Source organism: Ambystoma mexicanum, chromosome 1q (assembly GCF_040938575.1).
Source record: "Ambystoma mexicanum isolate Mex_15411 chromosome 1q, UKY_AmexF1_1, whole genome shotgun sequence".
NCBI classification, from domain to species: domain Eukaryota; kingdom Metazoa; phylum Chordata; class Amphibia; order Caudata; family Ambystomatidae; genus Ambystoma; species Ambystoma mexicanum.
In genome coordinates, this window is record NC_090922.1 from 496,849,655 (window position 1) to 497,138,012 (window position 288,358).

Below are 288,358 nucleotides of genomic sequence, written 5' to 3' on the forward strand. Positions count from 1 at the left end.
TTCAGAAGCAGTCATCTCCCAGTTCTCTTGGCAGAGGCCATTTTACGACGGTCCTCACACTTAGCCTTTTCTGCTTTGCAGCTGTTCATTGTTTCCTTCCCCACTGCAGACCAGATTCTTCCCACACCCTATAATGATCACTTAGGTGTGATTTCCTGGTGGAGGGCGCTGGAGGCAGAGGCCTTGCCTCTGTGAGGAAAGCTGTTATTCCAGTTTGGTAGCTTTAACCAGCTTATTTTAACTTTCAATTCTGTTGAATTTTCCCTTAGCATGCAACAAACTTGTGGGATCAAATCACAGCTAAATACTTCTTCAAGATTTGAAACCATGGAATCAAAACAATAACAAGATGGGTTACTCTCAATAACAGTCCTCTTAGCTTGCAAACATTTGATTTTAGTTCATAGATGTTTAAAGTTTTAATCCTGCACTCCCCTGACAGCTGTCATACAGGCGGCCGAGGTTACTGCGCCCAGATTTTGACAGATCCACAGAGCCACTTTTGCTGTGGAAATCCCTTGATGCTTTCAGCTTTTCAGGGCATTGTAAGTTCACAATGGTTTCTTGCCCTAAGTGAATTGTAGCACCCAGCAAGAATATTGGATGTTGGAGGGGGTTTTGTACCGACATTCTGCAGTTTCAGCAACAAGGAAAAAATGATTTAATGGAAGATGTTGGGTTTCATCTAGCAAAGCACTGCCTTTCCTTCTGTACTCCATCTTCACATATTGTGGAGCCCAGTGACATGTTTCAGGAGTGAGATCTCTGTTCCACCACTGACAATATGCATGGCAGCTTGGGCAGCCATATTTTTTTGTTTTGCAAATCGTGATTTTAGAGGTATTGGCGCGCACAAGGGTTTTGCGGCCATTTTGATGTTTCCGGTACCATCAGAACACAGTGATGCCGCATGGCAGAGCAACAAGTGGGTTAAGACATCCCACATGCGTCATGTCCATGGACACACAACGTGTTAGCTGATTGGTTGGCGTGAAGCATGAGGTGTGTCAGATTTTTGGAAATACCTGCCACCTCGGATTCGCGGACATCGGCCAGTGTCCGAGGACAACGCGGTAACAACAGATCAAAAAACACAACATTGCAATTGTCAAACTTATCAAATAATCTCTGGGGAGGTGAGTGGTGATGAGGATGTGATGGAATATGGCTGCAAGAAGCAAAAAAACTGGTGGTTTTAGTCGTGAAAGTCTGCGAACAGTTCGGATGTTCGCGAACAGTCCTTACAAGTTCGAGCACACTTCAGATGTTGAGGGGCAGTTTTTGGATGGCATATAACTTTGGCACCACTCAATAAAACTGCATGAAATTTTGCAGTTATATTCCCGTCCTGATTCTGAATGTGTTTGCAAAGTTTGGTCGGATTCTGTCAAGAGCGGGCAAAACTAGAGGGGGGTCTCAAAACAATGTAAAGGCTTCTAAATGAGGTGCCATTTGATGAATGTACACTTAATTTGGCAAACTGATAATAGAACTAGATATTAATGTTTTTGCAAAGTTTGGTGGGATTTTGTCAAGGGGGCAAAATTAGAGGGGAGTTCCAATATAATGTAAAGGTTCATAAATGAGGTGCAATTTGACGAATCTACACTTAATTTGTTAAACTGATAATAGATCTAGATATTAATGTTTTTGCTAAGTTTGGTGGCATTTTGTCAAGAGGGGGCAAAATTAGAGGGGGGTCCCAAAATATTGTAAAGGCTTATAAATGTGGTGCCATTTGAAAAATCTACACAAAGGTTTGCAAAAGGATTATAGATCTAGATATAAATGTTTTTGTAAAGTCTGAATGGATTGTGTTTTTTGACAAGTGTCATAATGTAGGTACAAAAAAAAGTGATTTACCTTTGGTGACTGAGGTGTAGCCTGTGGCCATGGGCAGTGGCCAGATGGTCCGGGTCTTGGAATAAGGTCATGATCCGGACAATCAGGCTACTGGCCATGACCACGAGGGACAACACATGGGGTTAAAGTGGCCATGTCCACCTGGGACTGTCTTTGTGGTAAAGTTATTCAAAATTGGGATAGGTTTGAAAGGGAAGAAAACTGTGCTTGTGGTAATATGGTCATATGGTTCTCTTTTCGCCTTCTGCAGGCTGCCATGGAAAGTGAAGAGGGCCCTGTACAGAACCCCGTCTTCCCTTTCCATGGTGGCTGGCGTCCCGGTGTAGGAAGAAAAATCAATTTTTTAGCACCCCGGGTTCCCACTTTGGGAACCTTGGGTGCTTATGGCCTTCATCCACCATTACAGGGGTTGGAATGGGGGGATAATGGTCCAAAGACCTCGTTATCCACCCTCGCTTTAATTGGGCTGATAACTTGGCCTGCCAGGTTGGTATCCACTGTTGCATCCCTGGAACGGGGGATAAATGCCACAATATCGCCATTAGCATAACACAAAATGCAAATGGAAACGTTCGAAAATGTTATTGAGTCTATGTACTTTTCAGAGAAATATAAAGTAAATGGAATCTATAAGTTTTTTTTTTAGTTTTATTTTTTTACTGTGAAAGGTGCTTCCTAAAAGAACATTTCTTTTATTGTTTTTGAAAGCATTTTTCTTTTTGGCAGGAAAGCTTAGAAAGAAAGGTGGGGAGGGAAATGAGGGAAGAGGCACCAAACACTAATATGGAGGGGCAGGTGAACAGGGGAAAATGTTGCGCATGTGCTATTTCTAAGTTAGGGGGCAGTGTTTCTCATGCTACTTGATTACAGCAGTGGTGGTGTATCTTGGGGATGAGGGATGGCATTAGCTGATTCCATTTTAAGATAAATACCAGTTTTGATAAAAGTATGTACTGTGTACAAGATTGTTAATGGATGAGTAGGAATAGGTGTTGGAGCTGTGCAAGGGAAATTTTGAAGTTAAAAGTTCCTAGATCAGTAGAAAATGCAGTTCCGAACTGTCCGCGAAGCACGGATCTTATCGTGAAGTGCGGACGGGTTCTCGGACACGTCATCATGCTGCGCGCCAGCACATGGTCATGTGGCACTGTCCGGAAGGTTCGCAATGAAGTCAGATGTTTGTAGACGTTATGGTTAAGTTGCACTGATAAAAACCTATGAAATTCAATGAAAAGACTTTGTTTAGGGGACTCTATGGTTAAGTTGCACTAATAAAAACCTATGAAATTCACTGAAACAACTTTGTTAAAGGGACGTTATGGTTAAGTTGGACTCATAAAAACCTATGAAATTCAATGAAAACACTTTGTTAAGGGGACGTTATGGTTAAGTTACACTGATAAAAACCTATGAAATTCAATAAAAAAATGTTGTTAAAGGGACATTATGGTTGAGTTGCACTAATAAAAACCTATGAGATTCAATGAAAACACTTTGTTAAAGGGATGTTATGGTTAAGTTGCGCTACTAAAAACCTATCAAATTCAGTGAAAAAAACTTTGTTAAAGGGACGTTATGGTTACAAGTAAAACCGAAAAACCCCTGAAATTCGCCATTTATGGTAAGCTAAGCAACCATAACTCACACCACCACCGTGCACTGCTAAGAATAACACCCATGGCATCAAAGATGACATCACAAATATGATTGATGACATCACTGATGACATCACATGTCTAGTCCCTTCTTTTTTTGTTCACTGACATATCTAGGCCAGGTAAGTTTATTCACTGACAGTCAAAAAATTAAAATTCAAAAGGTATTACATTTGTGGACGTTGCTATTCTCACAACTTCTTGCAGTACTTTCTTTAGAATTCAATCGCATCTTATGATGCACATAAATAGGGGAAGAAGGAGGCCTGAAACACAGCAATCCTTTCTATGCGTAAAGAAAATCATGTTGGTTATACACAGTGGCTCATGATACTGCCTCTTGTTTACTTACTTTACTCTCACTGTATAAGCACCATATTTGTATACATTGTGGTCTCTTAATGTTTTGAGTGTAGTAGTACAAGTATGTAGTAAGTGATGCATTATTACCTACTCAGTATATGTTGCACAGTATGCAAAAGTGTGATACAGAAGCATTCACTGTTTTACTATCCAACATGGGAAAACTAGAAATATTACATCTCTATGGTGTATGCTGCAGCCAATGCCTATGTTTCTGTATGAGTAGGTTCCTGTTCTAGAAACAACACTGCAACACTGCAATGGAATGTTCTTTGGAGCAATACATTGCACAATAAAGTATGTAGTTCATCACACATATCCAGATGACCCCTGATACTTTTTCTGGCCAACATTACATTCACAACCCCTTGTAGGGACTTCCTATGAAAATTAAATGCACATGTGATGTCATCAGTGATGTCATCAATCATAATTTGTGATGTCATCTTTGATGCCATGGGGTAGCTTAGCTAACCATGACTGGCGAATTTCAGGGGTTTTTGGTTTTACTTGTAACCATAACATCCCTTTAACAAGTTTTTTCACTGAATTTGATAGGTTTTTAGTAGCGTAACTTAACCATAACGTCCCTTTAACAAAGTTTTTTCATTGAATATATATATATATATATTTCCAATGAAAAAACGTTATGGATATATATATATATATATATATATATATATATATGATTTCCATCAGGCAAAATGAGTGGCACTCTTCACAGTCGTTTTGGTAAATAAAGCATCCGGATTCCAAAATGTCAATTGGTAGAAAAAAGTATATATAGGAATTATAAAGGAAATCTCACTCATCATGAACAAAATGTTCTGAAAGATCTCAGTACCTTATCTGACTGTATTATCAAACCTTCAGACAAGGGTACAAACATTGTTGTGATGATCCGTGTCGATTACATCAAGGAGGCTTCAAGACAATTGAATGATCACTCCTGCTATGCCAAATTGGAAAAAGATCCCACTGCAGGTATGACCATGAAACTATTTGACTTGTTAAATACATATAGGGAAAAGGGGCTACTAGAGGATGACATGTGTAAATTCTTGAATCCGAGTTTCCCTGTCATGCCCACTATCTACTTCTTGCCTAAAATACATAAGAGCATGAGGAAACCCCCTGGACGTCCCATCGTAACACTCTGTGGGGCACTATATGAGAATACCTCCAAATTTGTAGACGAGACTTTGATGTCTTTTGTGACCACTCTACCATCGTATTTGAGAGACACCAAAGATTTTCTGAACAAAATAGATGGTATCACTTGGGAATCCACATATCTACTCACTACCCTAGATGTAGTATCCCTATACACCTCCATCAGACACACGGATGGTCTACGAGCGTGTGAATATTTTCTTCATACTAGGTCCATGAACTTTATGTCACACAGTCGTATGATATTAGATATGACCCATCTTTGCCTGACAAACAACTGTTTTTTATTCAACAGAGAATTCTATGTGCAGCTTAAGGGCACAGCCATGGGGACCGCATTTGCCCTTTCCTATGCCAATTTGTTTATGGGATGGTGGGAAAAGTTTGTTGTTTGGGGCACAGAGAATAATGTGTATACAGCCAAAATAATACTCTGGTTGCGGTACATAGATGAACTATTTATCATCTGGGATGGTACAAGCTCAGAGTGGTTAGAATTTGTCAAAAAGTTGAATATCAATGAATTAAATCTTCAGTTTACGGAAAGCCACAACAAGACTGCTGTCGTATATCTCGATATTCTTGTTAAGGTGGCTCAGGCAGAACTTATTACAGAACTTTACCGTAAACCGACAAGCTCAAATATACCGCTGCATGCGAAAAGCAATCATCCTACCTCTCTGAAATGGTCTATACCATACGGCGAATTTATTCGCATTCGAAGAAATTGTTCCAAACTGGAGACGTTTGATGTAGAATGTGCACACATGGCTCTCAAATTCAAACAACGGGGATATCCCAAACGCATACTTGAAAGAGCCTTTCATAAAGCTAGGAATCAAGACCGCTCCTCATTGTTAACAACTAAAGTGCAGCCACTTTCAGATGATCAAATAAGTGAGACTCGACTTATACTCACTTATGGCACTAAATCCCAGCATATACGACGGATTATGCACAAACATTGGCACATCCTACAATTGGATGAACATTTAGGAACGATCTTGGGAGATAAGATGAACATTACATTTCGACGCTCTGTCTCCCTTAAGGATAATCTTGTCTCTAGTTTCATGAGTCCATCAATTTCATCCATAGGCTCTACTTGGCTACATACACCAACTACAGGCTTCTACAAGTGCAGGAAATGCAAGGCCTGCCAGTATGCCACAGATGTCTCCAATTACCAACATCCCATTTTGGGCAAGACTATTCCAATCGTGGCACGAATCACTTGTGACACTGAGTACGTGGTTTATGTGCTCAAGTGTCCCTGTGACAAGTGGTACGTTGGTAGTACCATAGGAAGACTTAAGTTGCGTATGTTACAGCATATCAGGGCCATTAAGAATGTGGATGCCACTTACCCTATGGCTGTGCATTTCAAAGAAGTACACAATAGTAAATTGGATGGTTTCACATTTTTTGGCATTCATACCATAGCCAAACACCCTAGAGGTGGAAACAGAGAATTGGTATTGAGACAATTGGAAACTAAATGCATTTTGGACCTAGAAACTAAAAAACCAAGAGGTCACAATTTGGATGAAGAGCTCTATACATTTTTAGGAACTTAATTATGTTTTCCATATATGTTCTTCTCCCTATAAGACACCATATTGTCTACGCACTTTCCTTTGCGATTTTGATAATCATTGGATGCGCAAATCAATTTTCTTGTGTTCCACCTTTATTGATTGATTGACTTTTTGTACGATGTTCTTTTGGACACTTACCATTCTATTACTTTGAATGCACAGGTTGACATTTAGCTGTGCATATTAATTCTGGTTGAAGTACGTGTTTAAGAGGTTTGATAGTCACAATGTTGGGCTATAATTGCAATTTGTATATTTTGTACATTTCATGCACCTCTATCTTTCACTTTCCTCTTTTCTTCTTTCTCTCTTTTTGTTTCCTTCAGATTGGGCTAGTTGTCTCCTCGCCCTGGGCCGCCAGGGTTTTTCAATACTGGAGGGTCTACAAGTGATTACACTGTTTATGTAATTAAGTAACCTTTTTGATTTATATCTTAGGTTGGCTTATTGTGATTACTGGTTTATGATATTTTTTTGACAAACTTCTTGTATGACAGAGGAAAATATGAAGCTTAGGTTTTAAAATTCGGACACACATTGTTGTGTCCTATTTTAACATTGAATTTACTTTTCTGTTCTTTGGATTAGTGCACACAGGCTTACAACTTTTAGGGATATATTGTTTTCTGGTATTGTCTTCTCTCCCTTGGTTTATAATTTTTTCTCTCAGATTCCACTACACTCGCAGGCTTTTCCTGTGCACACTTGTGTTTGATTCTGTGGGACCATGTAACTTTGTTGCTCATGTTGCCTTATGTCAATATTGCTTTGAGATAGGAATCCAGGTTTATTACAAAAATAGGCATTATATATTTGGTTGCTTATTTGCACAGGTCTATTGTCTGTTGCTGACCATATGTTTACATGCACTAAGCACTTTATATGTATATGCACTATGCACTTTATAGGATACAACAAAATTGTGGATTATATCCATAATAATGCTGCTTTGCATATTTGCACAGGGAAGCGGGCAGCCACCGTCATCCTGTGCACAGTAGGCACTTTATTTATTGATGCCGGTAATAGAGGTTTTTCCTCCTTGGATATTAACCCGTTGACTATTAATTGTTAACTTTGAACGATATCAGAGCTAGCATGCACTTTGGGGCCATCAATGCCTCCAATGCTTACACATTTTGTAAGCTCTCATGTTTTGCTCAATATTACGGGTTAAACGGGCAAACTGGCATTGCATCATATTTTAAAGAGCAACATTTTTGAACAGCAATTCTCAGAGTTCCATTGCCCGCATATTCTCTTGGGCATATTATTGAAAAAACATGCTGAAATGACAACACTAGAGGCATGCATAGAGCATTAATGCTTGATAAACAGTTTGAAATTATGCATTTTCTAGAAAAAATTTGTTTGCACTACGCATTTATATATATATTTTTTATGAATGTAACTGTTTAGCAACTTTGGTATTAGGTTATTTTAACCGGAACTGCCAACGTTATCATGCAAAGTGTTTAAAATAAGTTTGACATGTTAAAAACAAGGTAAATCAGCAGGCTTTTGTGCATGTTAAGATGTCTGCCTTGTTGGAATCGTGACAATAGTTAATTGCTTCGGAGACATTCCTCACTGAGCACTGGGGATAGAGATGTATGAACTTATATATAGTCACCTTGTCTATGTTTGCACTTTTCCTACGTGACCAAGCGGTTTGTTTACCGTGAAACGCGTTGTATTCTGTGCTTTTTTCTTATCCATGCTGACTTTAAAATAAAGGCATGTCAGTCTGGAGGAACTCTGGTTTTTCTGCCTCTGTATAGAGAGTCACCTTGGCTTTCTCTATTTGTTTTTGGGAGTGCATTCCGCTAACCTTATCCCGTCTCCATCACGGATCGGGAAATGGGTTCTTTTTATATATATATATATATATATATATATATATATATATATATATATATATATATATATATATATATATTCAATGAAAAAACTTTGTTAGGCATGCCCACACACCACCTTTACTAATGTACATCCATGTTGCTACACAGAAAGTACAATCTCTAAAATTCATGCACATAACAATACTGATAAATCCATTTGATACCTGTATGTTTGCAGTCAAACGTATCATTGGCCTCAAGCACAAGGATTCCATCTTGCCAGCCCTAAAATCTCTCTACTGGTTCCGGTGCCTGCAAGAATCAAATCCAAGACCCTCTGCATCCTCCCCAAGGCTTTCTGGGGCCTGGGGCCATGCTACATCCAACTTTCCCTCCCTAAATACCTCCCTGCTAGGGTCCTTCAGTCCTCTATCTATAACTCTCCGCAGATTAAACGATTCTCCAAGCATGAGTGGGGGGTAGATCTCTGTTCTCAGCAGGAGACTGCCTCTGCAACAGCCTCCCTGCCCCTATCAGACTTGAGCCGGATCTCCTAAAGTTCCGGAAACTCCTCAAGACTTTCTTCTTCTCCTCTGCCTTCCCTCTCGCCGTCCTCTGCTAATGGCCCCCATTGCAATGACGGGCTGCCTGGTCCCTTCTGAGTCCTATGGGGGGCAGGCCATACCCCTACCAGTCTGCCGCAGTACCCCACCACTAGCACTTTCCTTTGGGCACCTCTCCCTGACTAGCCTACCGAGTCTGGTTCACCCCTGCTGCTCGCACTTTTTACCCATACCCCGGATTCCCTCTGCACTGCCTTCCATGAACTACTCTAGCACCTACCCTGCCTCAACCCTGGGGCACCTCTCTCCCCGTGCACTTTAATTACTGCACTTGCACGATGCAAATGTCACAAGGCCTAGTAGGACTATTTTCTGTTGATTTATCCTTCCCTGTTCCACCTCCCCCTTTTGCCTTGTGGTGCCTGAAAACACTTTCTGATGTATAGGTACCATACAAATGTCAAATAAACTTAATCCCATCTGTGCATGTTTGCTGTTTAATAACCTGGCCCTGTATGTTTTACTGAAAGTCTTCTCTATGAATGGTGCACTTAGTATTGATGAGGTCTCCTTCATTCCTGCACAGTGCAGACACATCTCAAGCAGGAGTATTGTTGTGGAGGTTGGGCCACGGAACTTCTGAATGTTAACCCGACTGACTGTGAGGATATCCACTGTCAGGCAGGACAGCTGGCCTCTATGGACAGATGTCCTCTCAGCGACTGATGCATCAGCATGGTGGATTCGAAGGATTAGCCCATGAGCCAATATCTGGCAAGCATGGACTGTGGAGATTAGCGACATTTAGAATGTGTTACCATGCAACAGCAGAAGAGGCGGAATAATGGGAAGAGCATCCACAATCCCTAACACAGGGTAGAAGCACGGGAAGCTCAGAGGGCAGATCTGTATGAAATGAGGTTTGTTTAGCCAATATGGTTTTATAGAACCGAGTGGGACAGACCTACAAGATTAGAAGGTGGCTAGGACCAGCAAGTAAGTACATTAAAAACAAATGCGTGTGTACGTATGTGTGCATGGGAGAGGTTGTATTTGTCTCTGAGTGTGGGCATGCAAATCAGTGAGTGTGTATGGGCACATGCATGTGTATATTTAATTTATGTGTGGGACAAGGGGAGAAGGAACAGTGTTTTTGAGTTAAGGTAGGCAGAAGAAATAGGCGCTGGCACCAGCAGTGATAATTTGGAGCATCCATTAACAGGTCTTCCTACAATGGCATTAGTGCATTATGGGCAAAACCCATTTGTTGCGACACAGGAGCCAGCAGTGAAACGTTACATGCAGCATGCAAATGTCTTCATAATGCGGCATTACTAACAGTACTGGAAAGCAAACATTAGTGTGTTTATATGCAGCAATATTGGCATGCATTGGCACAGCCATCGTGCACATGTCTTCTCACTGTGAAATTGCTGGTATTGTAGGACAAGCGAACATGAGTGTGTTCTTACACGAAAATACTGTCGTATGTTGGCATAGGCAGCATGGAGTTGTCTTCTTCCAGGGGCATTATTGGTATTTAGGCTAAGCTTACATGAGTTTGTTTTTACATCAGAACACATGCATATATTGGCACAGCCAGAAGCGCTTGTATATCTGAAAATACTCATATATCTGGTCTCCGCCGATCACTACATTGGCTGACGGTCAAAGATCGGATTCAATTTAAGACTGGTTGCCTGGTTTATAGATGCCTGCATGAAATGGCACCAGTATATTTAATAAACAAATTGAACCGATACCAACCCACTCGTACCCTTAGGTCGGAGGACCAACTCCTCCTTGTAATTCCTAGGATGAAGTACAGGTCCAGAGGAGATCAGAGTTTTTCAGTGACCAGACCCAGATTGTGGAATAGTCTCCCATTATACCTGAGACAAGCTAACTCCTTGATGACTTTCAGAGCAGGTCTCAAAACGTATCATTTTAAAAAACTTACGATTCTGGATTACTTTCTGTCTGTATGGTATTCGATTTACCCAGTTGGTCCTCCTGTCCCTCTGATCTCTATTGTTTTGTTCCATCTGCGCCAGGATACAATTTGGTTCATTTTGCGCACGTTTATAAGTGCTTCAAAATTCAAAATTCAAATTCATACTTACAGTGGCAAGAATGCAATTTTTGATAAAGCCACCATTGGTATGGGCTTATGTGAAAATACTGGTATATAGGGACACAGCCAGTATGGATATGTGTTCAGGGTTGTGTTTGTGGGGAGAATGATGTGAGTGACTATGAGGGGAACACTGTGGACGTGTGGTTGAGAGTGGCAAGGGGGTGAGATTGTGGGAGCGGTATGGAAAACTGATAGGGATTGTAGGGATCTGGCTTTCTGGTGGGGCCTCTATGTCTGATGTGACGATTTGGAGGGCCTTGTTGCATTATAGGGGATTGGGATTAGCCTGGTTGCATGATGTAGGGGGAACGCATGGTGTCTGATATGGGGCTGGAGGGCATGGATGCGTGTAATGGGGAAGGGCCTTGATGTCTGATATGGGGTCGAGGCCCACAGTGTCTGATATGGGGGTGCAGAGCCTGTGCGTATGATATGGGGTCTTGGTGTCTTATCAGGGATGGGGAAGTCCATGGTGTCTGATGGTTCGGCAGACTCAGTGTTTTATGGGGGCAGGGGGTGAAAGGCTACCCATCACGGTATCCGAGGGCGAGCAGGAAAGATAGTGAGCTTTTCCATCTTGCCTCTCTTTGTTTTGTGTAAAAATCCCGTGTTCCATTAATTATGCCGACAGAGATATCTCGAGCTTACCTCTGCTGTTGTTATCCTTCTCTTTATTCCCATCTTTTGGTAGCAAGGTCCCCTTTAATATGGCTCCACTGAGCTCCCCTGTGTATCATTAGCTATCTCCATTCACTGTGTGACTCTGAGGTTCACTGATTTGTCCACCAAAAACCATACAAGCTTGAGCCTTTTATTTTCAAAAATAGACCGGCAAGATTCTCTTGAGGGACAGTTTTATTTGCTTTACAATTTGTAAGTGAAGCAAAAAGCAAATACAACAACTACTCATTTGTGCTTTAATTGAGGCAAACATCTTCCGTCTGTCTTCTTTCAGTAGTAGTGCAGTTCCTCAGACACTTGAATGCAGGATTGGAAAGCCTTAACTGGCAGAGTGTAGACAAGCTAGGCTTTCCCAGGCTGATGCTGCTTTGATGTCACACTTTTATTCCCTCTTTGCACTTAGAGTAGTAAGTATGTTGGATTAAACCTCCTGTGAACGGTGCGAATGGAGTACATTTCACCCAATTCACACAACCATAAAGAACCAATGGGAATGGATTCACTGTGCAGAGACAAATACAGAGGTTTAGAAATAGGACACAAATAGGTTGAGACAAGTTACTAGAGATTGCATATAAAGTAATACATAACGTAACATGGGGGTGTCATGGAGTTGGGGTGAATAAAAGTGTTGCAAAATAGGTTATTTGCAGTTTTGGACACAAATCAAAAATTAGGCAGACATTGCAATGGAGGTGGGTTGTGGAAGGAAGACAGTGCATGAAGTGATACAGGATGTGGAAGCGCTTGCATTGAGAGGAAAAGTGTGTCAAGGAGAGGAGAGCGTTGTCGAAGGTAAAGCATGGTATGATATGATAGGTTATTTATAACTTACTTAATACCCAGAAGTACTTCACTGCCTTTGAAGGTTTTCTGAGCTGGAGTACAGAGGCGTTGTACTTCAGTCAGAAGGGTGGCCAAGGGGGAAGTAGGGGGAGAGGCAGGAGATGAAAGAAAGATAATGAGGGATGCAGGAACCAGTCAAAGAGAAGGAGGTTGGCCTGAGGACCCTGAACCAGGACAGTGCCAGTTTGGTAGACATTAATGATGCAGCGTGATGAGAAGAAGCCAGCCAAGAGGACTTCCCACTTGGTGCCACCATTTATGGGAAATGATGTGAAAGGGGAGAGAGTAGAGATTAGATGAGAAGTCCATAGGTCTGGCTAGGAGACAGAGAAGAGGATATCAGTGAACATCTCTCTGGGGGATGCACTGACATAGGTGTTTGCGATGGGAAGGCCAAGATTTGCATTCAGGGTGTCTTTTTTGTGCTTTCTTTCATCCAGAATTGGTGAGAGAGGCTAGGCGATAGTGTAGCTGTTAGAAAGGATTAGAGAGATTATGGGCCTCATTACGACCCAGGCGGTAAGGGGTTTACGGCAGCGTAAACAGCGCCGACCCTTACCGCCTGAGTACGAGGTCCCTTAGCGCCATGGCGGATTTAACACCTGCTTTTAGCAGGTGTTAAAATCCATGGCGCTAAGGGACCATGGAGTTAATTACGCCACCGTAATTTACGGTGGCGTAATTAACGCCTTCCCCACTCCCATTATGCCCTATGGGACAAAAATGGGAATGGGGAAGGGTAAATGGGGATTGGGGACTTACCGCCCCGCCAAGGTCGGAATGGGGCGGTAAGTCCGCCAACCACCATGGCGTAAACATAGTTTACGCCATGGTGGTAAAGTCACGGCCCAGGTGGTAACTTACTGCCTGGGTCGTAATGAGGCCCTATGAGTACCATCTCAGTGGCAGAGGATAGATGAGAGAAGGAAAAAGAAAAGAAAAGTGGGAGAGTGGTTTGCACTGCACAGTCCAGGCCCTTACTCACAGGTGGCCTAGTTGTTACGGAGGACACAAAACAAATGCAGAGCAAAAGTGGGGGTGCAGGATTTGATTTTATTTTCAAAAGGAATACAATGCAGTGCCCAAAATGGATGCAAAATGTGAAAGCACAGCCACCTAGATTCGATTTTGAAAAGGAATACAATGCACTGAACAAAATGGATGCAAGATGATAAAACACACCCTCCTAGATTCGATTGTTAAAAGGAATACAATACAGTGAACAAAATGGATGCAAGATGTGAAAGCACACCCACCTAGATTCGATTTTTAAAAAAAGGAATACATTGCAGTGCACAAAATGAATGCAAGATGTGAAAGCACACCCACCTAGATTCGATTTTTAAAAGGAATACAACGCAATGCGCAAAATGGATGCAAAATGTGAAAGCACACCCACCTAGATACGATTTATTTAAAAATATATGGAATACAATGCAGTGCACACAGGGATGCAAGAGGTAAGGAGAAAACACAATGTGAAATGAATTTACCAATTGTAGAACACAGAGTTCTGTGATGTAAAGAGAAGGTCTAGTGAGAGGCAGAGTAGGAATAGCAGTTATGATTCAAGGAAAAAAAGCTGGAGGAGGCAATAGGACAGTTCAGCCATCACTGAAGCTTGTTCAGAAAAGGGGGTTCCTGGGGTGCTGTGGTCCAAGTTCAGGAGCAAGACGTCCACAGGAGGCTGCAGCATTGTTTGTGGGGAGGTAACAAGGTGGGACCAATCCAAGTCAATCAAGCTCAGCCAGGAGCCTTAGAAAAGGGCCTTGGAAAGAGAGGCGGCTTTCGGCCGCCTGCACCATAGGATTGGCATGAAATGAATGAAGGTGGCCAACCAGAGCCATGTCTGTGCAGGCCCTCCGGTGCTCAGATGTGAGGTGGCCATTTTGGAGGGGAGTTAGGCACAAGTGTGGAAATAGCCCAACATGGATTGATAAAGTACATTGTACACTAAATTTGAATTTCTTAGAAATGCACAAGCATCGGGTCAATTCCTGAGTGCAGAATGCTCGTAGTTGCTGTCCTTCATGCAGTATAGCCAGCCAGTGCCCCAAGCCCAACAGGGTTTACTTGATGTGGGTGGGGGGTCAATCGTCCTTCCTGGGAGCCTCGTTGAGTTCAGCTCGAGGTCCAGGAGCTTCAGCAGAGCCAGAGAGGGCCAGGAAGTGGGAAGAGGCTCAGACAGGAGCATTAGAAAAGGAACTTGGAAAGAGGGCAGGCTTTTGCCTGTCAGCACCCTAGTTGGCCTGAAATGATGAAGGCGGCCAATCAGGGGAGACAGTGGTGGTCGGGGCAGTGAATTGTTAGAGGTAGCTACTGAGAATGATCCTGGGCAGAGAAGGAAATAGAGATGTGTAGAATGCAGTAGAGTAGGGGAGGAAGCTCTTGGCAGAGACCTTGTGGAGATTGAAATAGGAGGATGGAGGTATAGGGAAGTGCAATGGTAGAGCTAGAGTACATTGGAGAAATTGTGGGATTGAGAGAGAAATGTTGGTGGGTCTAGAGGAGAGTAATGTTAAAAACGATGCAGGCTGCTTCGGTGACTGAGAAGGGACTCTTGGAGTCCCAATAAATGTTAAGGGATGAGAAGGGAGTGTTGGGGATAGAGATTTTTGAGGTTAAATAAGTTGGGAACAAAACTCTTGATGCACTACAGAGAATAGTTTGATGATGTTGAAGACATATTGTGAATTCACTTACTGCTGGATTCAAACTGACAGTTTATGCAAACCCTAATATTTTAATAATAAGCATGAGCGTAATACATTTTCTGTTCATTCCTTTGTGGATTTCAATCTGGCCTTCCAGCAAGACCTGCTAGCCTATGAAAAAGGACATTTAGCCAACAGTGTGTTGCGTCCCCTTTCTTGTCCAATCTAGTGAATAATGGCAAGAAACAAATGCTTCCATGCTAGTACCTCTAAAAAGGTATCATTATTTGGGGCTGTATTGTGGGAATGTTTGTAAGGGACCACATCTCGTATCAGCTTCAGTGAAGTTTGCCGCCTCCGTTTCAGCTGCCTGTTAGGCTTAGCAGACTCACATCAGCACAAGTTGAATACCATTGATTCTACTGCCTTATTAGGTGTCCATTACAAGCAAAATTAAATTACAATAATTACAAGAATCAGTGTATTTTGCTAGTATATTTTAATATTACTTTTACACTAAGGGGCCGATTCATGGACATATTTGTGCAGAAAATAGGGGACTTGCGTGCGAAAACGCACGCAAGTGCCCATTTGTCGATTTGTGGTACACAATGCGCAGGGCTTACCAGAGACTTGCAAGGAATCCGTGGGGGTCCAACACGTCACTGCAACACTACAAACGCCTTGCACGAGACTCCTAGTGAAGGGGCGTACTGTCTTGCGCAGTCACCTAAAAAGTGGGCGGAACACGTAGAATTTGGAAAAACAAGAGGAAATGTGGGCGTAACGAGGGAAGTACCACAGTAAAATCCTTGCAACGCCCATACATGTGCTAATAACCCATATTCATGGAATTGAACAGGGCTCTCCGACGCGTGGAAAAAGACGTGCAAATCCGGAAACACGAACGACACATGAAAGCTGGCGTAAGCGTCACTGCGCACTAAAACAAATGCATAAAAAGGGGGTGCGAACAACAAATGCACGTATACAGCTACGATGACTATACCATTTATCGCAGCAGTGTTCGTGGGACACCGCAGGAGGAGGAGGATGGCCAGGGCCTGGATTTTTCTACCCAGGACCAGACTTTTTGGGATGCCTGATGACCAGGTCTATTCCAGGTATAGGTTTGCAGCTAATTTCATATTAGACCTGGTCACAGAGTAGGAAGATGACCTTACATCGCCCACCCTGTGCTCCCAAGCACTGAGTCCCTTGGAAAAGGTGCTCAATGTACTGCATTTTGTGGCCACTGGGTTATTTCAGTGGACAACTGCCATAGTTGGGGGCATTTCACAGCCCACACAGTTACGCTGCCTACACTAGGTGTTGGCAATAATGACAGCATGCCCCTCAGTCTGCAGGCACATATAATGGCCCATAATACCTGCAGAAAGGCAGGCCATGGTCCAGGACTTTTACGGGGTGGCGCACTTCCCTAAAGTGCTTGGTGCCATCAATTGCACCCATGTGGCTCTATGACCATGTAGGGCCAAAGAACACATCTATCGCAATCGCAAGCACTGGCAGTCCATCAACGTGCAGGTTGTATGTGATGTCAAGGGTATCATTACTTCTGTATGTGCAAACTATGCATGGTCCACCCATGATAGTTTCATATTCAGAATGTCACCCCTACACCGGGCCCTAGAAGCTGGGATGCATGGCAACACATGGCTCACTGGTAAGTGTAAATGCCTGTGCACATGCATGCATGTCACACACACACAAATACACACCAATGACAAACATGTTCACCTCTACAGGGTACAGTGCCTACCCTCTGAGCACCTACATGATTGCACCAATATGTAACCCTGACACACCACCCCAGGTAAGATACAACTCAGCCCATATTGAAACTCAGGCTATAGTGGAGCGCACATTCGTGGTGCCCAAGTCACGGTTCCGCTCCCTTGACCACTTTGGTGGTGAGCTGCTATATGCACCACCACTAGTGTGTAGGATCATTGTGGCAGCATGTGTCCTGCACAATGTTGCAAAACGGGATGGCGCACCGGTGGACATGGTGGTGCCCCCACATCCGCAACCACATGCCCGTCTCTTGCGTTTGGTAGGGGAAAGGGCACGTGGCAAAGATGCCCGTACCCAGCTTGTGGCTACATTTTTCACCTACAATCCAACTCCTGTGCCAGGGCACACAGCCCTGGCACATACCAGGTGTCATTCAATGATGACAAAGGCCCAATCATCTGGGCCCACCAAACCACCCTGATAATGTGTCCTTGGAAGTGCTACATTGTGTGCATCCCTTAGAACTTAAACTAATTCAATCTGATGTGTACAAAAGAAACATATAGTAGAAGGATTATGCCACTAACACCATGCCAAAGTACACATCTAATCGCCAGTGTGTCACATAAACCCTCCCTTACATCATTTAAAATGATCACCACACCGTGCCATGGTATGTAATGTCAAAGTAGATAGATAAATGGCCAATACATAACAATACTGTCTCAAAGCACTCAACGATGTATGGAACAAGTAGAAAAATAATACCTGCTCCTACATATCCTTAACATTGTTCGCAGGCACAGTAACTGCCTGGTATACTTTACTATAAACACCAGACTCAAGAGTGAATCTGTCGGACAGTGATTCATTATATTATCACAAGTGCCTCAATGTGTCACAAGTTGCACACGGCACCCAGGTAGGTTTCAGGGGGCTGTGCTGATGTAAGGGGGCAGGTCAGCACATACAGCAGGAAGTCAAGCAAGAATGAAGATAGGCAAGGTAAATCAGAACGACGGAACTGGAACAAAGGACGAATCTCAATGGCGAACAAAAAAGGGATGGGAACCATGCACTGGACAAACAATGATGATTCCCACTTGGGGTGTATACACAGGTTGGACTCAAGATTACCCACAGATATAAGCGAAGCCCAATATCTCTCTTGTAAGTTACTTTTACAGGCACCACTCCTTGCAAGCCCATGGAAAAGGGAAGCAGGAGTGGTATCTGCGTCTGGACCCTAAGGCACAAACAAGGAGTATACTTTCACAAGACAAGCCTGTATGGGACCAGCCGGAATCTACAGCAGATGCCCTCTGAGGGAACAGAATGCAACACACTGTTACTTAATTCACAATAGACCACAGGTAAGACAAGGAAATGGAAGGTGCAGCCATATCTGAACAAAGGAATAACAGATGCACAAGTGAGGACAAGAACGGCAACTGAAATAACTAGGGGAAAATAGGCAGTAAAGTAAGCAAGGTTCAGAAGGGGAAAAGCAAGTAAACAAAAATCAAAACTGTCCGTGTTTGACCGCGGGGGGAGGACACCCAGGAGGGTGGAGAGGCAGGGTGCACATCAACATCCAAGTGTGGATGTTGAGAAAAAAGATCCCTCCATGGGTTCATGGGCCGCACGGCTATCATGGATTGGGAGGGCTGTTGCTGCTGTCGCCACCTTCCTGTGTAGCATCTGAAGGTGGTAGTGGCAAGGGAGGTTCACCATGTATGTCACTGGCCTGGTCCTCCATGGCAGCGGCCAGACGGGACTGAGATGAATGCACCTGCAACATGAAGCCTCGGAGGTCTGCATGCAACACCTCACGGGATGCACAGAGTTCCTCTGAGATGGTATGATTCAACAGTTGCATCTGCTGTTGAAACTGTGTACTGTGGGCTGCCTCTAGCACTTCCGGTGTAGCTCTGAGGGACAGAAACTCGTGCCTCAGGGATTCCCTGTGGGCCCAACCCTCTACAAGCAGGGATGCCTGCAGATAACTCAGTTCGGCCCCTTGGCTCCTGTTGCTGGCCTCCATGTGTAGCCTGTGTGAGCAGCCTGTGGACCCCAATGCATTGCAGCTGGTGCTTTACCTGTGTTGCTGGGGGGATCATGGAATTGGCCACCCTATCCATGGCCTGAGCTAACATCTCATAGGAACCACTCTTTTGTTGTGCAACAGTATACATGGACTGCTCCTGCACTGTATCACCAGCCGCAACACCGCCACTGCGTGTGCAGACCACCCAAGGGAGCATGGCCCTTGATGTGATGCCGCTGTCTGTGGCTGAAGGACTGCATCCCTCCCTTGCTCAGTTGTCCCAGGACCCAGGAACCAATACTGTGGAGTGTGAACGTGCAGCCGTAACCACCACAGACTGATGTGACACCACTGACTGGCCCTGTGAGGGGACATGACCCCCTGCAGATGCACGGGCTACAACAGCTCCAACACTTGATGCACTCACCTCTGACAGCATAGACAAATTGACATTGGTTCACCACCAGAGCTACTGGATTCATTTGCGTCCGAGTCACACTGAGCAACGGCTCGGATGGACTGTAGCACCAGTGGATTTTCATGGGCTGACACAACACGACCTCCACTAGCGCCTGTGGCGGCTCAGGATCCTGTTCCTCCTCAACCTCCACCCCTGCATCCCATTGCCCATCCCCTGCATATGGACATGATAAAACATGAAGAATCATGTAAATACCATCACCTACATACCTACGCATCACAATGGTGTCCTGCAACAATTGACCTGCATGTTAGCATGGCATAATTGGTATAAACAAACTATGTATCAAAAGCACACATATAATAGTGTAGGCAAAGTAGCCACTACATCCCATGGCCCTCATCATGTAAGCACTACACACATTGCTAACACACATGTATCAGTGTATGGAAATCCTGTCTGAAGGATTACTTACCAGTACAATGAAACATGGTAACTCAGACTAAAAAAGGGGATGTGGAACATGATCACTAGCAAGTCAACTACAATTACATCTAACACCCATGTTCCACAGGCACAGGGAGGGATCACAATGTGGAAATGCCCCGAGTGTGAGGTCACAGGTGTGTGATCTGGATAGAGTGATGACATGTGCTGGGAGATAGGAAGTGACACACAAGAGGGACAGGGCCATGTACCCATGTTGTGGTGTTGAGTGGGGTAGGTCTACATGGATGATGCCAGCCAACTGTCCAACAATGTTGTCAGTGCAAGCGCTGCGGCTGGGATTAGCACAGTGTAGTACAATGCCATGTCAATCATGGGACAATGTTCCGCCCGCTGCCAGTGTGCTTGGAAAGTATGGGTAGCAGGAACACACCAATGGACATGTGTGGATGGCCTTAACACAACATGCACTGCATGGTGTCTAGCACGTGCTTCACACACACGCACTTGACAAGCCTAGTTGAGTCACTAATATCACTGATGTGAACACCCAGGTGGCACGTTGTGTTGGCATGCCAGCAATGTCTTTTAGCAAATAATGGCTCTTGATGACTTCTGTCTCAAGGAATGTACTAGGGATATGCAGAAAATTGGTTGTATGCACTCTGCAGGACACTAAGCACGTGGCAGTTGACCATGACATGGTCCACCCATGGCAGTCAAACAAACTCAGGCAGAAGTGCTACACAATCCTAACAACTGATTCAATCTACATACACATAATGAGGATGTGCACGCTTCATCATTCACCGGACGTTTCCTCGTAACTTGGCAATTCTCCCACGCCTCGCACCTGCTCCACATGAATCAACTAACTCATGGCCTCTTCATGTTGGGTGAGCTCCTCCTCTTGTGGTGACCCACCTCCAGTCACCAGAGTAGAGGCGATGTTGGCACCCAGCTTGTATTTGGTTCGCCGTTGGAGGTAATTCCACTGCTTCACGACCTCCTGAGCAGTGCGCCTCTCATTGCCCAAGGTGTTGATGCTATCCGGGACTCGCTGCCAGTGGACCATATGCTGAGCAGGCATATGTGTGGTCCCTGGCTGCGTGAGCATGTCACGGTAGTGTACGCGCACGTAGTCCACAAGGATCTGGATTTCAGCATCATTGAAGCTCCTCTTCCTCAATGTGGTGGTCTCCTGTGCCGTGCATTGGGATTGAGCCTGTTCTGCTACTGCACTCTTTGACTTCTTGGAAGGTCATGCAGATCCTGTGTGTCTGGGACCACTCAGGTCATTAGGGGCTCGAGCACTAGTGGCCCTAGCTGGTGGGGACAGCCGCTGGCCCTGCAGCTCCCTGACCCTGGGGACATCAGCATCACCTGCAACTCCCTGACTCTGTTGGTTGGGGGGGAGAGCTCTCCCTGCACGTCCCCGACCCTGGCCACCTCGGCCACTTCGACCACCTGGGCCACCTCGGCCACTCTTCCCTCTTGTGACCTTCCCACTCATGGCAGAGATTGACTTGTACAATGGGAGGCGCAGCAAGCAAATGTCCTGGGCAATTGGAGTGATGGGGCAGGTTACGTGATGTAAAACGTACCAGTACGTTTCAGCAAGGCTCAATTTTACCATTGGTAAATAAATTACCGGGATGCATAACGCACCGGCACCCAGCAACATGTGAAAAATCAAAGCATTACGCAGTACGCTGTGGCACCCAGCAACACAAAAAATGCATATGCGAAGCCCCGATAAGCTACTCTGATGGTGATTATGGGGGTACGTGATACACAGGGGCAGCCAGAGGATGGATAATGCATACGCGACGCACCATTAGCCTCAGACAATAGGGAAAAGTACATGTGCGTGTGCGGGAACGCAAATCCCCCACCAAAATAAGAAGCTTACACTGTCACAGTAGTGGACAGATTGCGTGGCACCCTGAAGATCTCCGGAGTCCACACATCTGCCTGCTCCAATTTGCACATACGTATTGATGTTCTCCTATGCACTAATGTGAAAGCCAACACCCAGCGGCCCTTTCCTCTGATTTCACACTTATGCACTGATTTCTCACGTGCAGAGTACCCATCAGTCTGTTTCCGGCTGCCCACGTGAGTAACATGGAAGACCCACCCTCCACCCTGCAAGCCTTTTTGCCTGCCTCCTACTGCCCTGAGCTGCCTCCATACGAGCCATCTGCTGCTGCCTACCAACTGTGTGTGCCTGCTGCCGACCTGTCCTACAATTTGAATGCCTGCTGTCCTGCCATTGTCAGGACTCCTTTCCTCAGCCCTGTGACCACCTCAGCTGATCCAGAAGACGCCCAACGTGCCTTTCCATCACCACTGCTCCACAGCCCAGCCCTAGGACCACCATGCCCACCCACACCTGCCTCAGGGTTGCCATTTCTGAACCAACATCTTTTGAGGCAAGTGGCAACCCCACAGCAGTGAGGCAGAGGGCGGTCATCTTCACAGCCAGGGAAGTTGACATCCTGGTGGAGCATGTCCTGGGGCATTGTGATGCCTTCTTCCATCACCCAACACAACGCAGCAAGGAAGGTCGGAAGCTGATCTGGGAACATTTTGTGGGTGCCATCAACGCGGAGGGGGCTGGCACCCCGTGACTACCATCATCTGCACAAGCGCCGGGGGGACCTCAAATCCAGGACCCACAAAAAGGCCCGGTGCTTCCTCCAGGCTGGTGCCAACCGGGGGGTGGGCTGGTTGAACACCACCGACATGCGGGTCCTGGAGAAGTTTTACCTGGCACTGCACGCCAAAGGTCAGCGATTTGCAGCACTGTCTGGAGTCGTCAGGTGAGTGTCCATGTATTGCTGGCCTCCACAGTGCATGTGGATGTATGGTGGGAGTGTGCACATTGGCCTTACAACAAGTATGCCTCTTTTATGGATGTCTGTGTTCATGTCCCAGACATGCTCCACATGTGTTCTATGAACCATGCATAATTTCGACAGTGTTACTTTTGCAATGTATGTTGTACTGCAGCATATAACGACGTGCACGTGGTTACTTACATGTGTCTGAGACGTGCCTGTGTGAGAGGTGTGACAGATGGGTGGTGTTGTCAACATCATGAACAGGCATGGTGTTCATGTGTATGTGTCTCAAATGTGACTGTGTGAGTGGCCATCATTCCTGGTGGATGCAACTGGTGCATTTCAATGTGTGCCCTAGTCTTGTTGCCTGATTGCCATTGAGGGGAATCTGATGAGATAGCTCAGTGCACAGCTTGAGGACTGTCAGGTGAGGTGTGGGCATGACATGTGTATGGCCCATGACACGTGTATGTGTAGCATGCACTTATTCTAGGTGGTGACAGTGCCATGTCCATGTATGTGATTGTCTGTTGTGAGGGACAGACATGTATGTGTATGTATGTACTTTGCATGTACCTGTGTATTGTGGAGGGTGATGATGGTTGTGACCTTTAGCAGTGTACTTCTGGTGCATATGTTTTGTGCAAAACACACATTGGTACAGTACCCTGATGTTTGTGTTCTATGTCTCCTTATCCCCAGCTGCGTTGGAAGATGAGGGCAGAGAAAGTGATGTGGAGCAAGGCAGCAGGGATGCCTCCACCGAGCATAGACGCAAGGCCCAGCCACGCCCCCTGGAAACAACATCTTCGGGGAGTGAGGAGGCTGATGCCACGTCTGAGCCATCGGCCACAGCTGCTGAGGGGAGGTCCAAGAGGTCGAAGGTGGATGTGGACTCCTCTGCAGCGGGTGGGACAGGTGAGCACACACAGGGGCCATTGTTAGGCAGAATCACATTCAGTACCCTTTGGGAACACTACACACAATTAAGACCACAAGTGTAAGTACAAGTTCACCTTTGGTACAAGCCTGTACTACACAGTAATGTGGTAGCAGTGGCTGAGCAGCCAGATTTATCTCAAGAGTAAAGTGAGCTGTACAAGAGGTTACACAAAGGGACAGCAATCACAGTGGTTCAAACAAACTTACTCAAGGTTCCTTGGTAAAATAATATACATTTATTTACACAGTCATTTGGAAAGCATTCCACTAGTAAGAGCAGCTCAATATCACAATCTAATATACTATAATACACAGCCAATCAGTTCTGAACAAGTTCAGCTCCCCTGAAGTGGGAGCAAAATGGCACTTCAGTTACTTTAAAAAGGGGTAAAAAGACGAGGTTAAGAAGAATTAAAGCACACATACTTTCAGAGGTAGGGCAAATAGTTTCAGTTCACTGCACTAGCAATTCAATTCAATAGGCCTGGGCCAAAGTAAATGGTTCAGAGTCTTGTATAGGATAGCACAGTTCTGGTAGTAAACGGTTAAGTCTTTGCCACGGTTTTCAAAAGTAGTTGGTCAGACGAAATGTTATATGTCGGTTTAGGGAAGGACAAGCTTTCAAAGTTGGGAAAGTTTGACAAAATTTCCCCATGGCAGAAAGGATTTCTTGACCGCACTTGCACAGTTCCTTTTAAACGAAGAAGAGCTGTAGCTGAGGCAGTTGTTCCTGGCAGTTCCTGCAGATCTCGCTGTTCCTGAGCTTCAGTCGTGGGGACAAGAAGGAGGGTGTCGGGAGGTTCCTGCACTGCCCAGGGAAGAGGCCACAAGCTTGGCAAAATGTCAGTTTAAGGTTTGAATGCCTTAAAAACCACAAACTGGTCTCTTCTCACTGGCTATCCGGTTTTCAACAGCACCCTGAAGAAAATTCGACCGGTATAGAGACGGTGTCCAGGTGACTTGTGAGTTGGTTGTTCCCACCAAACTCAAGTGAAGAAGTTAACCTTGAAGGGCTTCTCTGTCGATGGAGTTTCAGGCAATTCGGACCTGCAGCAGGGCTTCACTGGTGGGCCAGAGTTGCAGCAGTTGTCTTCCTTACGCTCGTCTTTGGTTCTTTCATTCCACTGGTCGACTCTGCTTTCCAAGTTCCAGAGACCTACTTTTAAACAATTTCCCCCCATTCATTGCAGCCTAGCTGTCACTCACCCAGCAGAGTGGCTGTCCTTGACAGACAGCTAGCCGATGAATCACGCCATAGTGCTTTCAGGTCTCCTAGGAGACTAAGCACAGGGAGTTTCGGGCACCTCCCTCACATCCTGTCTACCCAAGAAATTCAGGCGCCAGAGGAGGGCTTCATCACTGAAGCCCACCAAAGGCCAACAAACAAAGGGACCAAACCTGGTTTGGCGCGCAGAGTTAAACACTAGAAGGACCTTTCCAAAAAGAAACGGTGAAAAAAGTTGACCGGAGTCTTATTTTACAGATAGGTCTTGGGCGCCATATTGAAAAACATGGCTGCCCCGATTTTTTGCTACCGGTGTTTGTGGTCGGGAAAAATCATGGTAGTTTGTTGTCAACCACTGCCACCAGCCATTTCAAGAGGGAAAGGGTAACATTTGACTGTTACATGAGTGTTTAGACTCAGGGGATGCTAGGCAACCCCTCCAGCACTCTGTAGGAAGATAGTGTGTGCTGGGTCTGTAAATTTAAAAAGACTAGTAAAGTCAATTTAACTTTACATGCTCTGAGAGACAGTAGTCAGTCCCAGAGAAGGTATATAAACCTTGGTAAGTCTGAAAGACATACATCCCTGTGCCACTGCACTAAAGGTGCTGTGTGACACATAAGAAAAAGATGATGCCTATGGAGTTGTTTTAAAACACCATATCCAAAGAACACAAATATAAAACATACTTCAAAATACATGAAAGAGTGGGAAAAAACGATTCACACTCTTTCCAGGTAAAAATGTAAATCCTAGAAATCCAGCAAAGTTGCTGGGGGTCTCAAAAGGTAAGGGAAATTAGCACATTCTTGAGAATTCTCCCTAACAGCCATCCATTGCGGAAGACGTTAGGGGGGCATCCAGAATGGCGTGGGAGGAGGAGGAGGGAGTTGTATTAGCCCAGTCCATGGGGCCCGGTGGGGGTGATGTGGTGGGTGTGACTGCTGCCGTCTGGACCCAGGGGCATGAGGCTGTCAAGGTCACCATGGAGGTACCTGTGAAAAATCCTATCCCTGTGTCAGCGCCTGCAGCAGTATGCACCTGCGGGCATGCCCAGGCCGGACCCATCCGCAGGTGTCGGTTGTTTCCACCAAGACCAACACCCCATTGCCTGCAGATGTTGGCATTCGGGACAGAGTGGTACCCCTACTAGTCAGTATCGGGAAGCGTACCAGCAGCATTCGTGATGATGTGCAGGCTCACACTCGTGTGTATGCACATCATCACAATGACGTCTGTTGTCTCCTAAACTGGCAAATAGCATTCCTGGTCTTGAATTGGATGCGTGGGCTTGCCACTTATGCAACACCCTCCTCGTCTTGCTCCCCTGTGTGCCAGTCCTCCCAGGTGCCTTCCGGACCAGATACCACCAGGGCTCCCTGTGCACCAGCCTCACCCACATCGACCCGTCTGGTGAGATAACATCCCTGCCTGAGTTGGGAGTCGCCAGTGGATCAGCCGAGGTGGTCACCACATTGATCCAGGGAACAACAGTAGCAATGGCAATGGAGGGAGAGCAGGCACCCAGGAGCAGGGCACGGGCCCGCGGCCGCCGGATGATGTCATCTGCCCGGAGAGTATCCTTACGAAGCAGGCACCGGGCAATTTGGAAGCAATGGGCTCAAAGTAGGAGGCTATTGTACTCAGGGGATCCCATCTCAGGGAAGCAGGTATCCGGCATCAGGCAGGACACAAATGTGGACCTTCGCACAAGGATGTCTTCCGTGTTTGTGTGGTATGGGTGGCGAATCGGGGCAGAGAGGCAGCGGGCTCTGGAGGTGAGAGTCACCATAGCCAGGGTAGATATTGCACTGCATCGGGCAGAGAGTTGGGCTGACATCCTCGAGGATACTTGCAGGGAGTTGGAGGGGATTGAGCGGACCATGCTGGAGTCCCTGCAAGCCCTCGAGGCAAGAGCGGAGGCCCGCCTAGGGGAAGTGGACGGAGTGCTCGATGATGCCCTGGCCAACACAATGAGAGAGTTTGGTGACAAGGTGGACATTCATTTTTCATTATGATTTGGAGCTAGCATTGCGGACATTACTCAATTTTTTTGTACATAGTTATGTAGCTGTAAGTTTCCTTTTATTTTTTTTATATTGGAGTGGACTGTGGACTATCATCCATTTTTTATTGTACATAGTTTTTTGGTGGGTTTGAGGAGTTTTATTGTTGATATCATTGCTTTTATTAAGGACATTTTTATGCACATGGACATTTTTTGATTTTGTATTTTTACATGGACTTCTTTTATTATTATGATGCATTATTTTATTTACAGTAGGTATGCTGGGAATACAACTGTTCAATATAATTTCTTTTTACTCTCACACCCATTGTCGTTCACAGTTATTTTTGCATTGTTCCTGTTTGGTAGTCCATTTAGTAGTCCGGATTCTGCCCATGATAGTCATGGGTGTGTTTGCTTACTTGCATGTGTTATGATCTGAGTTTGTTTGTGGGGTGAGTATGCACATGGTACCGACCGGAGGTGATGTGTGGAGTGGGATTTTGTGTGTGCATGTTAGGCAGAATCATATGCAGTACGCTTTGGGCACACCACACACAATTAAGACTACAAGTGTAAGTACAAATTCACCTTTGGTACAAGCCTGTACTACACAATAAAGTGGTAGCGATGACTGAGCAGCCAGACTTATCTCAAAAGTAAAGTGAGCAGTATCAGAAGTTACACAAAGGAAAACAATTGCTATGGTTCAAACAAACACTGACTCGAGGTTTCTGAGTAAAAGAATACACATTTATTTACACCATCATTTGTAGGACAATTCACTAATATAAAGCAGCAGAAAATCACAATCTTAACACACTACACAACACCCAATGAATTCTGGACAAGTTAAGCTCAAAAATGAAGTGTGAGCAAAATGGCACTCCAGCAATTTAAAAAGGGAGGGAAAGACAAGGTTATTCACAATCAAGCAGCACCAACAAGTAAGTAGGCAGGCAATCTAGAAAAGGCTTACTACAACTAGGATTCAAATCAATAGGCCTGGGCCAATGTTAATGAGTCAGAGTGTTTGCAGAAGATCACACAGTTCAGAGTAGTTCGCGGTTAAGTCTTTGCCAAGAGTTCGAAACGAAGTTGGTCGGATGAAAAGTTATTTAAAAGTAGAGAAGGACAAGCCCTCGGATTAGCGAAAGATTTCAAACAGTTTCACTGCGGTCGGACGGAACAAACGACCGTATTTGAACAGTACCTTAGTAGAAGAAGGATGCTGTAGCTGAGGCAGTTGTTGCCGGCAGGTTCTGCAGGCTCACGGTTCCTGAAGTGACTGTTGGACTGACAAGAATGGGGAAGACTGGAGGGTCCTGCACTGCCCAGGGAAGAAACCAGCAGCAGAGAAAAGCAACGAATAAAAGGGGCACTCCTTAAAACCCAAACAGTGTCCGGTCCTCCTGGCTATCCGGTTCACTGCAGCGGTGCACAGCAAATTCGACCAGGGGAGGGAGGCCTTGCTTGGAGTTTGGCGAAATGGTTGGTCCCACCATCTCAAGGGAAGAAGATTCCGTGCAGATCTTCTCTGTCGTGGAAGTTTAGGAGATTCTGACCCGCAGCAGGGCTTCACCGGGAGGTTCAGTAGTTGCAGTCGTCCTCTTCCTTCAGCTTCTCTTCAGTTCTCTCGATCCAGTGGTGACTCTGCCTTCCAAGTCCCAGAGACCTGCTTTTTATGAAGTTTTCCCCCATTCACATAGCCTGGGTGTCAATCACACAGCAGGGTGGATGTCCTGGCAGGACAGTCACCTAGCCAATCAAACAAGAGTGCGAAAATGGTAGATACCACTGCCACCAGCCAAACCTTAAAGAAAGGGGAACAAAATAATGTTCCATGAGAGACAACTTTACATGTTCTGGGAGACAGAAGTCAGTCCCAGAAAATGGAGTTTAAAGTGGGAAGTCTGAAAAAGACAACCCTGTATCACTGCACTAAAGGTGCTGTGTGACACACAGTAAAACGATGATGGCATGGAGTAGGTGAGGATCCACAGTCTATGAACACAAAAATGTGACACACGCAGTAAAACACATTTAAGAGTGGGGAAAAAGGCTCACACCCTTACCAGGTGAAAAAAATAAATCCTAGAAATCCAGCAAAGCTGCTGAGGGACTCAGTAGGTAAGGGACATTAGCCATTCTGGAGAATTCTCCCTAACAGTGCACAGGCAAATGGCATTCCCCTTCACATGTGCAGCATCTCTGTGTATTGGCCTTGGCTGTGTTTGTGAGTTGGGTGGGTGCAGTGACTGTGGGAGTGTTGCATGTTCAGGACATTTGTACTTGATTTTCTTGATGCTCTCTAACACACAGGTGGTGCTTTTTCAATTCAGCAGCATGTGTTTTTACAGTTATCATATCTGGTGTTGGTCGACCTCTTGCACTGGGATACACTTTTGCCGGTTCATGGTATTTACACATTGGTTTACCATAACAGCTGACTCAGTGTGTGCTGTACTGTCTGATTGCCATGTCCTTCACACATGTGCATATCATTGAAATGTTTTTTAGGGATTCTCTTCTAGGAATAGCAGCTCAATAAAGCTCAGGCTGTGGGGAACACAGCCAGTGTTTGTTCATGTGGCACACATTAAGGGTGTTTGGGATTCTGTCATTGGTAAACAATTTGTCCCTGGGCATTGATGCCATGACATTGTCGCATGGCCAGCAGCCACTCACTTTTACATTCACTTGTTTCATGTGTATGTTGGGAGATGGTTGCGGACAGCTAATCTGTTTGCCCAGTGGCACACTCATGGTTGTGCCCGGGTGAATGCATTCATTTTTGCTTGCAGGATACAAGTTCTAGTGGATATTAAGGCTGGTGTCACTACACGGCAGTCAAGATGCATGACACACAATCGAAAGAGTGATGATGTGTCACTGTGTCAGGCTTCACCCTGCAGGAGAAGTCCCTGATTGATTGGTGGGACTACATCAGTCCCCTATATCTAGGCATACATTAAATATTTGTGATTGGTTCAGGCCATCCTGCCCCTCTATTGTTCCACACCACCCATCGTGATGTCACAAAACTTCCCACACCGCCCCATGATTACACATCAAAGCATTACATGATTGTGCTGACCAATGGAACTTTATTCATCTGCTGTTGGTCAGTTCCCATCGAACAGACAAGACAACCTGAGTTTGCCAAAGGGGAGACAGTCACACGGCATCTGACCAATAAGGTGCCCCACTGACATTGGCAAGGACACAAAACACTGTTGCACCCTAGGGACACCAAAACCTCCCTTTTTGATTGGGTCCCGGTCGCTAGCCCCCTTGCCCCTTGCCCTCCTCCCATGACCATCTGCCAAGGGACAATCTGAAACTGCTCTCCCTTCGTGGTTTGAATTTTATTTGCCAGCATTTCATTTTTAAATCCCTGCACTTCCCAGTGAGCACTCCTGAGAAACACCAACTTGCAACTTTTCTCCAGCACACTGCTGTAGCTAAGCACTAGAGAAATTCATGTTTGCCCAGGGTACAGGGCCTGTGGCTATGAACAGACACATGCTTTACTCACGTGCGATGTATGCTACAAAATGGCTGCTATGTTGTTCACTGTTGTGCTGCACTACCTTTTCTACCCACTACCCCTGCCCTTATCCCTATCCCCAGCATTCCCCTATGCCCTGTGCCCCACTGGGTGCCCCCAATCCCACTTTTACCTGTGGACTTCCTTGGCTGCAGCTGCGCACACTGCGCATAAGGTATACAGCGCAGAGGTCAATGATTTCTGCACTCACAGAAGGGCCCCTCCCATTCCCCACTGCGTCCCTCCATCAGTTACGTAATTGGTTGCTGGGCCCCGTTGGCTGCGCTGAATTTGTACCTTTACCCGATTCCCCCCTTTAATCGATCTATCGATCAACACTGTCTTTCCAATTGTGTTCTCACTTACAATCTTGGGGATCCACAACCTTGTTACCCTATCAATTCCATGCTCCCCCATTGTTCCTCATGCTCGTCCAGGAAAGATTCTATAATCACACACTTGCCCATCAGCTGAGCATGCCACCGAAAAGGCATCATACTCATCCAGATTAGCAAGTGGCATTGTAACCATCCTTTGTGCATCCTGCTACTTTGCCCCAGACTGTGTTAAACCCAAGTGTTTACTGTATTTCTCATCCCTTGTCCCATCAACATTCAGGAATATCATATCTCTATTGCGTCCTCCTTTATTCTTGCAAAGCTTTATTATTAGCTGACTCATGAATGTGATGAGCACCAGAACGAGCACCGGGACATTCACTTTAAATACGTTCTTCAACCAAATGTGGAACCAAGCAAAAAGAGAGTCAAACCAACTGTCCAACGATACTGAAGTCATTTCTCTTGTCATAGTCACATGGAGTGTACACATTTCCTCTATGGCCCTTATCAGCATTTCATTAGCTGCATCATTAGCAGGTGTTATTATGCAGCAGTTGCTGCCTATTTTATGACAGATGCCACCCTCCGTTCTGGTAATCATATCCAACCCATACCAATTTTGCAGTGCCACCAGTCTGACTGCACAAAACTCTTCCCTTACACAATAAGTCTTTTTTCAGTCGAATTTTCCAATTGCAGTAACTCATAGTGGGTCACCTGCAGCCATTTGGCATGAGCTGCCGGGAAGGATGCATGGGTGCATTTGAGAACAAACAAAATTGTGATGGAATTTGAGCCAAACCTTCTGATGATTTGCTGAACCAATAGTTGCTGCTGTGCCTGTCTTTTTCAATGTCTTTGCCCACCCTTTTGTACTCTTTTTTCCCCCAACATCTTTCTTTTGAGTATCGCAGGATGATCACTGCAGGGCATCAATTCAGCTCAGGGCACCAGCAGAGCAGGGCTGTGGAATGTGACAAGTGGTCATAATATCCCCCCAATCGAGAGGCAGCTGGGAATATGCCTGGGTCCCATGTGCCCACCAGTGGTCCATGACTGCTGTTGTCCTGCTCTTCAGTGCTGGAATGCTCATCACCTTGGTGCAGCCAGCATTAGACCACAGTTGTGTTGACCCAGTGGATCTAAAACGGTGTCCAGTCAACTGGTCGACAACAAACTGGTCGACTGCAATTTGGTCGACACCATTTGGTCGAATGCCAAATGGTCGAATTTTTTTTTTTTTTATATATATATGTGTTTTGTGGGTTTTCGTGTGGGGAAAAAAAATAAAAAAGAAAAAAAAGGGGGTTGGGGGGGACCCCCCCAAAAAAAACAAAAAATGGGTAAAAAAAAAAAAAAAAAGAATTTCGACCATTAGGCATTCGACCAAATGGTGTCGACCAAATTGTCTGTCGACCAAATGTTTTCGACCATTTGACTGGTAACCATCTAAAACATATGGAAACTAATGTGAGAGACTTGATTTGTACTGGTAGATGTCTCTAATCTATCCATGTAAAAAATGCATATATTTATTCCAGGCTCCCCTACAAGTTTCATACATTTTTGCCACTACATCCTTCTCGAATGACACTAACCATTCTGCTTGAAACTGTACCCTTCCCCCCTCCCATTTCTTGTCATGAAAGACAGATTACTCAATCCTCATTAATGGCCTTGTGTGGCCCTGTTGCATTTCACACTGGACTCTGCTGTGCATTGTAAACAATGTGCATTGTGAACAATTGCTCCTCTTTCCTTGAACCGTCTGTGATATATTCTAATATTATGTGTGTGGTATCTTCATGTTTTGCCATTCTTCCCAATTGCATATAATTGCCTGTGTAGACCTTTTCCCCCTTTTCCCCCACGTTAACCCAATGAACCCAATGAACGCTCACTGAGTGACCCTAAAAAAGACCCCTCATTTTGCACAAAGAGAGGTGCATGATGCACCCCTCTTCTCCCACTGTTACTTCTTGGAGCAGGAAAAGTTTGGGCATCCCCATGACATGTGGGATAAGCAAGCACACATAACAAGTGTCATTTACCCTCTCTCGACACACTCGCATCCCATATCATCATACCACACATTACCGGATGCCGTGAACTGCCTGCCCCCAGTGCCATCATGGAACATATCTGCATAAAAACAACTCTGTTTGCTTCTGTTTTGTTCATCATTACTTTTAGTAGTGCTTCTAATACCCTAGAAGCTAAAAACCAAATAAAAATGAAAATAATACAGAGAAACACTACGCTACATCCAAAAACATTATAGTTCTTCCTTGTACCATGACTAGTTTTATTGTGAGGCCTAGTGTCCTCCGTCTCCATAGGCCTCCTATACAACCTAAGAGCAGAGAAAGAAGTCAATGTTAGCTAAGCGATACTCCCCATCAAGTGGTTCTCCTCTCCTCTTCTCTGAGGGAGCTGACCCTGTTGTCCCTGCAGATGATGGAATGGTGTATACATGCTCTGCGATCAGCTACCTTTACGGCTGTCAGTGTGGACTATATCACTGTATATGACCCAGTGAAGTGAGGTTCTTTCCACAACCTTGTAAAGGTCTGAATTTAGGGGCAGGGCTGCTCGTGCAAAAGTCTCTTCTCCTTTACTGTTGGTTGGTGATATGTCATCGGCCGGCCAGCTTGAAGGTTGGTGCACCTGACGAGATATATATGTGAGAGTCTTTATAAGTTCCTTCAAGTATGTATTTTCTGAGCAGAGCTATTTGCATCCGAAATTATTTGTGCAGGAGTAAGAGGTGCACGCAGTCTCCTGCCAGTGACACGTTCATGCAGAGTCAAGTGATGATCCACGCCAGGTGAATTGCGTAAGGCCAATAAAGCAATAGGCAAGCAGTATAGAAAGTTTTTCTAAAGTGTCGCCAAAAACTTGGCCAATCGCTTTCTAAACAAGTCATTTAAACGTTCAACCAAACCGTTGTCTTGGGGGTTGTACACTGAGCATAGACAGTGCTTTATCCCCAGAAGGGTTGTAACTTCCTTAAAGAGATCATTGGTAAAGTGTGCCCATTGTCTGGCCTCACTTCATCATATGCCCACCACAGGAATAACTCCCTCACTAAAAATGTGGCCACAGATTTTGATTATGAGCATAGGGTCCCACCTCATGCCATCATGAAAAAGGACATGCCACTACTATCTATATGAGGCACATCGATCTTGCATGTTGAAATAATCAATATGCAAGGGCCAGACGAACCCATCCAAGCAAGTCATTTTGCTCTGACAGTTTTTAAGGTGTGTCCTGGCAAGAACTTCTGGCAGTTCATGCAGTTACTCGTGAATTTGTACAAACCAACTTTCATTAATCCCTGCAACCACATGTTCCCTTGACACTTGGCCAGATAATGAAGATGCTCTAATGCTACATTAAGTAATGTATAGGGCATTACGGGTTTGGCTGTACTGTTCTGTCTCCACACTAAATCTGTGGGGAGAGGGAGCACCCTCTCTTGATTCACAGCTATTTTTCCTCCAGGGCACGTCATCCTGCATTTCTATTATCTGAACAATGGGCACTGCGTTAAAGGGCTCAGTAGTATTAGTGCTATCGAATTGCTTGGATCCCATTGCCATCATGGGTACCTTCTAATGTTTACCTGTGAGTAACTTGGTAGTTCCTTCAGGCAAATAGGCCGGTTCTTTCTCTGCTCTCTTGGCCCTATCGTTGCCCTGTGAAACAAAATCCAGGCTGCCTGTTTGAGCAGTGCATTTTATTATTGATACCTCTACTGGGAGGGGTAATGTTAGGGAGAATTCTCATAAATGTGCTCATTTCTCTTACCTTTCGAGACCCCCAGCAACTTTGCTGGATTTCTAAGACTTGAATGTTTACCTGGAAAGAGTGCGTGCCTTTTTTCCCACTCTTTCATGTATTTTGATGTGTGTTTTACTTTTGTGTACTTTGGATATGGAGTTTTAGACAACTCCATATGCATCATCTTTTTCTTATGTGTCACAAAGCGCCCTCAGTGCAGTGGCACAGGGATGTCTTTTAGACTTCCCAAGGTTTAAATACCTTCTCTGGGACTTACTACTGTCTCCAAGTGAATGTAAAGTTAAATCGACTTTGGTAGTCTGTTTAAATTGCTAGACCCAGCACACACTGCTTAATACATAGTGTTCCCTATGCCTAGAAAACTCATGTAGCCCTCAAAAGCTACCCTTTCCTCTCAGAATGGCTGGTGGCAGTGGTATTACCATGATTTCCCCGACCGTGACCTGTTTAAACGCTCCTGTGGCAGAAATCCAGCGGAGCCATGTTATTCAAGATGGCGTCTCAGCCCCCTCTGTAAAAACAGGTTCTGATTGACTTTTTTCACCATTTCTTTTTGGAAAGGTCCTTCTAGTGTTTGTCTGTGCGCGCCAAACCATGTTTGGTCCCTTTGTTCATTTGGCTTTGGCGGGCTTCTGTACTGAAGCCCCCCTCTGGTGCCTGAGTGTCTGGGGTGGACAGGATGTGAGGGAGGTGCCTGAAAATCCCTGTGCTTATTCTCCTAGGAGACCTGAATGCACTCTGGCATAATTGGCTGGCTGACTGTCCAGCAAGGACAGCCACCCTGCTGGGTGAGTGACAGATAGGCTGGAATCAATGGGAGAAAACTGTTTAAAAGCAGGTCTCTGGGACTTGGAAGGCAGAGTCGACCACTGGAACGAAAGAACCGAAGACGAGTTGAAGGAAGACGACTGCTGCAACTCCTGGACCATTGGTTTTCCCAGTGAAGCCCTGCTGCAGGTCAGAATTGCCTGAAACTCCCTCAACAGAGAATCACTTCAAGGACGACTTCTTCCCTTGAGCAGGTGGGAACAACCAACTCACAAGCCACCTGGAAACCATCTCCATACTGGTCGAAATTCCTTCAGAGTGCTGTTGAAAACTGGATAGCCAGTGAGACGGATACCAGTTTGTGGACTTTAAGGCACTCACACCTTAAACTGACATTTTGCCAAGCTTGTGGATCCTTCCCCGTGCGGTGCAGGAACCTCCCAACGTCCTCCCTCTTGTCCCCACGATTGAGGCTCAGGGACAGCATGATCTGCAGGAACTGCCAGGAACAACTGCCTCAGCTACAGCTTTTCTTCACTCAAAAGGTACTGTGCAAGTGCGGTAGAGATATCCGCTTTGCCGCAGTGAAAGTTTGTGAAACTATCCCAACTTTGAAGTCTTGTTCGCTCCTAACCCGACATATAACTCTTTTTCATGCAAACTACTTCTAAGAACATTGGCAAAGACTTAACCGTTTACTACCAGAACTGTGCTATCCGATCCAATACACTGATCCACTAACTTTGGCCCAGGCCTATTGAATTGAACTGCCTCTTGTAGTGAACTGAAACTATTTGCCCTGCCTATGAAAAGTAACTGTGTTTGATTCTGAAAACCTTTGTCTTTCTACCCCTTTTAAAGTTACTAGAAAAGTGCCATTTTGCTCCCACTTCAGGGGAGCCTAACTTGTTCAGAAGCTTATTGGTTTGGTACTGTAGTGTATTATAGTGTGATATTGAGCTGCTTATTCTAGTAGAATGTTTTCTAAATAAATGTGTAAACAAAATTATATTGTTTTACCAGGAAACCTTGAGTAAGTGTTTGTTTGAACCACTGTGATTGCAAGTCCTTTGTTTAACACCTTGTACTGCTCACATCCGTATTGAGATAAGCCTGGCTGCTCAGCCCTGCTACCACAAATCTGAGTAGTACAGACTTATACCAAAGGTGAGATTGTGCTTAGACCTGTAGTCTTAATTGTGTGTAGTGTTCCCAAAGGGTACTGCATGTAATTCTGCCTAACAGGTAACACCTCAATTAATTGCCCCTGCAACCCTGCATGTTGAACGGGGACACATCATTCCTTTTGAACCCCCACCTTTTCCATCGTGCAAACCCTTAGTGCACCGCGTAAGTGACTTATGCCGAGTCTGAAAATAGGTTGAACACATGCCCTTCTGAGATATTTATTACTGTTATTAAAGCTACCAACTCGGCAGCTTGTATCGAATAATGGGCTGGCAGCCGCAATTTGACACCAGATGCAAAATTCTCCCTCACAATGGTGCACTACTGGGCCGTCAGTGTGCTGGCACCCTGAAGAGCTTGTCTCCCCACCCCATATGGGTTCCACCTTCACCTGGTGGTTCCCTTCTATCCTGTCCATGTAAGATGTGCAATTGTGAACTTATTCTCCCAACGGAGCTGGCTGTGATATGAAAAATGCTGGGTTCACAAGACGACATCTAACAACCTTAATTGCTGGGTTTGTCAGTATGACCTTATATCCCGAGGCTCTCTGACTCTGTAACATGGATTTTGATTTTTCAACGATTGCAAAAACCGAGTGCCCACTTAAAAAATCACTGGCCATCCCATTGTTTTGGTGGCTGCCTCCTATATGGCAAACACTGCAGCCACAAGTGCTTGTTCACATGGAAAGTGGCCCCGCATTACTGGGTCCAACAGACTGCTGTAATATGCCTGGGGCTTGTGTCCCTGTGTTTTTTTCTGGGCGAGGACAGCCATCATCACTGTGCCATCAGAATGTGAAAACAGATACAATATCTCTTTATAATTTAGGGTTACCAACACTGTGGCATGGGCCAGTGCCCCTTTTAGTTCTGCACATTTTTGTTTATCTCGAAAGTCCATTTAATAGGGCTCCAAACCTGTTGCACTTCTTTGAGTGCATGTAGTAGGGGCTTTGTGAATGTTGAATAATTAAATATCATGCTCTACAGTAATTGCATAATCACAAAAATTGCTCCATCACTTTTTCCATGCTGGGTCGTGGAGTTCTGTGTATTGCTTCTACTCTCTCTGGTGTCATATTTCCCCCTCTGCTGATATTATTTGTCTCAGGTACACAACCTCTGTGTGACAGTACTGTAGCATCTCTTTGTCTACCTTTAAACCTTTCTCTGCTAGTAGGGTCAACATACTGATTTAATCTTTCCTACATTGCTCCTCCATTACACTACATACTAGGAAGTAGCCTACACACTGTATCACTGTGCTGTGCATTTGCAAATTGCTTAAATCAATCTGTATTCATCTGTTAAACACACTGTGGGATTCACAGTACCCATGTGGTAATTTAGTGTGTGCAAATTGGACACTGCGATATGTGAACATATAGAGATATTGGGAGTCAGGATGCAATGGGATAGAGAAAAAAACATTTTTGGAATCAGTCACTGTGAAATGCTTTGCCTGTGTCGGAATATTACACAATATTGTAGCAGGGTTTGGCACAAGTTGGAACTCAGCCTCTACCACATTGTTCAAGGGGCGGAGATCCAGTATAAATCTCCAGGCCCCTCATTTTGCTTTTATGATGGGATATTTGGCTGTGTTGCATGGGGATATTGAATGTCTGTATTATGCCCTGCTGCCATAATGCAAGTAGTGTGTCATAGATGCCCTCATCCGCCTTGCAATAAAGTCAGTATTGTTTCACCGGGGGCAGAAACGCCCCTTCTTTTAATTTGATGCGGACCGCCCTCAGCTCCTATAAGCACTCCTACATCATGGGGCCCTTTGGTCCATATATTTTCTGAGACCTGCTTCAAGTCTCCTCGAGTGTAGGCAGCGTTCTTCTTCACTACCTGTATCATTCGTGGCACTAGCCTTGCTAATGCTAATATTGGAGTGGAGCTGCAACACCATTTCTTCCTCCTCTTCGCCCTCTGCAAACAGCTGATCATCAGTCACGTCAGTCATTGTCAATGTAGGGTCAATACAGAGGATTGTATGCCAGACAATGTCATCCTCATCTGTCCCATGTAGTATTACCATGTCTTTTCATGTTATTGCCCACTTTCACTGCAGTAGTATCCGAGGGCCTGAGGCAATTTCCATCGGGACCCGGGGCCTGAACAGAAATTTAGTGGCCAGTTGGAATATATTCCCTTTCATCCCAGGCACCCAATCCAGTAGGATTTGGACCCCTATACTGGAACACCTAGGGGTGTATTGGTTGACTTTGCTGGGTGCTATGTGCACATTAGGCCTGTATGATGGCTGCCACCCTTTCTAGGTACATGCGAGGTGTGACACACACCATTCCCTTTTCTGAAAAATGAAATTGATGCATTCAATTTACTTGGCAAGTCCTTTCCCAGTATGTTTATGGGAGTATCTTTTGAACACAATGTGGGTGCCACAAGATGTTGCATGCCTAACATTAATGGTAAATCCTGTGTTAGTGGAACTTTGCCAATAGCCCCAGAGAAGCCCTGTGTGTCCATAACTTTTTTTGAGAGTGGAAACCACCCTCCCTTATGCACAACTTGGTGGACCCCATATCCATCAAAAAGGAGAAATCTTTCTGTCCTATCTTTACTACTGCCTCTGGTTCCTCTTTGGGGTCTTCAGTTACTGCAAGGACCGGACACACATGCACTTTCTGTGGGAATTCCTATTGGGTTGTCGTGCCCTGCGGAAACGCGAAGGGGTCCCCTCCCAGAAGTGTTACTCTGGTTTGGTGGGGTACTACATTCTTGCCCAGCAGTGTACTATCCCCTTGTGGAAGTGTCTGCACAGGTGCTTGCAATGTGTTCGCTGGTGGCGCTGTTATCCTTGAGGGCTCTGCTTGGGTGAGCATCTGTAGTTGCTGTGGTGAGGATTGCTGGGGCTGAAGGTGTGCCTGTGTGTACGTGGGCTGTGCCTGTTGCTATGTTGGCACCCTGCTTGGGGTTCCCCGGGATTATAGTAGAGCTGTTGCCATAGGGGCATATTTGTGCAAAATGACCCCCTTGCCCAAAAAGGAAACATGCCCCTCAAAAAATGGGCCCTTTTTTTAATGGGCCCGTTTTTAACGGCACGGCTACCGCCAGAGTTGTAATGAGGGCCAATTTGCCTGTAAAAAAAGATACTTTGGATATTGGATATGATCAAAGAACACAACAAGGCTGAGGTCACCAAAGTGTAGGGCATAACATTCATAAAGCCCAGCCTGAGACAATGGCCAAGCCTTATCATACTGGTTCCTAAATCAAGTTGCACTGATGTGGAAACAGTCATCACGATGATGTTGAAGCTGGGTATGGATGCTGGCGCATGTGTGTCGTACCGACCTTTGTCATTGACCAATGTTGATGCTAAGGTATTGGCCAAAGCCATAGTGAACCAATTGCAATTGTTGATGCCATACCTCATCGACAATGATCAATCAAGGTTTATACCTGGTAGGGCTACGGCATTAAATCTTCAGCGATTTTATAACATACTGGCACAGGTGCCCCTTGATTCCTCTGCGCTAGCCATAATCTTAGATATGCAGAAGGGATTTGACATGGTGTTCCGGCTGTACCTTTTCCCAGTGCTAGAGAATGCCGTGTGTGGGCCTTGTTTTGTGTCATGTATACGACTATTGTATAAAGACCCTAAAGTAAGAATAAATACGAACAGGACGATATCAGGGGCCATTAAATTGGGGGTCAGCACCAGTCTGTGATTTGGTTCGACTGCAACATTCTAAGAGTGGGTTGAGATTGGGTTGCCTGCAGATGGTGATATCATTATATGCAGATGATATCCTGCTTTATATCAGGGACTCAGCCATGGGCTGCAGACGTGGTCCTTCAGCCAGTGGAGGAATTTGGTAGATATTCAGGGCTACATAACAGGGATAAATCAGAGGTGTTCCCGCTGATGCATGCTGCGCAGGGACATGCGGAGGGGCATGAGTTGCGACTTGTGGATGATTCATTTAGGGATGTGGGCATTATAGTTCATTGGTCTACGAAGGAGACATTAGCACTGAATTATACTATGAGTAAGAGACAATTAGTGCCTATGCTGGCACGTTGTGGGAAGATCCCGATGTCCTTGATGGGGCTCCTCTCCGTACTGAAAAGTTGGTACTCCCGAAGTTACTGTATTTGTTTAACAATATCCCAGTCTGGCCAGGTAGGGCATTCTTTAAGGAATTACAATCTCTGTGTATGTCTCTTGTGTGGGGCAATAGAGGGGTCTGAATGGGGTGGATGGCTATGACCTGGCCGTGGGAGGGAAGAGGCCTCAGAGCCCCTCACTTTGAACTCTATTATTTAGCAGCACAGCGGCTCTATTCCTCCTAATGGGACGGTCATGTACCTCCACCACATGTTGAGCTGGAGAAAACTGCATTGGGTGTGGTGGCACTCTGCACTTTGATGTATGGCGTATGAGTCACATGGATCCATGCACTCGCTAGCATCTAAGCACCAACCATGGAGTAGATTGCAGCGACTTAGATGGCTGGAGCATCCCTATGTTCGGGGTCTCTCCTCTGAGGCATGTTGATTGGATGCCAACGATGGACTGCTCTATATTAAAGAGTTGGAATGCTCTTGGCGTTACTACTTTGGTGTGCATGCATGCACAGGCAAATGTATTGCGTGGGAGGAATTCAAAACTTATATACGAGACTTTTTAGTGCAGAAGTTGAATTAATGGTGAATGAGAATGGCATACAGGATGCGGTGGCCTGAATATCCACATGAACCCAAAGTTAGTCTGGGCATATCATAAATTCACGAGACGATGGTGGGAGGCTGTACAAAAAGGGTATTGATTGCTGTCTGCAGGAAGTTGTAAGGGCCCTAATCCGAAAGACGTGGAAGTAAGATTTACACACAGTTTTCATGGATAAACAATGGGCTGCGATATGTGGGTTAACAAGGAAAGTTTCTTTCAACTCCAAGTTTCGATTGATTCATGATACTGAACAGATTACAGTACACTCTAGCAAGGATCTGCCAGTTTGGAAATGAATGATCGGGCCGGTGTGCCAGGTGCGCAAGTGAGGAAGCCAATCTGCTGCACGTATTATATACCTGCCCATGTCTGCAATCTTTTTTGGGAAGGGGTGTGTGGCATCTTGATAGCTGTGACAGGATATTCAAAGCCGTTTCCCAGATGGTTATACTGTTGGGCATCACAGAGGCAATGGTTGAGGAGAAACAAAGGATTTTAAACCTGGGACTTCTTTTAGCCAAGAGATGGATTTTGTGTGGTTGGAAAAAGCCAAGTGTCCCGGCAGTTAAAGACAGGCTGAGTGATCTTACGTGGGTGAACGACATGGAAGAGTGGTATGGGGCATTGGTCCACACTAAGTGCAGACCCAAAGACATCTGGTCGGACTTACGCTGCTATCTTAATGACAATGATGAGGATGTGCGTAGGTCGTCTCTGGATGGTACGGGTCCCTCTAATCTGTGGAGCAGACCGGTATAATATGCATTGCTTTATTGTTGTCATTGTGATCACTGTGCATTTGTTTATAAGATGTCACCAAGCTAATCAAAATAGCATTTTAAAAAAATAAAAAGTTGCACTGATGTGAGGCTCAGCAAGTATTAGAGAGGCCTTGGTGCAGACCGATGCACACCCCATGCAGGGTTTCTGTTTGATTCGGACACCCAATTGCCAATCATGCATGTATGGATGCATGTGGTGATCCTTGCTCGATACGTGAGATCCCACAGGAGCCCGACACTTCATAATGCTTTTGGGAGCTGACCAGAGGCCAAAAAGAAGACCTGTAAAGTGATAATGCTGGCCTTGATCCACAAAGTAAAGAAGCTTTATCTATGTTTCGAATGAATGGGGAACAGGGGTGGACTGGCCTATTGGGAACTCTGGAGATTTCCTGGTAGGCCTCTGCACTCTGGGACTCATTTATTGTGGTATTTCCAATTTTGTCATAGGAAAAGTGTTGGGCTTGCTGAAAATTTGTAATATGGGGCCACTCTGAAAATTATTTCCAGGACCTATTTTCGTTCCCAGTCCACCCCTGATGGGGAAGTGATCTTAGAGATACAATTAGGCCAAGAAGTCATCCTTTTACAGTAGGGACAGAATCTTTTGTATCTAAACCATTTGAAAAGTCTGTTTCTAGAGGAACTTCTTCAGAAAACATATATCCAGAAATATTTTCCAACTGCCCAATTTCCTCTGAACCAGAGAATATCTTGAATATTTACTTTGATTTGTTTGGGACAATGGCACCCATTATAAGCCTACTTTCAACAAAAGACTACAAACTTGCTGTTTGGGCAATGGTGAAGTGTTTTCTTTTTTGGATTGTGTTCAAAAAGCATCTGAGGTGGTTTTGTAATAAAATCCAGAGCTTGTTTTAGGATTATGTGCAACAACTGATCTGATGTGACTTGTTCCTGCTGCTGTAGATAGTGGGTCAAACCCCTCTCCCTCATCTCAATTGGGTGCTGAAAGCTGGGGGAAACTGGGTGAAAGGTTTCAGCTTGTTTGGGGAACTGTTCCTTGGATTCATATGATCCCCTGCATTTGCTGTGTTTGTTGAAGACCTGGCAGCCCCTAAGATTGTGATATATTGATATGAAATCGCTGCCCTCTCTGGTTGGAGAAGGACCTGCAGGATCTGATATGGTAAGAGCATTATCCTTCTCCAATGGTAGAATAGTTAATCTTGAAATAAACCTACACTTTCGCAACATGGCATATTTGCTTCTTTATTATTCAATGGTATTGATCAATGAGACAGAAATAATACTCCAGGTGAGGGGGATCCTTGTTCCAGTTCTGTTGTTTGCACATGATGTATCCACATTAACTAGGACAAACCTAAACTTTAGAAGGAGCAGTTGCAATTTCTTTGACTGCTGCTACGTCAAGAGTTTAAATATCAGTGCAGAATCAGAGTGGAACTGGACCTTTCATGTGGAAAAGGCAAGAAATGAAATAACTCAGTGGAATTGAGGGGTCATACTTTTTATGACAGCCACATTACTCATTGACATGGGAACATAGTATCCCCATCCCTGATATTAAATTTTGAAAATCACAAGTATCAAGTGCTAAATCAAAATGTTCTCAACATCTATAAGAGCCTTTACCAAGAGGAACACGGCCCAATACAATGTTCTGCGGTATGATGCTCACTCAGGAGGATCAACTATCAATTTTTATCTCCATCTACCATGCTATCATGCTGGAGGAGAGATATCCATTTTCATATTGGTCCGGTCAATGCCGTATGGACAGACCAACACTGAAACGTTTGGAATTTCTCCTTTGTATACGTGCACTCTTGTTTTTTTATAGCACAAGGTAAGCAGTGAAACAACCAGCACTGCACAACAGGGGGATGCAGAAATTACTTTTAGACATTGTTAGGAAAGATTTCCTTTTTAGGCAACTTTCCCTCTATTTCTATGAAACCCAAACGTTGTGCTTACATTTCTGTATATGACCTGACCTTTTTCCAGTGAAGAGAAATCCTCAGCTTCACTCCACTCACTTTTACTCCTTTGTCATGGTGAAACTACATAGTCCTTAAAGCTGTCAGTACTGGGAAACTGTCTTTCCCTTATCTTATTACAAGTTATCTATTTTGGGGTTACTTTGTGTCATTGCACAATGCATCTTACAATGAAGTGCAATGGGGGTTATTTTTATATGTATTTTATTTATTTTTGCATTTATTTACAGCGCACAAAACCCAGAGGTATCTAGGCGCTAGTTACAGAAGTGCTTGGACAAGAATATGCAGTAGGATACATACTGGAAAGTGACTCCTCTTGTTTCCGGGGCTACATCAGGCATGCACACAGGACATAGGAGGCGTAAAGATACATACTGGAAAGCTTCTCCTATTGTTACGGGGAGCTACATCAGGCATGCAAACAGGACATAGTAGGCATAAGGATACATACTGGAAAGCTTCTCTTGTTATGGGGATCTACATCAGGCATGCAAACAGGACATAGTAGGCATAAGGATACATACTGGAAAGCTTCTCTTGTTATGGGGATCTACATCAGGCATGCAAACAGGTCATACTGGCGTAAGGATACATACTGGAAAGCTTCTCCTCTTGTTGCGGGGAGCTACATCAGGCTTGCATACAGGACACAGTAGGCTACATAGTAAGGATACGTACTCGAAAGCTTCTCCTCTTGTTGTGGTGTACTATCTCAGACATGCTACTAATAAACGTCCCCTCGGATTATGAGAGCTACATCAGACTTGCAAATGAGATGCAAGGGTGTAGGTAAAGCAAGGTAAGTTGGGTAGACTTGCAGAAAGAGATGTGGGATCACATGCCATATTTCGGTATTAGCCAAGATATGACAATGGCATGCGTAAGGGATTGCTTCATTTGTATATGAGGAATATGAGGACTACAACTTAAATGTCAGCTTAGAAAGTTTATTTAGAGAATAGATGTTAGCACAGTTGCTGAGAATGGAGGTAGTCTGTTAGGTTTCCAGTGAATATGCAGGAAAGAGTCTTGATAGCAGAAAGGCCACTAAGTTCAATAGATCATTATGTGATGAGATATCCGATGTTGCAAAACGCGCATGTTGAATTGTGCACAATAGGCAAAGATCGGGGTCATTTCTAGCCATCCAAGTAGAACGCAGGAAGAAAAAGTGCATTGATGCCAAACAGCAATCTTAGTGTAGTTGGGGTTCCACATGGGGGCCGGGTCATGAGGCTGCGCGGCCAAGGATGGAAACAGGTAATACGTCCTGGTAGGATCTTAGCACTGAGAAATAAGGGAATGCATATGAGGGATAGTGGATGAGTATGTCAGAGAAGTAACATGTAGACTCAAGATATTTTGAAGTTAGATGCCGTTAGTGGGCGAGCCAGTGCCGTAATTGTAGAAGGTAAATTCAAGTCAGAATCACTAGGGCACATAGCGTCAGGGTGACGGAAAGGGGGTGCAGGGGCACAGTTGTGATGCAGGCGGGGTGCATGTCAGGTGAGTAGAGAATGAATAGCTCGGCTTGTTGAAGAGAGATAGCAAGTTACAGCCACTCTTACCTTTAGTGTGAGACTGAAGCAAGGTTGGCGGCTGCATGCAAGGTAATACAGGTACGGTTGGTTGGTGGGCAGCTGAGGGTAGACAGGGAGAAGACAGGGGCCTTAAACCTGGGCCTTTAATGCCAGGCCCGGCTTCATGTCACAGCTCAGCCTGGTCTCAGTATTTTCTGGAAACAAGGCCAATCAGGTGGCTGGATGCTGTTGGGTGCCTCTCCCTCTCCAGGCAGTGAAGGCAGTCCCGAACAGAGCAAAATGGTGGCAGCCATCTTAAGGGTGCTGTGAAGTCTGCTTTATTAAGTGGATGGAAAAACTGCAGACTGTGTCCCATGATGTGCGGGGGCACATCCTTCCTGCGCAGGAGATGCTAAAAGAAGACAGGGGACTTAAACCCACGCCTTTAATACCAGCACCGGCTTCGCCTCATTTCTCAGCCAGGTCTCGGTATTTGCTGGAAACAAGGCCATACAGGCGGCTGGATGCTGTCGGGTGCCTCTCCCTCTCCAAGCACTGCAGGCAGCCCAGAACGGGGCGAAAGGGTGGTGGCCATCTTAATAATGCTGCAAAGTCTGCTTCAAGTGGATGGAAAAACAGCAGACTGTGTCCCATGATGTTGGGGGGGGTACATCCTTCCTGCGCAGCAGGCGCTAAAAGAAGTGTATGACATTAGCATACACTCAAAGGATTTCTGGTTACTTTTGATGTGCCTAAACAAGAAGCTGGCCACTGCAGTTGCATTCTGATGATTTTTGCAATACTTCTCCTCAGCCTTACCACGTTTACTGCGTTTGGCTACTAATTGAGGCTAGGGTCATAACATGGCCCTCCCTCAAGGTTTTTGCTTGTTCTTTTGGCCATCTTGTTCTGTGACCTTCTTCCTGCCCTGCCAGGTCAGGAAATTCCTTTTAAAATCATGCATTTTCACATGAAAGCCTTGGTTTTCACGTGTTAGAGCAGGGCCATGCGTGTGCATTCACAGAAAGTGGGCTGGGACTATGTGATCCCAATCCACATACTGGTGCCTGAATGTCTGGTGTGCATACCTGCACGAGACCCACAGTGGTCCTTGATTGGACCACTGGTGTTGTGCATCGGTGGGGCAGATCTTGCCATTGGAGGGCTGAGTCTCAGCACTCACCTGACTTTGAATATGAAGAGGAGTTCTACATCCATGTCGAAAAGAAATCCTGAATTTTCCTGAAGGAGCCAAGTATCCTGTCCATCTGGCAGGAGAGTGAGGTGACCAGAGACCGGTTGAAAGAAGGCCTGGTAACCAAATTCTGCTGCTGTCCTGGGAGAGCCCTGCCTGGCTAGTGACCTCTAGAAGTCCTGCAAAGGAGCTTTAACCCATGTGGTGGTAAAAATCACCCTCGACGTCAGTACAGTATCCGGCAAAGAAGCGCCATCTGAAGTTCCCCTGGTAGTCCCAGTGGCTGGCCAACTATGAGTTAGGCTACTGTACTGCAGACATTGCCATTCTGTTTTGAAGCCTGGAACTTTGGAGATCGACAGCTTGTGCTACTGGAGTTGTCTCTTCCAAATTGTGTGGTTTCTGTATTGAGGGGTCCCGAGTTAGGAGGCAAAGTCCAACTGGGACGAGTGTATCCCCCTCCATCACCGTGTATTGGTGGTCATCATCCAAAACAGCTTACCTGCATCCTGTCCTGTGCTGAGAGAGGATCTGCATTGAGTTCTTTTGCGTTCCCCATCATAAAGACATTGCACTGTCAAAAGTTGCCCACCGGAAAAGTGCTTGAACCTGCAACCCCTGTGCACTGAGGACCGGAGCTGATGGTGGGAAATGTGACAGTGGACGCTCTTCTGATGGCCATGCCAACTCCCAAGAAGAATTGGAGTTTGTGCGGTGAGTAACAGTGGTACTTACCTGGCACCTAGCTCCCCTTTTTAAAAGTTTGATAACTTTTAGAAACATTTACAATAATTTGGTTTTGCCAATACTTGCTTGCACAAGCATTCTGAAAGTCGGGAACAGTTTTGTTGACTGCAAAAGCGTGTTTTCTAACTCTTGGAACAATTCCCAGTTCCCCCACATGCCTACCTTCATTTTTTCCCGCTTCACAAACTTCCTATGAACTTTGGGAAACTGTTGGGCATAATGCCCCATTCATCTTAGTGCTGGACTTACAAAGTTAGAGTTTTTGTGGTTACTGGGATCTGACATTGCTATATGATTTGCTTCCCTTCCCTTTCAGGTGTTGTGCAGTATTTCTGGAATTAATCCACTGTATATGTGTTTGTATACATAGGTTTTATATTAGTTTGTGTGATAGGTCTACATGCTTATTTTTCATTGTGTGTGTTTGGCCACATAATCCATGTTATTTTTATAACTGATTGTCTAAGGGTTATTCTTGTCTCTTTTTGGACTCATTGTAGACCCCTTACCATGCTCACTCTTGAGACTTAGCCTTGACCACTTGTCTTGCTACCTTGAACTGGTTTGGCTATAGCTCCCAGAGTTGTCCCTGTAGGCACACAGAGCAAGTTGTCCACATCTTGATTAAACTTTGTAGCTGAGAGTAAAAACCAGCGGAGAAATACTATGTGCCTAGAGAGACCCTGAACCTCAGCCATCCCTCCCTGATGGTACAAAACAAGGTCTAAACATGCGTCTGGAGTTGCTTTTGGTACTATTGTTCAGGAGACAATTGCCTATAATTTTGGTGCTGAACTGCCTATGTGGGCAGGATTTACATGAACGCACATAGATGTTCTCTTTTGATTTGACAGAGAGAGCTAAAATGTGATGGTAGAGTCTCCCAGGTCTACACCATCCCAAAGAATAGGATATTGGACGTTGATCAATCTCCAAGGAAAGGTTCTCATACTTTTTAGCAAATGTTGAAACTCTTGAGGATTCATCCTAAATGAGTAGGGATGATCTAGACGTGTGCACTTTGCTCTACATGGCTAGCAAGATGCTGCACCTCAGAACTCTTCACTATTGATGCCCAACAATGTGAAAACACATGTCTTTGGTTGTTGTCAGCACCCTTTTTCAAATACGAATTGGTTAATATTTTAGTGCAGGGCTGTCCCTTTAAGTGGGACTAGACTGATAAAGAAATGGTTATTTATCTTCTGGTAAAATACAAACTACAAAAGTGTGATGATAGGCCTAATTTACCTTCAACAGGTTGTCAGTATTCTGTCTTCACTTAAACCCCAAAGGCTAATGGGGTGTGTTGCCCACTTCAGTTCCAAATCAGATAACATGGTCCTGTTGTATGCTTTATTTATTAGAAATACGTGTTCCTTATTATTGTTTTCTTGGAAATGTTAAAGTGATTAAAACGCCTATAGCAGGTCAAACAGGTGCTGATGTAAAGATTCTGGGCTGGAAAGCTAAATGAGGAAATCATCTGCATGAGGGGGGACCTTTTTCGGGTTTTACCCTCAATACCATCATCAGTCGGTATGGAAATAGCCAGGGATTCAGTGCCTAGGCTAAACAAATCACTTGAGATGGTGCATCCTTGAATAGTACCCCGGCCCAGGTGGTACTTGTCTGAGACCCTCCCATTAACTGCAATATGTCTCAGAGAATTCATGTGGAAAGACTTGAACCAGTTTATAAAATAAGACCAAAGCCAAACTTACCCAGAACATGAGATCAGCAGGACCATACTGTAGAATGTGTTGCCTTTAGCAGGGTCTTTACCACAAAAATCTATTAATTGAAGAGACTGTGTTTGATCATAAAGTGGGCATGAATATTTGATGAAATGATATAAATAATTATTTGAGCAGATTTAGGGGAGGCAGTCTGTTGGCCTGTTTGTGTAATTAGACAATTGGGTGATGAAGTAATTTACGTGGTAAAATACATCAAGTAACGTGAGGGTTCAAACATTTTGTGGCAGAATAGAGTGAGCTAGCCTCCCGTTTCGGAAGGATAGCTCAGGGGCAACATGCTCGCCTTGGAAGAAAGACTACACGGAGCACCACAGGTTCCATCCCTGTCTCTGTGCTTAGAAACCTTGGGGTATTAAGTGCGTTATAAATAACATATCATATCATATCAAGAGAAAGCAAAAGATGGTTTGGTCCTCGGTTGAAGAATCAGTGCAGACCTGGATTTTAGGAAAGATAAGCTAAAACTGAGATAAATGCTTGTAATATCTGTTGCCCGTAACTGTAGATCACTTTTAGCTTTTTCTTCGTAAACTGTAAACTGCTCATATAAGCCATTTACTTTTTGACAGAGAATGTTATCATTTCAACCGAATGGGCTAATCAGAAGTTAGTCCGTCTAACCTCACCTGACCCGTGGCTTGCCAATCCAGAGGATTACAATTGTGAGTATATAGCTTTTACTGGGCCACAATGGCTACCTAAACATTGTTGTTTGGTAGTAGGTAGTTTTCACATTTTAGAAGTGGATATTACAGTAGGATGCTATCTACTCAACTACTTTCTGGGGAACATTAGGAACTGAATATTGTGTGACTATTTTATTGTAATGCAGATATATTATATCTATAAGAGAAGAAATATACATAAATGCTAAACAAGAGAGTGAGAGTGAGAGAATGACTAATGTATTTCTATTCATGAGTATAATATACACTATTTTTCAAGTGCAAATGATTTTTCTGTTAGTGATACACTATTTAGGTAGAAATGGTGGTGATAGCACGTAATTGCCATACACACAACCGTAATGATCATTTATACAAGGATACACCCAGAAGGTGGACTCATGACAATGTTGCCACCCAATAGTAAGCCTGTCTGGTGCTCAGAGATAGTAGTTTATCTTGCAATAAAGAGCAGACATCCAACTATCTCCAGAACCTTGCTTTGGGTACAGCACTATACTCTGCCGCAAAACTTGCAACAGCCCCAGGTGGGAATTTTGACAGAGTTTAGGTGGAGGTTAGGATCTGTCAGGGAGGCGTATGATATAAATCAGGGCACTTCTTATTGAAGCAACTTATTTCACTTTCCAAAAGCACACATAATGTTCTCACTTCGGAAGTTGGAATACTATGGGCCTCATTATAAATGTGCCGGTCTGGAATAAATACTGTAAATTCCGGTTCCATTTTTTATTTTTTGGACCAGCACACTTCAAGTTTGATGGTGGGAGCCACAGATCTCCTGGCAGGCCTGACCTGTTGAGAGTTCAAGCCTCTACGGCAAATAAATGCAAGAATCACCAGCAACATTACTAACTGTGTCAGTGATTCAGGAAATCCCATCCTATGAGACTCCATGGGAATGGGAACTTACTGTCTCTCCACCACCTGTAATATCTCGTAATAGCTCTGTAATACCGGGTATCGGGCGGCGGAGAAGGTACAGCAGGTTCATTCACAAAATACACATTGAAATATATGTAATTGATAAATTGTCATGGGATGCAGAGGTGCACCTAGATATGATAGAGTCTCAGTGTAAGAAACTAAAGTACCTTAAGATTTGTCTGGCAGTCCTGTCTCTTTCCAGATTTACACTATGCTGTGTCAAAGGCAATGCTGATAAAGGCCCCCTGTATACTGCAATGAGGGAAGATGAGGGACAACCTTTGTTTATCTGCACCGTTTACAGTGCATTTTTGGGAAATTTCTGAGAACATTCCTAAAGGAGATTAGCGTAAAGTCTGCCCAGGATACATTGACATTTTGTTAATTCATATCTACAGCCCAATTGGTATTTGTCCATGCACATTTTATTAGTAGACTTGGCTCAGTTATTTGACTTGATTCTTAAAGTTGTTAATGCATAGGTAAATGTCCAAAGTTATGATTAACATGAATTGTTTGTAATTTAAAGGTATTTTGTGGATACTCAGAGTGAAGTAGAGAATAATCTCCTTTTAAAGTAAGCTAATCTGGAAAATAATGCACTAATATTTCCTTATTATTAATTATTATTGTTTTTAAATTTAGGATATTTTGTTCTTTTTATTAGTTTATTTTAATTAAGTCTGTGACCTAGTATTACTATTTTTTTAAAGATATTGTGCTTTTAAAGCTGGTGGTCCGTAATCAATGTGTTTATCAATACAATCACAGTGCTGTATTACCCAATAGGCAAAGTAGGCACTGGCCTATGGACCCCACTCTATTTAGGGGCCCCGGCAGTGCTTAATTTGTGCTGGTGTTTGCCGGGGCTTGACACCAGCACTCATTTTCTCAACTGAGCAGGCAAGCTGGCCCCAGCAGCAGCAAGGCAGAGACCTTGGTGCGCTGTGCCGTGCTAGCACTCTTTAGTTTTTTTCTTTCAAATCAAATTGATCTCCCACTGCGTCTGTGTAGCTACACCCTCCTGCTGACTTGCATTTCAGTTTTCTTTTTAACTTGCGTGCCTGTGCACGGTCAGGCAGGAGCAGGACAAGTAGTTATCAGAGGCCAAGCGTGCCGGTGGCATCAAAAGAGAACCAGTTTTTCGGTCCTCCCCAGAGAGCTGTGATGAAGTCACTCGGTTTGCTTAAGGTGGGTAAGAATAACACAAATTGTCAAGAGACTATTCAGTTTGCGCTGTGCGTTTAGTTTGATTTTTCATATGAGACACGTTTCCAAGTAGCTGTTGTACATATGGCAATACTGCAGATGGAGGAGGCTTTCCACAGACAGGGCACCTTTGTAAAATGATGTTGTTTATATCGATGAGGGCAAGCCTGTAGCTGAGGAGCAATGCGTTGGTGCATAGGTGGGGGAGTAATGGTGGCAGTGAGACATACACAAAATATGTTGTACACGGCACCAAGGTATGAATTGGCTATTCATAAATGAGGCTGTTTCTCGTCAGGATAGGGTAGGGATGGAAAAGTTAAAGTGCCTGTAGGTGGTCGAGGGTGCCCCGTTAGTTCTACTACCCCATGCCAGCTTTTGTATCATATAGGGAAGGGAACACCGCCAGCTAGACATGCTTTCAACTCAGCCTGCACAGGGCTACTTTAATCTAATACAAAACTTTTGTTTTAAGCAACACATCATCAAAACCTATTAAAATTGTTGGTTGGTAATATTAAAAACGTATTAGGAGATCATTTGTGAGGGGAATCTGAAATTCTGACTGCCTAGGTGCCTCCACAGGGTTTAATCTGGCACTGTTCAATCAGAAGATCATTTATCCCTGGACATTCACCATGACTTATTTGTTTGCTGGCTTTCTCACTTTCTCCCATCATTACTGGAGGGTTAAAGAGATTCCTTGAGCCAAATTCAATTGATGGGACAGCTAAAGAAACAAACAATGGGTCAACGTCTACTGAACCTGGGCCGACAGTGATTTGGCAAAAAGCGCTGCAATAATCCAGAAATGCAGATTTAATCAAAGTGCCTGCAAGAACTCATTCATGACCATTTATTATGGGCATTACTTTCCTAGAACACACCATTCTTTGAGGCTATTCACCAACAATTCTATGGTCTTTTCACCCAAATTTCAGTAAGTAATAAAACACAGCTTTCTGTATGAGCACAAACTTCAATGTATTACTTGCTCTTGCAAATGAGTCCGACTGAGGGCCCTCATATTATCAATATATGTCTGCTAAGTCTCCCTTACAGACATCTCCTAAAAATCACCACTGCCCCCCCTTGGTTTATTGACCTTAGAGGTTAAAACAAATGATACTACCTTGCAGGCCCATCTCCAGTCCATCCTGAAGTGTAAACGCATACTCCCCCAAAGAAAATATCAAAACGTTAATCCACACCTTTGTCTATCATTAAGTGGATCCCATGGGAAAGAGAGAATAATGTTGGGTGCAGCAATCTCCATGGATCCTCCAGGCCCAGGGACTTTCTCAGAGTATGTACTTACCTTCATCCCCTGTATTCCATCTTTGTCTCTTTCCTAGTGTAGGATGTGTTTTTCCTCATCTCCTGCACCTTGTTATAATCTCCTCCCAAATGTTAGTGGTTTTATCACATTTCCACTCACTGGGCAAACAAAAACATTTTGTAAGTTGTATTTGGTGTTTATATGCTCCCTAAAACCAATGACGTCCTCTCAACCATCACCTCTGTCAATATATTGAGTGCTTCCATGTCAGTGGTAGAATGCCACTCGTAGAGGAGATCACTATCGAACAGAATCAGCGATCTTCTACATTTGTTTAAACATAGATCATGATCTCTGCATTAAACCTCTTAATCAGAGTATAGTCTTTGTTATTCTCCATTAGGTGGGGTTCTTGTACAAAGCCCCTGTCTGTCATCCCTCTTGCTAGTTGTGTTAATACTGTGTTTAATTGGATAATGAAGTCCTTTGACATGAAAGGAGCATTCTTGGACCATAGTAAGGAGACTTTCAGTCTCATTCTATAACATTAAATAAGTAAACACTACGTAGATATAAGACCACCACCCAGACAATGGTAAAGCAGCACCATACCCTCTCCGTAAAAAGTGTGTAGCACCGGGCCAGAGGAGCAGGACAACTGGCAACATCAGTCAGATATTGGATATGCATCTAAAAGGCCACACTAAATGAAATGTTGTAAGGCCTAAAAGAGAGAGAATGACTTCTTGTATGTGATATCAAAATATGCCTAATCAGGGAGGACGGGGAGTGCTACACTGGACAGGTCCAAGTGGACATGGACAGCAGCTTATTCCAGCCTCCCTCCTCTGCATTTGAGTGGCCAGTGTTGCAGAGGCATCACAGGTTTCCAAAGGAATTAGAGAAAAGGGTGTCACAATATATGCCCCATGGATCACTAGGGTTATTCACCATAGCAGCATGTTATGAGTATTCCCTCACTAAAAAATGAGGCAAGCCTTATGCATGATCTGTAGGGGGAGTCATCATAGAGGCACTCAAGAACATTCTTTTGAGGGTGAGGGCTCTAGGCATCACCCTCTGCACCTCCATAGTTTGCATCCTTTGCAAAGAAATTGGGAAACAAATTATAGAAGTGTGCAGAATACATGTTGCCACACACTGCATGGTTCCATGTGTTACAATCGCGGCCAAAATGGCTGTGGACACAAAATAATGCGGCAAAAAGGCTGTGGTTTTGCCGCCACAATCCATGTAAAGGATGCAGGGGACACCCCCGCAACCCCTGGACCCGGTGTAATGGGGTACACCTTTAACAGGTCAAACCACATCATTTGTGCTGTGATTTTTTGTACAGTGATTTTATCACTGCATACCCTCTGGCATCCCGTGGGAGCATATAGTGGGTGCTGGTGTCAGGGGGTGTGGAGTCTAGGTATTCACCCCCTGCTACTTTGGCAGTCTAATACCCATAAAAGATAACAAGTCACATCCCAGAACATCATCACTTGAAGGTGCGCCAAAGTTGTAAGACAGAAGTGATGGCAGGCATGGCCTTCGATGACCATGGTGTGAGTGTATGGTTGGGGTCATGCACAGAGACCAACCGGCAAATTTGAAATGAAGTATGAACATGGCGTAGTACTGGCAGTGCCACATATGTAAATGTATATCACGGTCATCCGGGAGAGGCAGGGACATCATTTGGGGGTCACCCGGGGTCACAACTGATTAGAGGTATCAAATCCCACTTGTGCTTCAGGAAAGCAATAAAAACGATGCTGTTTGTATAAACCCCTCTTGGGCCATGTCAATTGTATAACCAATGTAATGTCAAACGTCCTTTTTTTTCCCAGGCTAGGGGTAGATACGATCTCGCTGTAACCTCCTCTATCTTCCCCTCCTTGTACTGAAACTAAGTCATTATCTTGCAACAGCGCCCCGATGTCTCTGGGCTGTGTGGCGCTTTACAAATGTAAAAATAAAATAAATAAAATAAACTGCAAACCCAGGGGAACACAGTTTCAACCGCTGCAGACTCCACTGCTACCACAATAAAAAAAAAAGAAAACAGAATCTCCTGGTGTAGTGGGGCCCCCCGCAATGCGAGGGACCCCGCCATACCAGTACTGGTGGGTCCACGGCCCAGTCCTCACCCATCAGGGTGAGAGCTGGGCCTTGGAAGAGCTCAGTAGGGGTTGGAGCTGACTGTGACATGTGGCACATGTCACATGCCACGTTTAGCTCTAATCTTTTCTCCCTCAGCTTCCTCGAAGCTCACATACAGGAGCTTGGAAGCTCTCACAGCTTCCTGGTGCCTGTTTATGAGCAGCATGGAGGAGCCATGGGTGGCCTGGAAGGACATACCGAAGCTGCAAGAAAAAGGTAAGAAGGCTTTTAAAAAAATATATAATGTGTATTTTGCATGTGAGAAGTGTGTGTCAGATGTATGGTGGGTGAATGAAAAGGGATGTGATGTGTGTTTTTGAATGTTCTGTGTGGGTGGGTGTATGCCCGTGTAGAGAATGCAGTGAATGGATCTAAGAGAAGGTGCGGGTGACTGGTGGGTGAATGAGAAATGATGTGATGTGATGTGTTTTTGAATGTTCTGCGTGGCAGGGTGTGTACCTCTGTAGAGAATGCAGTGGGTGGATGTAAGAGAAGGTGTGATTGACTGGTGGGTGGTGGGTGAATGAGAAGTGATGTGATGTGATTTGATGTGATGCATGTTTTTGAATGTTTTCGGTGGGTTACTGTGCGCATGTGTAGAGAATGCAATGAGTGGATGTAAGAGAAGGTGTAAGTGACTGTTGGGTCAATAAGAAGTGATGTGATGTGTGTTTTTGAATGTTCTGGGTGGGTGCCTGTGTAGAGAATGCAATGAGTGGATGTAAGAGAAGGTGTGAGTGACTGGGCGGTGAATGAGAAGTGATGTGATGTATGCTTTTGAATGTGTGGGTGGGTGTGTGCCTGTGTAGAGAATGCAACAAATGGATGTAAGAAAAGGTGTGAGTGACTGGTGGGTGGTGGGTGAATGAGAAGTGATGCGATGCGATGTGTGTTTTTGAATGTTCTCGGTAGGTGGTTGTTTGCATGCGTATAGAATGCAATTACTGGATGTAAGAGAAGGTGGAGTGACTGGTGGGTAAACGAAAAGTGATGTGATGTGTGTTTTTGAATGTTTTGGGTGGGCGGGTGTGTGTCTGTGTAGAGAATGCAATGAGAGGAAATAAGAGACGTTGTGAGTGACTGAAGGTGAATGAGAATTGATGTGATGTGTGTTTTTGAATGCTCTGGGTAGGTGGGTGTGTGTCTGTGTAGAGAATGCAATGAGTAGATTTAAGAGAAGATGTGAGTGACCGGTGGGTGAATGGGAAGTGATGTGATGTGATGTGTGTTTTTGAAGGTTCTGGGTGGGTGGGTGTGTGCCTGTGTAGAGAATGCATTAAGTGAATGGGTGTGTTCCTGTTTAGATAATGCAATGAGTGGATGTAAGAGAAGGTCTGAGTGAGTGACTGGTGGGTGAATTAGTATGATGATGATTGTTTGTTTTTGAATGTTATGGTTGGGTGAGGGTGTGCCTGTGTAGAAAATGCAATGGGTGGAGATAAGGAAAGGTCTATGAGTGAGTGACTGGTGGGTGAATGAGTATGAATGTGATGGTGTGTTTTTTAATGTCCTGGGTGGGTGTGTGCCTGTGTAGAGAATGCAATGAGTGGCTGAAAGAGAAGGTGTGAATGAGCGACTGGTGGGTGAATGAGTATGAATGTGGTTGTGTGTTTGAATGTTCTGCGTAGGTTTTGGTGTGTGCCTATTTGGTGAATCCATTGTGAGTGAATGTGAGAGTGGATGTATGGGTGAGTGACCAGTGGGTGAAAGGGGATGCATGTGTGTGTGTAAGGCCCTGGGGGACTAGGGATCACTGGAGCATTTTTGTCGAATCCTTTATTGACTTTGCATGCTTTACTGGTATTTTCGGGCAGAGCCAAGTTCATGTGTGTCATACTGCTGTTTAGCTATGTACTCTAGACCGTGCAAAAAATGCTACTTGTTCAAATACCTAACTGTATGTAATCCACGTATGTAACCCCTTTGTATGCACTATGTAACTAAGTCGCCCTTCCTGTAACAGCACCACAATGCCCCCCGGGCTGTTTGTGCGCTTTATAAATGTAAAAAAGAAAAGAAATACCTGGCTAAAATGGCATTTTTGTGCAGTCAGTCTAGCCATTGCTTACTGTGGCATGCCATTTATTACTCAGCATCTTCAAAAAAGCAAGCTCAAGTAGTGTTACCTTGCTAGACTGATGTTTTGGTGTAGCAGCCTGTACATTTATTAGTGTAGCACGACTCAAGCATGATAAGTGTTCTTAAGGGTCTAGACTGGCCTACATTGGAACCAGTTTGGACAGGTTCTCATATTGTGACATGCCACTTTTAATGGCCAAACCAACAACAGTATGTTCTTACATCGGAGTTCTGGCATTTATTGGCATAGCCAGTTTTGTGCCCTGTGCCAGTACTGATACTATAAAAAAAATCATCTTAAAGCAAACATCAGTATGGTCACAAATGGGAATACTAGCATATGTTTTTGGAGCCAGCATGGAAATGGATGGGCACAGCCAGCATGAAAATGTTTTTTATACTGGCATATATTGCAGGGACTGGCACGACAATGCATTGGGAAATGCCCTGTGCATTTTTGGTGACTTGCATCTATTGTACTTTTTTTCATGATTTACCTTACACTCTACAAAACCGATTGTTGGCCTTTTACCCAAATTGCTGGCCTTTTACCCACATTTTTACAGAAAGTGTGCTATGTAATGCACCATTATTCAAAGATGTTCACAGGGGAGGGAGAAGAATCTCCCCTGACACCCCATCCCCCCACCCAAACCCATTTTCTTTAGTTCGGGTTCCCTCGCTACGCTCGGTCGCATACTTGTGGCAAATATTAAAACCTTCCAAAAAACAACTCACCAGCCAACACACATTTGTGGACCAGTCACTGCCACCATCTTTCTATGTTCCGTTAAATATTTAAGCTTTGATTAAAAAACATATTTACTTCTTTCACTGCAGCGACATAATCCTCATGGACATTGCACACACCTGCCTGTGGTGTGACGTGCCCTCTGCTTTGTAAAGGAGTTTAGGGGGGCCTCCACAGCGTGGCTCGCCATTGGGCACCACTGGGCCTAACAAAAGGGTAGTGTGCAGTGCGTGCCTCGAAGTCTGCCAGTGAGTACCAGGTGAGAAGCAACTCAAGGGTGTTTTCAATTTGAAATAACTGTGAGGTGCCATGGATTTATGTGTGCAGCAATGATATTACATTAAATGTTTTTCTTTCTTTTTTTTATCCAAGGTATATTGAAAGAACCTTTCCCAGGCATTATACTCCAACAAAGGTAACATTATCAGGTGCACACAGACCAGTCTAATAGGCTTCTTCTATCGTAGTGGTAGCTGACTCATAGATACATTTATAATCAGGGAGTTTTGGTGATACTAAATCCTGGTCAATACTAAATCCTGGTCAATGATTTTGGAACTCAGCTGTTCTGCTGCTGCTTCCACCACTCCAAAGTTCCAAAATCCTTTCTAGAGCCCCTTTGCAACAATCCCCCCATATACTGCTCAGCTTTGTCAATTGGCACCTGTGAAAGAAGCATGCACTATTTATCATTATTTCATATCTTACCTCCATCGAAGCTCACTAGTCCTTCATAGTGTATACAGTTGGTCTCATCTCCGGTGCAGTCCAGCAATTCTTTTTTCGCACACTCTAAGCTCGTTATATTGTAGCAGGCGGGGCACTGCACACCATTCTTCGTCAAATCTTTCGGTTTAACTGAGATAGAAAAAAGATTGAAAGGCAATTAGAGGAGTGCTCGGTTAAAACCAGAGATGGACTAGATTCACAAACATATGGGAGAGATTGTGAAGCACAGTGACCCTGGAAGTAGAGCTGTAGCTTCAAAGGGGGTTAAACTAGTGTCAGGTAAAATGCGTCTTGTCAGGTCTGAGAAGGATCATTGGTTCCAAGGATGTCCTGACTGGGGTAGATCGAAACTTCCTGCTGAGCTCTCAGTTACCATTTCATTGCGTTGCTATTTCTCTGGGATGTAATATATGGACCTTTTGTCACTTAAGGGATATCCAGCAGGCAGTTTTTAAGGGGAAATGGGTCCTGAAGTCAAGTTTATCACCAGTAACTTTCATATGAAAAGTTCCAAATCTACATGAAAATCGCTGATGTTTGGATGTTAACATCATGGTGGGACATATGCGTGTTCAACCCTCATCCCCATTACGTCCCCTACATTGCATTGTCTATTTCTGTAGAAAAGGTACATCAAACACTTTCTTTTAAACAATGGCAAAGCTGCCTACTTGTTTGACAATCAAACAACATGATTGAGGGCCTGATTTACTTAACGTTTTTCAAAGGGATTGAGCCCTTATAAAACGTGTCTGTGAATCAGGACCTAAATGTTTTCCAGAACCACACGTTTACACACGCATAAGAGCAAGAGCACAGCTGTTTTAATCACCGAAAAAAGAAGGGGTTCCTTTCCGATAATAGACACTGAAAGTGTGAGTAGCTTATTCAGCACTGCCTAATTTCTGGGAAGACTGTCACTTGTGAGTACCAGTATGGAGAGACACAGTCCAAGATTCTCTACTCGCAACTTGCACGCAACATAGTTCGATCTCTTGGGTTATCAAACTTTGGAAAATAACAACATCTTAATAGCGGCTTGCACCATGACCTGCAAGTACTATAGATGACTGTAGTTGCTGGGTACCATGTCTAAGAAGTTCAGTTTTTAATTTCTTAGCATTCCGGGCCTACATAGTAGTTAATGACTTCTATTGGACAAATCCTAAAGTACTGGTGGAAGAATACAAGCAAAAAAGCAGGATGAATGACTCCAAGCACCATTCAGAGTGGGGAGTGAATAGTTGGGAAATTAGGTGACAAGTGCGTGGTCTTTGGCTTTTTGCCAGTGGCCCTTTACATGTCATGATTTGTTGGCTCTAATTTACTGGTGATGAGGTCCAACCACCAGCATGCACTCTATTGTTATTAGAATAGCATGGGCTGCATGAAGTGTCAAACATGTAATGGGTCCACTAAGTAATACCTAGAGCCCAGTAGAAATGTAGTTCCCGTTCTGTAGATCTTTCAAACTGTCCCACCTCAAGTATGTATTTTTTCATTTATTGATTTATGTATTTATATATAGGGAGGAACAATGCTTGTTTGATCACAAAAGAATGCACAATAGATAAGAAACCAGATTTGACGGGAAACAGTGAGCTTCTTACAGTGGGGTGAGTTTCAGTGATATTCTGTCCAGTTTGTGGTGTAAATGGAACAGTCACCAGGGACAAACACATAGGTGGACATACATAGATTAAGGGCAACCAATATTAGATATTTTTAAGTGCAGATAGGCGGTCTATCCAGCTGTACTACGGATGTGACCATGATGAAGTGCCTGAGTGGAGGCAGAGAAATTTAGGGACAGAGGCAGGTTAGAGGCGAGGGAACCATTTTATCTAGAAGGCAGATGAGAGGTGGGTCAAGAGGTTAGCTCAGAGGGAAGGAGGTAAACTTTTAGTTTAGTTTTGAACAATTCCATGTGGACTGTTTCTCGGATGTCCGGCAGAAGGGAATTCCATGCAGGGAGGGTGAGGTGCAACAAGATTAGTTGAGGAGGCAGAGCAGAGATTAGGAGAATGCTCATAGAATTGGATAGAGGAGGATAGATACAATGGTGCCTTACTGTGGATAGATTTGTGAACCACGAGAAGATACTTAAATTTTGCCCTGTTTTGCAACATCAGACATCCAGTCTGGTGACGGTTCAAGGACATAGGTGTTGCTAGGTAGGATTTTCATATTTATGATAAATCTTCTTGACCTTGGTCAACCCTAGAACGTTTTGCTTTGACAAGGTAACTATTTTACCTTTTCCCTAGGTGAACGGGAATCTTGTTGCCCCTGTCACCTAGTCTTTCACTCTTTTTATGGCTGCCCTTTTTATTTCTCTCTTATACTTTCCTGCAACTTTTGGGCTCAGACAGGGATGCTCCCCTGTTAATTTCTCTTTCATGTACTTGGGTGAACTACAGTTCCCAAGAAGTAAAGAGGGATTTTCATCCGCCTTTACATTTTATATAGTGAGCCAGCAGATCCCACCTTATGTGGAGTCCTGGGGGATACATTGTATCCCTTTCTTACTTACCTGTACCATTTTTGTTACAATTGCAAGTCTTCTTGAATGGCTGGTGGCAGTGGTTTTACCTTGATGACTTTTAGTCGTGTTTCTCGCAGGCTGTTCATTCATCCTTGGTAATGCACAGAAGGACCACCATTTTTCTAAAATGGTGGGATCCATCTTTTTTTGCCATTTCGTGCTTGTTTGTAGTTTCAGAGGCCTTCCCCTCCATTTTTAGGTTTGAATGACAGCAGTGGGAATTTTGTCTTCTGCAGGAATCCTTTGTATTCCTGCCAAGACTCCAGAGTGGCTGAGTAGGCAGGAAGCGAGGGAGGAGCCCAACACTCTGCAGCCCTTTGTATTTCTTTATTATTATTTTTTTTTGTAATTCGTTTATTCTCTTATCACAAATAGAAACACTCCTTTACAATTTGATACAAAATTACAATCTTAACATTTAATTTTTCAATAAAACACCAAAGAGTCAAACCCCTCCTCCCCTATTCTTGGGTAAGTCTGGGACGGGCCGGAGATCAAACAACTCCCTTTACAGGAATGATTACTTCCTCCTTTCCCTACCTGAACCTCTCTCCCAAGCGGGGGCCTCCCTTATTTCTCCTTGGTTCTTTTAAAAACTTTGCTCTATACCTAGAATTTCACTTTTCTATAGCTGGGGTGGCTTCTTGCATTGCCGTCCAGTTTCGCCCTTCTCACCTTACCTTGATGGTGATTTATCTTTCTCTAGGAGGTGTAGAGACCTTAATAGGCTTACCACCACTGCTGTCATCTGGAATTCCTGGACCAATATCATTCTATGCCACATATCTCCGATGTTAACCACTCAATCCTTTCCACAAATCTTCCTAGCTTGTTAACCCTTCTGTCCCATGTTCCTCCACATTCCATTAGTAGATGTCTGAGGGACTGGTTTGCTGGCACTGCACACCCCTCACAATATGCCACTGCTTTCTCCCCCTGTTTTCGAATATCTAGTATTTCCCCAGTTGACAGAATATTCAGCCTAGCCCTAAGAAAGTTGTTTCTAATCTTTTCGTCTGGGAATTTGTCTAGATATCGTGGAAGAGATCCTAGTTTTTTGCCTATAACCCAGAATGTGCTCTGAGGAAATTATGATGTTACTTTGGCAGTGGTTTATATCCAGTCCATCAGTTCCAACGTTTTATCTTCAGGGAGTTCCCAAACAGTATTTCTTGACCTAGATCTATTTTGGCTAGCACAGTTTCTACTCTCAATTCTAATCCCAGCATGCTGCTGAATTTTAAACTACCATGGTGTACTTTAATATCCTCATATAGAGAGCTTACTTTAGTATTTATAATCTCTATATAGAGGGAGAGCAGTTTCCATTCTGCCAAGCAGCCTAGGGATTTTAGTCCAAGTTCATAACGCAAGTGCCAACATGGGGTACTCCATGGTAGATTTAATGCCCCCTTTCAAATTCTACCCTCCAACTTGGACCAATTTAGTTCCCACAGTTGTGGTTTAGCTTCTAGGCCATACAGTAGTATTGGAACTATTTTAACCGAATAGTATTTTATCATCGGATTAATGGAGAATTTGCAGTTTCTAAGCTGGATTTTTGTCAGGTGAGGGATTAGTGAGAGTGATTTAGTGAGGATGTCCTGTTCTACTTTGTATATTGGTGGGCTTGCATATATCTTATAGCCCAGATATACTAGTTCTTCAACTTGCAGGATTATTTGTCCTTCTAGTGTCCAGTGTTTAAAGTATATCTTCTTTTTGGGGTGTTGAATACCAAGAATACCAAGAACAACCCGTTCAACAGTTGTTGTAGACCAATAGCAGTTCTATCTAGCAGTACGATGTTGTCGGCGTGGGCCAGCCAAAATATCTTTTTCACATTTAGCTCTGGACTGGCCAAAGCTGATGAAATTAGATGTTCCCTTGCATCTGCTAGAAATAGATTGAAGAACGTGGGAGCTCCCATGCATCCCTGCCTGACCCCTCTTTCCACTGACACTGATTCGGACAAATGACCCTTATCATCAAGACGTACCCTTACTGTGGTCCCTCCGTGGAGTTCCCTTATCATTGACAATAATGATTCCAGAAATTCCTTTTCTCTTTAACTTTCCCCATAATTTTGATCTGTCAATCTGGTCGAAAGCCTTAGAGAGGTCGATACAGGCTCCATATAATGGTGTACCTCCTTTATTTATGGTGGTTTCACTAAGCAAGTTTAGTATAATCCCATTCAGTGCTGTCGATAGCCCTTTCCTAAATCCTGTCTGACAGCAAGATAGAACTTTCTCCTTTTCCTCCCAGGATGAGAGCTCATTCATTAGTAACCTCATAAATATTTTGCTCTCGATATCAAGGAGGGTGATAGGACGATAGTTAGAAGGATTTGACCTGTCGCCCTCCTTCAAAAATGGTATTACCAATGCTGTTTTCCAGGATGGGGGAAAGCTCCTCTTACATAGAATCTCATTGAAGAGCTGTTTTAGTAGTTTAGCCCACAGTGCTGGATTCCTTCTAAGCATCTGGTATGTAAGGCCGTTTGGGCCAGCTGCTCTTGATAATGAGGCCTTATTTATTACCTCTGCTATCTCCTCCTGCTCGAGTCGTAGCACCTATTCACTCACTAATGGTGTGTATTATGGCTCCTCTTGCACTCCTCCAAAAGCTTTTGTGGTATGTTCTATCCACTCCCTTTCAGGCACCAAATTGCACAAAGAGCTGTTGGGCTGAGGGTCTTGTTCCCATATTACAGACCAAAAATGTCTTGAGTTTGATTCCGAGACCAATTTTAGCATTTGCTCTCCCTCTCTTTGCTGGAGTAGAATTTTTTGATTTTTTACCCAGGCTTTATAGTTGTTCCTAATAGTTTTTATTTCCAGATTATATGTTTTTTGATCTAGTTTTAATGCCTTTAGACCTCTGATACTTTTTCTCAAGCTTCTCTTTCTTACACAGGTTTCCTCATCAAAACTATGGGTGTGTTTATACTGTATGTGGTCTAGGAGAGATTTCGGGGGAACCAGTGACCAGATGACATTGACAAACTTCTCTGGTTGACAAAGCTCTTGAGCTGTTTGCTCTGTGATACTTTGTAATTTTTTGTTTAGCTCCCGCCTCAACTGTATTTCACCAGCCTTGGCTTCCCTTTTATCCCCATTATCTCTTGATTGTGTTCTAACTTTGTGAATACAGATAGGTCTGTAAATGAGAGCTCCAGTCTCGAATGGTCACTTGCCCCTTCATGTTTGACCTTTAATTCGGAGTTACAGGAGAACAATCCCTCACTGACAAAGATGTAGTGTAGTGCTGAGGCTGAATCGCCTCTGTGCCATGTCATATTTGGGTCCTCACTTCCTTGTGGTGCCTCATTTAACATTTTCAACTCCCATGTATTGGTGAATTCTAACCAGGCCTTCTCCTTATTCAGTAGCTTCTGAATCCCTCCTTCCCCAGATTTCTAATTCCAGTATACACACTCTGCATTGAAATCCCCCGCCAGCTATATGTTTGCTCCTTGCCACTCAGTCTTAATCTTCCCCATTAGCTCTGTTAGCTTTCCCAGAAAAAACCTGGATTTTGGAGGATGCAGGGTTCCAGTATACATTTATCACAATAAAGACAGGGTTTCTCGGGATTGAGGCCAGTTGTACTTTACATGCTAAAATAACTATTTCATCTTTCCAGACAGGGACAACATGTTTGATAGAGCTACTTTTACAAGCAATAAACAAACCTGCCATGGGGCGACCCTTTGCCTTTTGGCTGGCTGGCAAACAGAATGTTACAAACCCTTCAATCTCTATTGGGTTTACCAGCCACGTCTCTTGAAATATAAGTATGTCCATCATACCAAAAAGGTAGTTTATTATGTCACGTGTGTTCCAGCTCACCATATGGAGCCCTTTTTGGCTAAAGGATCTGGGTGCCTAGGCCTATACTTTTTAGGACTTGCGATAGAATGTCTGGCAGGGCTGCCAGTGTCTTTTCCTGTATTGGAGTTCCTTGAGCAGAGCCACTGCTCCTATTTCCCCCTGGCCCCCGTGGGCCTCTTCCATCTTGTTGCTGGTACTCTCTTTGTCTGTCCTTCAGTTGTTTCTAGGAGAAAGGGATGATGTTGGGTGACTTGCTGTACACTGCTAATCCTTCTCGTTCGAGATCTCTAGTTGCTTTCAGGATTGCAGACTGCGCTTTTTTGGAGCCCAGCCCTATCTCCACCATGAAGGAGTTGCTCCTATCTGGAAATTTTACATATTCAATTTCATCTGTGGAAAACAGAAAGAGACATTTTTTATTTTTTTTATTTACACAAGATCACAGATCTGCTCAGGGATTTAGGTTTTACTGATTTTACTGTGATCTTCAACCATAGTTTTGGTATTTCAAATTCCATGGAGATGTCATCTGATTTGTCTGTTTCATTTCCCTGTGCCTCCAACTTCTCTTCATTTTTTGGCTCTGGCAATCCCACTCTCTTTGACTTCCCTTCTCCCATTCCCATCTGTGGGATAGTTTGAAACTTTCCTTCCCCAAGCTCACAATCACTGATGGTGGAATCTGCCTCTGGCCGTTCATTCGCTGCTTTGGATCTTCTTTATTCGCCCTCGTAAATATCGGGCCAGTTTTATGTTTAAGCCTTCCATAGCAGTACTTCTGCTCCTAGTTTGGGCGGCTGCTCCCCCCAACTGTCGATTCTTCTGAGTAAATATTGGGCAAGCCTCAGGGGTTTGTCTCTTTGGACTTTAGGAATGTTGTCTGTTTTTGTTTGTATTTCAGATTGAAGACCAATGCTCATTCTCACTATATCAGGGTGGTCGTTTGGATTCAGCCATTCAGCGCTGTCTGCCCTTAACTAGTTGTGAACAGGGCTCTCTAGGTTATTAGCTTCTAGTTCTGAGCAATTCTCTGTATCTTTCTTCAATGATGTTTTTGTTTTTATTTGTTTTCCTTTTCCCACGTCCCTTTGTTTATTTTCTACATGTACACCTTGAGTATTCTGTATTTTTTGTTTTTTAGATTTTTTGTCTTTTTTTTTTGTCAAGTGAGTATAGGTTTCCATTTCGGTGTTCTTTCCCTTCTGTCTTTTCTTTGTCTTTCTTCTCCTCCTATAATTTTGGTTGCTTGTTTCAGCCCAATTTGAAGCTGACTTGTTTGGTGTTCCCTTTACTCCATCCCCAGGTGTTTGTTGGTTCTCTCTTGTATTTACATCTTGATCTTCTAATCTTTGGGCCGTCCTCAAAAGTTCTTCTATTGTCGATTAGAAAAGAGGTGCATCTTTGGATATTATGGGATTTGCCTGCCCAGTTTGACTCTCTTCTTCCCTCTGTTTTGGTTTATCCCGTCAATGTCGCAGAACCTCCTGAAGCTGGTTTCTCTCTTTCTCTTAATTTTTCCCATTTTCCATCATTAATGCATGGAGGAGGTCAACATCTTTACTTTGATTTGTATTTTCTCTTTTGACCTCTATTATAGATGGTAGTAATGTGACATTGATCACATTACTGAGGCCAAACATGGACGCATCACATTTCGCCATTTCATTTGTGAGTTCCAACAATATCCCTGCTTGCGATTGTACCTCTCCTCTTAACATTTCGAAGACCGAGACCAGGGAATTTAGGACGTGGTTTAGGGCACTCAATGTTGCTCCACTTGGTGTTATAGCTTCTTCTGTTTCCCCCTCTCTTCCATCTACAAGGTCTTTATTTGGGGCAGTTGCGTCTATGCCTATTTTTCTTCTTTCCTCTTCTTTTCCAACATTACTGGTACTCTGTTCCTCATCTGCGTCCTCTCGTGTAGCCTGTTGCTGCAGCTCTTCTTCCAGAGTGTTTTCACTCCCTCTGCTGCTTACTGCAGGACAAATCCAATTTAAATCTGGCTGTTCTACAAGCTTGTGCATGCTTCTACATCTTCTATTTCCAAAGTATTCCTTGATTTTCTTTTGAATGTTCTTGGTGGTAACCGTGTATTCCAAACCCCTTTTCCAATGATTCATCTGCTCAATATGACTCTCTTTCTCAATAGACTCTTTTTCAAATGACTGACTTGCCTCATGAACTTGGGCCTTAGTTTTTAGCTAATTATTGGCTAGGCTCTCTGGTACACCACCTGTTAAAGGTGTCCCTGTTGTGGTGGAGTGTGCCACAGGTTCCAAATACGAGCCCTCCCACTCTGGTACCTTTGTTAGGTCTAGATGGGCTGTGCTCCTTCATTTCAATTTTATCTCGATGGGGGTGTTCTTGTCCAACTCAAGATAACCCAAGCGGCCCTCGGCTTCGTGTGTACTTCTGTACTGATGTACTTCTGGGAAGCAAGTGCAGGGTATACATAGTATGCAGGGATGGAGTAAGCAAAGTTTTCCAGAAATGTTGCACAGAGTATCAAATGAAGGGAGCAGGGTAGCAGTGTTACAGATAAAAAATTGTGAGGATGCTCAAAGATACAAAAGACCGCAGTCACCTCCACACCATAACTTTTGTGCCAATAGTACAACTAGTAAGGCTGCATGGATAGAAGGTTCCAAGGCAGTTTAATCTCACAGTAACCGCCTAGCAGATTTAACAATGGGCAGAGGGAACACACTATGTAGCATGGGAGCTCAAAAACATAAAGTCTGCAGTCACTCCCATGCGACACGTTTGTTTGTAGTCTGCAAATCTCCGTTCTTAATGAATGACACAGTATCACTCAGGCCTCAAAGGTATTCGACCCACGGTGGAATGAATGTTTAGGTAGGCAGCGGAACGAGAGAGCCGTGGAGGATATTCAAGAGCTTTGGGAGCACACTTTCAAGACACTTAACAAACATACAGAGCTCATCTCGTTGTTATACATTACAGCATGAGGGCAGACCCAGCAACGTAACAACACAGCGCAGGCACAAGCAAGCTAGACAACGCCTGTAAGGCCCTTATCACAGTCAGGCTGTAGTCTATTTCTCTAACTCCCACTCAGCGGAGCTCAGCTTAGGCAGCCTGCTTTGCTCAAGCGACTCCTGCGGCTCCAACGGCCCCCCCGCCCCAGTGGCTGCCATGCTCCTGGGCTTCGGGGCTCCTTGCGGGATCCTTGCGAGGTCATAGACTCACAGGACTCACAAAGCGCGCTGCCCAGGATTCGAGGAAAGGACCTCAGTTTACGGAGGCACTCGATATGCTCGACCTGCTGCAATGCTGCACTGACTCAAGCTGCACCTCACAGGTTACCGGAAACAGAAACAGAAAGAGGCCGCTTCCGAGTCTTGGCATATTGACGTGGAGGTTTGTATTTAATCTTGCCTGAAAGGAGACTAGTATCAATGGGGGACTGGCTGCCCTGAATGCACAGCCATACCGCCCCTTTCTGTAAAATGCAGGAAGAGATTGCTGATGTTGTGCTGTAGTTCCAATACTGCAAACCTGAAAGCTGCTGACAAGTCTACCACTTCAGCTGAAACTGAAGAGGAAAATGAAAAAACAATGGTTTTAGCGATATCCAGTGTAACCAGAGCCTGCTGTAACCCTTCCTTCCAATTGACCCGCAGATCCTGAAAAGGACGACCAAGACCCATAGCCTAGTGAGATCTACTAGACTCAAGAGCACCTGCATTTTGAGCGATCCCACGTCATGCTGAGACCTTGCTGGGCCTCAATACTCCAATATCTTGGGACCTGAAGACATTGTGTGGTGGATAGTGTCTGAATTCTGAATGAAGCTCAAACCTTGGTGGCCTTCTCCTGGCTCTCCATAGACACAAAGTAAGTCCTTGAAGTCCCCTCACTGGAGTGCTGGATCAGATTAGAGACAAAAATCTGACAAGCAATATTCAGTTTTCTCTTGGCTCCAGTAAAGGGCATCAAAAACAGAGTGCCACACCCAGTCACAATGAAACTCTCCCCTCGAGACTTACCCATTGATCCATGCTGCAAAATCTCTTCGAGTGTCTTGTCTTCAGTCTTCATGACAAGGAATTAATCAAACTGATTTTTGGCTCAAAATCCTGAAGTCTCCCCCAGTGCAAACTCTTCTTCTGAGCTGAGGTACTGTGTTTGCTGAGGTATTTACCTACCTTAAGTCTGTGTGATGTCTGTATAGCTTTGGGGTGTTTCTTCAGTTTGGGTCTCCTCTAATTCAGTTCACCCAGGCCCACTGCTGGAATCCTCCTAGGATGTCTTCACAGAAGTCCCTGGACCCTAACTAACTCTAAAATGAAGTATTACTTGTTTGGAAGAGACTTCCTCAGGAACTCTCTGCAATTGACTCCTTCCTCACCCTGCCTACAGCTGGCTCCTAGACCACTACAGTCCCTCTTCTGCCTCTGAGCGAACTCATGCAATATACTAGAGAAGGACTGGATAAGAAAAGGATTCTGCCTTGAAAAGTATAACAAGTGTTCACAAGTTATGTGTGAAAATGTTGGTTGGTAACTGCCCCTCTGAGAGTGGACAGTTACAAAAGTTCTTATTTACTTTAAATGTATCCTGCCATTCTGAAAAGTTTATATATGTTTATTTTGCTCACCTGTGAATTGGTTATGCCTCTTTCCCCAAAATAATGCTGTTGGCTTCACTTAAATATTTCCTTCAGAATATTAGTGTATACGTTTACCAACTATGTATTGCTTCCGCTGGCCTGCTGCATAGCCTGTCTAGAATAAGTATGCATTGTGGTTTACTTACTGTGAATAGCTGTTTGCCATCCTAAAATATGTTAAAGACTTATTGCTTACCTTAGTCTGTGTTCTACTGATCTGAAAAGCAACTGTAATAGTATATTACACCCTTAGGTTGTACCTGGCTAGAATAAGCTGCGTTCCATTCTTTAAAGTTTCCTGTTGGTGTAGCTGACCTCGGTCTGCCTGGTGCAATCCTAAATTAGTGAAGAATATGATTGCTTACCTTAGTTTAAGTTCCACTGATCTGAAAAGCATATGTAGTTGTATATTACAATAAAAGGTCCTCCTCACCTGGTATACATAAGTGTTATCCTGAATGTAGTTATAGGTTTATACTGTTCCTCGATTCTGTGTTCCACTATTCAGAAGGGTATCCTGATAACAGGGTTGGTTTACTAAGTGGTTCCTTAACTGAGTGTCTACTAACCTTGATTTACTGTAAGGTAATCTGAAGAAAAAAACGGTATGTTTTTACACCCTATGAATAGGTGTGGCCGATATTACATGTGTAAGATAAGGTCTGACTTCCCTAGAAATACTGTTAGTTAGTCTGAAGAAGGTTTATGCTTTGGTCTGTGTATATTCAAGCATTGTTTTGTGTGTTTATAATGTGTTTCTGACTCTAGGTCAAAGTACTTACCCCCAGGATTTAACGTGGCCTAATTGTATTTATAATAAACCTTTATTTTTTATAATACTACTGGTGTAAAGTGTTTCTGTTGAACCCTTTGTATACTATAAGTTATTTGTAACTTTCCACAGCCCTCTCTCCCTGCTGATAAGCCTAGCTGCTCTGTCTATGCTACCATATACTCAGTTGGTACAGCCTTATACTAAGAGTGGAGTTTTTTACTGTATCAGTTGTAAGGTTTTACTAAGCCCTTGGTTGGACTTCAGAAAAACTGTCCTAACAGGTTGAAGTGAGGAAGTTCAAAGAGAGTCCTAGAACCAAAGTTGGGAAGACCAAAGAGGATGCTGGAACAGTAGATCAGTTCAGAGAAGACAAGAGTGGTTAAGAGATGCTTGGTGGTGGTGAAAGGATAGAGGTGTGTGATTTTCCTAATATTTAGGAGGTTGATGCGGGCCACCGTTTCAGTTTTGAAGATGAAAGTAGAGAATGTGTGAGATGGGTCATAGATGACCCTGATATTTATAGCTGAAGAAGAGTAGGGGAGAGCATCAGGTGAGCTCTGGATAGGAAGGGGAAGAGATGAAATATAGTATTTAACTGGGAAGAAGATCACATCTGGTTTTGTAGGGGTTAGTGCAAAGACATCCAATATTTAATGGCAGAGAAACAATTGGAAATTTGATAGAGCATTCAGGAAAAGCAAAGAAGACTTGGGTGTTGTGCGCAAAAAGTTGGTATGAGAACCCAAAGGAGGAAATAAGTGCCCAAAAAGCAGTGGTGTAGACTGTACAGAGGAGAGGACTCAAGACAGAGCCTTGTGGAACAGTACCAGTTTGAGGAGTAAGAAGTGGTGTTACTCCAGGAGACATAGAACTGGCGAGGTAACAGGTAGGGTTCAATCCAGGTGTTGGGATGCACGTGCAGCGACCCAGCATGGCCAAAATATACAGAGTAAGGAAAATCTTTAAGCGCATGAGAAATTGGAGGTGCACAGCCGCAGGCATGCAATGAATGCAGTTGGGAGCTGGTCATATAATAGGTTTGCGTATGAAAATATGGAGTAGGCAACACATGTATCTCTAAGGTAGTTATGGGGGCTTAGAAAGGCCCATGTATAGGGCATGGGTGGTATTGTGTAGTGCTAGTGAAATTATATTTAAAGTAGAGGTGATAATGTATGACACTGGTGGAGCAGATATGAGGCCGTGGTGAGGGAAATACTGAAGTACGACCATATTGGAAGGAAGTGAGGCCTAGCATTTTGTGGTCCCAGTTGTAAGTGCAGTACTGTGGAATAATGAAGATTTTTAATTATTTCCCTTTCCCAAGCCCCAGTTGTGAAGCTGAGAGCATTGGCATTCGTGCTGAATAGGTAACAGTTTAATTGTATCCAGCAGCAGGCCCTTGGCTGACAAAGATTGGAATGCGACGGCAGAGCTAGGGTAGGGCTGCAGCCTTCCCTAAGGACACATGTATGGGAATCAGGTTAGAGGTCTCGGGAAGCCAACATGGTAGGTTTTGATTTAGGACCCTAGTGCCCCCTGAGAGAATTGCTGTCTTATTTGAACTACCAGGCAGCTGGGGAATAGAGCACATACATTCGTAGGAATTAGGCTGATTAAAATTGTCCTCAAGAAAGCAGAGGGCTGTATCGCAGGAGAGCAACAGATAAGGGGGGCGAGGATCAGAGCATCCCTTGATTTGTTATATGAAGAGCAAAAGGTGATGCCAACACGTCTAGATCAGTGATGGGGAGGCATTGCTGGGTCACCTGCATGTCTGGTTTAAAGAAGAGTGTATTGTTATTTCTAAGGGCCAATTTGACCTCAGAGTTATCCACTGAGCTCATGCCCAGATGCACACCATGCGACTCGGCCGATGGGGCGGGTAACATATAAGGTAATTTGCCAATCCAGTACCTGGGAAGCCAAGGGATGGACTAGGGGGTCTATGTGTTAGAGGTTAGGGGTAGATGAGTATTTGGCCAATCAGTCAAGGGACAATAGGAGGCTGTTAGCATGTATATTGGTGGCAGTCAATGAGGGTGGTGGGATAACACTGTATATTGTTCACATCATGAGTAATGATCTCCTTCCGTAGAAACCATGAACCTGCTTTGAACTAACTGAGTGGTCAGTGTCAGTTTGGTTCTACAGGACCTTCTGATACTTTGTCCTTTTTGTAAACAGAATAAATCATGTTTTCCTTGCAAAGTGGTGCAGCAAACCTTTTTCCTTAGAGGAGTGTTTTTATGGTCTGGTTGTCTGGAGGTCTTGCCTTAAACAGGCCAGGGCTTGATCACAGATTCCAAGAAGAAACGGAAGATTATGGGGGATAAGGTTGATCAACAGTGTCAAAGACAGCTGGCAGGTCAAGGACAATTAGGATAGAGGAAACGTTGGACTGATTAGAGGGGGCAATGAACCTGCTTGTAGGGATATCAAAGGCTGTGGATGTCTAAGACAATGGTAAGACGGTTGAACACAGTCTTTTAAAGCACTTTAGAGTAGTGTGAAGGTGTGAAGCAGGGTGAAAGTTTGCTGGTAGGTAAAAGTCTGCAGCTTGCTTTTTTAAGATAAGGATGACCGTTGCCATTTGGAAATCAAGGAAAAGCAAGCAGAGCTGAAGGAATGGTTCAAGAGTTCATTGAGGTGAGAGGACACTAAAGGAGCAATGGGCAGCTGAGGAGCTTAGGGGGCTGATGGGGCACAAGAGGAGTAGTTAGCCTTTAGCAGAAGGGATAGGACATTTTCAGTATTAGTGTGACTAAAGTGGGAGATAGGCAGGAGGGAGTATCTGATTTCTGATATTTTTGCAGAAAGTATTCAGCTAGGTCATTAGATGTGAGAGTAGAGTTGATAGTGATAGGTTTAGAATGAGTGAGGAGTGAGTTTTGGGTGACCTGTAGCTGGCAAGGATGCTTGAAGTGAGAGTCAATATGAGTGAGGTAGAATTCCCTGTTCGCTCTATTAAGAGAGGATTTGAAAGAGTTTAAGGAAGAGAAGTAGAGTTGCAGGTTCTCATGCCAGTGGGTAAACTTCCATTTGTGCAGCAACCAATACATGTCTATGCAGAGAGAGCCTATGAAAGGGGTGACCCGTGGTTGAGGATGCTGAGATTTTCGGGCAACGCTAGAAGTGGGAAGTGAGAGGAGAATTAGCCATAGAGTAATCGGAAGCTGGAGAAGGCAGTTCTAATTAATTAATTAATTAATTAATTAGACATGTATTATTCGCTTAATACCGGAGACCAGTCTCTAAGTGCAGGACTGTGATTTGAACCTGTATTGCATTGCGTTGTCTTGCTTCCAAGACGTACGCATTGCCCCTGAGCTATCCTGCTATTAGTGGAAGAGGCATCCATCAGGTGTGAAGGAGGAGAGTGAGAACCTTTTAGTGATAGGTTAACCAAGTGGTGAGGATCGGTCAGGGGTGGAAAGAAGAAGGAGGTAGAAATAATGGAGTGATCAGATAGGGATGGTGGGACAGTAGTATAGTGGCTGAGAGAGAGGTGGAGATGAATAAGCAATTCAAAGCTAGCCCTGCTTTAGGTTAGGTGGAGTGGATAGTGTTGTCACTAAGAAAAGACTGAAGTTCAGATTTCTGAGAAGTGGTTGGAGGGGGAAGGTTCAAGTCACTTAAGAGAAGGAGGTGTTGTGCAGTGGAAAGATAATTCAGGAGTTTTCTGAGTTCATCAAAGAATAGTTCACTGAGACCAGGATGGCAATCAGTGTTGTGAGATGATGTGAAACTAGTGAGGCAGAGCAATAGTAGAGATGGTGAAAGAGGTATGATAGGATGTGACATTAGATATCTGTGAGGCATTGAGGTGGGAAGATAGTAGGTGTTGAACGCCTGCAACTCTGCCATTCAGAGAGGAGAGTGAATGAAGAATAGTTTGGAGTCATGTAGGGCCGCCAGAGTGGCAGTGTCAGATGGAGAAATCCAGGTTTCATTGTAAGCAGGAATGTCTATGGAAGTAGAGCTGGCATGAAAGTAGTCAGTGAACAAGGATGTTTTGTTGCTCAGAGATGAGACTTCCAGATTGCAATGTTCAATTGATGCAGTAAGGAAGAGTAGAGAAGTTGTGTCTCACTAATGAGGTGGAAAGGTGCTTGGGGAGGTATTGTTAGCTCCTCAGCTTTGTTTTGTTGGACGTAGGTGAGCGAGAGATGGAGTAGTGAGAGTTTTGAGATGTGAGTTTTATAAAGGGTATAGGAAAAGAAGAAGTTATAGCATGATTAAAGAAAACGTAGGGAGAGGTGAGTAGGAATAGCAGCAGGAGGAACAGGAATGAATGAATTATAGGTGAGTATCACAGTGTGGAGAGACAGCACAGTAATTAGAAAGCTAGGAGTACTCACAGGTATAGCAGGTATGAAGGCAAAGCAGAGGCACATAGGCGTAGAGGCAAAGATGCTGGTCAATGGCTTGTCTTCAGCCTGCACTGTACCACCATTAACTGGGACGCCCCTGGCTGGACACCCATAGGAAGTTCAGAAATTATGTCAGATGCTTTTGTCACCTGATGGTCTAGTCCATGGTCTCTCTGGTTTTGTCGCAGATATTGCTACGAAGAGGCAATTACATCCTAATTGGTGTCTCGTGTGGCCTACAGCTGGAGAATGGGTCAACTGAAGATGACCAAACAAAGGGATGTCAATGATCCACGATGGCCACAGGAAGTGATGTCACTGATCTAAGATAGCCGCAGGAAGTGATGTTACTGACAGAAAGTAATGCCACAAACCAGAGGTGATGACACATGCTTTCATTTACTTTCATTCCTCCATTTGTAAAGGGAAAATTAAACATCAATATCATGCAAAAGAACAAAATTATGTGAGCTAAAACCACGAGTCTGGCAGAACACATAAATGTGACCACACAGGAGCTATATAGTCTGCCTATCTTTAGGAACATAGTGTAAAATAGACTTTTACATTGTTTTGATTTAGAATTAATGTTGGCTACAAAGCACTTCAGGATATAATCCTGTACCATAAATCCAGTTGGGAAATCTCAAGACATTCACTGATATAATGCAGTAGCGTGGGATCTGCCTTTCTTTGGAACATGAGGGATTTGATCTAGTAAAAGCCAGCCTGCCAAAAGTAAGTAATATGAAGAGTGGTTGATTTTGCAGTCGCATTAACCTGCCCATTAGAGACTTTTCACTTTCAAGTTTTGTATTCGTTACTGGGCTGGACCAGGAGCAACTGCACCACTAGAGGTCTGGCAATTAATGCAACTATAAAGCTGGGGCTAAAGAAGTTCAGAGGTCTGGATATGTATGCAGCTATAAAGCTGAGGCTAAGCAAGTCTTGCATAATCGTAGTCAATTCTAAAGTTAGAATCTTGTTGGCTGTAAAAATATGTTCCTGCAACAGAAGCCATCCAAGTGCTCCCAATCCCTCTTCATGAGGGATGGAATTATAAACACTTTGTACATTCCAATGAAAAAATAATGCAATTCTCTGGTCTATCCTCAAGGTTGTTTAGTATTTCTAGCAAATGAGAGGTGTCACAGAGATATCTAGTTGTATTTTGTATCAATGGTTGCAATGGTCTATCTAACAATATTGTTAAAGGAGCAAAAATACTCTCAGTTCCTGCTTGTCAAGACTCCCCACCTCCTCCTCATCTCAGTCTTCAAACAATGAAGGAGATGGGGGGTCTTTCTGGGATGTCCTTCGGTTCTTCTTCTTCTTGGAGGTTCTTCTCTCCTTGTGGAGATATGGTCTGTCACAGAGGGACCTCTCCCCGGAATAGCCTGTTAAGGGGAAAAAAGACTGAAAGGCTAAAAAAAAACCCTGTGAGATGAAGCAATGATTGTAGTTGCTAAACAGGCTTCCACTGTCCAATCACAAAGAGGAGAGGTCTCCGGAGAATAGAGCAAAATAACAATGATATGGTGTAGCAGTGGTTAATCGGGGAGGAGGCAGAGCATGAGGAGAAACTCTGGGCGAAAGGAGAGCAGGGATAGGAACTATGAGGCAAGCAAGTTGCTCTCAGCCCATAGGTAAGTATAAGGGAAGCCAAAGCAATTCCTTCATAGAGTGTGCAGCAGAGCAGAAGCTAGAGAAAGGTCTGCATGCAGTGAGCAAGAGATCAAAGGATAGCGTGCAAGAAGGCAAAGCAGAGCACACAGCTCAGAGAGAAATACTCACAGTGTCTGGCCCAAAGATAAACGGGTTGCAACAAAATGAGTGCCAGCAGTAGAAATCAGATATGCTGGTGGCAGCAGCCATGATGGAAACACTGGGTGTAGATGAAGCAGCGACTTAGGTAACGGCAACCTGAAAGCCACAGGATTTATCTTGGCCAGTACCTCATAAGGACCAATGTATCCGGGGGATAACTTTGACAGGTGAACCCATCTTGGTGAGAACTTGGTGGATAACCAGATCTTGCTTCCTACTTCCCAGTCAGGTACTTCCCTGTAATGCTTGTCAGCTTGTTGCTTGTTTCTTTGTTTGCTGTTTTCAAAATTCACGTAAGCCTTCTTGTGGGCTTATGAAATGTCTTCCAGCAGAGAGTCTATTCATGGTACTGAAAATGGCGGGTAAGCAGAAACTGTAGAGAGTGCGTATGAATACCATATGTGCAGTAGATAGGACTCATGACAGTTTCGAATGGACTGCATTGTTGTATGCAAACTCGGGTGTAGGTAAAAGATCCACCCACTTGTCTTATTGAATATTCATGAAACACCTAAGATATTGCTCCATGGTAGAGTTCAGTCTCTCAGTTTGTCCGTTAGTATGACGATGATACCCTGAGGAGAATGCCCTTTCGATTCCCGGATGTCTGCACAAAGTGCTCCACAGACAGAACTATACTGTGAACTCCTATCTGACAGTATGTATTCCGTATGTCCATGTATCCTAATGATCTGCTGAAACCTTTGCCATTTTGGGAGCAGTGGGTGGTCCTCGATGAAGTGAGCCATCTTAGCGAAGGAGTCTATGGTTACCATGATGGTGGTCTTTCCTTAAGATAAAGGAAGGTCAACTACAAAGTCTATGGAGACGTGACTCCACGTTCTGGTTGGAGTAGGTCTTTGTTCTAGGAATCCAATAGGTTTTCCAGATCTGTATTTACACTGTGCATATACTGGACAGGATTTTATATATTCCTGAACATCCTTGCACATCGAAGGCCACCAAAGGTTCTTTTGAATAAGCTCTAAGGTAGCAGTGTAGCCTTTGTGACCAGCCACCTTGCTACTGTGGCACCATGCCATGATCATCCATTGAAGTGGGATCGAAGCTACATAAAGACAGTCTCGGTGAAAAAATAGTCCTTCCTTCTCCATCATAGAGATGATGTTCTTAGGAGTATGGGGCATCTTATCTGAGGCTTCTTTGACTTCTTGAAAAAAGGACGAGGTGGTGTACACAAACAGGTTCCTTCGAAACAGAGTGTCCAAAGGTGGATGAATGATGCCTTCCATGTGATGGTATTGAGACAAGCTATCAGCATTGGTATTTTGACTTCCGGGTATGTAGGTGATGGTGAAGTCAAACTGGGCAAAGTAATGAGCCCAACAAGCCTGTCTGGCATTGAGACATTCCATCTGTTGAAGGATGCAGAGATTATTATGGTCTGTGCGTACCTCATATGGATGACTGGCCCCTAGTAGAAGATGATGCCATTCTTCACAGGCCAGTTTTATCGCCACAAGTTCCCTTTCAATAAGAGAAGAGTTACACTTACTGGAATTCAGGGTCTTTGACAATTAAGCAATGGGGTGCTCCATGCCTTCCACCGTCTGTTTGAAGACAGCCCCGACAGCAGCTGCTGGAGCATTGACCTCAATGATAAAACAAAGAGTTTGGTTAGGTTGAAGTAGGATGGGAGCCATATAAAACCTCTTCTTAAGTAGCAGAAATGCAGCTTCAGCAGCGTCTCCCCATTTGAACTGAGTATCTTTTTTAAGTAAGACCGTAATGGGAAGCATGATGTTAGAGAATCCCTGGAGGAACTTGCGTTAAACATTGGCAAGAGCTACAAATCACTGGATGTCCTTTACAGAAATGGGAGAGTGCCATTTGAGCAGAGCAGAGACCTTGCGTTGGTCCATCGAGATACCTTGATTGGACAAGACGTAGCCCAAGTAAGGTACTGTGTTGGCTTCACATATACATTTCTCAGGTTTTACTAGGAGTGGATGCTTTCACAATCAGTGAAGAACCTCCATAATCTTTGCTTAATGTTGTTGCCTAGAGGTAGAGAAGACCAGTATATCTAGGTACTCTATCACCAAGTAAAACTATAAATCTGAAAATAGGCAGTTCATAAAATGTTGTAAAACTGCTGGAGTGTTCACCAGTCCAAAGGGCATAACCTGATATTCAAAATGACCATAGGGTCTCAAAAAGCAGTTTTCCATTTGTCTCTGGCTTTGATTCGTAGAAGGTGATAGGCTCCATGGAGATCCAGCTTTGAGAAAACAACTCCTCCCTGGAAAATGCTTCCATGATGTCCTTTATGAGTGGCATGGGGTACCTGTCTCAGATAGTGACCTTATTGAGGCCTCGATAGTCTATGGATGGCCTTAGTTCAGTCGGGTCCTTCTTGGATATAAAGAACAAAGAGGCTCCTGCCGGTGTCTTAGAAGGTCTTATTAAACCATTAAGCAGATTAGAATCCAGATATTCTCTAAGAGTCTTCTTTTCGAGAATAGAAAGGGAGTACATGCGGCCGAAAGGAACCAATGCGTCTGGTAGGAGGTTTATGGAACAATCTTCAGATCTATTGGGAGGTAAGTCTCCTGGTATCTTATCCTGAAAGACATCAGATAACTCCTGGTATTGAGGGGGTATGCAATATACACCAGGAATCGTGGACTGGAAGGTCGGTCCGCCAGAACCAATACCTCCTGCACATTCTGCAGACAGCTCGAGACAAATATTGGAAAAAAGTTGTAAGATGTTCTTTGTCCAGTCGATACTGGGATTATGTAGTGTGAGCTGTGGGATACCCAAAATGATAGGGAATTGTGCGGCTCGTATTATGTTGAAATATAAAATCTCTTTATGGGCCCCAATGGTCATGATGTGTTTGGGAGCGTTGTGGGTAATTAATCCAGAGCTGAGGGGTTGTCTTTTGACTCCTTCAACAGCTTGGTTTTCCTGTTGCTGCTGCATGGGAATTTCTTCCTTCCTAGCCCACACTATGTCCATGAACTTGCCTGCGGCACCTCTGTCCACCACGGCCAATGATTCAAAATTCTGTGATCGCACCTTTAGGCAGGTCTTGACCGCCATGAGTCAGTTATCAGTTTGAACAGTGAAGGTAGAGGAAAAAGGAGACAGACTTGACTCTTGACCCCGGTGCCTGGTCCCTTCTAGGCCCGGTGTTTGTCATTTCCTGACCGCCTTGTGGGAACTGTCATGATCACTGCTTCCAAGGAGCCAGGACCAGCCCAACGTCCTTGGAAGCAGGCCCTAACCCTAATTCTAGGCACCAGCCGGTCCCCACTGGGACCTTTTGGACCTTGTCCTGGCGCCGGTGGCACCAGGCTCATCAGAACCATCGGTCCCGGCACTGGAAGCGCCGGGCTCATAATATGTGTGCAGATGCTTGGGTGGACTTACCTGTAGCAGACCATGCTGCTTACTTACCAGCCACTTAGAAGTCCTCTGTGAACAGGAACTACTTTCTTACCTGGGTGGGGCAAGCTCCACTCCCTGGATTCAGCACTGGAAATCTTCTGGTACTGGAACTCTTTTCTTACCTAGGCGGGGCCGTGGAGGAAGACGCCTGATCACTCCAAGGCTATTTAAACCACACCCGATAGACGAAACGTGCTTCGCGTTATTCTGCATCTGCAGCAGAACGCTCACCGAGTCTGTTCCAGCCTTTCTTCTTTCGATCCTGAATCTGCAAGAATCATACTCACCATTCCTGTATCCAGTCAACAGCAGCACCTGCAAAGACAAGAAACAGCATATTAGCAAGGCAGTCTTAACTCGCAGTGCTTACTCACCTGATCCATCGGCTGCGGCCATTTCCTCACGCTGCACCTCCGCCTGTGAAGACAAAAGCATTGTCATTACTTACCGGCACTCCGTGAATTCCGGATTTCTTCACGCTGCATCGCCGCCTGCGGAGACAAAAGCATTGTATTTACTTACGGGCATTCCACGGACTCCGGCGCTGCAACCCAACTTCTGAAAGACAAAAGAAGACACATTAGGCAGGTATTTACTTACGCCCATCGCGCTCGTCGCAATAGAATGCCTGCAAATACTCCGGCGTCTCTTCAGCACGAACTAAGCTGCAAGGGAAAAGACAGTTAGAGCACTTGCATTTACTCACGCATTTCCAGGCGCTTCACTCCATCTTCCATCTCAAGAGTCCTGCAAGACAAAAGGGGGAAAAGCATTATACGAAGTCCTGTTCAATGTTAACGTGCCTCGCACCTAAAGACTATAAAGACTAAAAAGGTGTCTGGAAACTCACCGCTCGTGCAGTTAACGACGGTAACGATCCTCTGAGTCCAAGAGGCCTATGTTTCACCAGTGAAGGAACTGGCAACAGCACCCTGCACCAGACACAGATGGAGAGCCCAGCATTCACCTATCTAAGGTGAGCACGTTGACCTGGGGGCTCTACGGAGAAGCTAGGGAGAGAGAGGAAGAGGGACATTAAACAACCCAGACCATTAACCCCCATATTCTTTCACCTGCAGAAACCTCACCCTACGTGTTCGACACACAGTGCGAAGGTTCGACCCCAGAAGCCAATCGAGTCCTGCGCATCACTTTTTGAGTCACAGACACCTTCCTGCCAAGACCAGCGCCTCCGTGGGAATCAGGTGAGCGTTACAGATGGGTATGTAATCCACAGTACATACATAGACCCTTTTCTCATCTGTGCCTTCTTTCTGCTTGAGAAAGTGGCCCTCTAGCTGAGCCTATCAGCATAGGTTCTTCCCTGGAGGAGGTATCAGGTGTTGAAGATGGAAGAGTGGTACCAAAAGGGGGTTTGAAGTGTTCTAAACCTCCTTCTTTTGGACCTTCTCCCCATCAAACGATAGTCGATCTGTAGGGCTAAGGAGATTAGATCAGACAAGGTAGTTGGTCTATTGTACCAAGCCAGTTCATCCTTAATGTCTTCACAAAAGCCCTGTCTAAAGATGGTATACTGTGCCGATTTCGGCCATCCTGCTTCAGCTGCAGCACTTTGAAGGTAGAGACACAAGTCAATAAGTCGGTCGAACCTTGTCGAATGCCCAACAAGTTTTGCAGATGGTATAGGTGAGCTATGGATCCTTGAAGGTCTGTTTTAACAAGGCAAGGAAAGCTCTGTAATCCTGTAAAACAGGGTTGGCTGTGGTAACTAGAGGGTTGGCCCAGGCTAGCACGTTACAAGTCATATTGGAGATCATAAGCCCCACAGAGGAGTGATCAGACACAAAAGTAGCGGATCTAAAAGTAAAATAAACTAAAAAATTCCTTCAATCTTTTGGGGCACCCATCACACTTGCCTGAGGCCAGTTCGATGCAGGCAAGTCCTTGGCATGGACTTCCCTAGCAGTGCCCAAGTTTACATCCAATGTAAATCCATGCACGGCAGCAAGCAATTCTTGAACCTGTTCGGCAGTGGCCATGTTAGTCTGCACGCATTGCAAACTGTCAAAACTCCCTTCCTTCCTTCCTCACTTCCTTCTCCTCACCTGAGTCTTCGATCGATGAAGGAGATGGAGGGGCTTGCTGGGATGTCCTTTGGTTCTGCTTCTTCTTGGAGGTTCTTCTCTCCTTGTGGAGATATGGTCTGCCACGGAGGGAAGTCACTATGCTAGACCCACAGATGTCAAGACACATGATCTCTCCCTGGAACAGCTGGTTAAGGGGAAAAAGACAGAAAGGCTAAAAATAAAACCTGTGAGATGAAGCGATGATTGTCGTTGGTAAATAGGCTTCCACGGTCCAATCACAAAGAGGAGAGGCCTCCAGAGAATATTGCAAAATAACAATGATATCCTGTAGCAGTGGCTAATCAGGAGGAGGGAGACCAGGAGGAGAACCTCTGGGCAAAGGGAGAGGCAGGCTGGCAACAATGAGGAAAGCAAGTTGCTCTCAGCACACGATATAAGTGTAAGGGAAGCCAAAGCAATCTCTTTACAGAGTGCACAGCAGAAGCTAGAGAAAGGTCTCCACACAATGTCCAAGAGATCAAGGGATTGCATACAAGAAGGCAAAGCAGAGCGCACAGCTCAGAGGGAAAAAACTCACAGTGTCTGCCACAAAAAGACACAGGTTGCAACGCGATGAGCGCCGGCAGTAGAATGATATATGCCGGTGGCAGCGGCCATGATAGAAAGGATTAGACCGCTAATCGGTGCCCGGCAGAGAACGTGACGGCACCTCAATGGCAGTCAAGCTTCCACTTGCTCCTAAGATGCAAGGGAGGAGGAGCAATGATACACACTGCTACTATCAGTCTAAATTGAGGTTGAGTAGAATATTTCTGTAATTTGGTTAGCCATAAAATACAGGAGTAATAGGAAACCTCTGTAACAACAAATATCTGTTTTTTTCAGTGATTTACTAAGATTATCTTGTATAATAACTATTTTAGATTTGATGACAAATCTTTGGTACTTCTATGGGGTCACTCATGATCCCATTCTATGCTAATATCTTCATGCATCATCTAGAGACAACATATATCTTGAATGAACATATTTGGTCTGCTAAATTGCTATTATGGAAACATTGTATTGATGAAATATTTTGAATATGGACAGGTACGGAAATAGAACTGCTTCTCTTTGTAAAATGTCTCAATGGCGTTCATCAGAGAATATAATTCACTTTAGAAATTGGGACTCCAACCTCACATATCCTTCAAAATTAGATGAAGTCATCACACAGTACAATCAGTTCAACAATTTACAGAAAACCTACAGTTTTAAATAATACGTTGCAATACCGTAGCTTTGAAAGTTTACCATACAGTCAATTCTTAAGACTTGAGCAGTATCAGATCTGATCCTCTAATATTTGATTGTGAATGTAAAATCATGCATGAACGTTTACTTTTCAGAGATTATTCAGAAGAGAACTGATTAAAGCACTTTCTTAAGTATCCATTCAGGATACAAAGGAATTATTTAAGAAGAAACCTAAAGCAGAATCGATTCCGCTTACACATTTACAAAAATTCTCAAATCAGAGTCATCATATAAATGGGATCATTCGAAAAAATTGGAAATTAATTCACCTAGATTCACAACTCAAAGAACTTGCTCCAGACCTAACTAAAATGGCATACAAAAGAGGATTCAATTTCCGTGACCATTTAGTCAGAATGGAGAGAAAACCTAGTCCAAATCAAAAAGAATTAAGTCACTGTAAATGTGCAACAAATCAATGTTTGCATTGTAATAATTACCACAATGTAATTAAGGGAGACCATATAAGACATCCCCACACAGGGCGTAAAATAGAAGTGTGTGACTTTGTGACTTGCGATAGTCGAAATGTGATCTATGGTCTGTGCTGCCCATGTGGTCAATATTATGTGGCCCAAACAAGCAGGAAGGTAAAAGGTAGATGGACATAGCACAAATCTAGCATCCATACAAATAATCTCAAAACAACAGTTGCTCATTATTTTAGAGAAAAAAAGGCACAATGTCTCCCAATTGAAAGTTGGAAGTAGTACTTAAGCTCCCAAGAGGAGGAAGCATGCCAAAGAGATTATCTCAACGTGAACTTTATTGTATCCATCATTTAGATTCTATGTACCCATTAGGAATGAACAAAGAACTTTACTTAGGTTCCTTGATCTGATTAAGTGTGGTTTACATGATATCCTATGATTGAACATTCTGTACACCATAGTGTAAACAAGTTAATGAGATTTCTTTCTGTTTCTCTGTTAAGCAATTTCTTTTAATATATACAAGTTCGCTTTCTGTGAATGAGTGAAAGTCATAAAATATTACAGTATACTTGATCATAATGCTTTTCTAGTTGACTTTGTTGACATAGTCATAATTATAATGATATAATGCCTAAACGAGTCTTAAGCAGTTAGAAAGTATTGCAATATATGATTTTTACAGGTCTTGTACTGTGAGTTATATCAACATAATAATTGTAAATGTGAATATCATTTCAATCGCTCTGAAATAAGTTTTATTCAAACAAAATATCTTTATACTTTGAAACTATTTCTCTCTTGCCATACCACTCCAGTGTTATTGCAGATATCAAATTGATCTCCAGAATATATTTACACACACTACAGTCCAATCAAACGAGATTTAATTATATCACCATGGTTCATTTTTTTCTAATAACACGTTAAAATTTAGGTACCTGAAATGTGTTCCACATTGAATTTCACGTTATACACCTGAACGCAATGACATCATCAAGCTCAAGGTGACATACGTGATCATGTTTGTTTATAAAGAAACCATCTTTTTAACATTACTTGGTTTAGCGGGTTGCCAGTAAACATCATGTGGTCATCAATTATGTTTTAGGGAAGTTTTAACAGTAATGGATTGATATGATCTAACATGGGTATTGAAGACATTGGGCCTCATTACACGGACGGCGGTGGACCAAGGTCCTATTAGCACCTTGGTCCTTGCCGGTAAAATACCGGCACCGCCTTGGTGGAAAGGGGAATTGCTGCCCTATTCCAAGGTTGGCGGGGCGGTAATTTCCCCTTCCCCCATTGCCCTTCCCCATTCCCATGTTTGCCCCATAGGGCATAATGGGAATGGGGAAGGTGCTAATTACGGCACCGCTAATTGCGGTACCGTAATTAGCTCCCTTGTCCCTTTGCGGGTTGGTTTTTAACACCTGCAAAAAGCAGGCGTTAAATTGTCCAACCCGCAAAGGGACCTCGTAGTAAGGCGGTAAGGGTATACCGGTACCGAAAAAATACCGGTACCGGTAAACCCTTACCGCCTACCGTGTAATGAGGCCCATTAACTTTTACTTTGAATCACCTTGATATTCCATTGTATTTAATTTCAGGTGCGTTGAAGATAAATCAACATGAAGGTGATCATATGACCACATCAAAAGGCATAATATCCTTTGACTTTAACATCAAACAGGGTAACTAAATAGTTATCTAATCCCTTTTTTAGTTTGACTTTGTGTATTAAAACTTGCCCATATTTCTTTTACCTGACCAATAGCCCTAGAGCCGGTTGCGTGGAAGATAACACTGCAGATAAACCATACAAGTTGGTCCCAAAGAATGTATCATGCATTTGTAACTTATAAGAGACATTGAGATGATACTCTACATATTAAGTGTTCGAGTCTCTGGTTAAAATAAAATATTTTGTGTTGATCACTCTCTAGCGATATTAACATAATATCACAAATATCTAACCAAATGATTTATTGTATTATCCAACAGATCAAGACTAATAAGAAAAATATCGGTCCTCATGAAGGGAAGATTATCCGAAACGCGTTGAGCATTATATGTTTTGTATTATAATGATGGAATGCATACATTGAGGTGGTATGCAATTTCTTTGACAGACTTGGACACAATATATTTGTACTAAGATGTTTTTTTTAAATTATTTTTTAATGATGAGCAATTAGGAATAATTTGACTGAAATCCAACTTTGTGATGTTAAGGTTCAGGTAAGAGAATGCATCAAACATAAACATGTATTTTTTTAATTGTTGATCGATATCAGTGTAGTAGATGTACAGGGGACTGGAGTAGCCAATCTTTAAGGATGCTACTCTATTTTTTATTTCCTCCATAATAAATGACAGGGCATGTTGCTCATTATGAATGAGCGGTCAATGTTTCTGTCCTTGAACAATAATGGATCATATTTTGCTGTAATTAAATTAATTTCAGAGGTTAAAATTACATCTTTAGAGCACAATTGATACAATAAAGAAGTAATTGCTTATCTATCTGATGGGTATATGCAGTTTGCTACCTGTATGCTTACTTAAAAAATATATATCGGGCCACATTACAAGAGTGGTGGAATGGGTTAACGGGTGCTGCAAAAGGATGCGGACCTGTTAACACCATTCCGCCATATTACGAGGTCCCCTCACGGGACCCGCTCTGCACGTCTGGTTTTACCAGACGTGCAGAGCGTTCCCACGAGGGGAAGAGGGAGCTAACAACGGGCAGGTCGTAATCGGCCCGTTGTTAGCTCCCTCCCCATTCCCATTCAGCCCTATGGGGGCTGAATGGGAATGGGGAGGTCCGGGCCCGGGTTCCTGGAAGGAGGAATTATCAGGCCCTCCGAACTCGGAATGGCCTGGTAATTCCCATTCTGGGAACCTGGACCCGGACCCGATTTTGGCGGCAGCCATGCCACCAATAACGGCATGGCTACTGCCAAAATCGTAATGAGGTGAGGCCCATCCTCTCTGAATAAAACTTTTGAAACCTATTACTGAGGAATGTAAACATTTTCCAATTCTGTGTCAAGGGGAACGACCCAAGCTTACCATAATCATAACAATGCAATAGAACATTTACATTGAAGGTTTTCTTCCTTTTGGATTATGAGTAATGCAATGATAGACAAAACTGGCCTTTTCTTAAAAAAAGAACCCTGTAAATTCTATGTGGCAATCAATCTGGTGATATTTATTTCAATAATAATGTGATGCAAGGTTGCTTGCACTTTGCCAACAGTTATACACAACACATGCATTGGCAAAGACAATACTTTTGCTTTTTGTGTAGGCATGGGATATGCATATGCCAGGCACTGCAATAAAAGTACTAACCAGCCACAAAGTGGCAACAGCTTGAAGATGGTGTGATTACCTACGCATATGAAGGCAGTCCCTGGCAAAGACTATCTAATAACTGTACACAAGGCAAAACGGATTGTCAATGATTATTTTTAGTAGGTTTTCAATGCAAGGAACATATATTAATTAAAAGGATCAAGAAACACTTGGCTTGGACATTTTATGATACCAGTAGTTCATTTAGAGCTGCAAATAAACCATTAACTCTCAGAAGACGGCTTTGAAATAATACTGACAGGCCAACGTTTGATGTTGCTGCTTGAAGGAGCTAGCTCAAAGAGATGCCAGCAGGATATGTTTTGTGCGGGCAGGCTGTGGCTGTGGGCAGAAACGGTCATAGGGATTTGCATGGCCATGTGCATGCATTCAATGGGTAAATATGCAAACAACACCCACAGGATTTGTGTCCCTTCTCACTTTGTAATTTCCTTATTGTACCACCAGCCTGGATGAAGCTAATTTCCTTTGTAAATTCTATCAGCAAGCTGAGTAATGAGAACGTGATCATAGACTTAATTCAACTTGCTTCTAAGGTATGTAGTGTTTATTTAATGTAAGTGTTTGGTTATCTTGAGGGACTTGTGAGGTGAGTGAGGGGTTTGGCTGTTTGTGCAATGGACCCTTAACCTGGCCACATATATGTTCATGTGACGGGCACAGTCTGACACTCGAATACACATTTTTGACTGATCCCCGTTCAGGGGGTGTAAATGTTAAAAAAATACATTAGGAATGCTCATGGAAACATTGTTTTGTGCAGTTTAGCACTCCTCTGAGTCTTGTTCCTATCTGTGGCCTGGTGTAGGGGAAACAGGTGCAGCCCTGCCGCAGGTCAAAGCATATCCATTTGGTCTGTGGTAGACCAACCTCTTCACACATTCTGGGCTCGTGAGTTGGTCATGCAGAAAGATATCAGTCCCAGCAGATGTATGTTTGCGAATCAGCCCAAGGGGTTAAAACAGTATCTTAGAACTGGCCATGTGTACATGATCAGCGTTATGTCCGCTTCAGTGTCTTTTGTGTGATGTTTTGCGTTAGCCCTCCTGCCCTCAATTTCCTAGTGTTCTGATGTTGTTTGTGTTAACATCTGTCTATCTGCCCTATCATTAAAATTATCCTGAAGGCATGACATGTTCTTCACAATGTGTTGTCATGTATGATGTCTAACTGAGATTACGCAGTGTGACTTACATTTTATTTAAATCAATCTTTGTATTCCTTATGTGGAAAGTGTTCAGATGACTAAAATATAAATATATTGTCTCATACCTGTTAACTTATTTTTTAATTAATCGTTTCGAGGTGAGTTCCAGTCTGCCCCAGAACTCTGTGGTGAGAGGACGTGTTTCTGCAGCAGTGCTCCATTTTCACTGCGTTTCATTGCGTTTCACCTTTAAGAAAAAAAAAAAAGCCCAACCGACCTTCAAAAAGCCCATGGCCGCGCGGAGTTCCGAGCTGAGTTCCAGTCTGCCCCAGTCCGCTCCGGGAGCTGAGGGCTGGGGGCTGACGGCTCCACCAAGGACTCGCGGTCTGAGGGACTGAAGTGCTACAAGGACCTAGAGGATTTCCCACTACCGTCGGCTTATTATTGGCGGAAAGCTACTGACTTGGTTCCTTCCCCCCCCCCCATCCCCACCACTCATTTTCTTCTCTCCCTCTTCCCTTCCTTTCTTGTCCTTTGTCCCGTCCCTTGCTTTCTCTCTGTCCTTATCCCTTTCCCATTCCCTGCAAGCCTTTTCCTCCCCGCCTCCTCCCTTCCCTTTTCTGCCCTTCCCCACTGCCGTTTCTCTCCCCCCTCTTCCCTCCCGTCCCCCTCTTTCCCCCCCCTCTATCTCTCCTCTTTCCCCTGCCCTACCTGCGATGGAGGAAGATCTGGACCAGCGCCTCCTAAGGAGCCGCACAAAGAAAACTCTAATGACGGCGCCTCTGTCGGTGCCCAGCAGCGCCGCAGGCTCCGTCCCGTTTCTGCACCCGGCGAGAGTGTTAGCGGCCAGCAACCCGCTTTCTCGAGAAAACCTGGGTCAACCTGACACAAACCTGGATCACGCTCACCCTGGGTCCACCAAAGAACCCTCTCTGACTGATAGAGATAACGACCACGGTCTGAACCCACCCCTCCATCTGGTGGGCCTAAGCAATGTATCTGTACTATCTCCTTTCTGCCCGCCCATGGAACCACGGACCTCTCTGTCTCTACAGGCCCCTAAAGACAGAGCACTTGGTGGCCGACTGGGCCAGCGGCAGTCTTTGGACACTGAACCCTTCATGGCCCACCCTCGTACCGCCTCGGCGAGTGACCACCCCTGTGCGGGGACCGGAGGGCCCCTGTCAGGGGGTCTGGGGGTGGGCCCAGCTGCAAGTGAAGCGATACGCGACACTCAACTTTCTCTAAATCCGCCTGCTCCTCCGGCAACCAACTTCCAAGAAAATTCAAGTGTCTCCGACCTGTCTCAACAGCCACAAGTTGCTCAGCGGTCACTCCACCTGATCACCAACCTTTCCGCCCAGGCCCCGCTTCTCATTTCACATGTTACCCCGGAAGCCCAGACCACTACGGCCCTGATTCACCCTGCTGTGCCGGGTAGCCGGGGCTTTTCCTACCGCGGCGGTGAAGGGCATCCAGAGAACCCAATGGCCTCTGCCAAGACAGGCCAGCACCCCGCACCGGACGCTCTTACACCACCAGGGATGGGTGTGCCGCCAGCCCCTCCCGGCAACATCCCCGACACCGGGGACTCAAGGCCGTCCGTCATCCTACCCCCAGACTTGCATAATCTTCCAATTTCCTCGAATCCCCCTCTGGAGGAGCTTAGTGAGGCAGACTCTGACCCCTGTTCTGTAACCTCAGACAAGAGCAGCCGTAAATTGACAACTCACCAAAAGAAAAAAAGACCGATTTTCAAAAAAAAAGACAACTCGGCATCCAAGTCCATAGATTCACTGTTTACTGTTAAACCTATAGCCGTCTCCAGACAGCCGAAAAAGGCTGTTTTGCAACAAGGCCAGAAGAAGAAGACCCACACACAAGCCACTTTACCTATTCCACTTTTGTCAAATGCTCTGCTGAATTTCTTTCAGACGCAAGGCAAAAGGAAACTGTCTAATGACTCAGAACTTTCGGATGCGGAAATTCTTGAAGTCCTGGATGAGACGCCTCAGGCATCTAAATCTAGGAAAATCTCTACTCTCGTCAATTCCCAGAGCTCGTTTCCCGGGCAAATCCCGGCTTCAACTAAATCGCCCCTTGGTCCACTAGCAAACTCCTCCCCGCGATCTGAATTAGGACTCGTCCATCTGGACATCTCGACCTCAACCGCATCCGAAGCTGTTCAACTGATTGCACCACCGCTAGCCACGCCAAGACGGCAGGTCCCAGCTCCAAGTCCATCAGACCTTGGTCAGGCGAAGGTTCCATCACTATCGCTTCCAAGGCCGGCGGTCACTACAACGTTCAGCCCATTAAGCAACAAAAGGGCCTCATACCAGCCCCTTTCAGAAATCTTTGACTTGCTACACCCCAAAGGCGGGCCACAAAGAGAAATGTCGCCTCAACCCTGGTCAGAGAACCATCTGACGACTACGTTGCCTGCTGCCAGGCACCAAGATGCCCGGACTCAGTTACCTCAAACAAGGGACCTAAATCTGAGGTCCTTTAGCACGTCTGACTCTGGAGAGTGCAATACCAGGCGCAGGCACTCACTAGCGAACTTGGCGGCTCCAGGCCCAAGGGACCTGACAGCAAGCGGAAGAACTGATTTCTCTTCATTACCTCAGAAAGACCCACTTAACACCAGAAAAGATCTCACAACAATAATGTCGGCAATCACCATCTCTTTGGCCCCGTTCTGCAAGCTGTATGAAACGCTAAGTGACGTTTCCAAAGACAACACGGCCATTTTAGCAAGTATTCAGTCGAAGTTAACCTTCTTAGAAGGCTATATAACAGCTATCGACTTAAAGTACGAATCCCCGCCCACAACAAAAGAGGCAGTACCCTCAGCTGTGGAGCGGTCTGTGGCCTCGTCACCAACACAAGGCCCTTTACCACCACTGACAAAGCACAAATCTACACAGACGACTCAGTCAAAATATCCAAATGAAATTGCTCCAGTGTTCCTACACAAAGCAAAAGTGTCCCAAACATCCAACCTGTCTACATCTACTTTAAATCTGGCCTTGGGAACTTGCCCGGGCTCGATCCAACCCCTGTCGAAAGGAAAGAAAATCCTGAAATTAACCGGGATCGATCAACCACTCCCATTAGCCGACAATCTAAATGATCATAGCCCCCCACGAGAGGACTTGCCTTTCAATCCTAGAGATCCCGGAAGCTCGGCTGAAAATGTCACACGCTCAGGCTCCGTGATGGACCTCACCCAGTCCCCTAGATCGATAGCAGTCTGTTCGACCTCAGGTATACAATCACCAACGCTGCCTGGCAAGGGGTATTCCGCTCCTGCGAATGTCCCTATTCCTTGCGAGACTAACTTGAATCCCAGAGCGCCTCCTCACTCCAGCCGGAGGGAAGCCCCTGAGCTGAACAAATCGACGAAGATCCGACATAATGAAGCTCCTTCAAGATACTCAACGGATTCTCAAAATAGACCCAGGACGAGAACTCACTCAGCCAGGTCGTCATCGCAGGAGATGCAGACATCCAGAAGCGCAACAGATAAACACACCCTCCGCACAAGGGGTAATTCTACCCGCCTCTTTAAAATAGAGCAACTTTCCAGCAAAGATAAGTACATCATCCTGAATAGAAAAACTGTGCTAAAAATTGCATCGACTACACCCTCGCTATGCAAACTAAATTCGGATGATTTCAAAAGGGTGGAGCCTTATCACAGAGACAATAAAGCTAAAGCCTACCTGCACATCTATTCGTCTGCAACTCAAGATATAGGCCCCCGAGCTTGCGACGAACTTAAAGCGCATGGCCTCTTACTGTCAGAGCTAAAGACCCCGGCCCTTAAGAATAATACACAAGACCAACATTCTACAAAAGGAAGACCTGGTGTCCATAGTCCATCCCAACGGCATAACGATCGAAGAGACACATTGAAGGCACACTTTTTCTATCCATCAAGAACCTGGAAGCCGAGGCAAGATTCACCTGAACGCCCCATAAGACCTGCCGGGGACTCTCTGGATCCATCTCCACGGCCATCTCAATTCTCCAAGCGGTCTATTGACACTCAAGACCAAGCCAGACAACGTCTACGGCATTCCCCATACCAGCGACCTCGCATGGCGCAAAGAAAGCTAAGCTGGAGAGATCAATCTCCACGAAGAGATCATGCACCTCACAGATCGGGTGGGCTACCCAAACTACCACCGTCGCCAGTTCCGAAAAAATCTGCTCCGCAAACTGGCCCTTGGGACTGGATAAAAGGGGCCCTATCATCCCACCGTCTCAGATAGCAATTACCCAAAGAAGCCGACGCCCAACTAAGTGATAAACTTTTGTCACTGGCCTCCTGGAACACCAGAGGTCACGCGCATCTGACTGACCCCAATACCTTTGACCTGGGCCACTTTGACATCTTCTGTTTGCAAGAAACTTGGCTCCAGGATACACCCTCTATGGACGGGTACGACATTGTGATCTCGCCGGCGACAAAAGGGCTGTTAGGCCGTCCTTCAGCAGGTCTGCTCATTGGTGTACGGTCAGATCAAAATCTAAAAATGCTTAGGACCATAGCCAGTTCATATGGGGTACTGGCAGTCCTAATTGAATGGAACCCTGCTTCGGTACCTCTAAATCGCCGGTCAAAGCAACCTTCATCTCCACCACTCGCTTTGATCACCACATACTGGAACCCGCAAAGAACCACAACGCAACTCTTCTGCCAAACTATGGCAGAGGTTATTGATGAGATCCTTATTGAATGGAACACTCCCTTCATATTGGTATGCGGTGACCTCAATGCGAAGTGCAGCCAGCAGAAGACAGTCCCTAAAAAATCAACCGAGGCAACACAAGCAGAGCACAGAGGACAAGCATGGATGACCCTCATGGCATCCCGGAACCTACACAACGTTGCCTGGATCCGTGAAGGGCAGTCGCCTCTCCCGACCTGGGAGAGGGGCCGGTCGACAGCCACATTGGACTATATTTTTGCGTCTCAAGCTCTGTGTGCTGCAATTCAAGACTTCAAGGTGGTTAAAACGGCCGCCAGCGACCACAACTTGCTCACCACTTCTTGGAGCTCTTCAGCAAGGCATTCAACTTATTATTTACCATCGATTGAAACAAATCCCCAACAATCACGCTTGCGACTGACCCTGGCCAACATTAGAGCTATCACCGATCAGTACGTGGCCGAATTTGGGATTGATCAACCTTCCATACCATCGTCCAGGCCGGACTACCTTCCCCTGCTCCTAAAGTATAGTCATCATCCGGCAGTGGGCCTAGCTATCCCTAAACCTTGCAACCACCAGTATGACATGGAAACTGCGAGGAGGAAAAACAGCTTGAGAAATCTGAGAAGACGTGCAAAGACCATTAATACCGTAGAGGCATGGGATCGCTGGAGCACTGGAAAAAAAGCCTACAAATCATGGATCAGGGCACGTCGTGCTGTTTTATACCAACAGGACGCAGAATCTATGATGAAAGTCCTAAATGCAAAAAAAACGGCAGATTTCTGGGACTTGGTAAATGCTACGCAAGGAGCCACAACTTACAATATGAGCAACTCTGTTCCGGAACAAGTTTGGGTCACGTTCTTCACTGAGCTATTCGCCAGCCCAACCCAGGATATGATCCCGTCCTTTGACACCACCGGAGCACCCTGGATCGACCTTTCCCTAATATCAGGCATAAGTACAGCCATTCAAAAGTTAAAATCATCCAGAGCCCCAGGCCCGGACGGCCTGTCGAACATAGATCTAAAGAAGCATCACGTGGAATGGGCCGCCTTTATGAGCATTCTGTTTGACCACTGCAGATCTACCAGACAGATCCCATCATCATGGTGTAAAGCAATCATCATACCTATCTTCAAACATGGAAGCAGAGAAGTACCGGAAAACTACCGCCCGATTGCCCTATTGGACATAATGGGAAAACTATTTGCCACCCTTCTTTTGGATCACTTCCACCGCTGGGAGAAAACAGCTCCCTGCAGCGATCCCTACCAACTAGGCTTCAAGAAAAACGGTAGCACCGCATTGAACATCTTCATACTTTCAATTCTAAAAGCCAAAATAAAGCAGGGAGCCCCTGCGGTGTATGCGGCTTTTATTGACCTTTCTCAGGCGTTCGACAAAGTGGACCGACCTAGACTATGGAGAAAGCTGGAAAACTGGAAGTGTCCTCCGCCGATACTACACCCTATAATAGCCCTGCATACCAACACCTCTCTTAACGTCCGTCTAAATAAACAGGGGGCCCTGTCCAGAAATATACAGGCGCATAGAGGTGTTAAACAAGGCTGCCCTCTGGCTCCGGCACTTTTCGTGGCTTTTTTGGGGGACTTCAAAGATTCAGAAGCGTTGGTGCGATGCTTCCCCCCGAAGTTTGGCAATCTTCCCCTGTCCCGCCTCCTATACGCCGATGATATGATTTTGTTTGATCAAACGCCGATCGGCCTCCAAAGGCAGTTGGACAATTTGGCAATCTATATGACCACCAATAATCTACAAATAAATCAGACCAAAACCAAAATTATGATCTTGTCCTCTGCACGCCACCCGCCGAAACCCATCAGGTCTTGGTCAGTCTGCGAAACCAGAATTGAAGTGGTCCATCAATTTAAATATCTAGGTGTGCTCCTAGACGGGTCGTTACATGAAATCAAAATGCAGCAACACCTCTGGACCAAAACAAAACAATTGACTTCCCAATTACGAGCACTCGACAGGAAGTTTGGCAAATTTTCACTAATGCCGGCCATCAATTTCTATAAGGGTAAAGTGGTACCCTCTTTGACCTACGGCATGGATGCCATGTTCACCGTACCTCCCCAACTATGGCGGAAACTAGAGGCCTACATATGGAAGTCCCTTTTAGGTCTGCCGAACGCTATTCCCATAGAAGCAATCAGACGAGAGCTGGGCCTTTTGTCTCTAAGCGCCACCGTCAGTGGGGCTGCACTGGCCCTATTCAGGAAAACATTAATTAAAGACAGTCTGCCAATCTTCAAAATAATTGGGCAGGAACTTGAATCAACCACTACCAAGTCGGTCCAAAAGTGGGTCTATCTTCAAAAAACCAAACTGGAAGGCCTGCAATGCTCACTCAATGACCTGATAACGAACCCACAAAGAGTAAGTGAAAAACTAAAACTGCAGGACTGGATCTCCACCGTGGACAAAGCAGCCTCCACCAAGTGCTTAAACCATCTACCTCCAACCTATAATAAATTGAAACTTCCCATGATGTACTGTCTCCAATTTCCAGATAAAAAACTACGCTCAACATTTTTAAGGGCTCGCTTAAATCTGCTCCATACCCGTGAAATCTTAGGAAGAAGATTGCAGGCCAGTTCAATTACATGCAGATTGTGTGAAGACCCTGGCTCTGTGGAGAACATCCGCCATCTGCTCCTAAACTGCCCGGCTCTGAACGACATTCGCGCCCCATTTTTGACTCCGCTTTGGCATGACTCGGTCTTGATCGAGGAGCACACGTGGTGGTGCCGTTTAATATCTGGCGAGAAGTCTCGATGGGCGGTAGTCACGGCCAAAATATTAGAAGCAGCCTTTATTAAAATCGGCGGCTTAGCCAGTGACCGGCCGAACATGGCTGGTTAACTGATGTTTTTGTGTAACCTTTGAAAAATTTCTGTGAAGCTGAGTCGCTGGGCTTTAACTTGGCGAACCTTTCTTCTTCTTTTGATTTTCTTTTGATTTTCATTTACTGTAACTATCAACTTCTTGTAAAAATCATTTTTCCTTTGATTATACACAAGTAATAGAATAAAAATAATAATAATTAATCGTTTCCCCAAATAAACAGTAGGAGAATAATTTAAGGGAGATTATTTAGAAAGGAGGATGATCAGAGGAGTATGAACAGAGAATACAGATGTAGAGGTGGATAAAACAGGAGTCCAAAGGGGGTGAGAGGAGGTGGAAGAGGAAGCAAAATGGGGGGTGGACAGCGCTGGAGGATGAATAGATGAGAATGCAAAGAGGAAGGTGAAGTAAGGAATGTGAAGTGGCAAACATGGAATGGAAAATGCTAGGTGAAGGAAGAAAAGAGAGCAATTCAAGGTTCAGGGGAGCTACTAAGGTGGAGATGACAGAGAGGTGGCGTGAAGAGAGGAGCATGAAGGCAGGAGGAAAGGAAGAGAAGGTGAAGGAATATGGACAAGGGAAAGGGTGAAAGGAAAGGAGCAGAGTGGAGATGAGAGAAAATACAGATTCAAGGAAATTAGAGCAACTTACACTCAATATTGCCAGAGTTGCAGCCTTCATATCTGCAGCGCACTTGCATTGCCCGTTCAAAGGCAGTTGGTGTGGCGGTCTTGCTGAGATAATAACTCTTGAATGTGTTGTCTTTGCAACCCTTGAAGGCCATTCCAATTTTTTGGGTCTCTGTAAGAAAACACAAAGAACATTACAAGTTCAAACAACTTCATATGAAGAGACACAGTCCCTCCCCCCTATCTAACAACATTTCTTAGGTGACTGTTAAACGCTTGCAGACCAATGGCCATTGCTCAACCCTTGCCAATGAGTGGGGCTGAACACCCAGGTGTCTCTTTCTCAAAATACATGGACATGAGTAACTTGAGCAGTCCAGTTAACATTTTGGGGAGAATGGCTTATAGGGATAATGCTAGAATGTGAGAAACGCAAAGCACAACACTTATCTGATACCTCCCCAGTGCTCATCGGTTTCAGATGCATCTGCCTCTTACATATCCTCTTTATTGCTCTATAGGTCAGCCCCCTGATCCGCCAGGCACATTTTGCCAACATATCATCCTTGTTGTCTCTTCTTTTAACAAACAATGAGTCTGTGCAACACAGCTTCGATTTCATAATCACAATCTCGTAAGCTCCACCAACCCACCCACTAGCAAAGTATTGCTTAAATGACGGACCCATTTGGGCCCAGATCACTATTCAGACCCCTTAAGATGGATCTGCGTGATTTTTCTATTGCGGAAAAGTCTGTGACCGAAAAGATTGCATGACAAATGTACGAAACACAAGGTTCGTACATTTCCCATGCGTGCATACATTACAAACCCACACACCCACCCACACCCACAACACACCCACAACACACAGCCACCCACTCCCACACCCCCAAAATACCCCCACCCTACTAACCTTTGAAGACGCGCTGTGTCCCTGCGGCACCAGTTCCCTTTCACTTCCGAAGTGAAAGGGAACTGGCGCCGCAGGGACACAGCACTGAACAGTATAGTGAGCGGGGTGTTGCGGTGGACAACCTCCCAGACCCTGCAGTTTTTTTTTTACAAACCTAAAATGCATGCCACCAAAGGTTCGAACATTTGGTGTTCGAACCTTTGGTAGTATGTATTTTTCGGACTTTTTGTAAAGTCAGATCTTTTTTTTTCGGTCATTTCATACAGTTCCCTTAAGATATCACGTGCTGTGCCACTGTTCAAGACTGGTGAAAGCTCTAGGTTGCCAGTTGCAAAGCGTTTCTATTGGTTGCATTTGCAGCAGTTGTGTTCTTGGGCATTTCCTTACATACAGACAGGACATCAAGCAAGGGACGTTGCAGTGGTTAGACACAACGCTCTAGCTAAAAGCATTAGTATTTAACACCAGTGAGCGGTTCCAGCTGCAACACGAATCAAATTAAATATGCCCCGTACATATAATGCCCACTGGTTCCCATAGCAACAATTTGGAACTGGAAAAACGAGAATTCCTTGAAGAGGGTTATATCTTTCCTGGCTTCCTTCAATCTACAATTGTTTGCAGACTACTATACAACTCTTCAAATCCTCATGTTTGAGGGTTTATACAGGGTGGCCTGTTGTGAGATGGCAGACTGTGTTGAAGCTTGCGGCATACATTTTGGTTGTCACGTGAGTACTGTCAGCACATGTCTATGAAGGGTGATCTGAATTACCTGCTCCCCTATTCAGATCTCTGTTTCCAGTGGCCTGGGATTCAGGGGTCACGTGACGCCGTATTGGCTGGAGTGATTGCAAACGAACTTTTGAAAAAGGTCTGAATGCAGAGTTTGTCATTTAGACAGCCCTTCGTCGTAGTGGAAGCTGAAAGACAGAGGAGCTTGACAGGGAGTGTAGCCCTCCACAGTGAAACCCCCGCCAGGTGGGGTTTCAGAGTCCCATCAAGGCCCATGCCAATACCTGAGTATGGGAATTCGGAAAGAGTGTGGCACTGGGTGAACTCGATATATTATTTGTGCTAGTTGGCTAGTATCCCATTTGCAGCTGATCCAACCGTGCATCCAGGGGTCTGATGAACATGTGAGCAGGTGACAAAAGGGTAACCCAAATATTGAGAGGGACACATTGTTTGTTCCATGACGAAACAGAAGAGAGGGGTTGGGGTTGTAACAAAACTCCCAGAAAATTTGGGAGTGGTACACATATCCTTGGTTGATCAGTGACATTGAGCCACAGGCCATTCCAGGAATGATTCCTGGGTCTGTGAGCTTGTTCTGTGGGTAAGCGATAACATTTGCCCTGATGGCAATGGTACATTTGGTCTACATTTGGTAACAGTTAACCATCACCCATGCCATTTTACAATTAGTATTTCGGAGGGAGTAGGAGTTTACACTCCCATTTCCTCTAGAGAAGCAGATAATACACGCCTTCATCACCAGAGATGAATAACTGGTAGCACCTGACATCCCAACCTTCAAAGTGAAAGAAGTGACTTAGTCACTCAGCAAGATTGCAACATTGCCAAGGCATTCATACAGGGCTGTATAAAGAGACATGTTAAGTGAAGCCACAACAGGGTTGGGGCATGATAAGCAGGAATGTTGCAGGTGAGCGGCAGTGACCCCCTTCCCTTGTGTCCCTTCTGCCCCATTCTTTCATCCTTCTTTCCTAGTTGTTAGCATTTTTCGCACCCCTGCTCTCTTTCTCCCCTCCTGTCCCATGTCTTCTCTCTCCTGTTTCTTTCGTTTTCCTCCCGCTCCCCATTGGTTGCCGACCTCGCCTCTGCGAGGGTCTGGCTTCCTGCAGGCCCACCAGCAACCCAATTCAACTGGGAGTTGCAGGTGAGCGGCAGTGACCCCCTTCCCTTGTGTGCCCTCTCCCCCATTCTAACACCCTTCTTTCCTGGTTGTTTCTTTGCATTTTTCACACCCCTGTGCTCCTTCGCCCCCTCTTATCCTGTTTTTTCTTTCTTTCTCTCTCGTGTTTCTTTCACCCACCCCTGAACCCCATTTGCTGCTGACCTCAGCTCTGCAAGGGTCTGGCTTCCTGCAGGCCCACCTGCACTCCAATTCATCTGCGAGTTGCAGGTGAGCGGCAGTGAGCCCATTCCCTTGTGTCCTGTCTCCCTCATTCTTTCATCCTTCTTTCCTGGTTGTTTCATTGCATTGTTCATGCCCCTGCATTCTTTCTCCCCCTTCTGTCCTGTTTCTTCTCCCTCCTGTTTCTTTCGTTTTCCACCTCCCCCCCATTGCAGCCTAACTTGCCTCTGCGAGGGTCTAGCTTCCTGCAGGCCCATCTGCACTCCACTTCATCTGGGAGTTGCAGGTGAGCTGTGGTGACACCCTTCCCTTGTGTTCGCTCTCCCCCATTCTTTCATCCTTCTTTCCTGGTGGTTTCTTTTCATTTTTCATGCCCCTGTGCTCTTTTTCCCCCTCCTGTTCTGTTTCTTCTCTCTCCTGTTTCTTTCACCCCCCCCCCCCATTGGCGCCAACCTCGCCTCTGCAGGGGTTTGTCTTCCTGCAGGCGCACCTGCACTCCACTTCATCTGGGTGATGCAGGTGAGTGGTAGTGACCCCCTTCCCTTGTGTCCCCTCTCCCCATCCTTTCATCCTTCTTTACTGGTTGTTTCTTTGCATTTTATACACCCCTGCACTCTTTCTCCCCCTCCTGCCCTGTTTCTTCTCTTTCCTGCTTCTTTCGTTTACCTCCCTTTGCTGCCAACCTCTTCACTAGTACAGCTCCCAGTGTAGCCCCACTGCCTGTGCAGCACCCTTGGCGAAGGACGCTGAGGCAAAGGACAGCTCCTGCAAAAGCAGCTTCAGATCATGTCTGCCGGTGTCAGCTGGGCAAGCAAGAAGCTGGCAGCTGTCAACCAGTAGCGACTGACAAGGTAAGTGTGATGCGAACAGGGGGTGCAGCAATCACTGCACACCACTAAACTGCCCCACTTCTCTTACTTAGTTCACTATGGCCCTAAGGCTTGCATACAGATACACTGTATTAGGCTCCCACATCCAGGTGAACGGTGTAGCTAAGCCACCTCTCATATCTAGGTGAACTGTGTTCTAACTGTGTGAATTGGCAATATCTCATATCTGGTCCAGGCAGAGAGAACAACCATTTCTGCTCCTCTTTGGGCTACCATGCTGTTCTAGTTACTAGCGGATTTTAGTCTGATGCTTGTGGCCTGTGATGGTTTAGTGGTCATAACCATTCTGGATAACTCCCTTAACTACCCACCGGTCGCATCACCTAATTATCGTGCTCGCCCAGGCACTCAAGCTACCAATGCCTGTCAGCCATAGTCAGCATTTACCTCACTTGTGCGGTGTATCCATCCTGAAACCAGTCTTGTTGTGTATGGTAACCACACTTTGCATCATGCCAATTGTGTTAGTCAGCCAGTTTGTCACCTGCATATACCCATTTCTATTTAGCAATTGTTGCCCCATATACTCTCACTGAGTTGTGAACTGTGTTGCCTAGCTATGTATCACATCTACAAGAACAGTTAGTTAGCGATATCTCACATCTAGGTGGACTGTACTCTAACTGTGCTAGCTGGTACAGACTGAAATGTGATTATTAGCTTGCGTCACATCTAGACAGAAACGTTAATGTCAGCATGCAACACACCTAGATGGAATTGTGAATATTAGCATATGTCACATCTAGACAGAAATGAGCATGTTAGCTTGTGTATCATCTAAACAAAGTTCTGATTATTAGCTTGCGTCACATCTAGACAGAAATTTTAATGTTAGCTTGTGTCACACTTAAATGGAATTGTGAATATTACCTTTCGTCACATCTAGACAGAAATTAGTATGTTAGCTTGTGTCTCATTAAACAGAGTTGTGATTATTAGCTTGTGTCACATCTAGACAAAAATTTGAATGTTAGCTTGCGTCACACTTAAATGGAATTGTGAATATTAGCTTACGTCACATCTGGACAAGAATGTGAATATTAGCTTGCGCCAAATCTGGACGGAATTGAAGATATAATTATGCGTCCCATCTGGATAGTAACCAACACTAATAAAAAAACTCATCCCTCTGCATACACCTCTCAAACCCTGAACTAAACCCAACCATACCTCTAAAGCACAACAAACCGCACGCACTTCACTACACCGCAACAACAAAACAAACCACACATAACATCGCACAACAGCACAGGAAGGCTACCAACTTAAAAAAACACGTAACCTCGGCAAATGGTGTAAACGGAACTGAAACTGCCGCCAGCACATCACAGCTCTCTTGCTCTTTCTTGCTCTCTGTCCTACCAATTTTCCCTACCCTCTTGCCTTTCAGAGCCACCAGAACGTCAGGTGGTGACAGTGTGCAGTATAAATAGACTTTAACATTAACATTAATATTGACATAATGAGAGCAAATACAGATTACTGTTTAATAGCCATCCCCATTCAAAAATCAGAAACCCATGCACTGGCACACAAATTGGAACAAGGCATCAGGTGGTTGGAAAACCAGCTGGAGTCCCATCGAGAGAAGTACTCTGACAAGCATGAAACATTAATTTTCCTCTAAGGTGATTGCAGTAGCTGACCCTTTTGACACCTACAGAGAAACAAAGTCAAGATATACGCTAGACCAAATGGATGGCTGAGTCCTTCTTCCCCCAAAATTGACTATGATCTATAGACATTTAGCAAATCATGACAGTTACTGGGTGAATTGTTTACATATTTGCAACAGTGCTGAGGAAGCTAATCCTGCATTGACACATTTACTAATGTTTCAATCGAGCAGGACATCATTTAAATAATGTTCCCCCCTGTGGCCAATGAAGACATCTACTGAAAGAAATGGTTTCACTGGTTAACATGTTTAGCATTGCCAGAAACTAAGGCCTGGTGGAACCCGAAATAGTGCTACATTGTGTACATTTTAATAGATATTTGGATGGAGGTTTTGTTTTAGTTGCACAGCGGCCCATCACCCGTAAACTGACTCATCTGTGGGGGAGGACAAATCGAAAGAATGAATGCTACGTAGAAAAAAAAGACCTTGACTAAGGTCAAGTAAACTTCTGGATCAGAAACTGGCCCTGTCTTCTTTAAGTTTCAAACGCTGCAGTATGGGAAGCTATCCTCAAACAACTAGACCAGTATTTTTAGTAATTTTAGGCATGCATATTTCTGGTTCTAATATACTTCATTGAGAAGGAGTGCAATAAAAACAGTAACCACCCTATTGACCTTTATTCGTGGATAACAGTTTCCATGCATATTCCGTGGAAAAAATAGGTACTCAGTCCACGGAGATCAACAGCAACTAAGAAAGATTCTTACAAGTAGATCGATGGGCTAGATAAGGTATCCATGCCCAATAAATAAGCATGGCTAGATAAGCACAGTATCATAGTGACATACTGATTGGAGAAACCTTCATTGCTCGTGCCAAGCTGCATACCATGATTTTGATACACAATATACTATTAGTATTTAAAAAGCTCAGAGTTGAAGCAATTCATTCCATAGGACTGATCTACAAGGTCTATTTTTAAAGGGAGCAGGATGAGTCAGGACTTTGTATTCAATCGGCCTGAAGGAGAATACAGCATTTGCAGAATTTGTTCCAAATAAAAGTATCCAAAAATGCACTGAGACAGGAAAAAATTAAACCTTTATGGATTATAGTTGGAACTTCCTCCAAGATTTGTGTGTTTTCCACTACATTCGTTTCTGTCAATGTCTTCCAATTTTACTACGTTTATGTTTTTTCTTGTTTGAATCCCTTTCCAAAATTGTTATGTTTTTCGTGATCTAGAAACATGAACTCTGAGACAACTTACAAATATTATTTAATATAATATGTATTTTTTTCATTTTTTAATAACATTATGATTTTTTAATAACATAATCCTTTCAATTGAATTACTAGATTATTAACTATGTTTTGTCCATTGCAATAAGCGCCCGTCATTTGTCCATTGCAATGAGCGCCCGTCATTTCTCTATGACATCTGTGCTTCTGGTCCAGAAAGTGATTCAGAAAAATATATGTACAAGGAGAGAGACAGAGAGCATTACATCACTGAACACATCCTTTTTTTCATTGGGGATCACATCACCAAATGTGGACATATTGGACATAAAAAAGACACAGAAGAATCAGTAATACTTGGAATTTCACCAATGATAACAACAACTATGTTAAACAAGGTTTAAAGTGGATTGAGGTGTGTGACAAGTCGCAGACTTCTTTACATATATATATATGGGTTATTGAACCAGTAATGGTGATACATTCCTTTGACAAATGAAATAATTAATAATTGCTTGACAGCTAAGTCCTTAAAGTGTTCCATATATAAAACGACTAAAAACAGGTTTGATTATGGATGAAGGAACGCTAAACAGAGTTTGCTTCTAACTTTCATTTCCATTGCAACTACTTGGCAGGAAATAATGGACACTTGGAGATTATTTAAACAAAATCAAGAAATAACTAAGAGACAATATCAATCAAAGACATGGAAGTAATTAAAGGAGACATATAGCAATAGAGAGTTGAAATAATTCTGAAATTGGTAATGAAAGGAGTGTTTAGGTATCCACCAACACTCCATTTGAATCTAACGTTACAGGTTTGGAATGGTTTGCCTATTATAGCAATATATATATATATAAATATATATATATATATATATATATATAAGGCACCCATCACGAACTTTGAGAGTCAATCTGTTAGTCATAGATTTACTCCCTGTACACCATCTCTAATTAATTAAATAAATACAATAACACCCATCATGAACATTTAAAGTCAATCTGTTAGTCACGGATTCACTCCCTGTGCGCAATCTCTTATTAATGAAATACATCCAATAACAAAAGAAGTTTTTCTTTTAAAGAAGCTAGCATGGAATAAATCGCCTGGTCCTGCTGTTGTCCCATGGTGATGTATATAAACTAACAAATCTGTTTAAATCGATTTCAAGGCAGCGTGTACTTCCCGCCTCTTGGCTATCTAGTGCTATGGTTCCAATCTTTAAGAATGGAGACCGATCAAGTTATGAATGTTGTAGACCAATTTCCTTGAGCTATGTCTCCCTTAAATTACTCGGAAAATTTGTGCTGAACTAGTTGCGTTTATGGGCTGAAGATGGTGGTATGTTATCAGATATGCAACTAGGGTTTTAAGCCTCAAAGAACAATGCTTGAATGTGTCTATGCTATTGGGAAATACATGGAATGTAAGAGGACAACTCTTTACTTGGCTTGTATGGACCTATCCACTTCATTTGATACAGTGGATAGGTCCCTGTTATGGCTAATCTGAAATCCCTAAAAATAGATAGAATCCATTTAAGTATAATAATACAGCTATAGGCCTACACAACTGCCGCTGTTCTTTATCACATTTTGTGCAGCAGAACCGAATATTTTGGCATATATGCTGGTGTTCAGCAAGGCTGTGTAACAGTCCTAATGATACTTAATTTATACTTAAATGCCCTTTCAGACTTTTTAAGATCATTGACATCAGATGTGCCATGTCTAATTGGAAGATTATCAATAGCCTTTCAAAAGTTGTTAAACGGGTGTGTCTCTTTCAGGGTGGAACATGTGGTTAAATCAAAGATTATGCTCTTTGGGAAACAGAAATGTAAGCCGTCCCCAAAATTCCACATTGAGCAAACCATACTGGCCATTTGCTTTATTAACAAATGTATTTATGGTCGACACATGCCAAGAATCTGTCACCATGCCTGTCGCAAACCAGTGCAGAAATTAGATGTTTTATGGCTAATTATGAAAGGAACATTTTAATCCCTGCCTTGAAAGAATATAAAGAACAACCTGTGGGCAAGCACGTTATGGAGCAGGTGTTTGGTCAATTAAAAAAATGACTGACATTAAAACTGAGTGTGAATATCTGAAATGCATTTCAGGAGTGAGGAAAACAGTGGCAAACTAACTTCTATATTTAGAGCTTCAAATGCAACCAATCGAGGCTATGTTGGAAACATCACCAGCATTTCAGTGGTTATCAGTTTGGTAAAAACCACAGGCAAAACATACTCAGCTTCTTATAGAAGATGCCTTAAAGATGGCCGACATAAAAGAAACAAGTTGACTATGCTTCATAAGGAACTTCTGAACATCTTTCGGCTTAGAGAGGATGCACTGGAATCACCATGGTGTCTCCAAACTAGATAAACGTGTGTTGAAGGAAGACATATCCATATATTGTGAGGATTTGTTACAAGAGCACTATATCAGAAAAGTACATTAAGAAAGCTCAACACAAGAACCCAATTTGATCACGTTCCCTGCACATAATAACGGTGATAAACTAGTAAATGAACACATGTTTATTTAAGAATGTGGTGGAGCCTCACGCTGAAACCACGTACATGTTTTAGTTTTTTGTTCTTTATATAAAAAAGCGAGACAAAGATTCATAGTAACCATGTCAAGAAACCTACATTTGTTGGATTATAGACTGGTGTGTAAGGTTTACATGGCTACTGGTGATCCACTGATTATTTTTAGCCTTGAACAGTTCTTAAATTATGCGTATCGATTATGATGATGATGAATTGTAAGTCTTATTGTATTATTTTTCTTAACTTCTATTGTGATTTTACCTTGCTCATAAGATGAACAGTCAGAGGAACTGTTATTCGAATACACTTATTTTGACGATGACCACATTTTTTTAATGGCAAGGGTACAATGCTCAAAATGACGGGCACCAGCCTACAGACCCAGGTGGGTGAAACCTACTGTGTCCCCATCTGACGGGCAGCTGTTTATGTGGGCAGTGAGAGTCATCATCAAGAACATAGGAATATTTACCACACCATGTGGCAAAAGACTACTAGTTGGTGAAATCAACATGCCAAAGAACAACAAGGCTGGGAGCAGTCTTCTTGTATGAATTGTAAAGCATAAAATGAGAACTGCGTTGTTCAACTTTCTGACAACCAAGCACGAGGTGGTAGAAAGTGCATGGCATTTTCTTAAGGTCAAGGAAAACTGTGTGGTGTTCCAATAATTTAACATATCAATGTCTTGTTGAATATGCAGCTCAACAAAACAGAAAATATCCTAAACGTAAACATGTACAACCAAAGGATGAACACAAATGTCATTTACAAACAACCCATTCCCTATGTTTCCGAAGAAATTCCTTTCAAAAATATAATTCCAAATGGACAAATAGACGTGACTATTTTTCAGGTGCAGGCGCGTGGCTTTCAAAAGTAGTCAGTAAACAAGGGATACTATCAAATGGAGCTAGATTGTCGGTGAGAGTGTATCACAACATTCTCAACACTGATGGGAATCTGCCAGTGTAAGTGCATCCGAATTTAGTCGGCTTCTGAAATATGTCTTGAGGTCATCCGTCACGCATGTTGACAACTGCTAAAAATAAAACAGCAACTTCTTGGTATGTGGTGAGTTCCAGGAACAGCATCCGGCAGACTTCAGTGAAGGTTGCAAAGCATTGAGTTGATGGATGCAAGTCTCAGGTTGACACCTTTCAAATGTGAACACAATAAAAGTGAGTTACAACTATTGTTTGGCCACAGGTTCTGCAGCAAATAAATGCTGACTAGCCCAGAGAGGTGCATGCAACAAACCCATCTCCACTGATGATGGTGACGTAAGGTCACTTTTGGAGACTGGCATCTATCATATCAGATGCCATAGATATTGTATAATCACCAGCACATCACTGAAAGAATGAAGTAAGGATGACAGTTTCACTGGTCTGCAGATTTAAAAGTGACGGCTATCATGATCAAATACAATGTAATTTTGACAGAACCCATGCCATACTTTGGCATTGTGCTGTGCACCAATCTCATAGTCAGTGCTCATCCAGTTGGCTTAGGGACACTCCTAACTCATTATAAGGTGAGACATTACCAAGAGAATTGTTTCACACATCAATCGAAGCTTAATTCCCTTGGGTAGGCCTTACTCTAGATGCCTGGACAAAGCCTGAAGGTGCGTGTGCATGCATGTACACATGCAATACCATAGCATGTTGTATCACAAACCATTTACCACTGGTATGGACCAACATGGTCTGTATTCAATATATGGCAATTTAAACTCAAACATGCTTTCCAAGATCTGAGCACTAGGTAGTGAGGCTATTTGAATATGAATACCCAATAACTCAAAACATGGGTAAAGAATATATTCCTGTGGACTTGGTGTTCAGGCATCCTCCAAAGACCCCAGTAATAAAGGCAGGTGCCAGAGAGGAATGCTGAGCACACGAGGATGGATCCCACAGTCACTGAGGTTTGCAAACTGATAGCGAAGTAATGTTGTAGACATTTTCATCAAACAAGAAACTATTCTGTGGCTATGGAGCAATACGTTCTCAAGGCATTCACAAAGGTACATGAAAAAACTTTCTGAAATAGTTGAAGATGCTGACAGACACTTCATGGAGTATGCCTATTAAAAAACAGAAATGTGACTCACTGTGGTCCTCAAAGTTAAAAAATACAGTACGATAATGCATGGTATTTAAGCGCAGAATAAATCAGTCCCCTAGTCCCTTGCATGGTTTTGTCAAATACAGGGAACTACTCCCAAACAAACAAAAATACACCTCTTTGGGGCCATGCAAAAGAAATTGCGGAGAGATTCATCAGCAATGTCAAAAAGATGGTCCATCACAATAAGAGAGATGTGCGCCTTAAATTCAACCTTACAAGACTATTGCAATCCAAAACATAGTTTAATGTGTAAAGGGCTAGCACAAGTAATGCGTGAACGACAACCAAGAGCCAGGCTGCTACTCATCACTGCAACCTCATCACATATATTGCTGTAGTAGGTCAGAGCACTGTTTCAGGGGATCCTTAAAATGAAATTCCACGCACATAAAATCTATGGTCTACTCTGCACTACACCTTTACTGACTGCAACACCAATGAGAGAGGTCTTCTATTTTCATCTCCATATCCTTAGTTGTAATGGCAGATGCTCTGGTGGGGGCAATCGCCAGAAATGACTCTTGAATGCTGACTGGTTCTTGAACCATGACCATCATGTCCAGTGCACTTGGCTGTGGGCCCACACAATCTGGAACTTGGATTCTGCATTCAGATCCAAGTTCCAATCACTAGTAGGTAAGCTGGTGATAATTAATATCCTCTAGTGTTAGAGGCAGCATCAGAGTCCTACATATTCAGTGTTACTGCCTGCAAATGAACGTCTCAGAGCTGAGCTTCCATTTCCTGATTTTGCTGCAGTGAATTTGGGATTAAGAAAAACATTGGAGAGAGTCATGTTTTAAAAATCTGGGTATGAGTCACCATCCACAAATCAGTAGAGATTCGAGGTGTAGTACCTGTGAATCACTCTTTTAAGAAACTAGCAAAACAACTCTACGATGAACACCATTGTATGCATATTGCAACTGCACTACATGCCTACCACAACATCATAAATAGTGCACCAGAGTGAATATAAAATAGATAAGGGGCCACCTGGTGGAGGAGTCTTGTGTTCCTGGTTTGACAGAAGCACAGTGTGAAAGAGACCCCAAAGCACAACAACGCCCACTCAACTGATGCAGAGTGACCTGAATGGTTTTCAGGACGCCAACAGCAAAACATCTGCTACAGTGACTCTCTGTAGTCTTGTGGCTGCTACTGTGTGTGGCGGTGGGTGGGGGGGGAGCTCAACTTTCATTGCTCTCACTCTCAAATAAACTTCAGCACGGCTGTGCAGATTACCAGCACCCTTCATAATATATCCTCGGTGTGTCCCTTATTTACAGCAATCTGTTGGTTCCCAGTTTGGTGTGTGCTTAATAAATCCCATGCATAGATGCACAGATATATGTTGTGCTGAATATTTGGGAGTCAACATTTTGTGGATCAAGTCCTAGGGTTATGATTGCACTGAGGTCTGTAGGGATGCAAATACAGGAAGAGGAGGTACTGAGTTACCACTATTGTAAGTCATACTGCATACAACATATTACTAAAAAACAAAAAGGTCCTTTTGCTATCAGTGACCCTTCATGTCATCACAAGTGTCTAGCTAAGTGACCTGGTAAAATGTACTTTGGTTGCTGGTGGCCCTGCAACTTCTAGATTTTGCTGCTGGTGACTCTGTTACATATATTTTGGTCTCTAGTTTCCCGGAAACCTGTGTTAAGATGGATTTCTGAACTCTGTCCTGGAGGGGCAGAGGTTCAGAAGGCCAGCCTAGTTTCTTGGAACAGGGTAACCTCTGGACAAGCTAGACCAATCAAGGTAGCGATTGCGGCGGTCAAGACTAGGTCTCAAGAGGGGTGAGGGTGACTGAAAGCCCGCAATGAGCACACAAAGCAAGAGCGCTTACAAATTACTCCAAGCAGGTGTTATATTAAAAATATAGACACATTTATTACAAGGCCTTTGTAACATTGACCATAGTAAAGAATCACGATAAAACTCAAGTAAACCAACACATCACAATCAAATACAATATATATACGATTACCGAAGGGTCTAAAGAGTTAGAAGCACGAAATATGCAGACCACCTAGATGGGGACGAAAACAGGCAGTGCAAGTAATCGTTTAGACCCAGTTCGCCTTCAGAGGCCACCTAACTAGAAGGAAGTCCGAGCCCTACGAAGAGTGGAGCCTTGTGCTCAAAGGTACCTGCACACGCTGGTGCCGATGGGCCAAGGGGAGTCTCTTCAAGGAAGTCAGGCAGTTCAGAGTGGTGAACAAAGGAGGGCGAACAGATCTCCGCTACTCAAGCGCGGCCTCCACTTGCGGGCAGAAGCAGAGCGCGAGTGCGAAAAAGGTGTGCTATTTAACTCAGCGAGGAAAAGCTACGGGCTACTGCAGGAGGGCGACCAGTTCCTTGCGTTGCTACTCACCGGTCCCCGATGCAGGCAGACCCAGGCTTCTCCGCGTCAGTTTCAGTGCTGACAGGTTCAGATACGAGCAGGGGACGTCTCGGCGTCGTGTAGATTCTGCGGCAGCAGAAGTTAGAGTTGAGGATGTCCCAAACGCAGTGAACCTGCACAGATTGTTACCACAGCAGGGCAACGAAGCGGCTGTGTGTATTTCAGCCCAATGTACACTTCTCACTTCAGACCTGGGAATGCCAAGTGTAAGAATCGTGTGAGAGTGTCAAGGACTCGGAATACAGCAGCAACCTGACGGCGGTTACAGAGCAAGACTCCTGGGTAAGCTGGTCAGTCCATTGGATGGCCCAGAGATGCTTCCGAAGGCTTACGTGCAGGAGATGCCGAGAATAGTTGTTCCCACTATTCCAAAGGGTCGAAGTATCAGTACAGGCCTTCTCGTTCGATCAGAGGCAGAATGGTTTCACAGGGCGACTGCAGTGCAGAGGAGCAGTCCTTCAGCGGGTCACCAGCGATTCCTCGGTGCAGCCTCTTAGTTGCAGGATACTTGGCTGCTGTAACCGTCGGTCGTGAGAACTCAGGAGATCGACATGGTAGTGGTGTTTCTAGCCTCCTCTTATCCAGAGTTCCCTTCGCGCCAAAACGGAGAGGACCCAATGGGAGATCTGCTCACAAAACACTCACACCATACGTGGACCTATCATGGACCACGGTGGTCCCAGGCATTCAAGACACACTAGACTCTCTGGCACCCAGGATGTGTATTGGGACCAGACATCCCAGCCCACATCCTGGAGGCGCACACAAGCCCTGTAGAAGCCCGCGAAAGCATCTGTGTTTTGCGGAAAAGTACATGTCCAAATAAGGAAGGCCCCGGGTCGGCTCGACCTGGGGAAGGTGAAGGGGGCAAGACGGTCAGCGGGCAGGACAAAGAGCCTCGTGGTCTGGCCATTTTGGGAGCCAGGCCACCATTTTGGGCTAAGCGCGAGAAACATGCTTAAAAAGCCAAAAGAAGCTCAAAACACAAAGAAACGATCGCTGCCACCAGTCCCGTCCGTGATTCACTTGCACCATTCGTTAACAATCCAAAGAGAGTGTCTAGGGCCTGTAGAATGACTAGAGACCCAAGAGCGTGGTAATGTAAGTTACGGTGCACTCTTGTGTCATGTTGCGCGAAAGCTGCAACATGCGAAAAGAACTACGGAAAACAACGTTTCCCGGTACTGACTGTCTTAAGGGCATGTCAGTTTCCCCGTAACAATGGAGCGAAAGCCCAGAGGAGTGCGGCGGAAGGCTGCGCTTCTCTGGAAAAGTGTAGATCAGGGTTAAAACAACATCAAAAAGTTTAGGGGTTGCCACATGGAAGGAAAATTAGCTACAATTAAGAAATCTTTCCTAACAACCTGCACTTTGATTGCAAATGAAAGGGTAACATATAGCCTGTACGTTGTCACCCAGTGACCATGTTCACTGGTGTCCCCTACACCTTTAGTAATTAGACACCCTTAAACGGTATTGTGATTGTAACCAGTACCTTTTTATCACTAGTGACCAGGTAGCCTGTATATTTGGTCTCTTGTGACACTGTAACATGTACTGTGTTTGCTAATCCCCCTAAACGGAGTATTAGTCCTCCAATGAGCCTCTGACCTGTATGTTGGTTTCTATTAACCGTGTGATCTGTACTTTTGATTGGCAGTGACCCATTAACCTGATTTATTCACAAATGACTCTGTCAATTGCACCTTTGTTTGCTAGCAACGCTTATCAGTGGTTGTGGTCGGTAGTCACTCAGTTACCTACACTTGTTGCTAATGTGTTGATTCTGATGATGTCATCGTTTCTTGCCCAAGGGTTGTCTCTCCTCATGTGGCCTGGGGATGGCAGCCACTACATGATCCTGACTCTGGGGGCAGCTATACGAGGGAGGATCACATGGGGGGGAGGAGACCCTCATGGGGAAAAGTTGACATCATCGAACGAAACATGGTATCCCCATTTTCCCTAATAGGGATGTTCCCTCCAATCCTCATGCCTAAATGGCATGGTCTGGTACATACTGTGCTACACCCTTTCTATAGACCACAATACCTACTTATGACATTTTTATTTAAATACTCCACGCGTGAGCTACCAAGAACTGCCTATCAATACCATAGGCATAGAAATACTGGGACAATGAGACTGAACAGAGTAATGAAGATCAATGAGTCCAAGAAGCACATGCCACGCTCCAGAGTTTGCAAACTTGTGATAGTTGCCGGGACATTTAAAAATCCCAAACACAATGGAGAGCAGGAATGCTGCTTGGAAAGCTTTGTCCTCTTGGTGCGGACCGAGGGACAACCATGCTACAAAGCAGCCAAGGAGCCAGCCGGCCCAGGGGGGCGGTGGAGGAAGGAAGACTGCAGATGCTGGTTCGCCGTCTCAGAACCACAACAGGAAGAACAGGGAAGTCTCCCCGATGGTCGTCGGAGCCGAGAAGCAGTACTGAATTTGCCTGAACATGAAAAAGGGCTCCACAGCAGGGTGGCAGCCGCGAGGGATGTGGGAGCAGCTAAGCGAGGCCAACAACCCAGAGAAAGAAAAGCAGGATGCTGGAACACTGCAACCCATTTACTGTGTAAGAGCTGGAGAAAGCAGAGCAAAGCTGGTTTGTCCTGAGAAGAGAAACTGGGACACAAGCTGCTGCAGAAACATTATCAAGGACTGATGTAAGCAAGAAAAGTGAATGAAAGGGAATTTCAGTCCCAGTGTCTTCAGAAGAATAACCAAGTTAATGCTTAAATATACAACAAGGTGAATGCAAGTCAAACTCAAGTTTGCAAGTGTTTAAAGTGAATCATATGCGGAAAATCCTGGCAGAAGAGTATACTAGGCAAAGTCTAGTTTGCAAGTGTGTAAAGGGAACCACAAAAGAAAAGCCCTGGGAAGAGATTATACCAGGCAAAGTCACGTTTTCAAGTGTCTAAAGAAGCCACATGAGAAAGGCCTGGCAAGGTAATGCACCAGGCAAAGCCAAGTCTAAGTTGTTTTGCTGACCTGAGAACCGCCGCCCCCAGGAAGACTCATAACCTATGGAGTCTCTAAGTGTTTTAAAGAGACCTGGGAAAGGGAGACAGCTCCCCGGCAGAGAACTGCGATGCCAAGAGGAGGGAGCTATCATCTTGGGCTATAAAGAACTTTGGTTGTGTTATTGATTCATTGTGTTGGTGAAGAGAAATCTGGGGGAGGGATCTGCCCAGTGGAACTGTGAACTTTTGTGTTGGAGTTACATTTGATCTTGAAAATGTGTGCACTTTCAAGCCCAAACATCTTTATCACGTTAGACTAACTTGCAGAGTGTAGAGGCTAGGATAGGATTTCAGAAACAGGACATTTTCTTTTGGACATCTTAACACGGGACAGACCCTTCGTTTTTGGTTGAGGTTTGGAAAGGGTAGGGACAGCCAGGCATTTCCCATCCCCGTTTTATTTTGAATAAAAGTGTATAGCCAAAACTATGAGCTCTCTGTATCCACATGTCAATCTTGGCTCCTTACACAAGAGACAGCTTAATCTCCGCTTTTGGTAACAATTAACCTTGAGACCTTTAGCTTTGGATGCTAGTGATGCTATAACCTCTAGGTTGGTCACTAGTCACCTGGTTTCTTGTACTTTGGTTGTTATGACTCTACTCCTTGAGCACCACCCATTTTCTCATCATGCATCCGCACTATCTCATTGTCCTGCTCACAGTTCTCACTTTACCCTTTTACTCAAAGTATTTAGCCTGCGCCAAATGAACTCCACATGTATTCCTCCACTCCTGAACACTGACCTTTCTTATGTCATCTCTGAATTCAGCATCATTGGTGAGAGGCATTCTGGCCATCAATCACACTCCAAAATCATCTTTTCTCCTCACCTCCCCTTCCAAAATCTACCCTTTACATGACCATGTCCTCCCATACTTCTTCCATTGAAAAGCCAAACCCCTTTGTTAACAAATACCATTCCATGCCGACTAGTGTGACATATCTTCAGATGTCATCCCTTCTCCCCTAGTGGGAGACCTTTCCTATAAGGCCAGGATGGTGCGGCCACAATCCAATAGTCCCTCTGGGGTGGTGCTCAGGAGGTGGATCACATGGGGCAGGGAACCCATTATGGGACTCGAGACGACCATCCCTAGATAATGCAGCATTTCTCCCCTATCTCACAACTTCCCTCATTCCTAAAGCCTATCTTTTCTACCCCTCTACCAGAGAGTACTAACATGTACTTATGCAAGGTAAACCATCCTTATACCTTAAAATGTACCAAGGCACAAAAGAACAAAACTTGCTGGTCAGACCTCCACAATATAAGTACTGTGAAAAAGAAGAAAGGGGGAAACATAAAGATCAATCTAGAGAACTGGAGTGAACGGTCTATTCTTTCTCAGGATCTGATTGGGCAGAGCTGATACAACATAGAAGAGGGAAGCCGAACCAGAGAGAACAATCCTCCCCAGAGGAACCACGAGAGACGCCTGTCTGGCAGAGGGAACGATGCAGAACAGGACGCCATGTATGGAGGAAGCAGAAAGCATGTGGGTAGTCCAAGATGAACGGACTACACGGCTACTGCCGAACAGAACCTCAGGGCCTTCTGAAGCCTCCGGAAGTGTCAGAGATAGAAATCATACTCCTGGGGAAAAACAGCAACCTCCGGCACCACCGCAGCCCAAGTGAAGTACCCGAATGCTACCAGAGCCTCATGGAGGCACACAGCACTGCTCGGGAAACACTGCCATTGACACAAACCAAACAAACAGGTACGTGAGTGACCAGAGAGGTGCTGGAAGTCCGGGGAAGCCGGGAATGCATACAGAGAATGGGATAGGTGGGTCTGACACCCTAAGATACAAAGAGAGTGAAAAGAAACAATGTATGCTTGGCAGGACTTTAAACCAAGCAATCGGAATATGGAACTGAGTCTTGGACCATATGAAAGCCTGGGTATAACAGATCTTCATAGTCACAGTACTGAGTAGAAAAGGAACCCAGGTTAACTGTGGAATGAAGGAAATTGAAGAAAACCAGAGGCTAGGGACTCAGAAGAATAAAAGGAGGGTTTCCTCAAATACTGATGTGCATGATCCCATTGGTAGTGTCGGGCAGGTGAGTGAACCAGACCTACCCTCTATGTGAGTCATAAGAGTGGGACACAGGAAAGTAAAGAACATTGTTTTTCATCTTTGTGAAAGCCTGAGAAGGTCATGTAAAGGGAGACGTTTCCCCTGGTGCAGAGAACATTATTTTGCATCATTGTGAAAACCTGAGAAAGCCAGGAAAAGGGATACATTTCCCCTGACACAGAGAACATTGTCTGACATCGCTTGGAGAGCCAGCGGAACCCCAGGGAAAGGGAGCCATCCCCCTGGGACTGGAACATTGTAGCACTTGAAGAGTGCATTTGTTTTCTTTATTAGCAACCACAGATATTGGGAACTATATGTTTGTGAAGAACTTTTTACCACCTAACAGAAGAACACAACACCCTTGCACCTTAGTTTAAGTTGTTAGTGTTAGGGTCAGAAATATTTTCTTTTAGGACACTACAGCTGGCTGGCATTATGTTTGATAACCTGACATTCTCACTAGTTTTCTTTGAGGCAGGGAACTTCCACTTAGCTTTAGGACAGAGAGGCAGTTTTCCAACCTACTAATTTCTTTAAATAAAAGTCTTAAACCAAAACCATGTCACCTCTGTAACCGAGCTTTACTTCTGCACCCTTATATATGGTGTCAGGGTGGGATCTGACCTGGTTGAATGAAACAAGGGGACCCTTAGATTGACCAAACTTAGTGAATGGGCCAATGATCATTCGGTGGCCACTAAATAATCTAAAGGTATTGACCTCTCCAGCAGTCGAGAAACCACCTTAGAACGTGGAGAAAGACATCTTATTTGTACAGACTTAGCATTAACCCCTTCTCCCGGGGCATACTTATGGTTAACCTCGAAATCAGGTCTGGCCTGGAAATATGGCCTAGAAATGATGGCCGGGGTAATAGACTCAGATTATAGAGGGTATGTTATGATAATAATAGGAAACAATGGCAAACTACCTTAATACATCAAGGCATGGGAAAAGGTGGCCCAGGGTAGGGTTTTGGAGAGCAGATCCAACATCTGAAACAAACCTTAAGGTTTTAAGGACCCCAACTGGTGAGGAGGAAACAAATAATTCCCGACCTGGCCTTCACACAGCATATTAACCACTTGATAGTGGAGGCATTCCTCAAAGCTACCTCTGAGGAAGAGGGAGAACCAATGACGGTCCATTTTTGTATTAAACATGGGTTATTATACCGAGGAGATACCAGCCCTGAGGGAATTTCCTGTTGCCAAATTGTGTTCCACAAAGCCATAGGAGAATAGTTTTAGAAATTGCACATGCCCATCTCACTACAGGACATTTGGGAGTGGCCAAGACTCAATGACAAATAGTGAGGCAGTTTTACTTTCCAGGAATATATGCTGACATTAGAAACTTTGTACTGACTTGCAACTTATGTCAGAAAACTGCCAACCATACGTCCCCACCAGTTCCCTTATAACCTCTTCCTTTAATTGTTGTGCCCTTTTTGAGGATAGGAATGGACATTTAGGACCCCTTCAACCTTCTAATTTAGGAAAATTGTATATTCTGGTGATAGTCGACTATGCCACAAGCTATCCAGAGGCCTTCCCTATGTGTAATTACTCCTTGCAACAGATACTTATACATCATATTCCTTTCTTATCTCGGTAAGTATCCCTAAATAAATCCTGACTGACCAGAGGACTACATTTATGAGTCAGCTCATGGCTGAGTTAAAACACGTTATACTGATCAAAATCCTCAGAACTTCTGTGTATCACCCACAAACTGATGTACTAGAAGCACAAAAAGTTAAAATGCTTCCATAAGAAGTTGGTTTAAGCCAACGGGAGTAATTGGGACATCATGATACCTTGGGCCTTCTTTGCCATACACAAAGCTCCACAGGCATCTCTAGGCTTCTCACCCTTCAATATTCTTTATGCAGGTGACCCCCGAGATGTTCTCGATATGTAAGGAGAAATGTGGGAAGAAAGGGAAGAAGCCATATTACCCCTATCTCAGACTGTCCAGCGGTTAAAAGAACACATGGCAGTAGTTAGATCAATAGTTCATTCTCACCATAGAAAATCTCAAGAACAACAAAAATACAACTATGAACAGAAGGCGGTCACTGGATCCTTCTCTATTGGACAAAAGGTATTAGTGCTCCTTCCCACCTCAGAGCATAAGATATTTCCCATTGGCACGGATCGTATGTGGTTATTAAACAAACTGGTCCTTACAATTACTGTGTCTCACAGACAGCTAGATGAGCTAAAACTCAAATCTATCATATCCACCTTTTAAAAGAGTGAAGAGAAGATCCGGTTGAATTCCCTTCTGTTTTAATGGCCAGTCTTTTATCCGAAGAAATAGATGGGGTCAATCTAATGCATAGCAATATTTCGCCAGACCTTAAATAAGACATCCACAATCTCTTAGACCAGTTTCTGAATGCCTTTAACAGTGAACCAGGCACAGTGAAGGGAGTTGTTCCTTACATCCGCACTCCTCCAGATAAAGTCATCAATCTGAAATTTTAAAGAATTCCTGAGGCCCACTGGGAAATGGTCTGACAGAAAGTGGAATATATGCTAAATTCAAATTTAATAGAAACATCACAAAGTCCCTGGTCCTCGCCAATAGTCATGGTTGCGAAACCTGATCAATCTTGGAGGTTCTATATAGACTCCCGAAAGCTAAATGTGCAATCCCAGTTTGATAATTATCCCATGCCTAAAATAGATGATCTCATCGATCTCCTGGAATCCACTGTTTACCTTTCTACAATTGCTCTAACCAAGGGCTATTGGCAGGTACCAGTGAACCCAGAAGACAAGGAGAAGTCAGCCTTTTCCACTCCTGGAGGGGTATTCCAATTTAAAGTCTTACAGTCTAGACACCATGGTGCCACTTCAACCTTTCCAAGACTGATGAACTAGATCCTACTAGATGGGAGGAACACTTTTTCAATCTTTCTGAGGTCACCAGGGCTCTAAGGAAAGCATGTCTCACTGCTAACGCCAAAAAATGTCACCCTGCTCAGTCTGTAATTAAGTATTTGTTATTTTTTGTTGGGAACAGACTCATTCAACCGCAGACTGAAAACATTAAAACAAGAAAACCATATACCAAAAAGCAAACATTACTTGAGAGCCTTCCTTTGTAAAGTGGGCTATTACAGAAGATTCATACCAAATTAATCTTAACTGAACTGGTATAAAGAAGATCAAGCCTGTTTTAACACCTTAAAATATATTGGCAAACATGCCCTAAAAGTAAAAATCTTTCCAAAGAGTCACAATATCACTCCATAAATTAATTAGTGCAGAAAAGACAGTGGTATTAAGAGCCCACGTGTATGTCTAATTACCTGTATTTATTAACATAGTCTATGATGGCACATCAGCAAGATCTTTCCAAGATGGCGGCATCAGGTAATTTGAATGCATTGTGCACTTCTCATAAAACAATTATGTTAACTCTGCATAATAATGTTATGAAAACTACTAATGTGTGTTCAGTAAATAATGTCAATTTATTACTATGTAACGGGCCGCAATTCTCAAGCCACCAACATCAAACTGTAGGCCTCTCACAACATCTTGGTTGCGATTTTTCTTGACCGCATCGAACCGTGTATGCAAAAGTATTCACTCATAATGTAGCTCCAATGCCACATCTGCTGTCGGACTCAACCTCATTATTGTTAGACGGAGCTATAAATACTGAACCCACTGTTGTTCCACCATGTTTGCCACGTTTAGATGCCTCGCTCATTGAGTCTCAGCATAGTGAAAACATTTCAATTTACGAAAGTCAATGCAAATCTCCCATTACAATTTGTAGTGAACAAGTGGATCAACAACAAGACATCTCCTCGATCGCTAGTGTGATTGAGGAAACATTTCTTTATGTACACCCCACTCCTCGGCAATCCGTTAACACTATCATGGACTCTCACTCATCTCCTCAGCCATCAATACTACTATTCTAAGTTTGTTTAAATTACTGGAGCATCTGGATGAGAAGGCCTCCAGGCAGTCTGCACAGATAGATTCCACATGTGAATGGATTTCCTCTTTGAAATCTTCGAATTTGATTCCATTGCCTGTTGATTGTCCATCATCCATTATAATGTTGGATGACCCTATACCTATTCACACAGTTGTGGTTGATACACCTGCATTGCCTTCATTTTCTGAAATTATTTGACCTATTGAAGTGCCAGACAGTGCAGACAACCAACCTATAGAGGATGCTTCATGGATGAATGTACTACAAGATTCCGAGACGCCCCTTTTGGTGATTCCAAATGAGTCACAAGTGGTTTCTTCAGCTCACCTGAACATGGCCCTACTCGCCATCTTGGATCTTGAAAAAAAAAGCAATTGAAAAAGAAATGTGCCCCGCGACAGTCGATGAATACGAAATAAAAAAATATGGCAGCTGCAAAAATCTTGAAGAATAATCTTACCTCTTTTTTTAAAACTGTCTCTACTGGACCAAAATCTGAATTAGACACGATGAAGAATACCTCTCCTCACCAGTGTGATTCAGTTAATACGGGGGTGCCAAATATCCCCCCTCATGCACTACATTACTCGCCATTAAACAAACTTGTAAGTGCTATAGAAAACACCAAATTGGATGTAATGACAAAATCATTGTCTATTACCTCTAATCAAGCAAGCCAAAGAACCACACTGGTCCATCATGACACTGACTTGACTCATTAGAATGTTTCTGATGAAAATCTCTCTCTAGACAAAATGAAGCGAATGGTTGACAAGTATCTGAAAACCAAGCTCCCTCCTGTTGAGGCCCCAGCCCGAACATTGATTTAACTGTGGTTTGAACTGAACAGTCCCTACATCACTCATTACCAATCACAACCATGATTATGCCACAAAACTCTTTAAACTGTATTTCTGATTCCCAGTCTCTCACAATGCAAATAAGGAATACAGTTGATGCCTTATTTGCGAAGCAGGTGCCTATGGACTCTATGAATACCAATTCAAAATCGCTGTTGGGTATTCCAACTCGAGGTCCTTCTGTACCACATTTAACAACTGCTTCAAGTCATGATTTAACACTGTCTAATCAAGATTCCTGTGGTAATAATGTATCTGGCCTTTTGACACATGCAGGACCTCCACTCACACTGAGGTTGCTCTCACAATTTACATATTAATAGGGCTAATGAAAAGAAAATGCTGACGTCTCTAAACAAACCTGATCCGAAGTGTCATTCACTAACTATGAAATGTAGAGGTAGACAGTTCAATGTGTATGACCTTAATAGACGATGCATTCTAAATATCTTCAATGAAGTTGTGGAATTAGAAAATATCTACACTGGTGATCTAGATTTAGTGGAATTTATAGCAGGTCAGGACTTCACAGTGGTCTGCTTATGGATCCCTCGGGGGTGGTTGCCAAAGCAATCTAGAAAGCGAAGATGTCACTTTTCAACATGGGATTTCTTGTCACCCAAGACCCTGATCGATCACAATCCCGATTTAAACCCATAATGCCGACTTTATCTGGAAATGCTACGGTGCCTCCACACACAAGAACTTATCAACCCACTAAAAATGTCTCTACAACATCATAACCATCAGATTCACGTAATTCCTCTCCTTTTTCACTGTGTAGTTGGAATATGAGAGGGCATGTACATCTTCAGACCTCAATTGACAATTGTCTGCAGTCCTCTGATCTGTTAGTTCTCCAAGAAACTTGGTTGATGTCCATCCCGGTGTGGGATAATTGTGAAATCTCACTGGTTCCCACAATTAGAGGGATTCAAGGGTGACCTTCATCAGGCCTCTTGGTGGCTGTAAAGTTAACTTCTGACTTTAGATTAGAGCCATGGTTCACACATGGCATTTATATCCAATCGGTAAAAAGACTTAGCCAAAATGGTAATATTGCCTTATTAAATATCTATCACAATCCATTGGGAATTGTGGATGACAACTTTTATCAAGGGATGTCAACTATGTTAGAGAATGTAGTCTTGTCGAAGGACATTGTAGCCACCATAGTCGAAGGTGATAAAAACATTGATTGTTTGCTCCCTAAAAATGATCATGCCACTCAGGAGGCTCTATGCTGGTCTAACTATATGTTGGAGAGAAACTTTAAAATGGTCAATGGGGCTGTGATGGGTGATCTACCAGTGCGCAATAGCTAGCACAGAGATAAATCTACCAGCACCATCGATTATATCTATGTGGACTCATTCTTATTTCCACAGATAGTTTCTCTAGTTATTATGCCACAACCACATAGTGACCATGACTCACTTGTCCTAGAGGTTGAAAGGCATGTTACTCAGGTAGGCACAAACAGGCAATAGTATTCCCACCCTCTCATAGTCAATCATGCCAGAACCCGTTTTTCCTGGTCAGCCAATAAGCTTCACAGAGTTAATCACATAATGGCCCAATACCTAAATTATAAATCCACGTCTGAATATACTCATTTTCTTGAACAATTCAAAAATAACATCTTAATTTTGAAATCTACACCAGTAACTCATTTGAATACCTTTGATATAGAGCTTAAACATAAAAGAGTCATATATAGAAATGAACTAAAGTTTTTACTTTCCTCTGCTTCCTCGTACCCTCATGAAGCCCTTCGGTCTGCTAAATGCAGAAATACCAACTGGGTATCTTGTTTCAGCATGATGGAGAGAGAATGCTTAACACCTTAGCTTCTAAAACAAACTGCTGATATATGGAGAATTCTCAATTATAAACATTGCTCCAATCAAATAGGAGCACAGGCAATTGGTGTTCAAGAACATCAGTGGATATCTCACTTCACGGAGATGTACTCCGACACATAATTTGAACATTTCAAATATACCCCACAAGCTCACACTAAATGGCTACTTGATTGTGACATTGATACTATTATTCAGTACATTAAAGCTGCAAGTAGATCCACAGCAGCTTGGCCTGATGGCTTAAACAATAACATGTTAAATGACAACCCTAAGCTATGGGCCAGTATCTTATTCAGTTTATTTCAACGAATATTAATTGCAAAAACTCAACCAACCTGATAGCATAATTCAATAATCGTTCCTATTTTTGAAAAGGGCTATCACTCTCTTCCAATAAACTATAGGCCCATAGCTCTGCTTGACACTCCGGGGAAAATCTTTGCTAAGTTTGTCCTTAGAGATTTCTGTGCATGGACCCTGCGGTGTAATCATCGGAATCCACAGCAATCAGGCTTCGTGACAGGGATAGGCACAAGCATAAAGTTGCTTTGTCTAAATGTACTCAAGATAAAATGCCAATCTTTTAAGCAACAAGTGTATTTTGCTTTCGTAGATTTTCACTCTGCCTTTGACTCGATTTCCAGAGCTAAATTCATGATGAAGCTCGCTAGAGATTGGTGTCCTGCGATGTTGTCTGATATTATTTACAGCTTCCACTCAGCCACCTCAATACAGATCAGAATTAATCTCAATGGGCTATTATCTCCAACTATCCTTACCTCACGTGGCCTCAAACAGGGCTGTTTACTGGCTTCTGCCATCTTCAACTACTACATTCATCATATTAAATACATCTTTAACCTGGTTCAATCTGAATTAACAGCATTCCTATCAAAGCTCTTAAGTATGCCGATGATATTGTTCTCATATCTAAGACTCTTCTGGGGCTTCAAAGATTATTGTCGGAATTTGAGGCCTATATTATTGAAAATGAACTTAAAGTCAACACATCCAAGGCTCAAATAGTAGCATATAATCCTAAACACCAGGGTCGCTGTTCGAGGCATTGGACCATCGATAATGTGAAACTACTGACTGTCACCAACTATACATATTTAGGGATGATCTTTGAAGGCATATTAAAACCTAAGAGACATCTCTTAAATGTTGAATGTAAGCTGAGATCAGCAACGTTGCAGGCCCAAATTATTTTGTCTCGGTATGGAAAGTTCTCTGTGACTCCTGTGTTATTCTGGAAAATGAAGGCCATACCAAGTATAATTTATGGCCTGGAAACAGGCCCCCTCTGTCTACTCAAATCTTTGATAGATGGGAAGCAAAACATTGGTGTCAAGTACTTCAGCTACCACAGTGTGTCCCCATCTCGTGGCTTCGCTATGAGCAGGGAATAACCTGTTTAGCTGCTGTCTATCATTGGAGACTATGTGCTCTCCTGAGAAAATGCCTAATCTCTACTGACGTAGGAATTATGTTGAAAATGTTGTCAAATTATATGTTTATGACACAAAACTCCTTCATACGAGACTGGTTGACAACTACTTATCGGATCTTACTACACGCGGACTTCACAATTGACACTCATATTTGATCCAGACAAAGCTAAACAGAAGATCTATCAGATGGATCAGATTGATAATCGACAAAATGTCTACAATAAAAAGTAGCTACTAGTCAGTGATTTCCTCCTAAATCAAGAGGAGTGATGGAGAGCTATTTATCTAAAGCACCATCCATGCATTATAGACACTCAATTTTCCATTTTCGTTGTCATATATGGCCAACCAGAGATTTGTTATGTCTATGCAAAGTATTACCCATGTCCCAAAATGTCTGTTGTTTCTGCAACAAATCGAGGCAACAACATTTTTCTAAATTGTGTTAGTATTTTGGGAGGATGGTTCAAAATCAGTGTTGGTCTTTCATTTTTGGCTCTCCACATATATCAAGTCAGCTTGCAACTATAAATGTCTTGCTTTCATTGCAGTTGGATATACATTAATTTCGAAATTAATGTCCATTATGAGATCACGCTATTAGAGACTGATAATAACCTGGCACATTTGTTTGAGAGATACAAAAATGGAATGAAATTTGTTCTTGTCCCCCTCACTGATACAGACGTGTTTGATACCAACCAAAGATGTCGCTGTTTGATATAGTAGTATTTTCTAGGATGTATTGTTTGAATTTTGTTTTACTCTTTTAAATGATGAACGCAAGAATTCATAATTGAGAAATGTAAATATGATAATGTCGATTGTTTTATGTTGTTGCTCTCTTCTTTGCAATATATTACATGTTGTTTTTTAGCTAATTGTATTAATGGAAAAGTTGATTAAGTTCAGCTGTATCAATAATTAAAAAAAAGAAAAAAAAGTACCAGCATGAAATCTTAATGTTCTGTCTCAAGGCCTAGAGGATCAGAGATGGTAGCGTGTTAGGTACAAGCAGCACCTCTTTGATTCTTCCCACCACCTTGAATAGTTGCTCATAGACTGGTAACCTTCCAAGGTACCAAGGCTGAGGAGACCTTTTCTGAATCCCTATCCACCTTCCACGCTAGCTCACACTTTGTTGTGAGGGTATGCAGTGATAAAATTGCAGCAAAAATGTCGCCTGAACAAAAAATTGCAGCAAAAATGCAGTGGTTTGACCCGTTAAAGGTATACCCCATTACACCATTTAAGGGGAGTGGTTGTTGCAGGGGTGTCCTCCGCTCCCCTTAAATGGTATAATGGTTCCAGGGGTTGCGGGGGTGTCCCCCGCATCCTTTACATGGATTGTGGCTGCAAAACCACAGCCTTTTTGCAGCGATACTTTGTGTTCACTGCCATTTTTGCCGCAATTCTAACACATGGAACCTTTGTGAGGCCCAATCACAGCGTGCTAACCTTACATACCTGTAGTTGCAACATTTAGGAGGTGGTCTGTTAGGCAGAGTTTGTATGCAGTACCCTTTGGGACCACTACACACAACTAAGACTACAGGTGTAAGCAAAACCACCCTTTGGTATAAGTCTGTACCACACAGTTTTTGGTAGCGAGCTGAGCAGCCAGGCTTATCTCAAGAGCTCAAGAGGAAATGTGAGTTTATAAGGGTGTTTCACAAAGGTCTACAATGACAAGTATTCAAATAGACACTTATACTCAAGATTTCTTGGTAAAAAAAACACTTATTAATGTATTGCACAATCATTTATAAAGCATTCACTAAATGAGGCAGCCAATATCACACACAAATTATGCTACAATACTGATTACTAAGCAGTTGAGCTCCCTTGAAGTAGGAGCAAAATAGCATTGAAGTAGGAGCAAAAGGCATAGGTTAATAAAACAAAATATTGCAGTTATCTAAAACAGTGCAAATGGTTTGAGTTCACCAGAGGAGTTGATTCAAGGCAGTAGGTAGGCCAAAGTCAATGGGCTAGTGTCTTGTATAAGTAAAAATGGTTCTGGTATTTAAAACGGAAAAGGCTTTGCCACGGTTCTTAGAAGTAGTTCACGGAAGAAAGGTTTGTATGTTGGGTCACAAGCTGACTAGGCCTGCAAGTTGCCAAAGTTCCACGAACCTTGTTGGTGATGAAAGGGTCGGCGATGAAAAGTACCACGACCAAAAATAGGTCAGCGAAATCACGTACAACCGCGGTGAGAGGTAAGTTGTCTTGGTTGGATTTTCAAAGTACCTTATACTGAAGAAAAAGATGCAGCTAAAGACTTCTGTTCCTGGCAGTTCCTGCAGATCTCGCTGTTCCTGAGCCTCAGTCGTAGGGACAAGAGGGAGGACGTTGGGGGACTCAGCACATCACGGGACAGGTCACAAAGCTGGCAAATTGGCAAATCTTCGATTCCGGTTGCTGTTCTTCAAGCACACAAGTTGGTGTCCTTCCCCCTGGTTAATCCTAACCAGCTCCGGGAATGGTATCCAGGTTGCTTACGAGTTGATTGGTCCCACCAACTCAAAGGAAGAAGTTGTCCTTGAAGGGCTTTTCTGTCGAGATGAACTTGGCAATTCAGACCTACAGCAGGGCTCCACGGGCAAACCAAGGGGTAGCATTTGACTGCTACATGAGTTTCTAGACATAGGGGATACTAGGTAACCACTCCAGCACTCTGTTGTAAAATAGTGCATGCTGTGTCTAGGAATTCAAAAATACCAGTAAAGTCTATTTAACTTTACATTCTTTCGGAAACAGTAGTTTATCCCAGAGAAGGTGTTTAAACCTATGGGCAGATTAGAAAGGATTCCCTGTGTTCCTGCGCTGAGGGTGCTGTGTAACCCACATGAAAGGATGATGCCTATGGAGTTGTCTAAAACTCCATAATCAAAGAACACAAGTGTAAAACACACATTAAAATACATGTGAGAGTGGGAAAAAAGGCTCACACTCTCTCCAGGTAAAAAAAAAAAATCAAGTCCTCAAAATCCAGCAAAGTTGCTGGGGGTCTCTAAGGTGAAGGGAGTTAGCACATTTATGAGAATTCTCCCTAACACTGTCGCAGGAGTATTCACCAGATATGGCCCAGCCAATAGGGTTACTAACCCCATATTGTCCTCCATATGTAGTTTACCTCAGTAACCAATCCCATGCTCCTTTAGTATTTCTTACAATGTATCTTCTATTTTGTGATGTCACAGGCCCTTAAAAGACTGCGACGAGTTTGAGAGTGATGAGAAAGTATTGGAGAATTGCTTATTGTCCATTAACTTGATCCCTGTACCGAAAGCTTTCAATAAACAGTGACTTTTGTCATATTGTTGGGCTCTTCTGTTTTTCGGTGTGGAGTGTTTCCTTCAACCAGTTCCTCTTGCCTGAGGGAGATTAACAAATCCCTCGCCTGATTTCAGGTGGTAGCAGAAGATTGTCACCAAGACTCCTAGCATGGCAAGCGACACCTATACATATCTACCTCAAAAGGAGCACTTTATAAAAGTATACTTCCTCTATGCACAAGAGCAGAATCAACCAAAGATTACTAAAGGTCTCAGGAGAAAAGCCCCTCAGCAAACAAATTGAAAACTAAAGACAGAAAGAAACTCAGACGCATGCAAATCGTGCCAAGAAGCCAAGGTTGTATCGGCTGAAATAGACCAACAGTAGATACAATTAATGAAGCAAAGAACAGAGTTTCCTGTTCAGAAAGGTCAAAATAAGCCGCCGAAGGCAAGTGGTGGGCAAAACTAAATCAAATACACGAATTGCATGAAGAATAAGACAATTTCACGGTGTCTGAATCATGTGACCAGCGAAGCGAGAAGGGATGGAACTTTCACACCTACGCGTGGCCTTGTGCCATGCACAGATATCTGAACTTTTCCAGACATACAGTCTCGAGGCCAACCATAAAGAAATAATTGACACATGACTACTGAGGTGATGATTGATTGTAGCAATAATTGGAGGAAGGCTGGGGGAGCAGACAAGCTCTCTGCACCTGGCCGGCTATTCTGCACGCTACTAGGCTAGTGAAAAAGTATGAGTGGAGTTGGTGCCAACCCAATCATAATGGACTAAGTAATCTAGGGTCCTATAGTTAGTAGAACCAATGAGACGTTGTACTTTTAGAGACGTCTGTAGTAGTCATTTTGAAGGTAGGCCTAGATGCCCCACCTGACAGTGTTTGTCCAATCCCCTCACTCTCTTACCATATACAGATATAGTACCTATACTAAAGTTACCTTCCTATAACCAATAGAATTGCATGCAACATTTTAAGCGTTACATGTCAGTGATGATGAGTTTTTAGTATAAAGATGTGTTTTGATGAAGTTCGTTGGAGTTGTTGAAGCGAGAAGGAAGATGGAGCGATTGCTGATGTTCATGAACTCCCCGTTTTTTGTACTTGTCATTAAACAGACTCCCTTTGCCAAACCATTGAGGTGTCATTATTGATTTTATGCTAGAATATTAATCTGCATCCCCATCCATCTCACGGGTACTGCTACTCATCTTAAAGTGCTATTGGGCAACCCCCAGATTTATAGGCCGGTTGGGGTCCTAGTGCACAGACCAGAAGGCTGAGTTGCAGATGATGGGAATGACAGTGTCCGAGGGCTTGAGCGTATCCACACAGTGTGACTAGAAGTCCAACAATTTGACAAATATTGGGAGGGGAAACATTGTTGTTTGGTGTTTTGTTATATGTTATTTATTGAAAATCCTGTCTCCGAGCTATAGCGGGGTTATGGATGATGAGATGATTCCCTGTGGTTAGGCGGTTAGCTTAGGTTCCAGAAGGTGGTACTATCCTATGCCATTTTGTGGTGTGAAAGAAGGACCACGCACCTGAGTGGGCACTTTTGAGAGATTGAGTGCCCTGTGAATGAATAAATAAGCCAGCAGATGGACATTTTTGTGGTGTCTTTGTATTGTGGTGTTGTTGTTATTTTATGTTATTGGGTTTCACTGAAGCATCATGGCACTAAAGGACATCAGGACGAAAGGGAATTTATAAAAGAAAGGTTTTTAATAAGCGGTGGAAGATGAAGTGGTCTGGGGTAGCTCGAATCGGGAATTCTAGGGCGTGCCATAGCTTGGCCGCCACAACTGAGAAAGACCGGTCACCCATTTGGCGGGCTCGACCGAGGGATGATCAGCAGTCGCGCTCTATCAGATCTTAGTGAACGTGCAGGTACATAATGTTGGAATTTCTCCTGCAAGAATTCCGGCCCCAAGCCATAAAAGGAGCTCTGGACAATACAAAGGGACTTCAAGATAATCTGCTTCTGCACTGGCAACCAGTGCAATGCCCACAAAACTAGGGAAATAGGTGCCCCATAGGTCATGTTAGTGGCCACGAGGGCCGGTGAGTTCTGCAACAGCTGAAGCCGGTGGATGATATAAGCTGGCTGGGCCAGAAACAGGGTGTTACAATAGTCGAGCAGGCTTAGTATCAGGGACGACACTACCAGAGGAGAAGGTTCTCCGGGAGAAAAGGGAGAACTTTTTTTATTTTAAGGCGGCAATTGCCAGATTTACATACTGAGCTGACTTGGGCTGTGGCTTAAAGGAATTCTGATAGGAGGAATGTCAGATTACTGGCTACTGGGACAGGTACCAGACAGGAGCCTAGCTCCAATGGCCAGAAAGCAGAAGAACAGAGCCATGAAGGGGGGAGAGGACCGAGAGAGCCATGAGGAGGTCCGAAGGACCCACCACCAGGATCTCTGTTTTGTCCATATTGAGTTTCAGCCAGTTTCTCCCCATCCAGTCACTCACTGCCCTCAGCCATCCCTGCAGCTGGGCCGCAGTGTCTGGCTTGTCAAGGTCCAGTCAGACAATAATTTGGGTGTCGTCCTCGTATGAGTATGATCAAAATCCATGGGAACAGAAGACCAGGTCCCTCCCACTTTGAAAACAATGAGGAAAGACTCCTGAGTGCTCAGTGTGTGTGTGTGTTAGAAAAAAGACCTTCTCCAACCACGTACGAGACCCTGGTGGTTAGGGGAGGAAACCAGGCACCTTCCCGGTGGCAACATGGTGATGTCATGTAAGGATTGTTAATAGGATACAGCGCATTGACACAAAGGTGATGGCCCACAGGGGGCATGGAGTTGTTGGTAAAGAAAAACAGAGGAGGTGTTGTTTTGTAGCAGAACAATCTTGAGGTGAAGCATTTAGGAAAACAAGAATATTGTTGTACCATTTAGGGTTTGGCTCCAGGAGCACCTGGAGAGTGCTGACTTGGCCCTTGAGGGCAGAGACTAGAGTGTGGGCGGTGTGTGGAGCACACCCTTTCTGGTTTTGGAGAGCCAGAGAGGCAGGTGGAATAAATCAGAAGTTATTGTGTCCTTGGAGATGTTGATTATTTGCTGCTAATAATTGTGATGTTGAATCTGACGTTGTGTAAGTGTGAAAAAATCCCAGTTTGAGCTCAAGTAAGTTTCGGCAGTCAGAGAGTCATGTGCCACCATGGAGGATACACCCCTTAAGCACTTGTGCAAGTCTCTTCTGTGGTATCAGAACAAAATATGCAAGTATAGCATGGAATGGACTTGCGATACAGAGGGCAAAATGGCAAGGCCATGGCCCCGGAAGGGCAGTCTTTATGAATCTGTGCTGCAACACATGACAAAGTATTTACATGCTGCATACAAGGGAAAGAAATTAAGCTGCAGATTTACAATATTGGAGTTATTGAAGATGTTTGAGGACAAGGAAGAGGATGCACCCAAGAGAGAATAGATGCTTAACCAGCATGATGCGGGGTGCAAAGTGCCAACGGCTCCTCCTCCTGCTCCTCAAACCACTGACAGACCAAAAGTAGGGATAGCAGTCTGAAGCAGAAATGCTACTGCGTGGTGGTCAGACCAGAGAATGGGAAATAACACAAAGACAGTCGCTAGATAAGGTGTGGAAAAAATGAGGTCCAGGGTGTTACCGTGGATATGCGAAGCCCCTTGAACTAACTGCTTTATGTTGAGATCATTCATGGCATCCATGAATTGTTCTGCAGTGCATGTCATGCTAATGGAGTTCAAGCTCAAATCCCCCAAAACCACAAGATTTGGGAATTCTAAATATAGGTTAGCAGCTAGTTACAAAAAATGTTTACAAAACAAACAGCCAGATCCAGGCAGTCAAGAAATTGCATGAATATAGATGGCAAACATTTGGGAGGTCCTGATACATCCCAGAAGAATTTCGGCTTTGAGGTTATGGCTAACCAGGAGGATTTTGGCCAAAAAAGGTGCTTTAAAAATTATAGCAACACCCTCCACCCCCGATTTACCCATTGTGCGGTCCATTCGCAATAGGTCATAGGTATCCGGGAGGACTTGTCTGACTGCTGGACCCAAAGTGACCTTTAACCAAGTTTCAGTAACGCAGAAAGGATCAGGCTCCAGGTCGATTAACAACTCATAGCAGGAGTTGCCATGTTTAACTAAGCAACAGGTATTTACTAATAATGCGGTGAGGGCTGCAGTATGAATTACTGTAACTAATTTTGGAGCAGCGTACTGTGGGGGCAAGTTTAAGTAGGTCCTTACGTGATCAGGTGATGCGAGAGTGACTATTTTGCATGGGCCAGGACTGTGCACGGACGAGCACAAAAAAGCTGGATTTTGGTGCAACTTTGGCGTGTGAGGCTCTATGCACATTGTATCATGGTAGCCAGGTCCCTCCCACTGTGAAACAGTGAGGAAAGACTCCCGGATGCTCAGTGTGTGGTTGTTAGAAAGAAATACCACCTCCAACCAGGCAAGAGACCCTGGTCATTAGGGGAGCAAGCCAGGCACCTTCCAACTGGCAAAAACCAGCTACAAGGTAAGCACAGATAAATTAAAATATCAAATAAATGCTGCATATTGTGGGGTTTAAGAGTGCACCCCGATATCCAGGTATTTAAATTGTTTTACATGCGCAGTGGGTGGTGACATCACGTAAGGGTTGTTAATAAGATACAGCGCATTGACGCAAAGGTGATGGCCCACAAGGGGCTTGGAGTTGTTGGTAAAAAAAACAGAGGAGGTGTTGTTTTGTAGAGGAACAATCTTGAGGTGAAGCATTTTAGAAAACAAGAAGATTGTTGTGCCATTTAGGGTTGGGCTCCAGGAGCACCTGGAGAGTTGTGGCTTGGCCATTACGGGCAGTGACTAGAGTGTGGGCACTGTGTGGAGCACGCACTTTCTGGTGTTGGAGGGCCGGAGAGGCTGGTGGAATAAATCAGAAGTTATTGTATCCGTGGAGATGTTGATTAATTGCTGCTAATATTTGTGACGTTGAATCTGACATTGTTTTAAGTGTGCAAAAAATCCCAATTTGAGGTCAAATAAGCATCGGAAGTCAGAGAGGTATGTGCCACCATGGGGAATACACCCTTTAAGATCTTGTGCTAGTCTCTTCTATGGTTTCAGGAGAAAATATGCAAGTATAGCGTGGTATGGACTTGCAATATAGAGGTCAAAATGGCAAAGCCACTGCCCCGGGAGGGCAGTCTTTACAAATCTGTGCTGCAACACATGCCCTAATATTTACATGCTGCATACAAGGGAAATAAATTAAGCTGCAGATTAGCAATATTGGAGTTATGGAAGTTGTTTGAGGACAAGGAAGAGGATCCACCCAAGAGAGAATGGATGCTTAATCAGCATGATGCGAGGCGCAAAGCACCACCGACCCCTCCTCCTGCTCCCAAACCACTGACCCACCAAAAGTAGGCCATGGATTTTACCCCATGAAGGAGTTAAAAGCGGCAGTAGGGTACACTAATCCTGTTCATGAACTACCTGTGTATACTAGCAAAGATGCACTTAGTGGCGCCAAGCTGGTGAATAAGAAGGCAGGGGCTATGATTGATGAATGAAAGGAGCGCAGTGATCTGAAAGCAAACATGAGTGGGGGTTGACAGGGTGACTCAGGGATGCATGGGATACAATGAGATGCCAGTCCTGTTGAATAAGTGGGTGAGAGGACATATATTGCTTAAACTTGACAGTGTGTAAGGGAGCCCAGAAACATTGAGGACGAAGGTAAGAAAAATAAGGAGAAGGAGGAAGATGACAGCGAATGGGCAGATGTAATGGAGGAAATTATGAAAAAAGAATGGGATGAGTAGAAGGAGCAGAAACGGTTGAGAAAGGAGACAGAGAAAGTAGAAGAGAAGGAGAGAGAGGAAAGGGAAAAAAGAAGACGGAAGGAAATGGAGGCAAAGTCGATGAGAAATGTGAGGAAGAAAAGGAAAGGCAGTTGCAATTGAAGAGGGAGAAGGGGAAAATGGAGATTGAGAGAATTGTTAAAGAATGGCAATGTACAGAAGAAGTGAGGGACAAAAGACAGGAGCGAGAGAGAGAGATGTAGAGAGACACCTCAAAGAGGTAGAGGATATAATGACAGAGCACACTCTTTTAGATGATGACGAAGGAGCGGCAATATGGAGGAGAATAGGGATATCGTATAGGAGCAGGAGGGATAGCGCTACTGCCCCTAAGGCAAACAGGAGTCTAGCGGGGTCCTATTGATTTGGGAGTGACTCACTGGACAGAGCAATGGGGAGGCAACAGGGGAAATGCATGTTGAGGAGGCTTAATTTTAAGAATGAAGGGGGTGAAGGCAGTGATGACAGTTTGGGGACAATGGGGTCATACAACGACCTAGGTGAGAGTGATTACAACAAATGGAGGAGGCCATGCCGCCCCTACGAAGAAGTAAACCCAGAACCGGAGACACTGTGGAAAAAAGAAACTCTGCTTCAACAAGATTGTTGAAGCAGAGTTTATTTTAGTTCCCAATACAGGAGCAATAGTGTGTATCATTCCACCGGAAGCCACCCATTTTACAGTGATAGATTTGAAGAATGCTTTCTTCTCTATCCTGCTTCACGAAGAATTACAGTACACAAGGTGATCATCTCAAATCCGTCAATAAAAGTAGTGAGGTGTAGAATTGTGAACACAGTGATATATTTATAGCATTACCAGTAGAAGAAGGAGACTATGTACAAGACTGTACCACATACACAGAATTCTATGATGACATTCTTAGAGCGAGGGAAAATGCCCTCGGAGGAGGGGAGGTACTTTTTTTTATGGGTCTTCACCCATTGACCAGACGACAGCTAATGCTGAGTGGTCAGATGAAGTAGTGGTGAGCGCGAGATTACCCTCGCATTTCGCAGCGCAAGCAGCAGACTTTGTAGCACTTATAATCGTATGAGAACAAGGAGATCAAAGTGTACTCTGACTCTGCAACATCAGCAGTAGATGCAGGACTGTCACGTTGGAAAAGGAGGGGTTTTTTACCTGCTGATGGTACACCGGCACATCACACGCCCCTATTTGCCCGGTGCATAGATGCACTACAGCTCCCATTAGCCATAGTGGTAGTGAAGTGCCAAAAGTGGAGGACCTGATTTCTCACGGTAACAAATCTGCAGAAGCAGAAGTAAAGTGAGCAGCATTTTTTACAGAAATAAACGAGTTTGACAGCCCACTGAATAAATGCATATGAGCGCTCAGCATGATAATGCAGGAAGGATATAGTTCATTGCACATTACCCAAATAGTAGAATTCCAGGGGTGAGCAGCAGCAGAGGAGAAACAGTTGTGGATAAATATAGGGTGTTCGATATCCCCCACAGATGCAATGTGGTGACAGGAAAGCACCGGAAAGTCAATCATTCCCTTAGCATTATTTCATATTGCGCTCACGCATCTGCACTATCCGACCCACCTTGACCAAGATTTTCTTGCATCACATATAGGGGAAGACTGGTTCTGCCTCAACTTGGCAGAATGTATTGCCATCTTTATGCATAACATTATTGTCTGCCAAAAGTTCACTACGGGACACACTTTGCGCATAGTGCCAGGAGAATACCACGCCCTAATAGGTATAGATTATGTGGATATTATACAGAATTGTAATGGCTACAGGTATATGCTTGTAGTAGTATGCCCATTTTCTCACTGGATCAAAGCTGTTCGATGCTCACACCCCGATGCCTTCAGTGCAGCAAAATTCCTCGTCAGAGAGGTGTTCCCACAGTGGGGGATGTGTGAGGTCCTGCGATCGTATAATGGACCTCACTTTGTAAATTAAGTATTTGAGCATATCACAGCCCTGCTAGGGGTCAAGTGTACATTTTACGCACTTATCACCCACAAGGGAATGAGATCTGTGAACGCCTCAATGGCTTGCTCAAAGAAAAAATCACAACAATAAAAATAACACTGAAAAAGTGATGGCTTCATTGCCCATCCTTAGCATTATTCGCATTGCGCAATCAGCCTGCATCTGACCACCATGTAACCCATCATGAGGTGGTAACAGGACGATGCATGCTCCTCCCACTTGCTCCTCCCATTGGAGCACTGATGGACGCCCAAAACGTTTCTACTGTTCTCTGTAATTAAAAATGCATGAATATCATGCTTCGATGATGGCTAGTACTTCTTGTATCTCTCAACAGCTGAAGTCATGGCTTGAGTGGTCGAAGAAGGATAATGAATATGACACACAAGTAGAACAATCTGAACTGCTCAAACCACTACTTCTTTATCCAGGGGACAAGGTCCTTTCAAGAAAATGTGTTAGAGTGTGGCACAAGCCGCACTTTGATAGCCCCTTCACGGAAGAACAAGCAACAGACAAGGCTGTCAAAATAGTCTGGAAGAAGGTGCACAACTACCTGGGAGATGTCAAGCCCTGCTGAGTGAGATGAAGCCCCCTTAGCTCAACATATATATGATCCAATGCAAGAAGAAGAAGAAGAGGAACAGTGACAGATTCAAACACATTCATAGACCAGAGCTAGAAAAGAGCACACAGAGAGCTAGCTTAGGCACATTGGGCCTCATTACGAGTTAGGTGCTATTCCGGTGGTAAATCTGCCAAAATACCACCCAACAGAATTACTGTTACCGCCACTTGGTTGGCAGAATTAGCGCTGGATTACAAGTGGCGGTGGCGGTGCAAATCCTCATTTATTATTAGTGCATAGGACACTACAGGACTCCTTGGGCTGAATTAACATTGAGGTAATTCCGCCGCAGTAATTCCACTGATTTTGCCAGTTTTTTGGTGGAATGTTGCAGGATTTACCCCTAGCATTATGCTGGAGGTAAATCCTCCACTCTAGGATCGTACTCGCAGTATGGCGGAGAGGTAATATTGGCAGTAATTCCGTTACTGTCAATGTGTTCCCATTCCGCCATACTTGGAATGAGTCCCAGTCTTTTCATATTTTCATACACTAGGAAATGCCTGCGCGCTCTGTGAGCTGAGTTCAATGAGCAATTTCACACATGCACTATTGAAGAAAAAGCACTTTGTGAACTCATAGTAACCCACAGCCAATGGTACCAGAAAGAATTTTCATTTATGATTTCCTCCTTTATGTTACACTTACCCAATTCTGACAAGAAATAACGTGTCTATTGTGGCCTTGCTTAGTAATCCTAAGGTTCAGCTTATATTTGAAAGCCTTTTAGTTGATGCATTAGCACAGTGCTATCACTAGTACTATCAACAATGATGACCTTCACAGTTATGAGTTTTGGCAAATGTTTGTGTCAAATGTGTGGACGACGTCAAGAGAGTAGCCGTATTAAAACTAGGGACACTGCAGTAGAAGTTATTGTATTGACATGTTTTGCATTCTGCTGTCTCTATCTCTTTACCCTACTCACTTTACAAAGGGCTGCATTATATTACACACACATTGAAGAGTATGCTAGTACAACCCCTACCCCCATTGTTACCAAAGATATCCGTAAATTAATTACTAGTGCTGCCGTGAAGTAGAAAGACTTAAGAAAAGCATGAATACTGACTTTGAGAGTCATTACGAGATTGCTGGTAAATCCGGCCGGTAGCTGGTGGGTTACCGGCAACCCTGTAATACTGTTTGCTTGGCCTAACATCCCGGTGCTAGCGGGATATCACAAGCGGAGGCGGTACGCTAAAACACTGAAGCACTGGCACCTTTGTTATGGTGCCAGTGCTTCAGTGAAATACATGCCGGTAGGGGCCTGACCTCCAGACATGTCAAGCCTGCCAGTAGTTAATTGCTGCTACCGGCATACATATAGTTTGGTGGCCTGGAAGGGTGCCGGTATGTTGCTACCAGCACCTTTATTTCTGGACTGCCAAACTTATAATGAGGGCTTTTGAGCATATAAACGCCTATTTAGCTGATTCGGCCCACGTCACCAATAATATGTGGTACCAGCACATGGCAAAGGTGGGGAGAGAAACCAGAGAGGAGAGCTGCTATGTGTGCTCTCTCATCCCATATTCCATGAGTACCTCCAGATCATTCAGAGCAACAGAAAGTCCAGCAGCCAGAGTGTGAGGAATTTAACCTTCCTCTGGGTGGGTATGCGCTTGCGTGACTTTTTTGTAATTTTATATGAAATTGAATGATGGTAGATCAGCCTCTGGAAAATGTCTGGGGCTAATCTGCATGCATTTCCCAGTGCTCACTGCATGACATACACTTAGACCTGTGTACTCAGGGTGGACAAAGCCTGCAGATGCAGTCTCCCTGTCATATTTATTTGGGATATGACAGTCAGGATTACACCTTGTCTCTCAGAAGGGGGAGGGCAAAAATCTTCCTCCTGCCATGGCCAGCCTGATTAACTATCAAAGTCTCCATGGATCCACCCTGTCCTTTTGTATAAGCACTGCAGAATGGTGGCAGCAATTAACATAATGAGCATACCAATAGAGTATTCTTCAACTAGGCCCACATGGGGCCTAGCTGCAGAGGTGAACAAAGGAGACAGAACCCCAGTAACCTTTGATATGCACTGTGTCAACCTAAAGCTAGCTCTCGCCCTTAGAATCAATGGACAGTGAAATGTCATGTCTGCGAATGTGTGGATTACAGTAGTCATTCCCTGCAGGGAAACCCCATTCAGAAGGTAGGAGTATGTGATATGACAGAGACGAAAAAGTCTGGTCCCACCGCAGCTTCAAGGTAGACCTGCCACTTAAATCAGGAACCACAGCGAGCTCCATTAACTAGAGAGACCCTTTGATCCACAACAGACAGACAGCAAGATGGGTGTGACTTAGTATTACATGTTTTCACCCCTTTATATTTTCTGTTGCAAAGAACTCTGGTTATGACCTCACGCATAAAGGAGATTGTTGGTGGGGACCCAGGATTGGTTCATTAAGGTAGGCTTAGCCTACACCAATCTCTGTGCCCCATTTGGCTTTAAAAGAGGGATGAACCCCTCCTATGGGCAGATCATCTGAAAACTACACAAGGAGTAACAAGAAGATCTCATTTGGACCCTGGATGAAGCCCAGCAAAGATCCTAGGAGGGGTGCATCGACAAGCATCAACCTGCATCCGTCTTAAAGGACATTTCCGCACCAGTCCAGACCCTTGAGCTGCAACCGACTGCACCGCTGACAGTTTTCACGCTGCATGTTACTAACGTCATCTGAGATGCTTCAACCAGTGCTTCAGACCCGCCAACCAGCACTGAGACGATTCCTGACCCAGAGCAGCCTGCAGGCCAGCCTGCAGCTGTCCATTCATCCTCGCTCACTGAAATGCCTGCCGCTTGATACCCGCAGCTGTCTCCCATCTTGAACTCTGTTGCAGGAGCTGCAAAGTTCCCTGAAATCGACTCCACCCTGTTGAGCACCAAGAACTTCTACAAGCACAAGGTACATTGTGGTTCTGTCCCCCTGGTCCCTCTCCGAAGGCATGTAGTTAAATTTTGCAACCCATTGCTCCCTATGTGTTGAAACAACTATCCTTGAACTATTGTGATTGATTAATTTACCGACTACCCTCCTGTCAGTATCCAGAGTGCATTCCCTTTCCTTCTTGAAACTGTATGTCCTCGGCATTCCATTACAGGGTGGGTTGTATTTTGTAGTGTGCTAGAACTGTCTGTGGTGATAATAATAAAGTAGATATTTGTATACACCCTTGACCGGACAGTCCTTTTTATCATTGGGTAATAATTTTATTTTTCGATTCGTTGCAACTAACCAACGATCCATGACCTTGCAGAGAGAAGCCTGCTCTTCGGTCCATGTTACCAAAATTGGACAAGGAGATTCATAATTTGCTTGTGTTTCAAATCTGTTTGGATCACTTCTGGTGTACTAGAGGTGTGGGCTGATTGATGGTTTAGAAACCGATATTCATCCCTGGACCACTGGTGCCCTGGAAGTTGATTCGTTGCACAGAGCCCAAATACTTATGCCCTTAGCAATCTGCACCATGACAGGCCAATTTCAAGGAAGATGGGCCACACTGCGATGCAATGTCACAAAACACTTTCCCATATGAAGATAGCTATAAATACTCAAGCAATGATGGATGAATACCGGAGCTCAAACAAAACGATACGGTACATACTGGATGGCCCAAACAAAGGGGAAGCAAGAGTAGTGACCCAAAAGGAATTGCAATATCAAAAAATGGGGGAAAAGGAAACAGGAGGACTGTCAGCTTGCTGGGAGAGAACTCAACTGTTGGTGTATGGAAAGGTGTTCACAGGAGAAGAATGGATGGAAGGTGTGATGGGGTGCAAAGCACAGGCACTCCTAACCGTTCAAGTAGAAGTGCCCAAGAGGAAAATGATGACTGCATCAAAGAATGGGTGGCGAGTGCCATTCTGCTCATCTGGGTTGAAAATGAAGCAGCCCCTATGTCTATCACACCGCTCGAGAATGCTTCCCTGTGTTTCAAGAATGGTCCAGGTCCAGTGAAGGTTGGGGAGAATAAAAGATGCAAATGAACATGAAAGATACCGAGTTCAAAGGTTGGTACTGCAGTAATAATGGACCACTACTGGGTCTGTGGATCCAAAGCATACATGCAATTGCCACCAAACTCGGGACGGATATGCTCTTTAGAACAGCTAAGTTCACCAGCCTTGGTAGTGCCACAGAATGACATACAAGTGGATGGGTTCCCCAAAATGGATGTACACCAAAAGAAGATGAGATCTGTGGCACTGACAAAAGTGAAACAAGGGAATTATGTCTCATCCAAAATGGAAGAAGCACTTGCTTCAATACCACCAGAGCACAGGCTGTTCAGTATAACTGAAACGTTCTTTGCATCAGTTGTTCCTGGGGTCCAGGCGAACACGAATGCCAAATGGCTCCAAATAATGTGATGGGAAATGTTGCAGATGATCAATTCAACAGTTAAGGGGTTCAGCACCATCAAATAAGAATTGAGAGCTGTCAGACTCATGACCCTCCATCATAGATATGTTATGGATTTCCTCACATTTATGGAAGGAGGCATGGGCACAAATATCAGCCCGTCTTGCTGCACAAAAAGCCCTCCCACGATGGTGAGAATGGAACCCTCACAGAAGATATCATGCAATTATCAGACTAACATGTCAAGATGGAAGAAATCATGAGCCCACCAAGGGAAGATGAAGATTTGCTGATGTATATCTTTTTCTAGATACCATCATGGATGGCCAGTGGGCTGAAAGTACTGGTAGCTGCCTTACTGGTAGTATTAGTGGCGCTCTGTGTCATTACAGTAGCAAAAACACAGTGCAAGCAGACTACAGATAAGATAATAGGGATGAAATTATTACTGGATGTAGAGACAAAGGCAGATGGGGAGACACAGACTTTCAAAGTACTACAGTCTCAATTGAAGCAATGTTCCATTTTCCCTCCAGGCACAAGGTTCTCATATCCCCCAGATCCAAGTAACTACATGGGACGTCGGATATGGTGCAAACCCGATGGAGACTGCTGCTACATGACCTGGGGTTTCAATGAGCAAGTTAAGTATGAAGGTCACCTGGGAGGAGTGGCAAAAGTATGGATTCCAAAACCATACCTAAGCAGGGAAAACAGCCAAGGAAGTGTGGTCGATTGCTCGACCAGCGGGGGGGTTGAAGTGGGAGACCTAAATGTGTCCCTCATTGCACCGGTCCCACCGTCCTCTTGGCACCTCAGAAATGAGAGGTGCAGAGCATTCCTAGCCCCCTCCTCCCCATCATTGATGTATAGCAGATGTGAGAAATGTTATTTGCTCAGACAGCCATTTAGACCCTATCCTGATGATATCCTCAAAGAGATTAGTTTGCAATCGATGGAGCAAGTAGACTGACAGTAACCATGAAGAAAGCTGATGATGTCCCGACTAAGACTATGATGTAGATGCGTTAGACATGACACACACATGCATTCCTGCCCAAAGTTATCCAGACACTTAGGTCGCACTGCTCTTAGACTGAAAAAACATGCTCATTACTCATTTAGCTAGAGGACGGACACACCTTCGCTATGCAGTAACCAGAAGTTGCACAAGAATACTTATGAACTGCTTGCTGACGCATACATGTGACTAACATGAATGGCCATGTTAATAAAGATGGAAGCCACAGCCACATTGGAGGCCTGACATGCAGACTTTACTGAGATGCACAGACCAGGCTGTCAGTGCCGCTATTGTGCACAGCCTTGCCAAGGACACCGAGGGAGGGAACATTTCAACTTAAATAGAAGAGATATGACATCTGCAAGAGTAAAAGCCAAACATCCTCATAAAGTAATACCATGATGAAAGCTTAATTTTCTGTCTCAAGGCCTAGATTAGAGATGGTAACTTGTTAGGTATAAACAGCACCTCTGTAACTGTTCCACCACCTTGAATAGTTGCTCATGGGCTGGTACCCTTCCAAGGCAGCAAGGCTGAGAAGACCCTTGCTGGCCATTCCTTATCCACCTTCCACGCCAGCTCACAATTTGTTGTGAGGCCCAATAACAGCTAACTTGACATACCTGTAGTTGCGACATTTAGGAGGTGGTCGCAGGAGGAGCCACCCGATATAGCCTATACAATAGGGTTACAAACCCTGTATGTACTCCATATGTAGTTTACCTCACTAACCAATAATGTGGTACCTTAGGTTTGTTAAAATGTATCTTGTATGTTGTGACATCACTGGCCCTTAAAAGACTGTGATGAGCTTGAGACTGATGAGAAAGTATTGGAGAATTGCTTATTGTCCATTAACTTGATCCCTGTACCGAAAGCTTTCAATAAACAGTGATATTTGTCACATTGTTTGACTCTACCATGTTTTGGTGCAGGGGATTTCCTCGGCCCAGTTCCTCTTGCTTGTAATTAGGGAGATTAACAAAAGCTCACCTGATTTTACCCCCTTTTGTCATATGAATTTCTTCCACACTCTTTTAGCACACTGCCATATAACAATTCCTTGCACAACATTTACTCACTATCCCGCTGAGCTTCATAAACCCCAGCCCACATAATTCTATCATCCCTGACCTCAATATACTTCTTGACTTCCTCCGAACTAAAGACCCTGCTGATCCCATATGTGACTCCTATCTACAGAAACAGCATGCGCACACCTACTCACACTCAAGGCAACACTTGTGGCCTCATCTTTATTTCTTCCTCCCATACCCCATTTAGCTTACAATAGAACATTCCTTGTCCTACCCTCTCTCCTCCATCAACATATTTGTTACTTATCCTCCCTCCCCTGTCTATATTTTAGCAAAATATTAAAACTAATTTGCTGGCAACTTACTGGGCTGAAGACTCACCACTCGCCTTATTTCCACCTTTCACCTCCTCCAATACGCAGCCATTTAAAATGTTCATCCTGGCTTTCAGTGTCCCATTTGGAAATCACTATCCAGATAGCACAATAACCCCCTCCATCCCTCACATGCAGTCCTGAATCACCCCCTGAGATTAACCAGCTCAAGAGTAACGCGTGCCACCTTGAAGGGTGCCCTTGACACTCAATAAAGCTTTGGATGTTATTAAGTCCAATTAATTCACATTCTCATATCCTCCCCTAAATCTCACCCCATTAAACTCTCCTTTAACTAGAAAGCCATGCAGGCACTCCCTGTTCCTGATCTATTTACCCCTACCTCTCTGCTTACCACTTTACCCTGTACTTCTCTTCTAAGATGTCAAAAACCTCTGACTTCCTTGGCCCCCCCCACCTTTTTATTCCTCAGCTCCTCTCAGTACTACTCTAGCCAGCATTGACACCCCATCTATCTTGTGTTTCAGTGGGCCCATTATCTCCTCAAGCCATCAAAGATAAACACCTACTTTATAATCTGGTTTGCAAAGGTAGCGGACGCCCCTCTCTCGACAGAACAAGGGCTGATAACCTGTTCAGTGGTTATTAACCACTTGAGAGTTCGCAGCCACTGCTTTTACTCACTGTGCCTTTCACAGATGGGAAATATCCATCTGCATATCAGTCTTTGTCCTGCCCAGGGGCAGTCCAGCACCGAAATGCAATGGCAATTCCAACCTGAACGAGAGTACCACCAGCAACCCCATACACGTGTTTCACCCTTGTTGGGGATCATCAGTGAGGTGAAGCTGATGCCTCTCTAAGCACAGTGAGAGGGAGACCACGTCTGGTTGCCCCCAGGAGACCTAGTGTTACCAATCCCAGGTTCCTTGAAATTTAGTTTGCAAACCACTGAACAGGTTATCATGCCTTGTTCTTTCGAGAGAGGGGCGTCTGCTACCTTTTTTGTATTTTTGAAAGGAACTTGGGGTTGGTCACCCTAGGTTACCTGGGGGCAACCAGACGTGGACTCCCTGCTCACTGTGCTTAGAGAGGCTCAGCTTCACCTCACTGATGATGCCCAACAAGGCTGAAACATGTGTATGGGGTTGCTGATGGTACTCTTGTTCAGAGAGGAATTGCCATAGCATTTCGGTGCTGGACTGCCCTTGTGGGCGGGACAAAGACTGATATGCAAATGGCTATTTCCCATCTGTGAAGGTACAGTGAGCAAAAAGCAATGGCTGCGAACTCTCAATGTGGTTAATAACCACTGAACAGGTTATCATGCCTTGTTCTTTCGAGAGAGGGGCACCTGCTACCTTTTTTGTATTTTTGAAAGGAACTTGGGGTTGGTCACCCTAGGTTACCTGGGGGCAACCAGGCGTGGACTCCCTGCTCACTGTGCTTAGAGAGGCTCAGCTTCACCTCACTGATGATGCCCAACAAGGCTGAAACACGTGTATGGGGTTGCTCATGGTACTCTTGTTCAGAGAGGAATTGCCATAGCATTTCGGTGCTGGACTGCCCTTGTGGGCGGGACAAAGACTGATATGCAAATGGATATTTCCCATCTGTGAAGGTACAGTGAGCAAAAAGCAATGGCTGCGAACTCTCAATGTGGTTAATAACCACTGAACAGGTTATCATGCCTTGTTCTTTCGAGAGAGGGGCGCCTGCTACCTTTTTTGTACTTTATAATCTGCTCCTACCGATCCATCCTCTGGAACCTCTCATTCTCTAGTAGGAACTTCCCTGATTGCTTCTATGAAGCCACTGTTTTGTCTCTACTCAAGAAGCACTATGCTGACCCAAACATTTCAGCTAATTGCCAATCTTTTTCTCTTCTTTATCACTCATCAACTCCTGGAACAACTGGACTTTCGTAGAATCGCCAGTTAGTATGAAACAAATAATCAGTGGGACTTTAGTCGAATTGGGATCTGTATTCATCACTGCACAAAAACTGCCTGGTCAATGTCTCAAACATCCTCACTGTGGCAAATCAAGTTTGGCTCTCCTACACACTCATCCTGCAAGACCTCTCTGCATCCTTTCATACTGTGGATGACACTTCGCTACATCAAGAATTATCCAGCTCTGCACACTCTTTAATGTCTTTGACTGATCTAGCCTAGTACTCAGTCCCGGACAGCACAATACACAAACCGTATTGGTGGACCTGAGTGTTTGACAGTTTTCAGTGCCATCCAGATTGTCTGATTGCCAAAACGTTATGTTTATCTGCCTGGTGTGTGAATGTAGGACAGGCTTAGGCCAGCCCGTGAGTGAATATGCACATCTAGGTGGGACCGTGCACATTCTTCAATTCTTAAGATTTGCTTCAAATAGGGGTTGCAATCTCTAGGACCAAAATCGATTATACTGCCCAAGCTCTGTGTCCTTTATCGTCATCTCCAGTTTGTTCTTTTCGCTGCTGGAGACATTCTTTCTGGGCTGGTTCATTCACTTCTTGGATTAAATGCCCCTTGCTGGGACAGGTTCCAGGTAATTCTGCTGCCATCTTGTTGTTTTACCCCACTGGTACTAGAGCCAACAGGAAGGAAGAGTTTGTCATCCATCCTTGGACACCACCAGGCCGCCGCTATTCTTTATCTGGACCATCCTGGGTCACCTCTATTATTCCACCCATCATGGGACTATGTTCTGCTGTCTTGCTGCTCAGTCTTTCTTCTGGAGCTGTCCGGATCTGCTTTGTTGGGTTCCGACATCTCCACTTCTTTGTCATTGCTTCTTAACCTGGCGGGTGGGTCACCCTATGTCACTGTCTTTGAAAGCTGATTCTTCTTTTTTGGGGTGCCCGAGGCATTTTTTGTCTGGGAAGTAAGTCCCTTGGTATCATCAGATTTCATAAATGGTCATCTTCCCTCAGTCTGGTGGTAGTGGGGTTCTGAGGGTCCCCCTCTAGTATCGTACACTACTGAATGCTATGAGTCTGAACCCTTTTTTGCTTTCTGCCGTCCTGTGTACATGTGGTCTTAAAGCTGGAACTGGAGCACTTCAAAGGGGTCTCCGTTGATGTCTGTTGGGATTGGTTTCACCTTTTGTCTGTAGCTATGGGGAAGTACACAGACCTACCTGCCTTTCCCCATAACCTTGGTTCAGCCTTCTGGATTTGTCTTGTTAATTCCTATAGGGATATTTTGTGCAAGCTCCACTAAAGTGACCTTGAAAGGTGCTTACCTAAACACTGACATTTTTCATGGGTCTCTGGAGGTTTCTTCAAACGACTGAACATTTGCTAGGTACCACTGATTTACAAGATATTTTTTTTTATCTTTACATGTCCCTCCTTCGGTTCTACGTGATTTCACCGACGGAAAAGTCATCGTGGGACTTTTCATTGCCACCTATTTTTTGCCTAAAACCCTGTTTTTTTTTTTTAAAAAAATTATTTCAGTGGGGGTCCCCCCCCAGACCCCCCCCTACTTAAATAATCTTACCCCAACCCGCACAAAATTCCCCCCCCCCTAAAATAAATAAAAAAGAAAACCAGGGTTTTGGCGATGAAAAGTCCCGCGATGACTTTCCCGTCGACGAAATGCGTGTATACCCCTCCTTCCTAGGTAAAAATGTACTGTTGTTTGACATTTTGTTTCATGTTATGACCTGTAGTGTAATGGGGCTATTAAGTTCTGGTATTATACGTCTAACCATGTTCTGACTTTTAGTAACCCCATTGAGCATTGTTGGAAATGTTTTAAACCTTATACTTCTTCTAGGTACTGTATCACGTACATGGTCCACATATGCATGAATAACTTTACTGTGCATTAAAGGTTGTGTAGATTACAGTGACTATTCATGTACAACTATGGGTCCTGGGTCTTTGTGAAAGCATTCTTTTTATTGACTATGGCTGCTTTGTCCATCCCAGCTCTTAGACTTGTAAGTACTCTGCTTACCACCAGGTATTGGCATGCTTTTATCTTAGACAAGGGTGTGACCTTTTACTGTTTTAATACATAGACCTTTTCTTACTATGTGTTATGTTTAACTCAAAGAACATATTTGACCTTATAATTTGTATATTTATAATTGTATAATGAACCGTATACTTTCCAGAGTACAAGTGTAGTGTGTTCTTTGGAGTAACTTCTGAAACTAACCCTACTTCAGTGCCAGCCCACCACCTCCCTTCCAACTGTTAAGCCATTGCTACCCTTAAAGTGGTTTGGACTATCCTTTTTTTGGAAACCCTGTCTTGCCGTTAGGTTACATAGTTGTACACCACTCACTTGAGGGTTGTAGAAACATCTCTCTAATACTATGTTTGAGGGTCACTGATTTCTGTCTTACACTACAGTCCGCGGATGTACACAATTGGAGTGGCAGGTTTACGCGCCACTGGTGTCCTGCATGTGGACACAATGGAAAGGTTTGTCTGAGTGTCAAAAGCAGCCCACCTTGGGTCCCTTGGGTCTAGTTGGAGAGGTATGTCTGAGTATTACTAGTAACTACTGTGAGGGTGGGTTGGAGAACTACCACAGACTGTATGTGAGGAAGAATCTGAGCTGCTTGGTGTTGACAGGGCAACACTGGATAGGTAATGGCCCATGTTCCCACCAAAGTGATTGAGTGGTGTTCCCTACTGCATCAAACATGTTATTGCCCGACAAATGTGAGATGGCACCACGTCTATATGGATGCATGCTCGGGGCATGGACTGCTGTCTCAACCTATCGTCAGTTTCCATCAGAGTGTAGCTATGGTCCATGCAATCTGTTTCCTAAAGATGGCGTAATCAAACCTCATTATGTGTCTATTGGATTTGTAGGTTGAAGGCTTTTGATATTCCACTGGTTCATTAAGGGGTGGTGCCATCATCCAGCAGTACAGGAGTGTGCACAGTCAGACTCAATTATCCCAAGAGCCGTGGCCATCTTCCATCATTCAAGGCAGATCAGTGATATTCGCCCATGCACAGCTCTAAATAGAGCCGAAAATAGCAACACATATGACTTAGGCACTATAGGGTGCTAAGAAAAAAAAGGATTAATCAGAAGCTATTATCTTATGTCTTCACACTCTGCTGCAATGTGTGAAAAATGCCAAACATAACACAATTTTCAAATGAATGTAAATTGCTTACCGATCTGAGCTTCGAATATGAAGTTTTGACAGGAGGTTACGTTTGGATCACACTCCACCAGTTCGCCAGAACACGTTGTGCCATTTCTGTTGGAACATTTGTGACACTTGATAGAATTTCCTAGAACAAAAAGCCACATAAGCCACATCTTGTGTTACTGACTTTGTAGGATAGAAATTGTCATGCGTTCATTGTGGCCTGAAAGCAGTAGATAGATGCTGGGCATGCTCATAGAGGCCACACAATCGCAGTTGCGGCCAAGAACAAGTATCTTGCACTGATAGCAGAGCTTACAGCTTAAGGTCCATAGACGATAATTATGAATTCAGAGGTTCAGTACATTTTTGGCTGTCATTTCATTACCATCACTTTGGGGGTGATAATGGAATTAATGCCAGTTAATTGCCAGTTGTGGCAAATTCTGAGATTGCACTAAAGTGTAGGATTTACCTCCTGCCACTGGCTGGACTTAAATCCTCCATGTTAAGGCCTATATTTGATACCTCCAAAACCCCCATGGTATCCAGTGGACTCAAGGGGACTAACACTGCCACCCTGCCACTCGTAATCCAAGGATAACTCTGACAAACTGAGGTGTGTTAGCAGCAATCAAGTTTGGCACTAATTCTGATGCCACTATAGCCACACCCATAATGAGGCCATATCGTCTTTTGTTACTTGAAGACATGGGAGAGTTGAAGGAAGTATGGCCAGGTAACAACCGCCTTGAGAAATTGTCTGGAGTACTTGGTTATTTAGGCAAAGGTGTTGGCACACAGTCATTCAGTATGGAGGTTGCTATGGAGAGGTTTGGTAAATTCAGTTTGGAGACAGGATTATGGCACTTGGGAGATGGTGGCCTGATTGTTGAGGGAAATTACTCTTCTGTGTTAGTTTTGGGTTGATTGTTTCACTGGAGACACAGCAAAGAATGCAAAGGAAAAGATCTCGAAACACTCCATCTCACCTGTGCCGCAGTCCACAGAGAGGCGAGGTTATTTCATTTCTATTGGCACTTTACACCACTACAATTGTTCACAGAGGACATAGCGCTTGTAGTAAAAAAAGAAAATGCTGTGGTGAGACTTGTGAATATGTTTGTTTAATTCTGTAACAATCATGATGCCGCTGATAAGTCGACTATAATGACACCAGGATAATGAAATAGGCAGAGCAGGTGTTTATCAGTGATTGATCAATATTATGACCAGGCCTACAGATAAACTCCATGCCAATCCCGTCTACTTCCTAAAAACTGGCAAATACAGCTAACAAAAAAACTGAGAGATAAATGTTCTCAACAAAACCTATGAAACAATTGAAACACAGGATCTTGCCATCCTGCTTCCACAGGCACAGCTCCACAGACTCGTTGGAGTCAGTGGAAGGATCAGGGCAGTGCCACAGGAGGAGCAGAGCTCTGATTGCTGCCTGATCTGAAGAGCAGCTTTAAGGTCAAATGCATCATTTAATTTGCATGACATACTAGGTGCAGTGTATTTAGACTTAAACATAGATATCAGATTTAAAATCCAAGTAAGCATGGGAAGTTCGTTTAATACTCCCTACATTGTCATTTTCAAACAACTTCTTCAAATATGGAGTAAACTACTCCCACTTCAGAATCTTGGCACTGAGTATCTAAATAGGTTGAAACAAGAGTCAGCTGAAGTGCACATATAGAAGGCTTTTCAATTAATTTCCCGAAAACAGTGATGAATGGTGGTGCATCATATATGTGTCAAGAGAATTCCATTTTTGGGCACATACAAAAGAGAGGGAGGCCCCTTCCTATTTTTCTGAATGATGTCTTCATTGATATAGCAAGTACCAAAAAGCACAGCCAGGGTTCATTTGTATTGAAGGAATGTGTCTGACATGATGACTGGGGCTTGCCCAAGACAGAATTGTGTATCATGCAAGGGACCCAGGGACGTCATTTCACCAAAATGCCAGGGGTAGCGGAAGTGACATCACACGACCCTTGACCCCTGATGACATCACAGGAAGTGATGTCATTTGACCCCACCCCAAAGTGATATTGCGGGAAGCGATGGAACACGACCTTTCACCTGTTGACAAAACAGGAAGTGGCATCACATAGCATTGTGCACTACGAAAAATATGGTGCTGATTTCACTATAATGTGATGTACATTTCATACAAGAATGGATTGCCGTATGTATCGTTAAGATCAGTGTGTATAGGCCAATATTACCAAATTACTGTGAATGCAGGCAGACGTCTACGACCAAATGATAATGATGTGTTATTATATAGCACTTACGCTTAAGCACTTCATATAGAAAAAAATATGCACCCAATATCACCCAACCTGTGTGGGTACTCGTTTATCGACCTTAGAAGGATGAAAGGTTGAGTTGAGGCGTTTAAGAACAGACTAAATCAGTGACCCACCCCCTGAAGTGTGCCTGAAATAAACCTTCCAATGAGTCTAGCAATTATTGTATAGAATTCCAGAAAGACACATTATTTGGTATTCCTATTCTTTCTTATTTAGGGTCAGTGCTGAAAGTGTTAGACTTGTGCACTCCTGTTCTTATTTTTCTTATTAAGGCCAGCCACTCCAGAAGTAAAGAGCCACGTGGTGCAGGTCGCAAGGGAGACCTCTGGCGACCCCTAAATGACATTCCTGAGAGGACCTTGATTAATATGTTTTGGGATGAGTGACAGCCAGTGAGGAGCTTCTACAGTGCCTTCTGGCTAAACCCCTTTTGAAAGTTTATTATGCAAAGCCCGTTAACCAGCTGCATTTGGGGCAGTGATCTGGGGCAATTCAATGGGTTCTTCCCTAAGCACCTTAGAAAGCACATTTCTGAAAAGTAGATTGCGAGCTAGCCCTGGCAGACAGACATATATGTTAATAAAGTCTCTCCTGCTGAAGAGTTTTCAGCTTTTATGAAGTGCTACTGCTTTGGCTCCATTTTAATTTTTACTTTTGTGAAAGCAAATGTATTAAGTTTCCCTGTTCAATTTTCATATTCTCATGTTTCATAGCAAAATAATAAGGGTTGACACGTATTCCACGCTACAAAATGGCTTCGTAATATACACATATATTACAGTATAATAATAGTAACAGCAACTACTGCATATATTCACTTTACATAGTAGAAGCCTCCCTGATAACAGTGGTGAAAGATTAACTCTTTCTTAGAACGCCAACCCCTTGTTACATTTACTGCTTGCAAACCCTGGTTGCGCATTAAGGGCCTGATTCATGGAAATATTTACGTGGCAAATAGTGGACTTTCGGGCCACACTGCATGCGTTATCCCTTTCGTCGATTCATGTAGAGCGTGGGCGTGGCTTGCGCAGAGGGCTGGGAACCGGGCAGAACACAGAAAATGCGGAAGTACGTGTGAAAAAGTGGGCGTTACAAGCGACAGCTCGGAGGGAGTCCCTTGCATGCCCACAATTGCACCAAACGATACGTATTCACGGAACCACCCGCGCAGCCTATAGGCAGAGAACTGGCCATGCAAATACCTGATCTCAACCGCTGCCCGAAGGCAGGCGTACAGACACTTGCGCACAGGAATCAGTGCGCAGAGGTTGGATTGTATGTTGGATTTAGGGCTGCGTGCACAGGGCTGTCACAAGGGGGGGCAGGAGGGGCAAACTTCCCCGGGCCTCGCGCTTGGGGGTTCCTTGCCCATCCCCCCTAAGTAGAAGGCAGCAGAGTCCAACCATGTCCTTTATTCACACGGGGGACTGGGCGGTCTGTTCTCTTCCCCTGTAATGATTTTGCAGCAGCAGGGCTCACAACAGAGGCTACGGTGGGGGCAAAGGGACCGGCCGCTGCCCCACCTGCTCTGCTACACAAGGTGCATGGTCGGAGATGACGGCTTTTACAAGCTGAGCAAGCAGATGACCCTGATAAACATTTGCTTCTGTATTGTTTGTCACTAGCACTGCAGATGAAGACTGACATGACACGATGGATCCCCAGCTGCCTCTCCTACTTCTTTCCCATGTTCAATGTGTTTCTGTCTCCTCACTTTTCCTCTTCCACTGTCTCCATGTTTCTTCTTCTCTCTAAAGATTCCTCTGCATTCTGCCATTGCTTCTTTCTTTCTCGCTTTATCTCTCTTGTCTGGGACGTTCTCATTTGTACCTCTACAGCATTATCTTGTTCTTTTTTTCAGTACCGTTTTCTTTGACATTTTCAATAACCTTATGGTCTCCTTTTGTCCTTTCTGTATCTTGCCTATTGTTTATTTCTCGTTTGCATGCAAACATGGCACGTTTGTTCTTCATCGTGCTTCTTTTTTTAATCGTCTTTCCCTACCTCGTGTGTTGTTTTGCTATGTTATCCTTTGATTATCATGGTCACTTTTGTTTCTTATTTTTGTCCATCTCCCATCTCTTTCCCTCCCTCCCTCCCTCCCTCCCTCCCTCCCTCCCTCCCTCCCTCCCTCCCTCCCTCCCTCCCTCCCTCCCTCCCTCCCTCCCTCCCTTCCTTCCTTCCTTCCTTCCTTCCTTCCTTCCTTCCTTCCTTCCTTCCTTCCTTCCTTCCTTCCTTCCTTCCTTCCTTCCTTCCTTCCTTCCTTCCTTCCTTCCTTCCTTCCTTCCTTCCTTCCTTCCTTCCTTCCTTCCTTCCTTCCTTCCTTCCTTCCTTCCTTCCTTCCTTCCTCCCTCCCTCCCTTCCTTCCTTCCTTCCTCCCTCCCTCCCTCCCTCCAACCGAGGGCCTAATTCTGAGTGCCAGCGAGTTTGCCATGAAAATCTGACATTCTCCCTGCCAAATACTTCCTCCACCATTCTGATGGCCATATTCTGAGGTGCATGTAAAGTTAGAAAAGTGTCGTTCCCTTAAGAGACAACACTTTTCTAAATTTCACCACATGCATTTCAAATGTGAAAGTTCCGCATTAGACTATAATCAGACACTTTCAGCCAAAGTGCGAGTGTCCTGCTTTGCTGCTTGACAACATCCTTGGCAACGGCCACAAATGCATGGCGGTTGCTGCCAAGGTATTCTCCAGTATTTACTCCTTTCTAAAGTTGATATAAAAAGCAGCATAATTCGGCACTTGGGAGGTATGGTTAGTGGGGAAAAAAACAAGCAGGTTTCAATCCGAAGCGTCCAGAATTGTTTGAACATTTCTGTGTATATGGCTTCAAAATACATTCACTAATGGCCCAAAAGATGGCAAGAAGAGCCGCTGTGAAGCGGATTTAATTTCGCGCCGTACACATGCTAATACAATTACATACGATTAATAAACCAGCTAGGAGACACAGCAGAATATAGGCGAATGTCTAGTGCAACATTCATGTAATGAATGTTACTACATCCAGGGGAGGAATTGGGCCGGAACAGTATGGATTTGTGCTTCGGCAAAATCCGTCAGAAAAGATCTGCTGCCATCCAGGGCAGCTGCCAGGTCTGGAAAAGATGCAGGGCTGCATTCATATCCGGACTGCCAGGACTCGGGGCGAGCGAGCCTTTTGGTTGTCGACCCTGCGCTTCTATCCTGGGCTACAACCAAAGACCTGTGGCTATAGCCCGCCCAGACCCCATCTAGCACCGCCTCTGCTGACATCTGGAAAATGCCTTGATTGTGAAAGAAAATGGGTGCAGTGTATGTTAACGTCACCTCACAGGTGCCATACTGTAACTCCTTTTTTTATTAAATGCATAAATAGTGTTCTGCAGGGAGAATGCCTTCACAGTACCTGCCCTGTATTAATCACGTGCAATATTCCCATTGCCAGGCTGTAAGGCTTTCATGGCTGTAAACCACTGTCTTTTTTTTACAGAATATGGTGTTTTTAAGAAAAAGTGTAGTTCATCATTGGAACAACATATTTCTATTTTTACACAGACCTGATTCTGAGCTTGTCATAACATTTGAGTGGAAACCAGACGTTCTTGCCTCCAGGTTCTTGCACCACCATTCTGATGTGGATGAAAGGATTGAAGGGGAGATGTGCTTTCCTGCAACAAAATCTGCTAAAACATCTTGTTGTAGGAGAAACATGTGCTCCAGTGGCACTACAAGCATTTCTTTAAAAACTGCAATTTAGAAAAGGTGTGCTGCAGTCTGGGAAATGTTATTCTTTAAAAAGGGAAAACGTGTGCAATGGAGATAAATGGTAACTAACATAAGCCATATTTTAACTCTTATTTTTTTACATACAAAAACAGGCCTCTGCCAGGAGATTACCATCGCAGTTACTGCCTTCGATTCCTGGTGATTTCCAGGGCCGTTTCAGGCCGTATATCAGGCACATGCAATAGCCAAAGCTTCCATGTTCCTGCACCAAATTCTTTCTTTGTTAAAACATGGTGCTTTTAAGGAAAGTGTTCCTCGTTTATGGAAGAACACTTTCCTATATTTGCATGCACCTGAGAATTCCGCCCTCAAGCAGGTCTGTGTACCATTGTCGAACTACAAGGCGAGAACACGTAGTAGTGAACAAAAGTGAATATTTCCATGTGAGCCTGCCATTTTCGTATTACTGCACAATATGGTACTCTATAGAAAAGGTTCCTTCGGCACCAGATGAACACTTTTCTAATTGAACACTAAGCTCAAAATCAAGCTCTCAGAATGGTGGGGCAGGAAATGGTCAGTCAGCATTTCGGCTTTCCACACAACGTTCAATTTAGGAATAGAAGTGGGCCTTAACTGGAGAAACAAAAATGCCCTTTTTTAATTATCACACTTCCTGGTAGTCCTGACAGACTTCGGCAGGCTGTGTTGTTTCTTTCCTGGACTGATAAGTAAGGGGGCCTGGGGGCATTGTGTCAATAGAGGGGTGAGGCAATCACTTGGGAGGACGGGAGTGAAGCAAATGAACTGGGCACAAGAACATCCTCTCTCCTGGTGAGACCATGAGGCTCCCGCCACACCACACCATCAGTTATTAAGACACATAAGCATACCATGTTTTGCAGTCATGGCAAAGGCAGTAGTTGCAGGACCAAATACAGGGAGAAAAGTTTATCTTCTTGGCCTTGCAGGAGTTGAACATGTGAGCTGCAAATGAGCACTAATCACAGCTGCACCTAAACCACTGAACTGTCCGTTAGCAACTGCTGGGAATTTCCAGGAAACCCACATACATTTAATGAAGAAATTCTCCTGTTGGGATGGTTCCCTGGTATGCCAGGGGTCGTGTGGAGGTCTGCCCGAATCTTAAGGGCCCAACACCCTTACCCAGAATAAACGGAGGACTCAGCCAACAGCAAATAAGAACTGTGGCTTATTACAAAAAAACAACAGGGCTCATACAAGACAATCAAGGTTCTCCAGTGCTAGCGCTTCATTATCACAGGAACGCTTTATCTGTTTCAACCAGTGGGTGGTGCTGTGGCATGGTTGACTAAACTCCTGTAGTAAGCAGCAAAGCGACCTATATAAACCTCGGAACACTTGGCGTAGTGAGAGAGTTGTCGTCGAAGCCTCATTCTAGGTAACAAGTATAGGTTGATGACTTCTTGCCCCGCATTGTTTTGGTGAGGGGACCTCCTGAATGAAACTATTCCCTGACCCACATTGTATCACTGCACTACAGAGAGGACAGTGTAACAGAAATTGACCTTTCAAACGAGGCGTAAAATGAGGAACACGGCAAAGAGAGAGATCTAGAGAGAGCGAGAGGGAGAGGGGAGAGCGAGGGAGACCGACAGAGACAGAGAAAGCGAGAGAGATAGAAAAGAGAGAGAGAGTAGAGAGAGAGAAAGAGAAGAGAGGGTGCGTGATGGAGAGAGAGGATGAGGGCTAGTTTGAAATGCCAATATTGTCTATTGTGCAGTGAAGTAGGTGGAGCAGAAGCAGAGGTGACAGATACATATACATGTCAGGGGTATAACTACAGAAGGGGAGCAGGAGGGGAGATATAAAAGAGACACTTCAGACCCTGAGGGGTGCAAACCGCATACAGAGGAGATAGGAGAGACACATTTTAATACTCATGGGGTACAGAATAAATAGCACAAACATTGCATAATTGCAGTAAATATTGGACTAAACTGACAGCTATCTGTCACCTCCACACCAGCAGTGCATGCAATAGCTTTTGACCCTTTTGTTTCATCTTCTGAATTCCTGGAGGCTGTGTAACGGCTCGGGCAATTCACTCTAAATGCCAGTTTAAATGTGAATTTATAGTTCAGCCGTTTCTGACCTGTAAATTGCACGCTTGTCTCTGCAGCCGACGCTCAACTGGCTGAGCTATGTGGTATGGCGCATGTCCCTGATGTCAGAGAGAGCAGACTCACCTGCAGCTATGAGAGCGAAGAGGAGACTGGTGAGGAAGGCCCACATGTTGATGAAGAGAATGTGTCTGGAGGTGCAGTGCAGACGTCCGGAGCTGAATCTCTTCTGTCTTGTCTCTCCCTCAGGATGCTGTCTTTATAGCCTGTTCTGTAGCCTCGGGAGGTTTTGGGTACACGTGCTACAATGTGATTGGGGAAGGACGCACATCCTGTCTGGCTGCTCCGACTCCTACTTGGCAGTCTCCCTGGAATACAATGCCCCAGCCGCCCCCACTAAAACTCCACCGACCTCGCTGTACATGAAAGCCATCCTTTGCACGTCCCGGGTGCACGATTGCAGAGCATTTCTCACTAAAGTAAAGGTGATTTAATAGACCTGGAAATGAACACAATTGTATGTTCATGGGTTAAGACTTCAATAGCGAGTCGCAGTTGGTGCAAGGGCAAGTCCACAAGTTCAATGTAAACGTTATAATACCTATAACAAAGGAAGATATATTGTGTGATTGTCATTGTACAGAACCCAAATAAGGGAATTCACCAAATTAGCTAGCACAGTAGCTCCTATTTATAAAGACTTGAATATAGTTCAGGAAAAGATGGGGTAAAACCAATCCATCCTATCAAACATTGTATTATAAGCTGGAAAGAGAGGGGCAAAGTAGATGTCCATAGCATAGTGCTTGGTGTTATAGGTTTACAGTTTGAACCCTTATCACTAATAGAATAGAGCTTTGATGATGAAGACCTGGCCTCTCGTATCCTGGTCTTGCTGGTCAAGCCGCCCAAACGTCAGCATCAATATGCCCTAGAAGGAATACAAACGTGAATCGTACTCGGATTTACAGCCTTCAATGAAAGGTTACCTGGAGATAGACCTGCAAAAGCGACGTATCACAATGGTCCCAATAGCATCAATATTCATTATATCTTACGTGTCTTGTGAACCTTTAAGATCATTCGAGATTTGTTCGTAATAATTCAATCTGATGGGGTTGCTTGCAAGCTCGCAACCAAGTTGTCCCCTGAGCCCCATTTTGTGGCATAGAGAGGGGAGGCCACTGACACCGTTGCTGTGGCATATCATTAAATATACTGCTGCATTGGTGCCCCATTGACCCGGGACACTGTCGGTTCAACTCTGGCGCACATCCGAAGTGCTCACAAGTGCCAATGCCATATTAGCACCGGTGGACGCGCATCTCGAGCACGCATCTGAAGTGCTCACAAGTGTGGCTGTTTGGCTGAAAGCAAGAAGCAAGAAGCTCTGAATCTAAGCTGCCGCTGGACTTGTCCTGTGCCCTCGCAATTAGCAAGCTGAAGCTCTGGGATTGCCGTAACAGCGCTGCTCGAATGCCCAGAAGCCCGCCCCCTTCAAAGTTATTTAATAACGTTGTCTCTGTGACCCTTAGGCACTGAACTCTGAGCTGAGCTCTGAGCTCTGTGTTTGCGGGTTTCCCGCGTTAGTTACCACAGTGTTCTGGACTTGCTTTCCTCACTAAAGTCACTCCCTCTTCTTTGTTCCCAGCTCCTCCCTTTGTGCCGCCCACAGCCTGCCGTCACCTGCCAACGCCTTATTAGCACCGGTGCACGCACATCTCGCACGCGCATCAAAACTACTCACAAGTGTGGCTGTTTGGCTGTTCGGCTGGGCCGGCGCGGCGCTTGCTTTTTTGATCTGCTCAAGCACGGTATTGTGAAGTGTTGTTTACTCGGCCTTAGTCTAAAAATCATTGTGGGGCTAGAAAGCCACCTGCCAACGGGTGACTGAAGTAACTATTTAAGAACGGTCGATTGTGGATTGGGCTCCTCATAGGAAGCTGGAGTAAGTCCAGGCAACACCAGTCTTCAGTACTACATTTTGATAAAAACAACAAAAATAATAATAATAATAATAATCCTTCTAGCTTAAAAGAATGGTTAAAAACCTAAGGAGTGGGAAAAGTTGTTTGAACGGGTCACCTTCCACTATGAGTGAGGGGAATATGTCAGATGACGATATGTCACATGAAACAGTAAATCAGACCAGAAAAAAGGGGAGGTGTGCGCGTAAGCTTACAGGATGTCTTGATCCCCTACGATCCGCCGACATGATTCCCGGCATGGCGGCGCCCTCAAGCACTACCATGCCAGAGACTCAGGTTGGCGACCAAAACAGCAGCCAAAACGCCAGCTTAAAGATTACTAATATAGAGGGAAACGTTGGCCAATCTTATCCATCCAACCCTATCTGCAATGTACCCATCACTGACAACTCTCTTCTGGCGCGGTCGGTGAATCCTCATTTCTCCCGTTCTCAGAAACATCATTAGTGGCTCTGCATGCCTTGGGCGAGCTACATAGTAGAACACGTCTTTCAAATGGCCCCTCAACCCCTGCTTCCAGCTCCTGTGGGTATAGGGAACAGGTCCATTTCCATGCGGCAATCGCTGCTAATCTGAACCAGTTAAAAGAAAAAGGGATGAAGGATATAAACCTGGAAGCAAAAGCACTATACAAATGCTAAATTATTAAGGTCTAAATAACAACGGATAAAAACGAACCATAATTTACACTGCCCTGGACCATTGAGCTCAATGTGTTAACCTCCTGAAAACAAGATCTGACAGGGAGCTTGGGGGACAGCTCAGTGGCAACAGAGAGGTCCGGGAACAAGGCAGCCCAGGAACAACAGAGGTCCAAAGCCCGCACCCGCCACACAGGGCAAATGTGAAATGCACACAAACTGAATGCAATTTTTCAAACATAGCCTTTAGAGTTCCGTGGCGCAACATCAGCCAGTTACCCAACACAGGCAACAACATAACAAGCTTGAGACTCTAATTCCAAGGGGCAACAAGCAAACCTGCATGGATATTTTTATTTAACAAAAACAGCTGTCTAGTCACACAAAGTTATTTTTAGCTTGTAATCAAACAGGCTGAGGAATCATGAGTCCCAAACGAAAATCACAGGAACCCCCAAACCTCCCGCAGAAGCCCAAATCACCTCACCTGCTAGCAGCAATTGAGGCAGCTGAACATTATGGCTCGGCCTAGGTCAGAGAAAACATGTATGGCCTACCAAAAGAAGGGGTGCCCATGCCACCCGGTCAGGAGGATGACACAACATCACCATAGAAAAGGAAGTCAACAGAAGGTATGGGAAAAGGTAACAAAAAACTGTCAAAATTATGCGAGAACATGAGTGAAATGCAACAATTGTTGCTCGAAATTATGGGTAAACAACTACTCCCCCCAGGTGGGACCAGGCCTACAGGCCACTAGAACCCGACATCATTGTGAACCCACCCCACCCTCAACAATTCCAACATCACCAACCCCAGCAACACCACTGCCACATGTGCAAACAGCACCATCAGCAGCCGCCACAGGTTCGCCTACGCCAACGGCGGCAACGCCAGACCCGACAGGTGCTCTAAAAGCATGGCCAATCCCCAATCCAAACCCACCGGGGCAAACAGGGGCAAGCAGCAACAACTCATCAGACATAGGGCCTCATCACGACTTGGGCGGTAACGGTAACGCTATTAGCGCGGGCGGTATTAGCCCTAGCGCCGAACTCCCCGGCGCTAATAGCGCCGGATCACGAGTTTGGCGGTAATGTGAATCCCCATTCCCCATTGAGCCCATTCGGGAATGCCCCATTCCCCATTGGGCTCAACGGGGAAAATTCGCGCTAATACAGCCGGCGGATTTCCCGCCGGCGGTAATAGTGCGAATTTTCGGCGGATTTCCCCCCAGCTCAGAGCTGGGGAGAAATCCGCCGAAGTCTTGCTTTGGCGGACCCTTAAATCCGGCGGTAATAGCGCTACCACCGGATTTAAGGGTTACCGTCAAAGTCGTGATGAGGCCCATAGTAATGATTAGCAGTGCCCAATTAGACCTAAAGCTGAAATCCTTCCAGACAGAAATACTGAATAGATACAAAAGATGGCTAGCATGGAACATTGACATTACAATCAAAGAAACCATATGGGCTAGAGAGTTCATCGAAATCTTTTCACTTATAGAAGCCCAACATAAAGGGAGAGATGCTTTTAGTGATCCCAAAAAGATAGAGGAAAAAGCCATAGCCAGAAACACCCAGGTAGAGCAGAACTGGGACAACTGGCTGCAATCCTTTGCCATCTTGGCAACTATATATGAGGAAAAATTCCCTGAGGATGGCAAAAAAACTATGGGCATACATGGACAAAATCAGAGAAGTAAAAATTGCTCAAAAGGGAAAAACCTGGCTAGCATATGATATCAGATTCAGGAGGAGCATGTCAGAGAGGCCAGCCATAGTACATGCTAAACGCTGAGCCTCCATCAGAGAAAGAGGCCACCCAAGCAACACCCAAAAATAACAAAAATTCAGAGGGCCCCAGATTTTCATACAATGAAAAACACAAAAAGGGGGAACAGCCCTTTCGAAAGAATTAGCCATGGGTGGCTAAGTCTAATGCCCACAGGCAGAACAAAAACCACTCCACCAAAGCCAACATCCCATGCAGGAACTTTAGAAAAAACCTATGCACCTGGGGGAAGGAATGCTGGTATAAACACATTTGCACAAACTGCAACGGTGACCATGCAGCAAGCAATTGCACAAGACTTCCAGCCAAAAATACAAAAGAGTAACAACTACCCCGCCCCGCCAATCCCACTATTACAGCCAGGCAGAACCCCCATCAACCCAAACAATTTTACAGAAGCACTCAGGAATTACCCAGACAGAGAAACAAGCAAGGCAATCCGGCAAGGTTTTACCAAAGGTTTCATCATCCCTTTCAAGGGTACAGGGACACAGAATATCCCAAAAAACCTGAAGCCAGCCAGGGACAACCCACACATGGTGAAGAGCAAAAACAATAAGGAATTACTACTAGGCAGGATTGCTGGTCTCTGGGACTCCATGCCTTTCAAGGATTACATAATATCCCCCCTAGGATTGGTCCCTAAAAAAGAAACTGGGAAAATGAGGCTAATTCATTACTTGTCCTACCCTAAAGGCCAATCACTGAACGACGGCATCCCGCACACGGAATCTGCGGTATCCTACACACACTTCCAAGAGGTGAGACTCATACAGGAATGTGGTAGGAACTCCCTGATGGCCAAACTAGACATCGAATCTGCTTTCAGATTACTGCCAGTCCACCCGGACTCCCAGCAATGGTTAGGTTTCACGTTCAAAAACAAATTCTATGTCAACAGATGCCTCCACAAGGTCACTATCCTGTGCCCTATTTGAGCAGTTCAGCTCTTTTTTCCAAAGGGCATTCCAAAAACAGAGAGCAGGGGCCAAGGTAGTACACTACCTCGATGATTTTATGGTTATGGGACCAGCAAAATTCAAAGAATCCATTAGAGCCCTGGCCATGTTAGAAAGAATGGCCGCACAGTGGGGCATCCCCCTGGCAACAGAAAAAACGACCAAACCAGCCACCAACATAATCTTCCTGGGGATTGAGATAGACTCTGCAAGGGGCCTTATGCAGAATCCCAAAAATAAAGATAGCAGAACTCCTGGAAAAAATACAAGGCCTGGCAACAAAAGACAAGGCCACGGTAAAAGAAATCCTGTCACTGGCGGGAAGTCTCAACTTTGCAGCCAGAATCATCCCTCAGGGGAGGGTATTCTCCAGAAGTCTACAACTAAAAATCAAATCATACACCAAACCCCACCTACACATCCGGCTAGGCACAGAGGTGAAACAAGATCTGGAAATTTGGGGGAATTTCCTCAGAAACTTCAACGGGACCTCACTTTTGGTGCACGCCATTGAATACATGGACTAAAAGGGTCCTTTTTACTGATGCAGCCGGGAGCAGGGGGTTTGGAGCCATACTAGACTCAGAATGGGTGGCAGGACAATGGCCCAAATCATGGCAATCTGCAGGGTGGACAAAAAACATCACCCTCCTAGAAATATTTCCCATTTGGCTAACCTTAAACATCTGGGGCAGACAGCTAGCTAACACAGAACTCTTGGTCTGGTGCGACAACATGGCTGTGGTAGGCTCCATAAACAGAAGATCTACCAAATGCCATTTAATGCTAAAAGTCCTACGAGCCATTACAGCAGTCACACTAGAAGAAAACATTGTGGTCAAAGCAAAGCACATCTCTGGAGCGGATAATAATATTGCAGATGCTTTATCTCGCTTTCAGTGACCAAGATTCTGGGAGCTAGCACCACACGCCCGAGAGCAGATGACGCCAATACCAGCGGAATTCTGGTCAATAATGGGAAGCTAAGAATAACAGCATCAACGCCAGCGCCAGAGAGCCGAGGCCGGGATGCCCAACAAGAACCAGGCACCTCAAAAACGGGAGCCAACAACATGCTGCCCACAGAGAACACGAACCCTGGCTCAGGGTACCTAACAGAGATGGCAGAGAAAGCACTGGCAAAGCAGACCCGCAGCTCAGTACAGTAAGTGCTTACAAACAGTATGTAAAGCCACAGGTTTAAACCATGTAGAATTAATAACGATTAAAGACATAGTAATATTTTTAAAATGGGCGCATGAGCAGGGTTTTAAGAGAGATTGGGCAAAAAGACACCTAGTAGCAATTTCATATTTTTCAAAAATACGGGGAGACTCAGATCCCACCCAGAACACCATTATCTCCTACACCATGAAAGGCTGGGGCAGAACAGAGGGACCTCAGGTAGACACCCGCCGCCCCCTAGATTTCAACAAGCTAGTAAAAATAGCGGACCAGCTGGAGGCCATATGCTGGCATCCATATGAGATCATACTATTCAAAACAGCATTTTTCCTGGCCTACTTCAGGGCTTTCCGGGTAGGCCAACAACGGTTTAGGCATCATGGAGGCCAGGGTCAGACAGGACAGCGTCAGCATAGACATACAACAGTCCAAAACGGGAGCCAAAAGAACCATCAACATTTGTTGCATTGATGATGCAACTAACTGCCCAGTGTGCATCACCAACCTTCATTACGCTCAAAGGCCCAGAGTGGGGGGGAGGTTTTTAATCCAAAAGGATGCCTCGGCACTAAGCTGCTACCAATTTAAAGGGGTGTTGATGAAAGCAATCACCAAAGCGGGATGGGATCCCAAGGAGTTTGGCACCCACTCCTTTAGAATCGGGGCCGCCACCTCAGCATGGCAAGGAGGCCTGGCACCACAACAGCTAAAAAACTTAGGGGGATGGAAATCAGATTGCTACAAAGATACATCAGACCACAGCTAATATAGCCACCACCCCCCCTACTTCTCTCCACCCCTCTAGAATCAACAGGCAGGGGGAAGACCCCACTCCGATCATCATGGATAGTCTGACACTCTTTCGTCTTCAGGACAGGTCGATGGGCAGAAGAAACTAAAGAGGGCCCACCCTTCAGGAACACCATTGCTTCCTGGTGGGGATACAGAGGCCTCTGCTGAGCCGACATACACGAAACACTAGCAGAGATGGTCGCATACAGAGACCCTCCAGAATTCCTGATAGTACACGTAGGGGGCAACGACCTGGTGACCACAGGAAGGAGAAAACTATTTGAGGAAATTTGCTCCTCCCTAACTGGCATTTCACACAACTGGAGGGACACAGAAATATACTTCTCGGCCATCCTACCCAGAAAGAAATGGCAGGGGGCCAACTGTTACAAATCAGTAGACATCTCCAGAAGGAAACTTAACAGGGGACTGGAGAAATTCTGTATAGCAAGTGGCCTGGGTTTCATAAAACACCCGGCCATTACCTTGGGTGACCCAGATCTTTTTCTTAAAGACGGCACCCACCTATCAAACCAGGGCATGAAACATTTCTTTCGAGAAATTACAGCAACCCTAGCTTCCAGAGGTTGCCAATAAGAGATACTTTCGGGGGAACACAGTCAGCCGCCAACCTGCCCGTGTGTGGCGGCACGGGCCAGAGGGGACAACCTCAGGACCCGGTGCCAAAAAGTATGATTATTATGATATGTGATTATGGGCAATGCCGCAGGGCCGCCCAAGGCGAGGCAGGGCAACTGCTGTTACCATCCGGCAGGCCAGGGAGAGCGGCAGCCCCCACCTCCAAGCCCCCACCACTATGCACATCAAAGACCCAGTGCTCCACTGGGTCTCATAAATAAGAGCAGCATGCTCTAAGAAAACACAATCTGTTTGTGGACCCTGAACGGGGGCCCAAACAAACAGGAGGGTCGCTGTTCACTCAGCGTCCACCACTCTTTGCTTCTTTACCACAAAACCCTCCCACCCTACAAAAGAAGGGAGAAGAACAAGGGAAAAGAGGTACAGGGCAGTGTACGGTGTCCACAACAAGTCGTGGGGAGGAAAGGTGGCACAGGCCAGAGGGGGCAACCTCAGGACCCAGTGCCCAAAAGTATGATTATTGTGATATGTGATTATTGTTATTCCCATAACCATATCTGCACAATAAAATCCTACGGCCTTTTATTGCCAACACTTGACAAACTTTGTGCTCCAACTTATTTACTGGTGAGGGTAAGGGTCCGGCCAATACTAGTTGCTTGCATATGGGTTCAGCAGTTATGATGAGGATGGAAGGATTGGAGGGGAGATGCGCTTTCCTGCAGCAAAATCTGCTAAAACATATCGTTGTGGGAGAAACATGTGATCCAGTGACACTGCAAGCATTTCTTTAAAAACTGCCACTTTTATAATTTGCTAAATTGTCTGTAAGCTTTCAGCAATTTAGAAAAGGTGTGCTGCAGTCTGGGAAATTCTATTTTTTTTAAAAACTGAAAACATGTGCAGTGGAGGTAAATGGCACCTAACAGAAGCCGTATTTTAACTCCTATTTTTTGACATACAGAAGAAGTGCTCTGCCAGGAGAGTCCCCTCGGCGGTTGCTGCCTTCCATTCCAGGTAATTGTCAGGGCCGTTTTCAGGCCGTAAATCAGGCACATGCAAAAGCCGAGGCTTCCATGACCCTGCACCGAATTCTTTCTTTGTTAAAAAATAGTGCTTTAAAGGAAAGTGTTCCTCCTTCGAAGAAGAACACTTTCCTATAGTTGCAAGCACCTGAGAATTTGGCCCTTAAGCGGGTCTTTGTACAATCGTCCAACTCCAAAGAGAGGACATGTAGCAGTGAACAAAACTGAATACTTCCATGTCAGCCTGCCACTTTAGGTAATGCCCCCGGGGCCCACAGTTACAGGCCGGAGCGAAACCCTGGGGGGAATTACCATATGCGGTAATGGGCCGCAGTCGAGGGGCATATTGCCATTAGTACCATGGCCTGTTAGACCGGGGTACTAATGTTTTTTTTTCTTGGATGCAAGACGCGTTGCGATTCTCAGCTGGAAAAAAAGTTACAAAAATGCCTGGCGCGGACCGGAAACTTAAAATGTTTTCTCTTTCTGTGGTGGCCATAGTAAACAAAGAAAATGACAGCCATGGAAGGGAAGAAGGGACTACACGTAGCCCCTTCTCCCTTTCCATGGCAGCCTTTGAAGTGAGTTGATAAAAAGTAAACATAAAAAATGTCCGCCATGGAAAGGGAGAAGGGACTAAAGATAATCCCTTCTCCCTTTCCATGGTGGCCCTTCCAGAAAGAAAATGCTGTCGGGACCAGAGCGAGCTGCACGCTGGGATTGGTAAGGGTCGGAATGTAGCCAATCACAGGTAAGTCATTTTCTTTTTTTTTCTTGCCGCGTATAGAAAAGCTTACTTCTGCTTCCTTCTAACTGAGCACTGAGCTCAAAATCAAGCTCTCAGAATAGTGGGGAAGGAAATTGCCAATCAGCAGTTCAGCTTTCCACACAACGTTCAATTTAGGAACAGAATTGAGAAAGAAATTATTCCCTTTTTTAATGATCCCACTTCTTGGTAGACCTGACAGGCTCTGTTATTTCTTTCCTGGACTGATAAGTAAGGGGAGGCATTGTGTCAATAGTGGGGTGAGGCATTCACTTGGGAGGACAAAATGTCGCCCAACATCCTCTCTCATGGTGAGACCATAAGGCTGCTGCCAGACCACACCATCAGTTAGTAAGACCCTTAAGCATACAGTGTTTTGTAGTCATGGCAATGGCAGTAGTTGCAGGACCAAATTCATGGAGAAAGGTTTATCCCGGGAGGGTAGCTCAGTGGCAACGTGTTTGCCTTGGAAGCAAGACGACATGAAGCAACACAGGTCCGATTCCTGGGTTCGCGCTTAAAAACTTTAAACTTGTGTACTGCAAGCGAGCACTGATCACAGCTGCACTTAAACCACTGAACTGTCGCATAGCAAATGCTGGGTGCCCCCAGGAAACCAACATGATTGAAGTAGAACCTAAACACAGCGCTCTAGTGTACCATAAACATAATTAATACATTTCATTTCACCAAAAGTGGTGGAAACTCCAGCGAGGTTGGCAGATAAAGGTTGACCGACCACCTGAGCAATCCACAAGGCACTCCAGCTAGTGAAGCCAGACCCTGCCACTCCACACTTAACTTTGAACATAATGGCATCCTGATATCAAAGCTGCTGCACCCACAATGCCGTGTGAACCTTCCTTGCTGCCTACCCAAAACAAAAAGAGGCTTTCCTCGTGGCTTCTAGGACTGTTACAGCCTTCAGGAGAGGGGGGCATATTCTTAGCATGCCCTTGCCGGCAGCTTGGCTCCCCTCTAGAGGAGCAGAGCTATCCTGCGCCAGAGAGGCAGCCCACTACGGTGACTCGACATCTATCATCCACTACACGGGCAAGTGCAGACTCAGAGGGAGATTTCACATTTCTGAGCTTTCAAACAAGGCAACTAAGGTTAAGAACACCAGAGCACGCGGAAAAGGAACGGATGGCGCATGTCGTTGGATGTGCTCCACTCTTTGGCAAAGCCAGAAGCTTGCTGCCATCCGAGCCTGGAGTCGTCCATCATGTTGCTGACTGATTAATAGATTTTGAGCTTTTGAGCACCAAGTTCACAGGGTATAGTGGATATCACAAATGTCCTAATGGGCTTCAATTCGGACTGCAAAGGTCGAATCCCAGATGATGCATTAACTGAGACACATCAGTCTGGCTGGGTTATAAAAATCCGCAAAGGAGCATAAGTGATTGAAGTCTGCGAGCAATTTATAGGGAAGATGATGGCGACCAGTATAATATTATTATTATTATTATTATTATTATTATTATTATTATTATTATTATTATTAGCTCATTTATAACGTGCACTATCACCCAAGGGTATCTTGGTGCTAGAAAACACAAGGGCAGACCACTAGGCCGCAAGCCTAAAAGAGAAGGGTTTTCAGCGTGTGTCAAACAAAGGTAGGGCACTCTGTAGCCTGAGGGACCCACTGAAAAAGGCCTGCACCAACTATAGAAAGACAACATTTAGGAACTAGGCCTATACAAGCTGATCGGGATCGGAGCTCACGGTGAGGGAGATAGGTTCCTGAATATAGTTGGCTCCTTGGCCCTGGGGAGCACAGTGGAGACCTAAAGTCAATTCGCCTGGCTACCCAGATCCAGTGCAGAGCCTGAAGAATAGGGGGAATGTGAACTCCGTAAGGAGAGTTGATAGTGACTTGAGCAGTGAGATTTTGTCACAACTGCAGCCGGTTCAGCAGCCCCATAGTTTGGGTCAAATATAGGGATCTGCAGTAATCAACCCGGCTAAGAACCAGCGAGGCCACTGCCGGAGAAAGAAGATGGGGCGCCAAGAAAAGTAAGACTTTATGCAGAATCCTCAAATGGAAGTGCTCCACTTTACATACTGCGGTGACCTGCGGGCCCATGGAGAGGGAGGAGGAGAGCACCACCCCAAGATTTTTAACCATCGTCACTGGAGCAGAAAGAAGCCCAAGTCTAGACGGCCAGAACAAGGCAACCCAGAGTGACGGATTGGGAGGGAATCCCACCACCAAGACCTCTGCCTTGTCTCCATTAAGCTTCAGCGAATTGCTGTTCATCCACCCCCCACGGCTAAAGGGCACCAACAAAGGCATCATGACATCTCAGCCTGGTCAAGATCTAGACGAACCACAACCTGGGTGTCGACAAAATAGGAATTGCACCAGAGACAGAAGGAGCAGGCAAGGCACATAAGAGGCTGAATATAGATGTTGTAAAGCATTGGAAACAGGGCACAGCCCTATGGAACACCACAGGAAAGTGAACACGAGGGTGAAGAAAAGGGAGGCAGAGAAAGAGCTTGGCCCCTGTCAGTCAGGAAGAAGGTAAACCAGGCTAGCACAGGCCCAGAGAGACCAGCCATGACCAGGCGGGAAAGCAGGATGGAGTGATCTATGGAGTCAAATGCCACTTATAACTCCAGCAGTATCAGGGCTCCCGCTCCTCCATCGTCCACCAGCATGCCCCTATTGTCCATGACAGACACCAGGATACTCTCAGTGGCAGGGCCAGGGTGAAATCCTGACTGAAAGGGGTCAAAGAACCCAGATGTTTCCAGAAAAGAAGACTGAAGAGACGAGACCAAATGTCCAGCAGTTTCATGAAAAAATGTAGGAGAGCGATTGGACGAAAATTATCTGGGAATGACAGTGGCTTGTTTAAGCTTTATAGGAATATGGCCCAACTGACAGGACAGGTTGATGGCCTAAGCGACCCAGGTCATAAAGCCGGGGAGATTTCCTTCAGAACAGCCTGCGGAATAGGGTCAGAAGGGGCAGCGGATTTGAGTTGCTTAACCGTGTTGCTGACGACTCCCATAGAGAATAATGGGAAAAGGGACAATTTAGAGGGTAAATCAGCCAAAGCCAAGACAAGGGCCATTCAGGCTGCAGCCTGGGTGGCTAGCTGAATATTGGAACAGATAGTCAGAAAATATTTAGATAGGGAATCACAGACTTCCTGAGTCAGGGTGACTGAGGCTGTGATATTCATGGCAGATGAGGGATATTTTACTACTGGGAATAGTTACCTAGACTAATTAAGTGCATTGCCAATTTTACGGAAAAGCCTTTTTGGCTTCCCGAATTATGGCATGGTAGTGAATTGCACAAAGCCTGTACACTGCTCTTTCAGCAGTCCCACAGGAGCGGCGCTATTTATGCTCAGACTGTCTTAAACTGAGGCGAGCAGCCTTAAGCTCATCGGAGAACCAGGTCGCATAGGGCCTCCTCCAGAGTTGAATGAACTTAAGAGGGGCCACCAGATCAGCCGCCTTCATGAGAGAATGAGTCAGAAAGGACAAGTCAACCACAGTGGCTGAGGTACACTTGGTGTTTACTAGGGGCACCAAGACGTATAAGTCAGCAGATTAACAATCACATAGCACAGCTACCAGGGGGGATCCTAGGGTGTGGGCCAGAGTGCTTAAGCAAAGAGGGCACTAAACATGGACGTCATTTCACCAAAATGCCTGGGGTAGCGGAAGTGACATCACACGACCATTGACCCCTGATGACATCACAGGAAGTGATGTCATTTGACCCTGCCCGAAGTGATATCGCGGGAAGCGATGAAACATGACCTTTCACCCGTTGACAAAACAGTGAGTGGCATCACATAGCATTGTACACTACGAAAAATATGGTTACGATATCACTATAATGTGATGTACATTTCATACAAGAATGGATCGCCATATGTATCATTAAGATCAGTGTGTATAGGCCCATATTACCAAATTACTGTGAATGCAAGCAGACGTCCATGACCAAATGATAATGATGTGTTATTATATGGCACTTACGCTTCAGCACTTTATATAGATGAAAGGCTGAGTTGAGGCTTTTAAGAACAGACTAAATCAGTGACTCACCTCCTGAAGTGTGCCTGAAATAAACCTTTAATGAGTCTAGCAATTATTGTATAGAATTCCAGAAAGACACATTATTTGGTATTCCTATTCTTTCTTATTTAGGGTGAGTGCTGAACGTGTTAGACTTGTGGCAAACTTGTTCTTATTTTTCTTCTTTTTTTAGGGCCTGAACAAGCCACTCCAGAACTAAAGAGCCACATGGTGCTGGCCACAGCCCAGGAGCTTGCATCACAAAAAAAAGAAAATGTTTATTTTTTTCTAAGAGGTCGCAAGGGAGACCACAGAGGTCGCAAGGGAGACCACAGAGGTCGCTTTTGCGAACTCTAGTGAGCCCTAAATGATGTCCCTGGCACTAAATGGTGGTCAGACCACAGGACCGGCTCGACAGGAGAAACACATAACTGGGAGTCCCTGGCAAAAACTAGTCCAGAGTATTCCCCAGCGCACAGCGTATTGACTCAATAACAAGTTGATGGAGACCCAGATCAAAGAGACCATCAAAAAATTTAAAATTGGGTCAGAACAGGAGCCCAAGACAAATTGAATTTAATATTAAGAACACCCAAAATGACAAGATAAGAAAGTGTAACCTTAAGTTCTGCAACTAGGTCCAAAAAAGGGTTGAGAAACCAAGCACGCAACTCTGGCTGTCTATATACGATCAAAAAGTGAAGAGCGCTTATGGCCGATATGGTAAACTGTAACAACAGGCCTTCCATGGTTACCAAAGGAGTAAGTGGGATCCGAGAGATACACAATTTAGATTTAAAAATCATAGCAAATCTGCCACCTGGGTGCAGCGATGCTTGGTCAAAATGTGTTATTTTATAGTCAGTAGGCAGTGTCTGAACCAGCGCTGGTGCCGAAGACTCAGTAAGCCAAGTCTCAGATGAACAGAAAATGTCAGGTGTGCGATCCATCAAGAGATTGTAAAAAGATGCTGCATGGGCAGGCAGCGAGGTGGTATTAAAAAAAAAATATTTAACAGGAGAATCGCCATCAGCCATAGACTGCAGGCGATTAGCAGGCATCTGACCCCACCCATGGGGAGCTTGGTTGTCGATGGTGCAAGGTCCAGGATAATATGGTGCATAACTTCGCTGCAGGGTGCTTGATCAAGCCTGTCCTTGACCCGGACAGGACCAGATGGACTTGACCTTGGCGCGGCTTTGGCGTGGTGGGCACGCTCCCGCTGCGATAGACATCCTTAACATGGTATATCTGTAACCAATCCGCTAACTTACGCAATGAGCAGCGACAACAGACTATAATTAGCCTGTGACTGCAGGTGGGAAAGTAAGTGTATTGCTGAGGGCTGAACATAGATCCTTAGGTAGTGAAGGTTGAGGCAGGCTCTTCGAATCAATGTCTTCCATCAGAAACCTGGGTGTGGACATACACACACTTAAACTATACAATCAAAACCAAAAGGCAGAGCCATCTCCGTAAAGTGTATCAGGTGTGTGCAGGAAGATAGGCGATATTGTACCCAGCATACACCTGTGATAAATAGACATTGGTGTGTACCTGAAAAGTAAAAATGAAATTAATTTCTTTCTTCAAAAACCTGCTTGATCCCTTCGAAATTGGTGCAATTGGTGCACTATAAAATTTCAATGAATTGTTCCTCTATTGACCCTGCAGACAAAGTGATACAATTTATTAATGACGCAATGGAGGGGATTGAGCTTTACCTCCAACTTCATTAGACAGTCACAAAATACAAGCTTTTGGGACAATAATTTTGAGATTAATCTGCTTAATAGTAAGAACATTAAAATGGTCTCACAGCATACAGAACATTGATTTGACGTTGATTGTCAAAAGGCAAGAACATGTATTGTCTATCCTGAAGGATTATAGTAGAGTTGGAGGTGAGGTTGTGAATGCTAGACAGCAGTATAGGGAAGCCTGGAAAACTCACAAGAATGAGCTAAGACACGAAGCCTGGCCCTCCTTTGAACAGGCGGCCCTTTCTAGTGATTTTACAGGGCTTGGCCCTTCTTCCCTCTGCATCGGGCTTCTGGCATAATATGAATCCATCTATAATTAATTCAATAGCCCATCAACATTAATCTTATTCATATACACGTTATGAAGATCATGCCAGATGAATCATTACAAGTATTATAACTTGTTAAAGATAACAGCATTCTCAGACCTGGAGGTGTTCTAACTGATCTATTTAAACAATATCCTGAACTATGGCCTGTGCCTGGTTATCAGTATCAAATGCGTGTAATACTTCTGGCACTTTCCCTCGTTCCTGGAGACATTCAGTTATTGTCTCTTTATTTTAAAGAATTTTAAATCCAATCCTGATTGCTAAAGCCATCTCTCTAATAGATTCATCGGGAAAGTGGATGGGTAGGATTATTCTGAATCGTTTATATAAAAAGTGGAGCAGTGTCCGTCGACTCCAAATCATAAGAACAAACAAAGGAAACCTAAAACTAAAGAACTATATACAAAGGCGGCGGGCAAGTCCAGCGGCTCACTCCGTGGTGTTCCGGGCCAGGGCATCATCGATGTCCCGGAGGCGGTCCTGTTCCATGGCCCCGAGGGTCCGCAGGGACGACGCCGTTTCCTCCTCCAACCCCCTGCGGATTGCCTCGAGGCACTTTGCCCGCCTCAGGGCCCTCCGCATGGAGTTCTCCGCCCTGACCATTGTGAGCCGCGCCTCTTCCGCCCGCTGCCGCTCCGCATCTATGGCGTGGCCCAACCGCTGCCACACGGAAGACACTCTCTGTCCTGGGTCCTCCTGCCCTCCGGCCGATGCCTGCCCCTCTGATGTCGAAGGCCCCGAGCCTTCATGGCTCCCACCATGTTGCTGCTGCTGCTCTGCCTCTGCCCGTGCACTACCTCCTGCTGCCTGCACATCCTCCGCCGGCTGGGGTGCAGTCGTAGATGTGGCCACCCCTGCTGGACGTCCGACTCCCGACTGTGGCAGGGATGCCTCCTCCACCAGCCTGGCCGCACCGTCAGAGGCAGCTCCACAGGGTACCCAGGTGACTGATGGGTGGGAAGATGGCACAGAGGACGACTGGCGCGTAGGGGGTCCAGTTGAGGAGGGGGTCGGAGCAAGCCCCACCAGATGGAGGAATCCGGCCTGGGTGACCTGTCCCAGCAGGCTGACGTGGTCAACGAGCCATTCGAGATGACGTGCAGTCTCTCCATGAAAAGACTGCAGGTCACCTCGCATGGCCCGTTGACGCAACGCCACACCAGCCAGGACAGGCTCAACCCGGACCTGGATAGCCACGTCCGCAGGCAGAGGAAGGCCAGTTGACGTCAGCTCATCCCCTGCCTGAAAACGGGTCTGGACGTAGGCATCCCTGCTGGTGCAAGATAATGCAGGGACAGGATCGGGGACAGGATTGCACACAGGCACCTCCGCGACGGCCTGTGCTGCCTCCTGTCCCTGGTCCTGCACTGCACCACTAGCACCAGTGGGATCCCCACCTCCAGACCCCGTCTCTGGTGCTTGCACGGCCTCCTCCTCCACCAAACCCCCCACCAACCTGGATGACTCCGTGTCATCTTCCCCTGTTGGGCCCTGTGGGGTCCCAGCTGCCCCTTCTGCTGCCGAGGAGTCCAACTCCAACCTCCGCCTCTTGGACCTCCCCCCGGCAGCTGCGGCCTGGGACGCAGCACCGGACTCCTCACTCCCCGACGAGATGACACATGGGAGGGGAGCCGAGCCTTGCGTCTCCGGCTGGCGGTGGGATCCCCGCCGCTGTGCTCCACAGCACATTCTCCGCCCTCTTCATCAGTTGACGCTGCAGACAGGGAGAAACAAAACACAGGCATCAGGGCACTGTACAATGGACACATACACACATGACAGTTGCACATGAGTGGCATTGGCAAACCTCAGACATGTCATCACAATCCCCAACACACATGTCATTACAACTCGCACAAATGAGCCATACCACAGCCATATCGCAACTGCCACCACCATCCCTACACAAACAACAGCATGAGCAGCCAAAGGTGAGCCCGACATCACATGCAACACAGGAAGTGCACCACACATGTACACACACCACCACACTTGCATGCATGTGTACACCTCTGCCAAGTGTCGCACTGTTCAGACGGGCATCCATGTCACATCTGCCAATCAGGCTTCCACATACCGCTGTCACATGCATCCATGTTGCATCACTGTTGCACCCTTGTCAAATACACACACATGCACATGTACACAGTGCTGATATATGCAGCCGAAAACAACATACATGCGTGACATCACGGACATGTCTACTTACATACACATTCATCCAAACATGTGTGCCCACACAACTGCATTTGGCATGCAAGCCTACACACACAAGCACCATCCATGTCTCACACATTACAGCCCTCGCATGTGTCAGCCCCACGGCCCTGTACACCCCCAGCCATACTCGACCCCATACAAACAGATGTGCAACCTGCACACTACCGAATAATCACCACACGCACTGCTCACAATCAGGATGCATGTACACTCACTGCTCGACTCCAGACGGGTCTGCTTCTCTAGGACCTGGACGTGGAGCACTGGGGATATGCGTTCCAGGACCCTCATCTGTTCTTCCGACAAGTGGCCCTGGCGCCCCTTGGCATCCGCTGCCTTCAAGAGGCGCCGGGCCTTGTTCAGGGTCCTGGACCTGAAGTCCTCCCAGCGCTTCCTGACATGTTGCAAGTCGCGGACTGCCACCCCCTCTGCGTTGATGGCAGTCACGATGTCAGTCCAGATCCGAGTCCGTCCTTCCTTGTCGGCGCGGGAACTTCCGAAGAGGGCATCATACTGCCCCAGGACTTGCCCCACCAGGACACCAACTTCGGTGGCAGTGAAGCTGCTGCCCCTCTGCCTCTCTGGCCGGAGGTTGTCAGTGGTCACAGATGGTGTTTGCCCCGACATGACAACCCCAAAGGCAGGAGTGGGTGGGCAACTGGGTCCTGGGGCTGGGCTGTGGAGCGATGGAATCCCAGTCGGGAGTCGTCGGTTCCAGCAGGGGTGGTCACAGCAACAGCACCTCTGGCTGATGTGCAGGCAGCAAATGGCAGTGCACGTGGGCAGCAGGCAGTCAGGCAGCAGCAGATGACAGGTGGGAGCGTGCTCGGGGCTCTGGGGGGCAGTAGTTCGGCCTTCTGGGCAGGAGCGTGGTCTTCCGTGTGCATTGATACGGAGTGATTTGGCACGTGAAAAATCTGCACGTCAGCGTGTAATTTGAGGAAAGGCCCTTAGCGCGTAAGCGCGTCTGCACGCATACGCATTTTCATTGGACAGAAGGCCCCTCAAGCGCAAGCGCCCCTGTGACATGACGCGTACAGACGTGCATGCGCATTTCAGCGCGCGTGAAAAACTGCACGTCTGCGTGTAATACGAGGAAAGGGCCATGCGCGTATGCGCGGCAGCACGCATAGCGATGTCATTGGACCAAAGGCCCTTAGCGCGTAAAGGCGTCACCAGCGTATGCGCGACTATGAAGTCACGTGCACGTTGAATTGGGCACACGTTTGAAAATGTTGCGTGTTAAAAAAATGAAAAACACGTCCGAGTGTCAAAGCGTGTAATTGGTGGGAATGGGCCTAGCGCGTACACGCGGCAGTGACAAAGCGTGTAATTGGTGGAAATGGCCCTAGCGCGTACACGCCGCGTAAGTCACGCTGGACGTGTGGGCCTGTATAAATGGTACGTGTAGAACACCATTTCCTTGTACGTGCTTTTCGTGGAGAGCGAGTGGGTGAATTCTGTACTTCTTGTCGTTTCACACGCGATTTACTTCACGGCGTTTCAAGTTTGTATTCCCTGTTACCTCTGACAGCTTTTTCTCTTTTTTCTCTTTTACTGGTTTACCTGGGCCTGTTCCCTCAAACAGTGTTCCCTTCTACTGTTGTCCTGTCTCCTCAGACAGCGTACAAATCTTCTTTTGGCGGGGGTGTTGCCAACCAAACGTGCTCCTTTTTCACGCTCTTTTACCTGGCAGACGGTGAGTCACGCACGTATCTAACATCTGTGCTTGCCCCGTGTGTCGCCTACCCCTTCAGAGGTCATTCTAGGCTGCGTGTGACACGCATACGTTCATTCTTGTGTTACTGGGTGCCACAGCGTAGTGCAGGTTTTTCTTCTGCACATGTGGTCTAGGAGGGGTTGCGTACACGTCATCTCCCCTTTTTGGGGCTCCTGTGCGTAGCGTGACCCGTCATCTTTCCCCAGGGGTTACATTCAGCCTTGCTAGAGCACTAGGGTACAATTACCATCTGGTACCCAACCCCTTTGACCCCCAATTGCCCAGGACAATAGTTTACAGCCACTCCCATACGCACATTAACATCAGTGCCATGGCTGGGAGGCGAGGATTCCGTAAGGGTGGCAAAGGTGGAAGAGCCACAAGTGGTGGCCGTGGTGGATCCGGTAGGGGACGTGGTCGTTACTTGCAGGGTGAGCCTGTCCCCCCATGTGTGGAGGACCAGTCAAGGGCACCCATAACCCCCCCCCTCCTCCCCCCCTCCCGTTGAGGCTGATGTGGCTGACACCATCCATGCTCAGCCCTTGTTGGACCAGCCCATTGTGGCACCAGACCTGGCTGACTCCATGGCTGACTTCCAGGTCAGCAGGCCTATGACACGTGCGCTGGTGCACGTTGATGTCATCATGCCACGTGCATCTGGGGCAGCAAGGTCATCTGCTGCCCCAAGTAGGCAGGGAGGAGAGGCTGCAGGGGCAGCTGCGGCTCCATCCACCCCAGCTCTCACATACCCAGCCAGGACAGTGTCGGTCCTAGTCCATCCTGCTGACATTCCCCCTGACACCATTACACTTGAGCCAATGCCTGCACCAACTCCCATGCTGAGTGTGCAATCCCACACTCCTGATACAGAGTCCACCAGGGCTCCTGCCCCTAGTGTCCAGAGCGGCGCAGGACACTCAGGATCACCACCACCTTCCAAGCGGAAGAGGAAGAGTGCTCGTCCGGCACAGGCTGATGCCCCAGACACGGCTACACAGTCCGGCCCGTCGAGGAAGCCCAGCTTCACGGATGACGAACTGAATGCACTTGTCGAGTATGTGTCCGCACATGATAACGAGATGGTCATTGTTGCAGGATCCAAGACCACACCTGCACAACGCCAGGCACACTGGCAGACCGTTGCGGACATCGTAAGTGCCCTTGGAATCGTGAGGCGCACAGCCAATGATTGCTATAAGCGCTGGAATGACCTAAAGCGCAGGGCAAAGAGTAAGCTGGCCTCAAGTCATGCCGCAACTCTAGTGACTGGAGGTGGGTCTCCAGTAGTAGACATGGAACTCACTCCACATGAGTCAGTCGCTGGGACCTACGTCACAGAGGAACAGATCCAAGGCGTGGGAGATCTGCCTGATTACGAGGCATTGTCCGGTGAGTGCACATGCATGTGTGTGTCATCCATGTGCATGGTGTGTGTGTGAGGGCTTCTGTTTGTGTGCCAGGTGGAGTGTGTGCGCCTGAGTCGTATGGGTCAGCCATGTGTTTCATGCAATACATCCTGCACAGCTGCATTTGGCCATAGCAGTATCCCTTCTGCCAACAGTAGACATCTAGCCCAACTGCACACCAGTTGCCCTTGAAGTGTCACCTTGCCACAACATTGTTGCTTATTTTTCACTGTTCATTCAGTCAGATTGTTTGCATTCCACCACTTTTACTAGGCATTTCGCAGTCCTCTAGTCACATGTCTGACATGGCTATGGTAAAGTGGAGTGACTTTGTTACCTGGATATCATTTGTTCACACATGTCCCTGTGCAATTGGACCATTTTGGACTGGCAGCTCCAGGAGAAAAATCTGACCTGTTTGAATTAGAAAAGCTATTACATGCGGGAACTGGACTGAATGAATAGGTGCTGCCCTCCTCTCCATCTTCACTCAATAGCAATGGTACATGCCATCTGTGTGATGGCATGTGTGTTTCACCTGGCAATCACAGGCCAATGTGTGATGCCACTGCCAGGCAGCATGCAGAAAATGTGTTCATCTTCCATCTTGGTGTCATCAATGTGTGCCATTTGCCTCCCCTTCATACGCAGTGAGGGTGCATGCATGGGAGGGTTTTAGTCATGTGGGACATGTGTCAATCAAGTACTGGTTCTCTTGCTTCTCAGCCCTCATTGTGTGCCATGGTGCTAATGCCTGTTTCCATTTCTTTGTTTTTATGTCTTTGCAGGGGAAGACGCACCTGATACTGCTGGGGTTGTGGAGATGGTGCAGACCCAGGAGGGGTCCGAGGGCCGACCAACCACCAGTGAGGGACGTGGTGTGGTGGTGGGTGAGAACCCACAAGTGCTGCAGGTCGTGCTCTCAAGGGGTGTCTCTGGCTGCACCTCCCCCGAGCTGTACTCAGGTGTTGATTCGGATGATGAGACCTACGTGCCGTCGCAGGTGAGTGTTCCAGGGAGGGATTCTGTTCTGTCCCACCCACCTGCACCAGGGTCAGAACCCTCAATGGGGATGTCAGTGTTGGCAGCTACGCCTTTGGTGGTTACGGATGCAGGGACATCTGATCATGTTCCTGGGCCAGCAGATCAGAGGGGGAATGCAGTCCTGCAGCCTCAGGCAGTGCCGGCACAGCGCAGTTCGCCTTGCCCCAGACAGGTGTGGTGCCCGCCGACGTGGTGGCCGTACGCCACCTGGCAATACCGCATGGGAGCAATCCATTTACGGTATGGCAACCCAACAGGCAGCATCATCCGAGATGATGGCTCAGGCCATGGATAGGGTGGCCACTTCCATTGTCCCCCCTGAAAGGCTGATATTTTTAATTATTTTTTTCCCAATTTTTTTGGGACAATTCGTTGCCTTCCGTGGTTCCTGTGGGCATACGCTGCATTGTGGCTGGGCACATGCAGGCTTGTCATGTATTTGGTTCAGATGCTTGGGTTTGAGTCACACACACCCCTCCTGCTTCCCGTTTCCATGGGCTTGCAAAGGGTGTGCCCAAGTGACATTGACATACATGGTGACATTGGACTCTCACTACATGTGTGGGTAGTCTAGTCAATACTGTGTATACATTCCTAGTGCATATTGCTGTTGTGTTGTACACTGCATGTTGCATTGATGTGTAACTCATCATCTGTGTCTACCTCCCAATTTGCAGGTCCCTTCCTCATGTCTACACAAGGCCCTCTAGTTTGGAGATGCGGTCCATGTTGGCAGCAGTGCACCTACAACTCTACATGGCGCCAACACTGCACAGTTGGTAGTGGTGGGAGTGCAGGCATTTCCAGGTGGTGAGACTACTAATTTATTACATTTGTGATGTCATGTTAATGGTAGTACCTGCTCAAGTTTGTTGTTGGTCCTGCATTACTGTGAGAATTTCAGGTGTTGCAAGTTTCAATTAGGGACACTGTACATTGTGACACTAGTGTCATGTTGTGGGGACTACTTTGTTTACCTGAAAATAGCATGACACGGCACGGTGTGTCGTGTGGCGGTGCTGGGGATGGGTTGGCTGACATGGCACTGTCCTCTTGTTGCATTTTGCAAGTGGGTATTCATTTTAGCTGCTTGAATGTGTTTCTTCACAAAACTGGATTGGTGGTGTCTGTGTGGGTAAGGATGCACACATTGTAACACTTCCAGGTGAACAATCTCAGGCTGATATGTTTTTCACGGTTGATTCTCCAGACATTCAGGATCAGTGTCAGGTTGAGTCATCATTGATTGTCAGATGGAATGTGCCAGGGCAGTGTGCACTCCACAGGGGTGTGATTTCTATGTGAAGTAATTAGCCACTAGCTGTGTACGGGCTGCCTCCCCCCGTGCCCTTTCCCCTCCCATGCGCAGCGGCTGTGCATGTGGTTGGGGATGTGGGGCCACCACCATGTCCACGGCCAGGCCCCGGCGTGTTGCAACGTTGTGCAGGACACATGCTGCCACTATGATCCTGCACACTACTGGGGGAGCGTACAACAGCTGGCCGCCAGAACGGTCAAGGGAGAGAAAGCGTGACTTTAGCACTCCGAATGTGTGCTCCACTATGCCCCGGGTTGTAATGTGGGCTGTGTTATATCTTACCTGGGGTGGCGTGGTGGGGTTCCGAATTGGCGTCATCATGTGGGGGCTGAGAGGGTAGGCACTGTCCCCTGTGGAGGTTGTGATTGGTATCATTGGTGGGGTTGTGACCTTGCTCAGTATCTGACATGCATGCATGTGCAGTCGCATTCATACTCACCAAGCAGCCATGTATCGCCATGCCGCCCAGCTTCTAGGTCCCGGCTTAGGGTGGACATTCGGTAAATGAAGCTGTCGTGGGTGGACCCAGGATAGTTGGCATATACTGAGGTGATGATTCCCTTGGCATTACATACTACCTGCACGTTGATGGAATGCCAGTGCTTGCGGTTCCTATAGATGTGCTCTGATGCCCTGGGGGGACGTCGAGCCACATGGGTGCAGTCGATGGCACCTAGCACTTTGGGGAATCGTGCCACACCGTAAAAATCCAGGGCGGCAGCATGCCTTTCTGCAGGTGTTCTGGCCAGGTATATGTGCCTGCGGACTGATGGGCGTGCAGTGATGATGTTCAAGACCTGATGTAGGCAGCGTGACTGGGTGGCCTGTGATACCCCACCCACTATGGCACTTGTCCGCTGAAATGATCCAGTGGCTAAGAAGTGCAGTACATTGAGGACCTTCTCCAGGGGGCTGAGTGCTTGGGAGCACAGGGTGGGTGATGTGAGGTCATCCTCCCACTCACTCACCAGGTCCAGTATTATGTGTGGTGGAAACCTGTACCTCCCATACACCTGGTCATCAGGCATCCCGAAAAGGCTGGTTCTGGGTGTGAATATTCTGGCCCTGACTATCCTCCTCCTCCTCCTTTGGTAGCCCACGCCCACTGCTGCTAGGAACGGTATGTTCATCCTGGGTCTGAGCTTGTTATTTTGTTAGCGCGTAAATGTATGCGTTGCGCGTGTTGTAGGCGAGCGTGTGACCCGCGCACCCCTGAAATCCAGTACCCAGTCCAATAGCGTGTGGAAATTCATGCGCACCCTGGGATACAGGTGCGCTGACGTACTTGCGTGTGTAAGTGCCCGCGCACCCCTGATATACACGTACATAGGCCAATCGCGTGTACGCGCACTTTTGTCCAATTACACGCGATGACACTCTGACGTGCTGTCCAATTACACGCGATGACACTCTGACGTGCAGTCTTTCCACGTGTGCTCTGTCATCACGTGCTGTGTGGGAAACACCCGTGCGGGTCACGTCACAGACGCGCTTACGCGCTGAGGGCCTATGGTCCAATAGAAGGAAGGGGTGGGTGAGCCCCCACAGGGGCCTGCTACGGTGGAAGACGGTGAGGAGCCATCCAGGTTGGTGGTTTCCACAGAGGAGGAGGAGGCCGCCACAGGGGCACACATGGGGCCTGGTAGGGGCATCCCTGCTGGTGCAAGTGGTGCAGTCCAGGGCCAGGGGCAGGAGGCAGCACAGTTCACCGTGGAGGGGCCTGTGCATGTCGCTGTCCCTGACCCTGTGAGTGCACCACCATGCACGAGCAGGGTTGCCCCATCCCAGGCCCGTCCGCAGGTAGAGGGGATGTCCATGTCACCTGACTCCCCTCCACCTGCGGACGAGGGGACCCGTGTCCGTATGGAGAAGGTCCTGATTGGGGTTGCGATGCGCGCGGGTGCAATTCGTGATGACGTGCGTGCTTCCCGGGAGGAGCACGCACATCATCACGAAGAGCACCGTGCCGACGTAGCCCAATTGGGATCTTCCATGTTCGGGGGTTTCCTGCATGTGTCGGCCAATCTGGCGGCCCTCTCCTCCTCTGTGAAGGCTATACGCCAGTCGTTCTCCTTGCCGTCTTCCGGCCCAGATGCCACCAGGGACCCCTGTGGACCTGCCCTGACCTATGCAGCCAGCTCGGTGGGGATCCCATCCCTGCCACAGTCTGGAGTCGGAGGTCAAGCAGGGGTGGACACTACAGCAACTGTACCCCAGCAGATGGAGGATGTGCCGGCATCATCAGGCAGGGCACGTGCACGACGGCGTCGGCGGATTCCATCAGCCTGGATGCCGTCGTGCTGGCAGAGGCAATTGCGTCGGAGGCAGCAGCAGAGTCAACGTGGGAGGCATCATGGCTCGGGGCCATCAACATCGGAGGGGCAGGCTTTGGCCGTAGGGCAGGAGGACCCAGGACAGGAAGTGTCTTCCGTGTGGCTGCGGTTGGGCCAGCAGATAGGTGCGGAGCGGCGGCGGGCGGAAGAGGAGCGGCTCACGATGGTCAGGGCGGAGAACTCCATGCGGAGGGCCCTGAGGTGGGCCGAGTGCCTCGAGGCAATCCGCAGGGGGTTGGAGGAGCAGATGGCGTCGTCCCTGCGGACCCTCAGGGCCATGGAACAGGACCGCCTCCGGGACATAGACGAGGAGTTTGATGATGCCCTGGCCCGGAACACTACGGAGTGAGCCGCTGGAGTTGCCCGCCGCCTTTGTATATAGTTCTTTAGTTTTAGGTTTCATTTGTTTATTCTTATGATTTGGAGTCGACGGACACAGCTTCACTTTTTGTATATAGTTGCTTTTTTGTTAGGGTTTTTAGTAGGTTTCCTTTGTTCAGTTGGGCTCATGGACCCTTGGATATTTTGCACATAGTTCTTCATTGGATTGTTTTATTTTTTAATTTTATTTTTTCTTCTCCATGGAGCAATGGTGTTTGGATTTTATTTTTTTTCTGTCGGATTGATTTCATTTTTAATGTGACTTTGAAGTACATTTTTTTGTGTTTTGGTGTTTTTCATTTTTTGGGGCGGACATACACCTTTTCTTTTTTTCATTTGCATTGTAGTTTGTTTCATTTCATTTGCATTCATATTTTTTTAATACATTTTTGTTTTCATACTTCACTGTGTGGTATCATCTCATTGGTTTCATGCATGTCATGTTGGGTGTTTTCAAATTCATTTGCAACCATTGTGTGTGACAGACATGGGTTCATTTGCTTTATGTACGTTGGGGGAGTAACTTGTAATTTTCATTTCCATGTGGGTGAATGGGTTACTTGGTAGGGCCTTTTGGCTGTGGAGGCTGACCATTACGCACATGGTTGGTGATTGTGAGGACCTGGGTGCAGGGGGACATGAGTGGGGGCCTGGTGGAGGGTGCCCCTGGATGCTGGGGGGTGGGGGTGCAGGGGGACATGAGTGGGGGCCTGGTGGGGGCTGCCCCTGGTGGCTGGGGGGTGGGGGTGGTGGGAGACATGAGTGGGGGCCTGGTGGAGGGTGCCCCTGCACTGCTGGGGGGTGGGGGTGGTGGGAGACATGAGTGGGGGCCTGGTGGAGGGTGCCCCTGGTGGCTGGGGTGTGGGGGTGCAGGGGGACATGAGTTGGGGCCTGGTGGAGGGTGCCCCTGCACTGCTGGGGGGTGGGGTGGTGGGAGACATGAGTGGGGGCCTGGTGGAGGGTGCCCCTGCACTGCTGGGGGGTGGGGGTGATAGGGGACATGGGTGGGGGCCTGGTGGAGGGTGCCCCTGGTGGCTGGGGGGTGGGGGTGCAGGGGGACATGAGTGGGGGCCTGGTGGGGGCTGCCCCTGGTGGATGGGGGGTGGGGGTGGTGGGAGACATGAGTGGGGGCCTGGTGGGGGCTGCCCCTGGTGGCTGGGGGGTGGGGGTGGTGGGAGACATGAGTGGGGGACTGGTGGAGGGTGCCCCTGCACTGCTGGGGGGTGGGGGTGGTGGGAGACATGAGTGGGGGCCTGGTGGAGGGTGCCCCTGGTGGCTGGGGGGTGGGGGTGGTGGGAGACATGAGTGGGGGCCTGGTGGAGGCTGCCCCTGCACTGCTGGGGGGTGGGGGTGGTGGGAGACATGAGTGGGGGCCTGGTGGAGGCTGCCCCTGCACTGCTGGGGGGTGGGGGTGGTGGGAGACATGAGTGGGGGCCTGGTGGAGGCTGCCCCTGCACTGCTGGGGGGTGGGGGTGGTGGGAGACATGAGTGGGGGCCTGGTGGAGGCTGCCCCTGCACTGCTGGGGGGTGGGGGTGGTGGGAGACATGAGTGGGGGCCTGGTGGAGGGTGCCCCTGCACTGCTGGGGGGTGGGGGTGGTGGGAGACATGAGTGGGGGCCTGGTGGAGGGTGCCCCTGCACTGCTGGGGGGTGGGGGTGATAGGGGACATGGGTGGGGGCCTGGTGGAGGGTGCCCCTGGTGGCTGGGGGGTGGGGGTGCAGGGGGACATGAGTGGGGGCCTGGTGGAGGGTGCCCCTGCACTGCTGGGGGGTGGGGGTGATAGGGGACATGGGCGGGGGCCTGGTGGGGGCTGCCCCTGGTGGCTGGGGGGTGGGGGTGGTGGGAGACGTGAGTGGGGGCCTGGTGGGGGCTGCCCCTGGTGGCTGGGGAGTGGGGGTGGTGGGAGACATGAGTGGGGGCCTGGTGGGTCTGCCCCTGGTGGCTGGGGGGTGGGGGTGGTGGGAGACATGAGTGGGGGCCTGGTGGAGGGTGCCCCTGCACTGCTGGGGGGTGGGGGTGGTGGGAGACATGAGTGGGGGCCTGGTGGAGGGTGCCCCTGCACTGCTGGGGGGTGGGGGTGGTGGGAGACATGAGTGGGGGCCTGGTGGAGGGTGCCCCCGCACTGCTGGGGGGTGGGGGTGGTGGGAGACATGAGTGGGGGCCTGGTGGAGGGTGCCCCTGCACTGCTGGGGGGTGGGGGTGGTGGGAGACATGAGTGGGGGCCTGGTGGAGGGTGCCCCCGCACTGCTGGGGGGTGGGGGTGGTGGGAGACATGAGTGGGGGCCTGGTGGAGGGTGCCCCTGCACTGCTGGGGGGTGGGGGTGATAGGGGACATGGGTGGGGGCCTGGTGGAGGGTGCCCCTGGTGGCTGGGGGGTGGGGGTGCAGGGGGACATGAGTGGGGGCCTGGTGGAGGGTGCCCCTGCACTGCTGGGGGGTGGGGGTGGTGGGAGACATGAGTGGGGGCCTGGTGGGGGCTGCCCCTGGTGGCTGGGGGGTGGGGGTGGTGGGAGACATGAGTGGGGGCCTGGTGGGGGCTGCCCCTGGTGGCTGGGGGGTGGGGGTGGTGGGAGACATGAGTGGGGGCCTGGTGGAGGGTGCCCCTGCACTGCTGGGGGGTGGGGGTGGTGGGAGACATGAGTGGGGGCCTGGTGGGGGCTGCCCCTGGTGGCTGGGGGGTGGGGGTGGTGGGAGACATGAGTGAGGGCCTGGCGGGGGCTGCCCATGGTGGCTGGGGGTGGGGGTGGGTGGGAGACATGAGTGGGGGCCTGGTGGAGGCTGCCCCTGCACTGCTGGGGTGTGGGGGTGGTGGGAGACATAAGTGGGGGCCTGGTGGGGGCTGCCCCTGGTGGCTGGGGGGTAGGGGTGGTGGGAGACATGAGTGGGGGCCTGGTGGGGGCTGCCCCTGGTGGCTGGGGGGTGGGGGTGGTGGGAGACATGCGTGGGGGCCTGGTGGAGGCTGCCCCTGCACTGCTGGGGGGTGGGGTGGTGGGAGACATGAGTGGGGGCCTGGTGGGGGATGCCCCTGGTGTCTGGGGGGTGGGGGTGGTGGGAGACATGAGTGGGGGCCTGGTGGAGGGTGCCCCTGCACTGCTGGGGGGTGGGGGTGGTGGGAGACATGAGTGGGGGCCTGGTGGGGGCTGCCCCTGGTGGCTGGGGGGTGGGGGTGGGTGGGAGACATGAGTGGGGGCCTGGTGGAGGCTGCCCCTGCACTGCTGGGGTGTGGGGGTGGTGGGAGACATAAGTGGGGGCCTTGTGGGGGCTGCCCCTGGTGGCTGGGGGGTGGGGGTGGTGGGAGACATGAGTGGGGGCCTGGTGGGGGCTGCCCCTGGTGGCTGGGGGGTGGGGGTGGTGGGAGACATGAGTGGGGGCCTGGTGGAGGCTGCCCCTGGTGGCGGGGGGGTGGGGGTGATAGGGGCCATGAGTGGGGGCCTGGTGGAGGGTGCCCCTGGATGCTGGGGGTGGGGGTGCAGGGGGACATGAGAGGGGGCCTGGTGGAGGGTGCCCCTGGTGGCTGGGTGCTGGGGGTGGTGGGAGACATGAGTGGGGGCCTGGTGGAGGGTGCCCCTGCACTGCTGGGGGGTGGGGGTGGTGGGAGACATGAGTGGGGGCCTGGTGGAGGGTGCCCCTGGTGGCTGGGGGGTGGGGGTGGTGGGAGACATGAGTGGGGGCCTGGTGGAGGGTGCCCCTGGTGGCTGGGGGGTGGGGGTGGTGGGGGTGGTGGGAGACATGAGTGGGGGCCTGGTGGAGGCTGCCCCTGCACTGCTGGGGGGTGGGGGTGGTGGGAGACATGAGTGGGGGCCTGGTGGAGGCTGCCCCTGCACTGCTGGGGGGTGGGGGTGATAGGGGACATAAGTGGGGGCCTGGTGGGGGCTGCCCATGGTGGCTGGGGGGTGGGGGTGGGTGGGAGACATGAGTTCGGGCCTAGTGGAGGCTGCCCCTGGTGGCGGGGGGTGGGGGTGATAGGGGCCATGAGTGGGGGCCTGGTGGAGGGTGCCCCTGGATGCTGGGGGGTGGGGGTGCAGGGGGACATGAGTGGGGGCCTGGTGGAGGGTGCCCCTGGTGGCTGGGGGGTGGGGGTGGTGGGAGACATGAGTGGGGCCTGGTGGAGGGTGCCCCTGCACTGCTGGGGGGTGGGGGTGGTGGGAGACATGAGTGGGGGCCTGGTGGAGGGTACCCCTGGTGGCTGGGGGGTGGGGGTGGTCGGAGACATGAGTGGGGGCCTGGTGGAGGGTGCCCCTGGTGGCTGGGGGGTGGGGGTGGTGGGAGACATGAGTGGGGGCCTGGTGAAGGCTGCCCCTGCACTGCTGGGGGGTGGGGGTGGTGGGAGACATGAGTGGGGGCCTGGTGGAGGGTGCCCCTGCACTGCTGGGGGGTGGGGGTGGTGGGAGACATGAGTGGGGTCCTGGTGGAGGGTGCCCCTGCACTGCTGGGGGGTGGGGGTGATAGGGGACATGGGTGGGGGCCTGGTGGAGGGTGCCCCTGGTGGCTGGGGGGTGAGGGTGCAGGGGGACATAAGTGGGGGCCTGGTGGAGGGTGCCCCTGCACTGCTGGGGGGTGGGGGTGGTGGGAGACATGAGTGGGGGCCTGGTGGGGGCTGCTCCTGGTGGCTGGGGGGTGGGGGTGGTGGGAGACATGAGTGGGGGCCTGGTGGGGGCTGCCCCTGGTGGCTGGGGGGTGGGGGTGGTGGGAGACATGAGTGGGGGCCTGGTGGAGGCTGCCCCTGCACTGCTGGGGGGTGGGGGTGGTGGGAGACATGAGTGGGGGCCTGGTGGGGGCTGCCCCTGGTGGCTGGGGGTGGGGGTGGTGGGAGACATGAGTGGGGGCCTGGTGGGGGCTGCCCCTGGTGGCTGGGGGGTGGGGGTGGTGGGAGACATGAGTGGGGGCCTGGTGGAGGCTGCCCCTGGTGGCTGGGGGGTGGGGGTGATAGGGGACATGAGTGGGGGCCTGGTGGGGGCTGCCCCTGGTGGCTGGGTGCTGGGGGTGGTGGGAGACATGAGTGGGGGCCTGGTGGGGGCTGCCCCTGGTGGCTGGGGGGTGGGGGTGGTGAGAGACATGATTGGGGGCCTGGTGGAGGGTGCCCCTGGATGCTGGGGGGTGGGGGTGCTGGGTGACATGAGCAGGTGTGCAGGGTAGTCCCCTGTGGTGTGTGCTGCCTGCAGGGGCCCGTGGAGGGTGTACAGGGAATACCTGGGAGCACACAGCCAAATCGCGTGTAGAATTTCCCGCGCACAACTGAAATCCACGTACCCTGACAAATAGCGTGTGGAACTTCCCGCGCACCCCTGGAATCCACTTACCCGGCCAAATCGCGTGTGGGACTTCCCGCGCACCCCTGAAATCCACGTACACGGCCAAATCGCGTGTGCAACTTCCCGCGCACCCCTGAAATCCACGTACCCTGACAAATCGCGTGTGGAACTTCCCGCGCACCCCTGAAATCCACGTACCCGGCCAAATCGCGTGTGGTACTTCCCGCGCACCCCTGAAATCCACGTACACGGCCAAATCGCGTGTGGAACTTCCCGCGCACCACTGAAATCCACGTACACGGCCAAATCGCGTGTGGAACTTCCCGCGCACCCCTGGAATCCACGTACACGGCCAAATCGCGTGTGGAACTTCCCGCGCACCCCTGTAATCCACGTACCCTGACAAAACGCATGTGGAACTTCCCGCAAACCCCTGGAATTCACATGCCCTGCCAATTCGCGTGTGAGACTTCCCGCGCACCCCGGTATACACGCACACATATTTTTTGTCAGCGGGTGTCCGTGTTTGTGGGTACCCCTTTGCACGTCATTTGTCCTGGAGGGCCACAGTATAGGACATTCATCATGGCTGTATATAGGTGCTGTTTGTTGGCGCACCTTTTGGCGCACATTTCTTACAGGCGCAGAGACGCTACCGCCTGCTTTTTTGTGGAGGTCATGTTTGTGCCTGTGCGCTGGTTTGAGCGTGCGCTTTTTTCCCCTATTCTATTCCATGAATACGTGTTGTAGGCGAGCGTGTGGGCGTTCCGCACACTTGTACCCTGTACTTCCCCCGTGACGCCCACATTTTGGCAAGTTGTTCCCCATTCCGAGTGTTACGCCCCGTGTTCCGCCTACTTTTGTTGCGTGCGCCGCGCTATGTGCGATTTTCGCTGTGGCCTGTGCGATTTTCGCTGTGGCCTGGCGCACGCAGTTAGATGGCCTGTGCGCTAACGTGCGCCACGCACCTTATTATCGCACATCCGATGGTTTTCTCGCGCACGGCCTTCCATGAATCGATGTGCGCTGCTTTTCGTGCGATTTTCGCACTTGCACTGCGATTTTCGCTATTCCACTGCGATTCGCACGTTTTTGGCCACTTGCGCCGCGCTAATTATTCCATGAATCGGCCTGTAAATCTATGTGACTTTCCCATGCAGCAACAAGCCCCTACAACCAAGGCCCAGATTGAAAGCCAGATTTCTCCTTATGAAGAAATCGCAAAACTACGGCCCAAACGGATATTAGTGCTTGAAAAAATTGTGGTGGCTGCCAATTTAGTGCCTGCTGAGTTATTGCTAGGTGAACAGTTTGGTAGCCCAGATCCAAAGCCCCTCTGCACTCACTGATCTGATTGACTTAAATGTGGTTTCAAACTTGGGTGCTCAAGCCGTTACTGAAGATATGTTAGAGAAATTTGAGCCCCAACATTCCACGTTCTTCATGTCACTAAATCTAAAAAACTTCATGCTAGAGCACTGAAAGGCAGGCACAGTCAAGTGCACAAAATGTGAGCATGCAAATGGGTGCTTCCATAATAAACAATAAAAAAAAAATGCAGCGCAGCCTGCGAAACCATTTGGTTTGAACTGGACTAATAAAAATATTGCCTTAGGACCTAAGGACGAAACAATCATTGATCTCACACAATTGAATGTAGAAAGTCAGTAACATTTGGGGTTCAACAAGTGTCGGCACAAGGAAGGCCTACTAATGTTGTCCCCTAATATGTTGCCAATGTGAATCCACTGAAGCTAGTAGAGGGAGCTGCGGTCGCCGTGAATGAGGCTGGCGCCCTAAGCTTTCCTCTTTTAATCCAAACATAGCTACAAAGATTCTTCGAGAAAATGGACAAGAAAATAACTTCACTGACTGGCCTCCCCCCAAGCATTGAAAATAATGCTGAGGGAATTGTCACAAATGTCAGTGAGACTGACAGGTTGGTACTGATTTCAGGGATCTAGCATCATCCAATAACCTAAATCAAGACCCATCGGTCGGCAAAGCAAAGGAGCCACCGCAAGTGTTCTTGGGATTAAACCAAAGATGGTCCCGCCTCGCCCCGTTCATCTGAAAAACGATCAAGCTAACAATGTTAGATCTGAACATGAAGGGCATGGTGTGGACATACCGATAACAGATAAGGAACTCCCACCCGAGATGAAATTGGTAATGGGGTGGATGGCAGATCCAACAAAGATTGACAAACCCAATTTAAATCGTGCCTCTCTGATGAAAGTCTTTCTCCAGATACCTTCACTGCGCAATCTGGTGTCTGACGATATTGACTGGATCAGACTTCCCCATGCCCCAAATTTTCGAATGATTTGCAAATTCCAAACCATAATGATTGCCTCACTAATTTGGAAGCATCAGAAAGACTTTGAGATGCTGGGTTATAATTTAGCTGTCTGTTATTCCATGGAAGAGGCCACAAAGTTTATTGAATATCAAGCGCCCATTCTCTCTCACGATTTGACTGCAGACTCAAGGGACTCTCATATGGCAAGTTTGAACAAAAAATTAAGAGTTCAATCGGAGTCGGTAGCACAAATTGTATCAAGTCTTTCATGGTTGGAACCTCTGATGAAATCACTGATTATTGAATTACCAGTTAAGGAAAACCTATAAAATAATGCTTTAGTGGTAAATTCATGGAACTGCTGTGGATTTAAAAATCTTTGTGGTTTAGCAAGCTGAATTATGATAAGCAGCCCGCAATAATCTTGGTACAAGAAACTATGTCAACTCAGAATATTTACCTTGAAGGGTATGGTGCTTTTTTTTCTCATGCCGAGAGAGACTCACTTGGGCGCCCATCGGGAGGTCTTGCAATCTTTGTTAAGAATGTCTATTGTGCAAATGTGCGGCAAGTCTACACTTCTCCTGAAATGCTTGCGATTGTAGTGGCACCATGCAATCTTGTGAGCGCTCACATTTTAATCATCTGCTTCTACTGGAATCCTTCTGCTATTTCTATGGATGGTATAATTGAAAAACGAAACCAGTTATTGATGGATGTTTTTGTTAAAACTCCAAATGTGCAAATTATCCTAGGTGGAGATTTTAACTCTAATCTAATGCCAAGTAACCTGGGGTATGAAACGTCTAATCAAGCATATACCGTGTCCTCGTATGAAAGAGGTCACTTATTGCTTAATTTTTTTTAACAATGGGACATGGAAATAGTACCCTTTGTTAACAAAGATGCCACGTTCACATGGGCTCGGGGTGTTAAAGCCTCGACGATTGATTACATTGTTGTGTCAGGGAGTTTAGTTAATATGATATCCTTGTGTAGTATCTTGAATCTCCACCTAAGTGATCACTGCCTATTGGAGTGTTGTATTGAGATTATCTTTCCTGTCTATAAATCTATTACATCATTGTCATTACTTGAAATGGACAGGCATGCTTTATCCATCAGGTGGAACCCAGGTTTATGTAGGCATTTGAACTTTTTAGTTAATCGAGTCATTGTAAAAATCAATTTAACCCTGATGTCCACGGATGATTGCAAGTCATGCGACTTGGAGAACAAAACTATGATTTGTGGGCATTTAGAGGAGCTCGCTGCTCAAAAAATCAATAAAAAACAAATTTCCTTCCCTGGAATATATATGGCTGCAATTGCTAGTAGAAAAAAGCTGAAAAACATTGCAATTCGTAATTTGATAAGGAACTCCATTGATAGAGGTGCACAGGTAATAGAAAAAAAAGCTATGTTGACAAAATACAAAAATGACATCAAAATTCTAAAGTTTGGTAATTATATCAAAAACAATCAAAAAATGATTACTGAATTAATCTATAAAAATACCCGGGAAGTGTGGGCGACATTACGCAACCCTTTAATGTAAGCGCCCCGCCTCTGTGTTCTGCTGTGAGTGGGGAAGTCTAGGTAGAATTCTTTCGTAATAAATATGCTTTGCCTCAGAAATGTATGCACAGTCAAACCCAGGTTACAATGACAGATCTTCCACGATGTTTCCCTTGGGGAGTAGATGAGATTGAAATAACAATAAGGAACTTGAAAGCCTTGAAAGCAGCCGGGCCAGATGGCATACCGCCCTGCGTCTTAAAAGACGATCCAAAGCAATGGGCAGCTTGCTTGAAACATCGCTCTGACTGCTTGTTTCAAACGAAAACTCTACCTTCCTCTTGGTTATCTGCAACTGTAATTCCCCTGTATAAAAAGGGTTCGCTTAGTGATCCGGACAATTTTAGACCCATTGCACTCATAGATGTGTCTGCGAAGATCTTTGCTGCACTAATTCTTTGAGAATGAAATGAATTTATTTCATCACACCACATCCTTTCATGATTCCAGAAAGGATTCCAGAAAGGAATGGGAACACAATTGAACGCTTCCATTCTAGCGCATCTTCTGAAGGTATCGCGGCAGAAGGAGCATGGTCCAATTTATATGGCCCTTTTAGATCTCTCCTCTACCTTTGATAGCATTATTAGAGAGATTCTATGGCGGAGAATGCAATCTCTCCCTATTCCACCACATCTCATAGCCATGATAGCCCTTTTGCATGCCAATACAAATTATAGGGTTAGAATAGACCAAATTGGGTTACTTACAGACCCTATTGCAACCCCTAGAGGAGTCAAACAAGGGTGTAATCTAGCGGCCATATTATTCAATTTGTATTTGACTGAGATTGACAATTTATGGCCCAATTGTAATTCCTTTCCGGTCAAACTTGGAGCCTTGCGCATTAACTGGTTAGCTTTTGCGGACGAACTGATCTTGTTTGACCGGACTCCTTTTGGTCTCCAAAATAAACTGGTAGACCTAGTTGAATTCTGTGATAAACACAATTTGAAACTCAATCCAACAAAATCAAACCTTCTTGTGTTTACGAATCAAAGAAAGCTCATACCCTATCAATGGGATATTAAGGGATTGGCAGTCCTGTGGGCGTTGGGAATGCTTTATCTGGGATACAACTTGACCAATACTGACTCAATAGCGAAATGGCAGTCAGCATATTCCATCAAAACTACACCATTGATTGCAAAAATGAAGTTAATACATTTGAAGGTCTGCAGATTCTCCTTAATCCTGCTTACGGAATTCTATACTCTCTAGGTGGAAGCAATCATCTTGTATGGCTTAGATTTGTGCACCTTGGCTATTGGCCAGTCTTGAACATAATTCAAGGTAGGATATGGAAAAAGGTTTTGCACTTACCATCTTCATTACCGAACTCTGTCATCATTCACGAATTAGGGCTTTCATCACTTGCTGTAAAATGTTTATGGCGTAGACTCACCAACTATGCTAAAATGATAAACCCTCCATCCAACGAGTTATATGAAGATCTGACCACCATGTTAAAGAATGGCATCCCAAAATCATTTCAATCAGTCGGCCAAGTGTGCAATCAGAGTCTTGAACTGATTGCAAAGGAGAGAGATGATCTGATTAAGCGTCCTCAAATTGTGAAACTGAAATTGTATCAATTTGATTGGGCAAGCACAGCCGACACGATTGGGAACTATACAACTTATAGCGAATATGCAAAGTTTTGTCACAAACAGAAATCTTATTTGCCATACATCAGGCAGTTTCCATGCCAGAAGGTGCGTATATTATATATGAGCTTTACATTTAACCTACTGGCAACCACAGAGCATACGAAATATTGGCAAAACGCGGCTGTCACATTAGATGATAGTTGTAGATTCTGCAAACATTCTGGCAATGAAACTTTGAAACACCTCGTGTTATATTGTGCTTACTTTGCAAATGAAAGGCAAAAATATATGGGAATGTATGTGAATCTTGCTGTTGACAATGACCTAGAATTGTTATGGATACAATGTATGTGGGGCTATAGGCAATCCTTGATTATTGCACTATACCATCTTTTGTTATTCATAGACTTGACTTTGGGGAAAAATGAAGACCTAGAATGCACTGACTAGTGGAATGGAGCCTTATGGACTATAATTGTAAAATGAAGAATGACATTTGGTGACTTGCTTGGTGTTGTATATAATTGCATTGTTTTTAAGGATGAACTGTAATCTGAAGAATTTCGCAATTTAAAAAAAAATGTTTTGTCATTTTTAAAGCTTGCATGTAAATGTTGTCAAGATGTATACATCAAAAACAACCATAAAAATAATAGTTAACACAACTCTGGTGTCCATCCAACCCTTAGAAGCAGAGATTAAGTGGCAGCTGCGCAGCCCTGCTCCGGCGGCGGTGATAGTGAGACAAGACGGGCAGCTTTCGGCTGTCAGCAGGTGATCAGGTGTGAGCCCCACGTTGCTGCAACGTGGCCTGACAGTGAGGATGACTCGCAGGCAATAGGGGCTGCTTGTCGTGCTCCAGAGATATCCCAGGCTGGCCAGTGAGCAGAGTGGAGATAAAGCATCGGCCTGTGAGACAGTATTGATATGTTGGGAACATGAACTGTCGGGCTGCATGCCAGGAGCCTTTGGAGCCATTGTCCTGCTTGAGAGCTGGTTCCCCTGTTGGGGCTGGAGAGCGGTGAGGAGGCTGATTGTGGCGTGGGCAGCTCCTGGGCAGCTTGTGAGGTTGAATTGCCCTTAGTGCAAAACCACTGAGCTTTCAGTCCCTGGGATTGATTGGAGGGGCACAGGTGCATGGCTGGAAAGTGCACCTGACGGAGAGTTGGGAGCAGAGCAAGGAGAGTGAGGTGAAGGCTCATCGAGTTAAACCCTAGTGCGTGTGTTGCTTGGATGATTGGTGGTGTGGCCCCTGATGGTCCAAGGTGCATGTTCAGAGTTTCAAGTGCAGGCTACATGGCAGTGGGCACATTATACATGGCCAAGGGCAACAAAAAGCAGGACGACTGGATACACTTTTCATTCAAGGAGGGTCTGGCCATGTGCATAGACAGGATGGCAGCATCAGATATGGTATGATACGATATGGCATTTGTAACGCATCTATACACAAGTGTTTCGAGGAGCGACGAGGCAGCGAAGGGGAAACAGAGGGAGGACAGAGACAATGATCTTACTAGGCCAAGTGACATTGAGATTGCAAAAGTGCAGGGGAGGGGGAGCGGAAAAGTGCCAGGGGAAAGAGGAGGGGGCAGTGCTGAACATGGGATCAAAACAATAACAAGAATTGTGGCCAGCAGGTGGCAGGTGCAAGGGTAAGTGTGGACAGCAGGTGTCCAAAAGTACAGGGAGGGGGACTGTAGGGTTACAGATAAAGACCCAAGTGCAAGGGTTGCCGGTAGGCAGTGCAGGTGCAACTGGGCAGGTAGGCTCCTGGGCCCGAAATCAGGGGGTAGCCAGGTGCTGCAGTGCAGTATCAGGCAGGAAATCAGCAGGGGAGAGGAAGAGAGAAGGCAGAAGCAAAGAGGAAGGTCTTGAGGTGCTCCCGGAGCCGGAGATGGTTCTCCTCGAGTTTCAGAGAGGCAGGCAGGCTATTCCAGAGGGAGGTCCCAGCCGAAGAAAAAGATCTACCAGTAACTTTTTGCTTGGAGAAGCGACTGACCCTGCGAGAGTTGGAGGTGGAGGACCGAAGAGATGAATACAGTGCAGGGTCTGCAGGTGGGTTCTGGCGACCCTGGCCAGAGTGGTGTGGCAGGTCCCCCGATGCCCCGGAGCTTGGAATTGTGCTGGTGGAGATAAAGAGTGGGTTTGCCTCCATAAATACTAAGCTTGACAGTATGGCTTACAAAGTGGATCATACACAAGAGCGCACCGACAAGGAAAGTGGTCATATATCGGAGATTATCATATAGTCAGGGTTCTTGAAAACACCAGTGTGGAGACGACTCATGTGATACAGGCTCTGCAAAGTGATGTAAAGCCATCAGGGATCAGAATGAAAATTTGGAAGTACAGTCTTGCAGGGATAATATTTGGGTGGTATGGAGACATTTATGGAGGACTTCATTAGGAAGGTGTTGGCCAGGCCCTCACTCTCTTCCCAGGTCCAGTTTGAAAGGACTCATCGAACCTCGCTACAGGTGCCTAAACCAGGCCAGAATCCTCGTCCAGTAATAACGAGACTGTGAAATTACCAGGACCAGGACACGAATCTGCATAGGACTCGGAAGCTTGGGGACCTTCAATAAAAAGGAGGCAGAATTTAATTTTACCTGGATTTCAGTGCATCTGCCAGAGGGCTTTCCTATCATTTCTGGCTGCAAAGTGTTCAATCTGAGAGCAAGGCATACAGTATTCTATGCTTTACCTGTCTAAGCTGAGTGTGGTCCACAATGATGAGACACATTTTTTCATGGATCCAGCTGAGATAATGACTTACTTGATGCGTTGCCTAAGGGGTGACATGCTCTGTGACCTCTTTGTTTTGATGGACTCCTGCCTTAGGGGGCTTTGGTTTGCAATTCAATTATGGATTCATATGGGTAGTGTACCCTCTGGTTAAGTCTGTTGTGCATTTCTACATGTGGTGTGTAACTTGAGGCTTCCCGAGGTGGTTGAATCATTGGATTCAGAAGGTGCCACAGTTGTGTATGTAACGGTGCAGCCTGATTACTCTCTACTTTGTTTGTCCTCTGCACGATATGTCATTGCTTCAGGGACATTGGCTTGGCGATTAGTCACATTTGTCAATGTCTACAACTCTAATATTGATGATCCTGGATTTTTTAATTCACTTCGTTATGTTATGTTACTTTGCATTTATATTGCGCCTTATGTACCACTGGTATGATCTGAAGGAGCTGGTAGGTTGAACGCCCTTGTGAACCGAATTTCAAGTCAGTAGAGAGAGAAGAGAGAGTCAAAGGTGCGTGTGAATACCGGATATGTGTGCAGCTGGTGCGGTAATCGTGTAATCGCTGCTTCTTAGCGGTAGGTGTGGTGGTTGAGAGATCAAGAGTATGTGTTCGTTCTGGCAGAATTTATCCAGACTGATTGAGGCTGCGTTAGGCCTGAGGAGAACACCTGGCTGGGGGGGGGTGTAACAAGCAGTGTTTAGTTAGAGTGATGGGGAGTATGCGGCAGATGTTGGTATGAGAACAGCTATACCGAATGGTGTCATAGCATCTCTGTGTTCTAGTTGAATGGTGGTGTAAAGAAGAGAGTGAGCGTGGTGATGTGATATGATGGGTTACATGCTCTTTCAAACGTTCCATGCACTCCAAACCATTCTATATAAAGTGTGTGATTCTATGTGCTCCAATCTGTTCTATGCCCTCCGGTCCGCTCCACGCACTCCACTCTGCTCCACGCACTCCAGTCCGCTCCACGCACTCCAGTCCGCTCCACGCACTCCAATCTGTTCCACGCACTTGAATTCGTTCCATGCATTTGAATCTGTTCCATGTACTCTGATCTGTTTCGTGTATTTCTAAGTTGTTTTATGCACTCCATCTGCGTATTTCACCCGTACCATCCACATACTTCCCATACCTTTCACATATTACCCCAGTTCATTCCACATACGTCACCCGTTCCATCCACATACGTCACCGTTCCATCCACATACGCCACCCGTTCCATCCACCTATGTCACCCGTTCCATCCACCTACGTCACCCATTTAATTCACATACATCACTTGTTCTATCCACATACGTCACCCATTCCATCCACATACTTCACACATTCCATCCGCTCTACGCATTCATCCGCTCTACGCACTCATCCGCTCTATGCATTCATTCGCTCAAAGCACTCATCCGCTCTCGGCATTCATCTGCTTCAGGCACTCATCCGCTCTACATGCTCTACGCACTCATCCACTCTAGGCATTCATCCGCTCTAGGCACTCATCCCCTCTATATGCTCTATGCGCTCATCGGCTCTACGCACTCATCCGCTCTAGGCACTCATCCGATTTACATGGTCTACGCACTCATCCGCTCTACATGTTCTACGCGCTCATCCGCTCTAGGCACTCATCCGCTCTAGGCACTCATCCGCTCTAGGCACTCATCCGCTCTACGTACTCATCCGCTCTAGGCACTCATCCGGTCTACATGCTCTACGCACACATCCGCTCTAGGCACTCATTTGCTCTACATGCTCTACGCACTCATCCGCGCTATATGTTCTACGCACTCATCCGCTCTACGCACTCATCCACTCTACGCACTCATCAGCTATACGCACTCATCTGCTCTAGGCACTCATCCATTCTACGCACTCATCCGCTCTACATGCTCTACGCACTCATCCACTCTATATGTTCTACGTGCTCATCCGCTCTACGCGCTCATCCGCTCTACGCACTCATCTGTTCTACGCACTCATCCGCTCTACGCACTAATCCGTTCTACGCACTCATCTGCTCTATGCACTCATCTGCTCTACGCACTCATCCGCTCTACGCACGCATCTGCTCTACGCACTCGTCCGCTCTACACGCTCGTCCGCCCTACGTAGTTATCCGCCCTACGCTCTTGTCTGCTCTATTCACTCATCCGTTTGAGGCACTAATCCACTTTATGCCCTCACACGCTCTACGCACTCACCCGCTCTACGCACTCCTCCGTTCTACGCACTCATCCTCTCTATGCACTCACCTGCTCTACGCACTCCATGTTCTACGCACTCCCCCGCTCTTATGCACACCTCCGCTCGAACGCACTCCTCCGCTCTTACGCACTCATTCGTTCTTGCGCACTCGTCTGCTCCATACACTCGTCCACTAATCTGTTCTATGCATTTATCCACTCTCCACACTCCTTCGTTCTTACGCATTCTTCTGCTCTGGGCATTCTTCCGCTCTGCGCCGTCTTCCGCTCTGCGCACTCTTCCGCTCTGCGCACTCTTCCGCTCGGTGCCGTCTTTCACTCTCTGCACTCTTCCGCTCTGCACACTCATCACGCTCTGCGTACTTGCCTGCACTCTCAATTGTTCTGCGCACCTACCCGCTCTATGTACTCTTTCTTTCCACGCACTCATCTGCTATATGCACTCATCCGCTCTACAAAGTAGTTCGTTAATATGCACTTATCCGCTCTATACACTCATCCGCCCTATACATTCATCCACTCTATACACTCATCCGCTCTATACACTCATCCGCTCTATACACTCATCCGCTCTATACACTCATCTGCTCTATACACTCATCCGTTCTATACACTCATCTGCTCTATACACTCATCCGCTCTGCACACTCATCCACCCTGCACATTCATCTGCTCTATGCACTCGTCCGCTCTACACACTCGTCCGCTCTACACACTAATCCGCTCAACACTCATCTGCTCTGCATATTCATCTGCTCTATGGACTCCAGCATTCTACACACTCCTCCGCACTTACGCACATATCCGCTCTACACACTCGTCTGCTCTACACACTTGTCCACTCTACACCTCATCCGCTCAACCCACTCATCGGCTTAACATAGTCATCCGTTGTATACACTCATCCGATCTCCATACTCTTCTGCTCAACGTATTCATCCGCTCAGCGCACTCATCTCTTGCATGCGGTTCATCCATTCTAATGATTTCAACCGCTCCATTCACTTTGGTTCATTCATTATGCATTTTCGATTCAGGACATGTCATTAGTCATACGCACTGGATCCGTTCTGAGCTCTCTATCTGTTTTGTGCACTACACCCGTCTCATGTATTTGAATTATCTATTCTGTACTTTCCATTTGTGCCATGCATTCATACAGTCGGTGTCTTCTGTCTGTGTACTCATCAGTCTCTTGTATTCATCTTTCCATCCTCTTCTCTTTATTTATTTTGCCCATTTTGTTCATTTTGACCATTGCACTCATTACATCCATTTCATTAATTTAGACCTAATTACTGTTTTCGTACGATTTATTCTTTTTATCTACTTCACTGCTATGGTCTACTTTATTCGTTCTATTCAGTTTGTCCTTTTAGTTTACATTAGCGGTTATTAGTTGACGATTTCTCGCATAGATCTTGATTTTGTATTGTTATGTGCCTTATTGTTATTCAAGATATAGTAGTTTGTTGGGTTGGTGTCATTGAGATGATGTTATTCAGTTTGGGTTAGTTTGCGTACGGGTTGGTTTTAGGGGAAGAGCCAAGTTTTTAGCAGCTTGCAGAAGGACATTAGATCTTCAGTTAGGCGGATGTGGGGTGGGAGTGCGTTCCACAGCGTGGGGGCCAAGGCTGAGAATGATGATCCACCTAACCTGACTGAGTTTGTTTTAGGTATGACTAGGAGGCCGGCTGAGCTTGATCTTAGAGTACGTGGAGGGTGATAGGGTTTTAGCTTGTCTTGAAGATTTTGAGGTCCGGTTTTATGCATTGCTCGGTGAGAAATGCATAAGGTTTTGAAGGTCACTCTTCGGGCCACTGGAAGCCAGTGCAGAGTTTTAAGGGCTGGGGAGATGTGGTTTCTCGGGCCGAGCGCTAGAAGCAGTTTGGCTGCAGCGTTTTGTGCTCTTTGAAGTTTATTCAGTTGGTAAGCGTGGACTCCGAGGTAGAGGGGGTTAGCGTAGTCCAGTCTTGATATAACAATTGATTGGACTGCGGAGAGTCTGTTGGGAAAGGAGAGATATAGAAAGATGCACCTAAGAGTTTTAAGGTGGTAGTGGCAGGACTTTGAGACGTTGTTGACTTGGCGCAAGAGTGTTAGGTCAGCGTCAAGGGTGCATCCAAGGTTTTTTACTGAGTTAGAGGAAGTCAGTGAGTTGCCCATGGCAGATGGCCAGGGTAGTGGGTGTGGAAGAAGTTCTGAGTTGCCACATACCATGATTTCAGTTTTGGAGGGGTTTAACAAGAGGTGGATTTGGGTCATCCAAAGCTCTATGTCGAGGAGGCAGGAGGCGAGGTCAGGTCGGCAGTTGGGTTTTGAGCTGCTGAGTTTTAGAATTAGCTGAGTGTCATCAGCGTAGTTGTAACACACTATGTTGTGTGAACAAATTATTGGTGGGAGGGTGATCAAGTAGATATTGAACAGGAGGGCAGATATGCATGCTCCTTGTGGAACTCCCGTTTTGACTGGTCGGGCTTGGGTGGAATAGGTGGAGAGTAGCGTTATTTGGTACCTATCTTTGAGGAATGAAGCTATCCATTTGAGAGCGGTTCCACAAATTCCTAGGGATTGGAGGCGGTCAAGGAGGATTGAGTGATTGATTGTGTCGAAGGCAGCGGATAGATCAAGAAGGATTAATGCGGCGCATCCCGCAGAGTCTGACGTGATTTTAAGGTCATCCCACTTTGAGGTTAGGGTGGTTTCAGTTCCGTGTCGGGCTCTGAAACCTGATTGTGCGGATTCGAGGAGATTGTTGGCTTCGACAAAGGCATTTAGGTGGGAGTAGGTGGTTCAGTCAATGAGTTTGGCAAGGAGCCTGGTGTTTGAGATGGGGTGGTAGTTTTTGGGCTCAAGAGAGTCGAGGGAAGGTTTTCTTTATTAGAGGTTTGACATGAACCGTTTTGAATGCGTTGGGAAAGATACCAGAGATAAGGGAGTTATTTATGATGGATCTTGGGTGTTCTCCTGCGCAGGTAGAAGTGAAAATTTCTTTGAGGGTTGTGGCCGGGCAAGGGTCTAGCGGAGAGCCATTTGAGAAATTGGTCGGGTGATATTGGGCTAAAGGAGTCAAACGTTGGCTGCACAGTGGTCGCAGGTGGTGGGTTGGCCGGTATGGGGGGAGGGTTGCCAGGAGGCTGTAAGAGACCCAGTTTGGTGTTTAGCGCATTTGTTCTTTCGAGAGCCCTGGCGTAAAAGTGGAGAGAGAGTGAGTGAGTCGTACAGTGATTGAGAAGGGGTCAGAACGGTGGTAGTGCATGCCTGTTTGGTGAATTCAGTGATGATTTTGTGAAGTTCATTGCTGGGGTTTTTGCAGTTTAGGATTCGAGAGTTGTAGTGGGCTTTTTTTGCTTTCCGGATTTCGGCCTTGTACTGATGAAGGTGTCGGGCCAAGGTGGCTCTGCTCTCTTGGGTTTTGTCTTTTTGCCATTTGCTTTCTAGGTATTTATATAGTTGTTTAGTGGTCTTCAGATCAGGTGTGAACCATCTAGGGAACAGGCCACGGTGGGCTGATGGTTTGCAAGAGGGTGTAAGCTGCATTAGTGAGGTGTTGAGCCACGGGTCAAAGGCGTCGGGGTTAGTTGTTTATTGAGTTGGCAGGTAGGTGGAGGAAACTGGAGGAGTGCGTCGGCTAGGTCAGGAACGACTATTGGTTTTTTACAGCATTTGCGTAGATTTGGGGGTTCAGGTTCGAGTAGGGGAAGCGGTCGGGTGAGCGAATGGCGAAGGTAACAATGAAGTGATCGGACCAGATGATAGGGGTGCGTGGGTTTAGATGTATCAGGTTGTGGGAGCTAAAGATGGCATCAAGAGTGTGTCCCTGATAGTGAGTCGGGCTGTTTATGTGGAGTTGGAGGTTAATCGCATCTAGACCGTCAACCAGAGAGTGTGTCATAGGGTTGGTGGGGATGTCGAGCCATATGTTGAAATCTCCAAGAAGGGTGAGGTTGGGATGGTTTAGTTGAAGGGTGGCAATAGAGTCGCAGAGGTTTTTTGAGAATTGTCTATCGTAAGCCAGGGGGTCTGTAGATTATTAGGAAGCTGTGTGAGAATGACGGAGAGAGGGATAGTTTAACGAGGAGTGATTCGCAGGAAGGAATGGAAGGTTGATTGTCGATGATTGAGGCGTGGAAGTGAGACTTGAAGACGAATGCAATTCCCCCTCCTCTAGAAGGACAGTTCAGTGGGATGAGGGAGTAGAAGGGGGGGAAGGCTTCATTTGCGATTGGGGTGAAGCCATCAGAGAATCAAGTTTTGGTGATGAAAACTAGGTCTGGTTTGTCAGAGTTGAGAAGGTCAAAGATGGTGTGTCTGTTTTTTGCTACAGATCGGGCATTAAATAGGATGCAATTCACTTCGGTAGGTGAGGTTGGTGTCGGAGCTGCAGCGGAGGAGGATGGGGGGGTAGAGGGTTGAAACTGGAGAGGTAGAGGGGTGGAGTGGTTGATGATCGATGGGAAAAGTGGGCGAGCAGAAAAGTTGGCGGGTTTTGGAAGGGAGTGGATGGATGCATGTGTTAGGGTGATTGGGTTTGGCACGGGGGATTTGAAGTTGGGGTGTGGGCGGTTAGGAGTTTCAGTTGCGGTCGGTGAGAAATCGAGGGAGAGGGGTTTCAGGAAGGGTGAAGCAAGGGGGGGTGGAGGGTGGTGGTGATTGGGGGAATGAGGTAGTGGGTCGAGACAGGGGAGGTGATGAGTGCTGAGAGATTGAGGGCAACCAGATACGTTTCCTCTTTAGTGTCTTTGTTGTGACTGGTGTGTGCGAGAGGGCAGGGGGGTCAGAGGGGGAGAGGGATGAGGCTTCTGTTCTTGCTAGGGCTAGGCATGTGGTCTTTAGGGATGGGAAGGTGTGCGGTCGGGGGAGGTTGATGGCGGGGGTTAGCGGGAGCAGTGGGGGGGTGCATGATTGCAGAGCTGGGTGTGCCCGGTATGATAGTGAGGGGAGCGGGCATGATTAACGTAGGCTGGTCGGTGGTGGGGTTCAGGGTAGCAGTGGTCGTGCCCCTCTGGCTTGGTGTTTGGAAAGGGGATGGGTAGGGAATGTGAAGGAGGGTGGGATGATTTGGGAAGGGGGGCGGGAGGCAAGGCTGAACGGAGAGTGGAGGCGGTCCACGGAGGTCGTTTCCGGCCGACTCTGGTGGATTGGGTGCACTCATGGTTAGTACGTGCTATTAGGTGTAGTTTCAGGTGCAACTTACACTTTATGTTGGACTTTATAATTTTGGCTATATCACTGGGTGAGATTAGTCTTGGTTTCTGGGTTACACTAGGCAGGGGGAGATATTATTCACTTATTCTAGGTTTTAGAGTACTAATTGTGACTATGCTGCAGATATTAGGCTGTTTCAAAGTGTAGCTACACTTTAGGATATGCTGTTAGGCCGCTTATTTAGTTGCAATTACGGTTCAACCAGGGCACAATTCAACTTCGACTTTACACAGAGAGATTATTAGGCGCACTTCTAGATTCTACTTTACACAGAGAGGAAAATAGGCATAATTCTAGAATCTGCTTTACACAGAGAGGATATTAGGGAAAACTTTAAATTCGCACTTCTAACTTTTAATTTTGATATTAGGCACAATTCTAAGTTCACCAGCGCACGCTATTAGGCACACTTCTAAATTCAACAAGGGAACGCTATTAGCCACACTTCTAAAATAAACAATGCACAGAGAGGTTATTAGGGAGTACTAGTCAGTTGACTAGGGTACACAATTAGGTACGCTTCTATATTAAACTTTGCAACAGAGAGGATATTAGGCATAATCCTAAATTCACCAGGGCACGTTATTATGCACACTTCTAATTTCAACTTTGTACAGAGAGGCTATTAGGCATACTTCTAAATTCAGCTTTGCACAGTAGGGATATTTAGTTGCACTTTTAGAATCAACCAGGGCACATTATTAGGCACACTTCTAAATTAAACTATGCACAGAGAGATTATTAGGGACACTAGTTAGTTCAACCAGGGAACGCTAATAGGCACACTTCTAACTTCAACTTTGCACAGAGGGGATATTTAGGCTCACTTCTAGATTCAAGTCTTGTACAGAGAGGCTATTAGGCACACTTCTAAATTCAACTTTACACAGAGAGGAAATTAGGCATACTTCTAAATTCAACTTTGCACAGAGGGGATTTTTAGTCACACTTTTAGATTCAACCAGGGCACGCTATTAGGCACACTTCAAAGTTCAACTTTACACAGAGAGGAAATTAGGCATACTTCTAAATTCAACTTTGCACAGAGAGGAAATTTAGACACAGTTCTCAATTCAACCAGGGCACGCAATTAGGCACACTTCAAAATTCAACTTTACACAGGGAGGATATTAGACACAGTTCTAAATGCAACCAGGGCACGCTATTAGGCACACTTCTAAATTCAACTTTGCACAGAGGGGATATTTAGGCGCACTTCTAAATTCAAGTCTTGCACAGAGAGGCTATTAGGCACACTTATAACTTCAGCTTTTCACAGAGGGGATATTTAGGCTCACTTCTTAATTCAAGTCTTGCACAGAGAGACTATTAGGCACACTTCTAACTTCAGCTTTGCACAGAGGGGATATTTAGGCTCACTTCTAGATTCAAGTCTTGTATAGAGAGGCTATTAGGCACACTTCTAAATTCAACCAGGGCACGCTATTAGGCACACTTGTAAATTCAACTTTACACAGAGAGGAAATTAGACACAGTTCTAAAATCAACCAGGGCATGCTATTAGGCACACTTCTAAATTCAACTTTACACAGAGAGGAAATTAGACACTGTTCTAAATTCAACCACGGCACGCTATTAGGCACACCTCTAAATTCAACTTTACACAGGGAGGAAATTAGACACAGTTCTAAATGCAACCAGGGCACGCTATTAGGCACACTTCTAAATTCAAGTCTTGCACAGAGAGGCTATTAGGCACACTTCTAACTTCAACTTTACACAGAGAGGAAATTAGGCATAGTTCTAAATTCAACTTTGCACAGAGAAGAAATTTAGACACAGTTCTAAATTCAACTAGGGCACGCAATTAGGCACACTTCAAAATTCAACTTTACACAGGGAGGAAATTAGACACAGTTCTAAATGCAACCAGGGCACGCTATTAGGCACACTTGTAAATTCAACTTTACACAGAGAGGAAATTAGACACAGTTCTAAATTCAACAAGGGCATGTTATTAGGCACACTTCTAAATTCAACTTTACACAGGGAGGAAATTAGACACAGTTCTAAATGCAACCAGGGCACGCTATTAGGCACACTTCTAAATTCAAGTCTTGCACAGAGAGGCTATTAGGCACACTTCTAACTTCAACTTTACACAGAGAGGAAATTAGGCATACTTCTAAATTCAACTTTGCACAGAGAAGAAATTTAGACACAGTTCTGAATTCAACCAGGGCACGCAATTAGGCACACTTCAAAATTCAACTTTACACAGGGAGGAAATTAGACACAGTTCTAAATGCAACCAGGGCACGCTATTAGGCACACTTCTAAATTCAACTTTGCACAGAGGGGATATTTAGGCGCACTTCTAAATTCAAGTCTTGCACAGAGAGGCTATTAGGCACACTTCTAACTTCAGCTTTGCACAGAGGGGATATTTAGGCTCACTTCTAAATTCAAGTCTTGCACAGAGAGGCTATTAGGCACACTTCTAAATTCAACCAGGGCACGCTATTAGGCACACTTCTAAATCCAACTTTAAACAGAGAGGAAATTAGACACAGTTCTAAATGCAACCAGGGCACGCTATTAGGCACACTTCTAAATTCAAGTCTTGCACAGAGAGGCTATTAGGCACACTTCTAACTTCAGCTTTGCACAGAGGGGATATTTAGGCTCACTTTAAGATTCAAGTCTTGTATAGAGAGGCTATTAGGCACACTTCTAAATTCAACCAGGGCACGCTATTAGGCACACTTCTAAATTCAATTTTACACAGAGAGGAAATTAGACACAGTTCTAAATGCAACCAGGGCACGCTATTAGGCACACTTCTAAATTCAACTTTGCACAGAGGCGATATTTAGGCTCACTTCTAGGATCAAGTCTTGTATAGAGAGGCTATTAGGCACACTTCTAAATTCAACCAGGGCACGCTATTAGGCACACTTCTAAATTCAACTTTACACAGAGAGGAAATTAGACACAGTTCTAAATTCAACCAGGGCATGCTATTAGGCACACTTCTAAATTCAACTTTACACAGGGACGAAATTAGACACCGTTCTAAATGCAACCAGGGCACGCTATTAGGCACAATTCTAAATTCAAGTCTTGCACAGAGAGGCTATTAGGCACACTTCTAACTTCAGCTTTGCACAGAGGGGATATTTAGGCTCACTTCTAGATTCAAGTCTTGTATAGAGAGGCTATTAGGCACACTTCTAAATGCAACCAGGGCACGCTATTAGGCACACTTCTAAATTCTAGTCTTGCACAGAGAGGCTATTAGGCACACTTCTAACTTCAACTTTACACAGAGAGGAAATTAGGCATACTTCTAAATTCAACTTTACACAGGGAGGAAATAAGACACAGTTCTAAATGCAACCAGGGCACCCTATTAGGCACACTTCTAAATTCAACTTTGCACAGAGGGGATATTTAGGCGCACTTCTAAATTCAAGTCTTGCACAGAGAGGCTATTAGGCACACTTCTAACTTCAGCTTTGCACAGAGGGGATATTTAGGCTCACTTCTAAATTCAAGTCTTGCACAGAGAGACTATTAGGCACACTTCTAACTTCAGCTTTGCACAGAGGGGATATTTAGGCTCACTTCTAGATTCAAGTCTTGTATAGAGAGGCTATTAGGCACACTTCTAAATTCAACCAGGGCACGCTATTAGGCACACTTCTAAATTCAACTTTACACAGAGAGGAAATTAGACACAGTTCTAAATTCAACCAGGGCATGCTATTAGGCACACTTCTAAATTCAACTTTACACAGGGACGAAATTAGACACAGTTCTAAATGCAACCAGGGCACGCTATTAGGCACACTTCTAAATTCAAGTCTTGCACAGAGAGGCTATTAGGCACACTTCTAACTTCAGCTTTGCACAGAGAGGATATTTAGGCTCACTTCTAGATTCAAGTCTTGTATAGAGAGGCTATTAGGCACACTTCTAAATTCAACCAGGGCACGCTATTAGGCACACTTCTAAATTCAACTTTACACAGAGAGGAAATTAGACACAGTTCTAAATGCAACCAGGGCACGCTATTAGGCACACTTCTAAATTCAACTTTGCACAGAGGCGATATTTAGGCTCACTTCTAGGGTCAAGTCTTGTACAGAAAGGAAATTAGACACAGTTCTAAATTCAACCAGGGCACGCTATTAGGCACACTTCGAAATTCAACTTTACACAGAGAGGAAATTAGACACAGTTCTAAATTCAACCAAGGCACGCTATTAGGCACACTTCTACATTCAACTTTACACCGGGAGGAAATTAGACACAGTTCTAAATGCAGCCAGGGCATGCTATTAGGCACACTTCTAAATTCGACTTTGCGAAGAGGGCATATTTAGGCTCACTTCTAGATTCAACCAGGGCACGCTATAAGGCACACTTCTACATTCAACTTTACACTTTGAGAAAATTAGACACAGTTCTAAATGCAGCGGGGGAACGCTATTAGGCACACTTCTAAATTCAACTTTGCGAAGAGGGAATATTTAGGCTCAATTCTAGATTCAACCAGGGCACGCTATTCAGCACACTTCTAAATTCAACTTTACACAGAGAGGAAATTAGACACAGTTCTAAATTCAACCAGGGCACGCTATTAGGCACACTTAAACATTCAACTTTGCACAGAGGGGATATTTAGGCTCACTTCTAGATTCAAGTCTTGTACAGAGAGGCTATTAGGCACATTTCTAAATTCAACTTTGCACAGAGGGGATATTTAGGCTCACTTCTAGATTCAAGTCTTGTACAGAGAGGCGATTAGGCACACTTCATAATTCAACCAGGGCATGCCATTAGGCACACTTCTAAATTCAACTTTACATAGAGAGGAAATTAGGCACAGTTCTGAAATTCAACCAGGGCACGCTATTAGGCACACTTCCAAATTCGACAAAAGCACGCTATTAGGCACACTTCTAAATTCAACTTTGCACAGAGGGGATATTTAGGCTCATTTCTAGATTCAAGTCTTGTACAGAGAGGCTATTAGGCACACTTCTAAATTCAACTTTACACAGAGAGGAAATTAGTTCTAAATGCAACTAGGGCACGCTATTAGGCACACTTCTAAATTCAACTTTGCACAGAAGGGATATTTAGGCTCACTTTTAGATTCAAGTCTTGTACAGAGAATATTAGGCACACTTCTAAATTCAACCAGGGCATGCTATTAGGCACACTTCTAAATTCAACCAGGGCACGCTATTAGGCACACTTCTAAATTTAACTTTTCACAGAGAGGAAATTCGTTCTATATGCAACCAGGGCACGCTATTAGGCACACTTCTACATTCAACTTTACACATAGAGGAAATTATACACAGTTCTAAATTCAACCAGGCCACGCTATTAAGCACACTTCTACATTCAACTTTGCACAGAGGGGATATTTAGGCTCACTTCTAGATTCAAGTCTTGTACAGAGAGGCTATTAGGCACACTTCTAAATTCAACTTTACACAGAGAGGAAATTAGTTCTAAATGCAACCAGGGCACGCTATTAGGCACACTTCTAAATTCAACTTTACACAGAGAGGAAATTAGACACAGTTCTAAATGCAACTAGGGCACGCTATTAGGCACACTTCTAAATTCAACCAGGGCACGATATTAGGCACACTTCTAAATTCAACTTTTCACAGAGAGGAAATTTGTTCTAAATGCAACAGGGCACGCTATTAGGCACACTCCTAACTTCAGCTTTGCACAGAGGGGATATTTAGGCTCACTTCAAGATTCAAGTCTTGTACAGAGAGGCTATTAGGCACACTTCTAAATTCAACTTTACACACAGAGGAAATTAGTTCTAAATGCAACCAGGGCACGCTATTAGGCACACTTCTAAATTCAACTTTACACAGAGAGGAAATTAGACACAGTTCTAAATGCAACTAGGGCAAGCTATTAGGCACACTTCGAAATTCAACCAGAGCACGATATTAGGCACACTTCTAAATTCAACTTTTCACAGAGAGGAAATTAGTTCTAAATGCAACCAGGGCACGCTATTAGGCACACTTCTGAATTCAACTTTACACAGAAAGGAAATTAGACACAGTTCTAAATGCAACTAGGGCAAGCTATTAGGCACACTTCTAAATTCAACCAGGGCACGATATTAGGCACACTTCTAAATTCAACTTTTCACAGAGAGGAAATTTGTTCTAAATGCAACCAGGGCACGCTGTTAAGCACACTCCTAACTTCAGCTTTGCACAGAGGGGATATTTAGGCTCACTTCTAAATTCAAGTCTTGCACAGAGAGACTATTAGGCACACTTCTAACTTCAGCTTTGCACAGAGGGGATATTTAGTCTCACTTCTAGATTCAAGTCTTGTATAGAGAGGCTATTAGGCACACCTCTAAATTCAACCAGGGCACGCTATCAGGCACACTTCTAAATTCAACTTCACACAGAGAGAAAATTAGACACAGTTCTAAATTCAACCAGGGCACGCTATTAGGCACACTTCTAAATTCAACTTTACACAGGGAGGAAATTAGACACAGTTCTAAATGCAACCAGGGCACGCTATTAGGCACACTTCTAAATTTGAGTCTTGCACAGGGAGGCTATTAGGCACACTTCTAACTTCAGCTTTGCACAGAGGGGATATTTAGGCTCACCTCTAGATTCAAGTCTTGTATAGAGAGACTATTAGGCACACTTCTAAATTCAACCAGGGTACGCTATTAGGCACACTTCTAAATTCAACTTTACACAGAGAGGAAATTAGACACAGTTCTAAATACAACCAGGGCACGCTATTAGGCACACTTCTAAATTCAGCTTTGCACAGAGGGGATATTTAGGCTCACCTCTAGATTCAAGTCTTGTATAGAGAGACTATTAGGCACACTTCTAAATTCAACCAGGGCACGCTATTAGGCACACTTCTAAATTCAACTTTACACAGAGAGGAAATTAGACACAATTCTAAATGCAACCAGGGCACGCTATTATGCACACTTCTAAATTCAAGTCTTGCACAGAGAGGCTATTAGGCACACTTCTAACTTCAGCTTTGCACAGAGGGGATATTTAGGCTCACTTCTAGATTCAAGTCTTGTATAGAGAGGCTAGTAGGCACACTTCTAAATTCAACCAGGGCACGCTATTAGGCACACTCCTAAATTCAACTTTACACAGAGAGGAAATTAGACACAGTTCTAAATTCAACCAGGGCACGCTATTAGGCACACTTCTAAATTCAACTTTACACAGAGAGGAAATTAGACACAGTTCTAAATTCAACCAAGGCACGCTATATGGCACACTTCTACATTCAACTTTACACAGGGAGGAAATTAGACACAGTTCTAAATGTAGCCAGGGCACGCTATTAGGTACACTTCTAAATTCATCTTTGCGAAGAGGGAATATTTAGGCTCACTTCTAGATTCAACCAGGGCATGCTATTAGGCACACTTCTAAATTCAAATTTACACATAGAGGAAATTAGACACAGTTCTAAATTCAACCAGGGCATGCTATTAGGCCCACTTCTACATTCAACTTTGCACAGAGGGGATATTTAGGCTCACTTCTAGATTCAAGTCTTGTACAGAGAGGCTATTAGGCACACTTCTAAATTTAACTTTACACAGGGAGGAAATTAGACGCAGTTCTAAATGCACACAGGGGATATTTAGGCTCACTTCTAGATTCAAGTCTTGTACAGAGAGGCTATTAGGCACACTTCTAAATTCAACTTTGCACAGAGGGGATATTTAGGCTCACTTCTAGATTCAAGTCTTGTACAGAGAGGCTATTAGGCACACTTCCAAATTTGACCAGGGCACGCTATTAGGCACACTTCTAAATTCAACTTTGCACCGAGGGGATATTTAGGCTCACTTCTAGATTCAAGTCTTGTACAGAGAGGCTAATAGGCACACTTCAAAATTCAACAGGGGCATGCCATTAGGCACACTTCGAAATTCAACTTTACACAGAGAGGAAATTAGGCACAGTTCTGAAATTCAACCAGGGCACGCTATTAGGCACACTTCCAAATTCGACCAGGGCACGCTATTAGGCACACTTCTAAATTCAACTTTGCACAGAGGGGATATTTAGGCCCACTTCTAGATTCAAGTATTGTACAGAGAGGCTATTAGGCACACTTCTAAATTCAACTTTGCACAGAGGAGATATTTAGGCTCACTCCTAGATTCAAGTCTTGTACAGAGAGGCTATTAGGCACACTTCTAAATTTAACTTTACACAGAGAGGAAATTAGTTCTAAATGCAACCAGGGCACGCTATTAGGCACACTTCTAAATTCAACTTTACACAGACAGGAAATTAGACACAGTTCTAAATGCAACTAGGGCACGCTATTAGGCACACTTCTAAATTTAACCAGGGCACGATATTAGGCACATTTCTAAATTCAACTTTTCACAGAGAGGAAATTTGTTCTAAATGCAACCAGGGCACGCTATTAGGCACACTCCTAACTTAAGCTTTGCACAGAGGGGATATTTAGTCTCACTTCTAGATTCAAGTCTTGTATAGAGAGGCTATTAGGCACACTTCTAAATTCAACCAGGGCACGCTATTAGGCACACTTCTAAATTCAACTTTACACAGAGAGGAAATTAGACACAGTTCTAAATTCAACCAGGGCATGCTATTAGGCACACTTCTAAATACAACTTTACACAGGGAGGAAATTAGACACCGTTCTAAATGCAACCAGGGCACGCTATTAGGCACACTTCTAAATTCAAGTCTTGCACAGAGAGGCTATTAGGCACACTTGTAACTTCAGCTTTGCACAGAGGGGATATTTAGGCTCACCTCTAGATTCAAGTCTTGTATAGAGAGACTATTAGGCACACTTCTAAATTCAACCAGGGCACGCTATTAGGCACACTTCTAAATTCAACTTTGCACAGAGGAGATATTTAGGCTCACTTCTAGATTCAAGTCTTGTTCAGAGAGGCTATTAGGCACACTTCTAAATTGAACTTTACACAGAGAGGAAATTAGTTCTAAATGCAACCAGGGCACGCTATTAGGCACACTTCTAAATTCAACTTTTCACAGAGAGGAAATTCGTTCTAAATGCAACCAGGGCACGCTATTAGGCACACTCCTAACTTCAGCTTTGCACAGAGGGGATATTTATGCTCACTTCTAGTCTTGCACAGAGAGGCGATTAGGCACACTTCTAACTTCAGCTTTGCACAGAGGGGATATTTAGGCTCACCTCGAGATTCAAGTCTTGTATAGAGACACTATTAGGCACACTTCTAAATTCAACCAGGGCACGCTATTAGGCACACTTCTAAATTCAACTTTACACAGAGAGGAAATTAGACACAGTTCTAAATGCAACCAGGGCATGCTATTAGGCACACATCTAAATTCAACTTTGCACAGAGTCAATATTTAGGGCCTCATTACGACCCTGGCGGTAAGGGGTTTACGCCAGCGTTAGCTGCGCCGACCCTTTACCGCCAATTACGAGGTCCCCTAGCGCCATGGTGCTTTTAACACCTGCTTTTAGCAGGTGTTAAAATCCATGGCGCTAAGGGACCATGGAGTTAATTACGCCACCGTAATTTACGGTGGCGTAATTAACGCCTTCCCCACTCCCATTATGCCCTATGGGGCAAAAATGGGAATGGGGAAGGGTAAATGGGGATTGGGGACTTACCGCCCCGCCAAGGTCGGAATGGGGCGGTAAGTCCGCCAACCACCATGGCGTAAACGTAGTTTACGCCATGGTGGTAAAGTCACGGCCCAGGCGGTAACTTACCGCCTGGGTCGTAATGAGGCCCTTAGTCTCACTTCTAGAATCAAGTCTTGTACAGATAGGAAATTAGACACAGTTCTAAATTCAACCAGGGCACGCTATTAGGCACACTTCTAAATTCAACTTTACACAGAGAGGAAATTAGACACAGTTGTAAATTCAACCAAGGCACGCTATATGGCACACTTCTACATTCAACTTTACACAGGGAGGAAATTAGACACAGTTCTAAATGCAGCCAGGGCACGCTATTAGGTACACTTCTTAATTCAACTTTGCGAAGAGGGTATATTTAGGCTCACTTCTAGATTCAAGTCTTGTACAGAGAGGCTATTAGGCACACTTCTAAATTCAACTTTACACAGGGAGGACATTAGACACAGTTCTAAATGCACACAGGGGATATTTAGGCTCACTTCTAGATTCAAGTCTTGTACAGAGAGGCTATTAGGCATGCTTCTAAATTCAACTTTGCACAGAGGGGATATTTAGGCTCACTTCTAGATTCAAGTCTTGCACAGAGAGACTATTAGGCACACTTCTAACTTCAGCTTTGCACAGAGAGGATATTTAGTCTCACTTCTAGATTCAAGTCTTGTATAGAGAGGCTATTAGGCACACTTCTAAATTCAACCAGGGCACACTATTAGGCACACTTCTAAATTCAACTTTACACATAGAGGACATTATACACAGTTCTAAATTCAACCAGGGCACGATATTAGGCACACTTCTACATTCAACTTTGCACAGAGGGGATATTTAGGCTCACTTCTAGATTCAAGTCTTGTACAGAGAGGCTATTAGGCACACTTCTAAATTCAACTTTACACAGGGAGGAAATTAGTTCTAAATGCAACCAGGGCACGCTATAAGGCACACTTCTAAATTCAACTTTACACAGAGAGGAAATTAGACACAGTTCTAAATGCAACTAGGGCACGCTATTAGGCACACTTCTAAATTCAACCAGGGCACGATATTAGGTACACTTCTAAATTCAACTTTTCACAGAGAGGAAATGTGTTCTAAATGCAACCAGGGCACGCTATTAGGCACACTCCTAACTTCAGCTTTGCACAGAGGGGATATTTAGGCTCACGTCTAGATTCAAGTCTTGTACAGAGAGGCTATTAGGCACACTTCTAAATTTAACTTTACACAGAGAGGAAATTAGTTCTAAATGCAACCAGGGCACACTATTAGGCACACTTCTAAATTCAACTTTACACAGAGAGGAAATTAGACACAGTTCTAAATGCAACTAGGGCACGCCATTAGGCACACTTCTAAATTCAACCAGGGCACGATATTAGGCACACTTCTAAATTCAACTTTTCACAGAGAGGAAATTAGTTCTAAATGCAACCAAGGCATGCTATTAGGCACACTTCTGAATTCAACTTTACCCAGAGAGGAAATTAGACACAGTTCTAAATGCAACTAGGGCACGCTATTAGGCACAATTCTAAATTCAAGCAGGGCACAATATCAGGCACACTTCTAAATTCAACTTTACACAGAGAGGAAATTAGACACAGTTCTAAATGCAACTAGGGCACGCTATTAGGCACACTTCTAAATTCAACCAGGGCACGATATTAGGCACACTTCTAAATTCAACTTTTCACAGAGAGGAAATGTGTTCTAAATGCAACCAGGGCACGCTATTAGGCACACTCCTAACTTCAGCTTTGCACAGAGGGGATATTTAGGCTCACGTCTAGATTCAAGTCTTGTACAGAGAGGCTATTAGGCACACTTCTAAATTTAACTTTACACAGAGAGGAAATTAGTTCTAAATGCAACCAGGGCACACTATTAGGCACACTTCTAAATTCAACTTTACACAGAGAGGAAATTAGACACAGTTCTTAATGCAACTAGGGCACGCCATTAGGCACACTTCTAAATTCAACCAGGGCACGATATTAGGCACACTTCTAAATTCAACTTTTCACAGAGAGGAAATTAGTTCTAAATGCAACCAAGGCATGCTATTAGGCACACTTCTGAATTCAACTTTACCCAGAGAGGAAATTAGACACAGTTCTAAATGCAACTAGGGCACGCTATTAGGCACAATTCTAAATTCAAGCAGGGCACAATATCAGGCACACTTCTAAATTCAACTTTTCACAGAGAGGAAATTTGTTCTAAATGCAACCAGGGCACGCTATTAGGCACACTCCTAACTTCAGCTTTGCACAGAGGGGATATTTAGGCTCACTTCTAAATTCAAGTCTTGCACAAAGAGACTATTAGGCAAACTTCTAACTTCAGCTTTGCACAGAGGGGATATTTTGTCTCACTTCTAGATTCAAGTCTTGTATAGAGAGGCTATTAGGCACACTTCTAAATTCAACCAGGGCACGCTATCAGGCACACTTCTAAATTCAACTTTACACAGAGAGGAAATTAGACACAGTTCTAAATTCAACCAGGGCACGCTATTAGGCACACTTCTAAAATCAACTTTACACAGGGAGGAAATTAGACACAGCTCTAAATGCAACAAGGGCACGCTATTAGGCACACTTCTAAAATTGAGTCTTGCACAGGGAGGCTATTAGGCACACTTCTAACTTCAGCTTTGCACAGAGGGGATATTTAGGCTCACCTCTAGATTCAAGTCTTGTATAGAGAGACTATTAGGCACACTTCTAAATTCAACCAGGGCACGCTATTAGGCACACTTCTAAATTCAACTTTACACAGAGAGGAAATTAGACACAGTTCTAAATACAACCAGGGCACGCTATTAGGCACACTTCTAAATTCAACTTTGCACAGAGGGGATATTTAGGCTAACTTCGAGATTCAAGTCTTGTACAGAGAGGCTATTAGGCACACTCTAAATTCAACCAGGGCACACTATTAGGTACACTTCTAAATTCAACTTTACACAGAGAGGAAATTAGACACAGTTCTAAATTCAAACAGGGCACGCTATTAGGCACACCTCTAAATTCAACTTTACACAGGGAGGAAATTAGACACAGTTCTAAATACAGCCAGGGCACGCTATTAGGCACACTTCTAAATTCAAGTCTTGCACAAAGAGACTACTAGGCAAACTTCTAACTTCAGCTTTGCACAGAGGGGATATTTTGTCTCACTTCTAGATTCAAGTCTTGTATAGAGAGGCTATTAGGCACACTTCTAAATTCAACCAGGGCACGCTATCAGGCACACTTCTAAATTCAACTTTACACAGAGAGGAAATTAGACACAGTTCTAAATTCAACCAGGGCACGCTATTAGGCACACTTCTAAATTCAACTTTACACAGGGAGGAAATTAGACACAGTTCTAAATGCAACCAGGGCATGCTATTAGGCACACTTCTAAATTCGAGTCTTGCACAGGGAGGCTATTAGGCAAACTTCTAACTTCAGCTTTGCACAGAGGGGATATTTAGGCTCACCTCTAGATTCAAGTCTTGTATAGAGAGACTATTAGGCACACTTCTAAATTCAACCAGGGCACGCTATTAGGCACACTTCTAAATTCAACTTTACACAGAGAGGAAATTAGACACAGTTCTAAATACAACCAGGGCACGCTATTAGGCACACTTCTAAATTCAACTTTGCACAGAGGGGATATTTAGGCTCACTTCGAGATTCAAGTCTTGTACAGAGAGGCTATTAGGCACACTCTAAATTCATCCAGGTCACACTATTAGGCACACTTCTAAATTCAACTTTACACAGAGAGGAAATTAGACACAGTTCTAAATTCAACCAGGGAACGCTATTAGGCACACCTCTAAATTCAACTTTACACAGGGCGGAAATTAGACACAGTTCTAAATGCAACCAGGGCACGCTATTAGGCACACTTCTAAATTCAAGTCTTGCACAGAGAGGCTATTAGGCACACTTCTAACTTCAGCTTTGCACAGAGGGGATATTTAGGCTCACTTCTAGATTCAAGTCTTGTATAGAGAGGCTATTAGGCACACTTCTAAATTCAACCAGGGCACGCTATTAGGCACACTCCTAAATTCAACTTTACACACAGAGAAATTAGACACAGTTCTAAATGCAACCAGGGAACGCTATTAGGCACACTTCTAAATTCAACTTTGCACAGAGGAGATATTTAGTCTCACTTCTAGAATCAAGTCTTGTACAGATAGGAAATTAGACACAGTTCTAAATTCAACCAGGGCACGCTATTAGGCACACTTCAACATTCAACTTTGCACAGAGGGGATTTTTAGGCTCACTTCTAGATTCAAGTCTTGTACAGAGAGGCTATTAGGCACACTTCTAAATTCAACTTTACACAGGGAGGAAATTAGACACAGTTCTAAATGCACACAGGGGATATTTAGGCTCACTTCTAGATTCAAGTCTTGTACAGAGAGGCTATTAGGCACACTTCTAAATTCAACTTTGCACAGAGGGGATGTTTAGGCTTACTTCTAGATTCAAGTCTTGTACAGAGAGGCTATTAGGCACACTTCCAAATTCGACCAGGGCACGCTATTAGGCACACTTCTAAATTCAACTTTGCACCGAGGGGATATTTAGGCTCACTTCTAGATTCAAGTCTTGTACAGAGAGGCTAATAGGCACACTTCAAAATTCAACCAGGGCATGCCATTAGGCACACTTCTAAATTCAACTTTACACAGAGAGGAAATTAGGCACAGTTCTGAAATTCAACCAGGGCACGCTATTAGGCACACTTCCAAATTTGACCAGGGCACGCTATTAGGCACACTTTTAAATTCAACTTTGCACAGAGGGGATATTTAGGCTGACTTCTAGATTCAAGTATTGTACAGAGAGGCTATTAGGCACACTTCTACATTCAACTTTGCACAGAGAGGAAATTAGACACAGTTCTAAATTCAACCAGGGCACGCTATTAGGCACACCTCTAAATTCAACTTTACACAGGGAGGAAATTAGACACAGTTCTAAATGCAACCAGGGCACGCTATTAGGCACACTTCTAAATTCAAGTCTTGCACAGAGAGGCTATTAGGCACACTTCTAACTTCAGCTTTGCACAGAGGGGATATTTAGGCTCACTTCTAGATTCAAGTCTTGTATAGAGAGGCTATTAGGCACACTTCTAAATTCAACCAGGGCACGCTATTAGGCACACTCCTAAATTCAACTTTACACAGAGAGAAATTAGACACAGTTCTAAATGCAACCAGGGAACGCTATTAGGCACACTTCTAAATTCAACTTTGCACAGAGGCGATATTTAGTCTCACTTCTAGAATCAAGTCTTGTACAGATAGGAAATTAGACACAGTTCTAAATTCAACCAGGGCACGCTATTAGGCACACTTCTAAATTCAACTTTACACAGAGAGGAAATTAGACACAGTTCTAAATTCAACCAAGGCATGCTATATGGCACACTTCTACATTCAACTTTACACAGGGAGGAAATTAGACACAGTTCTAAATGCAGCCAGGGCACGCTATTAGGTACACTTCTAAATTCAACTTTGCGAAGAGGGAATATTTAGGCTCACTTCTAGATTCAACCAGGGTATGCTATTAGGAACACTTTTAAATTCAAATTTACACATAGAGGAAATTAGACACAGTTCTAAATTCAACCAGGGCACGCTATTAGGCACACTTCTACATTCAACTTTGCACAGAGGGGATATTTAGACTCACTTCTAGATTCAAGTCTTGTACAGAGAGGCTATTAGGCACACTTCTAAATTCAACTTTACACAGGGAGGAAATTAGACACAGTTCTAAATGCACACAGGGGATATTTAGGCTCACTTCTAGATTCAAGTCTTGTACAGAGAGGCTATTAGGCACACTTCTAAATTCAACTTTGCACAGAGGGGATGTTTAGGCTCACTTCTAGATTCAAGTCTTGTACAGAGAGGCTATTAGGCACACTTCCAAATTCGACCAGGGCACGCTATTAGGCACACTTCTAAATTCAACTTTGCACCAAGGAGATATTTAGGCTCACTTCTAGATTCAAGTCTGGTACAGAGAGGCTAATAGGCACACTTCAAAATTCAACCAGGGCATGCCATTAGGCACACTTCTAAATTCAACTTTACACAGAGAGGAAATTAGGCACAGTTCTGAAATTCAACCAGGGCACGCTATTAGGCACACTTCCAAATTCGACCAGGGCACGCTATTAGGCACACTTTTAAATTCAACTTTGCACAGAGGGGATATTTAGGCTGACTTCTAGATTCAAGTATTGTACAGAGAGGCTATTAGGCACACTTCTATATTCAACTTTGCACAGAGAGGAAATTAGACACAGTTCTAAATTCAACCAGGGCACGCTTTAAGGCACACCTCTAAATTCAACTTTACACACGGAGGAAATTAGACACAGTTCTAAATGCAACCAGGGCACGCTATTAGGCACACTTCTAAATTCAAGTCTTGCACAGAGAGGCTATTAGGCACACTTCTAACTTCAGCTTTGCACAGAGGGGATATTTAGGCTCACTTCTAGATTCAAGTCATGTATAGAGAGGCTATTAGGCACACTTCTAAATTCAACCAGGGCACGCAATTAGGCACACTCCTAAATTCAACTTTACACAGAGAGGAAATTAGACACAGTTCTAAATGCAACCAGGGAACGCTATTAGGCACACTTCTAAATTCAACTTTGCACAGAGGCGATATTTAGTCTCACTTCTAGAATCAAGTCTTATACAGATAGGAAATTAGACACAGTTCTAAATTCAACTAGGGCACGCTATTAGGCACACTTCTAAATTCAACTTTACACAGAGAGGAAATTAGACACAGTTCTAAATTCAACCAAGGCACGCTATATGGCACACTTCTACATTCAACTTTACACAGGGAGGAAATTAGACACAGTTCTAAATGCAGCCAGGGCACGCTATTAGGTACACTTCTAAATTCAACTTTGCGAAGAGGGAATATTTAGGCTCACTTCTAGATTCAACCAGGGCATGCTATTAGGCACACTTCTAAATTCAAATTTACACATAGAGGAAATTAGACACAGTTCTAAATTCAACCAGGGCACGCTATTAGGCACACTTCTACATTCAACTTTGCACAGAGGGGATATTTAGGCTCACTTCTAGATTCAAGTCTTGTACAGAGAGGCTATTAGGCACACTTCTAAATTCAACTTTACACAGGGAGGAAATTAGACACAGTTCTAAATGCACACAGGGGATATTTAGGCTCACTTCTAGATTCAAGTCTGGTACAGAGAGGCTAATAGGCACACTTCAAAATTCAACTTTTCATAGAGGGGATATTTAGGCTCACTTCTAGATTCAAGTCTTGTACAGAGAGGCTATTAGGCACACTTCCAAATTTGACCAGGGCCCGCTATTAGGCACACTTCTAAATTCAGCTTTGCACCGAGGGGATATTTAGGCTCACTTCTAGATTCAAGTCTTGTACAGAGAGGCTAATAGGCACACTTCAAAATTCAACCAGGGCATGCCATTAGGCACACTTCTAAATTCAAGTTTACACAGAGAGGAAATTAGGCACAGTTCTGAAATTCAACCAGGGCACGCTATTAGGCACACTTCCAAATTCGACCAGGGCACGCTATAAGGCACACTTCTAAATTCAACTTTGCACAGAGGAGATATTTAGGCCCACTTCTAGATTAAAGTATTGTACAGAGAGGCTATTAGGCACACTTCTAAATTCAACTTTGCACAGAGGAGATATTTAGGCCCACTTCTAGATTCAAGTATTGTACAGAGAGGCTATTAGGCACACTTCTAAATTCAACTTTGCACAGAGGAGATATTTAGGCTCACTTCTAGATTCAAGTCTTGTACAGAGAGGCTATTAGGCACACTTCTAAATTCAACTTTACACAGAGAGGAAATTAGTTCTAAATGCAACCAGGGCACGCTATTAGGCACACTTCTAAATTCAACTTTACACAGACAGGAAATTAGACACAGTTCTAAATGCAACTAGGGCACGCTATTAGGCACACTTCTAAATTCAACCAGGGCACGATATTAGGCACATTTCTAAATTCAACTTTTCACATAGAGGAAATTTGTTCTAAATGCAACCAGGGCACGCTATTAGGCACACTCCTAACTTAAGCTTTGCACAGAGGGGATATTTAGACTCACTTCTAGATTCAAGTCTTGTATAGAGAGGCTATTAGGCACACTTCTAAATTCAACCAGGGCACGCTATTAGGCACACTTCTAAATTCAACTTTACACAGAGAGGAAATTAGACACAGTTCTAAATTCATCCAGGGCACGCTATTAGGCACACTTCTAAATTCAACTTTACACAGGGAGGAAATTAGACACAGTTCTAAATGCAACCAGGGCACGCTATTAGGCACACTTCTAAATTCAAGTCTTGCACAGAGAGGCTATTGGGCACACTTCTAACTTCAGCTTTGCACAGAGGGGATATTTAGGCTCACCTCTAGATTCAAGTCTTGTATTGAGAGACTATTAGGCACACTTCTAAATTCAACCAGGGCACGCTATTAGGCACACTTCTAAATTCAACTTTGCACAGAGGAGATATTTAGGCTCACTTCTAGATTCAAGTCTTGTTCAGAGAGGCTATTAGGCACACTTCTAAATTCAACTTTACACAGAGAGGAAATTAGTTCTAAATGCAACCAGGGCACGCTATTAGGCACACTTCTAAATTCAACTTTTCACAGAGAGGAAATTCGTTCTAAATGCAACCAGGGCACGCTATTAGGCACACTCCTAACTTCAGCTTTGCACAGAGGGGATATTTATGCTCACTTCTAAATTCAAGTCTTGCACAGAGAGGCGATTAGGCACACTTCTAACTTCAGCTTTGCACAGAGGGGATATTTAGGCTCACCTCGAGATTCAAGTCTTGTATAGAGACACTATTAGGCACACTTCTAAATTCAACCAGGGCACGCTATTAGGCACACTTCTAAATTCAACTTTACACAGAGAGGAAATTAGACACAGTTCTAAATTCAACCAAGGCACGCTATATGGCACACTTCTACATTCAACTTTACACAGGGAGGAAATTAGACACAGTTCTAAATGCAGCAGGGCACGCTATTAGGTACACTTCTAAATTCAACTTTGCGAAGAGGGTATATTTAGGCTCACTTCTAGATTCAACCAGGGCACGCTATTAGGCACACTTCTAAATTCAACTTGACACATAGAGGAAATTAGACACAGTTCTAAATTCAACCAGGGCACACAATTAGGCACACTTCTACATTCAACTTTGCACAGAGGGGATATTTAGGCACACTTCTAAATTCAACTTTACACAGGGAGGAAATTAGACACAGTTCTAAATGCAGCCAGGGCACGCTATTAGGTACACTTCTAAATTCAACTTTGCGAAGAGGGTATATTTAGGCTCACTTCTAGATTCAACCAGGGCACGCTATTAGGCACACTTCTAAATTCAACTTGACACATAGAGGAAATTAGACACAGTTCTAAATTCAACCAGAGCACACTATTAGGCATGCTTCTAAATTCAACTTTGCACAGAGGGGATATTTAGGCTCACTTCTAGATTCAAGTCTTGCACAGAGAGACTATTAGGCACACTTCTAACTTCAGCTTTGCACAGAGAGGATATTTAGTCTCACTTCTAGATTCAAGTCTTGTATAGAGAGGCTATTAGGCACACTTCTAAATTCAACCAGGGCACACTATTAGGCACACTTCTAAATTCAACTTTACACAAAGAGGACATTATACACAGTTCTAAATTCAACCAGGGCACGCTATTAGGCACACTTCTACATTCAACTTTGCACATAGGGGATATTTAGGCTCACTTCTAGATTCAAGTCTTGTACGGAGAGGCTATTAGGCACACTTCTAAATTCAACTTTACACAGAGAGGAAATTAGTTCTAAATGCAACCAGGGCACCCTATTAGGCACACTTCTAAATTCAACTTTACACAGAGAGGAAATTAGACACAGTTCTAAATGCAACTAGGGCACGCTATTAGGCACACTTCTAAATTCAACCAGGGCACGAAATTAGGCACACTTCTAAATTCAAATTTTCACAGAGAGGAAATTTGTTCTAAATGCAACCAGGGCACGCTATTAGGCACACTCCTAACTTCAGCTTTGCACAGAGGGGATATTTAGGCTCACTTCTAAATTCAAGTCTTGCACAGAGAGACTATTAGGCAAACTTCTAACTTCAGCTTTGCACAGAGGGGATATTTTATCTCACTTCTAGATTCAAGTCTTGTATAGAGAGGCTATTAGGCACACTTCTAAATTCAACCAGGGCACGCTATCAGGCACACTTCTAAATTCAACTTGACACATAGAGGAAATTAGACACAGTTCTAAATTCAACCAGGGCACACTATTAGGCATGCTTCTAAATTCAACTTTGCACAGAGGGGATATTTAGGCTCACTTCTAGATTAAAGTCTTGCACAGAGAGACTATTAGGCACACTTCTAATATCAGCTTTGCACAGAGAGGATATTTAGTCTCACTTCTAGATTCAAGTCTTGTATAGAGAGGCTATTAGGCACACTTCTAAATTCAACCAGGGCACACTATTAGGCACACTTCTAAATTCAACTTTACACAAAGAGGACATTATACACAGTTCTAAATTCAACCAGGGCACGCTATTAGGCACACTTCTACATTCAACTTTGCACATAGGGGATATTTAGGCTCACTTCTAGATTCAAGTCTTGTACGGAGAGGCTATTAGGCACACTTCTAAATTCAACTTTACACAGAGAGGAAATTAGTTCTAAATGCAACCAGGGCACCCTATTAGGCACACTTCTAAATTCAACTTTACACAGAGAGGAAATTAGACACAGTTCTAAATGCAACTAGGGCACGCTATTAGGCACACTTCTAAATTCAACCAGGGCACGAAATTAGGCACACTTCTAAATTCAAATTTTCACAGAGAGGAAATTTGTTCTAAATGCAACCAGGGCACGCTATTAGGCACACTCCTAATTTCAGCTTTGCACAGAGGGGATATTTAGGCTCACTTCTAGATTCAAGTCGTGTACAGAGAGACTATTAGGCACACTTCTAAATTCAACTTTACACAGAGAGGAAATTAGTTCTAAATGCAACCAGGGCACGCTATTAGGCACACTTCTGAATTCAACTTTACACAGAGAGGAAATTAGACACAGTTCTAAATGCAACTAGGGCAAGCTATTAGGCACACTTCTAAATTCAAGCAGGGCACAATATTAGGCACACTTCTAAATTCAACTTTTCACAGAGAGGAAATTTGTTCTAAATGCAACCAGGGCACGCTATTAGGCACACTCCTAACTTCAGCTTTGCACAGAGGGGATATTTAGGCTCACTTCTAAATTCAAGTCTTGCACAGAGAGACTATTAGGCAAACTTCTAACTTCAGCTTTGCACAGAGGGGATATTTTATCTCACTTCTAGATTCAAGTCTTGTATAGAGAGGCTATTAGGCACATTTATAAATTCAACCAGGGCACGCTATCAGGCACACTTCTAAATTCAACTTTACACAGAGAGGAAATTAGACACAGTTCTAAATGCAACCAGGGCACGCTATTAGGCACACTTCTAAATTCGAGTCTTGCACAGGGAGGCTATTAGGCACACTTCTAACTTCAGCTTTGCACAGAGGGGATATTTAGGCTCACCTCTAGATTCAAGTCTTGTATAGAGAGACTATTAGGCACACTTCTAAATTCAACCAGGGCACGCTATTAGGCACACTTCTAAATTCAACTTTACACAGAGAGGAAATTAGACACAGTTCTAAATACAACCAGGGCACGCTATTAGGCACACTTCTAAATTCAACTTTGCACAGAGGGGATATTTAGGCTCACTTCTAGATTCAAGTCTTGTACAGAGAGGCTATTAGGCACACTCTAAATTCAACCAGGGCACACTGTTAGGCACTCTTCTAAATTCAACTTTACACAGAGAGGAAATTAGACACAGTTCTAAATTCAACCAGGGCACGCTATTAGGCACACCTCTAAATTCAACTTTACACAGGGAGGAAATTAGACACAGTTCTAAATGCAACCAGGGAACGCTATTAGGCACACTTCTAAATTCAAGTCTTGCACAGAGAGGCTAATAGGCACACTTCTAACTTCAGCTTTGCACAGAAGGGATATTTAGGCTCACTTCTAGATTCAAGTCTTGTATAGACAGGCTATTAGGCACACTTCTAAATTCAACCAGGGCACGCTATTAGGCACACTCCTAAATTCAACTTTACACAGAGAGAAATTAGACACAGTTCTAAATGCAACCAGGGAACGCTATTAGGCACACTTCTAAATTCAACTTTGCACAGAGGCGATATTTAGTCTCACTTCTAGAATCAAGTCTTGTACAGATAGGAAATTAGACACAGTTCTAAATTCAACCAGGGCACGCTATTAGGCGTACTTCTAAATTCAACTTTACAGAGAGAGGAAATTAGACACAGTTCTAAGGTCAACCAAGGCACGCTATATGGCACACTTCTACATTCAACTTTACACAGGGAGGAAATTAGACACAGTTCTAAATGCAGCCAGGGCACGCTATTAGGTACACTTCTAAATTGAAGTTTGCGAAGAGGGAATATTTAGGCTTACTTCTAGATTCAACCAGGGCACGCTATTAGGAACACTTTTAAATTCAAATTTACACATAGAGGAAATTAGACACAGTTCTAAATTCAACCAGGGCACACTATTAGGCACACTTCTACATTCAACTTTGCACAGAGGGGATATTTAGGCTCACTTCTAGATTCAAGTCTTGTACAGAGAGGCTATTAGGCACACTTCTAAATTCAACTTTACACAGGGAGGAAATTAGACACAGTTCTAAATGCGCACAGGGGATATTTAGGCTCACTTCTAGATTCAAGTCTTGTACAGAGAGGCTATTAGGCATGCTTCTAAATTCAACTTTGCACAGAGGGGATATTTAGGCTCACTTCTAGATTCAAGTCTTGTATAGAGAGGCTATTAGGCACACTTTTAAATTCAACCAGGGCACACTATTAGGCACACTTCTAAATTCAACTTTACACAAAGAGGACATTATACACAGTTCTAAATTCAACCAGGGCACGCTATTAGGCACACTTCTATATTCAACTTTGCACAGAGGGGATATTCAGGCTCACTTCTAGATTCAAGTCTTGTACAGAGAGGCTATTAGGCACACTTCTAAATTCAACTTTACACAGAGAGGAAATTAGTTCTAAATGCAACCAGGGCACGCTATTAGGCACACTTCTAAATTCAACTTTTCACAGAGAGGAAATTCGTTCTAAATGCAACCAGGGCACGCTATTAGGCACACTCCTAACTTCAGCTTTGCACAGATGGGATATTTATGCTCACTTCTAAATTCAAGTCTTGCACAGAGAGGCGATTAGGCACACTTCTAACTTCAGCTTTGCACAGAGGGGATATTTAGGCTCACCTCGAGATTCAAGTCTTGTATAGAGACACTATTAGGCACACTTCTAAATTCAACCAGGGCACGCTATTAGGCACACTTCTAAATTCAACTTTACACAGAGAGGAAATTAGACACAGTTCTAAATTCAACCAAGGCATGCTATATGGCACACTTCTACATTCAACTTTACACAGGGAGGAAATTAGACACAGTTCTAAATGCAGCCATGGCACGCTATTAGGTACACTTCTAAATTCAACTTTGCGAAGAGGGTATATTTAGGCTCACTTCTAGATTCAACCAGGGCACGCTATTAGGCACACTTCTAAATTCAACTTGACACATAGAGGAAATTAGACACAGTTCTAAATTCAACCAGGGCACACTATTAGGCACACTTCTACATTCAACTTTGCACAGAGGGGATATTTAGGCTCACTTCTAGATTCAAGTCTTGTACAGAGAGGCTATTAGGCACACTTCTAAATTAAACTTTACACAGAGAGGAAATTAGACACAGTTCTAAATGCACAGAGGGGATATTTAGGCTCACTTCTAGATTCAAGTCTTGTACAGAGAGGCTATTAGGCATGCTTCTAAATTCAACTTTGCACAGAGGGGATATTTAGGCTCACTTCTAGATTCAAGTCTTGCACAGAGAGACTATTAGGCACACTTCTAACTTCAGCTTTGCACAGAGAGGATATTTAGTCTCACTTCTAGATTCAAGTCTTGCATAGAGAGGCTATTAGGCACACTTCTAAATTCAACCAGGGCACACTATTAGGCACACTTCTAAATTCAACTTTACACAAAGAGAAGCTAGAAGTGAGCCTAAATATCCCCTGTGTGCATTTAGAACTGTGTCTAATTTTCTTCCTGTGTAAAGTTGAATTTAGAAGTGTGCAAATAGCCTCTCTGTACAAGACTTGAATCTAGAAGTGAGCCTAAATATCCCCTCTGTGCAAAGTTGAATGTAGAAGTGTGCCTAATAGCGTGCCCTGGTTGAATTTAGAACTGTGTCTAATTTCCTCTATGTGTAAATTTGAATTTAGAAGTGTGCCTAATAGCATGCCCTGGTTGAATCTAGAAGTGAGCCTAAATATTCCCTCTTCGCAAAGTGGAATTTAGAAGTGTACCTAATAGCGTGCCCTGGCTGCATTTAGAACTGTGTCTAATTTCCTCCCTGTGTAAAGTTGAATGTAGAAGTGTGCCATATAGCGTGCCTTGGTTGAATTTAGAACTGTGTCTAATTTCCTCTCTGTGTAAAGTTGAATTTAAAAGTGTGCCTAATAGCGTGCCCTGGTTGAATTTAGAACTGTGTCTAATTTACTATCTGTATAAGACTTGATTCTAGAAGTGAGACTAAATATCGCCTCTGTGCAAAGTTGAATTTAGAAGTGTGCCTAATAGCGTTCCCTGGTTGCATTTAGAACTGTGTCTAATTTCCTCTCTGTGTAAAGTTGAATTTAGGAGTGTGCCTAATAGCGTGCCCTGGTTGAATTTAGAAGTGTGCCTAATAGCCTCTCTATACAAGACTTGAATCTAGAAGTGAGCCTAAATATCCCCTCTGTGCAAAGCTGAAGTTAGAAGTGTGCCTAATAGCCTCTCTGTGCAAGACTTGAATTTAGAAGTGTGCCTAATAGTGTGCCCTAGTTGCATTTAGAACTGTGTCTAATTTCCTGTCTGTGTAAAGTTGAATTTAGAAGTGTGCCTAATAGCGTGCCCTGGTTGCATTTAGAACTAATTTCCTCTCTGTGTAAAGTTGAATTTAGAAGTGTGCCTATTACCCTCTCTGTACAAGACTTGAATCTAGAAGTGAGCCTAAATATTCCCTCGGTGCAAAGTTGAATTTAGAAGTGTGCCTAATAGCGTGCCCTGGTCAAATTTGGAAGTGTGCCTAATAGCCTTTCTGTACAAGACTTGAATCTAGAAGTGAGCCTAAATATCCCCTCTGTGCAAAGTTGAATTTAGAAGTGTGCCTAATAGCCTCTCTGTACAAGACTTGAATCTAGAAGTGAGCCTAGATATCCCCTGTGTGCATTTAGAACTGTGTCTAATTTTCTTCCTGTGTAAAGTTGAATTTAGAAGTGTGCCTAATAGCCTCTCTGTACAAGACTTGAATCTAGAAGTGAGCCTAAATATCCCCTCTGTGCAAAGTTGAATGTAGAAGTGTGCCTAATAGCATGCCCTGGTTGAATTTAGAACTGTGTCTAATTTCCTCTATGTGTAAATTTGAATTTAGAAGTGTGCCTAATAGCATGCCCTGGTTGAATCTAGAAGTGAGCCTAAATATTCCCTCTTCGCAAAGTGGAATTTAGAAGTGTACCTAATAGCGTGCCCTGGCTGCATTTAGAACTGTGTCTAATTTCCTCCCTGTGTAAAGTTGAATGTAGAAGTGTGCCATATAGCGTGCCTTGGTTGAATTTAGAACTGTGTCTAATTTCCTCTCTGTGTAAAGTTCAAATTTAGAAGTGTGCCTAATAGCGTGCCCTGGTTGAATTTAGAACTGTGTCTAATTTCCTATCTGTATAAGACTTGATTCTAGAAGTGAGACTAAATATCGCCTCTGTGTAAAGTTGAATTTAGAAGTGTGCCTAATAGAGTTCCCTGGTTGCATTTAGAACTGTGTCTAATTTCCTCTCTGTGTAAAGTTGAATTTAGGAGTGTGCCTAATAGCGTGCCCTGGTTGAATTTAGAAGTGTGCCTAATAGCCTCTCTATACAAGACTTGAATCTAGAAGTGAGCCTAAATATCCCCTCTGTGCAAAGCTGAAGTTAGAAGTGTGCCTAATAGCCTCTCTGTGCAAGACTTGAATTTAGAAGTGTGCCTAATAGCGTGCCCTGGTTGCATTTAGAACTGTGTCTAAATTCCTCCCTGTGTAAAGTTGAATTTAGAGGTGTGCCTAATAGCGTGCCCTGGTTGAATTTAGAACTGTGTCTAATTTCCTCTCTGTGCAAAGTTGAATTTAGAAGTGTGCCTAATAGCCTCTCTGTACAATACTTGAATCTAGAAGTCAGCCTAAATATCCCCTCTGTGCAAAGTTGAATTTAAAAGTGTGCCTAATAGTGTGCCCTGGTCGAATTTGGAAGTGTGCCTAATAGCGTGCCCTGGTTGAATTTCAGAACTGTGCCTAATTTCCTCTCTGTGTAAAGTTGAATTTAGAAGTGTGCCTAATGGCATGCCCTTGTTGAATTTTGAAGTGTGCCTTTTAGCCTCTCTGTACAAGACTTGAATCTAGAAGTGAGCCTAAATATCCCCTCGGTGCAAAGTTGAATTTAGAAGTGTGCCTAATAGCGTGCCCTGGTCGAATTTGGAAGTGTGCCTAATAGCCTCTCTGTACAAGACTTGAATCTAGAAGTGAGCCTAAACATCCCCTCTGTGCAAAGTTGAATTTAGAAGTGTGTCTAATAGCCTCTCTGTACAAGACTTGAATCAAGAAGTGAGCCTAAATATCCCCTGTGTGCATTTAGAACTGTGTCTAATTTCCTCCCTGTGTAAAGTTGAATTTAGAAGTGTGCCTAATAGCCTCTCTGTACAAGACTTGAATCTAGAAGTGAGCCTAAATATCCCCTCTGTGCAAAGTTGAATATAGAAGTGTGCCTAATAGTGTGCCCTGGTTGAATTTAGAACAGTGTCTAATTTCCTCTATGTGTAAATTTGAATTTAGAAGTGTTCCTAATAGCGTGCCCTGGTTGAATCTAGAAGTGAGCCTAAATATTCCCTCTTCGCAAAGTTGAATTTAGAAGTGTACCTAATAGCGTGCCCTGGCTGCATTTAGAACTGTGTCTAATTTCCTCCCTGTGTAAAGTTGAATGTAGAAGTGTGCCATATAGCGTGCCTTGGTTGAATTTAGAACTGTGTCTAATTTCCTCTCTCTGTAAAGTTGAATTTAGAAGTGCGCCTAATAGCGTGCCCTGGTTGAATTTAGAACTGTGTCTAATTTCCGATCTGTACAAGACTTGATTCTAGAAGTGAGACTAAATATCGCCTCTGTGCAAAGTTGAATTTAGAAGTGTGCCTAATAGCGTTCCCTGGTTGCATTTAGAACTGTGTCTAATTTCTCTCTGTGTAAAGTGGAATTTAGGAGTGTGCCTAATAGCGTGCCCTGGTTGAATTTAGAAGTGTGCCTTATAGCCTCTCTATACAAGACTTGAATCTAGAAGTGAGCCTATATATCCCCTCTGTGCAAAGCTGAAGTTAGAAGTGTGCCTATTAGCCTCTCTGTGCAAGACTTGAATTTAGAAGTGTGCCTAATAGCATGCCCTGGTTGAATTTAGAACTGTGTCTAATTTAGTCTCTGTGTAAAGTTGAATTTAGAAGAGTGCCTAACAGTGTGCCCTGGTTGAATTTAGAGTGTGCCTAATAGCCTCTCTGTACAAGACTTGAATCTAGAAGTGAGCCTAAATATCCCCTCTGTGCAAAGTTGAATTTAGAAGTGTGCCTAATAGCGTGCCCTGGTTGTATTTAGAACTGTGTCTAATTTCCTCTCTGTGTAAAGTTGAATTTAGAAGTGTGCCTAATAGCGTGCCCTGGTTGAATTTAGAAGTGTGCCTAATAGTCTCTCTATACAAGACTTGAATCTAGAGGTGAGCCTAAATATCCCCTCTGTGCAAAGCTGAAGTTAGAAGTGTGCCTAATAGCCTCCCTGTGCAAGACTCGAATTTAGAAGTGTGCCTAATAGCGTGCCCTGGTTGCATTTAGAACTGTGTCTAATTTCCTCTCTGTGTAAAGTTGAATTTAGAAGTGTGCCTGATAGCGTGCCCTGGTTGAATTTAGAAGTGTGCCTAATAGCCTCTCTATACAAGACTTGAATCTAGAAGTGAGATAAAATATCCCCTCTGTGCAAAGCTGAAGTTAGAAGTTTGCCTAATAGTCTCTCTGTGCAAGACTTGAATTTAGAAGTGAGCCTAAATATCCCCTCTGTGCAAAGCTGAAGTTAGGAGTGTGCCTAATAGCGTGCCCTGGTTGCATTTAGAACAAATTTCCTCTCTGTGAAAAGTTGAATTTAGAAGTGTGCCTAATTTGGTGCCCTGGTTGAATTTAGAAGTGTGCCTAATAGCGTGCCCTAGTTGCATTTAGAACTGTGTCTAAATGCAACTAGGGCATTACGCACACTTCTAAATTCAACTTTGCACAGAGGGGATATTTAGGCTCACTTCTAGATTCAAGTCTTGTACAGAAAGGCTATTAGGCACATTTCCACATTTGACCAGGGCACGCTATTAGGCACACTTCTAAATTCAACTTTGCACCGAGGGAATATTTAGGCTCACTTCTAGATTCAAGTCTTGTACAGAGAGGCTATTAGGCACACTTCTAAATTCAACTTTACACAGAGAGGAAATTAGTTCTAAATGCAACCAGGGCACGCTATTAGGCACACTTGTAAATTCAACTTTACACAGACAGGAAATTAGACACAGTTCTAAATGCAACTAGGGCACGCTATTAGGCACACTTCTAAATTCAACCAGGGCACGATATTAGGCACATTTCTAAATTCAAGTTTTCACAGAGAGGAAATTTGTTCTAAATGCAACCAGGGCAGGCACGCTATTAGGCACACTCCTAACTTAAGCTTTGCACAGAGGGGATATTTAGTCTCACTTCTAGATTCAAGTCTTGTATAGAGAGGCTATTAGGCACACTTCTAAATTCAACCAGGGCACGCTGTTAGGCACACTTCTAAATTCAACTTTACACAGAGAGGAAATTAGACACAGTTCTAAATTCAACCAGGGCACGCTATTAGGCACACTTCTAAATTCAACTTTACACAGGGAGGAAATTAGACACAGTTCTAAATGCAACCAGGGCACGCTATTAGGCACACTTCTAAATTCAAGTCTTGCACAGAGAGGCTATTAGGCACACTTCTAACTTCAGCTTTGCACAGAGGGGATATTTAGGCTCACCTCTAGATTCAAGTCTTGTATAGAGAGACTATTAGGCACACTTCTAAATTCAACCAGGGCACGCTATTAGGCACACTTCTAAATTCAACTTTGCACAGAGGAGATATTTAGGCTCACTTCTAGATTCAAGTCTTGTTCAGAGAGGCTATTAGGCACACTTCTAAATTCAACTTTACACAGAGAGGAAATTAGTTCTAAATGCAACCAGGGCACGCTATTAGGCACACTTCTAAATTCAACTTTTCACAGAGAGGAAATTCGTTCTAAATGCAACCAGGGCACGCTATTAGGCACACTCCTAACTTCAGCTTTGCACAGAGGGGATATTTATGCTCACTTCTAAATTCAAGTCTTGCACAGAGAGGCGATTAGGCACACTTCTAACTTCAGCTTTGCACAGAGGGGATATTTAGGCTCACCTCGAGATTCAAGTCTTGTATAGAGACACTATTAGGCACACTTCTAAATTCAACCAGGGCACGCTATTAGGCACACTTCTAAATTCAACTTTACACAGAAAGGAAATTAGACACAGTTCTAAAAGCAACCAGGGCACGCTATTAGGCACACTTCTAAATTCAACTTTGCACAGAGGCAATATTTAATCTCACTTCTAGAATCAAGTCTTGTACAGATAGGAAATTAGACACAGTTCTAAATTCAACCAGGGCACGCTATTAGGCACACTTCTAAATTCAACTTTACACAGAGAGGAAATTAGACACAGTTCTAAATTCAACAAAGGCACGCTATATGGCACACTTCTACATTCAACTTTACACAAGGAGGAAATTAGACACAGTTCTAAATGCAGCCAGGGCACTCTATTAGGTACACTTCTAAATTCAATTTTGCGAAGAGGGTTTATTTAGGCTCACTTCTAGATTCAACCAGGGCACGCTATTAGGCACACTTCTAAATTCAACTTGACACATAGAGGAAATTAGACACAGTTCTAAATTCAACCAGGGCACACTATTAGGCACACTTCTACATTCAACTTTGCACAGAGGGGATATTTAGGCTCACTTCTAGATTCAAGTCTTGTACAAAGAGGCTATTAGGCACACTTCTAAATTCAACTTTACACAGGGAGGAAATTAGACACAGTTCTAAATGCACAGAGGGGATATTTAGGCTCACTTCTAGATTCAAGTCTTGTACAGAGAGGCTATTAGGCATGCTTCTAAATTCAACTTTGCACAGAGGGGATATTTAGGCTCACTTCTAGATTCAAGTCTTGCACAGAGAGACTATTAGGCACACTTCTAACTTCAGCTTTGCACAGAGAGGATATTTAGTCTCACTTCTAGATTCAAGTCTTGTATAGAGAGGCTGTTAGGCACACTTCTAAATTCAACTTTACACATAGAGGACATTATACAGAGTTCTAAATTCAACCAGTGCACGCTATTAGGCGCACTTCTACATTCAACTTTGCACAGAGGGGATATTTAGGCTCACTTCTAGATTCAAGTCTTGTACAGAGAGGCTATTAGGCACACTTCTAAATTCAACTTTACACAGAGAGGAAATTAGTTCTAAATGCAACCAGGGCACGCTATTAGGCACACTTCTAAATTCAACTTTACACAGAGAAGAAATTAGACACAGTTCTAAATGCAACTAGGGCACGCTATTAGGCACACTTCTAAATTCAACCAGGGCACGATATTAGGCACACCTCTAAATTCAACTTTTCACAGAGAGGAAATTTGTTCTAATTGCAACCAGGGCACGCTATTAGGCACACTCCTAACTTCAGCTTTGCACAGAGGGGATATTTAGGCTCACTTCTAGATTCAAGTCTTGTACAGAGAGGCTATTAGGCACACTTCTAAATTCAACTTTACACAGAGAGGAAATTGGTTCTAAATGCAACCAGGGCACGCTATTAGGCACACTTCTAAATTCAACTTTACACAGAGAGGAAATTAGACACAGTTCTAAATGCAACTAGGGCACGCCATTAGGCACACTTCTAAATTCAACCAGGGCATGCTATTAGGCACACTTCTAAATTCAACTTTACACAGACAGGAAATTAGACACAGTTCTAAATGCAACTAGGGCACGCTATTAGGCACACTTCTAAATTCAACCAGGGCACGATATTAGGCACATTTCTAAATTCAAGTTTTCACAGAGAGGAAATTTGTTCTAAATGCAACCAGGGCAGGCACGCTATTAGGCACACTCCTAACTTAAGCTTTGCACAGAGGGGATATTTAGTCTCACTTCTAGATTCAAGTCTTGTATAGAGAGGCTATTAGGCACACTTCTAAATTCAACCAGGGCACGCTGTTAGGCACACTTCTAAATTCAACTTTACACAGAGAGGAAATTAGACACAGTTCTAAATTCAACCAGGGCACGCTATTAGGCACACTTCTAAATTCAACTTTACACAGGGAGGAAATTAGACACAGTTCTAAATGCAACCAGGGCACGCTATTAGGCACACTTCTAAATTCGAGTCTTTCACAGGGAGGCTATTAGGCACACTTCTAACTTCAACCAGGGCACGCTATTAGGCACACTTCTAAATTCAACTTTACACAGAGAGGAAATTAGACACAGTTCTAAATACAACCAGGGCACGCTATTAGGCACACTTCTAAATTCAACTTTGCACAGAGGGGATATTTAGGCTCACTTCTAGATTCAAGTCTTGTACAGAGAGGCTATTAGGCACAGAGAGGCTAGTCTAAATTCAACCAGGGCACACTATTAGGCATACTTCTAAATTCAACTTTACACAGAGAGGAAATTAAACACAGTTCTAAATTCAACCAGGGCACGCTATTAGGCACACCTCTAAATTCAACTTTACACAGGGAGGAAATTAGACACAGTTCTAAATGCAACCAGGGCACGCTATTAGGCACACTTCTAAATTCAAGTGTTGCACAGAGAGGGTATTAGGCACACTTCTAACTTCAGCTTTGCACAGAGGGGCTATTTAGGCTCACTTCTAGATTCAAGTCTTGTATAGAGAGGCTATTAGGCACACTTCTAAATTCAACCAGTGCACGCTATAGGCACACTCCTAAATTCAACTTTACACAGAGCAGAAATTAGACACAGTTCTAAATGCAACCAGGGAACGCTATTAGGCACACTTCTAAATTGAACTTTGCACAGAGGCGATATTTAGTCTCACTTCTAGAATCAAGTCTTGTACAGATAGGAAATTAAACACAGTTCTAAATTCAACCAGGGCACGCTATTATGCACACCTCTAAATTCAACTTTACACAGGGAGGAAATTAGACACAGTTCTAAATGCAACCAGGGCACGCTATTAGGCACACTTCTAAATTCAAGTCTTACACAGAGAGGGTATTAGGCACACTTCTAACTTCAGCTTTGCACAGAGGGGCTATTTAGGCTCACTTCTAGATTCAAGTCTTGTATAGAGAGGCTATTAGGCACACTTCTAAATTCAACCAGTGCACGCTATAGGCACACTCCTAAATTCAACTTTACACAGAGCAGAAATTAGACACAGTTCTAAATGCAACCAGGGAACGCTATTAGGCACACTTCTAAATTGAACTTTGCACAGAGGCGATATTTAGTCTCACTTCTAGAATCAAGTCTTGTACAGATAGGAAATTAGACACAGTTCTAAATTCAACCAGGGCACGCTATTAGGCGGACTTCTAAATTCAACTTTACACAGAGAGGAAATTAGACCCAGTTCTAAATTCAACCAAGGCACGCTATATGGCACACTTCTACATTCAAATTTACACATAGAGGAAATTAGACACAGTTCTAAATTCAACCAGGGCACGCTATAAGGCACACTTCTACATTCAACTTTGCACAGAGGGGATATTTAGGCTCACTTCTAGATTCAAGTCTTGTACAGAGAGGCTATTAGGCACACTTCTAAATTCAACTTTACACAGGGAGGAAATTAGACACAGTTCTAAATGCACACAGGCGATATTTAGGCTAACTTCTAGATTCAAGTCTTGTACAGAGAGGCTATTAGGCACACTTCTAAATTCAACTTTGCACAGAGGGGATGTTTAGGCTCACTTCTAGATTCAAGTCTTGTACAGAGAGGCTATTAGGCACACTTCCAAATTCGACCAGGGCACGCTATTAGGCACACTTCTAAATTCAACTTTGCACCGAGGGGAAATTTAGGCTCACTTCTAGATTCAAGTCTTGTACAGAGAGGCTATTAGGCACACTTCAAAATTCAACTTTGCACAGAGAGGAAATTAGTTCTAAATAAAACCAGGGCACGCTATTAGGCACACTTCTAAATTCAACTTTACACAGACAGGAAATTAGACACAGTTCTAAATGCAACTAGGGCACGCTATTAGGCACAATTCTCAATTCAACCAGGGCACGATATTAGGCACATTTCTAAATTCAACTTTTCACAGAGAGGAAATTTGTTCTAAATGCAACCAGGGCACGCTATTAGGCACACTCCTAACTTAAGCTTTGCACAGAGGGGATATTTAGTCTCACTTCTAGATTCAAGTCTTGTATAGAGAGGCTATTAGGCACACTTCTAAATTCAACCAGGGCACACTATTAGGCACACTTCTAAATTCAACTTTACACAGAGAGGAAATTAGACACAGTTCTAAATTCAACCAGGGCACGCTATTAGGCACACTTCTAAATTCATCTTTACACAGGGAGGAAATTAGACACAGTTCTAAATGCAACCAGGGCACGCTATTAGGCACACTTCTAAATTCAAGTCTTGCACAGAGAGGCTAATAGGCACACTTGTAACTTCAGCTTTGCACAGAGGGGATATTTAGGCTCACCTCTAGATTCAAGTCTTGTATAGAGAGACTATTAGGCACACCTCTAAATTCAACCAGGGCACGCTATTAGGCACACTTCTAAATTCAACTTTGCACAGAGGAGATATTTAGGCTCACTTCTAGATTCAAGTCTTGTTCAGAGAGGCTATTAGGCACACTCCTAAATTCAACCAGGGCACGCTATTAGGCACACTTCTAAATTCAACTTTGCACAGAGGAGATATTTAGGCTCACTTCTAGATTCAAGTCTTGCACAGAGAGGCTATTAGACACACTTCTAACTTCAGCTTTGCACAGAGGGGATATTTAGGCTCACCTCTAGATTCAAGTCTTGTACAGAGAGGCTATTAGGCACACTTCTAAATGCAACCAGGGCACGCTATTAGGCACACTTCTAAATTCAAGTCTTGCACAGAGAGGCTATTAGACACAATTCTAACTTCAGCTTTGCACAGAGGGGATATTTAGGCTCACTTCTAGATTCAAGTCTTGCACAGAGAGACTATTAGGCACACTTCTAACTTCAACTTTGCACAGAGGGGATATTTAGGCTCACTTCTAGATTCAAGTCGTGTACAGAGAGGCTATTAGGCACACTCTAAATTCAACCAGGGCACACTATTAGGCACACTTCTCAATTCAACTTTACAAGAGAGGAAATTAGACACAGTTCTAAATTCAACCAGGGCACGCTATTAGGCACACTTCTAAATTCAACTTTACACAGGGAGGAAATTAGACACAGTTCTAAATGCAACCAGGGCACGCTATTAGGCACAAGTCTAAATTCAAGTCTTGCACAGAGAGGCTATTAGGCACACTTCTAACTTCAGCTTTGCACAGAGGGGATATTTAGGCTCACTTCTAGATTCAAGTCTTGTATAGAGAGGCTATTAGGCACACTTCTAAATTCAACCAGGGCACGCTATTAGGCACACTCCTAAATTCAACTTTACACAGAGAGAAATTAGACACAGTTCTAAATGCAACCAGGGAACGTTATTAGGCACACTTCTAAATTCAACTTTGCACAGAGGCGATATTTAGTCTCACTTCTAGAATCAAGTCTTGTACAGATAGGAAATTAGACACAGTTCTAAATTCAACCAGGGCACGCTATTAGGCGCACTTCTAAATTCAACTTTACACAGAGAGGAAATTACACAGTTCTAAATTCAACCAAGGCACGCTATATGGCACACTTCTAAATTCAACTTTACACAGGGAGGAAATTAGACACAGTTCTAAATGCAGCCAGGGCACGCTATTAGGTACACTTCTAAATTCAACTTTGCGAAGAGGGAATATTTAGGCTCACTTCTAGATTCAACCAAGAGACGCTATTAGGAACACTTCTAAATTCAAATGTACACATAGAGGAAATTAGACACAGTTCTAAATTCAACCAGGGCACGCTATTAGGCACACTTCTACATTCAACTTTGCACAGAGGGGATATTTAGGCTCACTTCTAGATTCAAGTCTTGTATAGAGAGGTTATTAGGCACACTTCTAAATTCAACCAGGGCACGCTATTAGGCACACTTCTAAATTCAAATTTACACAGAGAGGAAATTAGACACAGTTCTAAATTCAACCAAGGCACGCTATATGGCACACTTCTAAATTCAACTTTGCACAGAGGAGATATTTAGGCCCACCTCTAGATTCAAGTATTGTACAGAGAGGCTATTAGGCACACTTCTAAATTCAACTTTGCACAGAGGAGATATTTAGGCCCACTTCTAGATTCAAGTATTGTACAGAGAGGCTATTAGGCACACTTCTAAATTCAACTTTGCATCGAGGAGATATTTAGGCTCACTTCTAGATTCAAGTCTTGTACAGAGAGGCTATTAGGCACACTTCTAAATTCAACTTTACACAGAGAGGAAATTAGTTCTAAATGCAACCAGGGCACGCTATTAGGCACACTTCTAAATTCAACTTTACACAGACAGGAAATTAGACACAGTTCTAAATGCAACTAGGGCACGCTATTAGGCACACTTCTCAATTCAACCAGGGCACGATATTAGGCACATTTCTAAATTCAACTTTTCACAGAGAGGAAATTTGTTCTAAATGCAACCAGGGCACGCTATTAGGCACACTCCTAACTTAACCTTTGCACAGAGGGGATATTTAGGGGCCGATTCATGGAACCAACGTGCGCCGAAAATCCTGGCGCAAGCATGCGCAAGCATGCCCAGGCGGAAAAAAACAGGCGCACGCGTGCGATTCATGGAAGTCCCTGCGCGTGTTCACCGCGGGATGTGCGCCAAACCCGTGCATGGCGCACAAGTCACTGCAACATCGCGAAAGGCGTGCGCAACGCGCACAGTGAAAGCGCACAACCCCAGCGCACACACCAGAAAGTGGGTGGGACATGGGGCATAACGCGCGGAATGGGGAACAACTCTCGAAAATAAGGGCGTAACTGGGGATGTACTGCAGGGAAGCAGACGGAACGCCCACACGCACCCGAACCACACGTATTCATGGAATCGAATAGGGCAAAGCCACGCACAGCCAAAGCCACGCACAAGCTGAAACACGGCCGCCACACGAAGGCAGGCGGTAGAGTCCCAGCGCATCAAAAAAGTGGCGCGCGGGAAGTTAAATTCGCGATTGAGCGGGGTACGTGTATTTCGGGGGTGCGCGGGAAGTCGAAGAGGTGAATTGCCAGTGTGGGTCCTCCCAGGTCTCCCCTCTACCCCCACCACGACCTCTGCAGGCAGCCCACACCACAGGGGACTACCCTGCACCCGTGGTCATGTCCTGCAGGCAGCCCTTCCACCATGGGCATGCCCCCCAGCCAAGCCACATGTCCCCTTGCACCCCCACCCTACAGCACCGTGGGGCACCTGCCAGCAGGCCCCCAACCATGTCCCACTCATGTCCCCTTGCACCCCCACCCCCCAGCAGGCCCCCACTCATGTCCCCTTGCACCCCCACCCCCCAGCACTGTGGGGCACCTGCCATGTCCAACTCATGTCTCCCACCACCCCCACCCCCCAGTCACCAGGGGCAGCCTCCACCAGGCCCCCACCCATGTCTCCCACCACCCCCACCCCCCAGCCACCAGGGGCAGCCTCCAGCAGGCCCCCACTCATGTCTCCCACCACCCCCACCCCCCAGCCACCAGGGGCAGCCTCCAGCAGGCCCCCACTCATGTCCCCCTGCACCCCCGTCCCCCAGCAGTGCAGGGTCACCCTCCACCAGGCCCCCACTCATGTCTCCCACCACCCCCACCCCCCAGCCACCAGGGGCAGCCTCCAGCAGGCCCCCACTCATGTCTCCCACCACCCCCACCCCCCTGCCACCATGTCCACCCTCCACCAGGCCCCCACTCATGTCTCCCACCACCCCCGTCCCCCAGCAGTGCAGGGTCACCCTCCACCAGGCCCCCACTCATGTCTCCCACCACCCCCACCCCCAGCCACCAGGGGCAGCCTCCAGCAGGCCCCCACTCATGTCCCCCTGCACCCCCGTCCCCCAGCAGTGCAGGGTCACCCTCCACCAGGCCCCCACTCATGTCTCCCACCACCCCCACCCCCCAGCCACCAGGGGCAGCCTCCAGCAGGCCCCCACTCATGTCTCCCACCACCCCCACCCCCCTGCCACCATGTCCACCCTCCAGCAGGCCCCCACTCATGTCTCCCACCACCCCCACCCCCCAGCCACCAGGGGCAGCCTCCAGCAGGCCCCCACTCATGTGTCCCACCACCCCCGTCCCCCAGCAGTGCAGGGTCACCCTCCACCAGGCCCCCACTCATGTCTCCCACCACCCCCACCCCCCAGCCACCAGGGGCAGCCTCCAGCAGGCCCCCACTCATGTCCCCCTGCACCCCCGTCCCCCAGCAGTGCAGGGTCACCCTCCACCAGGCCCCCACTCATGTCTCCCACCACCCCCACCCCCCAGCCACCAGGGGCAGCCTCCAGCAGGCCCCCACTCATGTCTCCCACCACCCCCACCCCCCTGCCACCATGTCCACCCTCCAGCAGGCCCCCACTCATGTCTCCCACCACCCCCACCCCCCAGCCACCAGGGGCAGCCTCCAGCAGGCCCCCACTCATGTGTCCCACCACCCCCGTCCCCCAGCAGTGCAGGGTCACCCTCCACCAGGCCCCCACTCATGTCTCCCACCACCCCCACCCCCCAGCCACCAGGGGCAGCCTCCAGCAGGCCCCCACTCATGTCCCCCTGCACCCCCGTCCCCCAGCAGTGCAGGGTCACCCTCCACCAGGCCCCCACTCATGTCTCCCACCACCCCCACCCCCCAGCCACCAGGGGCAGCCTCCAGCAGGCCCCCACTCATGTCTCTCACCACCCCCACCCCCCTGCCACCATGTCCACCCTCCAGCAGGCCCCCACTCATGTCTCCCACCACCCCCACCCCCCAGCCACCAGGGGCAGCCTCCAGCAGGCCCCCACTCATGTGTCCCACCACCCCCGTCCCCCAGCAGTGCAGGGTCACCCTCTACCAGGCCTCCACTCATGTGTCCCACCACCCCCACCCCCCAGCCACCAGGGGCAGCCTCCAGCAGGCCCCCACTCATGTGTCCCACCACCCCCGTCCCCCAGCAGTGCAGGGTCACCCTCCACCAGGCCCCCACTCATGTCTCCCACCACCCCCACCCCCCAGCCACCAGGGGCAGCCTCCACCAGGCCCCCACCCATGTCCCCCTGCACCCCCACCCCCCAGCACTGTGGGGCACCTGCCAGCAGGCCCCCACTCATGTCCCACTCATGTCCCCTTGCACCCCCACCCCCCAGCAGGCCCCCACTCATGTCCCCTTGCACCCCCACCCCCCAGCACTGTGGGGCACCTGCCAGCAGGCCCCCAACCATGTCCCACTCATGTCCCCTTGCACCCCCACCCCCCAGTAGGCCCCCACTCATGTCCCCTTGCACCCCCACCCCCCAGCACTGTGGGGCACCTGCCAGCAGGCCCCCAACCATGTCCCACTCATGTCCCCTTGGACCCCCACCCCCCAGCAGGCCCCCACTCATGTCCCCTTGCACCCCCACCCCCCATTAGTGCAGGGTCACCCTCCACCAGGCCCCCACTCATGTCTCCCACCACCCCCACCCCCCAGCCACCAGGGGCAGCATCCAGCAGGCCCCCACTCATGTCCCCCTGCACCCCCACCCCCCAGCATCCAGGACCACCCTCCACCAGGCCCCCACTCATGTGTCCCACCACCCCCACCCCCCAGCACTGTGGGGCACCTGCCAGCAGGCAGTCAGGCAGCAGCAGATGGCAGGTGGGAGCGTGCTCGGGGCTCTGGGGGGCAGTAGTTCGGCCTTCTGGGCAGGAGCGTGGTCTCCCGTGTGCTTACGCGTGGCCAGCCTGATACGGAGTGATTTGGCACGTGAAAATTCTGCACGTCAGCGTGTAATTCGAGGAAAGGCCCTTAGCGCGTAAGCGCGTCTGCACGCATACGCATTTTCATTGGACCAAAGGCCCTCAGCGCGTGAGCGCGTCTGTGACGTGACGTGCGAGGGTGTATCCCTCATTGCACGTGATGACAGAACACACGTGGATTCCAACCAATCGCGTGTGGAACTACCCGCGCACCCGGAAACACACGTACCCAGGCCAATCACGTGTACGCTCGCTCCCCTCCGATCACACGCGATGACACCCGAATACGGGAAACCAACGAGTCTGCCCACACGGAGGCGTCCCGCGCCCGCGCACAGCATAAAAGTGCGCACAAACAACAAACGCGTATATACAGCGACGATGAATGCCCCATTTGTTGCTGCACTGATTGTGGGACACCGCAGGAGGAGGAGAATAGCCAGGGCACGCATTTTTACACCACGGACCAGCCTTTTTGGGATGCCCGACGACCACGTCTATGGCAGGTGTAGGTTTCCACCTCATGTCATCCTAGACCTCGTCAGGGAGTGGGAAGATGACCTCACATCACCCACACTCTGTTCCCAAGCATTGAGCCCCTTGGAGAAGGTGCTCAATGTCCTGCATTTCTTGGCCACTGGGTCATTTCAGCGGACAACTGCCATAGTGGGGGGGGTCTCACAGGCCACGCAGTCACGCTGCCTATACCAGGTCTTGAACATCATCACTGCGCGCCCCTCCGTCCGCAGGCACATATACATGCCCAGAACACCTGCAGAAAGGCAGGCCGTGCTCCAGGACTTTTACAGGGTGGCACACTTCCCTAAAGTGCTTGGTGCCATAGATTGCACCCATGTGGCCCTACGTCCACCTAGGGCAACGGAGCACATCTATCGGAACCGCAAGCACTGGCATTCCATCAACGTGCAGGTTGTATGCGATGCTAAAGGAATCATCACCTCCGTCTATGCAAACTACCCTGGCTCCAGTCATGACAGCTTCATATACCGAATGTCCGCCCTGAGCTGGGCCCTGGAAGCTGGTCAGCATGGCGACACATGGCTCCTAGGTGAGTACAAAAGCCTGTGCACATGCATGCATGTCACACACTGCCAAATACCAAAACCCTAATAATCACAACTATCATCACCTCCCCAGGGGACAATGCCTACCCTCTGAGCAACCACATGATGATGCCAATCCGGAACCCCACCACCCCACCCCAGGTAAGGTACAACCAAGCCCACATTGCAACCAGGGGCATAGTGGAGCGCACATTCGTAGTGCTAAAGTCACGCTTCCGCTCCCTTGACCGCTCTGGTGGCCAGCTACTATATGCACCCCCAGTAGTGTGCAGGATCATTGTGGCAGCATGTGTCCTGCACAATGTTGCAACACGGCAGGGTGTACCAGTGGACATGGTGGTGCCCCCACATCCCCAACCACATGCACAGGTGCTGCCCGTGGGTGGGGACAGGGCGCGTGGCGAGGCAGCCCGGACCCAGCTTGTGGCCACATACTTCACCTAAACTCCCACCCCTGCGGAGTGCACACAGGGCTGGCACATACCAGGTGACAATCGATGATGACAAAGAGACAGTCAACTGTCACATCCTAAACACCCTGAGAATGTTGCCACGGAAGTGCCACATTGTGTGCATCCCTAGCTACTCAAACAGAACCAATCCTGTGTGACCAAAAAAGGAACCAATGCAAGGTGCGTATCATCCCCCCCCCAACAGGCCATGACAATCCCTGGAATGTCCCACACACCCTCCCAACCCACATCACCTTGACCATCAGAACACCCACCTCTGGGGCATGCAGCCTTCTCCCCGCAAGGCCACTTTCCAACAGGATGCCCCTACCCCTTGCTCACCATGTCACAGCTTGCGTGTAAATAGGGCCCAGCCCCCTCAGAGGCCACATTTACTGTTACAAATACAAAATTGCAGAGAACTACAAGGAGGCAAACCCCCCAAAAATGCAAATATCGTGTAGGCGTAAAAAAAAACATGATGACTCTCCAATAGACGACTCGAAGTAGCAGGAAATATCCAAGCACATGCACAAGCACAATGATCGAACTACCAAGGTAGCACTGTTCAGCAATGTTCAAACAGGAAGGGCACCATATACCATCCTCAACATACAATGATGATGCAACAACTGATGGCCAGTGTCACAGCTCTGCTGTCCACGCGCAGGAGTGGCACAAAACAAGCACCCCCTCCGTGGTCTGTGTGCCTGCAAGGTCAAACCTACACAGGCCACAGAGAACCTTGCGTGGAAGCAGACACTGGGATACGTAGCATGGACAGGCATTGTCAACCAGGAGAACCAGAAAGAGGGGCAGGAGAGCGGATGTGGATTAGCAAAAGAAAGTATGCAAATTACAAGTATCCACAAAAACACATACCCAATTATACTAAACATGTACATCATGCACACTTCACCAGAAATGTCACATGCAAGCCAAAGAGACACTTATCCCTGGGGTGAGTGCTGGCCTCCTGCCTGCGCACTCTCTGGTCCGGTAACAGGAGCACTCCAATGCTGAAAAGAGAGCGTGAGTTACTAATCCGAATGTGTCATCACAACACCCCCCCCATCCATGGGCCAAAGCAAGTGACTCCTCCACAAGCAACCATCCCTGTCTGCTGCTGTGCACCCATACGTTAGCCTGTCCCACCGATGGTGCACACACTGTCAATGCAGTAAGGCAGGCGCATGTGGCCGTGCGGGAAACGGAAGACCAATGGGACAAGATTCGCACATGATACAATGGTCCCTGGCTGAGCTGCTCGACGTACATATCAAGGTGCAACTGCAGTACAAGTTGTGCACTGGCAGCAGCAGATCACAATAGCCAGTGCACCTGCCAACTAGCACATGCTAACAACATGCCCTGGCCACGAATCTGTGCCTCACTGGGTGTCCCTGTGCGTCGTATCAGGACATGGCTAGGAATGCCACTACACCAATAAGTATGCCTCAATGGACCGGGGATCACTCCTGGAAATGTCTCATGGCCCCAGCATGTGCCACTGACAACATGTAAAGCCACTTGCCATTTGGCCCTCAACGTATGCCAGCTGTACTGTGTGCATATCCAACAATGCCTGGCAAAGCACCACAGCACTGGTGCCACTCAGCATGCATGTGCAAGTGTCCTGGTGGAAGGTTGGCTGCGGTGTGGGCCCTTGTGCTGCTCACCTTGGCTGGAGAACCTGGAAACACGTCTGCTACTGTTGGACGTTTCCGCACAAGCCCTGTGCCCCTGCTTGCGCACACATCCACACATCTGCACCACCGAATTTGACCAGTCCTCTGCATCAGTCGTCCCCGTGTCTGCTGGCAAAGGCAGTCTGGAGCCTCAATCACCTGCAGGAAGTGCATGGAAGAAAAAATCAAGACATGAAAGTCCCCTGTGTGTGTCTACATGCTGTCTGTCACTGGGCCAGGTCACAGAGCTACATCCAAACACCTCCCACCATCATCCACAGGCCAAGGGTGCAGGCTACTGTGCACAGCATGAAGTGCATCAAGCACACTTACATGCAAGAACAAGACATACATGACAATCCACAACAATTAATGCATAAATCAATCACACAATCACCCAAAATAACTACAGACATCGGGTGGATGAAACGCAAACAATCCCCACTAGGGGTGTGAACACAAGTATCACAGCAGTAGACAGGCCACAGTTATGAGGCAAGTCCAATGCCCTTGTGTAAAATGTTGTTACACCGAACCATCCTAGCGAGCCCATGGATAAGGGAAGCAGGAGTGGCCTATGTGAGTCAGGACCCAAGCTGCAAACACATACACAAGACAAGCTCGAAGGGCCCTGCTGGAACAGACAGTGGATGCTTTCAAAAACCACAAAGCACCACACCGTCACATGAATGCACAATAGACAAACAATATTAAACTATATTAACTAATTAAACAAAAAACAAAATTAAACTAGATAAAATGATTAAACTAAAAACAATATTAAACTAAATTAACTAATTAAACTAAAAACAATACTAAACTATTTTAACAAATTAAACTAACTAACCTAAAAGGAAAAATCAAAAATGGCCACATACGACCCGGGGGGGTGGGAAGGCACCCAGGAGGGGGGAGGTGCAGGGTGCATCTCAACACCCACATGCAATGATGTTGAGGAAAAAAAAAGATACCTCCATGGGCTCAACGCCGGCACACCACGACCTGTGTGGAAGATAAGTCATCGTCCGAGTCTGCCTCTTCCTCTAAAGGAGGACGTGGGCCAGGAGCCTGACCACACCTAGGCGCAGCTTGCCCCTCGTCGGCAGCAAGTCTGCCGGACGGGTGAGCCTGGTTCTGTGCAGCAATTACACGCAGGTCTGCATGCAGTACCTCCCGTGATACACGTGCTTCCTCTTGCAAGGCAACACGTGTAGCACGGAGTTCTTCCTGCGTGGTCTGGCTGGACAACTGATGCACCTCCCGGCAAGCACGTAGCTCAGCCGAGATGGTACGCTCAAGCTGCTCAAACCTCTCCTCTGCCCGCACCCTCTGGGACATCAAGAGGACACCCAGAGTGGATCTGAGGGAGGCATACTCCTCCTTCAGGGCCTTCATGTGTGCCTCTGCGTGAGCATCAATATCTTGACGCAGAGACAACATTCCAGCCTGGCGTGCCCTGTCAGAGGCCGCCATGCCCAGCCTGAGCGAGCGGGCCGTGGACCGTGCCGCCTGCTGCTGGAGTAGCACCTGCCTAGCAGGGGGGAGCACGGAATGGGCCACACGTTCCATGCTTGCAGCGATGGTATCAAGTGCTGCCCCCTGACGTTCGGAATTGGCAGACATGTTTTTCTCCCACTCAGTTAACCTCGGTGGCACGCGGCCACCGCATTGCCGGGCCTGACACCTGCGGGACCCAAGGACCGGGCGTCCTTGTGGGGTTGGCACCGCCCGGGGCTGCACGACTACATGCCCCCGTCTACGTGATGCCCCAGGCACATCAGAGACTGTTGTGGAGGGTGACCCTGCGTCCCGACCCACCACAGGCGGAGGTCCCACCCCTGACTGGCCCCTCAATGCAGGTGTCGCGGACAGAGGAGTGTCCACATCAGAATCACTCACCGCAGATGTATGGACCTGATGCACATCCAACTCAACATGGCTGTCAGAGTGGTCATCTGAGCTGGAATCATAGCCAGACATACCCAAGATGGACTGAAGCACATGTGGGTTCTCGTGGACTACCACCCCACGTCCCCCACTTGTGCCGGGTCGTGCATGTGATACCAACCCTGTGTCAGGCATGACAACACCATCCTCTGGCTCCATTGCGTCATCATCTGAAAGGTGGAGAGAAATTAACACATCAGGACACATGTCAGGAGTACATTACACACATCACACAGACAGCCAACACATGATGCAGACATGTCACACACAAAAGATTACCGGGCATGCATGCATGGTCAATGTGACATTGCATCAGTGTGTAGGCATGTAGAACACTGTAACATGGCTCAGAAGTGTGTTCCTGCAGTGGCGAACATGCATATGTCATTCACTATCTACATGAACAAGTACTCCATGATGTGTATCATATATATGGAAGTCAGTGGAAGGGCACGTTAAGGCATCACGTGACATGTGCATGCAATGGGTTGCATGGCTAGAAGCAAAGGGCCACCACCCCCCATTCAATTTGCTGGGATGGCTTGCGTGGTAGCAAAAGTCAGAACTGAGACATATGCCTTTGCAGACAGTGTTGACTGGCATCTATGGCATCATCTGAGTCAACTGTCAACACAGCAGATGATGATGGGACAGTAAGCAGGACCCATGAGGAACCCTCAGTAGTGCACCCGAGTGTGCAAAAGCCACTGCAGCAGATGGACAGATTCAGTGGCCCTGAAAGTGGGGGAGGACTGTGCCCCACAGAGACTGTGACACCCTAAAGATGTGTGGGATGCAGGACAGGGCCAGAGTGTGCATGGGATGGCCAAACAAATTCCATTAAATGTAGCACATACAAGACACGTACCACAATCATCATCCAGGCAAGGTCACATAGATATGATCTGATAATGCATAACTAACGCGCCCATTCAGAAGTGTTCCAAGGGGCGATGAGGCAGGTAGGGGTGAGCAAAGGGAAGACGGCCAACAATCCTACCAGGCCTGTTGACATTCACATTGCGCAAGTGCATGGGTAGGGTGAAGGGATATGTGCAAGGGGAAAGTGAGGGCTAGAAGTGCAGTCCAGGGTAGAGGGAAATATGATGAATGTGCCGGATGCTGGCAAGTGCAAGGTCAGTGCAGACAAGTGCTGGCAAGGGGGCTGTAGGGATACAGAGACAGTCCCGTAGTGCAGGGGTCGACTGGGAGTCTATGCAAGTTGAGGTTGCCCGGGCCAAGGTCCTAAATAGTCGAATTGGCACACTTGTAGATTCAGTGCAGTGCCAGGCAACAATCAGAAGAGGAGAGGGGGAGGGAAAGCAGAAGCAAAGAGGAAGGTTTTGAGGTGCATCTGGAACGCGAGATGGATCTACTCAAGTTTCAGGGAGGCATGGAGGCGACTCCAGGGGGATGCCCCTGCCGCGGAGAGCGAACCTCCCCCAACTCGGTGCCAGAAGAAGTGGATGAGCCTGAGGTAGTTGGAGGCAGATGAGCAAACAGCATGAGAAGGAAGATATATCGGAAGAGACAGTTGAAGGTATTCAGGCCCCAGGCCCCAGAAGGCCTTGTGAACAATGCAGAGGGTTCGGAACTCAATCCTCGCAGCCACTGGGAGCCAGTGTTGAGCATTCAGTGTTGGAGAGATGCCGGTGCCTGGACTTGAGGCCAAGGACAAGTCTTGCAGACCTGTCCTGGACAAGTTGCAGAGGGCGGAGTGTAGAGGCAGGCAGTATGAGAAACAGGCAGTTACAGTACTCCATCTTTGCAATAACCAGGGCTTGGGAGACAGTGAGCTTCTGTGTGAAGGAGTTGAAAGGAAGAACACCTCTGAGGAGGTTGGGCTTGTAGTGTGAGTACTCATAGTAGTCAGATATGTGAGGAGACAAGGAGGGCGTAGAGTCGAAGCTGACCACAAGGTTTGTTGCCTTGCAGGCAGGGGCAGGAAGAGGGCCAAGATTGGGCGACCAGAGAGATGCAGTGGAGGAGGGAGGGGGTGTGCCGATGAGTAGAATCTCCGTCTCACTGGCATTGAGGCAGAGGTCACTGTCAGCACACCATTCCTGGATTGCAGACAAACAGTCAGAGATGAGGGAAGGAGAGGAGGAGTCCGAGGTTAGAGGGAATATGAGCAGGAGTAACATCCGCATAGCACGGAAAGTGGCATGCATGTAGAGCACATGGAGCATGAATGGGCACCCATGTCCCTGTGGAGCATCTGCCAACTGCCCAGTCCAAGTGTGACACCCTGCATGAAGGGCAGAGGACACTTGCACGTGAGTCATGCAATGACATAGTTCCAGTGCTGAGTGGAAAACACCCTGGGCTACATGCAGGAGGGCCAGCAAGCAGGAACATGGACTGGAGGGCCGTCTGGGTGACTAGCAAGTGGCTCTGGGGCAAGTGTGGTGATGAGGACAGTCCCCTTCTGCTCTACATGTAAACCACCCTGCACATCAAGCATGCATCTTTGATGCGTTGCAGGACAAACACATGAGAACCATGTACACATACCATGTAGTGCCAGTCAAGCACAACACATTACACAGGCAAACCATACACGGGCTGCACATACACGCAACAACACTCACTGGACTGTGCATCAAAGTCCTGCATCTCTCCCACACCTTCGACCAATCCAGCTGGAATGAACTCCGCAACGAGTGTCTCCTGCGGAGTGAGGACCACCTCCTCAGGTGCTGGCCCACCGCCAGTCACCTGGGTCATGCTGTAATTAGAGGCACGCTTGGCCTTAGCGCTGCGTTTGAGGTCATCCCAACGCTTCTTGCACTCGGCACCTGTGCGCACCTCATGGCCGATTGCACTCAAATCATCCGCAACATGGTTCCAGTGGGTATTCCGGTGGGCAGGTGTACTTTGTGAATCGGGCCCCACTATCATGTCCGGATGTCCCTTCACGTAGCCCACAATGAAGTCCAGTTCCTCCTTTGAGAAAGGCTTCTTCCTTGACGTGAAGGAGGCCGTGGCTGTGTCTGGGGTCTCAGCCTGTGCTGCAGATGCAACCTTCCTCCTCTTGGATGATGGCGCAGACCCTGGCTGGCGATAGCCGCCCTGATCACCATGGCCAGTGGGACCGGTGGATTGGACCAAGGGAGTGGCAGGTTGTAGGATGACCGAAGGGCTGACATGCGTCTGTGGCTGCGGGGTGGCCTGGAATGGGCCCTGCGCAGCTACATCTGCCGTGCCAGGGTCATTGACCGCAACTGTCCCGAGTGGTAGAGTCACAACCGGGGTGCTGTTGGCTGCACCTGCCCCTGCAGTTGTCAACACCTGGCTGGACGGGGCAGCAGATGACATTGCTGCCCCAGGGACACATGTCTTGGTCAGGCCAGCCCTGCGTGCACCTCCGGTCTTACTCCTGACCTGCTGGAAATCGTCAAGGGATCCTTCGAGTGCCAACGCAGACTGCGCTGGCAGACCCTGAGCCTGGGTGGTGGTGTTCACAGCTGCACCTGCAGCCACCACTACCCTTTGGGCCCTGGCAGTCGATGGAATGGACTGCCGGGTCACATGGGCGCCAGTGCCAGGTGCAAGAACTGCATCACCTGCAGGCGCAGGGGGTGGTGGCATGGCTGCACCAACACATGGCACATCATTGTACTCAAGTGGCGCACCCCTGCCTCTGGCCCCTCTGCGTTCGCCCTGGACACCCTGGAGTCCCCCTACTCCCTCGTCACCCCGGCCACGTCCCTGGCCACGTCCGCCATGAGGAGTACGCCCAGCTGAGGTGCCCGTCACCTTTCTTGGCCTCCCAGCCATGGCACAGATGGAGTTGTGCCGGCACAGATGGAGTAGTGCCAATTGGAGGTGTAGACCACAATTGTCCTGGGCAATTGGGGTGAAGGGGGTGGGATGCAAGTTGTTAACAGCACCCCTGCACCTGCAAGGCTGTGTGTGACCCCGGTGATGTAGTGACGGGTCACGCAACGCTCAGGCACCCCAAAACTGCAGTCAAACCGTGCACGCAACCCCTGCAGCCTACGTGCGTGGAATTAACCTCCCGCAGTACGCGGTGGCACCCAGGAACACGAAAAACGCGTACGCGTGGGACACGCAGGCTACTATGACCTCGAAAACGGGTGCGATACACAGGGTCACCCACAGTGGGAAAATAGCGTGCGCAACTCACCGTCTGACTAGCGCGATGCAGAAAAACACGCGTAGCCAATACCCCCGCCAAAAGAAGAGATACGTCCTAGGGATACGTCCTAGATGTGAAGTTGAGATGGTGGTGAAACAACACGGAGCAGCAACACACACGTCGGTCTCCACGAACGGCACGTACACCGAAATGGCGGACACGCTCACCATTAACCCGTGCAGGGGGAAACGCCCGTGCGCGTCACGTCACTTACATGACATGCATTCACACGGCTACGTGCGATATTCACACGTGCTGGATCACGATGCGCACCCACAGGGAAACGCCCGCGCGCGTCACGTCACAGACGCGCTTACGCGCTAAGGGCCTTTGGTCCAATGAAATCGCGTACGCGTGCTGACGTGCTTACGCGCTAAGGCCCTTTCCTCGAATTACACGCTGACGTGCAGATTTTTCACGTGGAAATTCACTCCGTATCAAGCTGGCCACGCGTAAGCACACGGAAGACCACGCTCCTGCCCAGAAGGCCGAATTACTGCCCCCCATAGCCCCGAGCAGCCTCCCACGAGGCATCTGCTGCTGCTGCCTGCCTGCCTGCCTGCTGCCACATTGCCCTGCCATTTGGTGCCTGCCCATCAGCCATCTGCAGGGGTCCAGTTGCTGTGTCCACCCCTGCTGGAACAGTAGACTCCCGACTGGGATACCATCGCTCCACAGCCCAGCCCCAGGACCCAGTAGCCCACCCACGCCTGCCTCGGGGGTCGCCATGTCGGGGCAAGCACCATCTGAGACCAGTGGCGACCCCCAGCCACAGAGGCAGAGGGCCACCAGCTTCAGTGAGGAGGAAGTTGGTGTCCTGGTGGAGCATGTCCTGGGGCATTATGATGCCCTCTTCGGAAGACCACGCGCCGACAAGGAAGGATGGGAGAGGATCTGGGACGATGTAGTGGTTGCCATCAACGCGGAGGGGGTGGCAACCCGCGACATCAAGCACACCAGGAAGCGCTGGGAGGACTTGAGGTCCAGGACCCTCAATAAGGCCCGGCGCTTCACGGAGGGGGGCCGGGCACGCCTGACTGTCATCCAGATGAGGGTCCTGGAACGCGTAGACCCAGCGCTCCACGCCCAGATCCTTCAGAGGCAGACCCGTCTGGAGTTGAGCGGTAAGTGGCCAGGCATTGCTGTGTGAGACAGGGCATGTTGCAGTGTGCTTGTTGTCTGATACATGCGTGTATGTGTGACATAGGCCATGTACGTATGTGTGTGTGCAGGGACATCATGTCAGGCATGTGAGTACAGTGATGTGTGAACCACATGGTTGGTGCATGTGTACAATTGCAACGTGGGGGGCTCTGCGCGGAATGGACACATGGAAGCATGGCAGTCTCTGTTCCTGGACATGGGTGGGGGTGAGGGATGGGTGCTGGTCCCATGTACACGTATGGTGTCCATGTGTGTGTGTCTGACCTGCGTGTCTGTGACTTGTAAATGCCATGGATGCTTGTCACATGTCTGTGACAATGTTCAGATTCACTGATGCAGCCTAGTCATCCTTGTATCCACTGCGTCTGTGGTGTGCGAGGCCGGATGGATGGAACTACGGTGAGGTGTGTGCATGTGATGGCAAGGCCCATGATGCATGTGAGTTCAAAACCAACATTGTATGAATCATGAGTCCCTTGGTCATTTATGCCAATGTCCATGGCATGCGCCATGCCTGTTACTGCATGTGTTATGCCTGCACTGACCCATGTGTTTTGGAGGGACATGATGGAAGTGATGCATGACAGTGCCACTCATCTGCTATTGCTTCCTGTCTAGGGGACCATTGTACAGTACCCTGATGCTTGTGTTCTATGTCTCCCTCTACACAGTGGCAAGTGAAGAAGAGGGCGGAGAAGGCGCTGTGGAGCAGAGCGGCAGGGATGCCGCCATGGCTGCAGCGGAAGGGGTGGGTGAGCCCCCACAGGGGCTTGCAACGGCGGAAGACGGCGTGGAGACATCCAGGTTGGTGGTTTCCACAGAGGGGGAGGAGGCCGCTACTGAGCCACACATGGGGCCTGGTGGGGGCATCCCCGCTGGTGCAAGTGGTGCAGTCCAGGGCCAGGGGCAGGAGGCAGCACAGGTCGCCGTGGAGGGGCCTGTGCATGTCACTGTCCCTGACACTGTGACTGCACCACCATGCACCAGCAGGGATACCCCATCCCAGGCCCGTCCGCAGGTAGGGGAGTTGTCCATGTCATCTGACACTCCTCTACCTGCGGACGTGGGGACCCCTGGCCGTGTGGAGAGGGTCCTGATTGGTGTCGCGTTGCGCACGGCTGGCATTCGTGATGAGGTGCATGCTTCCCGGGAGGAGCATGCACATCATCACGAAGAGCACCGTGCGTACGTGAACCATTTGGGAGCCGCCATGGTCGGGGGTTTCCTACATGTGTGTGGCCTTCTGGCGACCCTCTCCTCCTCTGTGGAGGCTATGCGCCAGTCGTGCTCCATGCCGTCTTCCGGCCCAGATGCCACCAGGGCCCCCTGTGGACCTGCCCCGACCAACGCAGCCAGCTCGGTGGGGACCCCATCCCTGCCACAGTCGGGAGTCGAAGGTCCAGCAGGGGTGGACACACCAGCAACTGTCCCCCTGCAGATGGAGGATGTGCCGGCATCATCTGGCAGGGCACGTGCACGATGGCATCGGTGGATACCATCAGCCTGGATGCCGTCGTGCTGGCAGAGGCAGTGGCGTCGGAGGCAGCAGCAGACTCGACGTGGGAGGCATCATGGCTCGGGGCCATCAAGATCAGAGGGGCAGGCATCGGCTGGAGGGCAGGAGAACCCTGGGATGGCAGTGTCTTCCGTGTGGGAGCAGTTGGTCCAGCGGATAGGTGTGGAGCGGCAGCGGGCGGAAGAGGAGCGGCTCTCCATGGTCAGGGCGGAGTTCTCCATGCGTCGGGCGTTGAGGCGGGCTGAGTGCCTCGAGGAAGCTCGCAGGGAGTTTGAGTTGAACACGGGGTTGTCCCTGCGAGACCTCGGGGCCAGGACAGAGTCCCGCCTCCGGGACATCGACATGGAGGTCGATGATGCCCTGGCCGGCAACATCACGGAGTGAGCCGCAGGACTTGCCCGCTGCCATTGTATATAGTTCTTTAGTTAGTTAGTGATAGGTTTCCTTTATTTTTTAATTTTTCTTTGGACCGCTCGGACAATGGCCACTTTTCTGTATATATTTTTTGTGTTAGGTAGTAGTAGGTTTCATTTATGGTGTTGGGCTCATGGACCCTGGGATATTCTTTTTGCATCGTTTTTTTTTGGACAACTTTTTTTGGATTTATATGTGTGTTCTCCATGAGTCAATGGTTTTTCCTTATTTTTTTCACCCATTCTTTTCCTTTGGACTACATTAGTTTTTGAATTCCTTTGTTTTTTGATTTTTTCTATTAGTTCTCGGACATGGACCATTTGTTTTGCCATCCCCATTGTTGTGTGTTTCATTTCTTTAGTTCTTTTTCATCTTTAATACATATTTATATTACTTTCATTTGTGATATTTTCTCATTGGTTTCATGCATTTCATGATATGGGTTTTGACATTCACTTGCACCCATTGTGTATGTGTGTGTGACGGACATGTGTTCATTTACATACTTGCCATTGGGGTTGTATCATGTAATTGCATCTACTATGTGGGTGGATGCAATCCTTGGCTGGCTGTTTGTGCTGGGTGTGCTGCCCATTACTGCCATGATTGAGTTTCGTCAGGACCTGGGGGCAGGGGGACATGAGTGGGGGCCTGGTGGAGGCTGCCCCTGGGGGGTGGGGGGTGGGGGTGATGGGAGACATGGGTGGGGGCCTGGTGGAGGCTGCCCCTGGGGGGTGGGGGGTGGGGGTGATGGGAGACATGGGTTGGACATGGGTGGGGGCCTGCTGGCAGGTGCCCCACAGTGCTGGGGGGTGGGGGTGGTGGGAGACATGGGTTGGACATGGGTGGGGGCCTGCTGGCAGGTGCCCCACAGTGCTGGGGGGTGGGGGTGCTGGGAGACATGAGTTGGACATGGGTGGGGGCCTGCTGGCAGGTGCCCCACAGTGCTGGGGGGTGGGGGTGGTGGGAGACATGGGTGGGGCCCTGGTGGGGGCTGGCCCTGGTGGCTGGGGGGTGGGGGTGATGGGAGACATGGGTGGGGGCCTGGTGGAGGCTGCCCCTGGGGGGTGGGGGTGATGGGAGACATGGGTTGGACATGGGTGGGGGCCTGCTGGCAGGTGCCCCACAGTGCTTGGGGGTGGGGGTGGTGGGAGACATGGGTTGGACATGGGTGGGGGCCTGCTGGCAGGTGCCCCACAGTGCTGGGGGGTGGGGGTGCTGGGAGACATGAGTTGGACATGGGTGGGGGCCTGCTGGCAGGTGCCCCACAGTGCTGGGGGGTGGGGGTGGTGGGAGACATGGGTTGGACATGGGTGGGGGCCTGCTGGCAGGTGCCCCACAGTGCTGGGGGGTGGGGGTGCTGGGAGACATGGGTGGGGCCCTGGTGGGGGCTGGCCCTGGTGGCTGGGGGGTGGGGGTGATGGGAGACATGGGTGGGGGCCTGGTGGAGGCTGCCCCTGGGGGGTGGGGGTGATGGGAGACATGGGTTGGACATGGGTGGGGGCCTGCCGGCAGGTGCCCCACAGTGCTGGGGGGTGGGGGTGGTGGGAGACATGGGTTGGACATGGGTGGGGGCCTGCTGGCAGGTGCCCCACAGTGCTGGGGGGTGGGGGTGCTGGGAGACATGAGTTGGACATGGGTGGGGGCCTGCTGGCAGGTGCCCCACAGTGCTGGGGGGTGGGGGTGCTGGGAGACATGGGTTGGACATGGGTGGGGGCCTGCTGGCAGGTGCCCCACAGTGCTGGGGTTGGGGGTGCTGGGAGACATGGGTTGGGCATGGGTGGGGGCCTGCTGGCAGGTGCCCCACAGTGCTGGGGGATGGGGGTGCAAGGGTACATGTGGCTTGGCTGGGGGGCATGCCCATGGTGGATGGGCTGCCTGCGGGACATGACCAGGGGTGCAGGGTAGTCCCCTGTGGTGTGGGCTGCCTGCAGGAGTCGTGGAGGGGGTAGGGGGAGACCTGGGGGGACCCACACTGGCAATTCACCTCTTCAACTTACCGCACACCCACGTAATACACTGCCCCACTCGCACAGGCCCATTCGCGTGTGGCATTTCTCGCGCACCCCTGAAATCCACGTACCCAGGCCCATCGCATGCAGAATTTCTCGCACACCCCTGGAATCCACATACCCGGCCCAATCGCGTGTAGAGTTGCTCGCGCACCCCTGAAATTCACGTACCCAGGCCCATCGCGTGTAGAATTTCTCGCGCACCCCTGGAATCCACGTACCCAGCCCAATCGCGTGTAGTATTTCTCGCGCACCCCTGAAATCCACGTACCCAGCCCAATCGCATGTAGAATTTCTCGCGCACCCCTGTAATTCACGTACCCAGTCCAATCGCGTGTAGATTTTCTCGCGCACCCCTGAAATACACGTACCCAGGCCAGTCGCGTGTAGAATTTCTCGCGAACCCCTGAAATACACGTACCCAGGCCAATCGCGTGTAGAATTTCTCGCGAACCCCTGAAATACACGTACCCAGGCCAATCGCGTGTAGATTTTCTCGCGCACCCCTGAAATACACGTACCCAGGCCAATCGCGTGTAGAATTTCTCGTGAACCCCTGAAATACACGTACCCAGGCCAGTCGCGTGTAGATTTTCTCGCGCACCCCTGTAATACACGTACCCAGGCCAATCGCGTGTAGAATTTCTCGCGAACCCCTGAAATCCACGTACCCAGGCCCATCGCGTGTAGAATTTCTCACGAACCCCTGAAATCCACGTACCCAGGCCAATCGCGTGTAGATTTTCTCGCGCACCCCTGAAATACACGTACCCAGGCCAGTCGCGTGTAGAATTTCTCGCGAACCCCTGAAATACACGTACCCAGGCCAATCGCGTGTAGATTTTCTCGCGCACCCCTGAAATACACGTACCCAGGCCCATCGCGTGTAGAATTTCTCGCGCACCCCTGGAATCCACGTACCCAGGCCAATCGCGTGTAGAATTTCTCGCGAACCCCTGAAATCCACGTACCCAGGCCCATCGCGTGTAGAATTTCTCGCGCACCCCTGGAATCCACGTACCCAGCCCAATCGCGTGTAGAATTTCTCGCGCACCCCTGAAATTCACGTACCCAGGCCAATCGCATGTGATGACACCCGCACACCCCATGAATACACGCTCCCCGCTCTGCGTTTGCTGCTGCCCTTCACGCTGGATTGGGGATTTTGATGGCTTTTCCCTGCGCGAGGGGCGTTCTTGGGGGCGTTACTGGCGCTGCTGCAGAGTCGCTGCGCCACTCTGCGCCACGGCTGGTTGTGGTTGTTGGAATCCATGAATACGCTGTGCGCCTGAATGTGTTTTGGCGCACGCGGCTGGCGCAGACTACCGCACGCGCACACTGTGCGCCAGCCGCGTGCGCCACTTGTGCACCGGATTCTATGAATTACCCCCTTAGTCTCATTTCTAGATTCAAGTCTTGTATAGAGAGGCTATTAGGCACACTTCTAAATTCAACCAGGGCACGCTATTAGGCACACTTCTAAATTCAACTTTACACAGAGAGGAAATTAGAAACAGTTCTAAATTCAACCAGGGCACGCTATTAGGCACACTTCTAAATTCAACTTTACACAGGGAGGAAATTAGACACAGTTCTAAATGCAACCAGGGCACGCTATTAGGCACACTTCTAAATTCAAGTCTTGCACAGAGAGGCTATTAGGCACACTTGTAACTTCAGCTTTGCACAAAGGGGATATTTAGGCTCACCTCTAGATTCAAGTCTTGTATAGAGAGACTATGAGGCACACCTCTAAATTCAACCAGGGCACGCTATTAGGCACACTTCTAAATTAAACTTTGCACAGAGGAGATATTTAGGCTCACTTCTAGATTCAAGTCTTGTTCAGAGAGGCTATTAGGCACACTCCTAAATTCAACCAGGGCACACTATTAGGCACACTTCTAAATTCAACTTTACACAGAGAGAAAATTAGACACAGTTCTAAATTCAACCAGGGCACGCTATTAGGCACACCTCTAAATTCAACTTTACACATGGAGGAAATTAGACACACTTCTAAATGCAACAACACTTCTAAATTCAAGTCTTGCACAGAGAGGCTATTAGACACAATTCTAACTTCAGCTTTGCACAGAGGGGATATTTAGGCTCACTTCTAGATTCAAGTCTTGCACAGAGAGACTATTAGGCACACTTCTAACTTCAACTTTGCACAGAGGGGATATTTAGGCTCACTTCTAGATTCAAGTCGTGTACAGAGAGGCTATTAGGCACACTATAAATTCAACCAGGGCACACTATTAGGCACACTTCTCAATTCAACTTTACAAGAGAGGAAATTAGACACAGTTCTAAATTCAACCAGGGCACACTATTAGGCACACTTCTAAATTCAACTTTACACAGGGAAGAAATTAGACACAGTTCTAAATGCAACCAGGGCACGCTATTAGGCACAAGTCTAAATTCAAGTCTTGCACAGAGAGGCTATTAGGCACACTTCTAACTTCAGCTTTGCACAGAGGGGATATTTAGGCTCACTTCTAGATTCAAGTCTTGTATAGAGAGGCTATTAGGCACACTTCTAAATTCAACCAGGGCACGCTATTAGGCACACTCCTAAATTCAACTTTACACAGAGAGAAATTAGACACAGTTCTAAATGCAACCAGGGAACGCTATTAGGCACACTTCTAAATTCAACTTTGCACAGAGGCGATATTTAGTCTCACTTCTAGAATCAAGTCTTGTACAGATAGGAAATTAGACACAGTTCTAAATTCAACCAGGGCACGCTATTAGGCGCACTTCTAAATTCAACTTTACACAGAGAGGAAATTAGACACAGTTCTAAATTCAACCAAGGCACGCTATATGGCACACTTTTACATTCAACTTTACACAGGGAGGAAATTAGACACAGTTCTAAATGCAGCCAGGGCACGCTATTAGGTACACTTTTAAATTCAACTTTGCGAAGAGGGAATATTTAGGCTCACTTATAGATTCAACCAAGACACGCTATTAGGAACACTTCTAAATTAAAATTTACACATAGAGGAAATTAGACACAGTTCTAAATTCAACCAGAGCACGCTATTAGGCACACTTCTACATTCAACTTTGCACAGAGGGGATATTTAGGCTCACTTCTAGATTCAAGTCTTGTATAGAGAGGCTATTAGGCACACTTCTAAATTCAACCAGGGCACGCTATTAGGCACACTTCTACATTCAAATTTACACAGAGAGGAAATTAGACACAGTTCTAAATTCAACCAAGGCACGCTATATGGCACACTTCTAAATTCAACTTTGCACAGAGGAGATATTTAGGCCCACCTCTAGATTCAAGTATTGTACAGAGAGGCTATTAGGCACACTTCTAAATTCAACTTTGCACAGAGGAGATATTTAGGCCCACTTCTAGATTCAAGTATTGGACAGAGAGGCTATTAGGCACACTTCTAAATTCAACTTTGCACAGAGGAGATATTTAGGCTCACTTCTAGATTCAAGTCTTGTACAGAGAGGCTTTTAGGCACACTTCTAAATTCAACTTTACACAGAGAGGAAATTAGTTCTAAATGCAACCAGGGCACGCTATTAGTCACACTTCTAAATTCAACTTTACACAGACAGGAAATTAGACACAGTTCTAAATGCAACTAGGGCACGCTATTAGGCACACTTCTAAATTCAACCAGGGCACGATATTAGGCACATTTCTAAATTCAACTTTTCACAGAGAGGAAATTTGTTCTAAATGCAACCAGGGAACGCTATTAGGCACAATCCTAACTTAAGCTTTGCACAGAGGGGATATTTAGACTCACTTCTAGATTCAAGTCTTGTATAGAGAGGCTATTAGGCACACTTCTAAATTCAACCAGGGCACGCTATTAGGCACACTTCTAAATTCAACTTTACACAGAGAGGAAATTAGACACAGTTCTAAATTCAACCAAGGCACGCTATATGGCACACTTCTACATTCAACTTTACACAAGGAGGAAATTAGACACAGTTCTAAATGCAGCCAGGGCACTCTATTAGGTACACTTCTAAATTCAATTTTGCGAAGAGGGTATATTTAGGCTCACTTCTAGATTCAACCAGGGCACGATATTAGGCACACTTCTAAATTCAACTTGACACATAGAGGAAATTAGACACAGTTCTAAATTCAACCAGGGCACACTATTAGGCACACTTCTACATTCAACTTTGCACAGAGGGGATATTTAGGCTCACTTCTAGATTCAAGTCTTGTACAAAGAGGCTATTAGGCACACTTCTAAATTCAACTTTACACAGGGAGGAAATTAGACACAGTTCTAAATGCACACAGGGGATATTTAGGCTCACTTCTAGATTCAAGTCTTGTACAGAGAGGCTATTAGGCATGCTTCTAAATTCAACTTTGCACAGAGGAGATATTTAGGCTCACTTCTAGATTCAAGTCTTGCACAGAGAGACTATTAGGCACACTTCTAACTTCAACTTTGCACAGAGAGGATATTTAATCTCACTTCTAGATTCAAGACTTGTATAGAGAGGCTATTAGGCACACTTCTAAATTCAACCAGGGCACACTATTAGGCACACTTCTAAATTCAACTTTACACATAGAGGACATTATACACAGTTCTAAATTCAACCAGTGCACGCTATTAGGCACACTTCTACATTCAACTTTGCACAGAGGGGATATTTAGGCTCACTTCTAGATTCAAGTCTTGTACAGAGAGGCTATTAGGCACACTTCTAAATTCAACTTTACACAGAGAGGAAATTAGTTCTAAATGCAACCAGGGCACGCTATTAGGCACACTTCTAAATTCAACTTTACACAGAGAAGAAATTAGACACAGTTCTAAATGCAACTAGGGCACGCTATTAGGCACACTTCTGAATTCAACCAGGGCACGATATTAGGCACACTTCTAAATTCAACTTTTCACAGAGAGGAAATTTGTTCTAATTGCAACCAGGGCACGCTATTAGGCACACTCCTAACTTCAGCTTTGCACAGAGGGGATATTTAGGCTCACTTCTAGATTCAAGTCTTGTACAGAGAGGCTATTAGGCACACTTCTAAATTCAACTTTACACAGAGAGGAAATTAGTTCTAAATGCAACCAGGGCACGCTATTAGGCACACTTCTAAATTCAACTTTACACAGAGAGGAAATTAGACACAGTTCTAAATGCAACTAGGGCACGCCATTAGGCACACTTCTAAATTCAACCAGGGCACAATATTGTAACGCTCACCTGATTCTGGCAGAGGCGCCGGTCTTGACTGGGCGACTACCGTATCTTCAAAGGTGATGTGTAGCACCCGGTTGGCTCTTTGGGCTGGACCTCTGTGCACTGTATGCCTGACTTCAAGAGTAAGATGTCTGCAGATAGAAAATATGGGATTAATGAACTGGGGTTATTGGGGTGTCCCTATCTCTTTCCTTTTTTGCTCTCCTGTAGACCCCCAAAGGTTAACGCTCTCACCTTAGGTAAGTGAATGCCGAGCTCTCCATCTGCCTCGGGGCAGGGTGCTGTAACCAGTTTCTTCACTGGATCGGTAGCGCAGGCCTCTTGACTTCAGAGGACTGCTGTCCGTCGTTTACTGCACGAACGGTAAGTTTCGAGTAATTCTATTGTCTTCAAAGTCTTTAGTAATGATGTCTCTTGTTTTGCAGGTTCCGGCGATGGCGGATGACGGGCTGAAGTGAGTTGAAGATGGAGTCCGTGTGATGAATAGAAGCGCCTGGAAGCACGTAAGTAAGCGCTTGTTGCCTGCTTCACGATGCGCTCTAACTGTCTTTTATTTTGCAGGTACGAGTTCGGAGCGGCTGCAGGGTGCCGGAATACCCACTTAGGTTGATGTGGAAAGGAGTAATGGCACGTGAGTATTAAAGTTCCCCAATGTCTTTAAACGCACCTTGTTTTGTCTTTCAGATGCAGGGTGCAGCGCCGAAGGCCTCCGGAGCGTGCCAAGAGTTGGTAAGCTTTTGTCTTTCAGATGCCGGAATGCAGTGTGAAGACCTCCGGAGCGCACGAAGAGTAGGTAAGCCTTTGTCTTTCAGATGCCGGAATGCTAACCTGTTCTTTCTTGTCTTTATAGGTGTTGCTGAAGACTGGATTCAGGATGGTAAGCCTTTTTCCTTAGGCCCAGGATCCGATGCAGAAGACACGATGAGCGTTCTGCTGCAGAGGATGCAGAATAACGCAAAGCAAGATTCATCCACCGGGTGTGGTTTAAATAGCCTCCTGTAGTGCTTAGGTGTCTCCTTCCACAGCCACGCCTAGGTAAGAAAAGAGTTCCTGCTTTCCAGAAGAGTTCCAGTGTTCTGAATCTAGGGAGTGGCTCCTGCCCCACCCAACAGGAAAAGTAGTTCCAAACAGAAGAGGATCAGAGGCTCAGCTGGCAGGCAAGTAAGCAGCATGGTCTGCTGCAGGTAAGTCCACCCAAGCATTATGAGCCCGGCGCTTCCAGCGCTGGGACTGGGCATATTTATGAGCCTGGTGCCACTGGCGCCAGGACTGGGTCCAAAAGGTCCCAATTGGGACTGGTTGGCCCTCGGAACCTGGGTTATGGATCTGCTTCCAAGGGAGTTGGGAAAACCCTGACCTTTTGGAAGCAGAGATCATGACAGTACCCCCCCTCAAGGCCCCTCCCAAACCGGGCTTCTCCGGGGGTTTTGGCTTGTCAGGAAATGTTCGGTGAAATCTTTTGATTAGGCGAGGAGCGTGGACATATTCAGCAGGTTCCCAGGATCTCTCTTGGGGGCCGTAGCCTTTCCAGTCAATTAGGTAAAATAGTTTAGATTTGGAGATCTTGGAGTCCAGAATGCTTTTGACTTCAAACTCGAGTTCTCCATCAACTAGGATGGGTTTTGGAGATTTAGTTAGTCGGGTTTGAGGTTGCACGGGTTTTAATAGAGAGACGTGGAAGACCGGATGTATCTTCATGTGAGGGGGCAAGTCCAACTTGACCGCTACTGGGTTTACTATGGTAGTGATGGCATAGGGACCAAGGTATCTTGGGTTGAATGTGCGTGGCCCTTTTAGAGGTAGATATTTGGTGGATAACCAGACTTGGTCCCCTACTTGATATTGAGGGGCTTCCTTCCGATGTTGATCTGCTCCTTTCTTGTATTGTTCTTTAGCCCTTTGAAGGTGAGAAACAGCTTCCTTAAAGGCTTGGGTGATTGTAGAATGCAGGTAGTCTACTGCTGGTGTTTCAAGATCTAGGAGGGGATCCAACTCCGAGGTTCGAGGGTGACTGCCGTACAAAAGAAAAAACAGTGTTTTCCCAGTTCCCGAATGGACAGAGTTATTGTAGGCATATTCGGCTATCCAAAGGATGTCTTTCCAAGTTTTTTCAGTTTGTTGCAGCATGCAGCGTAAATACTGTTCCAGAGTTTGATTGGTCCTCTCGGTTTGTCCGTCGGTCTGAGGGTGGTGACTGGTCGATAGTCTCACATCAATTTGAGCCGACCGACAGCAACTTCGCCAAAAATGAGAAATAAATTGACTACCTCGATGCGAAATTAGAACCAAAGGAAAACCGTGTAGTCGGACGATGTTTTCGAGAAATTCTCGGGCCAGAGTTGCTGCTGTTGGCAAGCCTTTGAGCGGAATGAAATGCGCCATCTTGGAGAATAAGTCCACGATTACTAGAATCGTATTGTATCCGGAGCATGGAGGTAGATCGGTGATGAAGTCCATAGAAAGCGTATGCCAAGGGCGAGGTGGGATGTCAATAGGGCGTAAGAGGCCTGCTGGTCTTTCCTTTTGACTCTTGTTTTGGGCGCATACTCCACAGGACATTATAAAGTCTCTGATATCTTTTTTCCAAGACGGCCACCAGAAGTAGCGCTTGATCTTTTCTGAGGTCTTGGCCATACCGGGATGACCTTCCATTAAAGAATCGTGATAACAGGAGATTACTTTTTTCTGTAAATCTGTGCTGGGTAGGTATAATCGTTCTTGGAAATACAATAAGTTGTCCTTTACTGCAAAGTCCTTTCCCTGCAGATGCCAATTCTGTATGTCTGCTGGAGTTACAAGTTGCCTGGCTTTATCCTTAACTTCCTCTATGGATTCTGTGGCGATTACACCCAGAATTCTTTGTTCGGGAATGATTGGTACAGGTTTAGGGTTGATCAAGTGTTCTTCCACTCCCATCCGAGAAAGGGCATCAGCTTTACCATTCTTTGTACCAGGCGATAGGTAATTATGAAGTCAAACTCGGCAAAGAATAATGCCCAACGGAGTTGTCTAGGGGATTGGGCTTTTGCGGTCTTCAAATATTGCAGGTTTTGGTGATCCGTAATCACAGTAACGGTGTTTTGGGCCCCCAGCAGATAATGCCGCCAAGCCTTAAAGGCAGACTTGATAGCCAGAAGTTCCTTGTCAGTAATCGTGTAATTGATTTCAGGAGGCGAGAATTTGCGGGACCAAAATGCCACGGGATGCAACTGATTGGTTACCGGGTCCTTTTGTGATAGAACTGCCCCCATGGCAAGGCTTGAAGCATCAGTTTCCACGATGTAGGGGAGTTCGGGGCGAGGGTGTTTTAAGATTGGTGCAGAGATAAATTTAGTCTTCAAATCCTGGAAAGCTTGTTCCGCCTCGGTAGACCATTCAAAACGTTTGTTTTTCTTTAACAAGGCAGTGATGGGCTGGACTATTCGAGAGAATTCGGGGATAAACCTGCGGTAAAAGTTAGCGAAGCCTAACATGCTTTGCACACCTTTTCGGAGGATGGTGATGGCCATTTGAGAACCGCATCGACCTTCTTTGAAACCATACGTACTCCGCCAGGTGATAATATGAATCCCAAGAATTCAACTTCAGTCACGTTGAAAACACATTTTTCCAACTTAGCGAATAGTTTGTGTTGACGCAATCTTTCGAGGACCATTTTCACGTGTTTCCGATGTTCAGATTCCGATGAAGAATAAACGAGGATGTCGTCAATGTAAACAACAACACACACATCTATGAGCTCTCTGAGGACATTGTTCATAAAATATTGAAAGGCGGCCGGGGCATTGCAAAGTCCGAAGGGCATGACCTGATATTCAAATAGCCTATACTTGGTGCGGAAGGCAGTCTTCCATTCATCGCCCTCTTTTACTCGTACCAAGTGGTAAACTCCTCTAAGATCCAGCTTTGTATATATGCATGCTTTTCTGACTTGGTCCAGGAATTCAGGGATCAAAGGTAACGGATATCTATTCTTAACGGTGATCTGGTTCAGGGAGCGATAATCGATACAAGTTCTAAGGTCTCCTTCCTTTTTTGGAACGAAGAACAAAGCTGAAGAAGCAGGGGACTTGGAAGGACGAATAAACCAATTCGCCAGGTATTGATCCAGGTATTGTCGAAGGTGAAGGTTCTCAGGCTCGGTGAGGGCATAAATTCTACTACAAGGAGGAGTAGATCCAGGTATCAGGTCTATCTGGCAGTCATAAGACCTATGAGGAGGTAGAGTGTTAGCCTGATCCTTCCGGAAAACATCTTGGTATTCAAGGTATTCGGGAGGTAACTGGGGAGTCTCTGAAGAAATTGCTGCCAGTGCAACACCAGGTGGAGGGTGACAAGTAGAGACACATTCTGGAAACTGGACCGTTCTTGCTCGCCAATCGATCAGAGGATTGTGTTTCTCTAACCAAGGTATTCCTAGAATAATCTGAAACTGAGGGGCCTTGATCACATCGAACACGATCTTCTCATGGTGTCCATCTTGACTTACTAGCGTCACCTCTTGAGTGGTATGCGTTACTGGCCCGGAGGCTATCTCCGTACCATCCACTGTAGTAATGACGTCCTTTACAGCCTTGGGACAAAGAGTTAGATTCATCCTCAAAACCATTTCATGATCCACATAATTGCCGATGGCACCGCTGTCGACGTAAGCTTCAATTGCATGTAATCGATCCGGATTATCAGGGCTAATGAGGACCATAGGTATCACGAAATGCGAGGTCGCGGAACTGGTTTTCACGCTCGGCAAGAGGACCTCTATTCTTGTCGGGCGAGGTCGTTTCCCTGCTCAGAGTTTGTAACTTTGGTAACTGCAGCTCCTACTGCCTTCTTGGCAGGTTTCACCGGACAGTCTCGAAGAAAGTGCCCTGAGTTTCCGCAATATAGGCATAATTGCAACTGTTTTCTCCTTTCCCGCTCCTTTTGTGTTAGAGGACCTTTCAGACCCCCTATTTGCATGGGTTCCCCGGAGTCTACTCCTTTGGAAGGAGTTGGCGGTTTGGAAAATACTCGAGCATCAAACTTGGAACGGTCGGCCTTCCTGTTCTGCAGTCTATGATCTATTTGAACGACCAAGTCTATATAATCCGAACAGTCTTGTGGGGGATTCACTACTTGGGCTAAAACGTCTTTGAGCTCTCCACGTAGACCTCTGTAAAACAGCGTAATCCTTTTGTCCTCAGGCCATTGAGTTTCCACTATTAGTCTATTGAAAGATGCAATATAAGCCAAAAGGTCTTGATTACCCTGTCGCAACGAAAGAAGCTCATTGTCCAAGGCCTGCCCCTGTGAATGTCTTGCGAACAGTTTTTCCATACTAAGCTGGAAGGCTTGAAAATCATGGAGAACCGGATCATCTTGATTAACTAGTGGGATCGACCAGTCTGCCGCATTGCCACTAAGGTACGAAAGTACAAAAGCTACTTTAGCTTGATCAGTTGGAAAGGCTGCTGGCCGGCATAAGAAGTGCAACCGGCACTGATTGATAAATACTGCAAACCTCTTTGGGTCACCAGAAAATCGTTCGGGCGGAGCCAGAGGTACATTCCCAGGTAGGTTGATCTGCACTGGATTCATAGAGGATGTTGAAGGAAGATTTGCCCCTGATGCGGGTAACAGGGTTTGTCCGGCTTGTGACTGTAGCAATTGTCTAGCAAGACCGTCTGTTCTCTCCTTGGAAATAATTAGTTCCCTTCTTAGAGCATTAGTTTCCTGACGAGCTGCATGCACTTCTGCCCTTAGTTCCCCAAGTAACCGGGCTAGGTGGTCAGTATCCGAGGTTTCCATAGCGCCTGGTCGAGAGTTTTGCGGTAGGCTTTGCGTTCTGTAACGCTCACCTGATTCTCGCAGAGGCGCCGGTCTTGACTGGGCGACTACCGTATCTTCAAAGGTGATGTGTAGCACCCGGTTGGCTCTTTGGGCTGGACCTCTGTGCACTGTATGCCTGACTTCAAGAGTAAGATGTCTGCAGATAGAAAATATGGGATTAATGAACTGGGGTTATTGGGGTGTCCCTATCTCTTTCCTTTTTTGCTCTCCTGTAGACCCCCAAAGGTTAACGCTCTCACCTTAGGTAAGTGAATGCCGAGCTCTCCATCTGCCTCGGGGCAGGGTGCTGTAACCAGTTTCTTCACTGGATCGGTAGCGCAGGCCTCTTGACTTCAGAGGACTGCTGTCCGTCGTTTACTGCACGAACGGTAAGTTTCGAGTAATTCTATTGTCTTCAAAGTCTTTAGTAATGATGTCTCTTGTTTTGCAGGTTCCGGCGATGGCGGATGACGGGCTGAAGTGAGTTGAAGATGGAGTCCGTGTGATGAATAGAAGCGCCTGGAAGCACGTAAGTAAGCGCTTGTTGCCTGCTTCACGATGCGCTCTAACTGTCTTTTATTTTGCAGGTACGAGTTCGGAGCGGCTGCAGGGTGCCGGAATACCCACTGGGGTTGATGTGGAAAGGAGTAATGGCACGTGAGTATTAAAGTTCCCCAATGTCTTTAAACGCACCTTGTTTTGTCTTTCAGATGCAGGGTGCAGCGCCGAAGGCCTCCGGAGCGTGCAAAGAGTTGGTAAGCTTTTGTCTTTCAGATGCCGGAATGCAGTGTGAAGACCTCCGGAGCGCACGAAGAGTAGGTAAGCCTTTGTCTTTCAGATGCCGGAATGCTAACCTGTTCTTTCTTGTCTTTATAGGTGTTGCTGAAGACTGGATTCAGGATGGTAAGCCTTTTTCCTTAGGCCCAGGATCCGATGCAGAAGACACGATGAGCGTTCTGCTGCAGAGGATGCAGAATAACGCAAAGCAAGATTCATCCACCGGGTGTGGTTTAAATAGCCTCCTGTAGTGCTTAGGTGTCTCCTTCCACAGCCACGCCTAGGTAAGAAAAGAGTTCCTGCTTTCCAGAAGAGTTCCAGTGTTCTGAATCTAGGGAGTGGCTCCTGCCCCACCCAACAGGAAAAGTAGTTCCAAACAGAAGAGGATCAGATGCTCAGCTGGCAGGCAAGTAAGCAGCATGGTCTGCTGCAGGTAAGTCCACCCAAGCATTATGAGCCCGGCGCTTCCAGCGCTGGGACTGGGCATATTTATGAGCCTGGTGCCACTGGCGCCAGGACTGGGTCCAAAAGGTCCCAATTGGGACTGGTTGGCCCTCGGAACCTGGGTTATGGATCTGCTTCCAAGGGAGTTGGGAAAACCCTGACCTTTTGGAAGCAGAGATCATGACAGTACCCCCCCTCAAGGCCCCTCCCAAACCGGGCTTCTCCGGGGGTTTTGGCTTGTCAGGAAATGTTCGGTGAAATCTTTTGATTAGGCGAGGAGCGTGGACATATTCAGCAGGTTCCCAGGATCTCTCTTGGGGGCCGTAGCCTTTCCAGTCAATTAGGTAAAATAGTTTAGATTTGGAGATCTTGGAGTCCAGAATGCTTTTGACTTCAAACTCGAGTTCTCCATCAACTAGGATGGGTTTTGGAGATTTAGTTAGTCGGGTTTGAGGTTGCACGGGTTTTAATAGAGAGACGTGGAAGACCGGATGTATCTTCATGTGAGGGGGCAAGTCCAACTTGACCGCTACTGGGTTTACTATGGTAGTGATGGCATAGGGACCAAGGTATCTTGGGTTGAATGTGCGTGGCCCTTTTAGAGGTAGATATTTGGTGGATAACCAGACTTGGTCCCCTACTTGATATTGAGGGGCTTCCTTCCGATGTTGATCTGCTCCTTTCTTGTATTGTTCTTTAGCCCTTTGAAGGTGAGAAACAGCTTCCTTAAAGGCTTGGGTGATTGTAGAATGCAGGTAGTCTACTGCTGGTGTTTCAAGATCTAGGAGGGGATCCAACTCCGAGGTTCGAGGGTGACTGCCGTACAAAAGAAAAAACAGTGTTTTCCCAGTTCCCGAATGGACAGAGTTATTGTAGGCATATTCGGCTATCCAAAGGATGTCTTTCCAAGTTTTTTCAGTTTGTTGCAGCATGCAGCGTAAATACTGTTCCAGAGTTTGATTGGTCCTCTCGGTTTGTCCGTCGGTCTGAGGGTGGTGACTGGTCGATAGTCTCACATCAATTTGAGCCGACCGACAGCAACTTCGCCAAAAATGAGAAATAAATTGACTACCTCGATGCGAAATTAGAACCAAAGGAAAACCGTGTAGTCGGACGATGTTTTCGAGAAATTCTCGGGCCAGAGTTGCTGCTGTTGGCAAGCCTTTGAGCGGAATGAAATGCGCCATCTTGGAGAATAAGTCCACGATTACTAGAATCGTATTGTATCCGGAGCATGGAGGTAGATCGGTGATGAAGTCCATAGAAAGCGTATGCCAAGGGCGAGGTGGGATGTCAATAGGGCGTAAGAGGCCTGCTGGTCTTTCCTTTTGACTCTTGTTTTGGGCGCATACTCCACAGGACATTATAAAGTCTCTGATATCTTTTTTCCAAGACGGCCACCAGAAGTAGCGCTTGATCTTTTCTGAGGTCTTGGCCATACCGGGATGACCTTCCATTAAAGAATCGTGATAACAGGAGATTACTTTTTTCTGTAAATCTGTGCTGGGTAGGTATAATCGTTCTTGGAAATACAATAAGTTGTCCTTTACTGCAAAGTCCTTTCCCTGCAGATGCCAATTCTGTATGTCTGCTGGAGTTACAAGTTGCCTGGCTTTATCCTTAACTTCCTCTATGGATTCTGTGGCGATTACACCCAGAATTCTTTGTTCGGGAATGATTGGTACAGGTTTAGGGTTGATCAAGTGTTCTTCCACTCCCATCCGAGAAAGGGCATCAGCTTTACCATTCTTTGTACCAGGCGATAGGTAATTATGAAGTCAAACTCGGCAAAGAATAATGCCCAACGGAGTTGTCTAGGGGATTGGGCTTTTGCGGTCTTCAAATATTGCAGGTTTTGGTGATCCGTAATCACAGTAACGGTGTTTTGGGCCCCCAGCAGATAATGCCGCCAAGCCTTAAAGGCAGACTTGATAGCCAGAAGTTCCTTGTCAGTAATCGTGTAATTGATTTCAGGAGGCGAGAATTTGCGGGACCAAAATGCCACGGGATGCAACTGATTGGTTACCGGGTCCTTTTGTGATAGAACTGCCCCCATGGCAAGGCTTGAAGCATCAGTTTCCACGATGTAGGGGAGTTCGGGGCGAGGGTGTTTTAAGATTGGTGCAGAGATAAATTTAGTCTTCAAATCCTGGAAAGCTTGTTCCGCCTCGGTAGACCATTCAAAACGTTTGTTTTTCTTTAACAAGGCAGTGATGGGCTGGACTATTCGAGAGAATTCGGGGATAAACCTGCGGTAAAAGTTAGCGAAGCCTAACATGCTTTGCACACCTTTTCGGAGGATGGTGATGGCCATTTGAGAACCGCATCGACCTTCTTTGAAACCATACGTACTCCGCCAGGTGATAATATGAATCCCAAGAATTCAACTTCAGTCACGTTGAAAACACATTTTTCCAACTTAGCGAATAGTTTGTGTTGACGCAATCTTTCGAGGACCATTTTCACGTGTTTCCGATGTTCAGATTCCGATGAAGAATAAACGAGGATGTCGTCAATGTAAACAACAACACACACATCTATGAGCTCTCTGAGGACATTGTTCATAAAATATTGAAAGGCGGCCGGGGCATTGCAAAGTCCGAAGGGCATGACCTGATATTCAAATAGCCTATACTTGGTGCGGAAGGCAGTCTTCCATTCATCGCCCTCTTTTACTCGTACCAAGTGGTAAACTCCTCTAAGATCCAGCTTTGTATATATGCATGCTTTTCTGACTTGGTCCAGGAATTCAGGGATCAAAGGTAACGGATATCTATTCTTAACGGTGATCTGGTTCAGGGAGCGATAATCGATACAAGTTCTAAGGTCTCCTTCCTTTTTTGGAACGAAGAACAAAGCTGAAGAAGCAGGGGACTTGGAAGGACGAATAAACCAATTCGCCAGGTATTGATCCAGGTATTGTCGAAGGTGAAGGTTCTCAGGCTCGGTGAGGGCATAAATTCTACTACAAGGAGGAGTAGATCCAGGTATCAGGTCTATCTGGCAGTCATAAGACCTATGAGGAGGTAGAGTGTTAGCCTGATCCTTCCGGAAAACATCTTGGTATTCAAGGTATTCGGGAGGTAACTGGGGAGTCTCTGAAGAAATTGCTGCCAGTGCAACACCAGGTGGAGGGTGACAAGTAGAGACACATTCTGGAAACTGGACCGTTCTTGCTCGCCAATCGATCAGAGGATTGTGTTTCTCTAACCAAGGTATTCCTAGAATAATCTGAAACTGAGGGGCCTTGATCACATCGAACACGATCTTCTCATGGTGTCCATCTTGACTTACTAGCGTCACCTCTTGAGTGGTATGCGTTACTGGCCCGGAGGCTATCTCCGTACCATCCACTGTAGTAATGACGTCCTTTACAGCCTTGGGACAAAGAGTTAGATTCATCCTCAAAACCATTTCATGATCCACATAATTGCCGATGGCACCGCTGTCGACGTAAGCTTCAATTGCATGTAATCGATCCGGATTATCAGGGCTAATGAGGACCATAGGTATCACGAAATGCGAGGTCGCGGAACTGGTTTTCACGCTCGGCAAGAGGACCTCTATTCTTGTCGGGCGAGGTCGTTTCCCTGCTCAGAGTTTGTAACTTTGGTAACTGCAGCTCCTACTGCCTTCTTGGCAGGTTTCACCGGACAGTCTCGAAGAAAGTGCCCTGAGTTTCCGCAATATAGGCATAATTGCAACTGTTTTCTCCTTTCCCGCTCCTTTTGTGTTAGAGGACCTTTCAGACCCCCTATTTGCATGGGTTCCCCGGAGTCTACTCCTTTGGAAGGAGTTGGCGGTTTGGAAAATACTCGAGCATCAAACTTGGAACGGTCGGCCTTCCTGTTCTGCAGTCTATGATCTATTTGAACGACCAAGTCTATATAATCCGAACAGTCTTGTGGGGGATTCACTACTTGGGCTAAAACGTCTTTGAGCTCTCCACGTAGACCTCTGTAAAACAGCGTAATCCTTTTGTCCTCAGGCCATTGAGTTTCCACTATTAGTCTATTGAAAGATGCAATATAAGCCAAAAGGTCTTGATTACCCTGTCGCAACGAAAGAAGCTCATTGTCCAAGGCCTGCCCCTGTGAATGTCTTGCGAACAGTTTTTCCATACTAAGCTGGAAGGCTTGAAAATCATGGAGAACCGGATCATCTTGATTAACTAGAGGGATCGACCAGTCTGCCGCATTGCCACTAAGGTACGAAAGTACAAAAGCTACTTTAGCTTGATCAGTTGGAAAGGCTGCTGGCCGGCATAAGAAGTGCAACCGGCACTGATTGATAAATACTGCAAACCTCTTTGGGTCACCAGAAAATCGTTCGGGCGGAGCCAGAGGTACATTCCCAGGTAGGTTGATCTGCACTGGATTCATAGAGGATGTTGAAGGAAGATTTGCCCCTGATGCGGGTAACAGGGTTTGTCCGGCTTGTGACTGTAGCAATTGTCTAGCAAGACCGTCTGTTCTCTCCTTGGAAATAATTAGTTCCCTTCTTAGAGCATTAGTTTCCTGACGAGCTGCATGCACTTCTGCCCTTAGTTCCCCAAGTAACTGGGCTAGGTGGTCAGTATCCGAGGTTTCCATAGCGCCTGGTCGAGAGTTTTGCGGTAGGCTTTGCGTTCTGTAACGCTCACCTGATTCTCGCAGAGGCGCCGGTCTTGACTGGGCGACTACCGTATCTTCAAAGGTGATGTGTAGCACCCGGTTGGCTCTTTGGGCTGGACCTCTGTGCACTGTATGCCTGACTTCAAGAGTAAGATGTCTGCAGATAGAAAATATGGGATTAATGAACTGGGGTTATTGGGGTGTCCCTATCTCTTTCCTTTTTTGCTCTCCTGTAGACCCCCAAAGGTTAACGCTCTCACCTTAGGTAAGTGAATGCCGAGCTCTCCATCTGCCTCGGGGCAGGGTGCTGTAACCAGTTTCTTCACTGGATCGGTAGCGCAGGCCTCTTGACTTCAGAGGACTGCTGTCCGTCGTTTACTGCACGAACGGTAAGTTTCGAGTAATTCTATTGTCTTCAAAGTCTTTAGTAATGATGTCTCTTGTTTTGCAGGTTCCGGCGATGGCGGATGACGGGCTGAAGTGAGTTGAAGATGGAGTCCGTGTGATGAATAGAAGCGCCTGGAAGCACGTAAGTAAGCGCTTGTTGCCTGCTTCACAATGCGCTCTAACTGTCTTTTATTTTGCAGGTACGAGTTCGGAGCGGCTGCAGGGTGCCGGAATACCCACTGGGGTTGATGTGGAAAGGAGTAATGGCACGTGAGTATTAAAGTTCCCCAATGTCTTTAAACGCACCTTGTTTTGTCTTTCAGATGCAGGGTGCAGCGCCGAAGGCCTCCGGAGCGTGCAAAGAGTTGGTAAGCTTTTGTCTTTCAGATGCCGGAATGCAGTGTGAAGACCTCCGGAGCGCACGAAGAGTAGGTAAGCCTTTGTCTTTCAGATGCCGGAATGCTAACCTGTTCTTTCTTGTCTTTATAGGTGTTGCTGAAGACTGGATTCAGGATGGTAAGCCTTTTTCCTTAGGCCCAGGATCCGATGCAGAAGACACGATGAGCGTTCTGCTGCAGAGGATGCAGAATAACGCAAAGCAAGATTCATCCACCGGGTGTGGTTTAAATAGCCTCCTGTAGTGCTTAGGTGTCTCCTTCCACAGCCACGCCTAGGTAAGAAAAGTGTTCCTGCTTTCCAGAAGAGTTCCAGTGTTCTGAATCTAGGGAGTGGCTCCTGCCCCACCCAACAGGAAAAGTAGTTCCAAACAGAAGAGGATCAGAGGCTCAGCTGGCAGGCAAGTAAGCAGCATGGTCTGCTGCAGGTAAGTCCACCCAAGCATTATGAGCCCGGCGCTTCCAGCGCTGGGACTGCGCATATTTATGAGCCTGGTGCCACTGGCGCCAGGACTGGGTCCAAAAGGTCCCAATTGGGACTGGTTGGCCCTCGGAACCTGGGTTATGGATCTGCTTCCAAGGGAGTTGGGAAAACCCTGACCTTTTGGAAGCAGAGATCATGACAGATATTAGGCACACTTCTAAATTCAACTTTTCACAGAGAGGAAATTAGTTCTAAATGCAACCAGGGCACGCCATTAGGCACACTTCTGAATTCAACTTTACACAGAGAGGAAATTAGACACAATACTAAATGCAACTAGGGCACGCTATTAGGCACACTTCTAAATTCAAGTTTTCACAGAGAGGAAATTTGTTCTAAATGCAACCAGGGCACGCTATTAGGCACACTCCTAACTTCAGCTTTGCACAGAGGGGATATTTAGGCTCACTTCTAAATTCAAGTCTTGCACAGAGAGACTATTAGGCAAACTTCTAAATTCAGCTTTGCACAGAGGGCATATTTTGTCTCACTTCTAGATTCAAGTCTTGTATAGAGAGGCTATTAGGCACACTTCTAAATTCAACCAGGGCACGCTATCAGGCACACTTCTAAATTCAACTTTACACAGAGAGGAAATTAGACACAGTTCTAAATTCAACCAGGGCACGCTATTAGGCACACTTCTAAATTCAACTTTACACAGGGAGGAAATTAGACACAGTTCTAAATGCAACCAGGACACGCTATTAGGCACACTTCTAAATTCGAGTCTTGGACAGGGAGGCTATTAGGCACACTTCTAACTTCAGCTTTGCACAGAGGGGATATTTAGGCTCACCTCTAGATTCAAGTCTTGTATAGAGAGACTATTAGGCACACTTCTAAATTCAACCAGGGCACGCTATTAGGCACACTTCTAAATTCAACTTTACACAGAGAGGAAATTAGACACAGTTCTAAATACAACCAGGGCACGCTATTAGGCACACTTCTAAATTCAACTTTGCACAGAGGGGATATTTAGGCTCACTTCTAGATTCAAGTCTTGTACAGAGAGGCTATTAGGCACAGAGAGGCTGGTCTAAATTCAACCAGGGCACACTATTAGGCACACTTCTAAATTCAACTTTACACAGAGAGGAAATTAGACACAGTTCTAAATTCAACCAGGGCACGCTATTAGGCACACCTCTAAATTCAACTTTACACAGGGAGGAAATTAGACACAGTTCTAAATGCAACCAGGGCACGCTATTAGGCACACTTCTAAATTCAAGTCTTGCACAGAGAGGGTATTAGGCACACTTCTAACTTCAGCTTTGCACAGAAGGGCTATTTAGGCTCACTTCTAGATTCAAGTCTTGTATAGAGAGGCTATTAGGCACACTTCTAAATTCAACCAGTGCACGCTATAGGCACACTCCTAAATTCAACTTTACACAGAGAGAAATTAGACACAGTTCTAAATGCAACCAGGGAACGCTATTAGGCACACTTCTAAATTCAACTTTGCACAGAGGCGATATTTAGTCTCACTTCTAGAATCAAGTCTTGTACAGATAGGAAATTAGACACAGTTCTAAATTCAACCAGGGCACGCTACTAGGCGCACTTCTAAATTCAACTTTACACAGAGAGGAAATTAGACACAGTTCTAAATTCAACCAAGGCACGCTATATGGCACACTTCTACATTCAACTTTACACAGGGAGGAAATTAGACACAGTTCTAAATGCAGCCAGGGCACGTTATTAGGTACACTTCTAAATTCAACTTTGCGAAGAGGGAATATTTAGGCTCACTTCGAGATTCAACCAGGGCACGCTATTAGGAACACTTCTAAATTCAAATTTACACATAGAGGAAATTAGACACAGTTCTAAATGCAACCAGGGCACGCTATTAGGCACACTTCTAAATTCAAGTCTTGCACAGAGAGGGTATTAGGCACACTTCTAACTTCAGCTTTGCACAGAGGGGCTATTTAGGCTCACTTCTAGATTCAAGTCTTGTATAGAGAGGCTATTAGGCACACTTCTAAATTCAACCAGTGCACGCTATAGGCACACTCCTAAATTCAACTTTACACAGAGAGAAATTAGACACAGTTCTAAATGCAACCAGGGAACGCTATTAGGCACACTTCTAAATTCAACTTTGCACAGAGGCGATATTTAGTCTCACTTCTAGAATCAAGTCTTGTACAGATAGGAAATTAGACACAGTTCTAAATTCAACCAGGGCACGCTACTAGGCGCACTTCTAAATTCAACTTTACACAGAGAGGAAATTAGACACAGTTCTAAATTCAACCAAGGCACGCTATATGGCACACTTCTACATTCAACTTTACACAGGGAGGAAATTAGACACAGTTCTAAATGCAGCCAGGGCACGTTATTAGGTACACTTCTAAATTCAACTTTGCGAAGAGGGAATATTTAGGCTCACTTCGAGATTCAACCAGGGCACGCTATTAGGAACACTTCTAAATTCAAATTTACACATAGAGGAAATTAGACACAGTTCTAAATTCAACCAGGGCACGCTATTAGGCACACCTCTAAATTCAACTTTACACAGGGAGGAAATTAGACACAGTTCTAAATGCAACCAGGGCACGCTATTAGGCACACTTCTAAATTCAAGTCTTGCACAGAGAGGGTATTAGGCACACTTCTAACTTCAGCTTTGCACAGAGGGGCTATTTAGGCTCACTTCTAGATTCAAGTCTTTTATAGAGAGGCTATTAGGCACACTTCTAAATTCAACCAGTGCACGCTATAGGCACACTCCTAAATTCAACTTTACACAGAGAGAAATTAGACACAGTTCTAAATGCAACCAGGGAACGCTATTAGGCACACTTCTAAATTCAACTTTGCACAGAGGCGATATTTAGTCTCACTTCTAGAATCAAGTCTTGTACAGATAGGAAATTAGACACAGTTCTAAATTCAACCAGGGCACGCTATTAGGCGGACTTCTAAATTCAACTTTACACAGAGAGGAAATTAGACACAGTTCTAAATTCAACCAAGGCACGCTATATGGCACACTTCTACATTCAACTTTACACAGGGAGGAAATTAGACACAGTTCTAAATGCAGCCAGGGCACGGTATTAGGTACACTTCTAAATTCAACTTTGCGAAGAGGGAATATTTAGGCTCACTTCTAGATTCAACTAGGGCACGCTATTAGGAACACTTCTAAATTCAAATTTACACATAGAGGAAATTAGACACAGTTCTAAATTCAACCAGGGCACGCTATTAGGCACACTTCTAAATTCAACTTTACACAGGGAGGAAATTAGACACAGTTCTAAATGCAACCAGGACACGCTATTAGGCACACTTCTAAATTCGAGTCTTGGACAGGGAGGCTATTAGGCACACTTCTAACTTCAGCTTTGCACAGAGGGGCTATTTAGGCTCACTTCTAGATTCAAGTCTTGTATAGAGAGGCTATTAGGCACACTTCTAAATTCAACCAGTGCACGCTATAGGCACACTCCTAAATTCAACTTTACACAGAGAGAAATTAGACACAGTTCTAAATGCAACCAGGGAACGCTATTAGGCACACTTCTAAATTCAACTTTGCACAGAGGCGATATTTAGTCTCACTTCTAGAATCAAGTCTTGTACAGATAGGAAATTAGACACAGTTCTAAATTCAACCAGGGCACGCTACTAGGCGCACTTCTAAATTCAACTTTACACAGAGAGGAAATTAGACACAGTTCTAAATTCAACCAAGGCACGCTATATGGCACACTTCTACATTCAACTTTACACAGGGAGGAAATTAGACACAGTTCTAAATGCAGCCAGGGCACGGTATTAGGTACACTTCTAAATTCAACTTTGCGAAGAGGGAATATTTAGGCTCACTTCTAGATTCAACTAGGGCACGCTATTAGGAACACTTCTAAATTCAAATTTACACATAGAGGAAATTAGACACAGTTCTAAATTCAACCAGGGCACGCTATTAGGCACACTTCTACATTCAACTTTGCACAGAGGGGATATTTAGGCTCACTTCTAGATTCAAGTCTTGTACAGAGAGGCTATTAGGCACACTTCTAAATTCAACTTTACACAGGGAGGAAATTAGACACAGTTCTAAATGCACACAGGCGATATTTAGGCTCACTTCTAGATTCAAGTCTTGTACAGAGAGGCTATTAGGCACACTTCTAAATTCAACTTTGCACAGAGGGGATGTTTAGGCTCACTTCTAGATTCAAGTCTTGTACAGAGAGGCTATTAGGCACACTTCCAAATTCGACCAGGGCAGGCTATTAGGCACACTTCTAAATTCAACTTTGCACCGAGGGGAAATTTAGGCTCACTTCTAGATTCAAGTCTTGTATAGAGAGGCTATTAGGCACACTTCTAAATTCAACCAGGGCACACTATTAGGCACACTTCTAAATTCAACTTTACACAGAGAGGAAATTAGACATAGTTCTAAATTCAACCAGTGCACTCTATTAGGCACACTTCTACATTCAACTTTGCACAGAGGGGATATTTAGGCTCACTTCTAGATTCAAGTCTTGTACAGAGAGGCTATTAGGCACACTTCTAAATTCAACTTTACACAGAGAGGAAATTAGTTCTAAATGCAACCAGGGCACGCTATTAGGCACACTTCTAAATTCAACTTTACACAGAGAGGAAATTAGACACAGTTCTAAATGCAACTAGGGCACGCCATTAGGCACACTTCTAAATTCAACCAGGGCACGATATTAGACACACTTCTAAATTCAACTTTTCACAGAGAGGAAATTAGTTCTAAATGCAACCAGGGCACGCCATTAGGCACACTTCTGAATTCAACTTTACACAGAGAGGAAATTAGACACAATACTAAATGCAACTAGGGCACGCTATTAGGCACACTTCTAAATTCAAGCAGGGCACAATATTAGGCACACTTCTAAATTCAACTTTTCACAGAGAGGAAATTTGTTCTAAATGCAACCAGGGCACGCTATTAGGCACACTCCTAACTTCAGCTTTGCACAGAGGGGATATTTAGGCTCACTTCTAAATTCAAGTCTTGCACAGAGAGACTATTAGGCAAACTTCTAAATTCAGCTTTGCACAGAGGGCATATTTTGTCTCACTTCTAGATTCAAGTCTTGTATAGAGAGGCTATTAGGCACACTTCTAAATTCAACCAGGGCACGCTATCAGGCACACTTCTAAATTCAACTTTACACAGAGAGGAAATTAGACACAGTTCTAAATTCAACCAGGGCACGCTATTAGGCACACTTCTAAATTCAACTTTACACAGGGAGGAAATTAGACACAGTTCTAAATGCAACCAGGGCACGCTATTAGGCACACTTCTAAATTCGAGTCTTGCACAGGGAGGCTATTAGGCACACTTCTAACTTCAGCTTTGCACAGAGGGGATATTTAGGCTCACCTCTAGATTCAAGTCTTGTATAGAGAGACTATTAGGCACACTTCTAAATTGAACCAGGGCACGCTATTAGGCACACTTCTAAATTCAACTTTACACAGAGAGGAAATTAGAAACAGTTCTAAATACAACCAGGGCACGCTATTAGGCACACTTCTAAATTCAACTTTGCACAGAGGGGATATTTAGGCTCACTTCTAGATTCAAGTCTTGTACAGAGAGGCTATTAGGCACAGAGAGGCTGGTCTAAATTCAACCAGGGCACACTATTAGGCACACTTCTAAATTCAACTTTACACAGAGAGGAAATTAGACACAGTTCTAAATTCAACCAGGGCACGCTATTAGGCACACCTCTAAATTCAACTTTACACAGGGAGGAAATTAGACACAGTTCTAAATACAACCAGGGCACGCTATTAGGCACACTTCTAAATTCAAGTCTTGCACAGAGAGGGTATTAGGCACACTTCTAACTTCAGCTGTGCACAGAGGGGATATTTAGGCTCACTTCTAGATTCAAGTCTTGTATAGAGAGGCTATTAGGCACACTTCTAAATTCAACCAGTGCACGCTATAGGCACACTCCTAAATTCAACTTTACACAGAGAGAAATTAGACACAGTTCTAAATGCAACCAGGGAACGCTATTAGGCACACTTCTAAATTCAACTTTGCACAGAGGCGATATTTACTCTCACTTCTAGAATCAAGTCTTGTACAGATAGGAAATTAGACACAGTTCTAAATTCAACCAGGGCACGCTATTAGGCGCACTTCTAAATTCAACTTTACACAGAGAGGAAATTAGACACAGTTCTAAATTCAACCAAGGCACGCTATATGGCACACTTCTACATTCAACTTTACACAGGGTGGAAATTAGACACAGTTCTAAATGCAGCCAGGGCACGCTATTAGGTACACTTCTAAATTCAACTTTGCGAAGAGGGAATATTTAGGCTCACTTCTAGATTCAACCAAGACACGCTATTAGGAACACTTCTAAATTCAAATTTACACATAGAGGAAATTAGACACAGTTCTAAATTCAACCAGGGCACGCTATTAGGCACACTTCTACATTCAACTTTGCACAGAGGGGATATTTAGGCTCACTTCTAGATTCAAGTCTTGTACAGAGAGGCTATTAGGCACACTTCTAAATTCAACCAGGGCACGCTATTAGGCACACTTCTAAATTCAAATTTACACAGAGAGGAAATTAGACACAGTTCTAAATTCAACCAAGGCACATATGGCACACTTCTAAATTCAACTTTGCGAAGAGGGAATATTTAGGCTCACTTCGAGATTCAACCAGGGCACGCTATTAGGAACACTTCTAAATTCAAATTTACACATAGAGGAAATTAGACACAGTTCTAAATTTAACCAGGGCACGCTATTAGGCACACTTCTACATTCAACTTTGCACAGAGGGGATATTTAGGCTCACTTCTAGATTCAAGTCTTGTACAGAGAGGCTATTAGGCACACTTCTAAATTCAACTTTACACAGGGAGGAAATTAGACACAGTTCTAAATGCACACAGGCGATATTTAGGCTCACTTCTAGATTCAAGTCTTGTACAGAGAGGCTATTAGGCACACTTCTAAATTCAACTTTGCACAGAGGGGATGTTTAGGCTCACTTCTAGATTCAAGACTTGCACAGAGAGGCTATTAGGCACACTTCCAAATTCGACCAGGGCACGCTATTAGGCACACTTCTAAATTCAACTTTGCACCGAGGGGAAATTTAGGCTCACTTCTAGATTCAAGTCTTGTACAGAGAGGCTAATAGGCACACTTCAAAATTCAACTTTGCACAGAGAGGAAATTAGTTCTAAATGCAACCAGGGCACGCTATTAGGCACACTTCTAAATTCAACTTTACACAGACAGGAAATTAGACACAGTTCTAAATGCAACTAGGGCACGCTATTAGGCACAATTCTAAATTCAACCAGGGCACGATATTAGGCACATTTCTAAATTCAACTTTTCACAGAGAGGAAATTTGTTCTAAATGCAACCAGGGCACGCTATTAGGCACACTCCTAACTTAAGCTTTGCACAGAGGGGATATTTAGTCTCACTTCTAGATTCAAGTCTTGTATAGAGAGGCTATTAGGCTCACTTCTAAATTCAACCAGGGCACGCTATTAGGCACACTTCTAAATTCAACTTTACACAGAGAGGAAATTAGACACAGTTCTAAATTCAACCAGGGCACGCTATTAGGCACACTTCTACATTCAACTTTGCACAGAGGGGATATTTAGGCTCACTTCTAGATTCAAGTCTTGTACAGAGAGGCTATTAGACACAGTTCTAAATTCAACCAGGGCACGCTATTAGGCACACTTCTAAATTCAAATTTACACAGAGAGGAAATTAGACACAGTTCTAAATTCAACCAAGGCACATATGGCACACTTCTAAATTCAACTTTGCGAAGAGGGAATATTTAGGCTCACTTCGAGATTCAACCAGGGCACGCTATTAGGAACACTTCTAAATTCAAATTTACACATAGAGGAAATTAGACACAGTTCTAAATTTAACCAGGGCACGCTATTAGGCACACTTCTACATTCAACTTTGCACAGAGGGGATATTTAGGCTCACTTCTAGATTCAAGTCTTGTACAGAGAGGCTATTAGGCACACTTCTAAATTCAACTTTACACAGGGAGGAAATTAGACACAGTTCTAAATGCACACAGGCGATATTTAGGCTCACTTCTAGATTCAAGTCTTGTACAGAGAGGCTATTAGGCACACTTCTAAATTCAACTTTGCACAGAGGGGATGTTTAGGCTCACTTCTAGATTCAAGACTTGCACAGAGAGGCTATTAGGCACACTTCCAAATTCGACCAGGGCACGCTATTAGGCACACTTCTAAATTCAACTTTGCACCGAGGGGAAATTTAGGCTCACTTCTAGATTCAAGTCTTGTACAGAGAGGCTAATAGGCACACTTCAAAATTCAACTTTGCACAGAGAGGAAATTAGTTCTAAATGCAACCAGGGCACGCTATTAGGCACACTTCTAAATTCAACTTTACACAGACAGGAAATTAGACACAGTTCTAAATGCAACTAGGGCACGCTATTAGGCACAATTCTAAATTCAACCAGGGCACGATATTAGGCACATTTCTAAATTCAACTTTTCACAGAGAGGAAATTTGTTCTAAATGCAACCAGGGCACGCTATTAGGCACACTCCTAACTTAAGCTTTGCACAGAGGGGATATTTAGTCTCACTTCTAGATTCAAGTCTTGTATAGAGAGGCTATTAGGCACACTTCTAAATTCAACCAGGGCACGCTATTAGGCACACTTCTAAATTCAACTTTACACAGAGAGGAAATTAGACACAGTTCTAAATTCAACCAGGGCACGCTATTAGGCACACTTCTAAATTCAACTTTACACAGGGAGGAAATTAGACACAGTTCTAAATGCAACCAGGGCACGCTATTAGGCACACTTCGTAATTCAAGTCTTGCACAGAGAGGCTATTAGGCACACTTGTAACTTCAGCTTTGCACAGAGGGGATATTTAGGCTCACCTCTAGATTCAAGTCTTGTATAGAGAGACTATTAGGCACACCTTTAAATTCAACCAGGGCACGCTATTAGGCACACTTCTAAATTCAACTTTGCACAGAGGAGATATTTAGGCACACTTCTAAATTCAAGTCTTGCACAGAGAGGCTATTAGACACACTTCTAACTTCAGCTTTGCACAGAGGGGATATTTAGGCTCACCTCTAGATTCAAGTCTTGTACAGAGAGGCTATTAGGCACACTTCTAAATGCAACCAGGGCACGCTATTAGGCACACTTCTAAATTCAAGTCTTGCACATAGAGGCTATTAGACAAACTTCTAACTTCAGCTTTGCACAGAGGGGATATTTAGGCTCACTTCTAGATTCAAGTCTTGCACAGAGAGACTATTAGGCACACTTCTAACTTCAACTTTTCACAGAGGGGATATTTAGGCTCACTTCTAGATTCAAGTCGTGTACAGAGAGGCTATTAGGCACACTCTAAATTCAACCAGGGCACACTATTAGGCACACTTCTCAATTCAACTTTACAAGAGAGGAAATTAGACACAGTTCTAAATTCAACCAGGGCACGCTATTAGGCACACTTCTAAATTCAACTTTACACAGGGAGGAAATTAGACACAGTTCTAAATGCAACCAGGGCACGCTATTAGGCATAAGTCTAAATTCAAGTCTTGCACAGAGAGGCTTTTAGGCACACTTCTAACTTCAGCTTTGCACAGAGGGGATATTTAGGCTCACTTCTAGATTCAAGTCTTGTATAGAGAGGCTATTAGGCACACTTCTAAATTCAACCAGGGCACGCTATTAGGCACACTCCTAAATTCAACTTTACACAGAGAGAAATTAGACACAGTTCTAAATGCAACCAGGGAACGCTATTAGGCACACTTCTAAATTCAACTTTGCACAGAGGCGATATTTAGTCTCACTTCTAGAATCAAGTCTTGTACAGATAGGAAATTAGACACAGTTCTAAATTCAACCAGGGCACGCTATTAGGCGCACTTCTAAATTCAACTTTACACAGAGAGGAAATTAGACACAGTTCTAAATTCAACCAAGGCACGCTATATGGCACACTTCTACATTCAACTTTACACAGGGAGGAAATTAGACACAGTTCTAAATGCAGCCAGGGCACGCTATTAGGTACACTTCTAAATTCAACTTTGCGAAGAGGGAATATTTAGGCTCACTTCTAGATTCAACCAAGACACGCTATTAGGAACACTTCTAAATTCAAATTTACACATAGAGGAAATTAGACACAGTTCTAAATTCAACCAGGGCACGCTATTAGGCACACTTCTACATTCAACTTTGCACAGAGGGGATATTTAGGCTCACTTCTAGATTCAAGTCTTGTACAGAGAGGCTATTAGGCACACTTCTAAATTCAACCAGGGCACGCTATTAGGCACACTTCTAAATTCAAATTTACACAGAGAGGAAATTAGACACAGTTCTAAATTCAACCAAGGCACATATGGCACACTTCTAAATTCAACTTTGCGAAGAGGGAATATTTAGGCTCACTTCGAGATTCAACCAAGGCACGCTATTAGGAACACTTCTAAATTCAAATTTACACATAGAGGAAATTAGACACAGTTCTAAATTTAACCAGGGCACGCTATTAGGCACACTTCTACATTCAACTTTGCACAGAGGGGATATTTAGGCTCACTTCTAGATTCAAGTCTTGTACAGAGAGGCTATTAGGCACACTTCTAAATTCAACTTTACACAGGGAGGAAATTAGACACAGTTCTAAATGCACACAGGCGATATTTAGGCTCACTTCTAGATTCAAGTCTTGTACAGAGAGGCTATTAGGCACACTTCTAAATTCAACTTTGCACAGAGGGGATGTTTAGGCTCACTTCTAGATTCAAGTCTTGTACAGAGAGGCTATTAGGCACACTTCCAAATTCGACCAGGGCACGCTATTAGGCACACTTCTAAATTCAACTTTGCACCGAGGGGAAATTTAGGCTCACTTCTAGATTCAAGTCTTGTACAGAGAGGCTAATAGGCACACTTCAAAATTCAACTTTGCACAGAGAGGAAATTAGTTCTAAATGCAACCAGGGCACGCTATTAGGCACACTTCTAAATTCAACTTTACACAGACAGGAAATTAGACACAGTTCTAAATGCAACTAGGGCACGCTATTAGGCACAATTCTAAATTCAACCAGGGCACGATATTAGGCACATTTCTAAATTCAACTTTTCACAGAGAGGAAATTTGTTCTAAATGCAACCAGGGCACGCTATTAGGCACACTCCTAACTTAAGCTTTGCACAGAGGGGATATTTAGTCTCACTTCTAGATTCAAGTCTTGTATAGAGAGGCTATTAGGCACACTTCTAAATTCAACCAGGGCACGCTATTAGGCACACTTCTAAATTCAACTTTACACAGAGAGGAAATTAGACACAGTTCTAAATTCAACCAGGGCACGCTATTAGGCACACTTCTAAATTCAACTTTACACAGGGAGGAAATTAGACACAGTTCTAAATGCAACCAGGGCACGCTATTAGGCACACTTCGTAATTCAAGTCTTGCACAGAGAGGCTATTAGGCACACTTGTAACTTCAGCTTTGCACAGAGGGGATATTTAGGCTCACCTCTAGATTCAAGTCTTGTATAGAGAGACTATTAGGCACACCTTTAAATTCAACCAGGGCACGCTATTAGGCACACTTCTAAATTCAACTTTGCACAGAGGAGATATTTAGGCACACTTCTAAATTCAAGTCTTGCACAGAGAGGCTATTAGACACACTTCTAACTTCAGCTTTGCACAGAGGGGATATTTAGGCTCACCTCTAGATTCAAGTCTTGTACAGAGAGGCTATTAGGCACACTTCTAAATGCAACCAGGGCACGCTATTAGGCACACTTCTAAATTCAAGTCTTGCACATAGAGGCTATTAGACAAACTTCTAACTTCAGCTTTGCACAGAGGGGATATTTAGGCTCACTTCTAGATTCAAGTCTTGCACAGAGAGACTATTAGGCACACTTCTAACTTCAACTTTTCACAGAGGGGATATTTAGGCTCACTTCTAGATTCAAGTCGTGTACAGAGAGGCTATTAGGCACACTCTAAATTCAACCAGGGCACACTATTAGGCACACTTCTCAATTCAACTTTACAAGAGAGGAAATTAGACACAGTTCTAAATTCAACCAGGGCACGCTATTAGGCACACTTCTAAATTCAACTTTACACAGGGAGGAAATTAGACACAGTTCTAAATGCAACCAGGGCACGCTATTAGGCATAAGTCTAAATTCAAGTCTTGCACAGAGAGGCTTTTAGGCACACTTCTAACTTCAGCTTTGCACAGAGGGGATATTTAGGCTCACTTCTAGATTCAAGTCTTGTATAGAGAGGCTATTAGGCACACTTCTAAATTCAACCAGGGCACGCTATTAGGCACACTCCTAAATTCAACTTTACACAGAGAGAAATTAGACACAGTTCTAAATGCAACCAGGGAACGCTATTAGGCACACTTCTAAATTCAACTTTGCACAGAGGCGATATTTAGTCTCACTTCTAGAATCAAGTCTTGTACAGATAGGAAATTAGACACAGTTCTAAATTCAACCAGGGCACGCTATTAGGCGCACTTCTAAATTCAACTTTACACAGAGAGGAAATTAGACACAGTTCTAAATTCAACCAAGGCACGCTATATGGCACACTTCTACATTCAACTTTACACAGGGAGGAAATTAGACACAGTTCTAAATGCAGCCATGGCACGCTATTAAGTACACTTCTAAATTCAACTTTTGCGAAGAGGGAATATTTAGGCTCACTTCTAGATTCAACCAAGACACGCTATTAGGAACACTTCTAAATTCAAATTTACACATAGAGGAAATTAGACACAGTTCTAAATTCAACCAGGGCACGCTATTAGGCACACTTCTACATTCAACTTTGCACAGAGGGGATATTTAGGCTCACTTCTAGATTCAAGTCTTGTACAGAGAGGCTATTAGGCAC

At 45.7% G+C, this 288,358-nt stretch overlaps 1 protein-coding gene across 1 annotated transcript; it reads right to left on the reverse strand.

The window, feature by feature from the left end:
* Positions 1–12,030: 12,030 nt before the first annotated feature.
* LOC138529508 (phospholipase A2 inhibitor and Ly6/PLAUR domain-containing protein-like) lies at positions 12,031–156,483 on the reverse strand. The gene is made up of 5 exons (XM_069640837.1): positions 156,333–156,483; positions 148,081–148,200; positions 97,233–97,382; positions 59,236–59,385; positions 12,031–12,376 (listed from the first exon to the last, which is right to left on the reverse strand). The coding sequence occupies exons 1-5, from the start codon at positions 156,376–156,378 to the stop codon at positions 12,249–12,251; spliced, it is 594 nt and encodes a 197-aa protein (XP_069496938.1). The 5' UTR covers positions 156,379–156,483; the 3' UTR covers positions 12,031–12,248.
* Positions 156,484–288,358: the final 131,875 nt, after the last annotated feature.

Excerpts from the sequence above, each read along its gene's own strand:
- LOC138529508 (XM_069640837.1), bottom strand. The coding sequence starts at position 156,378 with ATGTGGGCCTTCCTCACCAGTCTCCTCTTCGCTCTCATAGCTGCAG. Across the intron at positions 97,383-148,080 it reads CATATTCGAAGCTCAGATCG|AGACCCAAAAAATTGGAATG; the intron begins GTAAGCAATTTA and ends GTTTTCTTACAG. Across the intron at positions 12,377-59,235 it reads ACTAGTGAGCTTCGATGGAG|TGAATCCATTCCCATTGGTT; the intron begins GTAAGATATGAA and ends GTCTCTGCACAG.